The sequence below is a fragment of the Prionailurus viverrinus genome, chromosome X (assembly GCF_022837055.1).
Source record: "Prionailurus viverrinus isolate Anna chromosome X, UM_Priviv_1.0, whole genome shotgun sequence".
Classification (NCBI taxonomy): domain Eukaryota; kingdom Metazoa; phylum Chordata; class Mammalia; order Carnivora; family Felidae; genus Prionailurus; species Prionailurus viverrinus.
The window spans coordinates 18590195-18878552 of NC_062579.1; the positions used below are offsets into that span (position 1 = coordinate 18590195).

At 39.1% G+C, this 288358-nt stretch overlaps 2 protein-coding genes and 1 non-coding gene across 4 annotated transcripts; 2 read left to right on the forward strand and 1 right to left on the reverse strand.

Moving 5' to 3' along the window:
- The first annotated feature begins 99554 nt into the window (after nt 1–99554).
- On the forward strand, nt 99555–241379 carry LOC125157369 (melanoma-associated antigen B18-like). Of its 2 annotated transcripts, XM_047844010.1 has the most exons (4): nt 99555–99661; nt 238551–238624; nt 239577–240708; nt 240819–241379. In XM_047844010.1, exon 3 carries the CDS (start codon nt 239626–239628, stop codon nt 240685–240687), a length of 1062 nt encoding a protein of 353 aa, XP_047699966.1. In that variant the 5' UTR covers nt 99555–99661; nt 238551–238624; nt 239577–239625; the 3' UTR covers nt 240688–240708; nt 240819–241379. The 2 variants fall into 2 exon arrangements, with proteins under 2 accessions (XP_047699966.1, XP_047699967.1); XM_047844011.1 differs by lacking the exons at nt 99555–99661; nt 238551–238624 and adding an exon at nt 239038–239163.
- A 6182-nt stretch (nt 241380–247561) lies between these two features.
- Nucleotides 247562–247690, reverse strand: LOC125158018 (U8 small nucleolar RNA). The gene has a single exon (XR_007149144.1). It is a non-coding gene; the product is annotated as a U8 small nucleolar RNA (small nucleolar RNA).
- A 21179-nt stretch (nt 247691–268869) lies between these two features.
- On the forward strand, nt 268870–271729 carry LOC125157438 (melanoma-associated antigen B17-like). The gene is made up of 2 exons (XM_047844157.1): nt 268870–268959; nt 270069–271729. Exon 2 carries the CDS (start codon nt 270106–270108, stop codon nt 271141–271143), a length of 1038 nt encoding a protein of 345 aa, XP_047700113.1. The 5' UTR covers nt 268870–268959; nt 270069–270105; the 3' UTR covers nt 271144–271729.
- The last annotated feature ends 16629 nt before the right edge of the window (nt 271730–288358 follow it).

Here is a 288358-nt window from a genome sequence, read left to right on the forward strand (position 1 = left end):
TTCTTAGATTTTGGTAAGACTACCCATATTTGGTTTCTTTATATCTTTCTTCCAATGATTTATTTCCCAATGTGACTTTCTCTTCCTAGAAGTATGCTTAAATATAAGTGCTACTAGCATAAAGTTTTATCTTTTCACATTGTCTTGGTCCTCTGTGTTCGTCTTACACATTCTTCCAGGGAAATCTCACCCATACGCATGGCTTCAACTGGTCGAAATCCTGATGTAGACATCTAATCTAGAATTCATTCCGGAGTTCTCATACCTATATCCACTCTTCATTGCCTTGTCACTTCCTGCGGCTCCACAGATTGGTCAAGCCAAAATCCTAGAATGATTATTTAATTTTTGTCTTAATGTTCTTCTCTGACAGTCTTATCTCTTGACTTTCATGCTATCTGCTTTCAGATCTTTGCCTACATAGCTTTCTTTTTGCCCTCCAAATCCTAATTGCACTTGCCACCTGAAGTTACTAGCATTGACTTTAGATGGAAGCCTTGTGCCTTCTGGCACCCACGGTGGTATGCTTGCCAGTGTTGAGGATGGAAAGATGGAGTGAATATAATCTTGCTTCTCTACCTGTAAAGATAATTATTTTTCCAGATACTGGATATTATCTAATACTAAATACGGCTCTTTCCTTGTCTCTTGTAACTATGTGATATATGTAAATCATCGTGGGGAGGTCACAGTCAAAACTGGCAATTAATCAGTTTTAGGTACTGCATACCAAATATGTAACAGACCGCTACTTAATTCTTTCAGCAACTGTGCAACACAATAGAACTTAAGGGCACTGCTTTAACGATTACAAAGAAAAAGAAAACAAAAGAAAGAAAACAAGTACAGGTTAGTTAGCCTTCCTAAAGACCACCTCTGATACCTGGATTCCAGTGTTCATGTTTTCCACTGGAGCACGAAGGTTCTTTATAGGTTCAGACAAAAAAGATCCTATAAGTAACCCTTTTGTTTGTTAATGGATGCGACCGTTTGCACAATTATGAGACAGCATCATTAACCTCAAAAATCTTAAATAATCTATACCCTCAGACAAGTGTCAACATCTGTAAATATACTCAGAATCATCTCCCAGTATGAACTCGGTGATACTATCTTTAAAGATGCAGTGCCCCAGTAAAGCTTTCATTTGGGGATATGTTTGACTCATTCTGGGAAGGTTAATGATTTTCTTCACTGCATCTGGACAAGAGTGAGTATTACCTAAGCCTGGCTATAATTAAATGCTGAGAGAAATGGAACTTGGTAGTCCCTTTCAGATGATCACATGTCTCAAACAGTTTTTGAAACCCACAGATTTCCTAAAGTGAGACGAGACCATCATTTGGAGAAAAGACAAATTAAAACAACATTTGAAAATGTAGTGAAAAAAATTCAAAATCAAAAAAATGTAAACATATTTGCAAATAGACTCATTAAGTTGTACTGAATATTTCACAGAAACAAAACAACTGAGCAAATATTACATTTGGAAACAAAAAAGAAAAGTTCCCTTTATTTTTTGTGGCAAACAATCAGTTACAGCATATTAAGGATTAACAGCATTGGTTGCTGTAGTGAATTGTTCAGCATATATCTACAATTATGGTGAAGTAAACTGTACCTTTGCGAAGAAAATTTCAAAGTGCTTTGAGAAGCTGGTACGGCTATTACTCCAACAAAGATGTAGCATTTCACAAATTGAATTAGAGATGCATTTGACCTGCTATGAAGGAAAGATGCTCTTGATGGCAGTAGAATTCTTGTCATAGACTTTCCCAGTACATGGCATTGTTTCACTTTCAGCTTTTTATAGTATATACCTCTGCCGTGTGGGCAGCCGACCAGCCCCTGAAAGATTAGTCCCTGTTAGGAGAGCATCTAGATTGAAGCTGCACTTTAGAACAGTAACAGTTGATAAACTTCAGTTGTGCAAAGCAGTATCTGCATGGCTTTATTTGAATCATGTTGGAAGTGGGGGGGGGGCATTCACATTTCCATTTCTGGGCATACTCCAGCCCCACCCTCACACATGGAATTCCTCTAAATAAACCTAATGCTGGTAATCATCTGACTCATTAGCAAGTGCTTCTTCCGGCCTGAAACTGAGTGGGTGCAGTGGAGGACAGATTAATCTTTAAATTCCATGGAATACACATCTGCTCTCTTTGCTTTCTGATTTTTTTTATGTCAGTAGCATAATTAAAAATAAAAATGTATTGCTACGTCAGGAGAGACAAGCTGGTTAATATACTTGGAAAGGAATACAATCGTCTAATAATTAATAATCACACTAATGAAATATTTCAATATTTGTGTGGAATTTACACTTTATATACAAGGAAGAAAATCTACCTAGAAACCCCAAAAAGTCCCTTACATTTTTATCTTTCTCTCTCCCTGGAATTCTTTGTATCCCTTGTCACTGTTTATTCCTCACTGTTTTTAAGGCACTTCCTCATGCAAAGCCAGACCAATTATTTATCTCTCCTCTGAGTGTGTAGCTTTTTAAACATAACCCACATTTGGTACTTGGTTCAAATAGCCTCATACCAGTCTTCCTCTTTTTCACTTTTGATAAAATTGTGGTTTTAGAGAAATTCTCATGTGTTTGGCTTAAATGCCCAGCTCTGAACTGAGTCCAGTGAAAGTGAGGGTTCATGTGTTATCTTGATCCATAGCATCGGACTGCTTCCCATGCTGCCTCCTCACTAGTTCTTGGGAAATTGATTTATGTTTAAGAAATCTTGATGAACGATATTACCGTAATATCCAGTACAAAATAGTATATCGTTAGGAATGACTGCATGATGCCCTCTTCATTGGCTAATGTTTTTAAAACATGTCAACCCTTTTCAATTCTGTCACTCATTTCCTTTTTGATTCTCCATTGGCTTTCCCATCTCACTCTAAGCTAATACAGATCTCTTACAAGTGGCCTTGGAGGTGCTCATGATACAGTCTTTTTTTATGGGGACTCCCACTGGCACCCCCTCCCTCCCCCCCCCCCCCCCCCCCCCCCCCCGCCTTTCCCTCTCCCCACTCCCCCTGCCTGCTGGCTCCTGCTTGAACACATCAAGCAGGGGGGTTGTGCCTGCTTTCCCTGTGCCAGGAAAGTCTCGATATCCCCTTGGTTTTCTACCACACTTCTTTCAGGTCTGTGCTGGACTCCCACCTCATTAGCAAGGGGTTTTTCCATCACCTTCCATGAAGTTCCACTTACCTTCACTAGCATTCCCTGGCCACTGCATCCTCGTTTCTATTTCCTCCTCACCTTTTGCACTGTGGTCACATTGTATATTTCTTTTTCTGATATTGCCACTTGCACATAAACTCTAAGAGAACAAGGACTGTATCCTGGCTGTGAATTCCACACAGTCCCTGACATAGAATAAACATCCAGTAAGTATTGTTGAATACATGAAAAGTAAATTCACCTGTGTTCTTTATTTTAAACACTCTTGAGTCCTACATCCATTTAATAAGGTAGTTTTATTTGTATGAAATTTGTTTCCTAAATAATCTTGGAAGTTCAGACACCTAATAAGTACTGCCTAGTTTCAGTTTGCCAGAATAAGTGTGATTTTTTTCAAAAAAAGAGGAATTACAGTTGGAAATTCTCTTCATATATTCACTTCCGAATACAAGTAAAGCATATGTAGAGTATAAGTCTCCCAACTGTTTTATTAGACCTTAATGGTAAAGACATATTTTAGAGCACTTTCTCTCCAAATATATAACTATTTATTCATATTTTATATGCACAAAGTAATGTAACAATATATGGATTTTCAACAAAACACCAACATAAAAAAGGAAAACAAGATAATTATCCACTTAACATTATTTTAAATAATTTCATTTGTCATTAATATTCAGAAAAGCTTTTTCTTCCCCATAATAGACCTTTGTTTTTATGTTTTAGATGCTTGATTGTTTAATATCTTAACATGTTTTACATCTTTAAACATTAGGTCCAAATTCAATGTAGACAATAATGACTGTAAACTCATTCTTCTAATAACTTTCTCAATTATTTACATTTGTTTAAAGTCTGGTCAGAAATAATGAAGTTGACGTTTTTACTCCTTGTCTTAGCTGAGGAACTGTTGCTGGAGTTGCCAGCTCTTGCCTCTTCTTGTGCTTTTTTTGTGCTTGAATTATCCGTAGTATTGCTGCTATAATGTTGATTTTTAGAAATCTTATCAGGTCATAACCATTTTTAAAGGGCTAGATTGGTTAAACCCAGGCAAAATAATCAGTTAATGTTATCCAAGCGTACAGAACCTACAGATTGTCTCCCGATGCTTCTGATGAGCAGATGTGGGGGGTGGGGCGGGAGGTGCGTGGCTACTATAATTATAATCCCTCTCACGATGGAATTCTTGCATTATCCTCAAATTCTTTGATGTAGATGTACCCTCTGTGACATGTGGGCAATATGGGGTGATAAAATTACTTATGAACCTATAAATTAATATTGACAAGCTTCAGGTGCCTAGGTGGTGCAGTCGGCTGAGCATTCCACTCTTGATTTGGGTTTACCTCATGATCTCATTGTTGATGGGTTTGAGACTCGCATCAGGCTCTGCGCTGATGGTGCAAAGCCTGCTTGGGATTCTGCCTGTTGTTCTCTCAGCCCCTCCCCTTCTTGTGCGCTCGTGCTCTCTCTCTCTCTCTCTCTCTCTCTCTCTCTCTCTCTCTCTGTCTCTCAAAATAAATAAATAAACCTAAAAAAATATTAAGCTTAATTTCCTTCTTATTTTTAGAATTAAATAGAAATATAAAATGCCTTTTCCTATTCCACACAAACTGAATATCTTGCAAATCTTTTGGGTTATGCACAACCTACTTTGTAGAAAAGGGTAACTGAATGTGGTGGTAATAATGTGTTATGTAAAAATCCACATGGAGTAATAGGTATTGGAACTTTTATTTAACCTCAATAAAATGTTAAAAAAATAACAGTGTATGTCAGTGTGCATCCAGTTACTGTAGCATTAAATTGTTACACATAACAGGATATCTGAAGGAATTGTAGAAATCGAGTCAACACTTTTGAGGTGGGTGTGAGGGTTGTTCTGGGTCTGGGAAATGGAGCAGTGAACATCCTTTCTTTAAACAGTCGAACCAATTCAAACCTTTTGTTCTTTGGAAATAGTAACTGATATTCCACTAACACTTTAGTTCTATCGGTGGCTTCTGCACGGACCCTCTACGCTTGTTTTGAAATCTTTCCTTTGTGTGGAATCTGGGATTGTACGCAAATAAAATGTCCTTACCCTGAGTCACTGCTGGCGCTGGCAGACTCTGCTTACATCCAAGTAGGAATTAGATATCTCTACTAACATTTTTACATTTCTGCTCACATTTGTTATAGGCTTGTTGAACATTTCAAACAGATTTTGTTTTCAAACTATTACATTGATGATAAACATTCTGTTATGGATTGAATTGTGTCTGCCTACAAATTTATGTGTTGAAACCAGTGCCTCACAGTGTGACCTTACTTGGAGATCAGGTCTTTCCGAAGATAAACAAGTTAAAACAAAGATATTAGGACAAGCTGTGGTCAAATATGACAGTGTCCTTAAACTAAGAGGAAATTGGGACACCGACAGGCTCACAGGGAAGATGATACAAGACACAGAGAGAAGGCAGCCATCTCTAAACCAAGGAATGGAGCATGGAATGGATTCCCCCTCAGAGCCCTCAGAAGAAACCAGCACTGCTGATACCTTCATTTCAACTTCCAGCCTCTGTGAGACAGTAAACAGCAGTTGGCTAAGCAGCCCGTTCTACAGCACTTGATTCTTAAAGCCCTGGTGCGCTAACAAAAAAACCTTAGAGTGGCTTAAAGATACCCTATCTACTTTATGTTCTTAACATCCTTTCCCCAGCCACCCATGCAAATCTTCATGTGCCCGACTGCTTTGTTTTCTGCTTTGTGTCTCAGAAACTGTGTCTTCCTTGATAATTTGTGACACTGTGGTATTCATCATCTGTCCCCTAAAACACCACAGTTTCTCAGATTGCATGCTTGCTCTACTACAGCCCAGTCCACATTCAACTACTGTAATTAATCAATTACTGACCTATTTGGGTTTGAACCAACTCCCAAACTATATGCTTTCTTATTTCCCCCGGTTTTTCTTCATTCTTTTCTTCTCCTTTCTCACCTTCTTTTAGTTTAATTTTTTAATACAACCTGTTTCCCAATTATCAGCATATACATTGTTTTAAAGTTCCTTGAATATTAATTTTAGTGATTACAGTATTGATCATTGATTCATTAGAATCTATGATCTATAGTACTTGAATCACTTCCAGAGTGACAGAAAGATCTGGAAATACTTTAACTCCCTTCACTACCCTGTCATACTTTATTACCTTTGTTATGTCATTTCATAATGCATGTACATATTTTAGACTTCATATCACAACATTTTGTTTCATTTTTATTTTGTAAACAGCTGATAATCATCTATAGTCACTTGATTTTTTTTGCTCATTATTTGTTTCCTACTTCCATATGGGTTCATTTTGATCGTAGTACTTCCTTTAATATTTTTGTTGTTAGATACCTGCTAGAGGTGATTTTTGTTTCTTTGAAAATGTCTTTATTTTATCTTTATATTTGGAGGGCTTATTTTTCCTAGGTATGAAATTGTCTGCTTATAGTTTTTGCTTTCATATTTTCAAGTCTCATTCTATTATCTCTGGTTTTGACTGCTAATTTTGAGACATTTGCTATCGGTCATAACTTTGCCCCTTTAAAGGTGATGAGTCTTTGTCCCTCTAATTGCGTTGATGATTGTGTTATTTTAGGCAGTTTTACTATGCTAAGGCTAGGAGTGATTTCCTTTATATTTTTCATGTTTGGTGTTTGGGGTGTCTGTTGAATCTGTGGCTTGATGTCTTTCATGAATTTGGGGAAATTCTTAGTCATTATTTCTTCAGTTATTGCCTTTATCCCTTTCTGTCTCTTGGTTCTTTCTGAGATTTCAATTACTTCTGTGTTGGAGTTTCTCACTGTGTATCCTATGTTTTAGTATGATTGCATCTGTATTTTCTAACTTGTCTCTCCCTGTTTCAACATGCATTTTTTTCCTGTTGATCTATCTTCCATTTTGCTAAACCTCTTTTTATCTCCTGTATGTAATGTGTTAATAAACACATCCACTGAGTTCTCACTTTCACCTATTGCCTTTTCTGGTTCTAGAGGTTCTATTTTTTTTTTTTCAACGTTTTTTATTTATTTTTGGGACAGAGAGAGACAGAGCATGAACCGGGGGAGGGGCAGAGAGAGAGGGAGACACAGAATCGGAAACAGGCTCCATGCTCCGAGCCATCAGCCCAGAGCCTGACGCGGGGCTCGGACTCACGGACCGCGAGATCGTGACCTGGCTGAAGTCGGACGCTTAACCGACTGCGCCACCCAGGCACCCCTAGAGGTTCTATTTTTAAGATTTACTGTTTTCTGCTGAAATTCTCTATGCTGTCAACTATTTTCTTGAATATGTTGATTACAGTCATTTTTATTTTTTTAATGTTTATTTATTTATTGAGGGAGAGAGACAGAGAGACAGAGAGACAGGAACAGTGCCAACAGGGGAGAGGCAGAGGAGAGAGAGACACACACACAGAATCCGAAGTAGGCTCCAGGCTCTGAGCTGTCAGCGCAGAGCCTGACACAGGGCTCAAACTCATGAACCACGAGATCATGACCTGAGCCAAAGTTGGACGCTTAATCGACTGAGCCACCCAGGTGCCCCAGTTAATTACAGACACTTTAAAATCTACCTCTGACAGTTCCAATATATGAATCTCCTGGGTTCTGCTTCTGTTGTTTATTTGTCCTTTTGTATTTTGTTCATTTGGTCTTCATATGCCTGCTTATTTTTTATTAATTGCTAGGCATGCTATAGAAAATAATGTAGAAATAATTTGAATTATTGGATGATATATTCCTGAGGGAATGTGCTTTAGGTCCTGGCAGAACTGATGTCCAGGGCAAGTAAACTTAACTCAATCTTGAATGGAGCTGATTCATCACAGGGTAGTTTTTTTTGTACAGGCTAAGCTACTTGTGTGTCGCTCTTAGTTTTTTGGCCATCACACCTGAATGTCTGGAGGACTTAAACACGGGTGAGTGCTTCCTCATCCTTTGTGGGCTACAACCTCAGTTTTTGCGAGTTTGGTTTCGTAAGACTGCTAGAAGCACTGCTCCTCTTCACATCTTCCCAATCACTGCTTTCTGATTGGCTTCCCAGTTAGGAAGTGCAGTGTGGTGGTTGACACTGGTGATTCTGGGTTTCCTTCTGTTTGGTATCTTAATCCTTGAGTTCTTCATGGCCTTGGTGTTTCTCCAATGTCTTCAAAGCAAGACCTAGATAAGTTGCAGCTTTCCTGGTGTTTTAGTTGTTCCAAAACAATACAATTGATTACCCTTGGGGGTAAGCACAGTTCCTATTTTTTAAGTAAGATTAAACCTCACGCAGAGATAAAGGAAATGGTATTTATATCTCATATTTACTTGCATTCAAAGTTCTAAACAGTAATAAAGCAAATTAAGGCCTAATATCAGACCTTGAGTGACTTCTTGGGTAAAATATTGATCCTTCTTATGCCTATGGAAATTAAAACCACTTCTGTGAAAAAAAAAACAGCACGTAAAACTAGCTTAGATAAATGTTAAATTAGAGCCATTTTAGTATAATAAGTCATTAAAATTGCATACAATGGATGATATTCAAAGGCTTAATTTTTATTTTGTTACCAGCCTTTTTTCTTACTAGCTTGTTGGTGCGTAGAAGATTGTTAGCATTTTTCTCAGCATTTTTTAAACTACCAAATGATAAAATATTTTGTATTGTTTTAAACGGTGATATTTAGTTAATGCCTTATATGCATGCTTGATTTGAAAAAAGTACTGACTTCATGGTTTTATAGAAGGAAAAACAAATCAAGCACAAAATGAAATGTGAAAGAAATTGTTAGATAATATATGGCTTGATAAATGTCAATAACCTTAATGAAAGCAACAAGTTTCGAAGGCATTTAAAAGCAATAATTTTTAAAGGTATTTTAAGGAATCTTTCTGGTCTTCTTAGCCTTAAGTCCACTTATTTAAGGTCATCTTCTGCATTTCTACCAGATTGATTAATCATTTAAAAACTTCTATTATTGGCTGCAAATGGCTCTCAGTTTCCTGGTGAATAAACACACAATGTTCAATTCCCTATTGAAGAAACAAATTTCTTCGTAGTATAATTTCCTCCCTATCCCTCTTTTCTACTTTTTCCCACTAAAAATCCTATGTTGTCGCTTCTCCCCAACTTTCTACATTTCGTAACACTGTTGTTTCTTGGATTGTCTTCACCTGGAAGCCTACTACTCATTTGTATACTGCACTACATATATTTCCCTTACCTGAATTTTCTAGAAAAGGTTGGTTATCCACCTCTCTTTTATATCCATGGCACTTGGTATAAATTGGAGTGATAGAATTGCTAATTTTTTTTTTTGCATTTCCTGTATGTCAAAGCGGCAAACGATTTACATAACAATCATAGGACTTACAGTATTGTCTTGTGAAAGATTTATGTCTGTAGGCATTACTAGATTGATGTGAGTTTTTGTGTTATTTCCTGTGAATGCTCAGTAAGGAGGGAGACACATTCAGGGACTGAAAGGCAGACCTATTAATTCCAGATGTATATATGCCAAGGTTTAAAGACTTTAATCCTGTGGGATAGGATTAGAAATAATTTTCTTTCCTTTTTTGCTCAAGTTTCTAAACTGGACTTATATCATTGAAAAATCAATCTGACCAGGAGCCCCATGGATTTTTAAAAATAAACTTGTAAGAAAGACTGTAGCATCACTTAGGATATTATCACACTTAATATAAATTTATATCAACTCGTAACAATCTTTTGGAGCCGAGAGCTTTACCTCTTAATATGGAATTGAAAGTTTTGATCCTTTAGAGGAATTTTGGGTGTTAGTAAGCAAGTAGGGTTTTGTTGTTCTTGTTGTTTGTGTCAATAGAATCCTTGAAACTATTTTTACCCTTCAAACTCCTTGTGAACGTATGTGGTGTCTTTTATTTGATTTTGATTTTTCCACTACTAGGTAGAATCCATCCTAACAATGCTGACTAACTTACCTGGTCGTTAGCTGTTTTGTACCTGGAAGCTTGATGGCTTTAAGTCATTCCCTAAGGATCTTCCTTTTTCTTGTACCTTTAACTCTTAGGATAGTTATGCATAATTTTTAAGGGTCTGTGAGACTGTTGTAATCCTAATTGTGTCACTAAATCCAAAATACTCTCCAGTGCATCATCAAAAGCTATTTTGAGACCTAAGACCTTCATAATATTCTTTTCTGTATTAAGCCACTTGTCAGAGATGATTTGTAAGTGTCACTTGAAGTCGTTGACTTCAGTAGTCGTAATAAGACACCCTCAATATTAAAGAGGGCAGATTTTGAAATACATAATCAAACCAGTTAGAATGTATTTATGTGATAATTAACAAAATATAGAGAATCCAAACTGTCCTAAGCAATTTGCTGTGTATTATTGTTCTAATGTGAGAGAGGAGTGGATTGGTAGTTTGACCTGTGCAGACAATTTATTAACATATGTTGATACTCTTATTTTGAGAAAAGCTATACAAAAGCAATGGGAAGAGCAACACACAGACCTCTTGGCAGAATTAAACTTAGAATGTTACGGAAAAGAAGCTCTCCTGAATCTTAGTGGCAGTTTCAGGAGTGTAGGAGATGAGTTTAGAGAAGTAGGTGGAAACAAGATGATGCATGGCCTTTGTTGATGGCTATAAACTTCTGTAAATGGGCAATATCAGCTAGGGAACACATCCCTGGACATTGCAGTTCCCAGGGGAGGGTGGCGCTGGTTTGCCCTGTTAATGACCATAGGTGAGAGGAAGTGGTGAGTCCGGAGGATGTTTTCATGGTAGGGGCTTGGAGATTTACTGACAGTTGAGATTTGAAGAATTACGGGAAAGGAGAAATCAAGGTTCACTCCTAGGTGTTAATTTTATGGTGAGTCCAGAGGATGTTTTCATGGATGTTGATTTAAGGTGGCTACTTGTCCTGGTATGCGTGGGGCTTTCTCACTTTTAGCACTGCAAGTTCTGTGCCCTGGGAAACTCTTCCATCTTAAACAAATCTGGAGAGTTAGTGAAACTAAGTATGATTTAATGTAGAGTATTTTGTTTTGTTGTGAGTGGGCGCAGCAAAAATCAACAGTTATATTTTGGTCTTTGGAAGTCTGTGAGGCCTTGACATACCAGAGTTGAAGAGGGAGCATTAATGGGACTAGAAGAATAATGAAGTATCATTTAAATAATATTAGAAAACAATAATGGAGGGAAGAATCCAGTTTGCATACCTTATATTGCAGTTATTCTCTCTTTCTGGAATCATGACATCATGATCTGCTTAAGAAATTGATGTATGTGTGTATTGTTAACTTATGGGTATTGACGTATTATACCTATTCCTCTGCTTCCTGCATAGTGTATTCAGATAGCTGAACTGTTACTGAATTACTCAAAATATTTCTGTTTCAACCAAGTGCTAATGGTATTAGATTCAGAGTACCTGGGTTACTGAATGAGTAAAAAAAAATAAATAAATAAAATGGTGTGTTCATTGGCATAAATATTACATATTCATTAAATGTCAAGATGTTCAAGTATCTCTCTTAGTTTATAGCTACTCTTTCTCTAAATTCCATATGGTTTGTTTTCAGTTTTTCTTGGTCTTTTCCTCACAAACTCTTCAAGCACTTTGGATGTCACTTTAAGTAACTTATTCCAGGGTAGAAAACTGAAGCGTGGCCGACTTGATGTTTGGTTTCAACCACTGATTAAGTAGTCTGAATGTGAAAGAGGTACCAGAAAAGGATAGGGGGAGAAATGAACTAGGGATTTGGTGATAACAGAACTCCTCAAAGAGCAAAGTTTGCCTTATGGTACCTTGTTGCAGTGGCATTTATTTTGTTCATTGAAGAACAGACAAACACAACAATGGGAAATAGATGAAAGCTTTTAGTGTCATAAGACATAGATAAACATTCTGTTTGAATGGATGTAGACACACACATTCCTATTTAAGAAATTTTACTTAACCATTCAGTCTTCTGTATCCAGATCTTTAGTAGGTGTACTTGATTGATCATTTTGCTTGAAGAAAACAATTGAAGCTAATCGTACTCATTAGCAGGATTTTATGGATGTGAATGGATGGATTCTGAAAATTTCCTGAAGCCCAATGTATTTTCCCTTAGTTCTTTACCTGAACCTGTGATTTTCACATGGTTGTGTACTTGGATTCTTTTAGTATCCAGTAGTCATTGAAGACTTTTAAAACTGAAGACTTGATAGGATAGACTGAACATTAATGAGTGATCATTAACATATTATCTTAAAGATATTAATCAGCTTACCTAGAGGGACCTGAACAGTGAAGGCATAGAACAAATATCCTTTTGATGAGGGCTGGAAATCAGGAAGGGACAGTTTAAGATAAAGTGCTTAATCCCCAGGGAAACAACAGCTTGAATATCCTACTACAATGGGGTCTACTAGTCACTGAGAAGAGCAAGAAAGAACTGAAATGTAACTTTTTCCCAGGACTTGCTGGTAATGCTGCTTATGGATTTGACCGGACTGACCAATAATGTGGACATTGCCACAGGGTCATAGCCTCTTTTCCAAAATTGGACGGGATATTAACTTATATTGTGGTAGCCCTTCTTAGGTCCTGATTCAAACAAAGATGGGACGATAGTAAGATGGTAACATGGGGAAAATAGATGGTGTTAAAATAACAACGGATTGGTGTAACACTAAATTATTGGCTTTATCCACAAAAATATTATTTTCTTCATTATGCCATTTTAGTTCATCCCTGCCTCCTGTACTCAGAATCTGAAGCCCCTTACCCCAGTGTGGGCCATCAGATTGGACTAAGAGATTGACAAGAAAAAGCCCCTGGGCTTGTGAGGATAGAAGATATCTGAGAACTGATAGAGTCAGGTAGAGGAAATGAGACCCCTGGGTGCTCCAGTCTGAAAGGGATTCATATAGGTGATAGGAAAACACTTGGGGAATGAAGTAAATAATGGAACTGGAGTATAGATGAGCTTAGTCATCAAAGAAAAAGAAACTGTGGGGCACCCAGGTAGTTCAGTTGGTTAAGCATCTGACTCTTGATTTCGGCTCAGACCATGATCTCACAGTTTGTGGGTTCAAGCCCTGGGTGGGGCTCCATGTTGTCTGTTTGGAGCCTGCTTGGGATTCTCTCTCTGACTCTCTCTCTCTCTCTCTCTCTCTCTCTCTCTCTCTCTCAAAAAAACCTTTTTTAAAGAAAGAAAAAGAAAACATGTTTGCTTTCAAATAATTGCAGCTCTTCCCCTGACATTTCCATTACATATATAAATAGTATATTTATTTTTATTTATTTTTGAGAGAGAGTGGGGAAGGGCGGGGGTGGACAGAGGATCTAAAGTGGGATCTGCACAGAGAGCAGAGAGCCCGACGTGGGGCTCAAAGTGACGAACTGTGAGATCATGATATGAGCCAAAAGCAGACACTTAACCTACTGAGGCACCCAGGCACCCTGTATAAATAGTATATTTTATGGGGTGCCTGGGTGTGCAGTCATTTAAGCATTTAACTCTTGATCTTGACTTGGGTCGTGGTCTCACAGTTCATGAGTTCGAGCACAGGCTCTGTACTGATGGTGCAGAGCCTGTTTGGGATTTTGTCTCTCTTTTGACTCTCTCTGTTTGTGCTCTCTCGCTCAAAATAAGTAAATAAACTTAAAAAATAAGTAGTATATTTTATTTATATATGTTATATATTAAAATATGTTACATAATATTTATAATGTCAATGTATTTTTCTATTTCTGTGTTTCTATTATATTACTATCTCTTAAATATTATATATAAGGCATTAATGTATTACAGATCTTAAAAAATGTGTTGTTCGACTTTTTCATTTTAGAAGGTAAGAAAATTGAGGTTCAAGGAATTTAAGAAACCTGCTGATGATTCCTCGCTAATTAAGTTTGCATTCCTGAAGAAGTGATACTTTTTCCATCCGTGCTCCAGTGTTCTCCTGACTATGGTTCAGCAAGCTGACTACAAGAGGAGGGCGCAGCTTTCAGAGAATAGGACAAATCTGAAAATGCCAATCACATTTTACACAAACGTCTATTCATAATATGCTTGGACGTATTATTTGCGATGAGATAACATGCAAATCATCATCATGTAAGAATGAAGGTTTGGGAAAATTGCTTAGGATATTTCGCAAGATGGGTTGTTTCATAAAAAAAGATTCTTAAGGGATTTTCTAAAGAGAAAAAAATGTCAAATGATACAAAGAGATTTTGCATAACAGGAAATAAGAATGAGACATACCCGGTCCTTCTTGAGTGCCTATTCCAATTACATAGGTTTGTATGAACATAGAGTAGAGTAGGTACCTGTGTCCACTGTTGGCATGGATATCCCATTTTAAAGGGATAGCCAATTTGTGTTCCAGTGGTGAATAAAAACCAACTCAGTGACAGCTCCTCAGAAGAGAGAACATTATAAGTAAGGTACATATCCATTTAATGATATTTTTCTCTGAACAACAAAGAACATTGCCTTTTATTAGGGATCTTTACCTGTGTTTTGCGTACTAGAATCCAAATGAGTCAAGAATATGATAAAGTTAAATAAGGCAGTTGTAAAAAGGGGAAAACTAGGCAAACTTTAAAAATACATACTAAGATATTTAATTGAGCAAGACTTGAAATAAAAAGTGAACATAAGCGATTATGTGATAGAAAATGAAAACAAGACATGTAAAAAAGCAAATTGTGTTTAGCTTAAGAATATTTGAATGACCTAAGATAAAAGAGGTTATGCTGATACTTAACAGCACATTTACTCTTTTTTTTAGTTTTAACTTGTTTTATTTTTTATTTTTTTAACTTTACATCCAAATTAGTTAGCATATAGTGCAACAATGATTTCAGGAGTGGATTGCTTAGTGCCCCTTACCCATTTAGCCCATCCTCCCTCCCACAACCCCTCCCGTAACCTTCAGTTTGTTCTCCGTATTTATGAGTCTCTTCTGTTTTGTCCCCTTCCCTGTTTTTATATTATTTTTGTTTCTCTTCCCTTACGTTCATCTGTTTTGTCTCTTAAAATCCTCATATGAGTGAAGTCATATGATTTTTGTCTTTCTCTGACTAATTTCACTTAGCATAAGACCCTCCAGTTCCATCCACATAGTTGCAAATGGCAAGATATCATTCTTTTTGATTGCTGAGTAATACTTCATTGTATGTATGTGTGTATATATATACGTATATATACCACTTCTTTATTCATCTGTTGATGGACATTTGGGCTCTTTCCATACATTGGCTATTGTTGATAGTGCTGCTGAAAACATTGGGGTGCATGTGCCCCTTCGAAACAGCACACCTGTATCCCGTGGATAAATACCTAGTAGTGCAATTGCTGGGTGGTAGGGTAGTTCTATTTTTAATTTTTGGAGGAACCTCCATACTGTTTTCCAGAGTGGCTGCACCAGTTTGCATTGCTACCAACAATGCAAAAGAGGTCTTCTTTCTCCGCATCCTTGCCAACATCTGTTGTTGCCTGAGTTGTTCACGTTAGCCATTCTGACAGGTGTGAGGTGGTATCTCATTGTGGTTTTGATTTGTATTTCCCTGATGATGAGTGATGTTGTGCATTTTTTCATGTGTCAGTTGGCCATCTGGATATCTTCTTTAGAGAAGTGTCTATTCATGTCTTTTGCCCATTTCTTCACTGGATTATTATTTTTTTTTTTTGGGTGTTGAGTTTGATAAGTTCTTTATGGATTTTGGAACAGCACCTTTACTCTTTAAGACAGGAAATCAAATGCTATAAGCAAATACAAAAACAAAAACAAGAAGAAAGAAAATTAAAAAAAGAAAAATCCACCTTGGCTCTCCAAGAGTGAATTCTAGACTAGTTTCTGGTTCAGCTAAATTTATATTGGGGCTAACAAGATTATGCTATCTGTACTTCAACCGTGCTTAGACAAAAATATTTAATACATGTTGGACATTTGCTTCCTTTTCGTTGTTTAAGTCAGTTTGCAAATTTAGGGTGTTGGGATAAGCTAGGCTTGCATTTCTCTCATTCTGGAGATGGTTGTGTCACAGCCATGCATATGTTTATGCTGGATGTCAACAAAGCCCCTCTGAGTTAGTCAAGGGCTGAGGCTGAGCAGTCATCAGGACTTTTTCCTTGTGTTTCTTTTGCCCTACTTTTGACCAGAAAGGCAGAGGAGATAATGGCTAATAAACGGTCATCTCTCCCCTCCTATGAAACTGTTGATCAATTGTTATCCGTGTTAAATATTTGGTACTTTGTACAGAACCCTGCGCGCTTTTTTTTTTTTTCCTGTGAGCGTGTCCTTCATAAGATCGAAACTACTTGAGGGCAAGGGCATTGTGGCAGGGTTTTTGTAACTCTCCATGCTCGATATCACACAGCCAGAGAGCCCACCACCTGGTCCTGTGTTTACTTACAGTGAAATAACTCTTGGTGATATGGTGCTACTAACATCTACCTTTGATTTGCACAGCATAATCTGGAAGAAATTTGTCTTGTGTCATCTAGCATCAGGTACATTATTAACAATCGAGAAGAATTTCATATTCTGTGAAATTGCTACTCAGAAAATTGTGTTAAATTCCTTCCCCAAACCAATAGCCTTGAGGACACAGGAGAGCATTTTTTAAAATGGTAACCAAAAACACAATCTACAGTAAAACCTTGGTTTACCAGCGTACTTCTTTCCGGAAACATGCTTATAATCCAAAGCACTCGTATATCAGAGTGAATTTCAAGAACCATTGGCTCAGTTGTGATCACGTGATGTTTGGCATCACGTACTACTTGTATTGCAAGATATTGCCCATTTATCAAGGTAAAACTTATTCAAAATGTTTGCTCATGTTGCTGAACACAGAACAAGTTACAATGTGAGGTTTTACTGTATTTTTTAAAATGAACAAAATCAGTGGAAACCTAATGGTTGTTGAAAGGGGCTTCCAGGAGATATCATGGCTCCCCTTCCTGTGGCAAAATGTGAAGACAAGCCTTCAGTTCTCTTCTTGACCACCAGCATGGAGCCAAACAGTTAAATGTGTCAGAAAAATAGATCTTGCTGTATTTTAAGGTACAGTTTCATGCATTGTCTTAACTTCTGTCTGGCTAGAGGGGTTAAAAAAATGCCAGGAAATACGTACCCTTGGAACAAAACTCAAACTGCAAACTCAGCTTCCAATTTCTTCAATGAGCCTGGGGTTTAGCTTGAGTGACAGTGGAATCCCTAGCCAGCCAATTAGACTGTGGCTGAATTGGAGGATGGCTGAGAGATGCAAGAAACAAAGTCATGCTAGAATGTTCGAGTGGGTGAGGAGTGTTGGGAAGCACACTGCAGCTGGCAGAAGTGATTAGGCTTGATTTAAATTGAGTTTTCTAACCCTGGTACTGGAGCAGGGAGCTGTGAGATTTACATGGAACTGATGGACTTTTTCTGAACAATAGCTGCCATAGAGGCAGAGGCAGAGACGAGCAAGACGCAAACCATTGTGAAGGGCTCATTAGACACATTTCACTTTTATGACACTCTGTAAATGGCATCCCATGTAGCTTTTGCCTGGGTTTCTTGCAGCCTGAAATCAGGGTTTCTCTGAGTGATAAATGTGCCTTTCCATAATCTGTCTGAAAAAAAAAGTATTTTTAAGGCAGTTACTATTTGGGGGAAATTTGTACAGATTGTAATAAGTAAATACCAGTACTGAAACCTAAGATGTTGTCATTATTTTAACCCAAATGGTTCTTGTCTTGATGATTTTTATCTGGCATGGTTTATAAAATCACAGATCACTGCTATGGGAGAATCCTGTCCCTGGGTAAATAGAAGGAAGTCAGTATGTAATTTTTTGTGTGTTCCAAGTACTGAATTTCCAAATACATGGCAGAGATTTGATTTTCGTTTGATAAGTGGTTCATATCCTTTCTTACTGTCATGCACATCACATCCCCTGACTCCCCACTGCTTTCTCTAAGCAGTCCCTTTGAGGTGGTGTGTGAGAAATGTGATGTTTCTTCTCTCAAACTTGTGTCTGAGAGGTCTCTCAGTAGTAAATCCAGCTGTTTATGACCTATTTAATGTAGATGCTATTTTTCCCTGGAAATTATTATTTAATGATCTCAGTGGTAGTCTTCTATATCAATAGAAGATGTGGTAGTTAAATTGGAAAGCCTTGTACCCAAGTAATATACTTTCAGTTTACAAAGAGATTGTATTGTAGTTGTTATAGTTTAGAAGATAAAATGTTATTATTTTTATAAGCCTTTTGAAGGTGTCTTATTAGCAAGTTTTAAAATAATTTGTTAAAAAAGCATGTGATGCATTTAGTCACAAAATTGATATTAACCAACTGTTACTTTTTCTCAGGGAAAAAATATAATCGAACTTTTCCTCTCGTTATGATTAATGCAACAACATTATAGATTTTCCATTTGTTCCTTGATGCCAACGGCTGAGCGATAAGGTGAAGATGTTACAGCTGTTCAGACATTTCTTCTGCACAAACCATGAAACATACTATACACAAGCTCAAACCACAGCTATAAAAGGAGAAGCAAATCCAACAATATGGAGTGTTGTCATTTTTTTTTGTTTTTTAATTTAGTCAGTTATGTGCTGTTAGTGTTTATTAAGGACATTCTAATTAATAATTAATTCTAATACCAAAATATCACATGGATGAAGAATATTTGTTGTATATATATTTAGGTAAATAGATTGAGTTCTCAGTTGTGTGATGAATAGCCTTAATAGATTTGGGAACAATCAGATTCTAACAGATAAGCAAAATTCATTGCTGTTTTAAAATATACCTAGCCTTCTTGTTTTCTTTGTTTTGTCTACTTTAGTAAATCCATAATTTGCATGGATTGGCTAAAATTGGACATTAAAAATCTATTTCATTTAAATGGATCCTGCTGTTTATGCTGAAAGCACGTGCATCATTTTACTTCCTTGTTGCGACTTTCAAGTATATATTTAGTCTTTTTTTTTTCTATATTTAAGGCAGAGTTAAGAACAGACGGGAGAATGTGACTTACTGGGTTCAAATCCTAGCTCTGCAGCTGCATTGTTTTGTGTCTTTGGGTAGGTTAATTAACATAATTTTGCCTCAGTTACACTTCATCTGAAAAATATAGACCCTTGGAGGTTATCATGAAAATAAAATGAAAGAATACAAGTAATTATAATACTGATATAACTATGTTAAGTACCATGAATTTAGACCTAGGTTTTAAATGCACCATATCTTGGGGTGCCTGTGTGGCTAAATTGGTTCAACCTCCAATTCTTGATTTCTGCTCAGGTCATGTTCCCAGGATCATGGGATTAAGCCCCACATCAGGCTCTTTGCTGAGCATGGAGCCTCCTTGGGATGTTCTCTCTCTCTCCATCTGCCCCTCTTGCCCCACGTGCCTGCTCTGTCTCTCTAAGAAATAGGAAAGTAAAAATCAAATATAAGCACCATATCTTAACCTTCCACAAACCTATCCATGAAGTTACAGTTAAAAAAAAAAGACCTAATACTGAAAAGTAGGGGTAAGCACTAATCTATTTACAGAATATAAGAGCAGTTAGCACTAACTAAACATTCTTAAGATTTGCATTGTAATAATTCCTTACTTGAGAAAAAAAGAAAATCATTGTTTACACAAAAGGTTATAAACTGCTGTTTACAGAATCTTTACCCCTAACGGTCAAACCTGTAAACTACCTAAATGTCCATCAATGACAGGTGAATAAATAAATAGTGGTATTTTTATACAGTGGAATATTAGCAGTAAGAAAGAATTACTGATAATGTGTAACAACATGGATGAATTTGCAAAAGATGTTGCTGAATGAAAAGGCAAGGGAGAAAACACTATGCTTTATCAGATTCTATTTATATGAAATTCTAGAAATGCTAATCTAAATTATGGTGTTGGAAAGCATCAGTGGTTTGCTGATGATAAGGACAGCAAGTAAACAATTCTTTTAAAAATGTTTAATATGATTACTATTTTCCTGACTGTATCCTACCTGAGGGAACTGCGTAAAGACATTAGAAAAAGAAGAACAGCATATTTATTATACACAAATACAGTTTTTAACATTTCTGAGGCAAGAGAGTGGTAGAGAGAGGGAGACAGAGGATACAAAGCAGGCTCCACGCTGTGTGCGCAGAGCCCGATGTGGGGCTCACATCCAGGGATGTGGAGATCATGACCTGAGCTGAAATCAAGAGTTGGTCACTTAACCAACTGAGCCACCCTGGTGCCCCATTTCCCTAACAGACGATTCTATTAACATATAAATATGCTCTAATATCTCCCATGTTAAAAATATCCTCACCCTGTGACCCCCTCAGCTCCCTCCATTCACTACAACTTCATTTTTCCCTTGATAGAAAAGTTTACTAAAACACTTACTTATAGTCACTTTCTGAACCTCCTTACTTTCCATTCTTCCCCACATCCCCTCCATGTACACTTTCCTGTTTCTAGTACCTTGCTGAAACTGTTGCATCAACAATCTCCATGTTGATGGTCTCACTTACCAACATTTCATCTATTATCTCTTCCATTTCGGAAATGCTTTGTTCTTTTTGGCTTCCAGAATACATCCACCTGTCTAAAAGACTCTTAAGGGGCCCCTGGGTGGCTCAGTCAGTTCACCTTCTGACTTTGGCTGAGGTCATGATCTCACAGTTGGTGAATTCGAGTCCTGTGTTGAGCTCTGTGCTGACAGCGTGGAGCCTGCTTGGAATTCTCTGTCTCCCTCTCTATACCTCCCCTGCACTGTCTCTTTCTCAAAAATAAATAAACATTTAAAAAAAAGAAAGTTGTATTCATTCCATCTCTGCAATAGATCTCGTCATTCCATTCTCTGCTTTTTTTGTTACAAACTACTGTCATCCCTAACTTGCAATATGACAGTTGTTTCCTGATCGGTTCACTGTTGCCTCTGGTAATATCCATGAACTACATAGCACCCAAATCAATGCTTTGCAAACACAAATGAGATTATGTTATACAGCAGAATCAAAGTCTCTACAAGCTTCCCAATATAATGAGAATATATTCTAAAACCTTTACCTTGTCATATTAGACTGTAAGGCCCATTTAAGCCAGGATTGTACCTAATTTGCTCAGAGTTGTATCCTCAAAACTGAATACAGACTTGTATACCTAGTAGGTTTGTAACAATACTTGTTGAATCCATACATGAAAAAATGAATAATTGAAGTACTTGGCTCTTAACAGTATCCGCCTTGGAATGCTTTGGCTTTATTTACCATCCATGTACCAATGAGCTGGTCATTGTGCTTAAAAAAGACTTCGCTAGAAGCTTTCCACTTCTTTCAGAAGAGGTTGTGACTCTCAGCATAGATGCAAGGACTTCCATGAATCTGATCTTTGAATACATTTTTAATTTTCTTTCCAAGTAAAAAATGTTCCAGGAAATAATCTCTGCCTGATGAGCGTTCCCTTTTTTTCTTAGTAGATTTGCTCATCTCTTAATCCTTCATCAGAACTTGTTAGAATATGTTGTAAATTTTTTAAAGATATTTTATTCTCTCTCTTTTTTTTTAATGCTTATTTTTGAGAGAGAGAAAGTGCACACGTATGTGGGAGGAGCAGAGAGACAGGGAGGCAGAAGATCCCAAGCAGGCTCCACAATGACAGCAGAGAGCCCAATGCAGGCCTTAAACTCTGAAGTTGTGGGATCATGACCTCAGCCAAAGGTGATGCTTAACCGGCTGAGCCACCCAGACACCCCTATATGGTAAATGACTTTATGCCTGGGTTCTTTGTCTCAATTGACTTCCTATAAGGCAGGGACAATTTTACGTGCCTTTATATAAGGCCTCTTTGGGGTGCCTGGATGGCTCAGTCGATTAAGCATCCAACTTCAGCTCAGGTCCTGATCTCATGGTTGGTGGGTTTGAGCCCCACGTCGGGCTCTGTGCTGACATCACAGAGCCTGGAGCCTGCTTTGGATTCTGTGTCTCCATCTCTCTCTGCCCTTCCCCAATTTGCACACACTCACTCACTCTCTGTCTCTCAAAAATAAATGAACATTTAGAACAAAAAATTTTTAAAGGCATCTTCAAAAAATGCATCTCCAGGAGAGTTTATATCAATGTAGATTTTAAGATACTTCATCAGTAAACTTCTTTTACGACTAGATTGTTACTCAGAAACAAATTTGAAAATTGAAATCAAAGACCTATTTTTATGTTGAGCTATGAAGTTGCCGCAAATATACACTCTTGGGCCCTTAGTGTAAGGTCTGGCATAAAGTGAGTCTCTCATTAAGCATAGAAGAAAGGAAGAGAGGGAAAGAGAAGGCACAGAAGAAGGAAATATTTTGCCATCATCTGAAACACATTTTTTTAAGTTTGTTTGAGAGGGAGAGAAAGAGCACGAGGGAAGGACAGAGAAGGAGAGAGAGAATCTGAAGCAGGCTCTGCACCATCAGCTTGGAGCCCAACGTGGGGCTCAAACTTACTAACCGTGAGATCATGATTTGAGCCAAAACCAAGAGTTGGCATTTTAACAGACTGAGCCACCCAGACACCCGTCATCAAATACATTTTATAGTTTTATAGTTCTTTTTTACATACCATTAGTATTCTCAGTATTTTATGCCTTTTTCATGGTGTTTTTGTTTGTGTGTGTGTGTGTGTGTGTGTGTGTGTGTGTGTGTGTGTTTTACCATCTCATTCTTTTTTTTTTTTTTTAACGTTTATTTATTTTTGAGACAGAGAGAGACAGAGCATGAACGGGGGAGGGTCAGAGAGAGAGGGAGACACAGAATCTGAAACAGGCTCCAGGCTCTGAGCAGTCAGCACGGAGCCCGATGCGGGGCTCGAACTCACGGACCGTGAGATCATGACCTGAGCCGAAGTCGGCCGCTCAACCGACTGAGCCACCCAGGAGCCCCTACCATCTCATTCTTGATGTCTGCATATGCCCTCTTCTATCTTCTAAATTTTATTCTCACTTAAGAACTCATTCATCCTTGGTCTAAAGACCCAGTTCAATCCTTCTTTCTGTATTTGGCTGAATCTGAAACGGACCTATATTTATTTTGGACTAGCAGTCATGACTATTTTCATTGCTATTTATTTCATAGACAAAATCATACACCGTCTTGAGCTTTGGACACACTCTCAAATCTATGCTTTATTATAAGTCTGATTCTGCTTCTTTGTCATGAATTTATCTAATACTGACACAGCATTATCCTGACAATCCATTAACATTACTTACGGATGGTGACTAAATCATACATATATCCTCAAAGATAATACAGGACAAAGTCTAAAATTCCCAACACGACAAATGGTATATAGCCCACTTGTTTTAAATATTCACAAAACGTGTCTAAGATTCTGAGCTGCTCAGCTCTGCTCTTTTTTTTGCTTCATTTGTTGAGTTCAGCTATACTTAAAATAGCAGGGGACTATCCGTTTTAGCAATTGACACAGCAGAAACTCTGTACTATTTTTTAAAATCCTATAATATAACAAGATATTCAAGGGGGGATTAGCTCATGTGAAATATGAAGAGAAGCTTTATCTTTGTTATTCTAATAACCTCACAACTCACTCAATGAATCCCTTTATGATCATGTAGAAATTGGCCTTGAGGCAATAATAAAAATACAAAAGAAAAGGGGAACAGAGATTTTAGTCTTTAGTCTTATCTACATAGCAGAAAATAATCAGCCATATCTACATGGAGGGTCCACATAGTATGATACAAGTCTGCTCATCAAACTAGGCATTTGAAAGTGTAGTTGATGGATTGCCACTCTTGTATAAGCTAGATCATGGGTAATATTGCAGTTAATTCTGCATAAATGAATAATAAGGCAAATTAGTTGGTGAAGTAAAGAATACAAACAAAATAATACTAAGGCTTGATCAAGTGCTACTATAAAGGGTTCAGACTAATAGATGTTATAGAAATCTGTGAACAAATCACTGAACTCTGGAAGCTAAGAAAAGTAGTTGAATGAAGGGCTCTTGGGTGGCTCAGTCAGTTGAGCATCGGACTCTTGATTTTGGCTCACGTCATGATCCCATGGTTTGTTGAGTTTGAGCCCCCCCCCCCCCCCCCCCCCCCCCCCCGCCAATTGGGCTCTGCTCTGACAGTGTGGATCCTGCTTGGGATTCTCTCTCTCTCCCTCTCTCTCCCTCTCTCTCCCTCTCTCTCCCTCTCTCTCCCTCTCTCTCTTTGTTCCTCCCCTTTGCACACTTGCACATGCATGCTCTCTCTCTCTGAAAATAAATACAGATTTAAAAAAAAGTTGAATGAATGATTTCTTAGGTCAGTCATTTACTTAGCAAGTGTCTCTTGAGCCTCTATTTCATATATAGTATCGCCATAACCATAGGATTTGAATCTGTGGGAGTGAGATGGACAGTTCCCTTGAATTTGAAGACGTCACTTTACCTTCACTCTTTCATACTCTTCAAGTCTCAGTAGGAAATTTTCTTTAGGACAGTTAAATACCCTTAACTTGTTAAAGTAACCTTTATTAACCGATCTTCCCACCATCAGTATATCTCCAGATCAGATACTTTGTAGTAGGCAGAAAATGCCACTTCCCCCAATTAGGCTGCACAGAGAATTAAAGTTGCTAACCAGCTGACCTTAAAATAAGGAGATCATTGGGGATTATCTGAGTGGGTCCATTATAATCACAAGGTTCATTATAAATGTGGAAGAGAGAAGGAGGAGAGTCAGAAACACAGAGGTGACATTATAATCAAAACTTGACTGGCCCTTGCTGGCTTTGGAGATGGAAGGGGGCAAAAGCCAAGGAATGTAGGTAGCTTCTGGAAGGTGGGAAAGGCAAGAAAATGAGTTCTCCCCTAGAATCTCAGAAAGGAATGCAGCTCTACCTGCAACTTTATTTTAGGTCATTGAGATTAATTTCAGACTTGTGAAATACCAAATTTGTGTTGCTTCAAGTGCTTGAGTTTGTGGTAATTGTTGGAGCAGCACTAGGAAACTAATACTCTTTTATCTTAGGAACACAAGTTTCTTTTCAGACTATGTTTCTTGGAATTACCCCTGATACAGCCTGTGATTTAGCCACATGAAGTTACTTGGAGTTGCCAGAACATATCCGACTCTTTTCAACTCTAGTGCTTTTGCCTATGGGCCCCCTGTATGGAATGACTTTCTCTGCCTTCTTTTTCTATTTTTCTTTCTTTCTTTCTTTCTTTCTTTCTTTCTTTCTTTCTTTCTTTCTTTCTGTTTGTTTTGTATTGTTATTGCTACTTTGTTTTTTACTGGATTATGCTTTTTTCTCTCATTTTTTTCATTTTGGAAAATTTGGGAAGTTTTAAAAATATAAATAATAAAACAAAAATCTCACCACCTAATATATCCAGAACTGTTTGTTTTAGTCTATTTGATTCTAGTCATTTATTTAAACAACATAATCATAACTCTTACAGATTATCATAAATGTTATTTCATAATTACCCTTTCGTGTAATATTGAGGTTTTTTTCCTCATTATTCTTTGATAATCTAATCTCATTGTTCGCTAGTCATTGAAACAATATTCAGCAGTTTAGTTGGTCAATTCCCTACTATTCTGTATCTTAGCAATTGTGGGTTCTAAAAATGTCTGCAGTGTTTATCCTTATGGTTGCATCTTTGTTAGTATTTCTTATCAGTTCTGTAGAATAATCTTCCAAGTTCAATAGCTGAGTTAGGCTCTGAGCATTTTTGATGTATTAGAAAGCTTGATGGAAAGGTCTTACAGATTTATTCTTGGTGATATATACAAGTGCCAACACACTTCTTACCAGTACAATACAAATGTGTAGGCAAAAAAGTTTGGTCATTGGAATTTCATTATTGCTTTAATTTAGTTTTCTTGGATGCTTAGTGAATTTGCATGTTTGCTAATGTCTCTTATTTATTCTTCATTCCTGAGTTGCCATTTCATATTCTTTCTGAGTTTTAGGAGTGCTTTTATAACGTATTGTTAAGACATACTTTGTTACATAAACTGAAAATATTTTTCCCATAGTATGTATTTTTGCTTATGTTTATTTTCGATATGCCTGAATTCTTTAGATAGTCACATATGCCATGTTTTTAAATTCATATATATAGAGAAAGATTTATACTTGTACTTACAAAGACCTTCATTAACCAGGGATCAAATTAATATTTATGTCCACTTTATTGTAATTCTTTTATGTGTAGGTGGTTTTTCAACTGCCTTTCTATATTTAATCTATTTGAGATTTATTCTGTTGTATAATTTAATCTCTATTATAATTTTATATTTTCAAAAAATAATGTCCAAACACTATTTATTAAATGATCATTCTTAATATAGTAAATGTTTCGATAAAGCTTGGTCTGTTTTTGGGTTTTCTAAATTTGTCAAGGATTCCTCTGTTGCTGTACATAAAAACAGTATTGTAATAATTGACATTTTAAAATGCTTTCCAGTACCACATACTGGAAGTTGTCTGATTCTTGCCTTTTAATTTTTTCTTCATTCTTTAAAAAAAAAACAACTTTAGAATAATTTTGCCAAGTTAAAAAAATCCTTAATGGATCCAAAGTACATTTATAATTTCAGTGAAGGAAAATTTATGTCTTTATGTGATTCTTTTTCATTGAGAAATAGATTCTCTTTCCTCTTAGGCATCTCTTCTGTTAAGTCTGTGAATAATCATTTCTTTTTTTAGATCTAAATATCCATATGATGTGTAATATTCTTATTAAGTTTATTATTACCAGGGATTTTATATTTTTGGTTATTAACAGTAAGTTTCCCTTCTATTTTCTAACTAGTTACATTAAAGATTCCTCTTGCTAGTTCAGGAAACTTACCCTGGTTAGCTTCTACCTACAAAAGTTGGAAGTGGTATTTAATGGCAGGATTCAGAGATACCTGGATGAACTTTAAGGCAGGGATTTTTCCAGGACTCAGAAATGAACGGTAAGCAAATGCCCCTGGGAGCCCCGCTTCCTTCCGCATATCTTGTTTGTCACTCTGCTTGTCTGTCTGCTTGTTTTGTTTTGTTCTCCCCTCTGAGATCGACTTCCTCCATTTTTTCCTAGAGGAAAAACCTGTGGGGGATGATTTGCTGTAAACAACTCCTAGCTCCTAACTTTTGGTTTAGCAAGTTGAGCCATTTCTTCTCTCACCCTGACTGTCAAACTCCCAGAGACTCTGTTTGAGCTAAGTTGAGTCAGGGCCTGACCCAGCAATGGTTGTCCTCCCCGTCCAGGGTACATCAGAAACAAAGTTGGGGTGGAAATTGGACTTTTTCATTTCCTCTACTGGCATCCATCCATTAATGATCTGGAATAAGGAGAAGAGGTGACAGTGTTAGTTGGCTCTCATGTTATAGACCTGCTTCTTTCTAACTTTTTACTTTTTCCAAGGACAAAATGTCACACATTGAAGTTAGCATTTTCTGTAAAAAGTTTTATTTTCTTGTGGTGGCTGTCCATTCAGCTTTGGCAAAGGGTGAGTGAAGGGAAATAATGTCTGTCTTAGCAATTTAAAGAGACAGCTGGGTAAGTACTAGTACACAACACCTGACTTTCATCTTAAACACCAAGCAGTATGGACTCCTTGGTGTCAGTGAAGAAATTCAGCTTTAGATATTTACGCTTGTCTGAAATCTTTCTCTGGATTACTACTTTGATGATGATGATGATGATGATGATGATGATGATGATGATGATGATTTTAGAGAGATAACGTGAGCAGAGGAAAGGGATGGAGGGAGAGAGAAAAAAATCTTAAGTAGGCTCCATACTCAGCCTGGAGCCCACCATGGGGTTCAGTCTCATGACCCTGAGATCATGACCTGAGCTGAAATCGAGTCAGACCCTCAACCACCTGAGCCACCCAGGTGCCCCTGGATTACTACTTTTGTTAATCACAGTAAAGAAGTCATACATTCAAGAGCTCTACTAGTTCCAGTGTGGAACATCTCTCAGTAAACAAAAATCATCACCCCTGAGTTCTCATTCCACACCACCTTAGTCTCAGGGATGTAATGCCCTCTCTAGTCCCAGGTTCATGATAGGTGTACCTGCTGATCAAAGCCATTTCAACACAGGTTGTTTTTTTCCACAGTGAAAATGATCTTTTTTTTTTTTAATTTTTTTTTTCAACGTTTATTTATTTTTGGGACAGAGAGAGACAGAGCATGAACGGGGGAGGGGCAGAGAGAGAGGGAGACACAGAATCGGAAACAGGCTCCAGGCTCCGAGCCATCAGCCCAGAGACTGATGTGGGGCTCGAACTCACGGACCGCGAGATGGTGACCTGGCTGAAGTCGGGCGCTTAACCAACTGCGCCACCCAGGCACCCCCACAGTGAAAATGATCTTGAGTTTCTCACAAACATAATCACAAAGTGACCTAACCTTTGAAACTTAGAAGCATTATAATAGATCTTGCCTTGTCATCTTCACTTGGTGGAAAGATCTGAATCCCAAGCACCTAATTACCAACTGAATCTTTGCTATTGACCATTTGACTCCTAAGTTCCCTACAGGCTTGATTCTTAGTTCAAGCCACCTCAGGAGAAAGTCTGTAAGGGGTACAAGGTTTAGTGTCTTGAGCCAAAGAAGATTTAAGACAATAATTCCCAAACAAAGTTCTATTCCTTCAACTCTACCCGGTGCTAGGTTTTGATGCTTCCTTATCTTTGTAATACCTTTCAAGCAGGGAGATCAAAATGACCAGAGAGAAATAAAATCTTCACTTTCGATTCTGCCTTTAAAACGAAACCGTTTACTGCACATGAACAAATTAAGCCTCGTGTTTACTCTCACTTTTAGAGAGATGATGTTCGCCTTCCTGTGGTTGTTTCTAATGGATTTTTTGGACAGATATGAAAGAATCACTGCTCCTGGAATTCCCTCATCTAAAATAATACACCTGAGAGGCAAGAAGTGACTCGGTTATCAATTTTTGAATGATAGAAAAGTGCCAAAATTACTTTCTTTAGATGTTTCAGAGATTTTTCATAGTAGGAAATTCTTTTGAATACCAAACCTAAATGTCTAATGGTCCAAAGGTTATAAATAAATTGGTCTATGTGTCAAGGAAACATATATTTGGTGGGGCAGGAAAAAGACAAAAGTGCAGAAAAGGCTCCCCCTTCCTGGGATGGCAATGCTTATGTTGTGCTATAATGCAGAGCCCTTTTGAGTCATACTCTTTTGTCACTCAAGGAAGTAGGTGAACTAGAAAAGAGGAAATGTTCTTTTGTTTATTAAGAGTTAGACTTTTTCAGGGGCACCTGAGTGGCTTAGTCAGTTAAGCCTCTGACTCTTGGTTTCTGCTCAGGTCATGATCTCACCATTTGTGAGACCGACCCCCACATGGGGCTCCACACTGACAGCACAGAGCCTGCTTGGGATTCTCTCTCCCCCTCTCTCTGCCACTCCCCTGCTTGCATGCTTGCTTTCTCTCTCTCAAATAAAAAACATTTTTAAGAAATCTTAAAAAAAAAAAAAGCGTAAGGCTCATTCATACCACTTTGCCCAGAAGCTTGTTTTGCTTGGACCAGGGGTTGACTCGACTTGGCATATTCACCACCACTGCCTGCTGCCCCCTCTTCCCTGTCAGGTTCAGCTTGATTCTGATTCCTAGGAGTGTAGCTCTTAACCTGGTAGTTCAGATGATTCACCTGTGCAGTTTTAAAATGCACAGTTGACTGGACCATAACAAAGAATACTCTGATTAGGTAGTTCTTGGATCTCTATATAAACAATAAAAAAACAGCAGCAGCAAAGGTCCTCTGAGGATAATTCTGCTAGGCAGCATCAGTCATGCCCAGCCTGACTCAAAGCAGGAGGGATTTAGGAGGTTTCAGTCCATCACAATATCCTTTCTTCCATTATGTTCTAAGATATGTCCCCCCATCATGTGTCATAGTAAGGTTCATTGTTGGGGAGTTCCTGACTTGGTAAATTAGAGCAAAACAACACCTTTACTCCAACAGGCTGGAATTCTACCCTTAAACTAGAGACCAATACTTGGAGCTTTGTTACCTACTTACACGATTTCATGATCCGCGAGTGTGTCAGTCCTGGTTTCCCAGTGTTGACCATTGGTTCCTTTATTGCCATTGTCACCGATTCGGAGATGACAGTTTGATTTTGGATCCTATAATAAAAAGTTCCCCCCTGGAATACCATCCCTATATTTCACATTGTGGTTTTATCCCCTGCCCCTTGGGCTTGGATTTCCTATTTAAGCTAATAATTGAAATGAGAATATCCTCTAGAATATCCCTGTTCAAATGGTATGTCTGATTTTGAAATGGCTCTTCTTAATCTACTTTGTCTCATTACTGTCAGACCACATTCAGCAATGCCGAGAAATAGTTCATTGTTTTCCTACCACAGACCACAGAGGAAGAATTGATAGCAGTTCATAATGTGCTAGTGGAGGCCATAGGAATTACTGAGATTTAGAATCGGGAATAAACCCAGGGATTATTGACAGCCAAAGTACCAGGGAGTCTGAGATGGGGACCTTGATACTGGGCAGGGACCACAAGTAGAACAAGGAGGATTTTGTGTTCAGTGAGACTGTCATACCTGGAGCCACACAGATCGACTTTAGGGACATTGGTATCCAAATGTTGGTATCCAATCTTTTGTCAGACTGGCAGGTTACAACTCCTGTTCAGCACCCAACTTCCTGATTTTAGGAAACACCTGGTTTGAAAATCACTGGAGAAGCAGTTTTCTAACTTTGGTGTTTGGATGGCCTATACAAATGCCAATTCATATGCTCTAGACACCAGATATTGTGACTCACTAGGTCTCTGATAGGAGTAAGGAATCACATTTGGGGGAAAAGAAGCCTTGGTGATTTTAATACAGCTGGTCAGGGATCATAACTTGAGGAACTCTAACACATAAAATATGTCCTGGGGCGCCTGGGTGGCTCACTTAAGCAGCCGACTTAGGTTCAGGTCATGATCTCACAGTTTGTGAGTCTGAGCCCCACGTTGGGCCCTGTGCTGACAGCTCAGAGCCTGGAGCCTGCTTTGGATTCTGTGTTTCCCTTTCTCTTTGACTCTCCCCCACTCACGGTCTGTCTGTCTGTGTGTCTCTCTCTCAAAAATAAATAAACATTCAAAAAAAATTTTTACAAAAATATGTCCTAAAATCTGAAGCATCAGATAGGAGGCAAATCGTCCCATTTGTTGGGAGAGGAGATTATGAATCTTGAATGCCAGGCAGGGACTGACAGTGACTCCCAAATTTGTTTCAAGTGTTAAAGGATAAACTGAGGCACACTAAAATGTTGTAGTGTTTCTTTGAGCAAACATCGATTTGAATTGGACAACACCAAATCACAAGTGATTAAGAGTGCTCCACGGACAGGAGCTGGAGCAAGGATTATATGGAGGAAGACAAAAGAATTGAAGGAGGGGCGCCTGGGTGGCGCAGTCAGTTAAGCATCCGACTTCAGCCAGGTCACGATCTCGCGGTCCGTGAGTTCGAGCCCCGCGTCAGGCTCTGGGCTGATGGCTCGGAGCCTGGAGCCTGTTTCCAATTCTGTGTCTCCCTCTCTCTCTGCCCCTCCCCCGTTCATGCTCTGTCTCTCTCTGTCCCAAAAATAAATAAAAACGTTGAAAAAAAAAAAAAAGAATTGAAGGAAAGCAATTATATGATGGACTGTAGCTTAACTGGCTGCCTTATTTGGGAAATCCTAGTGGGCTGTTTGTGATTGGTTGTTCTTACGTTTCTTTTTCTCTGATTGGAATGCACTGACTCTGGCTTAGGTTTTGCTTTGCTGACTGTATGCTACCAGCAGATTGGACCCAGCTCAGTCTAATGGCATCTTTGTTTAAATACTTGAAAACAAGCAGTTGTATGAGTGCTATGTTCAACCATGTAAGCTAACTTTCAGATGGTTTTCCCAAAGTCATTCTTGTGAGCTCTCTCCAAATCCTTTGTTTTGTAGGTACCAAGTTGAGGATTTTTAGTTAAATATATTTAGAGTAGAAACACCTAAACTGAATGGCCTCCACTGATCATCCTGTGACTTCATGGTTCCTAAAGAGAGCCTAGCCTATTTGAATCTATTCAGCCCCAGTAACAAGCACAATTATACATCTAGCAGTCCAGGAGAGCACATCGCTGATTTGGTGGTTGCCACATACGGCTGGTGGTCTTCAGGCCTGCCGCAGCCCAACAACGGAGTAAGAATTACAATGAAAAGTATATTAATGATGTGCTGCTGTGATAATGTCCTTATATATTGAATGGAGCCCTGACTGCTGATTTACAGAAAAGCCTAAATAAAATCATTTAAAAAGCAGCGAATTCATGGTAGTTAACTCTTGTTACATTATGAATTCTTGACTCCTTGCTGGCTCTAGTGATCTTCCAATTTCAGGTGTAGTGTTTCCCTCAGGAACAACTTGGGCATCATAGTGTCATGCTCACACATAGATCCTTTCTGCTGTTTTTCTGAAGGTTTAGTAGTAAACTGAACTGAAGGCAACTTAAACCAACCCTAATTCTTTATTCTTAGCAGTCTTTAACCATAGACTAACAAGTGTGGTCTGACCTAGCTCTGTAGACCCTGCAAACTTAGAGTAGCAAATATTAGATAAAATAGTGATCTCACATGTAGTTTCTTTGTTGTGAATATAATTATTTCATTGTTGTAGTTGCAAATGCATGTTAGGGAGCAACGAGGAAATAAAATTCCCTGGAGATGGTTCTTGTAAAGATGCATTGGATTAACCACCTTGCTACACTGTTGGTGATGTTTTCATTTTCCAGCATGGTTTTCAGTGTGCCACTGCCATTTGTGGATACCTATGGTGGCTCTCAATTGTCTCTTAACTTGAATTCAATTTCCTGATCTCGGGTGGGAAGGTTCTCTACTTCATTCTCTTGTAGCTAAAAGTTCCATTTTCCACCTGCCATGTTCACAGCACTCTGTATTCCAAACCTAATTATTTTTGAGAGTTGATGTCTTAGGCTGCTTTCATATTTACTATTATTTCTCCTAGAAAAACCTCCCCAATTTCTTTGGCTTATTGATGAACACTTTCTTCACATGTCTCCTAAGATAAACAGCCTTTAAAACAGTTTTGTGGATGTTTTCACTGATCAATATAATAGTTCCCTGATCCCGATGCTTTTCAATACCTACTACATATGAGAATCACCTGAGGAGCACGAAGACCACACCCCTGACACATTAAATGATTAGGATGTCCAGGGCAGGGATCTGGGCAATACCGCTTGTTAATCCTCCCCAGGTGATCCCCTTTTATTGCAAATATTGATAACAGATGCTTCAAATTATTCCTCAAATCTGAATGTGCATAAATGCTAAAGATGTATAACCTTGGGCAAGCAGTCTTGGGGATACCTGACTCTTCCTCATTTTGCCCTTGCCAGCTTTCCTATGATGTGCCTGCATAATTATAGCTAGGAATGCTCTTCTGAAATGTGAAGACACATTATAATCAGGAGAGCAGAGAATATGGTCAAATGAACATAGGCATTGGAGCACTGAGACCCAATTTTGAATCTTTGCACATGAGCTAAGGGAAGAATTTAGGCCATGTCATTCTCACTGCTGAGGTTCCGATTTATTTGGGCATGCTTTGTGATCAGATTGGCCCTGCAGGTATCTGTTGAGAGCAGGGCTCTAGTGGACAATTATTATTGCCCAGCTTATTTTCTTGTTGGTACACTATCGTTTCCCTAACTGCTAGGGAAGTTAATTACATGGTTTGCCCTGCTTAGCAACAAGGGTTGGCAATCAGAATGCTCTAGCTCTCTGGCCACACTGGCTGGCTGAGCTATAGGCCCACTTACTCAAGCTACAGCAGTCAAATGCATACTTGTTCTGCAGCCAGAAGAAGAAGAAAGTGCTATCCTCATGTTCCTTTTTGTTGGGGGAAGAAGGGGCTTGCCTGAGACCAAAGCCAACACAAAGAGTAACAGACATGGAGAAAAAGAGAGGACTTTTGAATTTGTCGAACCACTAACTTTTCTCCTCTGTTCCCTAACAGCTCAACTTTGAATTAGACTTCTGTTACTTAAAACCAAATCAGTTCTGACTTAGGGCTTGAGAAGATTTTGAGGGGAGCTAGCTCTGAGGGAAGTAGGAACTAAGTAAGATGGACTGTGGCACAGTAAGAAAGTCTTGGTTATTAGAAAGAACAGTCATTCCTAAATTAAACATGACATCTCTTTTTGAGATTTGTCATCTGATGTAATTTCTCCACCCTCTTGTCTTCTCCCTGTGTAAGTACAGTAAAACTTGGATTGTGAGTAACTTGTTCTGTGAGTGTTCCACAAGACGAGCAAACATTTATAATAAATGTTAACGTGATGAACAAATGATGCCTTGCAGTGTAAGTATTATATGATGCCAAATGTCACATGATCACAACTGAGCCAATGTTTCTTGAAATTTGCTTTCATATACAAGTGCTTTGGATTGCAAGCATGTTTCTGGAATGGATTGTGCTCACAAACTGAGTTTTACTGTACTATGGAATATGGGGATAAAAATATCAGGGTGGAGGGATTACAGGTAAAAATCAAGCCCAGAAAGAGGGCTTCCAGTAAAAATTTTGCAAAACATCAGGACATGTGAGGGTGTTTTGGGGTCTGAGGCGGAAGGACTTGGCCCACTACTTCATCACACCACTCCTGACCAGCTTTGCCCACAGAAGTGTGCCCATGCTTCGTTTGCAGTGCTCAGTGACACTACTAGATGTCTGGCCTAATTGAAGAAGGACGTGATGGACCTTAGAGGATGACTAGGAGAGACTGAGATGTCTCTGGGTATCTAGCAGAGTAACGGCGTGTCCAACTGTGACTGAAAACAAGTAGAAGTTTCTAATGCGTATCTGTTGCCTGCAGATATGATAGTATTTAGGCCGGTATGTGAACACACATAAGCTAACACCTGCAGATTCTTACGTCTAACTGAGTGACTTTTGCAGGCAAGTATAGATTCTTTGTCAGTACCTGGGATAGGAGCCCCTGAAATCTAGGTTTTTCCTTTTAATATGATACCATTTCAACTCATGGTTTTCTGGGGTCTGAGGAAATTCTGATAAGAAGAAAGCATATATGAAACTACTCTGTATGTTCTTAGTAAGTACTCATTAAATATATGCTTAATGTTAACATCATGAAGTAAATTGTGAAGGAATTATGATAGAGTATTAAAGAATGCGGTTTAAAAAAGCAAATGTTAAAATAGTCAACTTTTGGGGTGCCTGACTGGCTCAATCAGCACAGCATACAACTTTTAATCTCAGGGTTGTGACTTCAAGCCCTGCATCAGGCATGGAGCCTGCTTAAAGATAAAAAAATAAAATAAAATAAAATATTTAACTTTCAGTGCTCTGCAATTCTAAAGGAGGATGTTCTGTATACTCACACTTAAATATATACTTTGCATCTTACCTGATTTATAAAAAAATCTCTGGCCAGAATATATCACGTGACCCTGTACTGTTTGCTTTTATTAGTTCAACTTTGATTTCCAGTCTGTAGTGTATTTGTATCTCATTAATATTTTTGTCAGTAAGATGAGAAATATTTTAATGCTGTCTGTGCTGCTGCTTTTTTTTACTTTCTGTTTTTTCCCTGTCAATATCTAATGCCATATCACAAATGCCACGTGATAGTATTTTCACCTAATAGAAATTGTCCACTTTTGTACCTTTTTTTTTAAAGTGATCATCTTATATGAATGAAATGCATTATGAAAATTTTCTTTTAGCTGCACTGACCTTGCACTTTTCTTAGTAGTTCTGGGAAAACTTTTTTTTTAATGTCCTAATAAGATTAAATAGCCAAACCTGGCCCATATTAGACCTGTCGCAGGTACTAGCCATGATCATCCTTTATCTCCAGGCTGCTCAGACTGGATCCAAGGAGAATTTGTCAGCACACTCAGGAAGTAGTTTTCTTTAAATACCAATTTCATCTTCGGTCTGGTCTCTGGCTGATCTGCATCTGCCCCTGTCTTGTGGATGATCTAGTGTTTCTCCATCCCTGCTAGGTCTCTAGTGCCTTTGAGAAGCCAAGCACCTTGTCTCAGCCACCAGGCTGGAAATGTCCTGTGCTCAGAAGTTCCCCCTCCCACCCCCCATCTTCTCCCGGAATGGAGCCTGGTGCAGTTCCTTGTTGCTTCACACTAGACTGTTGATCGGGTGCGGGAGGCACATCACGAGTGGCTGATTCTCCAGAAGGGGTTACCCTTCCCCCTTCCAACCCTTAGCTCCAGTCCCTCAGGCCAGGTCTATCAGCCAAGGACTCACTTCTGGGGATGCTCTCCTCTGACACTTGCCTCCCAGGACTATTCCTTGTGGGTTTTGCTCTTTCCCTTTAAATAGCCTGTCTTGTCATTTGCATTTTCCCTCCCACTTCATTCCCTGTATTAGGGATCTTGCAGACTTGGCTTACCAGACAGCAAATTCAGACTTATTTCTATTTTTGAAAATTCCAGAGACTTGAGTTCCTACCCTCTTTTCATCTTGTGTCATTGCTTTGCTCTGTGCACCCTATGTTCTCAGGCAGGCTTTATCCGTTTGGTGCCTGGCCATTGATGCTCACCTCATAAGTGCTATTGTGATAAGCTAGTGGCTGAGCAAACAGATCTCTTTTGAAATAACTCAGGTAAAAATCCAAGGTGACCCTCAGTGACCAAACTTAAATTACATGTCAATCTTGAATTATTCACAGGAGCACAAGCCTGCAATGCAAGTCCTACCCTCAGACACAAGGGTGGGTCATCCCCTCAGAACTACATGAGTCTGGGGTAAAAATGGGCCTCCCAAAGAAAAACCAGAATACTTTTACTAGAATAAGGGGGAAACAGATAACAGGCAAAAACAGCTTTCTTAGTACTCTCAACATACGGTTACTGTCTGAGTACTCAATGGATCATTCAAATTCATCTGGCAGTCTTCACTTTCATGTTTTATTGACAGTAACTTCAGTGATCATGAGACTGTGCATTAACTGACTTAGAATATTACCTGTTTGCTAATTGGGGCATTAACAGGTAGCATTTTCAGAGTACTTTCCACATGACAGACTGGGAGTAAATGGCCACTGTTAGGCCTGTATTACTGCAGACCTCACCAAGAATGACCCTGGGCTCTGCAGCATTGTTTCCCTGGAAACAGTAAATATAAATGAGGAATGTCAGGTTCACCTCCTTTGTTGAGTAGAACTGCACCTGTGTTAAGGGAGCTTTGACTTGGCATGCAAGACTCTGGCCTGTGTCACTTGGACATTATAAAATCGTGATAGAAGGATGTGCTTGTGGCTTCTGTATGTTCAAGTGACCCACAGGTACCTCCATGCTTATGCTCTGGATAGGTGATGGGGCAGAATAATCTTTGTACCTGGGCAGATGCTGAGACTGCTGATGGCACAGGGCTGATGTCCCTGTTGTCACCCCTGCCTTGAATTGTTCTATAAAATTAAATGCAGCACCAGATTGAAACCTGTTTTTGTCGTACGAGTCTTGCTGCCATCTCAAATTCCTAACTCCAGCTGTCCTGCAGCACAGACACTGTTCCGAGAGCTTTATATGCAACTTCTTATTTATTCCTTTTGGACACTTCTATTTGTTTGGTATGATTGGGACATGAGCAAGCTCATATCTGAAAGGCTGCACAACTTACTCGTAGTTCTATAGGCAAAATGCACAAAAACCAGGGTCATCCAAATAGTCCAACCTGAGATTCTCCACTGACCACTATGCTCCTACTGGCTTATTTTTCCCCAGTCGCCTTTCATCTCTTTTATGGTAATGACCTTAATATTGTTGCAAGTTTTTTTCCACTTAACTCTCAAGAAACCGTGTCATCTCATCTTGAAGTGTGAATTTTAGTAACTTAGGGCAGATCAATGGGACATGTTAAAAAGGTTTTTTCTTACTGACTTTTGATATGGGCAGACAGCCTGTTTGCCTTATAATCTGGTGACACATATTTGTTTATGTCAGGTTTTGGGAAACTACTTTATTTCTGGTTCCTGTAGCATTAAAAAAGTTTGTACTTTTTAATATTCTTACTAGACTGTTTTTCTCTTGACTGAAATTTCCACCCACAAAGGATTAGCTAAAATCTTTGTTAGGCTCTTTTCTTACCACCTGCAAAAGCATTGTGTGGTCCCTTGCTAATTGGAAACTATCCATCCGGAAGTTCTGAAGCTCTAATATTTTAATGGCAGAGACTCCTTTTAGAGTCTAAGTGCATCTTTGCTGATAGAGGTGATTTGTTATTTCAGGCACAGACGATTTGAAAAGCAAACAGTTAAAGTAATATTTAACCTATTAAAATGATATTTTTACCTAATTTTCTTTTTTTTTACTGTGAGCATCTGTAAGCAAGTTTTTTTTTATTTTTTATTTTTTAAAATTTACATCCAGATTAGTTAGCATAGAGTGCAACAATGATTTCAGGAGTAGATTCCTTACTGCCCCTTACCCATTTAGCCCATCCCCCCTCCCCCAATCCCTCCTGTATCCCTCAGTTCTCCATATTTATGAGTCTCTTCTGTTTTGTCCCCCTCCCTGTTTTTATATTATTTTTGTTTCCCTTCCCTCATGTTCATCTGTTTTGTTTCTTAAAGTCCTCATATGAGTGAAGTCATATAATTTTTGTCTTTCTCTGACTCATTTCACTTAGCATAATACCCTCCAGTTCCATCCACATAGTTGCAAATGGCAAGATTTCATTCTTTTTTGATTGGTGAGTAATAGTCCATAGTATATATATACCACATTTTCTTTATCCATTCATCCATCGATGGACATTTGGGCTCTTTCCATACTTTGGCTATTGTGGATAGTGCTGCTCTAAACATGGGGGTGCATGTGTCCCTTCGAAACAGCACACCTGTATCCCGTGGATAAATGCCTAGTAGTGCCATTGCTGGGTTGTAAGGTAGTTCTATTTTTAGTTTTTGGGGGAACCTCCATACTGTTTTCCAGAGTGGCTGCACCAGGTTGCATTCCCATTACCTAATTTTCAAATTGTATTTTATGGAGTCTAACTATATATTGCGAATAAGGTGAAACAGACATTTTGTAATTTTAAAGTTAAAAAAAACTTTTTCAAGTTTATAAAGATGAAAACCCACCTGTCCTGGGTCTAAATGGAAGGGCTAGGAATAAAAATAAAAATGAATTATTGATTGAACCTGAGTTTATGAGAAATCAACCATACCCTTTTTATTTACCTTAAGACTTTTTTGGTTGAGTTAATCTGAATTAGATTCCAGCTACATCTGTCGGTCTTAAAGCTGTAAGTTATAAAGGACTTGTGTGACTTACTGAAAGTTCTAGGTTGTGTTAAAATGGCCTCAAAATTAGATGATAAACTGGATTGAAATTGTCCTTTTGGATGTAGGAAAGTAGTCGTGAACGGTGTTTGAAGGCCAAAAAAGTCACGTGAAGTGGTTTGGTTTGGGGATTTTTGTTTATATGCTACTATGCAATATTAAACAAATATGTATTGAGTAGCTGTAGGTGCTGACATGGGAAAGGAGTCAGAGCAGAGCAAAGGGGAGAACAGATCTCAGAAAAGGAGAAAAAGGAGAACAGCCAGCCCAATATTTGCATTAGAATGAAGACTAGTGACTTTACTTAAACACAGAGAAAAATGTAGAATTACATCTCCCTCTAGGTGTAAGGAAAACACAGTGATGGGCTTTTTCCTAAGTAATTAGCAAGATACAACTATTCTTTCTATGGGCTCCTGTCTTTGCCAGTCCAAAGGCTACTAAACCATAAGGGTTAATGATGTCTCCAGATAAATTGTAGTTAATTTTTTTGTTTGTTTAACATTTATTCATTTTTGAATGGTAGAGACAGAGCGCGAATGGGGAGGGGCAGAGAATGAGGGAGACACAGAAACAGAAGCAGGCTCCAGGCTCCACACTCCACGCTCCGAGCTCCGAGCTATCAGCACAGAGCCCGATGCGGGGCTCGAACTCACAGACCGCGAGATCATGACCTGAGCCGAAGTCGGCCACTTAACCATCTGAGCCACCCAGGCACCCCAGTAAATTGTAGTTAAAACATTGGTTCAAGAATTAATTACATGCTTGAAATATTCATGATTAGAAAGACTGTCAATACACTTAGATTTTTATTTGAGCTTCAATAAAACAGTTATAATATTATAAAGGGAGCTTTTGTTTTTACTCATAAAACCTTTATTGATGAATTTGTTAGTACCATGGAATTATTCCTTTTCTTTGTAAGCTGCTTCTACAGCCTCCAATTGATCCAAGGGACATATTATGCTGATTGGTGCATTATTTTCTCTTGTAGTGTTAGATTAAGAAATGCTTCTAAAGGTTTTTCTTTTTTCTCCCATTATTATTTCATGTTCAGTTACATTGCTTTGGGATTATGTTTCTTAAATGGATAGTTGATATTCAGAATCTCATATGTGCATATAAGAATTCTCACTCCCAGCAGGGCAAAAAGGGAAATAATTGGCGTAAAGGTTGTTAGTGTCATATACCTGGCATGAGATACTATGATGGAGAGATTGTATACACACATATCGGAGCCAGACTGCCTGGGTTCAAATTCCAGCCCTGACACTAGCTGTGTGACATCAGACAAGTTACTTACCTTCTCGTGACATTTTTTTTTCGTCTGTAAAATGAGGACAGGAATACTACCTACCTCATAGGATTGTTTTAAGTAGTCAATAAATGTCAGCATTATAGAGTACTCTACTATTTTCTTTCGGGTCTATATTTCTCCAAATCAGTCCTTAAAATTCAGTGGCTTAGATAAGAAAAGATTTATTTTTCATCATAATGTATCCCTATGTGCCATGACCATTATATCATCCTACTTTTCCTGTTCCTGTTTTTCTTTTTAATGTAAGATAGTCTGACTCTATTTTGACTTAGCATAGTATAAAAGTATAGTATTCATAGTCCCAAATGTTTGGTATCTGTTTAAGTTAAATGTCTTTTGGATGTCACTGTGATCCAGTGGGAGGGTAGTAATGGATGGTTTTTGAGTTAATTTATTTCTTTCCTCACAGTGTTGTGCAGTGAAAAGTGCTAATACTCTGAGAGATGCAAAAAGTGAAAAATGTCTAGAATGTTACTATGTAATACAAGAGATAAGAAAATTAGGAAATAGCTACTGGAATTTCATAGATGGTAAACAGAATAGGTATGATTCATGTATTAGCACCAACACTTCGTAAATACTGATTTATTCTAAAATTCAGACAGTCTTAACTCTTCATGACAGATTGGAGACTCCATAGTTCTTTTGGGAGGTAGAGGGTTTTTTTTCTCATCTCAGGAGACTGAAGTCAATTTAATAAGAGGGTTAGATTTTCAAGTCAGTGCAGATGATATCATTTGAAGTCAAAATTACCTTTGATCATTCTTTTTTTTTTAAGCATTGAAATTCTAGTTAACATACAGTATAGTGTTAGTTTCAGGAATACAATATAGTGGTCCAACACTTCCATGCATTACCCAGTGCTCATCATAACAAGTGCTCTCCTTAATCCGCCTCACCTATTTAATCCGTCTCTCACCCACCTCCCCTCTGGTAGCCATCAGTTTGTTCTCTGTAGTTAAGAGTCTCTTTCTTGGCTGGCCTCTCTGTCTCTTTCTGTCTCTCTGTCTCTCTGTCTCTCTGTCTCTCTGTCTCTCTGTCTCTCTCTCTCTCTCTCTCTCTTTTGTCCCTGTATTCATTTGTTTTGTTTCTTAAATTGCACATATAATGAAATCATATGAGTGCTGGCAAGGATGTGGAGAGAGGGAAATCCTCTTGTACTGTTGATAGGTATGCAAACTGGTGCAGCCACTCTGGGAAACAGTGCGGAAGTTCCTCAAAAGTCAAAAATAGAACTACCCTAGGATCCAGCGCTTCTTTACCCATTCATCAGTTGATGGACTCTTGGACTGTTTCTATAATTTCTCTATTATAGATAATGCTGCTATAAACATAGGGGTGCATGTATCCCTTTGAATTAGTATTTTTGTATTCTTTGGGTAAACACCTAGTACTGCCATACACACACACACGCACACACACACTGGAATATTATCCAGCCATGACATAGATGGAGCCAGCGAATATTATGCTAAGTGAAATAAGTCAGAGAAAAGACCTTTGATCATTCTTAAGGGGTTCATTTTGTCTGGACGCCCCATCTCACTGACAGCTTTTCCTCCACCTTAAGAAGAGCTTTCTTTGTTCAGTTTGGCAACAGATTAGGCAGTTGGCTTATGTTTAAAAGTGCTACTGTATGAAAAACAGGTATTTTTAAACACTGGAATCACTCTCATAACAGCAAGAAGCTTACATAGAATAGAAGAATTCAGACAGAAGCGGGGTGAGGTGTGTTAAAGGAGGAGTGGAATTATAACCCCCAGTGCACTCTAATTTTGTGGCATGTTTGGTTGAATGGAATAACTGGAAGAATCACTGGCACTGTTGTAATTCTTTTTCTCTCTCTCATTTCTCAGTTCTTCTCATTTATCCTGGGTGTGTGTACGTGAATTAGTATGGGTTTGTTGTGCTCCAACAGTATCATGTAAAGACAGGTACACATAGCAGGGAAGGGATGCACAGCGTGCTGAGGGATTCATCCATCCCCATCGTATTCCCTCAACTTCATAATTTATTTACATTGCTTGAGAAACACGAAAGTCTTTATTTATTGTTATATGTGTGTGTTGGATGGAGTGGGAAGCTCTTAATGTAAAGTACTTCTTCCCCTTCATCACAGCCCTTGTAAATTCTAGTCCATGTCTGCAAGAGACCTAAATCTAGAGGAAGGCTGAGGGATAGCTGGAGTAGGCTAGTTCCACTCCATTCAAAAGCATCCCTTCTTCCTTGCATGAAAATTAATAATTTGGGCACTTCTTAGGAGAATGACGCCAATCCAGATAGCAAATGGCAGAAACCGTTCTTACCAAACTGTACGGTTAGTTATATCATGTATGTGAGATTTAGGTATGTAATTTATCTTAATTATTTCAATTGTTCTTTCTAAAATCCTGATAGAGAATATATGGAGCAGTCATCCTTCAGCACACTAGTCTTGATGTGTTTCTCTTGTGAATTATTAGGAAATATAAGAAAAAAATGATACAATCTGATGACTACAATTTATGGAGAAAAAAAATACATGACTGTTTTACTAGATTCGTTACTGATAGCTAGATTCTTCAGTTAGCCAGTTATGTTTAGTTACTGAAAATGGCACCTCAAAGTTAATGCTAATGTTGCAAATTGAGGTGAGGGCTATATGGATGCTCCCTGAACAATTCTTTGTACTTCTTGTTTTAAAATTTTCATAGTAAAACACTGAGAAGGAAAGTCCTCAAATCTCCAAGTTTCAAAAACAGATCTTTTCAAGAATTTCATTCCATAATCATTTATTGATTACCTACTATGTATGTGCAATGGGATAAGTGCTAGGGACAAACTTGAATTGAGCATGGTGGCTGCCTTTAAGAATTATATCAATTACCTGTTGCTACAACAATACTGAATAACCAACTTGGTAGTGTGCAGTCATAAGCATTTATTTTCACATTCATGAGTACACAGGTTGTCTGTGAATTGGGTCCTCTTTTCTGACTGTTGGCAACTGCAAATTTGGTTGGGTGTCCTTCCTTGCTACATTTCATTGACTTAGGTTCATTCTGAGACCCTGTCTCTTGTTGAGATGATGGCAGAATTGCAAGAGGGTTAGCCCAACCAAGGAAGTAGATGTCATGCCTTTGGTTACATCACTTCTCCTAAGACATATTCACCAAAGTGATTTGCATGGTTGAGCCCAAAGTCAAGGGGAGGGAAAGCAAACTCTGCCTCTATTGGTAGGAACTACAAAGTCACATGGGGAGAGGCATGATCCAGGGAGTAAAGCATCGGGACCAAACTTGAGTCTACCCCAAATGGTTTGGAGTCTAATTGTTGACAAACCAGACAAAATACTGCACTGCCAGCAATATGATAGTCATCTTGAACACCATGATCATGGATTGCTCCATTTGTTCAAAGGATAAATTAATATTATTGAGTTCTAGTCTGTAGGTCAATGTATCATATTCATTGATACTCACCTTAGATAATTGGAGGGCTGTATAGATAAGTCACTCCACCTTACTATCATACCATGTTATAGCAGAGAATAAAAGCAATTCAAAAAGCATTTGTTAAGCCCTTAGTATCTTTAAGATTCTTTTCTAGAACCATGGAAGCAGTGATGATTCATGTCCAGTTCCCATCTCTCAAGGCGATCTCAATGTAGTGAAATATAAAGATATTTTAATTTTTGTGCCACCTACTTCTTGAGCAGTAAATCTGTGAATGATAAATTACAGATTTAGTTTCTGAACAATTTTTAGGAATAAACTGAATTTTCCTTGTGTTTTGATGAAAGGTTTACATCCACTTAAAATTATGCCCTTGTTGTATAGATCAACATTGAAGGAAGTCAACCATAACATTTTATAATTAAAAATAATGCAGGGGTATAAGATCTTTATTGCTTGCAGAACTTTAATAATCTATTAATTTTCCATTAGTTGCAGTATAATGACCCACGTCCTTAAATGGAAAGCAGAATCAACTTCTTGAACCAAACTTTGTGATAGAGACCCAGCATGTTCTATTAATTTAAACCATTTCTTGCAATAATTTGATTATATTTTATGATATAACCAATTCAGTGAATTGGAAATATAAAACTCTTTCACTTGGTTCCCAAATGAAAGATAATGAAGGTCATAAAATATTTATTAAAATGAATAAATTGTTCTGAAGATAAAGTGTGTAAATAAGTCACCAACTTTGGGGCATCTAGGTGGCTCAGTCGGTTAAGTGGCTGACTTTGGCTCAGGTCATGATCTTCCAGTCCTTGGGTTTGAGCCCCACGTTGGGCTCTGTGCTGATAGCTCAGATCCGGGAGCCTGCTTCGGATTCTGTGTCTCTCTCTCTCTGCCCCTCCCCTGCTCTCTCTCACACTCACTGTCTCTCTGTCTCTCTCTCTCTGGAAAATAAACATTAAAATATATATATATATATATAAAATAAATCTCTTTGTCTTTGTATATATTGAGAGAGAGAATATACATGGAGTATGTATATATACCTATTACCGAATACTTTGTAGTGATTGATTATATTTATTTACTTTATATAATTAATTGACTTCCCCTGGATCATAGATAACCTGTTCTTATATGCTTAAATGCAAATTTCTGTGAGAATTCAAAAGCAAAAGGAGTTAGAAGCACATTTTAATCAGAATGCAAAAAACTAAGAAGCCTGACAATTTCAGGGATTGTTGAGGACATAGGAGTAACTGGAACCATCATATCCTACTGGTAGTAGTTTATATTGGTAAAATTGCTTTGGAAATTTCCTTGGCAATATCTTCTAAATCTGAACACATGTACGCTCTATTACCTAGGAATTCAACTCCAAAGTATAAAACCTGAAGTAATAGATGTATGTACATGCATCAAAAGATAAAAAAAGACATACACAAAGGTGTGCATAGGAGCATTATTCATATAGTCTTCTAATCTGGAGTTTCAATGCACATCAAGTCTGGAAAGAATAAACAAATTGAGGAACATTCATAGTTGAACACTATACAGCAATGAGAAGGATTAAATTACTGCTATATAGCATAACATTTATGAGGATCAGCATAATATTTAGCCAGAGAAGCCAGGAAAAGAGTAGGCAATGTACAATTGCATTTATATAAAATTCAAGACAAGGCAGCACTAATATAAGGTGTTAGAAATCAAGATGGCAGTTGCTTTTATGATAGCGCTTAGTGGAAGTGGGCACAACGGGGGCCTCAAAGGTGTTGATAAATATTAGACTTTTTCATCTGGGTGGTGCTTAGATGGATGTGTCTATTTGGTGAAAATGAATCATGCTGTTTAAGACGTGTGTGCTTTTTTGCAGGTATGTTTTGAATTGCTTTTTTGAAACAGACTTGATAGACAAAGAATTGCACGTACTTAATGTGTGCATTGTGATGAGTCTGGACATAGACAAACACCTGTGATACCATCACCCCAATAAAGGGAATAGGCCTATCTAAAACCTCCCAGAGGTTTATTGTGTCTTTTTGTTTTTTTCAATATGTTTTATTTTTGCAAAACTTAAAAAAAAAAGCGTATGTCTGATTTCTCAATCTGCTGACTTCCTGCCACCCTTATTTTTCACAATTTCTGAAACAGCTGCTTAATGACTAACACATTTTTACAACTTCCTATTATTTTTCATTCTTCAAGTCATGGAGGAATTATTGTAATCTTTTCAAGTCCCTCGTCCTGTTCACTTACTATTAATTCCTTTTGTGGGGATCAGACAGCAGACCTTAGAGAATTTTATAGAGCCTCTCTTCATTCTTCTATCTGCCAAAAGAAACTTTATGTTACAAACCTTGATTATTGATGCTCTCCATGACATTTAAAATGATACCTTTCATAGGAATTTTGTCTGTTACCACCTTTCTGCCCAAAGTAATTTACAGCAGCTGTGGAAATTTTGAAATTAGATTGGAGACCTTCTGTCCCAAACCACATGCTTCTTGAAACAGAGGGAGTTTTGAATAGTGTGAGGTTATTCCTAATCCTGGCAATAATACCTGAGAATAACGAAAGACTTAATGAGTTGATCTATTAAGTCAATTTTCAAATCACAGGTGAGGATTTTTTTTTTCCTTGAGAAATCGAGGTTAGGTCTGTCTCCAGGCATTCTTTAAGCAATAAACTTGAGTTCCTAGGAAAGGAAGACCTCCTAAATTATGCGCCCAGCATACTCATTCAAATGGAAAGCCCTTTAACAAAGGAATCTCTTCCTCATGAGCAGTATTAAAGCAACCTCCCATTATGAAGGCATGTTAAACTACCTCTTGGGCATTTTGCCACATGTTGAAGCTGCATTACAGGCTTTTGTATAAAATGTGTCTTTCTCTCAAATAGCTCAAACACTGTCTTCTCTCTCTTCTCTTTTCCTCTTTCTAACAGACTCCACCAAAGTTCCCCAACTTCAAACCTTAATTTCTTCTATAGCTCTCACAAAGTTCCACATAAGGACCTATTGAGAAGCAAGAAATCTGGTGATGGGACAGACTTTTATGACTAGAAGAAGAGAAACCTTTGCAGAATGGCACAAGACTTGTCAGCATTATTGTTTTAGTCTTAGACTAAAACATAGCTTGTAGAATAAAGAAAATCCACATGTAGTGAAAGGCAAACAGCATGACTTAGGCACAAAGCAAATTTAATCATGTGTTCCAGGAAATTCCTTCACATATTACTACTGGATGCCCTGGTGGTTTTGAAGTGGCCACATGTGCTCTGCAGGGTGATGCGTTTGATGGCTAATCACTCCTCTGAATGTTTTGGACCTTTCTCCCAGATTATACAGGGCAACCTAACTGGACACTATAGCCCCAAGCCTCTTTATGGCCATTAAGCTGAATTCTTGCTAATGTAATAGGGGCACAAACAATTTTTGCTTGATCTGGATTTCTTCTGTTGTCTCTTCACACAAACTCGCAGGCAAATGAGGGAGAGCAGACAGCTGAGACTGTGCAGAGGAGGGCAGTGTGCCAGGGGATGGCAGCACCGCTGTGAAAGGGGCCTTTCTTTACCACTGTCTTGACAGCTCCGAACCATACCACACCTCCAGTTTAGGTGTTGAACTAGCCTGAGAAAGAAATATACTTCCTACCCTTTTTGTGTGTTTAAAAAAAAATTTTTAAGTTTATTTATTTTGAGAGAGAGCGTGCGTGCACCTGTGATCAAGGGAGGAGCAGAGAGAGAGAGGGTGAGAGAAAATCCCAAGCAGACTCCATGCTATCCGTGCAAAGACTGACAAGGGACTTAGTCTCACAAACCATGAGATCATGACCTGAGCCAAACTCAGGAGTTGGGCACTTAACCATTTGAGCCACCCAGGTGCCCTCCCCTTTTGGGGAGGTATTAGCTAATCTTTATCCTAGCTAATCCAGATAGGGTGTTTTTGTTTTTGATGAATAATTTTTGGTATGCTTTCAACATACTAAAAGATGATGGGACACATATTTGATGATTTTCATGATAAAAAATGCTTTATATTTCCATTGGATATTTGTTGTATCAAAACCTGTGTCTGTATTCTATGATATTCAGAACGATCCTGTCATGGCACTTAACGTGATTAATTATCCCTATTTTACAAATAAGGAAACAAGTTTATTTGCAGTTTACAACTTGATCTTTCCACTTTATCTCAGAGACCTATACAAGTTCGGATGAAATGTAGATTGGTGACTATTTGTTCAAGTCTATCCAAAATATTTTATTGAATTAAACTCCACAAGTATAATAAGGTGTCTCACCCTTCTGGAGATGCTAGCATATATGGCTTTTTTTTTATTGTGTTCATTTAACTTAACAGCCAGTTTATCTCTTTAATAAAATAAAAATACAATTTTTTTAATTAAGTACCTTTTCAAATTAAGTGTTTAAAATACTAAGAAATTTCATTTTTACTGTTTCTTTTTATAAATATAGCGAATTGGGAAAATACAAAGGAGATGTTAAAAATTGCTCATATTCCCCAGTACTCCAAAGTAAACACTATTAATAATCTTCATTGAAATTATTTATTCATTTTACAAAAGTCTATGTTTTCCTGAATATCTGAATGATATTTTTAATGACATATTTTATTCTTCGTGTAAAATTTAGCAGCAGGAAAGAAAAATCTGAAAATTACTTGTAACTCCAAGACTCAGAGATAATAACTACTTTTTATGTAGGTGAATACTTTTATACAAAAATAAAAAATGCTATTTAAAACATTTTTACTTAATGACAATGGCTAACTTGCGTGATCCCCACTAGAGCCAGGCACTGCGCTACAGATGTGACATCCATTGCCTTCTTTAGCATTAAGAACAAAGCCTGTAAGATAAGTGCTATAATTATCACCATCTTTACACAAGAAGGAACAGAGACTTGTTTAAACAGCTTATGTATCATAACAATGGTGTGAAAGTATTAAGTATGACCACAGGTTGTCTCTATTGAAAGCCTGCACTGCAAACATTTTGCTACGCTATTTGAATGTCAAGAAATCGAAGGCTGCACTATATTCCATCCTATGCAGCCACCACAAGTATCCCAATCAGTCTAATACCTTTGGATGTATGTTGTTTCCTAATATTAACAGCAATGTATTTGTTTTCAAGTCTTCATACAAGGACATTTTGATGGAGTTCATATTTTTAATGGGGAAATTTATATTCTCTACTGTAAAGGAGAGGAATTGAAAGAAAATGATTATGTGGCTTTTAAGCCCAGTGAAATATTCAAAAAGCATCATAGATGAAAGAACCTTGGGAACATAGTTATCAAAGTTACTCAATATGGGTGCAAAAATAAAATACTTGAAATTAAATATTTACACCTTTCAGTATGTAAAAATAGTCCTGGGAATACGCTCCATTTAGCAGATTTAGCTCAAGCTTAGCAAACCTCTCAGCACCTGTACAGAGATACTTGCCTCAATTAACATTATTAATGCCTAGAGAGAGGAGGCTTTTGAAGTTGTCAACAAGTTAAAGTTTATTAGCTATCAAATGGAACTTTGAGGAAGTAGCAAATGATTTAAAAAAAAAAAGCAAGTCAACATTGGAACAATTAATTCTTTAGAATAATACTAATGGCACGTTATCAGAAACATATAAATACCTGATAAAAGTATGTGGATATATAATAAGAATAATCATTTCACCCATGTTAAATTTCAAGTTCAGAATATGAATAAAATGATTGTTTGGTTTAATATATGCAGATGCATATATTATTCTCAGAAATTATTTCTCAGAAATTATTTTCGAAAATAATTTTTGAGCAGGATTCTTTTAGGTTCATTGACATACATAAATCAAATGTTTAAAATTTTATATTTTGTTATTTTAACATCCCTTTTAAATTTAACGTTTTCCCAGTTAGGACAATAAGTTATATAGTCACCCTGCCCATAAACATTTCTTATCCATCTTGGAGTGATACATGCTCCTTTATTAGCTTAGTCACTATCCTTTTATGATATCTTTTGATGTTTCAAATAATAAGGTAAATCACCAAATGCTTTATATGTGAACAAGTAAGAGTTCATATAACAAGATGTATGATGACTGTAGTTGTCTTTGCTACAACTAGTCATGCAGTTATATATAGTGTTGATTTCCATTTGTTCCATTACACATTTTGTGCTCCCTTTAGCTTCAGATAAAACCACAGCTTGTCACAATACTTTTCTTGGTGGCATGGTTCAGAACTTCATTTCTCAAATTTCTGAGCCTAGTGGTCCTCTTTGTATTCATTTGATGTATTCTGCTATTAATTTTTACCATTACACAGAATGATAAAAGGTGCCTTTGTGTCCTTGATTTCATCAGGTATATAACTGTCCCATTACGAGCAAAGGACTTAGTCTTTGCCTCTGCAGCTACTTCTTACTCCACTCCTGGAAGTGGAGTTGCAGTCCTATTCAATCTCTGGTCCTTTGTTCAGTCTTGGCTAAGCTCTTAGCCTTGGTTCCACCAGTTCCTAGCTGCCTTTGCTTTTCCATATGTTTGTGCCAATATTTTTTCCAACCTGAGTCATGGTTAATGTCTCTTGGATTATGGAAGGTAAGAGCAATTTTACTTTTTCAAAATAAGCTGACATGCCAAATACATTTATTTTCCTACTTTGTGAATTTTGGAAAAACGGTGTTCAGTTTTAAGTTGTAGGTAGACATAGTATCAAATTTATCAAATTTAGTTTTTGGAAGGAACTTAATTATTATATATTCCATAATATAATTTACTACCTGATTTTTGTCTTGTATGAATTCCCAGAGAAAGTCATTTTTATTCTTTGTTTATACTTAACCTATCAAAAAGCTGTGTGTGTGTGTGTGTGTGTGTGTGTGTGTGTGTGTGTGTGTGTTTATCTGTAACCAAGGGAATTGCATCTTAAAATAAACAAAGTACCAATATTACAAGATAGGAGTTTTGTAAATGAAAACTCATCACACTGTAATGGCTTTTTAAGGAAATAATTGAAAATGCTTGTTCCTAATTTCAGCTGTAGTCGGGAGGAATTTTACAATCTCTTTCTTAATGGAGCACATTAAGAGAAAAAAACCCATCATTGTCTAGCAGCCTTGTAATCCTTATATGACAAGCATCATTTCAAGAAAAGACTAAAACTTGGTGGGGTTTTTTGGAAATTATTATTTTTTCTTTACAGTATACTTGAGGTTTTTTTTTTAATTTTCATTTGTAAAGCAACAATAAAACAAAACCTGCCGTACCTAAAGCAGTAAACAACAAAAGACTGAAGTTGAAAGAACAATGTGTTCTTCCTTTAATGTTTGCTAGGTGTATCTTGCCATTATAATAACCTCTTAAATTTATTTAGTGCTTTATGGTTTACACTTTCACATGTTGGAATCTTATATTTGATCCTCACATAACTCTGAGATAACTCCTGTAGGTAATTTTTTCTGAAACAGAAATGAGCTGGCTTGCACATAATTTTTCTAGCTCTCCTCAAGACCAATGATATACACAGCTAAGATTATTGACTGTGTCCCTGAATTGACCCTGGGGAAGTATTAAAGCCATCAGCTCAATCTCATTAATATCATGGTTGACCACCAACCAGTGTTACCCAATATGTTAAATGTTGTCTTTCCAGAAATGTTACAAAAACACTACTGAGCTGAATGAATGTGTATCGTGGCAACCAAAATCCCACAGAATTCAATTACAACAGTTAAAATGCTTTAAAGTAAATTAAAGGATTTTGTTGCATTTATGCTACACACCTCAACAACAACAAAAGGGATATCCAGAGAGAAATGGAAAGGCATGAACTCTTTAAAGAGCCACACCACAGTGAAAGATGTATTTGTTTGTGTCATTGGGTAGAAGAAGTCAAAGATAGTATCCAGCTTTATAGCTTGGAAGGAAGATCTTCCATGCTAGGTTTTGTTTTTATGGCTTACATTGGCCCATGACCCCTATATTTTTCACCAAAATGGTGTGTGTTGGTGTATAATCTATTTTAAAAATTCACAGTTATATAAAGGCTTCACATAGAGCTTTGACTTCAGCATTTTAAGAGGTTTTAGAATTGGATCTACGTGACATGCTTGGCTATATTATACAGTCAAAATAATTTTTGAATGCATGGTAATCAATACATTTTGGTCAAAATCATAGTAAAAAACAAATACTCTTTAGTCCTGAGTATTTTGTCTGTTGGTAATTTTGATGTGGCCTGGGGCCATTTTGTAACCCTTAATGTTTTACAGATATATTGTATTTTATAGAATATTTCAGGTTTTTGGCACTACCTGTTTCCTTTCTCTATAATTTATGGTCTGTTATTCCAGTTTTGTCTTGTCATGTGCCACATAAGGGAATCAATTGAAATAATTAAAGCGTCTTACAACTGCATAGATAAATATGCTTTGTGTACTTCTGTTTTTATAGTGTTAATATCTCTGTATATTAGGATGAAATAAGAAATTGTTCTTTTTAAGTCAAAATGATTGGATAGCAGAAGTTTCATAGAGTTTAAAGTAAAATATGTGTAATATTTGTACACATATATACAATTCAGACATATACGCATTGAGATATTAACAGTGGTTACCTTTGGAAAGATTACATGATAATATTTGGCTTTCTTTTCTATATCTGTATATTTTATTTTTGAAGAATGAGAATCCCTCAATTTGTAATAAAGACAATAATATTGAACAACACTATACAACATCAAAATGCATGAATCTAGACAAGAATGTGACTTGGGATGTATGTTTTTAAATCTCCCACCTGAATTGATGACTCTGAAGATTTATCGCTTCTTTTACTTTGATTTATAGATATCTGAAAAAAGAAATCCAAAGCTAAACTCTTATTTTGCCCAACCTGAGCCCCTATTCCCACTGAATTTTCTCCTTCTATGGTCTTCCCTTTGTTAGTAAAAGGTAATTCTGTCTTTCATTTCTTTAGGCCTAAAATCTTTGGGTTTATCTTGAACTCTTTCCTTCCTCTAACTCCCCACATTCAGTCTACTAGAAAACACCACCACTTCCACCCCTATCATCCAGCTTCATGTCATCATCAAATATTACCAGGTTTATTGCAGACTGTCTCCTAACCGGTCTCCTTGCTTCAATGCCTGGTAATTAGGGTGATCCTTTAAAAATATCACTTACAATATGTCACCTCTATTCCCAAAACTTTTAAGGGCTTCTCATCTCAATGAAAATAAAATCTGTATCCCTCACTGTAATCTGCGTGGTCCCTGGTGATCTGTACTCAGCTACCCCTGACGTCATTTTCTTTTCCCTGCCCCTTTCTTCCATCTCTCCAGTTATACCAGCCTCTTTTCTTTCCCCTAGTTGACTGCAGTTGCTTTACTGGAACACTTTATCCTCATGTAGCAATATGGCTTCCTCAATCCTTTCATTCATGTCTTTGTTCAAATGTCGCTACATCAGGGGACTTCCTTGATCATCCTGTCTAAAATAGCTAGACAGATAACTAGATACATTTAGAGATGGATATAGCTGTAGATATAGATATATCATCATCCACACATTGCTATCATTAGATGACGAATTCTACAGTCAATGTGTCTGTTTTTTTTCTTGGGTGTCTCTTGTTACCTTTATGGTTAAAACATCTTTTGACACATGACATGAGAAAAAAAGTTGAATGATTTAGTACAATCATTATGTAGTATGTGGCTGGGCAGTGTGGGGGAGGTGGTGGGCAGGAGAGGTTTTTAAAATAACAGAGCCAGGGGCGCCTGGGTGGCTCAGTCGGTTAAGCGTCTGACTTCAGCTCAGGTCATGATCTCACGGTCCATGAGTTCGAGCCCCGCGTCGGGCTCTGTGCTGACCGCTCAGAGCCTGGAGCCTGTTTCAGATTCTGTGTCTCCCTCTCTCTCTGACCTTCTCCCATTCATGCTCCGTCTCTCTCTGTCTCAAAAATAAATAAACGTTAAGAAAAATTAAAAAAAAATAAAATAAAATAACAGAACCAGCACAGTCCACTACTCTTTGGTTTTCTCATTCAGTTCATTTAGGATGCAGGAGCAATAAGTGCCCAGATTGACTTTAGAAGCGAGCATGACCCGGCACCTCCATGGCTCACTTGCTTATGCGTCTGACTTTGGCTCGGGTCATGATCTCTACTGTCAATGCACAGATCACTTTGGATCCTCTGTCTCTCCTTTTCTCTGCCCCTACCCTACTTCTGCTCTTTCTCTCTCAAAAAAAGAATTAAAAAACATGCAAACAAACAAAAAAAGCTGGGGCAACTGGGTGGCTTGGTGGGTTAAGTGTATGATTTCAGCTCAGGTCAAGATCTCATGGTTTGTGGGTTTGAGCCCTGTGTCGGGATCTGTGCTGACAGCTTGGAGCCTGCTTTGGATTCTGTGTCTCCTTCTCTCTTTGTTCCTCCCCAGCTTGTGCTCTGTCTCTCTCTCTCAAAAATAAATCAACATTAAAAAAATTAAAAAAAAAACAGCTAACATGACAATTAGCTACTGTGAAAGAATTGGCTTGTTATAGATACAGTAATCCTTTCTGTGTCTTTGAATTTAGAGTCATCTGGTCGAAAGATGATGAGCCACTGAGTTGCCACAGTGGCAAAGGAATTAAAATGAAGGTGGGTGGAGGAGGCTGAGAAATAATTTCTAGAAGCTGGTAACAGATCAGGTGTGGAGGGTAAGGGAAAGAAGGGAAGATAGCTGGACTTTCTAGCCTGGGACTGGGACAGGAGGGATAAAATTCTGCCTTTAGCCTCATTCCAGAACTCCTACTTCCTCTTCACCAACAGTATTGCCTTGGCATCACAACTAGCCAGCCATTCTCCTTACAAATTTGCATTATCTGGAGGAAATAGCACCAACAATTTAAAACCACAGTGGTAACTGTGCTGATAGAGGTGACTGTAATGTGAGATAGGGACAAAGAAACAAAAAAACTAAACCAATTCTTTGAAAGATATGGCACTGTCTCAAGAATGAATATGGTGGTATTTAAAATCCTAACTACGGAGCACTTTTTTTCACTAGGAGCCTTTGTTCAAACAAGTATTGCCACCTTCCAGCTGACATTTCCTCCTATTTGGATCTACTATGATAATTAGTCATTTTTGTGCCAAACAGACGTACATGCTGTGTCATGAAATAAGACATTGATGGAGACCTGTGGCCTTGAACTAGTCTGTGTAACCTCTGAAGGTGATCATTTCAGGTTTAACCTCTGAAGGTGATCATTTCAGATTTCAATTACTAATCACAAATTTAACCTAAGTTGTCTTGTATCACTCAATAGTATAATCACGTGCAACAGGAGTGAGGAAGTTGGATAGACCATTGATTCTCAAATTTTATCCATCATGAGAATCACCTGGGGGGGGGTGCGGTTATTAAAACACAGATGACTGGGCCCCAGCTCCAAGGATTCTGAGTCCGTAAGTCCGGAATGGGGCTTGTAATATGCATTTCTAACAAGTTCCTGAGTGACGGTGATGCTACTCATTTGAAGACCACACTTTGAGAATCACTGTCATAGAATAATATTTCTCTTATTACTAGAGAAAGTGTTCTTTAAAGTATTGCATTTTAAATCCAAATGTAGAGCAATAGCTGTGAGACTGGGATATTCCTTCATCCTTGTCATTGCCAGGAGGGCAATTTCACACTCTTCTGAACCTCTAAGAGATGTAATCCTTGGGTGAAGTGTTAATTAACCAAATCACTAGTGAAACAGAGAAAATAGGGAAAGGAGAAACAAAGAAATGCAGTTTCTAGGTCTGTGTCCTGGAAATGTAGTTCTGGCTTTTATGAAAGGAATATTTTTAGACACCCAACTAAACACTTATTTTCTGCATCTATTGTTATTCACTAAAATGGTCAGGTAAGCCTTGATGTTTTAACTGTAGGGTAGTCAGGGAAGAGGATAGAAGACCTATTTGCGGGCAATTTCTCCAAATGTTTATGTAAATCTTGAGCTGTTTGCCCTTACATATCATTTCAAATTTAACTGACTTTTTTCTATATTAAGGGTTTTTAAAATACATACATGTGTGTGTGTGTGTGTGTGTGTGTGTGTGTGTGTGTATTAAAGTTAATTTACCAATTTTGAGAGAAACAGTGACAGCATGAATGGGGGGAAGGGCTGAGAGAATAAGGGAGAAAGAATCCCAAGCAGGCTTTCTGCTGACAGCAGTGAACCTGATGTGGGGCTCAAACCCATGAAGGTACAAGATCATGGACCTCTGCTGAAACCAAGATTTGCATGCTTAACCTACTCAGTCATGCAGGCACCGCTGTATGTTTTTTTCAGGGAAGCAAATCTCAAAATCTAAGACACCTTTCGATAATTTACCAGTCCATCATGTGATATGGAAAATTGTTCGTGCTTGAGATACTCATTTCATGCTAAATGCTTTACAATGTAGTATTTTCACATCAATCTATTAAAGATTATTTTCCACTAAAACAGTTTCTCTAATATATTTGTGATCACTATCTCTGCAAACAAAACCAAACCGTAAATGTCATCTTCTCCAAAGAAGTTTTTTGATGATGAAACTTTCATGGGTCTTTTGTCAATGACAAGAATGGCACCTGGAACACAGTAGGCATTTTATTTCTTTGTTCAGTGACAGGCTACAAATGAGTCCGTACAACTTAACCACTGTAGACATTACTCTCATGCATTTTGGCTTCCCAGAAAAATTTAGTGCCTTAATACAAAATTTTTATTTGGAAAATGGCTGCATGAAATGGTCAGATAATTGGTGAGCTTAACAGCATAGTATGAATTTCAGTGGTATAGATCATCATTATATAAGTGGAAACAATATAAGATGGGTCTCTACTCATAAAAATATATTGATAAAACTCCCTCAATATTTCTAAAAGATATATTTATATGCTTTTAATTTAGCAGGTAAAAGTTCAACAGAATGCCACTTAAAAATGATCAGTGGAGGGGCGCCTGGGTGGCTCAGTGAGTTGAGCGTCTGACTTTGGCTTAGGTCATGATTTTGTCGTCGGTGAGATCAAGCCCCACATCAGGCTCGCTGCTCTCAGCACTGAGCCTGCTTTGGATCCTTTTTCTTCTCTCTGCTCCTACCCTGCTCGCTCTCTCTCAAAAATAAACATTAAAAAAAGATCAGTGGACATTTTTCTCTACTGTCTTGGTCTTCACCTATCCCTTACAGTGTTTTTGTTTTAGCAATTGTAGGGGAGAAAAACATTTTCCTTTTAGGGCCCCTGAGTGGATCTGAAAATTAAACATACAAAAGAGATTAACCAAAAAAGGATACAATTTGTGTTGAATCTTTACACAGGAGCTTTCACAAGAGAATGAAGGCTTGAAGTGACCGTAGCAGGAAGTTTTTATACTTTTTAGACAAAGAAACAATACTTTGGTGAGGAATTGGCAAGACACCGATTTAGGCTGGGGTAGTAAATGGTGAAGTAACTAGGAAGGTAAGAGTGATAAGAGTTTAGCAGGGTTTTTTAATACAGATTTCTCAGCCCCCAGTTCCCAGTCTTTGGTAATGGGAATGTTTTCTTTCCCTCTGGTACAGGGCAGATATCTTTCATATGGGAGTTTTATGACCAGTTTCTGAGAAGAAGGCAAGATGTCTGGTCAGAATGACCTTCCCATCTGTGCCATTTTCTAGAATTCCTTCAGCTTAAGATATTCATTGTGCCCATGTGCCATATTTGGGAGTGGTGTGCCCATGTGCCATATTTGGAAGTGTTGGTGGGGTCCAGAGCAGATGGCCAAGGAAGAATTCTTGAAGATGTCTTTGATACAAAAGGTGATTTTAGTAAATCACAGGGACAGGATCCATGGGCAGAAAGAGCTGCATTGGGGTTGTGAGGAGTGGCTGATTATATACTGTGGAGTAAAGGCAAAAGGGAGTTTTCCACAAGGACTTTGATTTGTTAAGGAGGAGTCCTAAGATACTGGAAGCCTATTGTCAAGCTAAGGTTGTTTTTTCCTCTAGTAGAGCATTAACATTAAGACTATAGGGAGTTCCTGGAGAAATGTGTTTTGCCTCAAGTACTTGTCAATGGGCTGCAGGTTATAAAGAAAATTAATTTTAGGGGTCCCTGGATGATTCAGTTGGTTGAGCGTCCGACTTTGGCTCAGGTCATGATCTCACAGTTAGTGAGTTTGAGCCCCACATCAGGCTCTCTGTGGTCAGCACAGAGCCCACTTTGGATCTTCTGCCCCCCCTCCCCCTGCACCTCTCCTGCTCGCATTCTCTCTCTCTCAAAAATAACTAAAAACATTTAAAAAATTTTTTTAAGAAATTTAATTTTATTTACCGTTCTCTTTTTGCCTTTGTTCCCCATGTTACTGTGGAGCAGAGCATGATGTTGGGGCTCCAGGAAACTGAGTCTATAGGTTTCTGGAGATGAGGCTGTTGATATAATTTATTAAGACATTAGTAAAGTGATGGAGACTCATGTCCTGCAGGACTGTGATCTCTATCAGTTAACTGTTTGTTTTCTTTCATTTGTCCTTGGACAGCCAGGAGTGCCTGAAGAATATCACATGTATCACACCTGGGGGGCATGGTGCTAGCTTGTGCTTTGCCCTCAGCTTGCTTTATGCTCCCTCACCAGTAGTGTGATAGAGTCCTCCAGCCCAAGGAATGTGGTCAAAAATCCCAAGATGATGGAAGGCAACTTGGCTATGTGCATATATGTGACTTTCCTCATGATTCTGTAACATAAGACCATCCAATCACACTGTGTGTCTGTATGGGAGACAAAGAAGTAGAAATCATATAAAAGGTTACACCCTTGCTGTGCTCAGGACTCAGTTTTTCGGGGAAGAACCCACTAAGCCCATGCAGGCGCGATGAATACGGTTGTTTACTCGACAAAGAAAGCCTTGGTGTCCCATCTCTTTGTGCAAGAATCCTGCTATATTTCTTGGGGGCTCACGTCTGGGATTTGGAGAGGGTGCATTTCCACCTCCTTTGTTGCTGGGGTGCGAACCTTGGAGCACCTGAAGGAGCGACCTTGCCTGGCACCAGTGGGCCCCTTGATCCACAGGAGACTAGCCCCTCCCAGCACCCCAGGGCGAGTACCCTGGATGCACAACAGAACCCGGTGAGGCCCAGGAACCAGCTCAGGGAGCGCCTCCCATCAGACTGGTAAGAACCCAGGTTCGTTTTGGTACACTTGCTCCTAAGAGGCAGAAGGGGAGCCTGATCACCTCCCAGAGTTGCTCACATAGTTCATAAGGAATAAGAAAGAAGCTGCAACTCCCAAGGTGCTGGGTGTTGGGTGGCAGGTTGGAGTTGCTGTGTGACTGTTTGTGAATGAGACACCAGAAAGGTTCTGACCTGACCAAGGGCTGAAGTGAGTGTTGAGTCCCCGTCTGCAGTTCCATGGTGACCTCATATGGCTTTAGGCAGCATTGACTTGCTCTGGAGTCTGATCTGGGTCAGAGAGTTGTCCTGAACCCACCAATGCTAACAGGCACCTGAGATATTTCTGAGAGGAGAGCGGCCGGAAACAGGTGAAGCGAGTGTGCCTTCTCTCTCAATTAGCTCCTTCCTTCCCCCTTTTCCCTCTCATGTGCATGAAAGTTGTCCATTAGGGGAAGGAAATGGATGGAAAGCAAAGTGAACAGACTCCCCTCGAGTGTATGTTGAGGAATTTCAAAAAGGGATATTCAGGAGATGATGGTATGAAATTAACTCCTGGAAAGCTCTAAACATTACCAATTTCCTTACATTGATTGTTGGCAAGACCTGGTTCTATTCAGGCCACCTTGGCTGAAAGTCTGTATTGAAGAGAATTGTAAAGTTATGATGGTTCACCTCATGGCTTCCTCCAAATGCTGGCCAAAAACTGAAAAACCCATACTGTCGGGAGAGCTTAAGGAGAACCCCCTGCATTATGTCCCACAGTACCCATCACTGCCACCTCTGCCCCCAGCCACCCCAGCTGCCAAAACCTCACTGGAGGCTGCCCTTAGTCCCAAGGCCTCCTCACCTCTACCACCTCCAGCCTCTCCTGATGTGACCAGCTTGCCTGGAACAGTGGCCTAACCCCATACACCTCTCCCGGAAGGCACCTAGAAGATTAGGCCAGTGGAGGCAGTCCTTCGCTGCAACCACACCGGGGAGCCCTACAGATGCTACTGAGGGAAACTAGTCTTATGATCAGGAAGGCCAGACCCAAGGAGGCCAGCGTGTTTTTGTGTACCAACCATTTACCACTACGGATCTCCTAAATTGGAAGTGCCACATGCCCTCCTATACAGAAAAGCCCCAGGCTGTGCTTGAACTAATGCCATCCGTAATTCAAACCCATAAACCTACCTGGACAGACTGCCGCCAACTCCTCCTGACCCTCTTTGACGTGGAGGAGTGTCGCTGTTTATCCAGGTGGCCCTAAATTGGTTAGAGGAGAATGCCCTGCTGGGACACTAGACACCCAGGTTTATGCTTGGGCTCACTTCCCTGGAGAGGAGCCCAAATGGGACCCAGATAACTCAAGTGTAGATGGAGGGTTCTCAAGGATTGAACAGTATCAAGAAGCCCTTCTAAATGGCATGAAGGAAAGAGGGGAAAAGACCATAAATAGGAGTGAAACATTGGAAGTGCTCCATGGACCTGGAGAGAGCCCGAGCCAGTTCTCTGAGAGACTATGGGAGGCATTTCATCTCTACAACCCTTTTGATCCAGAGGTGCCCATTAACCAGCAGGTGGTCAATGCAACTTTCATAGGTCAGGCCCAAGGGGACTTCCGGCACAAGCTGCAAAAGCTAGAGGCTCGCTGGCATGAATGCCAGTCAGTTGCTGGAAGTAGCAACTCAGGTGTTTGTCAGCCATGACCAGGTGGCACAGAGGGAACAATGCCGGAAGATGCAGAAAAAGGCAGACTTGTTAGCTGCTGCCTTGGTGGAGTAGTTGGAACACTCCCAGAAAGGTGCCCTGCAGGGATGGGGACAAGGCCAAAAAGGGGAACGGTTGGGAGGAGGATCTTGCCCCAACCAAAGTTATGATAGAACCACTGTGCTTACCATCATAAGTAAGCACCAAATGAGTGCCCCCGGGGGACGAATAATTCTCAGCAGAGCCCCAAGCAGAAAGAAAGAGGCTGTGTTGTCCAGGGCAGATACCAACCAGCATCATGGTTGCACAGGGCCCCTGAAGATCGTTTTGTGGTGCTAGCTGCCATGGAGGACTATGAGGAAGACTAGGGCAGACCGGGCTCTATTTTGTTAGGTCCCCAAGAGCCTCTGGTCCTAATGAATGTGGGGGGCTGACCCATCGACTTCATGGTTGATACTGGGGAACACTTGGTGGTGACCCAACCCGTGGGCCCCCTCTCACAGAAACAAGCCACCATTGTGGGGGCTACAGGCAATCGGACATGCCATCCCTTCCTTCTGCCTCAGCAATTCAATTTAGGCCACCATGAAGTCACCCATGAATTCCTATACTTCACCAACTGCCCCGTGGCTCTAATGGGCCGTGGCCTATTAGGAAAGCTGCAGGCCCAGATAACTTTCACCTCTCGGGGACAAGCTGCCCCGACCCTACAGAAACCAGAAGCAAAGAGTATGGCTCTCAAGATTTCCCAAGGAGAAAACTGGCATCTCTCCAGTCTCAAGGAGGAACCACACCTGGTGCCTGAGCTTCCCTTTAGGATGCCTGGGGTGTGGTCTGAAGGCAGCCTACCAGGACTGGCCTGAAACATACCCCTGTGGTTGTGGAGCTGAAGCCCGAGGCAGAGCCCACCTGCCAGAGACAGTACTTCATCCCTTACAAGGCACAGATCGGGATCCAGAAGCACCTGGAAAGGCTTTTAAAGGATGGGATCCTCTGGCCAAGCCAGTTGTCTTGGAACACACCCCTCTTATCTGTTCAAAAGCCTGGCACAGACGACTGCTGGTCGGTTCAGGACCTGCAAGCAGTAACTCAGGCCACCGTCGCCACATGCCCAGTGGGCCCGAACCCCTGTGCACTTTTGGGGCTCATCCCTGCCAAAGCCGCCTTCTTCACCTGTTTGGATCTCTAAGATGCCTTCTTCTGCGTCTGTGTGGCCTCCCAGAGCCAATTGATCTTTGCCTTCCAGTAGGAGAATCCTGAAAATGGTGAAAAGGGCCAGTTGACGTGAAGCAGATTACCGCAGGGGTCCAAAAACTCCCCAGCCATTTTTGGAACTGCATTAGCCTCTGAGTTGAAAGCCTTCCCAGTGGATCAATATGGTTGTGTCCTGCTTCAGTACCTAGACGACTTCCTGCTGGCCGGAGGGTCCCCAGAGGTTTGAATGAAAGGGACTCCGCAGCCTTTACCCTCCTATGGGAAACTGGCTACAAGGTCTCAAGGAAAAAGGCCCAAACCCGTCAAGAGAAAGTCAAATATTTTGGCTTCCACCTGTCCCAGGGGCAGTGCCAACTCGGTCCAGAGAGGAAGCAGGACGTTTTTTCAATCCCAGCCCTATCAACCCGACACCATGTTCAGGAGTTTGTGAGGTCTGCAGGTTTCTGTAGGATCTGGATATCTAACTTTTCAGTCCTGGCAAAACTCCTCTATGAAGCCACAGATGGGGAAGAGTGGGAGCCCCTGTTGTGGGAATCAGCACAGCAGAAGGCCTTTGAGGAAATAAAGCAAGCCCTCACTAATGCTCCTGCTTTGGGGCTCCCAGAAATGACCAAGCCTTTTTTCCTGTATTTCCACAAGTACACTGGCATTGTGGTGGGAGTCCTGACCCAGATGTTCGGGTCATGGTATTGCTCAGTGGCATATCTTTCCAAGAAGCTTGACTCTGTTGCCACCTATGGGCACTTGTGGCCACGACCCTTATAGTGTCTGAGGCTGACAAGTTAACTCTGGGACAAAAATTGACAGTCCGGGTACCACATTCAGTATCGACATTAATGGAATATAAGGGTCAATACTGGCTAACCAATGTTAGGATGGTCAGATATTAGGGAATGCTATGTGAGAACGTTCTCCCAGAAGTAGTGAGGACCCTAAACCTTGCAACCCTGCTGCTTGTCAGGCCAGGCCAGCCAGATCATGACTCCATTAAAGTCATGGATGAGGTGTTCTCCAGCCGACCAGACTTAAGGGACCAGCCCCTCAAGGACCCCGATGCTGAGTATTTCACTGAAGGTAGCAGTTTTATGAAAAAGGGAGAGTGCCTTGCAGGTTACTCCATGGTGACCCTGAATTCTGTCATTGAGGCCAAGCCCCTGCCAAAGGGGACTTCAGCACAAAAGGCAGAGCTCATTGCCCTGAGACCTCCAACTGGCAGCAGGGATATGTGTTAATGTATACACAGACTATAAGTATGCCTTCACCACCCTCTACGTGCATGGGGCTTTACATAAAGAAAAGTATTTAATAAACTCAGGAGGGAAACACATAAAGTGTGCTAAGGAAATTCTTGAACTCTTAGATGCCTTGTGGGCCCCTAAAAGGGTGGAAGTCATGCATTGTCTGGGACATCAAAGGGGAGACATGACGGCTGCTCAGGGAAACTGTAAGGCAGATGGAGAGACAAAGCTTGCGACCTCCAAAGGAACAGCGGACTCAGAGGCTTTAACCACCACACTGGTGCCTAGTCCACCTGCAGAATGGGACCTAATTAATCACAACATGAGAGTTCAAGACTGAAAATGGAAGCTACCTCCCAGGTGGATGGTGGAAATTTGAAGATTTGAAGTAGCAATTCCCGAGGTCCTGGCTCCAGCTTTTGTCAAGCAGTTCTATCAGGAAACCCATATTGGCCGGACAGCAATCAATACTATGTTGAGCGAACATTTCTATGCCCCTCGACTTTCCAGAATAGCCTAAGCAGTATGCAAGCAATGTGAAATGTGTGCCAAGAATAACCCACGTCAGGGACCCAAGGCCACTCCTGGGGTGCAGAGTATTGGGGGAACCCCATTTGAAAACATGGTGGACTTCACTGAACTTCCCCAGGTCCGAGGCTGCAAAGATCTGTTGGTCTTTGTGTGCAGTTTCTCAGGCTGGGTGGAAGCCTTCCCTACTCGCACAGAAAAGCCACATGAAGTGGCCCGACTTCTAAAAGAAATCATTCCTTGATTGGGTATCCCTATCCCTGTGGGTTCAGATAATGGGCCAGCTTTCATGGCTGAGGAGGTGCAGCTGGTGGCAACGGTGTTAAAGATCACGTGGAAGTAACACCCGGCATACTGACCTGGAGCTCAGGGAAGGTGGAACGAATCAACTGAATCCTGAAACTGCAACTAAGTAAACTATGTCAGAAAAGCCACCTACACTGAGACCAGGTGTTGCCATTAGCCTTGTTAAGAATCAGGTATAGCCCCACTAAAGCAGATGGGATTCTCCCGTTATGAAATCCTTTATGGGTGCCCTCCCCCCATCAGCAAGGGTATAAGGGGGGATTATAACCCTAAGGCAACAGATGAGGGCCCTCAGCTCTACCCTAAAAAGGTAGCCAACGTGGGTCCCTGAATTCACCACAGCAGAGTGAAGGTGGTATCTTGAACCTGGGAGAACATTCCTAATCCATCCACACCGTGCAAGCTGACCATAGAGAAGAAACAATCTACAATTCCAGAGGCTCTGAGAGACTGCAGTCCTGCTTCAGTCACTCTGGAAGCTGACTAATCTATGCATGGAGGAATGTTGAGGAATCAACAGTCCAGTGGAACAAAGAAACTGTCCTTATTTTCTATATCTGTTTCCTTATTGTGATGCACTGTCATCCCTTGTTCCTTCCTGCTACTGTGATCCTTGCTCCACTTTTCGCCATAGGATTGGCAGAGGCTGCCCTGGCCGGCTGGGACTGTGGTGAGAGGTTTCTGTTAGCACTCACCTTTCTTTGGTGGATAGGATGCTTCATTGGTATTGGTTGCTTCTAATCTGGACCCCTTCTGTAGACCTCCATTCCTCATCATGTGACCCATGTATTTGTCTAAACAGGTCAGATCAGGGAGTCAGTTGGCCCTTACTATACCATACCTATTTCTCATGCCAAGGAATAGTCCTAGGGACCTGAATATACAAGAAGACCACCTATTTTATCTGCCAATGGGAGAATCCATACACTTGATTTGACCCACAATACTGCCCCAGTGAAGATTGGTTAGAAGTCTGGTCCTATCGAGATTGGGGAGCCTTGGTCAGCCAGACACAAATTACTAACCCAAAACAACCTGTGTCAATGTTGTTTGACATATGTATTGGTCCAGAGGCATCTGTCATACAAAAAAAAAAAAAAAAAAAAAAAAAGAAGCAGGCACTTGTCATAGAGGGCCCAGGGACTTTTGATATGCCATGTGGAGGCTTAGATTGGGAGTGGGAATACCAACTCGATGACAAATACATATGTGAGGAACATGGTTTATGTGCCTGTACACATGAGGTTTTATGCCCCAGCTGGAGCTGTGTTCCATGAGCTCCTTGGAAAAAATAAGGTACAAAAGCACTCCTTCAGAAGGAGACTGCTACCTCAAGTTGTTGAACAAACGCCTGTAACCCTGTTAATTTTGCCATTATTAACCCAGGAGATTCTGAATGGCAATGGGGCACCTGAAATGGCATCTGGATCCGTGTGTGAGGCAGAAATCCAGGGACTGTGCTTTATTTCAAGAGAGTCACTACCGCCCATCCAACTACATCCCGTCAAGTCTTCCACTCCATCTACAAGAAATAATAAGTAACCCCCCTCCCATTTGAGTCACAGCGAGGAACTTGTCTCTGGGCCTAGCAGAGACTGTAGCCCAGACTCTAAAGATCTCTTCTTGCTATGTATGTGGGGAAACCAACATGGGAGATCAATGGCCATGGGACCCTAGGAATCTCTGTGAACCTTATAATGGAACTGAATACCTCAGTCCTACTACCAGGGTTTGGCTTCTCAAGTCCTCAATTACTGGGAAAAACTGCCTTGCCCAGTGGAGAAGAAAGTTCACCCATCTCTGTTGGAAACTTAACATGCCTGGGGCAAAGATTCTATAACTCAACTGCCCAGGAAACCCAATGGTGGGAGGCCCCATATCTTCATGAGCCAGATCCCCACCCTATGTCTAACTTCTCTCATCTCTGAGAGGCCTAGGACAATGGCGATGTAGCCATTGAATGGCGGGCCCCAGGTGGACTATACTGAATATGTGGAAGGATAACCTATACTTCCCTCAAGCTGGTCAGGGTCATGTGTGCTGGGAACTATTTGTCCATCTTTCTTCTTGCTTGCATTTGCCAGAGGGGAACATTTGGGAGTCCAAGTGTATGGGGACACAGAGACTCAAAGGAAATGATGTGCCCTACAAATTGGCAATTAGAAAGATAATAAATGGCCTCCAGAGTATATAATTCAATATTATGGCCCTGCCCCTGGACAAAGGATGGGTCCTGGGGCTACCGTATTGGCATTTACATGCTAAACTGCATGCAGTTGTAGAGAACATAACCAATGAGACTTCTGGGGCTCTTAACTTACTAGTCAAATGGCAAACCAAAACACGCAATGCTGCCTATCAAAATCGCTTGGCCTTAGATTACTTGCTTGCTTCTGAGGGAGGAGTTTGTGGAAAGTTTAACCTGAGAAACTGCTGCCTCCAGATAGATGATGAAGGAAAAGTCATAGAGGAGATCACAGATCGAATGAAAAAGGTTGCTCATGTCCCAGTCCAGACCTGGAATAGTTGGAACCCGGGGCAGTTATTTGGAGGATGTTTTCCAACTCTCAGGGGGTTCAAAACCCTCTTTTGATTTGGGGAGCTTTCTTAATCCTACCTTGCTTAGCTCCCCTGGTTATACTGTTTCCAGCCTCAGTGAGGCAATTGTCAAAAGAAAAATGGCCACACATGTGATATTATGAAAATACAAAGCTTTAAATCAAGATAATGCTCTTTGACCCAAAATAGAGGGATCCGAGCATCAAAGGGGGGAATGTGGTAGAAAAAAACCCAAAATAAGGGAAGGCAGTGTGGCTATGTGCATATATGTAACATTCTTCACGATTCTGTAACATAAGACCACCCAATCAGACTATGTTACCATGTATGGGAGACAAAGAAATAGAAATAATATAAAAGGCTACACCCTGCTGTGCTTGGAGCTCAGTTTTTCAGGTATGAACCCACTGAGCCCATGCCAGCATGACCAATAAAGTTGCTTACTGGACAAAGAAAGCCTTGGTGTCCTCTCTCTGTGAAAATCCTGCTATCGTAGTATTTGCTTGTTTCACATTTGGAGAGTCAGGCAGGAGAGTATTATGTACTGAAGGCAAACTTCATAAGCCTTTATAGTTTCTAAGTAGGTATAGGAAAAGACAAAGAGATAGAATGCTAAATGGTCTGTGCTTCTACTAAGTGACTATTAAAGCTGCTTTACAGTTATTATTTAGACTCTAGAGGCAAGCTCCCAGTGTAATCTGTGACGTAAGAAAAAATACCACTAAAGACCATGGGAGAAAATCTAACTTTTTAATTCTAATTAAAGTACATAATTAGATTTTTTGGTGATAAAAGTATCACTTGCACTAAATGAGTATAAATGTTAAAAAATATGTTGAAAATTTATGAGAAACTGGGGTAAGATAGGTCAGTAGAATTAATTTAGAATTCTAAATAAGGAAGAGCATGAAATGTTTGTGATATAGATAACAAGACTTAAAAGCCTGTGATTGACCAAGACATATCATGAATCTACTGCATAATTCAGGTTGTTTGGGAATCCTCTTAAAATTAACTCCTCATAATTAAAACTGACTTCCTTAGTCACAGTGAAATTTTCACATTATATTTAATCTGTATAATTAATACACTATTGGTCTTGATATTGGTGTTCACCTAAATTGTAAAGTTAGGGAATATAATTATATTTGTCAAAATGGTTGTTTAATTTTCAATGGGTTTTGCTTTGAATTTCATTTGTTCCCATTTACTTGGGACTGTCATAAAGTCTACTCTTGAGACTTCATGTTATTCACCCCCTCCTGATTGGAAACACAGAACTAGGGACCATCATTCATATTCAGTGTCTTATATTTGAGAAGACTGCCAGGTAACATGAATACAGCTTAACATAGAGTTTACTACTCTGTAGACTTTTTCTCCGAAGATAACTGTGCAAATAAAAATGGAAAAAAAAAAAACTTATCATCTGATCAAACCAGAATTTATTTCTTGTTAAACTTATGTGTCCAGAGGATAGGAAGAATCAAGGGGCCAATGAAAGCAAAATTCATTGTATCCCAACATGGTGCCTATGAATCAAAATGACAGATATATAGAACTTCCATAATTATTTGTTCCTGTATTGAATCAATGGTCTGACTTAAGGGGACACTGTCCAATAAGTGTCCTGCTTGCTAAGGTCATATTAAAATGGGATTTGTAAGTTCCTCAGTTACTGAAAGTAACACTGTCACTACTTTTTAACTGTATTTAACCACTGATATTTAAATACACTGTCTTCCTCTAACCCCTTCTCCAGTACTGAACAACCAAGATGGAACACATAGGGCTTGAGCTGCCAGCCTTATTACATTGGTTTATTTATTTTTTCGTTTTAATGTGAGTTCCTCTGCCTCTGAATTGTGAACTTCCCAAAGGCAATAAATGCCTCACTACCTGGCATATCATCACACTAAATAAATGCTTATTGAAAAAGGGTATCTCGGGAAGTCTGAGCATAAACATAATTATTCTCATAATCCAACCAGCCTTTACTGAGTGTGGGCTCTGCACAAGATTTTTGGCTAGGCATTAAGATACAAACATAAGGGAGATATGTCCCCTGCTTATGGATCTTACAGTCTGGTTTGGGATGCAGATACATGAGGCACCTTTTGTACAGCATAGTAAGAGAAGGATAAGTTATTCATAAAGCAGTATGGGACCCTGCACTGGGAATAACTCAGTTTTGTTTTAGAAATACCCTTTTGGCAGGAGGTATGCCATGGGTTTAGGGAAGAGGAAGGAGGCTACGTGAGTTCTAGTCATGATTTCCCTCCAAACTTAAATTCCTTCTTTAAGGAAAGACTTGTTCAATTCCATATTTTTCAAGAGTCCTCTGTGTTAATTATATTCCTGAATGGCAGAACAGTGACTCACACCTTTGCTGAAATGAACACCGTGTGTATGGTTTTACAACTGCTCCCTCTTTCCAGCCCCAATGTCCCTTTCCTGATATTCCTTTCAAGGCACTAGATTCAGAACATCTGTTCTGTGTCCACACAGATAGGCATTTGATTCTTATTCTTTCATTTACTACCTCTGAGCCACTGGACAAGTTACAAAATGACCTCTTTGAAGATTGAATGTATTGATTCATATGAAAGGTTTTGTGTGCTACTTGGCATATGGATTGATCAAATGTCGTTATTATGAATGGTCCTATTTGGATGATATACATGACTTCCATTCAGGATCAGAAAGCAGAGAACTGACAATCAACTCTTTAATAATAGGAAACAAAAGTCTTAGAGAAAGAATGAGAATTTATAGCCTTTTTTGTTGTTTAGTTTTTGAGAAAAAAATTATTCTTTCTAACAAAAATCACTTTTTAAAAATTTTGCCAAAGTTAAACATGTATATCTTTTAAAATCAAGTGCTGTACAGATAGATGTATAATATCATCACTGATCTCCTGCCCTCAGTCATCCCATCTTGTATAACCCCCCATAAACAGTTTAGAATTTTTCTGCTTTCAATTATTTTTATGGCTACTGCAGTATTTCTAAATATTGTTATATGATAATTTTTACTTATTAATTTTACAATTAACAGTTTATCTGATTGATGATGAGCAATCAGCTGATTAACAATACCCTATAACCTCTTTCTGCTCCTGGCAAGTCACTTTTGTATCAGTAATCTAAATTCTTCCACTTGTTTTTTTTCTTCCCTCTCAAACATTTTTAACCTCCATTCCTTGTTCCATTATTCTGAGTGAATTTTTGGATCACTTGTATTAGTCAGGGTTTTCCAGAGAAACAGAACCAATAGATATATAATATAATATAATATAATATAATATAATATAATAACATAACATAACAAAGTTTATATATGCATTTATATATAAAAGTAATTTATTATAAGGAAGTAGCTCATGCCTTATGAAGCCTGGCAAATTCTAAGATCTATAGGGTAAATTGGCAAGCTGGAGATTGGTGAGAGTTGATGGTATAGTTCCACTGTGAAGGCTTATAAGACTCAATATCCCAGAAGACTTGATGTTTCAGTTTGAGTCTGAAAGCAGGAAAAATTCTAATGTCCAGGTTCAAAAACTATTGGGCTGAAGTATTCTCTCTTACTCGGGATGGTCAGAATTTTTGTTCTATTCAAACTTTCAGTGGATTGGAATAGGTGCACCCACATTGTGGAGGGCAATCTGCTTTACACAGTCTACCAACTGAAATGTGAGTCCTAGCCAGAATCACCCTCAGAGTCTCACTCACAGTAACATTTGACCAAATTTCTGGGCACCTTGTGGCCTAGCCAAGTTGACACATAGAATTAACCACCATAGTTACTCTCAGCAGAAGCCAGGCAGCATGTAAAAAAGATAACCAAGGAGCCCTGGGGAGAGATGTATGTGGTGAGGGACTGAGGCCTCCATTCATTATCGACGTGAGTACTCTGTCTTCACATTGAATCCTCCTGCTCCAGTCAAGTTTAGATGACTGCAGTCCTGACCAACCTTTTGATAGCAATTTCATGGCCAACAGAAAGCCAGAACCTCTCACTTAGCTATTCTCAAATTCTTGAGCTACAGAGACACTGGGAGATAATCAGTGTTTATTGCTGTTGTAACCACTGATTTGGGGGGGGGGCAATTTGTTATGCATCCATAGATAGCTCATGCACAGTATTTTGACTCGGTAGTTATTGTTTGCTACTGAATCTGGCTATGTGCTAGAATAATAGTTTGTTCTCTTACTGGTCCAGTGTTATGGCCCCTTTGATAGATAAGTTTCCAGTGTCAAATTCAAACAGTTTACTTTTTAAATCTGGAAAATTCTCTTATTATACTTTCATTATTGTCCAAAGACTCATTCTTAGTGTATTTTCCCTCTGTCCCACTCTCTCCACCACCCAGGGACCTCTCCTCTTTTGTCCTAGTACAAACTGATTCTTCACTTGCAGTACTGATTGGTTGTCATGAAAGAATTCCCTGCACGGACCTCCTGGGTGTATTCACTCTTTCCAAGGAAGAAAGAGTTGGAACGGCATGGTAAATACCTGAATGTTGTGGGTGTTTTGTTTTGTGTTGATGAGAATCAAATGGGGGCAGCTATAGGGGTAGGGGAAAATAGTGACTGCAATTAATGAGTTATCGGCACAAATTCTCATTCTTGCCCTCTTATTTTACTTGGTCTTTCTGTGTTAGAAGTTTCTTCACAGCCATTGACTGTACCCATTTCATGGGTATTCTTGGTTGCAAATGGTTTCGCTGAGTTATTAACACCACTCCTGGGTGTAATTACTTTTTACAGATGTTTGTTATCATTTTTTTTAACGTTTATTTATTTTTGAGACAGAGAGAGACAGAGCATGAACAGGGGAGGGTCAGAGAGAGGGAGACACAGAATCTGAAACAGGCTCCAGGCTCCGAGCTGTCAGCACAGAGCCCGACGCGGGGCTCGAACTCACGGACCGCGAGATCATGACCTGAGCTGAAGTCGGCCGCTTAACCGACTGAGCCACCCAGGCGCCCCTGTTTGTTATCATTTCTTATCTGTTGATAGCTCTACTCCCATGGTTTTGGAGGCTTATACCTTTCTATTCTATGTATTATAATTTTAATGAAGCGTCAGGAGAACTAAGAAAGACATGTCTGTATTTAAAGTGCCAGAAGCCTTGTTGATTCTCTTTTGAAATAACAATTTTATACTATCTCAGAAACTACCTGATTGAAAAATATTTCTCGATTTAAGGCACAAAGACTTCTTTGTAATAACAAATACAGTAATAACAAATTTGAAAGAAAATAATGTGGTTCACTATGAAGCAAAGTCAGTTTGCAAAGTCATGAGTCAGAGCTTTCTTTTATATAAGAGATGCTTTAGAGGATACTGACCATATGATTTATGCTTCCATTCACTCAGCTAATTCATTCTGTGACTATGTAATAGGTGATGTCTTTTGTTACACGAGTGCCACTAATAGGAGATGAAAAAAGTCAAGTTGTGCTTTCTGGCCCCAAGGAATTGATGAAGTAAAAATTAGCCATGTGAACAAATAATTCCAATTAAGTATAGAACGTAACAACTAGCAAATTAAATGAAACAAAGAGATACATAAGAGTTCCTACCATCTAGGCAGGAACAGGTTCTTGCTCACTTCAAATTTCCTATGTCTTAATCCAAGGCTTGGCATAGAGCAATGCTTGGGTAGGTATTGATTGCATGAATGGATAGGTGATTAGGTTGAAGTCAAAAGGACCTACAAAGCTTCATGATAGCAGAATTTGGCCAGAATCTTAAAGAATTGGCAGGATTTGGGTGAGTAAGGTTTGAAGATAAATAATATTTCCAGAGTATTTCTATCAGGCTTTGAAGAGCTGAGAAAACATCAAGTGCGCTTTAGAAACTCAGCTGAATGCCTTCAGTGACTCTTGAAAAGTAGGTGACTTTGGAACAATGCATTGAATGCATTGTTAGAAATATGAAGTCTATTTGGTAAAGATTGGGCAGAGATTGCTAGTTCCCCTCCATATCTGTTATAACCTTGCTTTTAGTGATATAATCCCTTGAGTTTAAGCTGGGATGGAACCATGTGGTTAACTTCAGGTCAGTAGGACATGAGTAGAAGTACAGAACTGAAGTCAGTTTTGGAAACGTGGAGTTTAGAATGCTCATGTTAATCTGAGTGCAAAGTACACTTTGTCATTTGGATTTAGATTTTTATAGTTCCAGAGTGAGATTCTGGCGGGAGACTATCCTAAACACTGCTGCCAAATAAATCTCCCAAACTCCATAATGTTCAGCATCCAACAGAGTATTATTCATCATTTAACAGTTTTATACAAAGGTTGATTTTCTTTAAAAAAAAATGCTGAATTGAGCTGTATTTATCATGAATATTCTCTTCTGAAAATAACTTTTTCTGTACATTAGATGAGGCACAGATTAAACTATTCTAATAGACACACCTTATCAAAACCATTGACCCAAATAAGATAGAAACATTTTACTCTTTTATACACAGAAGTCCAGGATAAGTAGATGAGAATGACCTCATGCGAATATCCAGGGACTCAGGGTTGTGAGGCAGCTCAGCCATCCTTAATCCACATCTTACAAGGTCCTTAGTGTCACTGTCATTTCCATCTGGTGGAAAAGAAGGAAATCTGAGGCAAGTAACTTAATCATAGTCATGAGAACCCTTAAGCTGTACATATCACTTCTGTTCCATGGCATAGACTAGACAAACAGATTATATAGATGAAATAGTATTTAAAGAAGTAATGTTTTATGAGCAGAAATGGAAGTGAGATTACCAGATAAACAGACAAGTATAACTGACCATGAGAAAATATATTGTAGTCTGATTTGGAGCAGTAGCCATACCTAGAAGAAAAAAAGGGACCAATTAAAGAAATAATGCATTAGAGGAGTTGTTTATGAAGGGAAAGTCACAGGTCTCTCTGGAATTTTGAAATCGAATGACTGGGATGATAATGTTATTAAAGAGAGAGACCAAAGTCAGAATTAACAGTTGATTTAAGGAGGAAGTTAATTAGTAGAATATAATGTTGGAATTGAGTGTTCGTGAGACATCTAAATGAAGTTCATCTCAAGAGAACAGATCTGATTTTTATAAAGTTCCATGTTTATTTTCTTTTGTCAGTAAAAATGATTTCACGTAGAGGCTCCCCCCACCCCCATCCTGGCTTCTCCTTAAATTAATTCTCAAAGCAAATATGAATATTTGCATTATACCCCATGTCTTGTCTTCATAGCCATAATAGAACTATACCATGAATTGCATTTTTGTGTATGTGTTTTTTTTTAATGTTTATTTATTTACTTTGAGAGAGTACAACAAGGGAGGGGCAGAGAGAATGCCAAGCAGGCTCTGCAATGATGGTGAGGAGCCTGATGCAGGACTCAATCTTATGAACTGTGAGATCATGACCTGAGCTGAAGTTAAGAGTCAAACACTTAACAAACTGAGCCACCCAGGTGCCCTGTAATGTTTTCACTTAAGAGTTTGATTATCCTTATTCCCTTTAATTGAGCAGATGGAATTTTATTGTCTAATTCTTTGTAGAAATCCTCATGTCTCATTTTCCCAATCTTTGTAGCTGAGAAGAGACCAGAATTATGTGAGGCCCCGATGGGCACTGGAGACCCTAGGTTGCCCCTTCACACGGGTATGGTGAAAAAGAACAGTTAGAAAACAGGCTCTGCTCTAGCTCTGAGAGTTAATTTAATTCTTCTTACTGACTTTGTTGACAATTGGAATCCCATGATTCTGGACCTTGCTGACCTATTCATAACTCTTGATTACTCTACGTTTCTGTGCCTGAGTGGTAGTTTCTGGAATCATCCTCTTTGCTGTCTAGTGCTGTACTATCTGAAAGAATTGTTTGCTGCCTGCTAGACTCCCCAGTGAGATGTTTATTTTTAAAAAGATATTTTATTATTGAAATTTTCAAATATTTAAAATCCTAGAAAGAATAATATAATGATACCATGTATCCATCCACCAACTTCAACATCTATGAATATTAAGCCAGTCTTTTTTCATTGCTTCATTTATTCTCCCCTTTTTAAAAATTAATTTTGCTGGACTCTTTTAAGGTAAATCTCAGACATCATTTTATCCATCAGTATTTAAGGATACATCTCTAATTACTATGCATATATACATACGTGGATACCTGTGTGTGTGTGTGTGTGTGTGTGTGTGTGTGTGTGTGTATCTCCACCATGTACTATTATGTTGAATACATTTAGCAGCAAGTCCTTAATACTTTATACTGTATTTCTCTTAGATTTCCATGATTGCTTTCACAGTTGGTTTATTTGAATCAGGATCTATAGCCCACCTATTAAATGCGGGTGTTAAATCCCTAGTCTCTTTTATTCTATAACCATCCCTTTATGCTTTTGCATCTTTGAGACAGAAGGTCATAATCATAAATAGGGTACTGCCATGGAGTTATTTGTCTTTCTAGAACTTTCTGTAACCAACCTCTTACCTACCCATGTAGTAACTGAAGAACAACTCTTGCTTGGTTAGATTCTACATACTGCCTCTTTGTGATTAAGCCCTGTTTTATTGTCAGCCGTAGCTTTGTGAGACAGGAACTCTTCCTTCTAGAAGTACTCATTTGCCTCCCGGTCGTTTTGTCTTTGTTTTAACACAAGTGCTGATGCGATTTCACACAGACAGTTTCTTAGACAAGGATAAATGTTACTTGTATACCCTGTCCTTCAGTTCATTATTTTAAGACTTTGTGCTAACTTTATTGGAAATTAAAAAATTCTTCCGTTGAAGAAATAACGATGTTAAAAACAAAAGGTGGTTTTTATGAACAGAGACAGGAAATAAAAGAGTTACAATGTGAAAGCATCAGCCACATTTGTCAAATTTGGAACTAGACTATCAGATCTAATTTATTCTGTGAATTTCTGCTCCTGTTACCAGAATGCTTTATAATAGACTCAAACAGGTTACATACTAGTATTCTAAATTATATCCCTGCATGTGATGTTGAGCTTTCAAGATCCACATCTATCTAATGAACACAGCCTTCAACTTTTAAGTACAGATCTTTATTTGCTGCCAAGTCACTGCTTCATTTGTCTTTATTTCTCTGCAGAAAAAAATTATATACTTTGATTTGTTCATTTGTGTCTTAAAAACTCTGGTGATGATATAATAGGATGTTAGCACAGTATTTTATATGCTTTCAAAGATGGGAGCCTGTGCCGTTGTGACCAAAACAAAGTCAGCTGGAAAAAAAAGATATATCTAATTCCAAATACAATTAATGTAATGATTCTGCAAACTGATAAAATGTCTGGAATCCACAAAATATAAGAATTTTTAATCAGTAATATTACAGTGAATTTCAAGAGCACCTAGAGGGCAGTGTCCTATCTTCTGTGTGTCTAGAAGAGCACTCATATTTCTAGGTAAGATATCAGCTGTTACATGTTTTGATACAACACAAGCACTTCTGTTTTTAGATGGAAAGTTTTAAATTAGAAACAGATTATTTATGCTTTTGAAATATAACTTATTTTTATGGGACAAACTCTCAGAGTCACTTGAATTCATTAGCATGCATAGGATACTAATGAAATGGCAACTTACATCCTAGAGAGAGGCCTAATTAAATTAATGGATAGGTAGGCCATATTTCAGAAATACTAGCTCAGGAAGAACCTACAGTGGCTCCTAATGGTCAGAAAAGAAGATGGCTTTGGAATTTGTGTTTTTGAGTCAATGAATGAATAATCTCTTTTGAGCCAAGGCATCTTTTCTGCAATATCTACAAGTGGGAATGAGGTCATGTCTCCTCATGGATGTTAGGAAGAAAAATAAGTATTAGAAACTAAGGGAATTAGGGTATTCTGAAATTAAGAACAGTACCCAGTTTGAGAAACAGATTTTTCTCCTTTTATCTTCCTAGGCAGGCAAGTGACTAAATGAGTAATGCCACTCTGGGTCTTCTCCTCTGGGAAAATGTGTGTCCTGGAACTTGACTGGACCGGAACCCACACTTTTCCAGCATTGCATTCAAAACAGAAACACTTCTTCAGGGAAGTTCTCTTCTTCATTGTTTTCACTGCAAAACCCTGCACCTTCAAGATTCTTTCTAAAATCCTGCTTTATCGACCTGAGGAGTGAGCCAGATTTCCCCACTTGGGACGTGTGATGGATTCCTTAGAAAAGATACTTACCCATAGTTGCTCATTGTTATTTTACTGCCCTCGTTTTACAGCGAGGAAATTAAAAGCAGAACCATTAAATTTTTAAAAACTTATTTTCCATTAAAGATGAATGTACATTTTCAGTCTTTTTGTGAAATGTGTTACTGAAGTTCATAAATCCCAACTACTTTTCAGAATGTATCTGTATTGATAAGGATGAGAAATAATTCTCTTTCAGAAGAGACTCATTTTAAATGTAAAGTGGAAAGCCCAATACAATTGATGTTGAAATATTTATTACTGCTTCTTGAAAATCAAATCTGAATTGCAGTACATTAAGGCCCCTGCATGTGTTCACATTATGGCAAAATCTGCAGGTGAGTGGGATAAATTGAGGTAAAATATAATAATTTATGCAATTATTTTCTTTTTGGGAGTATATGGATGATAATTTTCCACAGTCCTTACATTATTTTCTCGAATGTCTCTCAGATCTGACATTTTCTGGCCTTGATTCTAATTCCTAATAATAGTTTCCTATGGACACAATAGCCATGGAAACATTTGGAGATCATGCGCACATAACTGAGTGAGAGAACAAGTTTTCCTCTGATGGATCATTCAGATATGACAATACTGCCATATGCAGGTTCAATCAGTCTGATACATTTTAAAATGACAGTAATACATAGATTGGGAGACCAATATGTTCAGGAGGGGGTGGTTGGTGGTGGACGCATAAGGAAAGTTGCTTATTATATAGCCAGTGGACTTTAATTGAAGTCCTTCAAATCAGCTGCCTGTTCTGCTTTAATTTTAACGATTTCCAAATTGTCTTGTTGCTTAAGGTGATTTATCATTTCTTAATTGTACAATTCATGTGATTTTCAAGTAACAGTGAAAAATAAATTCTGACTACTCAGCAGTTTAAACTGGTAGCATTTCATGTCTTCCCATGCAAGTTTTGGTGCATTTTTAATTAACTTTGTTGTCATCTTTATTGTACGTATGTTTTTTTGGTTTATATTTTTTTAAGTGTAACTTTATTTTTTTTTTACAGTGTTATGTTAGTTTCAGGTGTACAATACAGTGATTCCGCACTTCCATCCATCACCCGGTGCTCATCACAAATGCTCTCCTCAATGCCCATCACTTATTTCACCCATCTGCCCACCCACCCACCTCCCCTCTGGTAACCATCAGTTTGTTCTCTGTAGTTAAGAGTCTTTTTCTTGGTGTCTCTCTCTCTCTCTCTCTCTCTCTCTCTCTCTCTCTCTCTCTTTTTCCCTTTGTTTTGTTTCTTAAATTCCACATATAAGTGAAATCGTATGGTATTTGTCTTTCTCTGACATTTCATTGAGCATGAGCATGATACTCTGTAGCTCCATCTATGTCATTGGAAATGGAAGATTTCATTCTTTTTATGGCTGAGTAATATTCCATACACACACACACACACACACACACACACACACACACCACTTCTTCTCTATCCATTTTCATTAGTTGGACACTTTGGCTGCTTCCATTATTTGGCTATTGTAGATTATGCTGCTATAAACACAGGGGTGCATATATCCCTTTGAATCAGTGTATTCAAAGTGTAATCAGTATTCACATCAGTGTATTTTTTAAATTATTCTTTGGGTAAATACCCAGTAGTGCAATTGCTGGATCATAGGGTAATCCTATTTTTAACTTCTTGAGGAACCTCCATTCTGTTTTCCAGAGTGGATGTACCAGTTTGCACTTCCACCAACAGTGCATGAGTGTTCCTTTCTCTCCACATCCATGCCAACACCTGTTGTTTCTTGTGTTGTTGACTTTAGCCATTCAGACAGGTGTGAGGTGATATCTCATTATAGTTTTGGATTTCCCTGATGATCAGTGATGTTGAGTATCTTTTCATATGTCCGTTGGCCATCTGGAAGTCTACTTTGGAGAAAAGTCTGTTCCTGTCTTCTGCCCATTTTTTTTATTGGATTGTTTTTTGGGTGTTGAGTTTTATAAGTTCTTTATATATTTTGATACTAAGCCTTTATCAGCTATGTAATTTGCAGATATCTTCTCCCATTCCATAGGTTGTACATAAGTTTTTTTGAATTAGCAATACCTGCTGAACTGAAGCACTCAGCACCTGCTGAACATCACAGCACTTCTTTGTGTTATTGTTGGCTTCCTAACAGTTGTTTCCAGTGGCTGGGTAATATTCTGTTGAGTTTCTTTATATTTCTATCATTAGGTATTTAAGTAGTTTCTGTTTTTTCCTATTCTGTCAGTAACACTAGGAAGTCTACTTCAATGCATACAGGCTTTTTATATTCTAAAATTTGCCTTGACTATAATACTGCCAAGTATTGGATATGTCAAAAGGAAAAACAAACACAAGTGTTCCTTCTGGATAGGGCCTTTTGTCCCAGGTTTTCTTAGTCTGTCCCCTGTGTCATTCTTCCCAGGCATAAACAGTCTTATTTAAGTGCCTTCACCTCAGGGGAAAAAAAAAAAAACTTTTCCAGATCGAGTTCTGTCTGGAGCATTGTTTTCTCTCATGCTGGTTTTTGGGGGTTGTCCTTGAGTATGTTTCACTTTTTGAGGCACCTTGTTTTGGTGGAAAGAGCATGAATCAACTTGTCATTTACTCTTGAGTCATACACTGCCTTGGTTTTCTCATCTCTAAAATGAGAAGAATACATTTCCATAAGGATTGTTGTGACCCTTAAAAAAGAATGACATCTATGAATCCAATGGAGATACAACCAAGGCTGTCATAAAACGTAACTTGAACCTTAATCAAGACCCAAGTTCTTAACCAGATACTTTATAGAATGTTTTAGAGCACTCTTATCCAAGAGATGTCTTCGTTGGAATAGAAATGCCGTGCATTGTTCAGTATGGGAGTCACTAACCACATGTTGATTTTGAGCACTTGAAGTGGGGATACCATAACTGAAGAACTGAGTTTTTTATTATGTTTGATGAATTAAAACTTAACCAGCCGTATGTAGCGAGTGCCTACAGTATTTGGGCAATATACTGGTAGAGAATATGTCCTTGCTTTTGTTAGCTTAATAATGAATACCCTCATAATGATGAGAATTTCTGTGTAGGGAAAGCCAGGACTACACCATGAAAACTGATGAAATACTCTGAGACTTAGAAGACTTTGATAAATTTCTCAGTCATGGTTGTTTAGGCATATATATACTCTTAGCCCACATAAGGCTGGAACTGGCTTCATTAGAAAAGCCAACTAGGCCACCTTGATCTTGTTAGAGCCATGGTGCATTGCTACAACTGAGTGTATTGTCTGGGAAAATTGTAATACATGAATAGTTTATTGCAGGGTCAAAACTAAATACATTAATGAACCAAGTTTGGCTTACTGAATATAAAATCACTTTTAAAAAACTAAAAGGCACTGAATAAATTTTAGCGATTATGAGCTATGACAAACCATTTGAGTTGGTGTCTTGCTTGCTCAGTGAGGCATTCTCGTAGAGTTAAACTGATGGGTGAGATTTAGTTTACATTGTGAACAATATAATAATAGCAATTTTTGAGCCTAATTGCTAATAAAGTGAATAAACATCAGCTTATAAATGTTGCCATATAATTCTGCAGTATCTCATGTGTACATACTTAAGAGAAGTTCATTTTCAGACATTCACATTTAGTCATATTTCTTTTTATTAACTTTTTTAACATTTATTTATTTTTTGAGAGAGACAGAGCATGAGCAGGGGAGGGGCAGAGAGAGAGAGAGAAGTCACAGAATCCTAAACAGGCTCCAGGCTCTGAGCGATCAGCACAGAGCCCGACACGGGGCTTGAACTCACGAGCTGTGAGATCATGACCTTAGCTGACATCAGACGCTCAACCGACTAAGCCACCCAGGTGCCCCAAGTCATATTTCTAATTAGTAGTGTTGCATTTTATAAATGCTGGAAATTATTCCTTTAAATTTCAGTGGTACAGTTAATTTTAGTGCTATCAATTCATACTTGTAATTGAGATGTGGGGAAAACAGGCATGACGTTGTATAAAATTACTATAAAATATTGACTTTTATTTGTGAAATTTATCACAAAGTTTTGTTAACTATATGTAAACCTCTGATAATGTATACTAAATGGTCAATTCTAAACCTATTAATATAAAATGGAAATTATAATACAGATTATCAGTGAAAGGGGAAAACATACCTAATAACACTTTTTGACAGTATTTTAACTTTTGTAACGCATTATAAAAGCAAAAATAAGTAATTTATTTCAGAATAATGACATGTTCCTCATTTAAGTGTTTGTTTTCCTTATTAGAGTCACTGTCTTAATTTACTGCTTGTATGAAACTGGAGGAATCATGCTTTGGACACAAGTAGCTTGCCTCTAATTCTCTTGCCACGAATGTCAGTTTTATGTGCCAAATTACACTACCCACTTACCCAAACACTAATCTAAGCATTGTCGTGTAAGTGTTTTGTAGATGTTCCCAACATCTACAATCATTTGACTTTCTGTAGAGGAGATTAGCCTTCATGATCTGGGTGGGCCTCATCAAATCAGGTGAAAGGCCTTAAAAGTGGATCTGAGCTTTTCTTGAGAAAGGAAATTCTTCCTAGGAACTATGGCTTCTACGGGTGCCCAAGAGTTCCAGCTTGCCCTTCCTGACAGCTTGTGCTATGATTTTGAACTTGCCTAGGCAGCCCTCACAATTGTGTAACCCAGTTCCTGCTGATCGTGTTTCTCTGGTGAAAGAAACCCTCACTGATAAACCTGCCATGCACAATCACTGCCAGGAAGCTCCCCAGGGAGAGTTTAGTCTAGGCATCAGTGCTGTGCACAATCCCAAAGCGATGACACCTCGAGGCTGTCAGTTACCTATACTCTTTCCAGCAGCTTCTCTCTTGAAAGGAAATCAGAGCAACAAATGCTAATGGTTGCCACATACTTTTATAAGGATTACCTAAAATCCACAAAGTGTTAAATCCAGGGATTTCATTGCAGGACTTAAGTTACTTGAATTCTTTCTGAAACTCCATTCTCCTTCATCCTCAGGGTCACTGCTGTCCCTAGGTTTCTATTCTTCGCAAATCTCTTAATGACAGATCTTACTTTAATCCTTGTTATATTATGTTTTAGTTTGGGATTCCCTAGAAGCAGACCATGAGACAGGGATTTGAGTGCAGGTAGTTTGTTTAAGTGGTGAGCCCAGGTGCTAACCAGCAGCGGAGTGAGAAAGTGTGATTTCGATGCAAGAAAAGTTTAAAAAAACAAAAAGGTAGTTTTTAAAGCTAGTTATCACAGTGGATAAATGAAGTTTAATATAGCTAGAGAACTCTGGGAGCTGTAGGACAACACTTCAGAGTTATCCCATCCAAAGACGTTAGGGTGATGGAGTATTTATCCCTCAGTTTCCCAGCAGTTGTGGTAAATGGCTGCTTGTAGGGTAGGTGCCTGGTTATCACCATTAACACCCTTAAACCTCCATCATCCTCTGTATGCAGGCAGAGTGGGCTCCAGAGGCCAGAGAGAACCCTCAAAATCACAGGTGCTGGCAGCTGGAAACTTGCTCATATGCACTGAAATGTCCCATGATGTGGGTGGGACAATAGAAGCATCTGCTACATAATTATCAACACACGGCACAGAGTAGATCCTAAAGTCTGTTTAGTGAATTATTGAATGAGTACAGACATGGAAAATGACTGCCATATTTGTTTGAGGGTTTATTTGAGGTCCCATGTAGAACTGGCATTAGCTCTTGGCCAATCTGACTTTCAAAGTGAACGATGGATACAGATCTGAGATTCTGAATCTTCCGGGGTCTGCTAGTTCACACTCACCGTCAAATTTGCCTTACTTTAAAAAATGTACACCTTGAAGAAAATTGTTCCTTTCTGCCCCTTTTTGGAATACTCGGAAGAATATGCAATAAAACTCTAACCATTTTATGATAGTAATAAAGTAAAAAGTTATATTCTATCTATGATCATAGTACAAGCTATTTTAGGACAAACTATAAGAAAAGGGAAACAAGAGTGTAGAGCTTTGGTAACTTCCTCCATAAATTTTCCTAAAGAGAGAATAAATGATACCTGACCCAACTATTTTAAGACTGCAGCGTTCTTTCAGTGCACATTCGTACTACCTTGTCATCATGCTGACAGAATTTGCTAAACAAGTACTGCTTAAGCAGATTTCACATTACTAAGAGAAAAAGACAACCCATACTATGAAGCATTAAATTGCCTGTTGGTAATATTTACAAAATTGATTTGTGTTGCTTGAGATCCTAGAGGCAATGTGGAAACTTTGTAGCACTCTGATAGAAAATAAACCTTTTATCTTGCTGCTCTGTGTATTTCCTTCCCTATGGTCATCAGAGATTTTCTGAATAGTTGAGTTCTTCATATTTCTTCAGCATACAAAGATCTTAGATGAGTGTGTAAATCGTTCAATAAATATTATCTGTTATTATTGCAAATGGATTGAATCCATTTTCAACCTTGTAAAATTCATAAGAGTGGTCCCAGGATTGTGTTCATGGTGGAATAGAGAATATGGCAGCGAATATACATGTAGCTCCTGAATCAGATTGTGGGTATTGAGATAATTACCATACACGTAGCAACAAGGACACAAGTGTATCCTTTAGCAGTGCCTTTCACAGATCCCTGGGGGGAAAAAAAACAAAACCAACACTGATCTTGAATACACCATTACATCTTCTATGTCCCATTTCTATTTTAGTTGCTTTAGTTTTAGTAATGGAAATGGCCATATGCTCTCTCCCCAAATGGGAAGAAGGATACAAGTGTGTCTTGTCCATTACAACCACACCCGCATAGGTTAAGGAGAATAAACAAAGAATTTCTGACCAAAAAAGAACTCTCTTTCTTGCCTTTTTTCTGAAAATGGCTGATCAGATTCACAGTGTCTCTGTCCATCAAGTTCCTTTAAAAAGCCTGGTATATTCACATGACTTTTGGTGAAGAATGAAGGGTCTGGATACAGGCCTGTGTGATTTCAAATCCTAATTCTGCCAAGTTTATCCTCTGAGTCATCAAGAGCACATAATTCAAGTTCTCAGAGTCTCAGTTTCTTAGTCTGCAAAATGCACATAATGCCAGTACAGAATCAGTAATAGGGTTGCTGTTGGGGTAAAAGGAAATATTCACAGTAACATGTGGCTTACCTTAAATTTTAAAACTGATAATTGATACATTTTTAAAGCCATATGTTTCTCCTATTGTCTTCAATGACTACAGATGACACCTCTGTACCATGCTTAGGAAAATAATCCTTATGTTTTTAAGCATATAATTTAAAAACTTGACATCCCTGAAATTCTTTTCGGAAGAAGACAGAGAATTGGGACAACCTTTTGTTAATGACCAACAGTAATATTAATTTCCTTCAAGAAAATTTAGATAAGAAAGAAACCCATATTGTATGATTGCACATATCCTGCTGGGATTTCATATTAAGTTATTAAGTATTTCCCGTTAACTTGAGAAATTTAAATGGACTATGAGGCAATATTCTTGACTATTCATTTAGTAAAAGCTTTGCTCTATCACTGTAAAAATATAATTCCATTTCAATGTCAATTGTTGTGAGATATTTAATTTCTTATCCTCCCCAAAGAAAACATATATCTAGTGGACAGAAAGCCTCATTAAACTCTGAAATTAAATCTCAGTTGTGAACAAGTCAGCTTAATCCCATCTCCATAGTAGTTTCATTTTCAAGGGTTTTATAAATAAGTTTTCATCTTAGCAATGATACATATACTTAGTGTATGATTATTCACATGAGAATAGATATTAATGAACAATATTAACAGAAAATGTCTACCAAATACTAAAGGCAAAAGAAAAATCATTATTTCCAACCAGGCATTCTCAGAGACTAACACAGGAAAAGACATAGTTTGCTTCCACCAGTAATCATGACTCACAACAGCATTTATTTTACTTGGCGGAGGCAAAGAGGAGGGGTAGCAAGGTTCCCTGGAAAGGGTGTAAATTAAAATAATTCTCGGAGTCTTTGGGCATGATCTCCTGGGTGGCTGGGTGTGGGCATCATTGTCAAATTCTTCCAACTATTTTTCAAAAATTGTAATTGCATACCACTGTCATTTAGATGGTCATTTCACATTTAGACTTTAAATGGCATTATTTGTTCATGTCTCTAGTTTTGAATATTTTTTTGGTTTGTTTCCTCTGACTATCGTGATCCAGGAGAGGGCATGCTTCTTTATATTGCCACAGGGATTAAACCGGACAGAATTGGCTACTGAGATCCCTGTTGGGCCTGAGTACAATAGATTCGTGTTTCTGGTGTATGAAATTTTATACCTCAAATATCTCGCATTCTGCTCAGTGTTGCTTATAAAATGTAATCTTTCTTGTATTAGTGATAATGGGTAACATTTATATGGCTTTTACAGTGATTTACATATGTATTTACTTATTTAGTGTTATGTGATTTACATATATTCACTCATTGAACCCTTAGGTTGTCCAGTGAATAGATAATGTTTTTATCCCCATTTTACATATTTGGAGACTGTGGCAACAGGAGAATCTTCAACTTGCCCAAGGTTGCTTTAACTATAGATGGAAAAATATAATAAAAATAAAAGTAGAAAATAAAGGTAACAATATTATTAGTAAGACAGTATTGATAGCTACCATTTACTGAATTTTCATATAAGAACTATTTCCTATTACATGTAAATCTCCCAATATTGCTATATAGCAAACCTTGTTTCCTTTTCCTTTCCAGAAAATAAGTTCAGAGAAGTAAATGCGTTTTCTGCAGGTCCCACAGCTAAGTTAGTGGCATAATTGGAATTGAAATGTGTGTACTTCTGACTCTAACACTGGTGCTCTTTCAATTATAAGGCACTATTTCTTAAGGAATCATATCAGGAAGGGCAGTAACTCATCAGCATAATTTACAGCTCAAGTAACCAAAATTGAATAATTTTTTTTGGAATAAGATTTCATGGCAATGTGGGAAGAACCCTCACAGAGTCCTGATACTCTGTATTTTATGGCCATTAGAAAATAAATGACTTTGTTTTTCACTAATGTTTAGTTCAGCTCTGGTCTACTTATATGTATATTTAGATAGGAAGTGGTTTTTAAGATGAAACACCTTGTTGAAGTTTTTGATTTATTCTCCTGCTTGTCTTTTTAGATTTCTCATTTATTTTTCTTGACATGAAATGAATGTCTTTTACCTATTTCAAAATCAGTTTATATTTTCAATTTAATGCTACTAACTGCCATTTGTTGTCGCATTGAACCAGGAGCCAAGAGGTATATATTCTCTTCATCGATCACTATTGACTTACTGGCTACGTGATGCCGAATCCTCCAAAAATACAAGTAGATAAGTTTTGAAATTGTGCCAATATTCTATCCACACTGTAACATTTCTTTATTTAAGAAATGCTAAACAATTGACAGGTTTTCATTTTTGTCTGGTTGACAACATGTAACCTGTCATTTGAGATAGTGAAAGACTAATTTCCATCTACTTAATCAGCATTAAACAGGTATGAAAGTCACACAATACCTTTAGGAGTTTGGGCTCAAAGCATAAGAGACTCTTAAAAACTGAGAACAAACTGAGGGTTGATGGGGGGGTGGGAGGGAGGGGAGGGTGGGTGATGGGTAGTGAGGAGGGCACCTTTTGTGATGAGCACTGGGTGTTGTATGGAAACCAATTTGACAATAAATTTCATATATTGAAAAAAAAGTTTTGGCTCTGAGATGCCATATAAGTAGAGAAATAGTGAATCATTTCCTGTACTAATTCTGAACATAGACATACATACTATCAAGTAAAAATACATGCTCTGATCAAGGCCTGACATTTTGTGCTATAAACACTAAAGCAAACAGTAATATTGCCTGGAGTTGTAACTTTGATTCTATGTTGGCATGAACTCATTTCAACTGTTAAAATATCCAGTATTCAGTACTTAGCATTTTGCTAGAAGAGGGGAACAAAAAATGAGAAATTTCTAATTTACCAATGAGATTTACTTGTTAACTTTACCTTCAATTTAGTTCTTTTTAAACTGTCTAATCTTCCTCCTGTTGTAAGTAATCCCTCCATGCCCAAGTTGTGATTTTATTTACTTGCCTCAGTAACGTGTGACAAAATAGCTCTTTTTGAGGGAACTGTGGCCTTGGTTGGCATTTTGTTTAGTAATTGGTTCATGAATTATTGGTAATCAATTTCTTCCCTACTGCACTCAATTAAAATAAATCCAGATAAATTATATATGTAGATATTAATGTTTGTATTAATAACATGGTAGCAAATTTTATTTAAAATTACAAAATAGAGATTTGTCACATAATTTGCAGGCTCAAATTTTTGTATGGAATCGGGTAGGAATGGGCACCTTCTCTGAGTTCAAAATAAAAATTCTATGACATCTTAAGTAGCTGCTTTTAGGTGAGCATATATCTTGATAAAGACAAAACAAACAAACAAACAACAAAAAACCAAGGGGGAAAAAAACTTAAAAAGGAAATGTGCCTGCAGAGAAAGAGTAGGGTAATCATTATTTAGCTAAGTGACATTGATTAGTTGCATCTCCTTGTAAATGTGTCCAAATAAACTCGAAACAGGATAGGTGACAAAAGAAAGCTGAACAGGTTATTTTTCAAGCTGATCGTGTAACCAAAGCAAAGCCAGTTGCTCCTTGATGAGTAAGAAACTGCAACCTGTTGAGTTGTTGCGCAAAGAAATTTTTATTTGGAGCAAATAAGCAGATCACAGGGAATGGCTTCCAAAGCCCATGACTCCCTGAGAGAGGGTGAATGGATTCCTTTTGTTGAGGTTTAGGATGAAGTTTTAGGTAGGGAAGCCTGGTCGTCCTATGAAGAGGCTATGCATTAGCCTTAAGGAAACATGGCTCTATACACGTTGTATGTTATGTAAATGAGGCTGAGGCAGAGATTTTAGTAGTATTATGAGGTAAAGGTGATAGTAGGTCATTCCAGAGGTCACCCCACAGTCCATCAGCACAGGTGTGCCATTCGGGTGTAATGCACATGGTCTAAGTGGTGTGGACTGGCGGGAGGTCTTGTCAGGTTAGTCTCCATCACCTGAGGGGTGGTTTAGGGTCTCATTTGCCTGAGTCCAGAGGAAAACCCAAGGGAAGCGCTTAGGGGAAAATGTAAGATAATGGTTAGTGAGTACAAGGAGGTGAGTGGTCAAGGCCAGGTCTTAGGGTCTAGCTGGTGACAGTAGGACTGTCCAAAAGAAGCCTGGACATTATAACACACAGAACAAAGGACTTGCCTCTTTCAGAAGGGAAGTTGTCCACCTCCCAACAGGAAATAAATATTCAGACTTAAATAGATTGGTGTTGAAAACCCACCTCCATGCCTCAGAGCCAATGTACAACACGAAGACAGAGTTGGGGATAATAAGGAACAACAGCTTTATTGCTTTGCCGGGCAAAGGAGGTTGCAGCAGGCTCTGGCCTTCAAAAACTGCAAACATGCCCAGAGGAGATGGTGGGGTTGGGGGTGGGGGGCCAGTGAATTGAAAAATACAAGACCTAGCTGGTTTTGACAAAAGTTGTGTACTTGATATCACCCTCCTTTGTCACATCTTTAGGCTGGTAGCTGATGAAGTTTGGGAGCAATGGTGGGGTGGTCTGGACCCGAAGACCAAGAAAGAATCTTTGAAGATGTCTTTGCTGCAAAGTGGTGTTTTTATTAAAGCACAGGGACAGGACCCGTGGGCAGGTGGAGCTGCACTGGGGTTGTGATGGGTAACTCATTCTATACCCTGTGGTTGGGAGGGGGTCAGGGATAGAGTAAGTATCTAAGGAATTTTAGAAGCAAGGTTTCCAGGACCTTGAGGGGCTAGCTGTTGTTAGAGAAACACCATTTATCACCATTTAATAAAACCTCAGTCGTGAGACCCTTTATATGTGTATGCAGGGGGTGGGGGGCACACCTGGGTGGCTCAGTCGGTTGAGCGGCCGATTTCGGCTCAGGTCATGATCTCAGGATTCATGGGTTCGAGCCCCATGTCAGGCTCTGTGCTGACAGCTCAGAGCCTGGAGCCTGCTTCCGATTCTGTGTCTCCCTTTCTATCTGCCCCTCCCTTGCTCACGGTCTGTCTCTGTCTGTCTCAAAAATAAATAAACATTTTTAAAAAAAAGGTGTGTATGGGGGACCGTCAGCTTGGAGTACAATTGCCAGCATATGTCTTGGGGCAGTTGAGATAAAGGAAGTAGACTTACAGGATCCTCGAGGTTGGGATGTTAAGCTAAGGTTCTCTTTTGCCCCCACCAAATTGTCATCCTTGAGGCAGCAGAGCTCCTAGAGGAAGGTCGCTCTGCTGGTGTCAAGGACATGTCAATGAGCTGTAGGCAGTAAGGGAATTTAATTTTTCATTTGCCTTAGTTTTCCACATCACCATGGCAAGCACTTAAACCCCTTTCCTTTGCTCTGGGCGGGAGTATCCGAGGAATGTCACACACATTCCATCAGGGGGCGGGATGTGTGCCAGCCTGTATTTTGTCCTCCGTTTGCCCCATACTCTCTCATCAGTAACAAGTTCCTGAAATAAGAGGCTGAGAAGGGAGGAGGGGAGGTTTGCAGAAGAGAGGGAAAAGGTTACTTTAAAATCCAGCTTCACCAAAGCACTAGTGCAGCCATTTTGATTTTTATTCAACTTTATACTTTTAAGTGGTTTTAAGATTTCTCTCCCAAAAGTCTTACCGCTTAGACCTAACAGGTGCTTGTTTCTCCTCATTCTTGGAAAACCGTGATATGATCAACTTCTAATTTTTTTATCTGGTAATCATTGAGTAACATCTCCTTTTTTCCTCCAAGGTTGAGTATTTTATTTTATATTTATTATTTTTTTTATTTGTTGCGTGGGGTGGGGGAGGGGAGGGAGGGGCAGAGAGAGAGAACCCCAAGCAGGCTGCACACTGTCAGTGCAGAGCCTGACAAGGGGCTAGAACTCACAAACTGTGAGATCATGACCTGAGCCCAAATCAAGAGTTGGACGCTCAACAGACTGAGCCACCCAGGTGCCCCTCCAAATTTGACTATTTTAGTTTTTAGCAATGGGTACCAAATCACCTGAAGGTAAATTTCTTCCAAGTAGCTACTCATAATTTGCTTCTCTTCTCAACAGAAGAGGTGAAATCTCCTTTTATAACAAGCATGCTTTTTTATTGTTTGATAACACTGATGAGCATCTTTTCATACACTAATTATCTACTCTGTGCCCATTTTCCTGTTGATATCTAGGCATTGACTATTGTGTATCTTAATACCTTGGTATCCTAACCATTGTAAATAACTTTATACTGCTACATATGATGTTGTTGAGGAGGAGTACTTTTCTCTACCCTGTGGTCCTTCTAACTGGACTCCAAATCAAATTGGCATGACACAGGTGAACAGGAGAAGATAGATAAAGTTTAGTTTTGTACATACGGGGAATCCACCCAGACGTGAGATTCCAAAGACAGTGAGGAATGTTCTTCTTAGACAATAAATATTTAGTTTTCAGATAATTAAATCTATGTAAATTTAATCATTAAAGCTTTATTTTTATATTATTTAAGAAGTCTTAATGAATTCTCACAAAGAAAAAGATATTCTCTTACAGTTTCTTCTGTTCATTTCAGAAGTTTAACTTGCACAATGAAGTCCTCTATCCATCCGGAGTTGTGTGTATATGCATTTTATTTGCAATATTTTTGGATCCATATTGGTAGATACTTTGGTACCTTTTAAATATTTCGATCATAGTGCTCTGTGTTTAAAAGTGCTAGGGAAACTTGTATTTCAAATACCGTTATATTTGGATCATTTTCTCTAATTTTTTTTTTGCATTATTTTTCTCATTTGCCTATAATTGCACAGTTTGACCAAATTGTTTACCTGCCCTTTCTTAGGTTAGTTTCTCTGACTCATCACTGTTGTTTCTGTGGCATATTCTGAGTTGAACTTGGGGGACAAAGAAGTAAGTTAGTTTGCTATGTAATTAGGAAAAAGATGTTGTTGCCCCCTTCTAGATTCCTCTTCAGACCTGAAGCACTGGTTCCCTCAGTGGCTGGAAGTGTTGGCTCTTGACACTTAACAAGTGAGTTCCTCCATCCCTGAGAATTGTCAGAGGCCAAAGGGAGCTGCCTCTCCAAGGTCATGTCCCAATCTAGGACAGCCTAGTGGCTGTATTTGAAAAATTAATTTACATGAACTTTATCTATTAAAGTTATTAAAACTTAATTTTCTCTGTTGCAAACATTTATCAGCTGGTTGTCTTTTGATGTGATTCGAAGTGGCGTTTGAGAGCAAACATTCAAGGAAGAATTCTTGAGACTATTTCGATACAAAAAGGTGGTTTTAGTAACTATTGGCAAGGGCAGGACTCATGGGCAGAAAGAGCTGCTCTGGGATGTGAGGAGGGAATGATGATATACTTTTAAGTTGGGAGGGGCAGAGAGAAAGCAAGTTTCCAGAAGGATTTTCATAAGTTTTAGAAGACTTAAAGGCTCCTGGAGGCCTAGCTATTGTCAATCTAAGGTGGTTTTTCCCCTCTAGCAAGTCATTAACATTAAGACATTTGGGAGTTCCCCAGAGGAATGTCACATTCTTGGAGCCTCAAGTGTTTGCCAATGGGCTGCAGTTTATAAGGAAATTTAATGTTATCTACATTTCTTTTGCCTTTGTTCTCTACATCATCCTTTACTTTTAAGATATTTGGGACAGATTAAAAATATTTAATACATTTTAAAATATTTGATAGGTTCAAGAGAATATATACTTATATGTGCCTGTATGTAAGTTTTAATTATAATGAATTCTCCTGAACTTCAGACTCAAATCCAAAATGAGAACTTGTTGGGGAAATATAATTAAAATCAAAATCTCCTGCCAACACAGAAAACCTCTCCAACAGGGCAGAAGAGAAAGAAAGCAGTTTTACTATTGAGTTAAGTGTTAAATCCGAATGTGATGTGCGTCACAGGGCATCCACTAAAGAGGTTGCAAAGGCAGAAAGAAATCTCACCCTTTTATATAACCAAGTATATACAACCCATTACATCCATGTTCTCAAGTGAAAAATTAACCAGTCCTCTGGTACGAGAACTTGGCAGCAGCATTTGTCACACATAGTTCAACCTAAATTCACTTGGTAGATGGGAGTGACCATCTGGCTTAGCTAATTGGTTTTATCCAAAGAATGAATAAATTTCTCATATCTTTATTACAGGTAGTTTTGGAGTAAAGCTCCTGCTGAAATTAGACTTCTGGTCTCCCACGGAAAATGGGAGATAGGCATGCTATTTTCTTTGATGATTACTTTTCAGACATGGCTCCCAAGTCGTAGAAGGAAGATATTCTTGGACTGTAAAGCTGTAAAGAAGCTTATTTAGATTTTTAATAGATTTATGTACATCTTAAAGAAACAGGGAAAGAATTTAAAACTTTACTTAAAATATGCTCTGCAATGTGGCAGGGGAAATTTAATTTTTTAATTTTTCTATTAGTATTTGCACTTACAAAGATACATAGTGTGATACCTGTCAGCAATATATAATATCATTTTTTATATCCTTTCCAATAATTGATGTAGCCAGACTTCTTAATTTCTGCAAATACAACAGGTAGCAAATGGTATCTTTTCTTCTTTTTTTTTTTTTTTAAGTCAACTCTACCCCCAGCATGGGGCTTGAATTCATGACCCTAACATTATGAGTCACATGCTTTACTGACAGAGCCAGCCATGCTTCTCTGGGAAATGGTATCATGTGTGTCTTTATCAGATACTTCTTATAAGCCACTTGAGATTTTCTCAACCTCACCTGCTCTTACTCGTGTTACTGCATAACCAGTGTGGCCTTCTAGCATTCCCAAGCAAGCAAAAGTAATAGTACTTGCCTCTTGCCCTTGTTAAACCTGGGGATTACCGGTTGATGCCAAGAAGTAGGATGCTCTGGAATTCTGCTCTGTGGCCATGCATATGGACCATGGGATATACTTTGAATAGGGGATATGATAAATGGAGAGTACATTTTTTCACTCCCCAGCCATGTCCTCCAAGGTGGATTTACCTAAGACATAATGAAACACCTTCTTGGAAGAGAATCCTATAGGATAATCAGTCACACTTAGCTGCAACCAAGTCATCAATACACCCTTATCTTGGCTCTCCTTCCCTTTCTGTTTTATTCTGTTTGTCCCTCACTCCTGCTTCTTGGGATTGCTTTCTCTTGTAAAGTAGTAGCTGAGGGACTCAGGTTAAGATATGATCTTAATTTTCCATTTTGCTGATTTCATAGTCTGTATTCATCATAATTATTGAAAAGTTGTTCGTGTGTTTTGTTTGCTTTTATTGAGAGGAGATAGGGTGTTTATTGTTTTCACCTGGAGAAATGGGATTTCTTTACACATTCCAAACAGTAACAATTAGTAAGTTCTGTATTAAGATTTTTTTTCTTTCTGTTTGTTGCTTGAATTTTCTTTTTACTTTACTCATTTTTTTCTCATCAACAGAAATTTTGAATTTTGATTTGGTTGAATTAAGCAAACTTGTTTAGATAAATTATTTACTTTCCCTAGGTGAGAAATGTATAATACTGTATTTTCTTCTAATGACTTTCAAGGTTTGCTTTTTCACATTTATGCCTCAATAATATATTTTGTTAGTTTTTTTTCCCTGTGAAACTCTTAGTAATTGTAAAAAGTATGTTTAAATTATGCTTTTATGTGTTCTGGATTATGTTTATCTCATAGAAAGCCAACTTGCTAACTTTGTATTATTTATAATGTTTGTAGCACTTCTGGGTTTTCTAAGGTAAAAATCACTTGTGCATAATGACAGGGTTTTTTTTGTTTTTTGTTTTTTTTACATGCTAATACACACACACACACACACACACACACACACACACACAATTTAAATTTCTTTTTCTATTTTACTGACCAGGATCACCGGTATAATGATTGGAATCAGCGCTTACCTGGCTTTCTTAATTGTTTCTGAATTTTAAGAGAATGCTTCTAATATTTTTTATTATAAGGGATGTTCGTTCAAGTGTTTTGGCTGATTCTATTTGTTGGGTTCAGGAGGTTCACTTATATTCCTGGTTTACTGAGTTTCTCTACTCAAATGGTGCCGAATTTTATAACGTTGTTTTGCATTATGAGGTCAAATTACTGCCTTTCTCCTGTCGTCTCTTGTGGAGAATGGTCTTTACATATATTCTAATGTTGAGCTACCATTGTGATCTTTCAATATATTCATTTTGGTTATATTATAATTCTCTATACCATACATTTTTCTAATACTTTGTTGGTGATTTCTTGCATGTGTATTCATGAATGAGCCTCCCTAAGTGAATTTTGGTGGGGATTAAATTAAAGCAGTAAATTAATTTATGAAGAATCAATTGCAATATTCTGTGTTTCCACTGAGCCACAGATTTACTCTTTTTTTGTCAGAATTTTGTCAAGTTATTCAAACATTTCTTCTTTTATATCCTAATTTTTATTTTTTTTTTTTTTTGCTCTTAAAATAATTCTTGGGCATAGCATGTGCTATTGTGTTTGCTGATGCTGTTGTTACTGTTAGGATATTGTTTGGTTTTGTATTCGCTACTTGGAAGGGAATCTTTTTGTTTCTTTTTATTACTTAAATATTATTGAAATTAAACTGGGAATCTGTTGACTTAAGACCTTTGTAAGCAGTTTGTCTTGATCAGCTGGTATTTCTAGATGTGAAACTATCATTGGCAAATGATTTACTGCTTCTTTCCAGCATTATCTAATATTTTAACATTGTGTTTTATGTCTACCAGAACTTAAACCAGCTTTACATAGTGACCTGGACGTTCTGCGTTTATTTTTACTATTTTTGATGTTTATGATTTTTAAAATAATATACTTGAATATATTTCTCTAACTATCCAAGTCAAGGTTGAATGGCTTCTTTTGGGTTGGGCCTACATAAAACACAAATTACAATAGTGTTTCACATCCATTTCTTGTTGCATCCACTTTTTGCTATATATTTATACAACGGATTATTTGAAACTACATTGTTAATATCATCAAAATTAGTTTTGAAATTTGTATTCCATCTGACAACTATATTTGCTCAACAGCTTGATGTGATAACATAGGATGAACAAAGCATTCTGCCGGCAAAAGTAAATAGCAATGGGCTTAATTGAATCCAGCAACCAAATTGGAAGAAAAAGCAGGGCACCTGTAAGGTGACTTCTCCTGAAGTAGAGCTGCTGACAAGAGAGATGACATCTCCTGCATGAAACTCATAATAGTTGTTGAGGAAACTCACTTGTAGCATTCCAATGCAAAACATTTCTGGAACTGAAAAAGAATATCAATGTACTTTTATTAATTTTAAAATGCAGTAGATAAGTTAATGAAGAGAATAGCCACCTCTGAGAACCTATTGACCTGAGAAATTAAGTGAAGAAAACAGGACAAAGTATGCCTATATATGATCTGCAGAAAAATTAAAAGGAATAGAAGAACAATATCAAAGAAGATGTCCTTGGTTTGAAAAAAGATGCTTGCAGATTCAAAGGGCTCACTAACTCTTTTGGAGAATTGATGGAAAAGATAGGCATTTAGATAAAATTCCTAAATTCAATGCGAGGAAAATAAAATGTACAAGTTTTTAGAGAGAAAGACAAGTTACTTGAAAAAGGATTAGACTGTCAATGAAATTTTTCATAAGCAATCTGGAAGCTTCAGATAGGGAAAAATAGTATGTGTAGGATGTGGAGAAAAAATGATTGTAACACAGAAAAATTTATACCTAGCTCTGATGTAATTCACTTTCCAGGGTGAGCAATGGACATTTGTGGTTATACAGAAAATAATGGAACATATTACCCATCTACCTTATCTCAGGAAGCTACTAGAAAGATTATTCTAACCAAACAACAAATGGAACAGAACCTTCAAAACAGGGAGTGAGAAATAGGAGAGGAAACAGTAAATAATAAAAAACCAGAGGGGTGTCTACGTGGCTCACTCAATTAGGCATCTGACTTTGGCTCAGGTTATGATCTCACACCTCATGGTTTCAAGCCCTGTGTCAGGCTCTCTGCGGACAGCTCAGCCTGCTTCAGATTCTGTGTCTCTCTCTCTCTTCCCTTCCCCCACTCACGTTCTGTCTCTCTCTGTCTCTCAAAAATAAACATTAAAAACATTAAAAGAAAAAACCTATGACCTAGCCATATTTGTATGTAATTGGATTGTGATATTTGGAATGAAAATTTGAAATACAAATACTAAGTGATAACACTTAGTAGTAATGATTCTTGGCAAAGAAAAATGCTACAAGGAAGAGACTAATCATAGTAAGGTATCAAAAGTACTAACCTATCTCATCAAAACCTAAGAGTGGGTGGAACTGCAAAGAAATTAACTGAAAACATTCTAAGTAGGTCCTAAGAGTATGAAGCATTGAAAGAAGTAAAAATGTTCAAAATGTTTCATTGTACTGGAGGAAGGAGTAAACTCAAGAAGCATGGTCAGCATTTTCTTTTGGTATATTTTAAAATAACTATATGTTTGATTCTGGGCACAGAAGACATACTAGTAGAATGATAAGAGCCAGTATAAGGTCCAATTAACAAAGGAAAGAAATGGAATTAATAGTAGTGTAGCCAATCCAGCAAAAAACTAAGAAAAAATAAAGAAAAAAAATAATGGATAAACATAAAGTGAGATGGATGGAACAAAACCCAGAACATATATTAAATTACATGTATAGCAGATGAATCCCGCTATTGAAAGAGAAACTTGAGGTTGGACTGCAAAGAAAGTCTTCAGGTGTATGTCATTCTGGACTTGATTTCCTCTTCTATACACCTATCTGCCTCTAAACTTATAAAATCATTTTTTACTTTATTATTCATATTTTTCAGATGTCTGCAGCACATTCTTTTTTTTTTTTAATTTTTTTTAACATTTATTTATTTTTGAGACAGAGAGAGACAGAGCATGAACGGGGGAGGGTCAGAGAGAGAGGGAGACGCAGAATCCGAAACAGGCTCCAGGCTCTGAGCAGTCAGCACAGAGCCCGACGCGGGGCTTGAACTCACGGACCGCGAGATCGTGACCTGAGCCGAAGTTGGACGCTTAACCGACTCAGCCACCCAGGCGCCCCATGCAGCACATTCTTGAATGGTATATTTTCTAGAATAGCTTTGTATCATTTTGTTTACTTAACAAATCATCGGGTTGTTTTAATTTTAATGTATTTATATTTTAACTAAGGAGAATAGAAATATTTGCTATTTAGATTTGTATTTATAGGAACTCTGTATTTCTATTGGTTCACCAAAGATTTTTTTATACCTTTGAATAGAAGTTTCATTTTTTTTAATACATGTTGTACTTTTCTTGATAAATATTTTTATTGAGATATTACCTTATAGATTGCTGTTTGTTTTTAAATTGCATTTTTTATTATGGTAAAATGCATACAACATAAAACTTAGAATGTTATCCATTTTTTAAATGTACAGTTCAGTGGTATTAAGTACATACAACCATCACCACCAATGGATTGTAACCATTACCACCAATGGATTACTATTTAAAAATTAATATTTTTAAAATTCCAAATAGATGAAAGACCTAAATGTGAGGCAAGAAACCATCAAAATCCTAGAGGAGAAAACACACAGCAACCTCTTTGGGCTTGGCTGCAGCAACTTCTTACTGGACATGTCTCTGAGGGCAAGGGACATAAAAGCAAACATGAACTATTGAGACCTCATCAAGATAAAAACCTTCTGCCCAGCAAAGAAAACAGTCAGCAAAACTAAAAGGCACCATTAGGAATGGGAGAAGATTTTGCAAATGACATATCTGATAAAGGATTAGTATCTAAAATCTATAAAGAACTTGCCAAACTCAACACCAGAAAAACAACTAATCCAGTGAAGAAATGGGTAGAAGACATGAATAGACACTTGTCCAAAGAAGACATCCAGATGGCCAAGAGACACATGAAAAGATGCTCAACATCACTCATCATCAGGGAAATACAAATCAAAACTACATTGAGATATCACCTCACATGGGGCAGAGTAGCTAAAATTAACAACTCAGGCAACAACAGATTTTGGCAAGGATATGGAGAAATGGGAACCCTTTTGCACTGTTGGTGGGAATGCAAAGTGTTGCAGGCACTCTGGAAAACAGTGTATAGGTTCCTCAGTTAAAACATGAATTACCCTATGACCCAGCAATTGCACTACTAGGAGTTTATCCAAAGGATATAGGAGAGCTGATTCATAGGGGCACATGTACCCCAATGTTTATAGCAGCGCTATCAGCAATAACCAAAGTATAGAAAGAGCCCAAATGTCCATCAGGTGATGAATGGATAAAGAAAAAGTGGTATATATACATATGCCATGGAATACTACTCAGCGATGAAAAAGAATGGAATCTTGCCATTTACAACAAAGTAGATGGAACTGGAGGGTATTATGCTAAGTTAAGTCAGAGAAGGACAGATGTATGTTTTCACTCACATGGAATTTGAGAAACTTAACAGAAGATCATAGGGGAAGAGAATGCAAAATAAGTTACAGAGAGGGAGGCAAACCCTAAGAGACTTTTAAATACAGAGAGCAAACTGAGGGTTGGTGGGGGTGGAGGGTGGGGGGTGGTGGGAAAAATGGGTTATGGGCATTGAGGAGGGCACTTGTTGGGATGAGCACTGGGTGTTGTATGTAAGTGATGAATCACAGGACTCTATTCCTGAAGCCAAGACTACACTCTATGTTAGTTAACTTGACAACAAATTATTTAAAAAATAAAAAATAAAAGTAAAAATTAATATTTTCAGTTATATTTTTGAATGATCTCTTTGTTGCATGGATTAGAATTATTGGTTCTATATTAATTTCATAGCCAGTAGCCATATTTCATTTGCTAACTTTTTAAGCATTTTTCATTTGCTTCTCATAAATATTCTAAGTACATACTGAAAATATAGTGTCTCTTTTCCAATGTTTAAACCATTGGGAAAGGCAGTCTCCTGCATATAGTCTTTCCACCCCCACTTAGCTGCTTAAGGATGGGCCTTGGGTCTGGAACATTCCCTTACTAAGAGATAGAGTCCACACAGCTTGTGCCCAGCTTATCACCTTGTGTGGGAATATTTTTCCTTGTTTCAGACTCAATGAGTACTCTTTTGTCTCTGATGAAAGTGTGTGCGTCATATGGCACCTAGCCAATCCCACTGTTATATCTGCCCTCTGAGAGGAAGGGACAGGGTTCCCTCCACTCTGGCATCGGAAGTCTGTGCGTAGGCGAAATGCCCTGCATCTGGCCACAAGGAGAAACCTACTGACCATAGGGGACTGACGCCCACCATCGAAGCTGACTTTGCTGTCTCCTTCTCTGTGTAAGTAAGGTAGTCCATCCAGTTCTTGACGGCAATGTTTTTTGTGTTTTGTTTTTTTTTTTTGGCAATTCTCATACCAAGATGCAGTGGGCAGAAGTGTTTACAGTAATCCCCTGGGATGGCATGGTGGTCTGCACCTTTGGGATTGATAACTGGTGTATGGTACTCTGGCCAAGATAGAGCTCTCCTGCATTTTTGAACTGGCTGCATTTGCAGTGGTAACAATGATAAGCATTGTCCTCTCCACCTGAGAGCAATGGAAAAACATTGAGGATTTCAACCAAGGTCATTGCCTTTGTTTCATTTGTCTTCATTTCTTTTTTAAATATTCCAGTTATTTGTAGATTACTGCTTTACACTCCAGTCTTCATATCAGCTATCTCTTTTTTTTTTCTGTTTTGCATCATTCTTTTTTTCTGACTTTTTGGGAGAACATCTATGCTTCATCCTCTACATCAATCCTAATTTGCACTTTCTTCTTTTTTTTAATTGCTTTGTTTATTTTGAGAGAGATAGCTGGGGAGGGGCAGAGAGAGAGAAGCCCAAGAAGGTTCCACACCATCAGCGTGGAGCCCAAAGCAATGCTCAGACCCACGAACTGTGAGATTATGATCTGAGCTGAAACCAAGAATCAGAAGCTTAACTGACTGAGCCACCCAGGGGCTCTGTAGTTTGTACTTTCTCATGTGAGTTTTCATTTTGCTTTTTCCTTTCTTGTCTTCTCCTCAGCTTTCCTTATTTTTATTATATCAGTTTTCTCTTAGAGTATTATTTCACTTTACTGACTTTTCATCCTAGTCTGTTCTTAAGATTCCTAGTTCCCCTTTGATAAAGAGTAACGCCAGGTAGAATAACTTAAGGGCTTTTTAAAAATACCCAAACTGAGGCCCCTACATAGACCTCTTAAAATCAGAATCCATGTTTAAAAGGTCCCAGTTGATTAATACGCACTTTACAGTTTGAGAAGCACCACCTTCCTATTTTTTTTTTTTTCAACGTTTATTTATTTTTGGGACAGAGAGAGACAGAGCATGAACGGGGGAGGGGCAGAGAGAGAGGGAGACACAGAATCGGAAACAGGCTCCAGGCTCTGAGCCATCAGCCCAGAGCCCGACGCGGGGCTCGAACTCACGGACCGCGAGATCGTGACCTGGCTGAAGTCAGACGCTTAACCGACTGCGCCACCCAGGCGCCCCCCTATTTTATTGATAGTACATATCATCTTTTAACATACTATATAACTAATTATCTTTATTGTCTAACCTCATTAAGATGAAAACTTCATGTAGGTAACAATTTTTTAAAGTTTTGTTCACTGATGGATCCCTTTTATCTAAGATGGCATCTGGTTTACAGTAGATATTCAGCAACTATCTGATAAATCAATGAAAAATTTTAAATAAGACCTAAAACTCTATTCTTGATAAACATAATAATTATCCTTACTTCTCATACTTAGAGCATAAGATATGGGGGAGGAAAAATAATTTTCCTTCTTCCTTTATAGGTTTTTGGCTGAGGTGCCCATATAATAAAAGACAGATTAACAGGAGAAAGAGAAATAGAAGTTCAAGAACATGTATACCTCCTATATATCTGGGAGAACCCATGAAAACTGAGTTAGTCCCTGAAATGGCCCAAGTGACCACCTTAAATGTCATCTTCACTTAAAGACAAAAGATGTATAAGGGGGTCAGTTATGGGAGGTTACCAGGGAAAGCAGGGAAAGGTTTTTACGCAGATTTAAATTCTTGCCTTCTAAGTAGTGAATGAGGAATATGGCAGAGCAGTAGGAGGACCCTAGGTTTGCCTTGTCCCATGAATACAGACAGATAACTATCCACTCATGGTAAATACCCCAGGAATCGGCCTAAATCCTTGCCTATTCATTGATAACAGTTTCTAGAGATTTAGACTCATCCTTTTCTTCCTATTACAGAGAAAGAGATAGCCTTATAAATGATTTCGTTTATAAATACAAATTTCGCTTACAGAAGGGTAACTTTTCAGTTTTCAGAGCTTTTCCATTTTCTGATATTTCATAAAAGTAATCAGTCTTACTTCCCTGCAAGGCCTACTTGAAATAGATATCAATAAAATAGAGGGGTGCCTGGCTAGCTCAGTCATTAGAGCATGTAACTCTCTTTAAAAAAAAATTTAACATTTATTTATTTTTGAGAGAACAAGACAGAGTGTGAGCAAGGGAGGGGCAGAGAGACAGAGACACAGAATCCAAAGCAAGCTCCAGGCTCTGAGCACAGAACCTGACGTGGGGCTGGAACTCATGGACCGCCAGATCATGACCTGAGACGAAGTCGGACGCCCAACCGAGTCGCCCAGGTGCCCCTAGAGAATGTGACTCTTGACCTCGAGGTCTTGAGTTCAAGCCCCACATTGGGCTTGGAGTGGAATGGAATGGGATGGAATATCATTAGTACTGTGTTCAGTAGCAAGCCAGTTACTAAAATACTCTGTTTACATAAACTTTGAGTACAAATTCATCATTAAATTCTATGGGTTTTATATTTAAAATATTTCTTGAGTCTGATTACTTCTTACAAAGACACCTCTAATGCTAACACTTTATTCAAGCCATCGTCAACTCCCACAGGAAGTATTGTCCTAGCCCCCTATTTAATCTCCCTTGGTTCAGTCTTTGCCATGGATATTATTCTCCATATAGCAATAAGAATGATCTTTTAAATTTTTTTAATGTTTATTTATTTTTGAGAGAGAGGGAGAGACAGAGTGTGATCAGGGGAGGGGCAGAGAGACAGGGAGACACAGAATCTGGAGGCGGCTCCAGGCTCTGAGCTGTCAGCACAGAGCCCAATGTGGGGCTCGAACTCACAAACCACGAGATCATGACCTGAGCTGGAGTCGCATGCTCAGCTGACTGAGCCACCCAGGTGTCCCCAAGAATGATCTTTTAAATTAACAGCTGATCATGTCTTTTTTCTGATCAAAACCTTATAATTGTTTTCACGCACTCACAATACAATTAAAACTGCTTACCTTGACCTACCAAGATGCATCTCCTGCCTCATTTTTGAACCTCACTTCTTTGACCTATGATACTGTATTTTATAATAAGAAATACGTATTTGATCTTTGTCTCTGTTTTTGGCACAGCACTCCTAAACCTTGTGGAATTTCCTGTGATGAGAACCATGAAGGTGTCTTTGGTTGTGCTAACGAGGTGACTTTTGGACCAGCATTTAATAGGGGCAGGTTGCCGGGAGAGCCAACCATGTGATTAAAGGGTTGGAACTTTCAGCCCAGGGAAGTGAGAGGGGCTGCAGATTGAGTTTACTTGCCAATGGCCAAGACTTAATCAATCACGTCTTTATCATGAAGCTTCCACAAAAACCCAAAAGGACAGTGTTCAGAGATCTTCTGGTTTGGTGAGTATGTGGAGATTTCAGGAGAGTTGTGCACTGTGTAGCGTCGAGGCTCCTTGCCTTTTTCCCATATTTTGCTTTACGTGTCTCTTCTATCTGGCTGTTCCTGAGTTATATCCTTATATTATAAACTAGTGATCTATTAAGTAAAATGTTTCTCTGTGTTCCGTCAGCTGCTCTAGCAAATCACTTGGACCAAGGAAGGGGTCATGCGAACCTCTAACTTATATAGCCAATCATTCAGAAGCACAGGGGACAACCTGGACTTAGGACTGGCATCTGAAATGCAAGGAAAGGGGGGTCATTGAAACATCCAATCTATAGCCAGTTGGTCAGAAGCACAGGTGGTAATTTGTTTATGATTGGTGTCTGAAGTAGAGGGGAGAGACCATTTTATAGGACTGAACCCATAAAATGTAGGGTCTGATACTCTTTTCAGGTAGTCATTGTCAGAATTGAGTTTGAATTCTAGGGCACCCAGCTGGTGTCTGGAGAATTGGTGGTGGTGTGGAGGGAACCCCCTTTCCCTGAGGGTGGAATTGGATAGAAAACCCTTTAATATAATCAGCTCACTCCTTTGCTCGCTCTACTTAAGCCACAGTTGCCTTCTTGCTCACTTGTCATTGCTTCTATATCATTCATGACAAGCTAATTCCAACTGGGAGTTATAACACTTGATACTCCCTCTTCTTGAAGTATTTTTCCGTCATTCTGCACATGACTTGCTCCTCCTCCTTCCCGAAGTTTCTGTTCAAATGTCACATCTTCAGAGAGTCCTTTCCTGAACATATCTCTACCATGTTCTATTCTTTCTGTCTTCATATGACTAATTAAAAACTGAAAATATTTATTTCCATGGCAATGTAAGCACTATAAAAGCTAAAATAACATTTATTCACAGCTATATCTCTGGTATCTAGAGTAGTACCTGACATACAATAAGCCCTTGGCAAAAACAGGGATGTCTTGGTGGTTCAGTCAGTTAAGCATCCGAATTCGGCTCAGATCATGGTCTTGTGGTTCATGGGTTTGAGCCCCACATTAGGCTCTGTGCTGACAGCTCAGAACCTGGAGCCTGCTTCAGATTCTGTGTCACCCCCCCCCCTCTGCGGCTCACACTCTGTCTCTCTCAAAAATAAATAAACATTTAAAAAATTTAAAAAAAAGAAATGATTATTAAATGAATGGTAGAGGGATGAATCAATGAAGTCATCTATGAATTGCATATCTTTATAGAATATGTCACATATAATTCCATGCAATTTATATACTAAGTTATGGAAGTTCATACTTTCTGTGTAAATAACTGTTCATCCCCAGTTGAAGGTAATTATGTCAAACCTATACACAATAACAATAGCATTTTACTACCTTTATTTCTAGGTTCCATTTCCTGCTTTCTTAACCCTAGCAAACAACATCCCCTTCCATAACCCTGGATTTACCACCTTGTACATACTCAATTTGGACATGCATAAGGAAAGAATCCATGATCTTAAGGATAATTTAGTAGTAACTTGCCAAACTAAAACGCAAAGAGAAAAAATAATTTTAAAAAAGAGAATATCCAGGCACTATAAGGTAATTTCTCATGGTGTAACATGCATAATTTTAATACCAGAAAAAAAGAGAAGCACAAGTTTTTGAAGTTAAACAGCTGAGAAATTTAGAAATTAATAATAGACAACAACTTTCCCCTCAAAAAAATACCCTGCACCTTGTCATATCATATTCACACTTGAGGAAATCAAAAACAAAGAGAAAATCGTACGTGAAGCCACAGGGTTCAAAAAAATTAAAACTTAGAATTTTATATCTGGCAAAATTATTATTCAAAAGTGGAGCAATAAAGCCATTTTCTGACATAAAAAAAAAACTGGAGAATATATTGCCACTAGACCATCCCTACAAGAAATGCTGTTTAGAGTAAAACTAGTTAGGGTACACTGGGCGATTACAGCATTTGGATAAGTGAAATGAACTACAGAAATGTCTTAAGAGAAAGGAGGGAAGATATTGGGATATTCTAAGACAGTATACATATAGCAGTATAGTTTTATACTTTAAAAAAGTAGAAAGAAAGTAGACTTAAGTTTAAAATACATATTGGAAGTCCTAGCACAGCTACTAAAAAAAAAAAAAAAAAACTTTAAAAGAAGTATAATGTGTGTATACTAAGAGAGGAGATAAAATGAGATTATGTAAAAGACTCATTTAAAACCAGACAAGGCAGGGGAAAAAAGCAGGGGGTTGGGGGATGGGGTGTGAAAGAAACAAAAAAGATGCAATGAATGTAAAAGTTACAAACATGGTAGAAATTAATCCAACTCTATTAGTAATCACTTAAAATATTACTCAATATGACAATTAAAAAACATATTCTCAGAGTGGATAAAAAAAAGATCCAACTGTATGTTGTCTACAAATATTTTACTTAAAATAAAAAGATTCTCTGGCACCTGGGTGGCTCATTCAGTTAAGCATCCAACTCTTGATTTTGGCTTGGGTCATGATCTCATGGTTGATGAGTTCCAACCCTGCATCAGACTCCTTGCTGACAGTGCAGAGCCTTCTTGAGGTTCTCTCTCCCGCTCTCTCTCTGCCCATCACACACACACACACACACACACACACACACACACACACACTCTCTCTCTCTCTCTCTCTCTCTCCAAATAAACAAACAAACAAACAAACAAACAAAAAAGCTTAAAAATAGAGAGATTGAGATAAGTTAAAGGAATGGAAAATTATATACCATTCTAGCACTTAACAAAAGAAATCTGGAGCGTTATATTAATTTCAGATAAAGTAAACTTCAGGCCAAGAAAAATGATCAGAGATAAAGAGGAGCATTATATAATGAGAAAGGGGTCAATTCTCAAAGAAGACGTAACAGTCTGAAATATGAATGTACCTAAGAGGAGAGTGCAAAAAATATGTGAAATAAAAACTGAGAGAACTAAAAGTGGAAAAAATCCACTATTATCGTTGTAAGTTCCAACATCCTTCTCTCAATAATTGAAGTTCAAGTACACAGAAAATTAGTAGAAATATAGTTTGCCTGAATATCACTCACAATCTACTTAATCTGATATTTATAAGCTACTCCATCTAATGATGGCAGAATACACATTTTTCTTAAGCTCACTTGGGATATTTAGTAAGATGAACCACGTTCTTGGGTCTTAAAACTCCCGTTAAGAAATTTAAAAGAATAGGAATTACATAAAGTATGTGTTTAGACCATAGTGTAATTAAAATAGAATTCTGTAACAGTAGATAGCTGGAAAATCTCCAATTATTTGGAAATTAAGCAACACATTTCTAAATAACACATGGCTCAAAGAAGATGTATCAAGAAAAATTTAAACATGTTTTGAACCAAATTAAAATTCAACTTACCACAATTTGTGGGATGCAGTGAAAGCTTTACTTAGATACTCTGTCCTCCAGGAGATGGAACATCACTTTTTACTCCTTTGGTGTGGGCTGGGCATAGTGTGTTCCTTCCAAAAATTAAGTACGATTTGGAAAGGGGAGGAAAAGAAGAACTATCCAGTGGGGAAACCTAAACAACACTACCTCAACCAGGCAGTCAAGGTTAACATCAATGATGATAAGTCACGAAGTCACGCTGATGTGAAGAAAATGACATATTATCTTTATCATCTTTCTCCCTGCTCCATACATGTAACTCCAATCTAATCATGAGAAACATATCACACACATCCCAATTGGCTGAAATTCTTCAAAATACCTGACCAATAATCTTGCAACAGTCAGGATAATAAAAAATGAGAAATGTCTCAGAAACAATCATAGCCAAGAAGAGCCTAAAGAGATATTATAGCTACAGGTAATGTGGTACCCTGGAACAACAACAACAAAAAAGTGAGATAAAAATGAAGGAAATCTAAGGATTAAAGGACTTTTGTTTTTAATAACAATATATCACTGCTGGTTAATTGTAAGAAATCCACCATGCTAATGTCCTGTAAGATATAATAGAGACCAGATGTGTGGTGTTTGAGAAATCTGAAATTTCTGATCCCTTGAAAATTGTTCTAAAATAAAACGTTTATTTTTTAAAAAGCAGTGGGGAATTGTTTCCATGTGCAGGTAAATCCTGATTTTATCCTTTCAGGGTAATGATGTTCTACAGTTCCTACTTCCACATAAACTCTGCTTATTTTGAGTTTAATAGGAAATTGAACAGCTAAAGACCTATTTTAGGAGGCTCTGTGACTAAAGAGGATTATCAACATCTCCTTCAGGGACCTGGAGTGTGTACTGCTTAAGTTTAACCCAGGCTTGCTCAGCCAAAGCTCTTCTCTAAACTTTCCATCTCCCCTGGTCTTCCTGTCCCACAACAACTCAAACACATAGGGAATTCTTAGTGCAGTATTTTCCCTCTATACAAGGGAAATTACTGCACACATTGATTTCATCTGTGGAAGGCACAAGTAGGATGTAAATATGAGAAAGAGGAGAGAAGAAAAAACTGCACACTTTTGGAAATAAACTTTGTTTTCCTCTTCTTGAGTCATTTGTTGGTTGCCTGGCAGCCTGCACTGGTTGGGGCTATTCTGTCCTATTGATGGGTCATCAGAGGAGACAGTTTGGTTGTTTGCAGCTTGTCCAGAAGACCTTCGGAGTTCAGCTGTGTAGTATACCTAACAGGCTGCTTCCGTATTATGTCTTTCACTGTCATTCTGAGCACTTGCATCCTAGTTATTACAAGTCAGCGTCTTTGCCCTTACAGAATTTCTCTTCCTTCCCTGCATCAGCAGAACTTTATCCTTCCTTTCCCTCAAGTTTGCAACCCCGTTTCCTTCTTAAGACATTACAGTCATCAATACAGGTAGTTGTGTTCCGTCTTCCAGGCATCATTCAACTTTCCTGACATCCTGAGGCATTTTTGTATGCCTCCTATATTTCTCTGCAAACTTTTAGAAATAAGGTTTCCATATATTTGCTATTCATACTCTTAATATCACTGTTACTGTGCTGCAACAAGTTGTAGCTGCAAGTCAAGTATTAATTCTGCCCACTTTCCCCCTCGTTATGAGGGGAGTCCTCTATATGTCATTTCCATATCAGTCCTGTGTGTGAAAATACTAGCATGGGTATAACATTGAAGGTCTTGGAGCATAATTTCAGAAATAGTATTTATTCTTTTATATTGTGAGAAGATCCTGATTTTACTTGGTTATTTAATTAAAGGTAGATTTTTCTATCAACCAGAGCAAGCTGAATTAATGATTTCTCTTTGCAGTACAAATTATATTTTTTAAAGAATTTTTTCATGGTTATTTTGAGAGACAGAAAGAGAACATGAACAGGGGAGGGACAGAGAGAGGGAGAGAGAATCCCAAGCAGGCTCCATGCTGTCAGGGCAGAGCCCGATGTTGGGCTCAATCTCATGAACCAGAAGATCATGAACTGAAATCAAGAGCCAGACAATTCACTGACTGAGCCATCCAGGGGCCTCCAGATTGTGGTGGTTAGTGTGCTAATGATCCCAATTCCTCTTCCTCAAGGTAGGAAGGAAGTCTGTGCCAGTGTGTATTTGTATGGGTGTGTGCATGCACATTTATTCTTGTTTAATTTACAATGACTGGTTCCAGTCTAGGATTTTGTTTCTTTCTTGCTGGATTTTTGTTGTGGTTGTTTCTCTTTTGAATGTTTTAAATATGCTTTGCCCTTCTCTTTAGAGAAATGTCTATTCATGTCTTCTGCCCATTTCTTCACTGGATTATTTGTTTTCCAGGTGTGGAGTTTGGTGAGCTCTTTATAGATTTTGGATACTAGCTCTTTGTCTGGTATGTCATTTGCAAATATCTTTTCCAATTCTGTCATTTGCCTTTTAGTTTTGTTGGTTGTGTCCTTTGCTGTGCAGAAGCTTTTTATCTTCATGAGGTCCCAGTAGTTCATTTTTGCTTTTAACTCCCTTGCCTTTGGAGATGTGTCAAGTAAGAAATTGAATGTGTGAAACTGTGGCTGAGGTCAGAGAGGTTTTTTCCTGCTTTCTCCTCTAGGGTTTTGATGATTTCCTGTCTCACATTCAGGTCCTTCATCCATTTTGAGTTTATTTTTGTGAATGGTGTAAGAAAGTGGTCTAGTTTCATTCTTCTGCATGTTGCTGTCCAGTTCTCCCAGCACCATTTGTTAAAGAGACTGTCTTTTTCCCATTGGATATTCTTTCCTGCTTTGTCAAAGATTAGTTGGCCATAGTTTTTGGGGTCCAATTCTGGAGTCTCTATTCTATTCCATTAGTCTATATGTCTGTTTTTGTGCCAATACCATGCTGTCTTGATAATTACAACTTTGTGGTAGAGGTTAAAGTCTGGGATTGTGATGCCTCCTGCTTTGGTCTTCTTCAATATTGCTTTGGCTATTCGGGGTCTTTTGTGGTTCCATACAAATTTTAGTAATGCTTGTTCTAGCTTCAAGAAGAATGCTGGTGCAATTTTGATTGGGATTGCATTGAATGTGTAGTTTGCTTTGAGTGCTATTGGCATTTTAACAGTACTTATTCTTCCAATCCATGAGCATGGAATGTTTTTCCATTTCTTTATATCTTCTTCAATTTCTTTCATAAGCTTTCTATAGTTTTTAGCCTACAGATCTTTTACACCTTTGGTTAGGTTTATTCCTAGGTATTTTATGCTTGTTGGGGCAATTGTGAATGAGATCAGTTTCTTCATTTGTCTTTCTTTTGCTTCATTATTAGTGTGTAAGAATGCAACTGATTTCTGTACGTTGATTTTGTATCCTGCGACTTTGCTGAATTCATGTATCAGTTCTAGAAGACTTTTGGTGGAGTCTGTCAGGTTTTCCATGTATAATACCATGTCATCTGGAAAAAGTGAAAGCTTGACTTCATCTTTGCCAATTTTGATGCCTTTGATTTCCTTTTGTTGTCTGATTGCTGATGGTAGCACTTCCAACACTATGTTAAACAACAGCGGTGAAGTGGGCATCCTTGTTGTGTTCCTGATCTCAGGGAAAAAGCTCTCAGTTTTTCCCCATTGAGGATGATGTTAGCTGTGGGCTTTTCATAAATGGCTTTGATGATGTTTAAGTATGTTCCTTCTATCCCGATTTTCTCTCTAAGAAAGTTTGCTGAATTTTGTCAAATGCCTTTTCTGCATCGATTGACAGGATCATATGGTTCTTATCTTTTCTTTTATTAATGTGATGTATAACACTGATTGATTTGCAAATGTTGAACCAGCCCTGCATCCCAGGAATGAATCCCACTTGATTATGGTGAATAATTCTTTTTATATGCTGTTGAATTCGATTTGCTAGTGTCTTGTTGAGAATTTTTGCATCCATATTCATCAGGGATATTGGCCTGTAGCTCTCTTTTTTTGCTGGGTCTCTGTCTGGTTTAGGAATCAAAGTAATACTGGCTTCATAGAATGATTCTGGAAGTTTTCCTTCCCTTTCTATTTTTTGGAATAGCTTGAGCAGGATAGGTATTATTTCTGCTTTAAACGTCTGGTAGAACTCCCCTGGGAAGCCATCTGGTCCTGGACTCTTATTTGTTGGGAGATTTTTGATGACTGATGCAATTTCTTTGCTGGTTATGGGTCTGTTCAAGTTTTCTATTTATTTCTGTTTGAGTTTTGGAAGTGTGTGGGTGCTTAGGAATTTGTCCATTTCTTCCAGGTTGTCCAGTTTGTTGGCATATAATTTTTCACAGTATTCCCTGATAATTGCTTGTATTTCTGAGGGATTGGTTGTAATAATTCCATTTTCATTCATGATTGTATCTATTTGGGTCATCTCCCTTTTCTTTTTGAGAAGCCTGTCTAGAGGTTTATCAATTTTGTTTATTTTTTTTAAAAACCAACTCTTGGTTTCATTGATCTGCTCTACAGTTTTTTAAATTCTATATTGTTTATTTCTGCTCTGATATTATTTCTCTTCTTCTGCTGGGTTTGGGGTGTCTTTGCTGTTCTGCTTCTATTTCCTTCAGGTGTGCTGATTTTGTATTTGGGATTTTTCTTGTTTGTTGAGATAGGCCTGGATTACAATGTATTTTCCTCTCAGGACTTCCTTCGCTGCATCCCAAAGCATTTGGATTGTTGTATTTTCATTTTCATTTGTTTCCATATATTTTTTAATTTCTTCTCTAATTGCCTAGTTAACCTATTCATTCTTTAGTAGGATGTTCTTTAACCTTCATGCTTTTGGAGGTTTTCCAGACTTTTTCCTGTGGTCAATTTCAAGTTGCATGGCATTGTGATCTGAAAGTATGCATGGTATGATCTCAATTCTTGTATACTTAGGAAGGGCTATTTTGTGACCCAGTATGTGATCTATCTTGGAGAATGTTCCATGTGTACTCGAGTAGAAAGTCTATTCTGTTGCTTTGGGATGCAGAGTTTAAATATATCTGTCAAGTCCATCTGATCCAATGTATCATTCAGGGCCCTTGTTTCTTTATTGATCCTGTGTCTAGATGATCTATCCATTGTTCTAAGTGGGGTATTAAAGTCTCCTGCAATTACCACATTCTTATCAATAAGGTTGCTTATGTTTGTGATGAATTGTTTTATATATTTGGGGGCTCCCGTATTCGGCACATAGACATTTATAATTGTTAGCTCTTCCTGATGGATAGACCCTGTAATTATTATATAATGCCCTTCTTCATCACTTGTTACATTCTTTAATTTAAAGTTTAGTTTGTCCGATGTAAGTATGGCTGCTCCAGCTTTCTTTTGACTTCCAGTAGCATGATAAATAGTTCTCCATCCCCTCACTTTCAATGTGAAGGTGTCCTCAGGTCTAAAATGATTCTCTTGTAGACAGCCAATAGATGGGTCTTGTTTTTTTATCCATTCTGATACCCTATGTCTTTTGGTTGGCGCATTTAATCCATTTACATTCAGTGTTACGGAAAGATAGGGGTTTAGAGTCATTGCGATGTCTGTAGGTTACATGGTTGTAGTGATGTCTGGTACTTTGTGGTCCTTGCAATATTTCATTCACAGAATCCCCCTTAGGATCTCTTGTAGGGCTGGTTTAGTGGTGATGAATTCTTTCATTTTTTGTTTGTTGGGGAAAACCTTTCTCTCTCCTTCTATTCTGAATGACAGACTTGCTGGATAAAGGATTCTCAGCTGCATATTTTTTTTTCTGTTCATCACATTGAAGATATCCTGCCATTCCTTTCTGGCCTGCCAAGTTTCAGTATATAGGTCTGCTACTACTCTTATGTGTCTACCTTTGTAAGTTAGAGCGTGTTTATCCCTAGCTGCTTTCAGAATTTTCTCTTTATCCTTGCATTTTGCCAGTTTCACTACGATATGTCGTGCAGAAGATCGATTCAAGTTATATCTGAAGGGAGTTCTCTGTGCCTCTTGGATTTCAATGCCTTTTTCCTTCCCCAAATCAGGGAAGTTCTCAGGTATGATTTCTTCCAGTACACCTTCAGCCCCTTTCTCTCTCTCTTCTTCTTCTGGAATTCCTATGATATGGATATTGTTGTGTTTGATTGCATCACTTAGTTCTCTAATTCTCCTCTCACACTCCTGGATTTTTTTCTCTTTTTCTCAGCTTCCACTTTTTCCATAATTTTATCTTCTAATTCACCTATTCTCTCCTCTGCCTTTTCAATCTGTGCCATGGCTGCCTCCATTTTATTTTGCACCTCATTTATAGCATTTTTTAGTTCCTTATGACTATTTCTTAGTCACTTGATCTCTGTAGCATTAGATTCTCTGCTGTCCTCTATGCTTTTTTCAAGCCCAATGACTAATTTTACGACTCTTATTCTAACTGTTGTTCTGTTATATTGCTTAAATAGGATTTGATCAGTTTGTTAGCTGTTGCTACTTCCTGGAGTCTTTTGAGGAGAATTCTTCCATTTCGTCATTTTGGGTAGTCCCTGTGGTAGCTCCAAACTGCAGGGCACTTCCCCTGTGCTGTCTGGAGTAACTTGTGTTGGTGGGCGGGGCAGCAGTCAGACCCAATGTGTGCTCCCAGCCCATTGCTAGGGCCACAGTTGGACTAGTGTGTACCTTATCTTCCCCTCTCCCAGGGGCAGGACTCACTGTGGAGTGGTGTGGCCCCTGTCTGGGCTACTTGCACACTGCCAGGCTTGTGGTGCTGCTTCTATGGGCTAATCTGGCATATTAGCCGGGGTGGATCCACAAGGTGCACAGGAGTGGGAGGGGCAGACTCAGCTCGCTTTGCCTTCGGTGGTCCGCCTCGGGAGGGGCCCTGCAGCACCAGGAGGTAGGCAGACCCGTTGGAGGGATGGATCCACAGAAGCACAGCATTGGGTGTTTCTGAGGTGCAAGCAAGTTCGGTGATGGGAAATGGATCCCTTTGGGATTTTGGCTGGGGGATGGGAGAGGGAGATGGCACTGGCTAGGGCCTTTTTCCCCGCCGAGCTGAGCTCTGTCTTCCAGGGCTAAACACCTCTCCCTCCCAGTGTCCTCTCGCCCTCCCGCTCTCTGAGAAGAGCTGTTGACTTATAACATTCCAGGTGTTAAGTCCCGCTGGCTGTCTGAACTCACACAGTCCAGCCCCTCCGCTTTTGCAAGCCAGACTTGGGGGCTCTGCCTTGCCAGGTGGGCTGCCCCTCCACCGCCCCGGCTCCCTCCTGCCAGTTTGTGTAGTGCATACTGCCTCTCCACCCTTCCTACCCTCTTCCGTGGGCTTCTTGTCTATGCTTGGCTCCAGTCCATTCTATTAGTCTTCTGGCAGTTTTCTGGGTTATTTAGGCAGATGTGGGTGGAATCTAAGTGATCAGCAGGAAGAGGTGAGCCCAGTGCCCTCCTACACCACCATCTTCCCTGTTTTTCTCTTCAAAACAATTTAATTACAGTATTGTCTGTCATAAATGATAATGCTGTTTTCTAGTTGTATTAGTTTACTCTTGTTGCTATAACAAATATCAAAAATGTAGTGGCCTAACACACCAGAGATTTATTATTCTATTGTTTTGGAAATCAGAAGTCTGAAATCATTTTCACTGGGTTAAAATGAAGATGTTGGCAGGCCTGTACTTCATCTCGTAACTTTAGGGGAAAATCCATTTCCTTGTCTTATCCAACTACCTGAAGCCGTCCCACTTATAGAATTGTGGCTCTTTTCTCCTTCTTCAAACCCAGGAGTGTAGCATCTTCTCTCCTCTCTGACCTCTGCTTCCATTGTTAAACCTTCTCTCTTCGAAGAGAAGGATGCTTACAGTTATAGATTGAGCCCTGGAATAATCTCCCCCTGTCAAGACCCTTAATCACATCTTCAAAGTCCTTTTTACCATTTAATGTACCATATTCACAGATACTGTGTATCAGGATATCTTTGGAGGATAATTATTCTATCTTCTATACTAGTATAGGAAACAGTTTGCCTAGGAGTTGATTGATACTGGATTTTGAGGTTGAATTTTGAAAAGTGGTTGTTTCTGTGTTTGCCCATTACTAAAATTTATGCTATGGTGGGCCTGACCCAAACAGATATTTGGGTCTGTTACTTCCCTACATTTAGAAATGCTCTCTAGGTCTCTACAATTTAGGACTTCCCTCAGAGTATGAAAATCCAGGTCCTGACAGTAACGTCTGGGGATACACTTGACCGATTAGAAAACTCCATATCTCTATTAATGTACAAATCATATTTCCAGGAATAAAGTATAAATGATCTGGAATTTTACAATAGAAAGAGTAGACTGGCAGATACTTCTCATGATTTCTACTTCTACTTCAAGTGTGCTTAAAGATTTCTGAGAGTCTTTTGCCCTGTACTTGTTAGTACCTGACTGGTATTTTAACTTTCCTGTGAAATGTGAACTAGTATTTATAATGTCCATGGAGAAGGGAGAAGCAGAGGGAGAAGGGGATGGATGGTCACACTGAATTTTATTAAGCTCTATGTGTTTAACGCTATTTAGAGATTTTTTAGGTGGGTGAGTGCCCTCAAACTTTAAATAAGTTACATCAGATTGTGACATACTAAAAACTGTGAAAGAAGCAACTTCCCACAGACGAACCACTTGGCTATAAATGTAGTTCAGATAGATATAGGATAGGGATAGTTGTAGAGAGCATGTCTTTATTTTTTCATTTCTGAGCTTAAGTATCTCTTCCTTCACTGATCATGTCCTGGGACTGAGTTTGATGCCAAGTGTATTTACCCATGATAATGTATTTTACTGCACATTATAAATGATTGTTTACCTATACTACTTCTTTTTTTTTTTTTTTAGGGAGAGTGAGAGATGGATGGGAAGAGGGGTAGAAGGAGAGAGAGAGAGAGAGAGCAAGAGCGAGAGCGAGAGAGAGAGAGAGAGAGACAGGCTCCACACCCAGCACAGAGCCCACACAGGGCTATATCCCATGACCCTGAGATCATGACCTGAGCCGAAATCAAGAGTGGGTTGCTCAACTGACTCAACTACCCAGGTCCCCCTTACCTGTACTTCTTAAATAAACCTATATCCCCTCCTAAAATAGTTTCTTGCCTTTCCCTTGCATAACAGTAAATGTAACTTTTACTGCCTGTTTACTTAATGTCAGAAACCTGAAAGGTCTGAGGCCACTTTCTCCCCTCATCAGTATTTACCATACATCATTAGATACACTTAATACTATCTTCTGTATGTCACCAAAATACATCTACTTCTTTCCGTTCCCACTATCACTTCCCTAGCAAAGTTAACCATTCCTGAAATTATTATAATAGCCTCTAACTAGTCTCCTCTTGCCTCCCTCACAGGTTCTTCCAAAAGTGAAAATTGATCCTAATCTTAGCCCCACCATCACTCCCCAGAAAAATTCTTAAATCATTCTCCTTTCCTTTTACAGCCAAAAAAAAAAAAAAAACATTGAACGGTTTGTAAGGCCTTATTTTCACTAATTTGTACACCCAGACTCTTATATTTTCCCATTGTGATAACTGAAAATATAATGCAATGACTCAAGAGTTCAGGGCTCTGGAATTAGAATTCTGGTTCATCTCAGTATAAGTCTGTGTGGTTTGACAAGTGGCTTCCTTTCTGTGATTCAGATATATCATCTGTTAAATTAGGATGATAATAATAGCTCTTCAATTGACTCATGACAATGCGTAAAAAGGGCCTCATTATGGTATCTCATGTACTTTTAAATGCTCAGTTAATTATGTGTTATAATTATTAATATTATTATTCATAGTTAACCAGGTATTTTAGTGTGTGTTCCTCCAGAATTGGAGCTTGAAATAAGGATTCAAGTGTAAATACTTTGGAGAAGTGATGGCTCCCAATGACCAAGTGGAGAGTAGAGAACCCAAATGGAGGGAGAAGGAAGCCACTAAAATGTGTGCTAATTAGTAGGTAACCATTATAGGGAACTGAGGCTCAATCTCAGTATGAACACTGTAAGATTTTGTTGAACACACCTCATGGTTACTCTACCTAAGGAGTAAGGAATTCAGGTCTTAACCTCCAACTCATGTCTACCATTTTTTCAGGGCTCCTTTCATGGACATCAGCAACCCACCTCTTCACACAGGTCAGAGATGCTCCTCTGGTCCAAGAAAGCCCTCAGGCACAGAGTTATAGGTACTCGCAATGGGAAGCTATATGACATACACATGAACTAGCAGTCAGGTCTTAGGTTACAGGCAGCATCTGCTATAACAGGCAAGATAATTGAGGCTCAGTGAGGTGAAATGACTGGTCCACCATCATTGCTCGAAAGTGTTTGAGTCAAGATTTGAACCCAGGGACATCAGACTCCAAAGCCCTTGGAGTTTTCACCAAATTATGGTGAGGATCAGATTAAAAGTAGTCTATGTGGGGCGCCTGGGTGGCTCAGTTGGTTGAGCGTCCAACTCTTGATTTTGGCTCAGGTCATAATCTTGAGGTTCATGAGATTGAGCCCCCATTAGAGTGTAGTGTATTTTTGTATATATTATATATCATAAAATATATTTTATATTAAGATCGTAATTTGAATCAGGCAGTATGACTTTAGAATTTACTTAGACTAAACTGATTTTTATACTTCAAGTATTTAAGATTTCACATTAAGAGTCACACCTGATTCTGAATTTTGATTGTGCCTCTAATTAAATTCATATCCTAAGGGAAAATTATTTGGTCTATCAATTCCTTAATTTAATTTTACATAAATGAATCTTACATAAGTACCTACCTCATATGGTGGGTGTAATAACTAATGTGAGGATTCAATGAAAGTGATTAGTATACAGAACATGAAAAATAGGCTTGAGAAAATCACACAATATATGTCTGCAAAGGGTAGATATAAAAGAGGGAAAATCCAGCAGATATGAAGAGCAAGACACCGCAGAGCCAACATGCAACATTCCCAGAATTCTTAAGAAATGTAAATAAATTCTAATACAGTAGAGGAAAAATATCCTGAAATAAAGGGAGACTTGAATTTGTAGTTTAAAACAGCATGTTTCATGTTCCAGGAATCATGAACAGAGATCAAGACATAAATATATTCTATAAAAATGATTAAAATGGAAGGATACAGATAAATTCTAAAAGCATGCTTACCAAAAAGCAAGGAGAAATATATCAGGTTTACCCTTGATTTCTGACTGTATCATTAAAGACAAGTGGGACTATATTAGTTTTAATTATTTTTGCCTGCAAATTATAAGAAACTTGACTTCACTAGTTATAAACAATAAAGAAAATACATAAAATGATAGGAAGTCCATAGATCAGTTGGCTTATTCATTGATTCACTAATCTCATTGAAGACCCACATAATTTCAAATATTCTTCTTTGCTCTTCTCATTGTTGGCTTAATTACTTGTTTGAATGCAAAATGGCTTCATGTCAGTAAGTATACAGACATGATATTCAGAGGAATATAAAAGGACTTTCTGCTATTGGCATTCTATCTTAGGAGTGAAGAATCTTTCCCAGGAGTCTTTATTTAATACAGTTTCTTTATTAATTTTGAGAGAGTGGGGGGGGGGGGAAGGGAAAGAGAGAGAATCCCAAGTAGGCTCTGTGCTGTCACCAGAGCCTGATGTGGGGCTCGAACTCACTAACCATGAGATCATGACCTGAGCCAAAATCAAATTGGATGCTTAACCAACTGAGCCACCCAGGCACCCCTTCCAGGATTCTTCAATAAGTGCTATTTATGAATTATTAATTACAATTGATTTATGTGCTGAATTCAGAACCAGTACCTGGTAATGAGAATAAGATCACCATAGAATGATATGGAGCTCAGGATAGACTCAACATCCCCGAAGTCATTTATGGGGGACAGAAGAAGGAAGACTGAGATAACTGATCAAAATCAAGGTTGAAAAGAAAAGAAAGTAATGGTTACTAGGAAGGCACCTGACAGTGTGCACTGCAAAGACAGTGGAGTAAGAGGAGCAAATTCTAAATAAATTAGAAGAGAAAATGCTGTGGCTCCAAAACTCTCTACCTATGTAAATTTCCATTCATATGTAACAATAATTTTTAAAAAGATCTCAACTATGCAAGGATTCAGAAGATGTATTGCCCAAAGGCAATCCTTAAAAACAATGTGAATTCATAACTCAGCCAACTGAATTACTGAAATATGCAAGTGCTGATAATGAATCTTGAATTCAGTGGAAAATATAATGAAATGTAAATTGCTATTTGCTCATTGTAAACACAGGTTAATATCAAAATTAAAGAAAAGGTGCAAAATAAAAAACACTATTATTAGTCTAACTATAATAACCTCAAAAAAATACTAATTCCAGAATGTGTTACAATTGACAGAAGAAGATGAAGTGTAGGAATACTGATTTATTTTATCTTTCATTGAAATTTTTCAGTGACTATATATATATATGTGTGTGTGTATATATATACATGTGTGTGTGTTTATATATATATACATATACATGTACATATATATGTGTGCATGTATATATACATGTATGTATATGTACATGTATATATACATATATATACATACAGTATATATATAATACATATATATATATACACACACACAATTTTTTAATGTTTGAGAGAGGGACAGGGAGCACGCAAGCAAGGGAGGGGCAGAGAGAGAGGGAGACACAGAATCCGAGACAGGCTCCAGGCTCTGAGCTGTCAGCATGGAGCCAGACGCGGGGCTTGAACTCACAAACTGCGAGATCATGACCTGAAATTGGATATTTAACCAACTGAGCCACCTAGGTGCCACAATTCTTTTTTTTTTTTTTTTTTAATTTTTTTTTCAACGTTTATTTATTTTTGGGACAGAGAGAGACAGAGCATGAATGGGGGAGGGGCAGAGGGAGAGGGAGACACAGAATCGGAAACAGGCTCCAGGCTCTGAGCCTTCAGCCCAGAGCCTGACGCGGGGCTCGAACTCACGGACCGCGAGATCGTGACCTGGCTGAAGTCGGACGCTTAACCGACTGCGCCACCCAGGCGCCCCCGCCCCAATTCTTTTAAAGTTTGTTTATTTTGATAGAGACAGTCAGTATGAGTGGGTAGGAGCCGAGAGAGAGAGAGAATCCCAAGCAGGCTCCATGCTGCCAGCTTTGAGCCTGATGCAGGGCTCAAACCCACAAAGCCCTGAGATCATGACCTGAGATGAAATGAAGAATCAGATGTTTAACGGACTGAACCACCCAGGCATCCTAGCAGTAAATATAATTTAGGTTTTGAAATTAGAAGAAGATAAGTATAAAATAAAACTAAACTGCATAACTTACAAATTATTTCAGGACAATAATAAAGCAAAATAGATCATTAAGCTAAAAAAGAAAATAAACATATCCAAGAGAAAAAATAACAGAAAAACACAGAAATTGGAGCACATAAAAGAAATTCTGTTCCATAATATATTAGTAGAAGAACATTATCAACCTGGCATTTCAGGAGTGTAGATATTCTTTCAGTATAATCAACTGCATGAGTATGTTAAAGGAAGTACTAAAAAAGGATCTTGAGGAAGTTCATAATCCAAGCATGGTTGGTAAGAAGAGAGGAAAAGAAAGGACAGGGAAGGGAAGGGCAGATTTTTGATAATTACATCACAGAAGAAAGATATTTTCTAATCATGATGGGGAATATATTTTTCAAACTGAGAACTAAAAATTATACCAGTGACAAAACGTAAGTATCCATTAAATTCAGTTTCTCCAATAAAAGGATCCTCCAAAAGTCTGTTACTTACAGCTGTTACAAATTTGAGCTATTTTAATAAAGTGAACTCCAAAAGTAATAAAATGCGATTAAAGAAGTGCCCCAAGAGAATTTAATGAAAAATTACTTCTAGAGAATTTGGTAAAGTGGTATATTGAAAATATATTTAGATATTAAAAACTGACATAACAAATATATATAATTAGATAGATAAATCTAATTAATTTATAAGTAGATTAGATGAAATAAAGAACTTCCATTAAAAAACCCATTGAAGGCCACATTATCCTGATTACAAAGTCAAAGAAAGATACTGCATGAAAATAAAATTACAGACCAATATCATTTATGAATATTGATGCAAAAATCACCAATAGAGGCATGCCTCGGTGGCTCAGTCCATTAAGCGTAGACTTCGGTTCAGGTCATGATCTCACAGTTCTTGAGTTCGAGCCTCGTATTGGGCTCTGGGCTGACAACTCAGAACCTGGAGCCTACTTCAGATTTTGTGTCTCCCTGTCTGCCCCTCCCCCACTTGCACTCTTTCTCTCTATGTCTCTTTCTCTCTCTCTCTCTCTCTCTCTGTCTCTGTCTCAAAAATAAATAAACATAAAAAATACTAAAAACGGAAATGTTTGTACCTTTAAAAAAAAAAGGGGGGGAAAGACAATTCTGACATATTTTACAACTTGGGTGATCTTGTACACATTAGTTTAGTTGAAATAAGCCAGTCACAACAGGGCAAATATTGTATGATTGCCCTTAAAGGATGTATGTAGAGGTTGAGTAATTGAAGGATTAAAACTATTCTTAAATTACTGTATAGACTTAATGCAGTTGCAATACAGACCTATTAATTTTGTTTAATTATTGATAACACGATTCTAAAGTTTTTCTGAAAAAACAAAACATATCTGAGTTTTTGAGAAAGAATAAAATGTGAAATTTTCAGTATCAGTTATTATAATTGCTTGTAGAGCCACAGTGTTTATTTTTTTTTTTGTTTTAAATTTTTTTTAACGTTTATTTATTTTTGAGACAGAGAGAGATAGAGCATGAACGGGGGAGGGCCAGAGAGAGGGAGACACAGAATCCGAAACAGGCTCCAGGCTCTGAGCTGTCAGCACAGAGCCCGACACGGGGCTCGAACTCACGGACCGTGAGATCATGACCTGAGCTGAAGTCGGCCACCTAACCGACTGAGCCACCCAGGCGCCCCGAGCCACAGTGTTTAAAAGAGTGTGGCACTAATTCTATGACCAAGTTAAGAAAACCCAGAGAGATAGCCAGGCATATATATGTAAATTACCTATATTAGGGTTATAAGAATAAGTTATAACCAGCGGGGAAAGAAAATATTATTGAATAAATATTTTGAGATAAATGGTTACTCTTTTGAAAAATGCATATAGGCCATGATACAATACACTTCACTAAAACTTTCAACATTACTGAGAAAATGATGAGCATGCCAGGAGACACATGGGAAAAGGAGATGGATTCTCCATTAAAAGAAAAAAATTAAAGAGTGTACAAATTACAGAGCATTATAGAAGTTGTGCAAGTTTCAGTAGTTATAAAAAAAAATGGTTAAGATTCTTATTTCCCCATGACATTGGTAGTCATGTTGATGACATGTGTATAGGGTATGTGTGTATGTACTTGATAAGAATCCTAGAATTGATAATGCAGGAAAAATAATTTTTTGGAGGTGTAAACCCTTACAAAAACTGTCTGGAATTCATTTTAGCAATATGATAACAAATCTTAAAATTCAGTTAAAAAAAATTCAAAGGCATTATGCTTAGGAAATCTTCAACGATGTATGCAATTTAGCATATAGGGATGTTCACCATAGCATTCATTCATTCATTCATTGGACAAATATGTATTGATCATGATCATTTAAAACCCACTGTCCTAGGCCCTAGTTTAAGTCCATGTTTCATAGAATTTGCTTTCTAAAGAAGACACACAATGAAAACTGCAATGAATAAAAATGGTAACTACGTACAGTGATAAGAGCTGTGAAAATCCTGAAATAGGGTAGTATGTTAGACAGTGAAGAGAGGCAAAGGGCTCCCTCAGGTAGTGAAATTCCAGCTGAGATAGGAGTGTTAGAAAGGAGTCACCACAGATTTGGGGAACAGAATACTTTCCAAGCAGAGGAAACAGCAAAGACAAGGAGAGCATGAAATTGGAATGTTTGAGCACCAGATAGAAGGCGTATATAAGCCCAGTTAGAACAGAATGAGAGGAAGAGAGGTAGGAACTAAACGGAAAGGTAGGCAGGAAGGTGTGTATACCCTACAAAAGAACTGGGATTTTGTTCGACGCCCAATGTGAGTTATTACAGAGTTTGCGGCAGGGAAGCATTGATACCTGATTTAACTCATTAGCAAAATCACATTGGTTAAGGAGAACAGAATTTAGTATGGGAAAAGGAGTAGTAGAGACTCCAGCTAGGAATTCAATGTGGTGAGAGATGATAGTGATTTTCACCACATCTGTTCTTCTCCAACTTTGCTGTTCTTATGTTTCTCTCCTGAATCTTGCTGAAGTTCAGATTCTGACTCAGTTTGCAGTGGGATCTTAGATCTTCCATCTCTATCAGGCTCTCAGGTCCACAGACCACACTTGGAGTAGCAAGGCTCTAGTCTAGATGGTATGTTTAAAGTCAGGGAAGGAAGAAGGAAAAGAGTTTCCATTTACATTTGGAGTTAAAAGTGGTAGGTACCCTCGTAGGGATGGATTTGGGGAGTAAGACAAAGAAGGGAATGTTCTGGCTGCTAGAATTCTTTTTATAGTGAAATATAAAAAGAAATATAAAAATAAAAATTTTATAGTGAATTCTTTTATAGTGAAATATAAAAACAACTTAATTATCTAATAGACTCATGAAAGCAGATAGAGCATTATGTGAAATCTGAAAATCATGCTTTTAAACAATCTTTTTATATGAGCATGGGGCACCTGGGTGGCTCAGTCAGTTAAGCGGCCGACTTTGGCTCAGGTCATGATCTCGCTGTCCGTGAGTTCGAGCCCCCACGTCGGGCTCTGTGCTGACAGCTCAGAGCCTGGAGCCTGTTTCAGATTCTGTGTCTCCCTGTCTCTGACCCTCCCCCGTTCGTGCTCTGTCTCTCTCTGTCTCAAAGATAAATAAAAACGTTAAAAAAATTGATACGAGCAAAGAAGATTTACAATATCTTAACTGTAAAGCAGGTCCAACACACACGGACAGATATATATCAATATAAGACCATACTAGGATTTTTCTCCTTTGTGTTTTTTTTTTGTTTCATTTTAAAAAATCAACTTAGATTACTTTTATAATCACAAATACTTACTATTCCTTTTCTGTAAAGATCTAAAACCTGTATAGCAAGAGGCCACATCTGTTTAAGCTATAGTCATGGGCACATAAATTTCTGTTATATTTTCTCCTATACTGTTGGTACAGTTGAGGTATTTTATAATTTAAAACCACATATAAATAAGTCCAAAATTAAATCACTATTTAAAAAGATCTCTTATTTTCATAAAAAAGTATAATGTAACCTGCAGCTACACAAGCTCATCTCTTTGAGTGGGCTGTCTCACTTAGTCTTAAAATTCATTTTTATATCTCTGCAGTGTGAATTGCTTGCCTAGAGACTTGATGGTATTTGTTGACCAAGTTTCAGTGATTTTAACATAGAATATTTGCTCTTCAGTCAGGACGTGACCTTTTAATTATATATACACTTTAAAGTGTAGCCATCACTTTCAGCTTCAGGCTTCTACCTTTCTTTCCATGAATCCTGCTGGAAGTACCAGTGTTCCAAGGTCTCTAGAGGCCTGTCTGAGCAACAGGGGTTCTTGGGGGCCTGTAGAGTGCTGGATCTGACCCTGACAGGTGGCTTGCAGTCGGAGTGAGAACGAGTGGGAGTGTTTGGCATGGCAGTATGGGGAGGGGGGCATCTTTGTACCCCTGCAGAGCCAGCAAGAGTGAGGAAGGATGATGATACTAATAAGTGAAAGTCTGATTCCATTGCTGGCAGGCCATGACAAGAAAAGAATGGATTTAGGTCTGGTCCTGTGCTTTTCAAGCAACATATCATTCCATAAGCATTAGGTGGCGACAGCGTCCATAGTCCTCTGGGAGGCAAAAGCAGATTTTATATCCTCTGCCTTGCCCTGCAGGGCTTTAAAACCTACAGAAAAGATAAGATCTGCATGGAAGGACCAATTTGAGAACAAATTTTAAAAGTTCTAATGGAGCAGGCAATATCTTTGATGATAGACAACTTAGCACTTATTGTATCTGGTGGCATCATTGATTTTGCATATAATCCAATCTCAAATTTTTTAAAACATTTATTCATTTTTGAGAGACAGAGAGAGATAGAATGTGAATGGGGGAGGGTCAGAGAGAAAGGGAGACATAAAATCTGAAGGAGGCTCCAGGCTCTGAGCTGTCAGCGCAGAGCCCGAGCCCAGCTCGGGGTGGATCTCACAGAACTTGAGATCATGACTTGAGCTGAAGTCAATCGCTTAACAGACTGAGCCACCCAGGTGCCCCACATGTAATCCAATCTTACAAATGAATCCTAGCCAGGCTGACCTGAATATACATGCATTTTTTTTTTTTCCTATTTGTGTAAAATGCCTTTCTACATACAGGGTTTCAGATGATAGCAAGAGGGAATTTTGCACGTGCTGTGTATCTTTGCAGCTCTTTATCAGTCTGCTTTATTTTCAAGTAAAGTCATATTTAATGAGTGCCTAAGAGGAGGTCAGCAACTTTTCTTTGTTTGCATTTTCACCCTTCATTTATTTCCTCAATAGGGTGGAATAAGAGGACGTTCAGATTTGGGCAGCAGCGTGACAGGGGAAACAGGATCAGGGTTGTGGAAGAAAAATAGATGGACACAAAGACTATACTCCCACAAGAAGAAAAGCAGAGAGCTGCCATTGGCAATTACCCACTGGTTTCCTAAGTGTTCGGTAGCTCATGGACCCTGGGTGGGGACTAAACTTTCGAAGGATGTTATGGAGGGCTCTTCCATACAGACACGAGCGTGTCTCCAATTGCACAGGCCCCAAATGTTCTCCCATCCCCAGTGACACGTGTGCTGTCAATTGTCGATTCTGCACTGAGCACATTAGCTGAAGCTCTACAGAAATCCTTTTACCTCTAGTTACAAAATTTAGCCAAAGTAAGAATTGTTGGTGTTCTTTCAAGGAAATTTCGCTTCTGAAGGTTTAAGTAAAACTCCTTTTACTAGTGTAATAGCCACACATATAAGCTTCACCCACACTTATTCCTGAAGTTGAAATTCTAGTGAAATAAAGGTGTGTATGGTACTGATGCTTTCACATGGATACCGTATTCACGGTTTTATTTATAAATGCAAGATTGCCCACAAAATTCCCTGGATCACCACAGTCTCCTACTGGTATTTGCTTTCCGGGCTTATTATTTGGGGAGGTGCATAAATGATTAACTACAGCTTATTTTGTTTTAGCCATGGCATTGTATAGACTGCATTTGTCACTCTGTCTTCTCGGCAGTTGTGTGGATGATGATGAGCTGTGGTTCTAGCAGAAAATGCATCATTTATATGTGTCAGTTGGATGGCATCACATGCCTGCTCTGGACTTTCTCTCAGAGGCTGTGAGATTTATGACCATCATAAAGGTTTTTTCCCCCCATAGATCATGTTGGTAGAATACGTGTACCTTTTCTGGACTTCACCCTTTCAGAAACTAGCCGGGATCAGAAAGAATAAGATGATGTTTTGGTAATTTTCACTCCCAGAGCGGGTGAAAATGACCCCACTCCCTTCAAACTTCCCTCTCCTGCCACATTACTAATTAGAGTTAACAGAGAAATCTAGTGAATTATTTTTCCTTTTCATCATATTTTGTTTGGGAAAAAAGCATATATTTATTTTTATGAAAACGTTTTTAGAGCAAAAGATATAACTTGCTTAGCTTGGCAGAGATAAAAATCCATGCGCACACAGGACTGTTTTCACTAATATTATGCACAATTCTCGGCACCATGTTCCATCCAGATTATTGTCTGTCACTGGTATCATGTGATCAGAAAATAATTTGTATAATTGGACAGGAAATGTTTGCGGGAAATGTGAACCTTAACCATATAAAGCTCCCATTCGTGAACTACTTAGAAAGGGAAGACATTTGGTGATTTCTCCTCTCAATTTCACCTGCCTCTGTCCCTGCCTCCCAGCAATGCAAAGAGGAATAAAACCTAATTTCTATCTCTGAAAATGGCACCGGTTAGTGAAAAGAAAAACACAGAGATGATACATACCATAAGAGATGATTAATTATGATTACACCAGAATGATGTGTGATTACCTAAGAAAATGGTCATAGGCTTCATAGAAAAGGTAATACTTGAGCTGGAGATTTCGGACATAAATTTCCCTTCCGGTTGAGACCTTTTCTATCAGTAAGAAAAAGGAAACTCAGCAAACTGGAGGTATTAAAAATATACATAATGGAGCATGTAGAATCAGACAATAGTAACATAGTTTTAAGCGCACGCACATATGTGTGTGTGAACGAACATACTGCTTGAACCACTGTTATATTAACATACTTATTATACCTACACATCTATATTATATTTATCTATATCTAGAAACCTACAACTACACATACAAACATACACGTGAGCAAAGACAACTGTCAGGAGGCAAAACTCTTTTTTCATCTTTTTAAAATATTTTCTTCATTGATTCCCCCCTTTATTTGCATCACACCTTGAAATTAGTGAAGATGGGGTTTATTTACTTTTTGACATTTACATCATACACCTGCATTAAAGGGTTACTGTGTGATATGGAAATATGGCTATAAAAAGTTTAGATTGAATATGCACTAACTTTAGGAAAATCACAAATTAATAACAACAACAAAAAAGATATGAGCTGCTTCATTGGTGATTCATTTCTTTTGCCTAAACATTTAATTCATCAAAGATTTATGATACTGAGTCTTGTTCTCCCTTGGGAACACCAAGGTTTGTTTGCATGTTGGTGAATTATATTCAAGAAAAGGTTATGTAATCATCTAAGTTATGTAGTAGAGAGACCACACGTTATCCTGACAGCTTGTGAAAAAGAACCTGAATTCACAGATTCAAGGGATATTCAAGAAGGAAGGATCATAGAAATGTTGGAATACATCTTAGCCATACAGATGGAGAATTTGAGATATAGAGAAAAATGAGGTCACAGTCTTCCCTTATGTGTTGCTGACTATACTGGTTTAGTAATATGGATCTGGGTATTTTAAAATGAGTTATTTTTTTAACAAGTTAAGCAGCACTTACTGAGTGCACGTTTCTATGCAGTAAAGATAACAGTCCATTTTTATAAAACATTTATATTTTTTGGTACTGCTAATCCTTTAGTTATTTCAAAAGTTCTCTATGTCTACAGATAATGGACTTTTTCAAATATTTTATTTTGAAACTCTTTATGACATTTTTGTGGGAAACTTGAGGAGCCTTCTGTACATTCTGTGTGTCCTGAATTAAACCAGGAGCCCCCGTTTTGAGTTTTTCACTTTATAGTATAATGGGCATAATCTATTCTCAGGAAAATTAGCTTTACACTTACATGTCTGTCTACCTTTGACAGAATAGGAAGCTAGAGATGTCTGAGAATGTATACACACTTTCACAGTTGTGATACTCCTCCTTCAGAAAGTGCCAGAATATCTGCAAAGAAAACTCTTTTGTCAAAATCAATTTGATATGAAGCTTGAGTTAATGAGCAGTTTTTACAGGGCATAGAACTCTCTGGCTCTTTCTTTTTTCGTTGCCGACCACTTTTATTAATCACAGAGCAGCTACCTGTCCATTAGGATTGATTTCCGGGTCTTTGGCAGACCCTTAACTCTAAAAATTCTTTCAGCAATATAGAATCAATTTCTCCAAGGATGTAATGTATTGAACTTCAAATCCTGTAGGGTGAAATAGGCATTCTAATTAAGAGGGAATGGTGATAGGATACATATTGTATCTTGTAATATTAACTAGAACAAAATGTCACCCTGCGATCACTCTAGGACAAACTGTACACTAAGTCCTTATTACCTGCTCAGTAGTAGAAGGGGATTAGCAATGAGGTGACCTTAATCACAAAATATTGGGCAGATCAAAAAAGCCTCCTCAATTCAGAGCAAGTGTCATTCTGAAAGACACAATTATAATCTCCCCAGTCCACATGGTTGATTTTCAATTTTGTCAAGGAAGGCTGCCTTGTAGTAATTCAGTGGTTTCCGTGGTGCTGTTACTTCTTAGACCATCAGGTTTTACTTTCTGGGTTCTAAGTTTCCTAAATATGTCTTTCATTTTTCTGATTCTCCCTGGAATCAGAGAGGGCATTCATGGTCAAAGAAGAGTTGAGCAAGAGATTCTGTTTCCTGGAGGATTCACAATGCATTACCTCACTCATTCCTGGATAAGCTCAAAGCAAATATTTTACAATGGATCTTTTGAGAAGTTATCATTTGTGAATGTTTATATTTCAAAGTTGAAATTAAAGAAAGTTACAGATCTTCTAAGAGTTTATGTTATAAATTTTAAATACTTTTCCTTCCATTCTTCAAAGCACAGAGATTTTTCTTTTTCTTTCTTTTTTTTTAGTTAATAGACACTTTAATACATAGATTGAAACAGAAATTAGGGAATATAGAGATCAATGTGACTTCATTAGGACAATAAAAATTTGATCTTATATAATATTTATAAAACTTATCAGAGTAATTATCATCTCATAAATTATTTTGACTATTCATATAATATTTAGAAACCAGCTTATAGATTGCCTTTTTTCTTTCTACTTTCTACTTTCTAAGTAGTTGAATTAAGATAACTCTGGAATAAGTTACTCATTTTAGAAACTTTTCTCAGTAACTATTTGTTACTTTTATTTACTTTTTTAATTGAACTATAGTTGGCACATAATGTTACATACTGATTCCACAGATCTGTACATAATGCTCTGCTCACAAGTGTAGCTACTGTTTGTCACCATGTAATACGATTATAATACCATTGATTGTATACCCTATTCTGTCCCTTTCGTTCCCACGATTTAATTCCCCAAATGAAAGCCTTGATTTCCCACTCCTCTTTACCATTTTGCCCATTCCCATGGCCTTCCCCTCTGGCAGCCATCAGTTCTCTGTATTTATGGATCTGTTTGTTTTTTGTTTGCTTATTTTTATGCTTTTTAGATTCCATATGTAAGTGAAATCATACCAAATTTGTCTTTCTCATTTATTTCACTTAGCATAATACCCTCTAGGTCTGTCCATGTTGTTGCAAATGGGAAAATCTCTTTTTTCTTTTCTTTTTTTTTTTTTTTTGGCAGAGTAATATACATACATACACACACAGATACATCTTGGCTATTGTAAGTAATGCAGCATACAACATAGGAGTACATCTATCTTTTTGAATTGGTGTTTTCACTTTCTTCTGGCAAATAGTAGTGGAATTACTGGATCTCATGGTATTTGTATGTTTAATATTTTGAGGAACAACCATACTGTTTTCCTCATTGGCTGTGCCAGTTTGTATTTTCACTAGCAGTGCACAAGGGTTTCCTTTTCTCCACATCCTTGATGACACTTGTTATTTCTCGTTTGTTTTGTTTTGTTTTGTTTTGTTTTGTTTTTTATTCTAGCCACCTGACAGGTATAAGGTAATACCTCATTGTGGTTCTGATTTGCATTTCCCTGATGATAAGTGATCTTGAGCATCTCTTCATGCGTCTGTTGGCCATCTGTATGTCCTTAGAAACATGTCTATTCAGCTTCTGTGCCCATTTCTAATCAGATTTTTTTTGGGTATTGAGTTATATGAGCTCTTTATATATTTTGTATATTAAGCCCTTATCAGATAAATCATTCTCAAATATCTTCTCCTCTTCAGTAGGTTGCTTTGTTGTTTTGTTGCTGATTTCTTTCAAGACAAAAACTTATTTTGATGTAGTCCCAGTAATTTATTTTTACTTTTGTTTCCCTTGAATGAGGAAACAAGTCTAGAAAAATGTTGCTAAGGCTGATGTTAAAGAGATTATTGCCTATGTTTTCTTCAAGGAGTTTTGTTTTCAGGTCTAACATTTGGGTGTTTAATTCATTTTGAGTTCATTTTTGTGTATGGTGGAAGAAAGTGGTTCAGTGTCCTTCTTTTGCATGTAGCTGTCCAGTTTCCCCACTACTATTTATTGATGAAACTGCCCTTACCCCACAGTATATTCTTGCCTCCTTTGGTATAGATTGACCAGTAAAAGTGTGGGTTTGTACACCATTGATTGGTTCCATTATGTCTGTCTCTGTCCATCTGTCTATCTTGGTGGAATCATAGTGCTTTGATTACAGCCACTTTGTAGTATACTTGGAGTATGGCATTGTGATATCTCCAGCTGTATTTTTCTTTCTCAAGATTGCTTTGACTAATCGAGGTCTTTTGTGGTTACATACAAATTTCACTATTATTTGTTCTAGTTCTTTGAAAAATGCTGTTGGTGTTTTGAGAGGGATAGCATGGAATCTGTACATTATAAGCACAGAGATTTAAAAAATTCTGAGGGGCTTTGGTTTCTGGTGATATGATAGGTTAGATACCCTAAACAATTCTGACCGGCTTAAAAAAAATGTGTTTGAAATATATGAAAATGACTTAATGGATCCCTGAGTTGGCAAGAAAAAATTTTCCAACTTCAAAACAAAATGAAAACAGTACACCTGGAAGATGCATGTCAAAATAAGTTCTGGACGTGAGGATACAAGAGCTGCAGATGCTTAGTGAAAATGAGCTTTTTTTCCGTTGCCTGATGAGGATTAGAAGACAGGAGAAGGAGCTATGGTTTGCTCACACCAGAGACTCTAAAAAGAGAGCTGCATCCTCACTTGGATTTTAAATGAAAAGAGGATGGATGCACAAAGGCAAAAAAATGTACCTACCTTGACTTTAAAAAAGATTATATATAAAGAGTGTAAATTGCTATCGATTTAGAAGAAAGCAATTGAATGATAGGAAAAAAATAGAACCTTAATCAATAACAAGACAGAAAGGAAAGGGTGACACAATGACCCAAAGCAGGATATAGAGAAAGCGTAATAATTCAGAGTAGAAATAAATTAAATATAGCAGATGATCATAATAAGTACATACAGACAAAAGTATTTGTTTAAAAGTAAAAGAGGGGTACTTGGGTGGCTCAGTCAGTTAAGCATCTCATGTCATGATCTCGTGGTTCATGGGTTTGAGCCTGACATTGGGCTGTCTACTGTCAACATGGAGCCCACTTCAGACCCTCTGTCTACCCCCCCCCCACCTGCACACACTCCACCTCTGTCTCAAAAATAAAGCATTTAAAAAAAGAAAAGTAAAAGAAATGCAGCCCTGAATTTATTACATCTAGCCATTTCTTGTGTATAAAAGGCACCCTCAAGACATTAGGATACAGAAGTTTGAAAATCAAAGGATAGAATCACACATACCAGGCAAATGTTAATAAAAATAAAAGCTAATATATATAAAGTAATAATAAAAAAACAAAAAAAGTTTGTATTACTTCTAATGAAGAGGATCATGTTTTAATGACAAAAGCTTCAATTCATCAAGAAGACATGCAGAGTCTAGAGTTATGTGCATACAATAGATGGTATCAAAATAATTACATCGCAAATTTATAGATAAAAAAGGGGAAATGGACAATTATATCAACATAGTATTTCAACATACTTCTCTCAATGATGAATAGATCAAAGGTATAAAAATCAATAAAAATACAGGAGATTAACATGTTTCATCTAATTAACATATATAGGGCACTAAACCAAAAGAATTTTATTCTCATTTCTTTTCAAGAGCACATGGAATGTTTAAGGAAATTGATCATGTGTTAGATGATAAAGCAAGTCAACAATATTCAAGAGAATGCTATAATACAGATCATACTCATTAACTACAATGCATTTAATATTTTAAATGAATAACAATAAAAGATAATTTTAAATATTTGTATTTTTAGAATTTTAGAAAACATTCAAACAACCATGGATTAAATAAAAATAATAATGACTATTATAAAATATTCACTTGATGTATGAATGTTATACCTCACTAAAGCTGTTCAGTATAGTTAAGATCTAAATACAAACCTAAATGTTCTTTAGATCCTAATAGTCATCCTCACGGTAATGCTTAAACTGATTCTTACATGTATATGTAAGAACAGAAGACAGACTCTGAAGAAGAACAGAGCAGAGATTTGGCCCAACCACGTGTCAGGACATTAAAAGCAATGGTAGTAGTAATTACGGCATAGATTGGGTATTGCAATATACATCCTGACCAAAAGAAGAGAAAATGTAGAAATTGTGGAGGGGTGGATTATTCAAAAAGGGACTGAGACAATCTGTAATCTATGTGGAAAAGCAAATTAGATCCCTACCCTCATATACTATAAAAATTGAGTTGGATTAGATACTTCAGTATAACATTTTTAAAAAATTGAAACTTTTAGAAGAAAGTATAGAAAGCTATCTTTTTTTTCCTTTTTAATGTTTATTTATTTATTTTGAGAGAGAGAAAGAACATGAGTGGGAGAGGAGCAGAGGGAGAAGGAGAGAGAGAGAATCCCGCTGACAGTGCAGAGCCTGATATGGAACTTGAACTCGTGAACCATGAGATCATGACCCCAGCCAAAATCAAGAGTCGCACGTTTAACCAACTGAGCCACCCAGATGCCCCAGTATAGAAAGCTACCTTTATGAACCCTGGGTAGTAAAGAATTTCTTAAACAAGACTAAAAATCCATAGCTATAAGAAAAAACCATAACCTGAAAATTAAGAATATTTGATTAACAAGAGACACTGGGAAAAGAATGAAAATTCACAGTACTTATTTTGGAGAAGTCATTTCCAATTTGTATAACTGATAAATATCTATTTATGTATCAATTGTTTAATTATCTAGATAGATATCTATCTTTAGATAAATAATTGATACCTAAGATAAATAATTGATAATAAAAATAGGAAAATAGACAAGAACCATGAAGAATAGTTGCCAGAAGAAATAAGTCCAAATATATTGAGAAAAAAAATACCTGTGCAAACCTATTTTTTTAAGTTTGTTTATTTTTGAGAGAGAGACACAGTGTGAGTAGGGGAAGGGCAGAGAGATGGGCGGGGGGGGGGGGGAGAGAGGAGAGAGAGAGAAAGAGAAAGAGAAGGAGAGAAAATATGAATCCCAAACAGGCTCCATGCCATCATCACAGAGCCTGATGCAGGGCTCGAACTCAGGAAACTGAGGTCATGACCTGAGCAGAAACCAAGAGTTGGCTGCTTAACCGACTTAGCCACCCAGGTACCCCTATTTTTTTTTTTTTTTTAAATTTTTTTTTTCAACATTTTTTATTTATTTTTGGGACAGAGAGAGACAGAGCATGAACGGGGGAGGGGCAGAGAGAGAGGGAGACACAGAATCGGAAACAGGCTCCAGGCTCCGAGCCATCAGCCCAGAGCCCGACGCGGGGCTCGAACTCACGGACCGCGAGATCGTGACCTGGCTGAAGTCGGAGGCTTAACCGACTGCGCCACCCAGGCGCCCCCCTATTTTTTTTTTTTAACTAATCTCCATACCCACCATGGATGCCAAAATCACAACTCTGAGACCAAGAGTTGCACACTTCACTGGTGGAGTCAGCTGTGCACCCTATATATATGTGTGTATACATAGGTATATATGTGTATATGTACATATATGTATACATATAAATGTGGGTATATACATATGCTCATCATTAGGACCATAAAATTAGCAGTTAATATTTGTCCCAGATCACTAAGAGTTACCAATATGTTTTCAATATTGTTAATAGTCCAGAAAAAACATACAAAGAGAAATGAAATATAGAAACATTTACTCATATTGCTTGGGCACAATGAATTACTGAGAAAACCATTCAGATTTTGTAAACCAATTTTTCAAGTGGTTCACGTATCCAAGGGCTTCTCCCCACAGAATTCTTAGTCTGTAAGAATTAAGTGATTATTTTTATTGAGTTCCTAGATTTATTTTTCTACAAGAGAGATGTAATAGATACGAAAACTTGGTATAACTTTTATAGTTTCAAAAGTACTTTCAAACAAACACTTACCTTCATGAGGCAAATAAAGGGATGCTGTCCGTGTTAGAGATGAATCACTTGAGGCATAGTGATTGAGTGGCCTGCCTCTATTCAAACATGTACTTAAGCCTCAGAGCTGTATTTAAAGCCTGGCCTTCTAACTTCAAATTCTGTGCAATATATCATATCTCCTATGCTAAATAGTGTTAATTACTGTCATAAAAAATATGTCAGTCAGTGTCTTCATATCCTAGGTAATTTTGTATTTGTATTTTGTGATACTGGAGATTGGTTCTCAAGAAACATTAAAAAACAATTAAGATCAACAATTGCCATAAAAATCCCTCACCCCCTTACTCACCACCCGAGCCTGTGACATAGAGCAATTCTTCTTTCTCATCCACTCACATTCAGTATTTGAAACACAGAGAAACCCAAAAGGAAATCCTCTGACTTCGGTTGAGAACCTTGGCGTTTCCAAAACCCGCTGCCCTCTCCTTTTTTTTTTTTTTCTTTTTCTTTTTCTTTTTCTTTTTCTTTTTCTTTTTCTTTTTTCTCTTTTCCTTTTCCTTTTCCTTTTTTCCTTTTCCTTTTCCCTTTTTCTTTTTCCTCTCTGGTACCAGTCTCTAATTAAGTATGCAGAGTGTTGCAGACCCCCCAGCGAGTTGATCCATTAAAAGACATTTTGTTGTTAAATATTTCATTGTTATGAGCTCACATTTAAACCTAAAGAGCAATTTGTGAAAGAATGAAGTATTCAAAGATTTTATAGCCCGTAAAACGACAAGGAAATTACTTTTAAGAGAACTGCCACATCATGGAGACCCTGCCTTTTTGCATTTCTCTCTTTCCTGCTGGTTTTTTTGCCTGTTATTCTCTCCACCACCCCAGTACATGAGATCTGACCCACAGAAAATTACACACTTTGAGCCATGAGTCAACCCAGGGCATAGGATGATTAAAGATGCAAGATCTTGCTACTTAATTTTGTTCCCTCCTCCTTTAAGATGGTTCTTTTTCAAGTCTACCATCTGTGCTATACCACTACCTAGAGGACTCCTTTCGGTGTGCAGTCTCACTGGCATTACAAAATCATTTTCTCACATAAGGTACCTGTCCTGGGAAAGTAAAGGAGGCCAAAACACACCAAGGGAAAGGCAGGAACGAGTACCATTGCAAAATACCAGTACAGCCAGGGCTCCTGGACATGTATAAAGGTCATGTTGAGAAGGTGAGAGAAGCCAGCTTTGCCGTCTTTACTTCTGGTCCCGATGCCTGTCTGCCCGAAAGCTGCACTGAAAACAACCCCCTTCCCCTAGTGTCCTAAAGCTGTTTGTGCAGCTGTGCCTCCCCCTAAGTGGTTTCCCAGCATAATGCTTCTAGGGTGAGCATATTAAGCTGAATCATGGTCTCTTCCGACATAGATAGCACAGCTCCACGTGCACCAAGATAAGAGGCACAAAGGAAATGCAATCAGTTCAGCTACTGCTAATTTACCACTGTACAATAAAATTAAAGAAAAATGAAAAATAAAATACTTCAGGGGCACCTGGGTAGCTCAGTTGGTTGGGTGTCCGACTTCGGCTGCGGTCAGGATCTCACACTTCCTGAGTTCGAGCCCTGTGTCGGGCTCTGTGCTGACAGCTCGAAGCCTGGAGCCTGTTTTGGATTCTTTGTCTCCTTCTTTCTGCCCCTTCCCCGTTCATGCTCTGTCTCTCTCTGTCTCTCAAAAATGAATGAAAGTTAAAAAATTTAAAAAAATAAAATGCTTCACTGCCGAGGAAGACCAGAAGAATCTCTCATTAATTCCCCCTTTTATTTTTAAGCCCTAATTTTAAAGATGAAAGTTTTGAGTTACAAAAATTATATGACTTGTCTGAGGTGCCTCAACTGATAATTGATACGGTGAAGTCACCAAGGCAGTGTAATATACTGGAAGTTTCCTAGTCTAATCACACAATTAATTCTTTTTTAAAAAATGTTTATTTTTGAGAGACAGCATGAGCAAAGAAGGTGCGGGGTGGGGGGGTGGGGGGGTTATTCCAAAGCAGGCTCAGCCTTGACAGCAGAGAGCCTGATGAGGGGCTCGAACTCACAAACAGTGAGATCATGATCTGAGCTGAAGTTGGATACTCAAGTGACTGAGCCACCCAGGTGCCCCACATAGTTAATTGTTAAAGTATCTTCTTAATTTTTTTGTTATTGTTTATTTATTGTTGACAGAGAGAGTGTGAGCGGGGGAGGGGCAGAGAGAGGGAGACACAGAATCCAAAGCAGGCTCCAGGCTCGGAGCTGTCCACACAGAGCTGACGCGGGGCTTGAACCCACGAGCAGTGAACTCATGACCTGAGCTGAAGTCGGTGGCCCAACCAACTGAGCCACCCAGGCGCCCCCTTCCAACCAACTGAGCCACCCAGGCGCCCCTGAAGTGTTTTGTAATGAACACTCTGAGTCACACTGAGAGAGAGAACACTCATTTCTTGGTCAACCAGAACATTGTGGGCCAGTTTTAAGGATAAGAAACATTTTTTTCCTTTTTACCTGAAGTTTAGTTCTCTGGATGTTCCATTTCTTCATTGCCTTTTGGCCTCTTGAAACTAAAGGGAACATTGAGCCTTGTTTTGCTTCTGCCTGACCTCCATCTATTTTAATTATGCTTCCAAGGACTTTATTTAGCCCTGCCTCACCCCCGTCACTGTTTCTAAATAGCGGTATTGGCCCCATCTGCATCTCCTTTTCTCTCTGCAAATGGCTCCATATTCTTCAACCTCAGTTCCATTACATACTACTCATGTAACTCAGTTGTTGGCTGGCCTCCTTCATTTCTTTTCATGATTATTATAATTATTATTTCATCAGGACAGTTTTGCAGTAACCATCTGCTTCCGTTGCCCACTTGTGTAAATATATCCACAAGGTAAAATGTGAGCCATCGAAATTATTGGATCAAAGCATTTGTGCGTTGTTTTAGGGTGTTAGAGCAAATACTCAGCACCCAGGAAGAGACAGGGAATCTGGAAAAGACTGTTTTTGCGTACCAGTGCCGGCCCAGTGGAGTCACCTCCAAAGGCTGAGCCCAGACCTTGGCATTGGCCTCCTTTTATGGCTGGGATGGTAGGGGGTTGCAAGACAAAAGGAAATGGGAGGGGGCCCTTATCAGTGGTGCTACAGGGGTAGTGGGTGGAAGCAGGAGGCAAACAAAAAGTGGAGGGGGCCCTTATTGTGGTGCTATGCAGGCAGTTGGTGGACACAGGAGGCAAGCAAGCTTACAGAAGCCAAAAGTATGCAAGGGAAGTATCCAGCCTCGCACATCTGGCTTGCCCCTTTTATCTAGGTTTTACTAGCTTTTCTTTGCAAGAGGACGCTTCTGTATCTTTTTCCATTCCATTATCTGCCAATTATATTTGTCCCCTTATGCTTCCAGATGACAATTCATAAGCTCTTTGAAAACAGAGTGTGCTGTAGTGGAAATCATTATTCTGAATGTCATGAGTTGGCTGTGACTTTGACAAGGTATCTAGGGCAAAGTGTTGTGATTTATAAAAAGAAGGGTCATTCCATCATTGGCATTGTTTTTGCCCTTACTTTGTAGCACTCCGTAACTCCTACTTATGTTCATTATGAATTCGTTATCTTGAAATTTTAAAGTGATCCTCAGAAGTATTTTCATTGTTTTATGCTCTCTTTCTTGTCTATCAAGTATGGCCTTTCAAAGACCCCTATTAAAATATGGTACTAGAAATAAACACAAAACTCGTGATCTACTCTGACCAATAAAGAACAGTGAGGTACCACTTCACTGTTTATGGAGACTATAGTTCTAATACTGTAGCCTTTTGCTGTGTTAGGTTTTCTCTTTTTCTGTTTGGTTTGATTTTTAAAACTGTGTTAACTGAACTTCTTTAGAAGTGAAACTTAATATTCTTTGACTTGTTGACTATTGTCAATCCATGTTTTCCTTATCTTCTATGTTGTTTAATTACTATTTGAAAACCAAATTACAGGAGAATACATTGAGCTCAGTTAAATTTCATTTGGGGTATATAATCCCAGTACATTTGGTATGTTTTTAGTGTGGCTTCTGCTGCCAATTATGTTAGTATAACTTTTAGCTTTCATTCTCCCTAAACGTTATTTCATATTATACAGTAGGAAAAGTTATCCCTCAACCTTAGTTTCTGTAGCTGGGTCTGAAAATGAAACTGACAAAAAAAAAGGTTAGAGAGGGAGAGAGCCAAAGCATAAGAGACTCTTAAAAACTGAGAACAAACTGAAGGTTGATGGGGTGTGGGAGGGTGGGGAGGGTGGGTGATGGGTATTGAGGAGGGTACCTGTTGGGATGAGCACTGGGTGTTGTATGGAAACCAATATGACAATAAATTTGATGTTAAAAAAATAAAAACAAAACAAAACAAAACAAAAAGAAACTGACAAAGATAGAATTACAGAAGAAAAGGATACCAATTTATTGAATATTAGGTTTTTTTAATATTTATTTTGAAAGAGAGCGTGCACATGTGTGAGCGGGGGGAGGGGCAGAGAGAGAGGAGGGAGAGAATCCCAAGCAGGCTCTGGGCTGTCAGGATGGAGCCCAGCCTGGGGGCCTGATCTTCACAACCATGAGATCATGACCTGAGCTGAAATCCAGAGTCGGGCACTTAACCAATTGAGCCACCCTGGTGACCTTTGAATATAAGTTTTATGTCACATGGAAGCCTTCATAACAAAATGAAAGCCCAAAGAAACACTTAAAGTGGAGTACTTTTATGCTAGGTCTGATGAAGATTGGACAGTCATGTAGAAATATGCTAGGTCAGGGGTGCCTGGGTGGCTCAGTTGGTTAAGCATCTGACTCTTGGTTTCAGCTCAGGTCATGATCTCATATTTCGTGGAAGCAAGTCCTACATCCAGCTCCACACTGTTAGTAGCATGGAGCCTACTTGGGATTCTCTCTGCCTCTCCCCAGCTGGCACTCACTCTCTCTTTCTCTTTCTCAAATAAATAAGCATAAAAAATATGCTAAGTCAAAGAGCATGAGGGAAATGTAGTAAACTGGGGATACACAGCAAGTGCTGTTTGTTTCGATTCCTTTTGGAATCTGTCTTTATAGATAAAGGATACAACTCTCCTCCAGGTATAGAGAGAGGGTACCTCTCACATGAGGGTTCAATGACCGGTTTCAGGAGATAAGGGCTGGGGAACATCAGAGTGACCTTCCTGCTTCTTCTGTTTTCTCAAACTCCTTCAGCTTAAAATATTCAGTATGGCTAGGTGTCATATTTGGGGGTAACTGGTCCTGAATCCCATCAGCATGTTTCTCTGTCTTTGCACACAGAATGCCTCGAGGGAAACAAACCTGGAGCATGTCCTATAGCATGCTGCACAGTTGACCGTGAGCTATTAATCTATATTGTGACTGTTTCTGTGACGAGCAATCCAAGTATCTACTGTTATTTTAAATCTCATCCACGGGATCCCATTAGAAATTCTGAAAATATAAGTCTTCCTGAAATTAAAATATACCTGCAGTATTCCTGTAGTTATCAATCTAGGAAATTTACCCAAAAAAGAATGTTTTCCATAATCCATTTGCCTTCTGTTTACTACCATTTTTTCTAGCTTAGTTGTTTATTATTAACTAATTAATAATCTTATAAGGTACCAATTAAATTGAGATTTGACAATGAACTTCCTCATTTATGCTTCCTGCTACCTGTTTTTCTTGTTCTGAAAAATCAGCATGTGTATTTCTTTTACTCTCATGCATAACTTCCATTGTCTCATTTCTCATAAATTTTTTTACTATGTTCTATGATCATTTGTAATGTACTTTCGTTATCTTAGGACATAACTTATTGAAATAGGAGATTTGATCTCATTTATAGTAGGCAGTTGCTATTCTACTTATCTTTGGGCGTTTATTGATTTTGAGCTTGTACTAAATAATTTGTCATAAATCTCGCAAATGTTAAGTAATGTTACTTATTAGAAAGTATAGGAGTGCCTGGGTGGCTCAGTTGGTTAAGTGTCCAACTCTTGGTTTCAGCTCAGCTCATGATCTCAATAGTCTGTGGCTCCGCACTTGACAGTGCAGAGCCTGCTTGGGATTCTCTCTCTCTCCCTCTCTGCCCCCTCACACTGTCCCTCTCTCAAACTAAATAAACTTAAAAAAAAAAAGAAATACTAAAAATACTTAAAAAAAAGAAAGTAGAAAATCAGCATTAAATAAAAGTAACACCTAAGTTTACTTACCTTTTGTGGGGCAGGATCTCAAAGAGAACAAGTGAGTTGAATTTTTAAGCTTGTTAGTATATTGAGGTTCAAATATTCATTCGATTCTATTTCTCTAGAAAAACAGAAGCATGTTGAATCATTTACTGTAATCTGTCTTCATTCTTAGTTATCTTACTTCCTATGAGTGTTTACATTAAGCAACCAAATCCTCTAAAATTCTGAAGTATATTCCACAAGTGCTTCTACATTAAAATACTCTACAAAACGGTTTTACATCCAAATATATTTGGAAAACCCTTTTTTGTGTATCCCAATGTTGGGAGATTCATATTTCACCTTAGCATGCTATTACTTTTGAGAAATATTGTTGAGCCCAGCCTTCCAAAGTGATAAAAACTCCTTGCCTTTCTTTTAGCATCGGGTGGAGTAACTCTTTGGGTAGTGCTGCAGAAAGCCAAATTTTGCAGTGGAACTGAAGCCACATTTCATGTGGAGTCAGGTTCAAATTCCTCTTGCTCTGGTTCTTCCATCATATTTCCAGACTTAGGAATATTTATTTTTCTTAATTTTTACCACCCTGTTTATTATTTATGATATTTATTGGCTCTTCTGTTCTTCATACAAGTGCAGTGAATAAGACATAATCTTTGATTTGTGTCCCTCTTGGATCCATTCTTTTTAAGGCTATTTACCCAGGTACTCAGTCACAAACCAAACCTAATTATCAAGTTTTTCTCGTAAATAAAGTTCTTCCTACTGAATAATTTTATTTATGCTTAACAACTCTTTCACTCGTTTATACTAACAGTGCTCATTATTTTAACTTTGAATTAAAACTTACTTGATTATTCTAGTACATAATTACATAAAAACATTCTGTTTTCTGAAATCAGCTTCATACAGCATAATACTTTCTCCAGTATAATTGTAATTAACTTGTGTCTCACAGAAGACAAAAATAAATAGAGTGGTGATTAGCAGTTCATGTTCAGCAGGCAGCTTATCCTGGATTCCAATTCTGCTTCCGATGTTATTTAACTTGTTTTCTCATTTCTTAAATGATAAAGGTTCCTTTCTCAGAGAGTTGCTGCAAGATTGGGAATTGAATGGCAAAACAAAGTTATCAAACAGAGTTACAAGAATATAGTAAGCACTTCATTCACTATAATTTAAATATGAAACAATGTGCAGTTGTTAAATGTACAGTTCAATGAATTTTGGCAAATGTGTACACCCATATAGTATACGCCGCTAGGAAGATATAGAGCATTTCTAGCATCTCAAAAATTTCTCTAGTAACTCTTTCTGGTCTACTCCACTTTCTCCCCAGACAACCACTGTTCTCATTTCTATTACCATGTATCAGTTTTGCCTGTTCTAGAACTTCATGTAAATTGAATCATAATAACTGCCTTCTTTTGCTCAAAACAATCTGAAAAATTCATCCACGGTTTTGTGTGTTTCAGTAATTTATTCTTATTACTGAACTGCTACCACGCTATTTTTGTCATTTATTAGCAATGTAACAATTCCCCCTAAAATGTACACAAAAGCATGCAAAGTATCATTAATCCATAAAAATATTGTTTTCAAAAAATCACACATATAAATGTGTTCTACTTTTTCAGTTTTGTTTATATCTGAGTTCAATAATGAGTCTGCGTTAGCTAATTTTTTTGAGAGAGAGAGAGAAAGAGCACAAGTGGGGGAGAGGGACAGAGGAAGAGAGAGAATCTTAAGTAGGCTCCCTGCTCAGCACAGAGCCTGACATGGGACTTGATCCCACGACCCTGAAATCAAGAGTCAGATACTCAACTGACTGAGCCACCCAGGCACCCCTGCATTAGTTAATTTTTAAAATCGTCTTTTTTTCTTAATGGTATTATTATATGGGACTTTTGTTTTCCTTTTAAGTAGGCTCCATGTCAGCACGGAGCACAGTAGGGCTTCAACTCAAGACCCTGAAATCAAGACCTGAGCTGAAATTAGGAGTCAGACATATAACCAACAGAGCCATCTGAGTGCCCCTTAATGAGATTATTTAGAATTGTCATATTTTTTTTTGTCCTCTCATTCCTTCAAGACTTTTTTTTGTTTGGAATTTCTAGCCGTTTTTCTATTTTCTCTGAGTTTTTTTTTTTTTTTAAATTTATTTTTGAGACAGAGAGAGACAGAGCATGAGCAGAGGAGGGGCAGAGAGAGGGAGACACAGAAGCCGAAGCAGGCTCCAGGCTGTCAGCACAGAGCCCGATGTGGGGATCGAACTCACAGACTGTGAGATCATGACCTAAGCCAAAGTCAGAAGCAAACTGACTGAGCCACCCAGGCGCCCCTATTTTCTCTGAGTTTTTAAGTGTCCCTGAAGTTTCGCCATATCTGAATATGCTCAGTTTCGTTTCCTTTACTCTTTTTTTTTTTAATTTTGAAAAATTTTAGTACTTTTTAAAAATGTATTTATTTTTACTTTAGAGAGTGAGCAAGAGTGCATGCAAGCAAGGAGACCGACAGGGAGGGAGGGGGAGGGGGGGAGGGGGAGAGGGAGAGAGAGGGAGGTAGGGAGAGAGAGAAAGAAAGAGAGAAAGAGAGAGAGAGAAAATCCCAGGCAGGATCCACACTTAGCACAAAACCTAATGCAGGCCTTGATCCCACGACCCTGGGATCATGACCTGAGCCCAAATCAAGAGTCCAACGCACAACTCACTGAGCCACCTAGACGTCCCACGTTTCCTTTACTTTTACCTATCCTAAAACCTCATGGTAAATTCCTCCACGATCCCTTCCATATCCACATCACCAACTAGTTTTTGTTGTTTGGAATTAAGTTTAGAATTGCAGCTTCCGGGGCGCCTGGGTGGCTCAGTCGGTTAAGCGGCCGACTTCGGCTCAGGTCATGATCTCCCGGTCCGTGAGTTCGAGCCCCGCGTCGGGCTCTGTGCTGACAGCTCAGAGCTGGAGCCTGTTTCAGATTCTGTGCCTCCGTCTCTCTGACCCTTCCCCGTTCGTGCTCTGTCTCTCTCTGTCTCAAAAATAATAAAATAAAACGTTAAAAAAAATTAAAAAAGAATTGCGGCTTCCATAATTCTCAACATTGCTTTTATAATTGCAACTTGCTGGGAGATTCTACCATATTTTCTTACTACCAATAAGAACTTTCACACAAATCTTTAACTTTTTGTCATTCATTTTAGGTTTCTGAAATGGTACTTACTTTTTCTGGATTTATATTTCAGTGACCAAACCAGAATATTATAGTGTTTGTACATTGGTATTTCAGTTTAAATCATGTTTAAATTTCGCATTTAAATAATGTTAACGAGCATTTAGTGATGGAACTGGAAACAGTTAATGTATTTTACTGAATTCCTTTGAAGACCGTGTTTCATCATATTCATCTTCATATTATAAGGCTTTAATAGGCAGTTACCAGGATATAATAAACCTTTATGGATTAGCTGATATAAACTTTGCCTACTAGAATTAATATAATTAAATTAAGAAGAGATTGTTTATGTCTCCTTTATTTTCCAAACTCCTAAATGAGAATATAGTATAAATAATGAAGAAGTTTTTGATAGCTTATGATCAGAATTGGAAAAACTTGAATCAAATAATGAAATAGCTACTGATTTGATTCGAGCCCTGGGCAAATTAATGCATCCTTCTGTACTTTAAGTATTGGTCTTAGTATGTATATATATAAGTGTGTATGTATGTTTTAACTTTGTGTTTTATTGAGGCATAATTGGTATACAACATTATATTAGTTTTAGTTGCACAACATAATAATTCAATATTTGTATATATTATGAAATAATCACCACAATAAGTTTAGCTAACATCCATCAGCATATATAATTACAGAATTTCTCTCTTATGATGAGAACTTACAAGATTTACTCTCTTAGCAACCTGCATATATGCAATACAGTATTATTAACTGTAGTCACCGTGCTGTACATTATATCCTGCTCTTAATGTTTTTAAATGAATTGAGGAACATTATAATATCTCTTCATAGGGTTTTTATGTAGGATGTAGGTTTAATATGATAATTTATGTAATGTGTGTTGACCTGGCAAACAAGTATTCTTCCTATATAATTTATTATTATCAATATTATTACTACTACTACTGTTATGGTCGTTTAAAAGATAGCTGTTATTTAAAAGGTATCTGAATAAAGGTAATGTCTGGTTGTTTGCATAAATAATTTTAGGACTCAGGGTAAAGCTCGTAAAGACCTAAACCCATACAGACAAGCGTCCAGAACAGTAAATACTGGGTTTTGTAAACACATTGAATTCTGGTATTGAAACTTAAATATCTGTTGAGAATTGAGCTCAATAGTACTCAGGATTCTCACCCACCTATCTGAAATGTCACACACAGCTGGGTTGGAATAATATATAGCCTGAGACCGTACTGAATCACTTTAACATTCCAGCAGAGAGGTAAGACAGTTACATGTCTGTTAAAACTTCAAGATGACTAAATCTTACCACTGGTATATCTGTGTAGAGTAAAAAAAAAAACTGTAGTTGTTACCAAGTTGCATGAAATTAAAAAAAAACAAAAACAAAAAATAAAAACCTTATATATTGATCTTTATGGCAAATACAGGCTTTGTAACTTAACAAATATATCTAGGCCTGCACTGTAATTCTCTCTTTTAGAATTTCTACTTATGATTACATACAGAGATACACATAGTCAGATTAAGATAATCTACTTCATTCATGATAGTAACAAAAAAGGAAATAAAATTTGTAACAAGAAGATTCATCATTATTAAAAAAATCTATTAAACTAAAAACTTGTTTTATCAAAAGGAAGACCATGGAATTAATTACATATAGTGACACTTTACAATCTGTCAGAAGAGATTGTGTTGAAAAGAAGCTGAATGGGCTTGGTTCCTTCCCAGTGGTCCCAGTGGTAAGGATTTCCTATAGAAGAGAACAAATACCGAGTTTGCCATGGCAATTCTTCATATACATTTGTGACAACATATAGAGATCCTTTGAGCTTGGGAGACTACCAAAGTCTCTAAAATAAAGCCCAATAATTACACATTGGGCATTAACTGGTAGCACAAGCTTCATCTGTTGAGATTTGGGAGAGAAAAGTGATAACCTGTGTCATTTTAAGCAACTCTCAAGATAGTAAATTAATCAAAAAAGAGGCATTGGTCTCAAGTGCGACAGTTTCAAAAGGAGTTGGGAAAAGTTAGTTAAGGCCAGACCGTAAGGCTTGTTTTTGCACAGAATAGGCATCCACAGCACATTTCACAATAAATAAGAGAGACTAATGAAGAAAAGCAAATGTAGGGTCAAATTTTTAGAATAACAAGTTTAGGTGAAATCTGAAACACACACACAAACACACACACACACACACACACACACACACACACACACCCCACACCACACCACACCACACCACACCACACCACACAACACCACACATTTCTTAGCTGTCCAGACACGGGCAAATCTCATGGTCTCTAGTTCTATCCTACCTAAACCTTGGGCACCACTCCCAATGCAGGGTTTGTGGACCCCAGTCTGGATAGATTCAGCTTCATCACTCACTTGAGAGCAGGTCTTGCCTGAGTGTGCAAGAGCCCGGTCCTCTGAAGCAAATTCAGTACAAGGTTGGTTTTACTGTCCTCAGAGTGGTAGGGTATGATCCTCAGACACCATGCCCACCAAACACTAGTTGTCAAACTCTCACCTTTATTGGTTTATTCAGCAGTATTTTCGTCATGGTTTTGTGTCAGGGAGCTGTTTGTTTATTTTGTGTGTGTGAGTTTTGAAGAGAATTTTATTTTTTTATTTTTAAAAAATTTTTTGATGTTTATTTTTGAAGGAGAGAGAGACAAAGAGTGAGGGTGGGAGGGGCAGAGAGGGAGAGTCACAGAATCTGAAGTTGGCTCCAGGCTCTGAACTGTTAGCACAGAGCCTAATGCGGGGCTTGAACCTGTAAACCACAAGATCATGACCTGAGCTGAAGTCGGAGGCTTAACCAACTGAGCCACCAGGCGCCCCTTGAAGAGAATTTTAAAGGAATTATTTACAGAGGAAATTTGGACTCTGTTTTTGAATACCTCATCACTTGTCCGGAGTCCTGCTTATTAAAAGGATCCCTTGAGACATATCAATACTATATATCCAACCAACTTCTATAAATGCATAGCACTTTTGTCCCTTGGAGGGTGACAATGGGTTTATTGACTAGTGCTTCACATCCTTTGATGTTCCTCTGATCACCCCTGCAGCCACATGAGTAATCATATATTTCCCATACTCTTCAAATATATACTGTATTAGCAGATAAGGAACCTGTTGACTCAGGATAACCTGAAAACTGTTTTACTTTAAAAGAATTTCTCAGAATAATCATCCTGGTCCCAAGTGTTCAATTATTCTTTTCCTTTTCCCATAAGTTTGCAACTCAGATTCCAAGAGACTTTGTGAAGTAGGAGAAATTTAGGTAAAACGTAACATAATATAATTAACTTTCCACTTGCCTCCTAGGTTAGGAAGAATTTATGGGGCTCTGTCTAGGTTGATACTTGGGTGACTCAGCATTAAATCAAGCCTGCTTTTAGTATGGATTTTGCCTGACCCTTGAAAGCAGATTTGTATTTTCTCTTTTTCCAGTAACAGGATTCACATTCTTATCATCTTCCCAGTTCTCTCATCTCTCAAAAAGTGAAGCCTTCTCTTATTCTTAAGGCTAAGAAATTGAACTTCCATCAGCTCAGTATCAGGAATTTTTGACTAAATAATGCAAAAATTGTTTGCTGTCTGGGTTGTCTTGGGAAATGCCTAGGAGTAGAATTGCTGGTGACTGTTAAGATTTCCTTTGTATCACTGTGTTTCTGAAATTGTATCGTAACATGCTTGTCCCCGTCTTTCTGACTGTGTATGTCTGTGTATTCATTCCTGCTTCTGATTCATTGAGGTTCTTGGATTTATCAGCTTTAGTTTGTCAAATCCGTGAATGTTTTGGTATCATTTCTATACTTATTTTTTCTATCTCACTCTGCCTTCCTCTTTTCTCTGGGACTCCAGTTACACACATTTTAGACCATCTAATAATATCCCATAGTTCAGGGGTGCCTTGGGTGGCCCAGTTAAGTGGCTCAGGTCATGATCTCACAGTTCGTGAGTTTGAGCCCTGCATCAGGCTGTTTGCTGACAGCACAAAGCCTGCTTTGGAATCTCTCTCTCCCTCTCTGTCTGCCCCTCTCCTGCTCATGCTGTCTCTGTCTCTCTCAAAATAAATAAATAAAGTTAAAAAAAAAAATATATATATATATGGTATCCTGTGGTTCATTTATTCAATCCTTTCTTCCCCATCTATCTGTGCTTCATTTTGGATAGTTTTTATCACTATGGCTTTATCTTTCTTGATCTTTTCTTGGGCAGGTCTCTTCTGCTGTAATCCCATCCAGTAAAATTTTTATTTTAAATGCTGTAATTTTTGTTTCTGTAAAATTTAACTTGAATGTTTTTATATCATAAATGTGAATCCTCATTATCTTTCTCTTTTTTTAGATTTTTGAACATATTTATAATCACAGTAAAGCTGGAGCAAAGGACAATTAGCTTATCAAGTTGATTTAATATAGAACTGAATTGGGGAAGCACTGGAGAGTTTGTGTAATAATCTCAGAGAGAATAAGGTCTTGTAGGATTAGGACAAGTGGGAGAGAAAGGGGTAGCATGGAGAGAGACTGGGAAAGCAGATTCTACAACTGTGAGGATCAAAGGAGAAGAAAGAAGTCACCTCTGATTCTCGTTTTCAACCCGAGTAACACCACAAAAGATCTTTCCTCCCTCCCTTCCTTCCTACCTACTTAGCTACCTATCTATCTAGAAAAGCCAAGAGGAAAATTAACTTTAGTCAGAAAGATAATGGATTTTAACACTTGGAATGCTGGTGAAGAGGCAGGAACAAAAAAAAATCCTTTGGAAACTCGAGTCAAGACCTTTAGAGAAAAGAGGTCATAGTTGATGTAAAAGTAGATAAGGTCACCAAAGGAGAGAGTCTAGGCTGAAGGCAGAACCTTTGGTTACACTTAACATTTAGTGTTCAAGAAAATGTGCAGAATACACAACCTTTTTTTTTTTTGTAAGTAATCTCTATTCTCAACATGGAGCTTGAACTCATAACCCTAAGATCAAGAGTCCCATGCCCCACTGACTGAGCCAGCCATTTGCCCCACAAACCAGTTTTTGTGAGGGGGAAACAGTCTGTAGACATTTTGGATCAAAATCTGTGTATTAAATACTGATAGAAACAGATTTTATATACTTTTAAAAGCTTCCTGAAATTGGAATTAATAACTAAATGGTAACAATCTCAAGGAAGACAAAAAGATTTGAATTGAACAATGGCATGCTTATTTGGTTTCCAATTGTGTTAAAGTTCATTATTTGACAGCTGGGTCTGTTTTCAAACACAGAGTTAGTTCTTTCTCCCAGTGGGAGAGAAAACACATGTTAATAAGAAAATAGTATACATATGCTATTTATATTGTTACACCAAATATCCCATTGTTTAATAGGTGATTTAGTTTTGAAGCAAACCTATTTGGCGAGTTGTCAAAAGTGTAATAATATCCTATTATTTGTTAAGCTCTATTTATACAAAGAACATTTCTATTATTTCTCCATCTAAGTGGAGTCTTAATGTAATATGATCCTACAGGAGTGAAAAAAACAAGTGCTACCCCTGGTATTTGCTCAGGAAAGAGGAAGGTGAACCTTCTCTCCACCCCTGGCCAACAGACACATACATTTAAGGAAAGAAGCTGAGGAGCCTTGACCTTCACTTTTGCTTCAGAACTTTATCTCAGACCTGGGAGGTTCTTCGAGAAACACTGCCGTTTCAAAGGCTCTGTGTGTTGCTAAAGATGGAGTCTTGAAAATCACTTTTGATGGTATAAAGCTCTTTCCTTTAGGAAAATACAGTTGAAAGGATCTGGTGTCAGATCAAGTAAAAGAAAAATCCAAAATGGCAAAGTTCAGAACAATAGGAAGCCTAAAATGTTCTGAATACTAATGTAACATGGTTATTTTATTTGAAGAATTTTTAAAGAAGATTTTAGTTTTCCTTGGTGTCTGAGAAAGCAGCTTGTTGAAGGAATCTGAAAGTGGATTGGAGAACATATGAGAAAAATGACTAGCTCTTGATGACTCACAGAGGAGTTTTTTTTTGTTTTTTTTTTTTAATAGGAAGCCAAGGCTGCGGTGGGGGGAGGGAAGAACTGACAGTTAGGAATTACCTATGCTAGACTTTGGAAACATTATTATCTGATTTGCAAAATACCTTACCCTTTTATTCTGTAATTATTCCATCCTTTAATAAAAGTGTGATAATCATTAAAAACTCTAGTATCAGCTTAGTTTAAGCACCACCATAGGAAGTGGAGAGAGGAATGTGTTTGGGGATGTAGAAAGCCTGGAAAAAAGTAGAAATACAAATCATTTATATGAAACAATAGGTTTTCAAACCCTGGAAGACAGCACAAGACTGTGATGACTGAGAAAGGAAAACAATGTATATAGAAATGCAACAGATGTAGAAATGCCAAGATGATTTCATTTCAAAATGCAAAATGTGGAGGAATCATACTACCTGATAATCAGGTCTACTATAAAACTGTAGTGATGAAGAACTTTTAAAGATAAACACATACATACACACACACACACGCACACACACACAAAGATAAACACATACATAATTGAAACAGGATAGTCTAAAATGGATCCACTCATACGTGGTTAATTTATGACTAAAGTGCAAAGGCACTGTGATAGAGAAAACGTAGTCTTTTCAGTAATGGTGCTGAACTATTAGACATCCATGTGCAAAATTGTTTTTGAACTTTACCTCATATTAAACACAAAAATTGAATCAGAATCACTAGTAGGTATAAATGTAAAACTAAAAACATAAGGCTCTTAGGAGAAAACGTAAGAGAAAATACTTAGGACTGAGGCAGAGATTTCTTGGATAGATTATAAAAAGTACAGTCCATCAAAGGAAAAGAAAAGTTTAGAGTTTGGTACTACACAATTAAATTATAATTAAAAATCAAATTTTTAAAACTTAATTTATTTTTAATTTTTTAAAAGTTTATTTTATTTTGAGAGAGAGAGAGAGAGTGTGTGTGTGAGCAGGGGAGAGGGGCAGAGGGAGCGATAGAATCCCAGCCAGGCTCCACACTCAATGCAGAACCCGATGCGGGGTTCGATTCCACAACAGTGAGATCAAGACCTGAGCCAATATCAGGAGTCAGACATGTAACTGAGCCACCTAGGAACCAGTATTTTTAATTTTTTTTAATTAAAAAATTCTTCTCTTTGAAAGATACTATGAGAAAATAAAAAGATAAGCTGCTGACTCAGAGGAAGTATTTGGAAAATACATACATGATTATGATGGTCAGTTTCAATTTAACTAGGCTATAGTTTCCAGTTATTTAATTAAAACTAATGTAGGTGTCACTGTGATGGGTATTTTGTAGCTGTGGTTGGCAACTACAGTCAGTTCACTTTAAGTAAAGTAGATTATCCTCAATCATCTGGGTGGGCCACATCCAATCAGTTGAAAAGCCCTAAAAGCAAAACTGAGATTTCTTTGAAGAAGAAATACTGCCTGTGGAAGAATAAATTCTGCCTACAATTTTGTTCTCCTTCAATATTGCATTGGCTTTTCTAGGTATTTTGCCTCTCCATACAAATTTTGGAATCCAGTTATCTGTCCATATGCACAGAATCACATGCTGAGATTTTGAGTGATATTGTATTGAATTTATAGGTTAAGTGGGAAGAGCTGACATCTTGACAATATCGTGTCTTCCTGTCCATGAACAAAAGAGTTCTCTCTGTTTATATATTTTTTCTTTGATTTTGTTGATCAAAGTTTTATAGTTTTCTTCATGTTGATCGTGTATTATATTGTTAGATTTATACCTAAATATTTCATTTGGGAGAGTACTAATATAAATGGTATCGTGTTTAATTTCAATTTATACTTGTTCGTTGCTGATATATAGAAAAGTCATTGACTTTTGTTTATTAACCTTGTATCCTGCAACCTTGCTGTAATTGCTTATTAATTACAGTGTTGTTTTGTCAATTCTTTCAAGTTTTCTACCTAGACCATCATGTCTTCTATAAACAAATACAGTTTTATTTCTTCCATCCCAATCTATATGCCTTCTGTTTCCCTTTCCTGTCTTATTGCTTTAGCTGGGGCTTCCAGTACGATGTTGAAAAGCAGTGGTGAGAGGGGATATCTTCCCTTTTTACCTTACCTTAGGAAAAGTTCAAGTTTCTTACCAGTAGGTATAATGTTAGCTGTAGGTTTTTTGTAGATATTCTTTATCAAGTTGAGGAAGTTCTCCTCTGTTCCTAGTTTACTAAGAGTTTTTATCATGAATATGTGTTGGGTTTTGTCAAATGCTTTTTCTACATCTATATGATATGATCAAGTGACTTTTACTTTTTTAGCTTGTTGATGTGGTTAGGTTAATTGATTTTCAGATGTTAAACCAGCTTCGCTTGCTAGGTCCCCAGTGAGTTTTTAAATGCTGCCAGTTTTCCACAATGAGCCTCCAGCAGTTCATCAATTATGCTTCAGGATTTCCTGCCCTGGAAATTTTATTACAGTGTTTCTTTGCATTTCCATATTTTATTTCATCCTTGGCTTATCAGCTGTGTGACCTTGGGCAAATTCCTTAACTTTTCTCTCCCTCAGTTTCTTCGTCTGTAAAATTGATATGATACTTACCAAGTTGTCACATTGGCTAAGTGAATTACTATAAAACACTTGAAATTGTTCCTATCTATATAGTGAATATTAAACAAATTTCATGCTATTATTACTGTCTTCCTCTGTCACTGGATGATTAAAAGACAGAATTATGATGAGTGTAGTTACTTGAGACCCAAGAATAAAGTAAAATAAGTAGAAATGCAAAGAAATATTGTCATAAAGTTGGATGTGACAGAAACAAAATCAACTACTTTGAGGCAAGTTATTACATCTCTTCAACCCTTAACATTATATTTATTCTTTAGCCTATTTCAACTTTGTTTATGAAAAAGAAGTTCTAAAGTAATTCTTAGAGACTTGGATAAATCTCAGTATAGTTTTTTTTTTTTAACTTTTATTCAGAGTGGGGAGGGGCAGAGAGGGAGAGAGAATCCCAAGCAGGCTTTGTGATGTCAGCACAGAGCTGGATGCAGGGCTTGAACTCATGAATTGTGAGATCATGACCTCAGCTCACTTTAGTAAAGTAGTTCAGGGGTGCATGGGTGGCTCAATTAAGTGTCTGACTCTTGGTTTTGGCTCAGATCATGATCTCACAGCTCGTGAGTTCAAGCCCCCCATCAGGCTGTGTGCTGACAGCACAAAGCCTGCTTGGGATTCTCTCTTTCCCTCTATGTCCCTGTCCTGCTCGTGCTGTCTCTGTCTCTCTCAAAATAAATAAATAAAGTTAATAAAATAAGATCCTGTAGTTCATTTATTCAGCCCTTTCTTCCCCATCTATCTGTGCTTAACCGACTGAGCCACCCAGATGCCCCCAGAGTACAGTTTTCATAGTTAGGACAGCTCTGCCTCATTAGTTTGAATTAGAAGGAAATACATTTGGATCACAAGTAGGAGGTTTGGATATAATCTACTAAACTTCTGGACCTACTGATAAGTATTTTTTCACCATGAAAAAGAGTCTTGAAGACACAGTAAATTTCCAGCTTAGACACAAACGTTTTCAGAAAACTGCATTAATACAGACAATAAGGGTTTTTAGAATTTATCTTGAAATCACATCATCTTACCAAAAGGGCAAAATATAAATGAACTGATACTGTCTGCTTAATTTGAGGGGCAATGCTTTGTGATGTTTCTAATAATACAGAAAATATAATATTTCTGATAAGCTGAATATTTAGAAGACCTGGGACTTTAAAAAATAATTTGTAAAAATGATAACAGATTGGATTCTAGGATATAAGTTCTAATTACAGGGGTCTGTGGAATTATTTTCTATTATGACTACAGCATAATGGTATTTCGAAGTTACTTTGTTTCCATAGTACTAGAAAAGAAGACCTTTTTCTCCCAGAAAGATATAAACAGTGAAATGGGACAACACAAGTGAGGAAATGAGGACAAAATGATGCTTAAATTCTTCTAACAAAAAATGATAAGTAAAATTTTTGTAGCCAGTCTGTCAGTTCACATTTGTATAATTTTATACCTAGTTCTTTAAAATTATAAAGAATTTAATGCTGTAGGTTAGCACATTACTTGGAGAGAGAGATATATAGGCCATATATATATGAGTGTGTGTGTGTATATATGTATATGTATATATACACACACACACTCATATATGTATATACACATATGTGTATATACATATATACACACACATACCCACGTTTGTCTATGTATGTATATGTATGCATATATGAGATATATATTCTGAACCATCCATGAGGATGTCAAGACCATGCTGATATCATTTTCATACATAGTGATCAGGAAATTTCATAGACAAAGAAATTACAGGATTAGAAAGTGGTTTTGGCATTTAGTTTCAATGCTCTTAAATTCAACTTCTTTTTCATTCTGTTGCTTGTTATCTTTGTAATGGCTGGTACTCTTAAAGTATTTTGGTGACCTTTTACTTAAAAGAAAAGATATCTACTCTCTGTCTTCACATTTAGATAATCCATTGTTAAATGATATCAAGTATGAACTAGAAAGCTCTTATTCCATTTGATCACTGAATCCAAAGGAAACAAATACCTAGGGATACCACTGTACTTTGCACTAACTTATGTAAGGCTCATTTTTCTAAGAGGCTCATATATGCAGAATGTAGGTTAGAAATAGGAAAAAGTTTTAAAGCTTCTGGAAAAAATATGGAAAAGCAACATGGGTAAATTTAGGGTGGGGATAATGAGTTACATATGTTCCACACTCCCTGAGCTTACGACTACCTTTTAACAATGGCGAAATAATCCTTATAATCTTCCTTTTTATGAACAGTTCACAATTTTGATGTGTTTTTGAAATTGTTACAGTATTGTAAAAGTGCCTCTTAGAAAGCCTATTTTTTTTTCTTCAGTCTAAGATTTTGGTAATTGAAGGGTAAATTTGAATTATCTAGACAATTAACTTGGCCTGGAGTGGAATCACTCCCTTGCTTGTGGGTTCGACATTATGGAACATTTCGTGTTGCCTGGTTATAGCTGAGAAATCATGTATATGATAACATCTCAAACACATTACGTGCGTTAGATACGGCACTGAAGGAGTATGCTATGAAATAGCACCACTGCTGGAAGCAATGTCAGCAGCTTGCAAATGCTTTAATCCTCATATCTTTGCCTTCCACACAAAACAAACAAAAATATTGAAGCCTGTCCAAACTGGCCTTTGCCCACATGTTTGCCAAATGGCCTATTTTTTGTGTGTCCTTCACTCCCTGATGTTGTAGATGCTACAGAGTCATTTTATCATATTTCTAGTTTCTGTCTAATCTGACTCTCTCATTAGATAAACGAGGAAAAGATTCATAGAGCTTAGGGTGTGTTTTTATGCACTTATCAGCTCTGGATGAAGCTCACATCTAAATTTCCTCATTTCTGGCTTTTTTTTCACTTTTACTATGATTCTAAATAAAAGTTGCATTTTTCAGGAGATACATCCAGTGGACAAGGGTCCACAGGGCTAAGATGCCCCAGAAACACAGTCTTTGCTTTCCCTGGAATAAAAGCTTTCTTCTTCAAACTAAAGTTCTTTTTACCTGCTGCAGACTAGGCTGAACTTGACTTTTTGGCTTTATTCAATTCAAAGCTGCATCTCTGAAGTTGTAATTCTTACTAGGCACAGTTCTTAGTCATTTCTTCATCTGACTGGAACCAGAGTTGCTAATTCAGGATGCAGAATTACTTATAATAGTAGAGCCAGCAGCATCAGGTGCTGAATATGTGTCCTGAGTAATTTTCACACATTAACTCATTAATCATCTCATCTGGGATGATTACTACCACCCATTTTTTTTTGCAGGTTAAGAAAATGAAAGACAGAGAGGAGGTTAAATAAATGGACTGAGCTCACATCACAAGTATGAGGACAAACTTGGATTCACATCCAGGCAGGCAGGTTTCAGAGGCCATACACATTAACCACTAGTCAAAACTACCATTCCAAGGGTTATGGATGAATCTTTAATAGTCCCACTGCAGCTAGGAAGTAAATTTCTATACTTTATTAGGAATAAATTTAACTAAACTTAGTATTACAGGAAGGAAGGAAAAGTAATTTGCATGCAAGTCCTTCGTCTCTTTTTCTCTCTAGTCACTTGTCAGTCTATTTGATCAATGTTGGAAAAAATAGCAATGACAAAACCCACTTTAGTGGGGCCCAGAACACAGAAACAACTAAACAAGCAAGCATGCACACCAGGTGGTGAAAAGCACCCCGAAGTGCCGGGTCTGTTTTATTTCAGTAATCGGGAAAGCCACATCTGTATTTGAGATATTCTAGTTACTTAATAATTCTTAGCTGAATGATCATACTAATAACAGTGTCTGATATTTACCACAACCCTGATCTATCAGGTGCATTACTTTGATATGGCCATGTTTTGGCCACAGAAAAGAGATCAGACTGACCTACTTGCCTTTAGATGGTGGTGGCTTGCTGCCCTTGAACCAGCTGGAATCACCTTCTCTGTGGGCAAACCCTACCATCTAACACAGCCGATTATGGTCTTCTAATCATTCTGTCCTCAGACCTTCAGCTCTGATATAGTTATGTTCAAAACCTCGGTTCACTGATGGCTCACCTATCCATTCACCTTCTTTCTATTGTTTGATGATGGGTGGGGAGGTGGCGCAGAGGGGCCTCTGAATCACCTGTATCCAAAAATAAAAATAAGCCACACCAGGGATTGAGTGTGCAAGGAAAGAAGGGGATTTGTGCTATATCTTGACAAGGATTTGGATTACACAAATGTATGCATTTGTAAAAATTTAGTAAGCATACCCTTTAAACTTGTGCATTTCATTGTGTGTGACTTTTACCTCAAAAGCAGTATTACTGGCAAACAGGGATATTATGCTGAAATGTTTAGGGGAGAACTGTTCAGAAGTCTGCATTTCACTTTGCATTGCCTCGGTGTATAAGATGGGCTGTTAAATGGGTAAACAGAGTCAAAATGTTAACGATAGAATTTATAGAGGACTTAGGTGTTTAAATGTCTTTAAACTTTGCTATAAATTTGAAATTTTCCATAATAATATTTGGGAGGGAGTGCTAACCCATGGAAAGCCAGTACATTATCTCAGGGATTGTTAACTTGGAATAACTGTATCCTAGGGGTCCAAGGTTAGAGTTTATGGGTTTGTACACTGGATTGGAAAAAATCCCACATCTTTATTTTCACAAATACCCAACTGAAATTTAGCATTTCCTTTGACCTCCAAACATAGTAGCCTTAATAGGGCCTGTGAGTTCTTCAGCACTACAGCTGTTTCACATGACTGAGTTAGTGTTTAAACCCATCACTATTTTGAAATTACAGTGAGGTTGAGAGTCTTTATTGTTTAATCTTGTAATTAAAAGCCAACATTACAGTATCACAATTTATTTTAAAATATTTGTAGCCATCAGGCTATAGTTTATTTTTTTTCCACAATAAGCATTTTTTCATTATTTTATTTGTTTTTCATCATGATAAGGGTACTCTTTAATCCCCATCACCTATTTTACCCATTCCCCTAAAATATTTTGATAAATGCAGTTTCATGTAATTGGTTTCTTTTGTAATCCATTATGTCATATTTGGTGTATTGAAAAACATTATTTTGGGAGGTTCACAAGCACCAGACTTTCTCTGTGGCACAAAAATGTATCAGATCCCTGACGGATCATCTACCATGCTCTGCTCTCCTTCCCATGATATGTCAAATGTGGCTCCATATAGGATGTGGGGCTTGCGTGGAAGCTGTGCATCGTCCCTTAGTCTAGGCCTGGAAATGATGGTCTCAAGCCCCAAGGATCCATTGCATTGTTGAAACTCAGTAGTAGAACCAGTCAAAGATCTTTTCAGTTCATTACTTTCTGTCTCTCCTCCCCATGCAGTACTTGGGGGACAGACTTATACTATAGACAAATATCTCTGGTTTATCTGAAATTCAGATTTAACTAGGTGTCCTATGCTTTATCTGGTTACCTCAGTCATAGGACCAAGAAATATCTGGATAGATATTTAAGTGAAGGCATACAAACCCTACCAGATAACATCAACCTGCAGATAGGACTGACTGGTGTGTGTGTGGGCAGGGGAGGGGAGTGTTAATCTTGCACCTGAAATCCAGGAAATCCCACCTGCTAGGTGTGCTGGTTAGTACTGGTTACTGTTTTATTAAAAACACAGTTACTCCATCCTGTGGATTCAGTGTGGATTGACTTAGCGAGTTTGGATGAAGCTTTATTATTCCTCAGTTCTTTATGTTCATTTTCTCATTTGAACATCATTAAGATCTCAGAGAGTGGGCACGTTTCCCCCAGTTCAAAGAGGTTAATAAACTTGTCCTAATTTACACAACCATTCATTGATAGAGGCAAGGATTTAACCTAAATCTGTCTGGCTCAGGCTTTTCCACATTGTTTCTCATGTTAAGTCAGAAAATATCAGGAAAGCTCATTATGCTAGGTGTGTTAGAGAATTTCATTTTTTTTAAATTTTTTATTTATTTTTGAGAGAGAGAGCACGAACAGGGGAGGGGCAGAGAGAGGACACACAGAATCCGAAACAGGCTCTAGGCTCCAAGCTACCAGCACAGAGTCAGATGCATCGCTCGAACTAATGGTCCTCGAGATCATGACTTGAGCCGAAGTCAGACGCTTAACCTACTGAGCCACCCAGGCGCCCTGAGAATTTCATATTTTAATGGAGGGAAATAATAAGGTAGCATTTAAGAATATTTACAAATGTTTAGTCCTGCTATAACTGAAAAAAACAATTTTTTTTAATCCTGTCTCTTTTGTTTAAACATTGAGACAGATTGTATAGACAACGCAGAGGTTTTTTTTCTCCTAGTTTAGGAAATGCTGAGAGAGGTGATAAAAATCAACAAAGATAAAAATGTATACAAGTTTGTTTTTAAATTAAATGTCATTAAAACATTAAAAGGCCCAACATAGTAACAGTGTATGGAATATACTAATATTTAGCATGCAAAATGATGACAGAGCAGAAAGTAGTGATTACAATAAGACAAAACCAAATAATACACAAAAAGTAAGTAAATGCAGAATGTGGTATTTAATCAGTGAAAAACATAGCTGAATGGCTATAAATGTCACATCTTCCTTATATATTAGAAAATATGAGTGCTGTTTCCTCTTATGTATGTCCCTGAGCAAAACCAAAACTGTCAGTGATGTTAAAGGGGATGAGATACTATAAAAACAAAAGACAATTATGTTTGCTGAGTACAATAATTACTTTGTACTTTTAATTGTCCTGTGCTATTATAGTAAACATGCCACTTTTGTTTAAAAAAAAAAAGAAAGTATTTCGAGATACTAAAGGTGTCTTTCAAAAAGGATACTTTGCAATTCCGGACAAATATCAAAGGAATAGCCTTATTTTGTAAAATGTAACTGCTTTTACAAAGGTTGGGTATTGATTGATGCATGTGTGAATTAAATCATATTATAAATAGTGGAAGTCTTTTTAAGAACTCCTGAATATATTTGTTCAGAAGTATATTGATACTCTGTAATGTGAATGAATACCTGATAAATTTGACTCTGCAGATTCTGAATTTTAAAAATCGCCTTTTAAAGTACAATACAACTACGGGCACCTGGGTGGCTTGGTTGAGCGTCTGACTTTGGGTCAGGTCATGATCTTGTGGCTCCTGAGTTCAAGCCCCACGTCGGCCTCTGTGCTCACAGCTCAGAGCCTGGAGCCTGCTTCACATTCTGTGTCTCCCTCTCTCTCTGCCCCTTCCCTGATCACACTCTGTCTCTCTGTCTCTCAAAAATAAATAAATGTTAAAAAAAATTTTAAGCACAAGACAACTCTATGATAACTCAAGCATTTATAGTATTTTTCTTTTGGCTAATTCATGCATACCCTCTATGTAGCATGTATTTTAATTTCTACATATTCATCATTAACGAACAATTTGAATGAAACAATTTAAGGCATTTTATGGAATGGGGCAAGCTATATTTATATATTACAACTGTATGAATAATTGTTATTATTATGCAATACATCATTAGTTACACAGGTATCAGTATACGACCATATGGCCTTATTTTTTTTAAGGTATAACACTCCTCCCCAGTTCTGAATGGTAGAATTTTTTTATTGAAGTATAGTTGACACAGAATGTTACATTAGTTTCAGGTGTGCAACATAGCGATTGAACAAGTGTGTATGTTATTCTGTTCTCACCACAAGTGTACTACCATCTGTCACCGTACAACACTATTATAACACCACTGACTATATTCCCTGTGTTGTACCTCTCATCCCTGTGACTTCCCCGTTCCTTAACTGGAAGCATGTGTCTTTCACTCCCCTTCACTCATTTTCCTCACACCCTGCACCTCTGGTAACCATCAGTTTGTGGTCTGTATTTATGAGTCTGTTTCTGCTTTTGTTTGTTCATTCATTTATTAGATTTCGTATATAAGTTAAATCGTAGGGTATTTGTCTTTGTCTGACTTACTTAACATAATACCCTCTTAGGTCCATCCATGGTGTCACACATGGTAAGATCTCATTCTTGTCTATGGCTGAGTAATATTCCATTATATATATAGATATATTTATATATATCTATATCTATCTATCTCTCTATCTATCCCCCACATTCTTTATTCATTTATCTGTTGATGACACTTGGGTTGCTTTCATATATTTGCTGCTGCAAATAATCCGGTGGTAACCATAGGGAAGCATATATCTTTTCTTTTCCAGCTGGAGTTTTCATTCTCTTCGAGTAAACACCCAGTAGTGGAATTACTGAATCATGTGGTATTTCTATTTTTGATATTTTTGAGGAGCCCCCATACTGTTTTTCTCCACAGTGGCTACACCAATGTACATTACTACCAATAGTGTGGAAGGATTCCCTTTTCTCCACATCCTTGCTAATCCTTGTTATTTTTTTGTCCTTTTAAAATAAACTTTTTTAGTTCTCTCTACACACAACATGGGGCTCGAACCCATGACCCTGAGATCAAGAGTTTCACACTCTTCGAAGCCAACCAGGCACCCCATTTTTTGTCTTTTTGACTCTAGCCATCTGAGAGGTATTAGATGATTTCTTCTTGTGGTTTTGATTTCCATTTCCCTGATAATTAGTGAAGTTGAGCATCTTTGTAGATCTCTGTTGGCCCTTTGGCTGTCGTCTTTGGAAACATGTCTATTCAGGTTCTCTTCCCATTTTTTAATTGGATTTTTTTTTTTTGGTGTTGAGTTTTATGAGCTCTTTATATATTTTGGATATTAAGCCCTTACCACATAAATCACTTGCAAATATTTTCTTCCATTCAGTAGGTTGCCTTTTTGTTTTGTTGGTTTCCTTTGCTGTACAAAAGGTTTTATTTTGGAGTAGTCCCAGTAGTTTTTTATTATTATTTTTTGAGGGGTTTTTTTGTATTATTTTTTGTTATTTTTGTTTGCCTGAGGAGACAAGTCTAGCAAAATGTTACTAAGGCTGATGTCAAAGGGATAGCTGCCTATGCTTCCTTGGAGGAGTTTTATGGTTGGGGGTTGCAGATTTAGGCCTTTAATCCATTTTCAGTTTATTTTTGTGTATGGTGTAAGATAGTGGTCCACTTCCATTTTTTTGCATGTAACTGTCCAGTTTTCCCGGTACCATTTATTGTAGAGACTATCTTTTTCTCATTGTATATTCTTGCCTTCTTTTTAATAGGCTAATTGACCATATAAGTGAGGGTTTATTTCTGGGCTCTCTGGTCTGTTCTATTGATCTCTGTGTCTATTTTTGTGCCAGTTGAATAGTAGAATTTTCATAGTACAGAGCTGTCATTGTCTTTTTTTTGCTAAGTTGACTCTTCATATGCCAGGGATTTTTTTAGATGCTGTATATGGACAAAGCCAAACAAATGATTTAAAATGAAAATAAGCCCAGCAACTTACTGGTTTTTCTCCATGATGTCACATACTGTTTCATCTTTATAATGTTCTATAAACTGACTCCTCTGATGCTTTTCCTCTGCTGCTGATACCTATAACTGGTCGTGCACCTGTTCCCCCAAATATCACCATGCCCATAAGGCCTGTGTGAAACCTGAGGCGGTCAGAAAAATCACAGGAGGTTTAATTAAGCCCTTATATATTTCATTCTTGTTAATGCTGATTGACACACTTGACTCTTCACTTCCGCATTCATTGACTTGGACCCTGAATTTTGAATTACAAATTAATGTAAAAATTCTCAAGAGGGGCCATACATTGGAATCTCAGGAAACACATTTGCCTTAATTGCTTGCTGACATACATGAGAGAAAATCCAGGGATGGGGCCATAGTATGAGGCAGGTGTACTAAGTGTGTACTCATGGCTGAAAACTGGCTCTATACCTCTGGTTTTGTTCCCTTTCCTCTCGTCTCTTCCTATCCCCTGACTTTTGACCTTTAACTTCTGATGTAGACCTTATGTCCAATATCCCTGAGTTTTGATGGGTAAACCATTTACTTTCTTGGGCCTCAGTTAAATTATTTAATTACTTTGTTTAGATTTTACTTTCTACTTTCTCTCTATGGCCCACACCTGTATGTTGTTTTCCAAGTCCCTAGTTCTGTATCCATAAAAACAAAACAAAAAACAAAAAAACCCATGCTTTCATTCATCAAGTTATCTTGCTACATTTCAGATATAATAATCCCTTTGATGGTCTATCATCTCAAAATTAGGAAAACAAAGGCCTGATATTTGTACTGACATTTGATTGTTATTACTTTAACTTTTATTATTTATGATTAAGCAATTCTATAAATATGCCAGAGTCCCACAAACAGTATGTTAAAAATTAAATTCTAGCTATCAATCCTTACAGCTAGTGGGCATGGCAATATTCCTAAATAATGCTAGGTATCATTTAAACTTAGGAAGGAATTTTAGTTTCAGTTGGAAGTTTTAAGTCAGAATGCTTGGGGCTGGTAAAGGAACTGCTATGCTATTCAGGTGTGACCCTCACACCTTTAAATCCCAAGGCCTGGCTCAGATTATTGAATCATTGTTCCAAAGGCATAAAGGCATTCAATATTAAAAGCATTAATATTTTATTTTTTGCCTCACAGCTAAAATGTTTCTCCTACCACTGTGCATCATAAAGTCATGCTGATAAAGGGTGGACAGGTGTAGGCATATTATTCGGTTCACTTATTCCTAGTTAATTACCTTTATGGTTCAAATACCAAGTGATAATAGGAAAGCTTGATAAATAGCTCTCCATTAAAATGCTCGGATTATTATAAAAAATGACTTGCTTTCTGCCAGCCAATTCTCAGCATATTATTCACTTCATAGTATGATGTCTCCAAAGCAAGACATAGATATTTTTCCCCTTATCAGAGGGATATTTGATAATAGCTTCAAGCTAGTTAGGACATGCCAATAGAATATTTCCTACAATATGCACTTTAACATGTAATTTGCTTTTAATTTTTTATTTAAGAAAATAAATTTAATGTTAAATTTCTACATGCATTTTTCTTTAAATTTTGTATTATAAAAGCATAAAAAACATTTCTGTCCAGGAAAATTTATTAATGCTAAAAAAATGATTTTAGGTTTGGGGGTGCTGCTGTCTTCATTTGGTAACTATATTTTTCAAATGGTCATAATGGTTTCTGTGTGAATGCAATTAGGGTTACTCATAGTCTGTATAAACTTCTGAAGAACTAGAATTGTGTCCTTGAAGGACACTAATTAATTTCAGAGAATTTTGAAGGGCAAGCGATGAGTCATCTTGCAGTAGGCAGAATAATGCTCTCTGACCCCTAAATATATCTGTCCTAATCCCCAGAACCTGTCAGTGTGTCAGGTAATGAGGCAGGGAGGAATGAAGGTTGTTACTCAGCTGACCTTGAGGAGAGTAGCCTGTATTGTCCAGGCGGGCCCAATGTAATCCCAAGAGTCTCTATAAGTGGAAGAGGGAGGCAGAAGAGTTAGAGCAAGGCCTGTGGCCATTTGAGAAAGCATCTTGGAGGTGCAACACTGCTGGCTTTGAAAGCAGAGGAAGGGGACCACAGGCCAAGAAATGCGAGTTGCCTCTAAAAGCTGGAAAAAGGAAGGAAATGTATTGTCCTTTCGAGCCTCCAGAAGGAGCATAGACCCACTAAGACCTTAATTTTAACCCCCTGGGCCCTGTGTTGGGCTCATGACTACAGAACTGTAAGATAGGATTTTTGTTTGTTTTTGAGCCAACAAGTTTGTGATCCTTTGTTCCAGTAGTAATAGAAAACTAATGCAGATGTGTTATTCAAAGATAAGATTTTCTTTCTTGTTAGCTATTATGTTGGAAATGTGTCCAAGGAACTGCATTTTTTAGATAAATTATTTTTTCAATTTTTTTGAATGTTTATTTATTTTTGAAGGAGAGAGAGACCGAGTGTGAGCAGGGGAAGGGTAGAGAGAGAGGGAGACACAGAATCCGAAGCAGGCTCCAGGCTCTGAGCTGTCAGCACAGAGCCAGATACAGGGCTCAAATCCACAAGTTGTGAGATTATGACCTGAGCCAAAGTCAGACACTCAATGGACTGAGCCACCCAAGCACCCCATTTTAAAGAAATTTTTCTAATTTTTATTTATTTTGAAAGAGAAAGAGCTCAAGTTGGGGGGGGCGGTGAGGCAGAGAGAGAGGGGGACAGAGAATCCCAAGCAGGCAGCGCAGAGCCCGATGTGGTGTTAGATCCCAGGAACCATGAGATGATGACCTGAGTCCAAAGCTAGAGGTGGACGCTTAACCGACTGAGCCACCCAGGTGCCCCCAAGGAACTGCATTTTAACATTACATGCAGAGGACAACCTTACATGCAGATAACATTACATGCAGAGGAATAGAGCATACCTCTTTGGGAGGAGCTGTATAAGCTGTATTCTATAAGTGTTTTTATTTTCTTAATTTTTAAAAAAATATTTATTATGAGAGAGAGGGAGAGAGAGAGAGAGAGAGAGAAAGAAAGAGCAGGGGAGCGGCAGAAAGAGTGGTAAAGAGAGAATCCCAAGCAGGCTCCACAGTGTCAGCACTGAGCCGGACGCGGGGCTCAATTCCCAGAACCGTGAGATCATGATCTGAGTCGAAATTGATGTCTAACCCAGTGAGGCACCCAGGTGCTCCAATTCTACAAGTGGTTTTAAAAAAACATCCAAAGACTTGCAGTTCCAGTTAGTATATAAAAACTCTCCAATAGTTATTGCCGTTTTAATGATAATAGCAAGCTGAATATATTAGACATGCAAAATTCTTAAGCATATAGTAGAGCTGAGGATGCGAATAAATACAAATAGACTAAATTCTAGACATGTACGAGTTCCTCTTAGAAGACGTACACGTTTGCCTTCACTCTGGTGGAGCAATGGTAGGAGAAGACACCTACCACAGACAGAATTCGGGACAAACCAGCTCAGGTAGTGAACAAAGTTGAAGGGCAGTGAGTGGGATCTCCTGATGGATTGGAATCCTGCGGATCTTGAGCCAGGGTGAGTCTGGCCGGACCTGCCACACCTTTCCTACCACCTTTCTCTAAATGTGCAGGAGTGGTGCAAGCAGGAAGGGCTCAGAGAGGTTATCCCCGAGGCATGTGGGACCAGCCAGCTGCCATCTGAAGGCAGAGCTTAGAGCTGGTGAAATGAGAGCATTCGTTCCAAGGCCTAGCAAATGTTTAGTATGACCTTTATAAACTGCAGGCAGGGCAAGCACGGGTTAAAAATTCCCTCGAGGCACTAGAGGCCTTTCAAGGCAGATGAGCAGCTGCTGCGGGCTGAGGACGGAGTGGGAGAGACAAGGGAATTCCCCCGAGAGTGCCCGGCAGGAAGTCCCTGGAGACCAGGAAAGGGCATCAGGGCTGATGGAGAAGGAGATGTGCAGAAAGGTTCTCACGAGTCTGGTGAGCAAAGAGGAATGTACAAGGAACCAAAAATGGGGCACCAGCGCAGGAGAGCGGTCTCTCCCATCCGGGGAACATGGGTGTCAGCCTGAGAAGCATCACAAAAAGTTCCTTGCAATACCAGTGCTCAGATCCCAAGTGTTGCGGAAGTAAAATGCCTGCTCCTTGGTGTAAAATACTGAAAGCCCCTGATGCTTCACATCAAAGAGACACATAATGTCACTTTGCTCCGTGACTGGGGATGCTATGCCGGTAAGTTGGAGTTCTCCCCATCTCCATGTTTACCTATGATAAAGACACCCTTTCTTTGGCAGTTATAACCAGTGGGGTGACACTTTTCAAGGTAGTGAATATGGAAGTCCCCAAGAACTTGCAGTCATTGGTTTCACCGTACATTGATACCCCGCCTAAACCCAAGATCACTTTGTTTATTGCTAATTGTGACTTTCTGTTTTATTCCATATATATTTTTAGCTGTCATTCTTCTATGAAGAAGAACTTTGTCTTCCTTCACCCTTCCATCTTTTCGAGTACTACTACAGACTTAATCGATTCCCCTACCACCACCAAATTGTGTTCTAGCCTTTACTGTCACTAGCCTTTTGGGTGGTCAGTTGAACAAAATTTGGCCAGTGGGAACCTATTCAAGTTGACGTATTCTCATTGATATTGGAGCAAGTCTTTGGCAAGAAATTCTAAGCTTTTAGTTTCTTCCATATCCAGATCTAGAATCAATCTTTTATTCAAGGATCCCTGGTCTTTTTATTTTTATTTTTTATTTTTTATTTTTTTAATGTTTATTTCTGAGGCAGAGAGAGACAGAGCATGAGTGGGGGAGGGCCAGAGAGAGAGGGAGACCCAGAATCAGAAGTAGGCTCCAGGCTCTGAGCTATCAGCACAGAGCTTGATGCGGGGCTCGAACCCACAAACCATGAGGTCATGACCTGAGCCGAAGTCGGTCGCTCAACCGACTGAGCCACCCAGGCGCCCCACCCTGGTCTTTTTAAAGAGTAGAGGTTTTGAGAAACAAATATTTGGGTGTTAAATGTTGTGACAGTAATCTGTTTTATTGCCTCTTGGTTCCAGTTGCACACTGCAACATATACTCTATGATAATACACACATTTTTTTAGGCTTATCTCCTGGGAAGTGAGCGTGATGTTAAGCTTTCTCAAAAGAGGGCACTGGACGGTCACTGCTGGAGAAAACGGCCCTTCTGGGGCATGGTGGGACAGCTGCGTAGGTGGGAGGCCATAGGGTAGACCTGTGCCCCATGTTGCACCCAGATTGTATGGTCCCTGGCAACTTGGTTTCTTTGGTCTGGCAATACCAGTGCCTCCAGGGCTTCTTCCCTACAGCTGCCAAATCCCTCTGCAGGCCCCATGCTGCTCACCTGTGGCCCACAGGGTTTTCACCTCCTTTGTGCACGTGTGTACCCACATACCCACACACACACGGGTGGTTGCCGATTGGCTGCTCAGTGCCCTCTTCTTTGCCTGTACTCTGAAAGGTTGCCTCTTGCTTGTCTAGTGTTTCTAGACCAGTTCTGGCTTTGGGAAACAAGGAAACTTCTCTGCAGTTGAGGGGACTGAATTACACCTTTCACCAGTGAGGTCTGAAACCCAGCCTTGGGAAGGGGCTCCCTTCCATGGTATCCTTGCTTGGGTCCTCTCCTTCAGCCAAAGAGCACCATATAGAGTTTTGGTATATCTTATAGTCAATGCTATATCCTAGATTATTATCTTTTATTAAACATCCCCCTTTTAAAGCCACACTGTAATTTCTATCTCCTCATTTGGCCCAGACTGATACACTGGTGCTCAGTGCTCTGAGTGCCATTATTTATAGGTTCTTTGAGTAGAGATGGAATTCTTGTATAAGGCACTCACACTGATCCTTCTAATTCACATATACACTACAGGCTTACTTGCCCCTACTTAATAGTTTTATCTCCCTTTCCCACATGGAGAAACTTGGTTTACAGTAACATCAGTATATCTATCATTTGCACTATCCTATGATATACACAGTGTAGTTTAGAATCAGTATACCAATACCCCTACAGACAACAAACTTTATAAAATTCAGTATTTCCTTGAAGGTTTTTATTCTGAAAAAGTATCCACTAACTATAGTCTTGGGTAAGCAAAATGAATTTATTAATTTTTCTGTGTGGTCCTGTAATAGGTCTGACAGAGCCTTAGATTCGTTTATCTTTGTTTGCAATTTTGGGGTTTGCTTAGTACCTTTTGGTCTTTTTGAAACATAAAATATTCATTGATGCAAAGTGGATGCTGCATTTTAAAGACTTTCTAAGTCTTTCCTCTATTCAACCATCAGCTATCTTAGAGAGGCGCTATGACTGCATCCCTAATAGCTCCTTTATTCCCCCAAACATTATAATTTTCTACTTTTTAATATTCCTCCCCTAGGAAACAAAATATCCAACTTTGTTCAAATCAAAGTTAAACTGTCAGTAAATAAGCTCTACCTGGGAGCCTGAGGTGTTCTCTAAATAGCATGTGTTTAAAAACCTATTTCTTGTGAAGTGATTTTTGTAACACTGTAGGTTTTTCAAATATCTTGGTGCCTTCTGCAGTATTCAGAATTACTGCGATTACAGGTGATCGTGAGTACACAAAATACTGGCATATTCCAATAAAATGTTAAAATGACCTATAAGGGGATTAGGATTCTTATTAGGATTATGATCAAAATCGTGTACAAAGTATTCTCTATATGAAAACCTAGGAAATAACGATTTTAAAAATCACGTGGATTAATTGCTACATACTATAATAAACTATTGAAATCAGCTAAGTACTGCACACGCACACACACACACACATTTGTGTTTTTTTTAACTTTTAATTTACTTCTTTAATTTACATCCAAGTTGGTTAGCATGTAGTGCAGCAGTGATTTCAGGAGTAGATTCCTTAATGCCCCTTACCCATTTAGCCCACCCCCCTCCTACAACCCCTCTAGTAACCATCTGTTCATTCTCCATATTTAAGAATCTCTTATGTGTTTGTCTCCCTCCCTGTTTTTATATGATTTTTACTTCCCTTAGGTTCATCTGTTTTGTATCTTAAAGTCCTCATATTAGTGAAGTCATGTGATACTTGTCTTTCTCTGACTAATTTCGCTTAGCATAATACCCTCCAGTTCCATCCACATAGTTACAAATGGCAAGATTTCATTCTTTTTGATTGCCGAGGAACACTCCATTGTATGTTTCTACCACATCTTCTTTATCCATTCATCCATCAATGGACATTTGGGCTCTTTCCATACTTTGGCTGTTGTTGATAGTGCTGCTATAAACATTGGGGTGCCTGTGCCCCTTTGAAACAGCATCCCTGTATCCCTTGGATAAATACCTAGTAGTGCCATTGCTGGGTCATAGGGTAGTTCTATTTTTAATTTTTTGAGGAACCTCCATACTGTTTTCCAGAGTGACTGCACCAGTTTGCATTCCCACCAGCTGTGCAAAAGAAAGCCTCTTTCTCCGCATCCTCACCGACATTTGTGGTTGCCTGAGTTGTTGTTAGCCATTCTGACAGGTGTGAGGTGGTATCTCATTGTGGTTTTGGTTTTGATTTGTATTTCCCGGATGATGAGTGATGTTGCGCATTTTTTCATGTGTCGGTTGGCCATCTGGATGTCTTCTTTGGAGAAGTGTCTGTTCACGTCTTTTGCCCACACACATTTATATAGTAGAGTTTATCATTTTAGTTTTTGTACATAAATAGCATAAAACATTTTAACCCTATAAATATTGTTTATATGTCTAAAAATGCGATTAAATAAAAACTATGAAAATGCAAACCTTAAAAGTGACTACAAATAGGAACAAATAAATGTAATATTGTATCAAACTGATAACAGTCAATTAACAAAATTCATTTTCATATAAATGGCTCTTAAATGTTTGATATAAACATGACATAAAATCCACCAGTCCACATTTTTTATAAAAATGATGAAACTGTATTTATTTGGAATGAGCATGTCTACTTGCAACTGCACCAATGCATCTATTCATTCTCAAGTAGGACATATATTTTCTGTTTTTTCATAGTGCTAATTTGCAGGATTGGTGAGGGATAAATCCAGAATTATATAAGTATTTATGGTATGTCGTAACTTTCCAGAATTGTGAATCATGAAGGGAGTGGAAAAAAAATATTATATGTCTGGTTAAGCAAAGAATACAGTCTACTAGAAGAATGATAATTGAACAAATTGGATTGGTCACACATAAAATCATGAAAATATTATGAGAAGCTTGACTTTGAAGTGTTATACAAATAATATACTTTGTTGATGAACTTTTAAAAATTCAGTTCTTTTATTCACTTTTATACCAGATCATCATTGTATAAAATATGATTTCTAATTCTTGGCCAATATTAAAGGTAATTTCTAAAAGTAATTATGTAATATTTGGTACATACTTCCAAATATATTTGGTCCATGTTATATACTTTATTCATTAAAAAGCATGATGATAAAGTAAGTACTCAAGAACATGTCATCCATCTTAAGAACTAGAGCATAGCATTATCTTGCTTCTAGTTTGGGACTCTTTTTTATATCTTCATCATGCTTTGTCAGAGGTAACTACTATTTTCAATGCTGAATTTATTATTCTCTTGCCTTTAAAAATATCACCATAATGTAATGCTCATTAATACCTTTACCTTTCTCCCAGTTAAAAAAATCTATACTTTAATATCATTATCTTTTGACTATTTCATAGTGTATTTTAAAATCACACATTATTATTTGTGTGTGTGTGTGTGTGCGCGCGCGTGTGCGTGTGAAGTTTCTTTTTGTTCCTTCAGGAATGTCTACCTTTCAGAGATTTCCTTATCTCTAAATTGCAACGTTTAGAGGTCTAACTGATCGCAAATTCTAATTTTAGCTTTCTTTTGTTTCTTTTTGCCCCAAACTGCTCTTATTCATAATTAATTTTTATCTGTATGACCATAGGCAAAGTGTATTTGAGCTTTTATTTTTTGAATTTCTTCACTTTTTTTAAGTTTATTTATTTTGAGAGAAAGTGAGAGAGAGCACGTGCAGAGAGAGAGAGAGGGAAAGAGAGAGAATCCCAAGCAGGCTCTGCTCCATCAGCACAGAGCTCGACACAGGGCTCGAATCCACAAACCACAAGATCATGACCTGAGTTGAAATCAAAAGTCTGATGCTTAACCTACTAAGCCACTTAGCCACCCCTAATTTACTTTTTTAAAAACTTTTTTCTGGGGGCGCCTGGGTGGCGCAGTCGGTTAAGCGTCCGACTTCAGCCAGGTCACGATCTCGCAGTCCGTGAGTTCGAGCCCCGCGTCGGGCTCTGGGCTGATGGCTCAGAGCCTGGAGCCTGTTTCTGATTCTGTGTCTCCCTCTCTCTCTGCCCCTCCCCCGTTCATGCTCTGTCTCTCTCTGTCCCCAAAATAAATAAATGTTGGAAAAAAAAAAATTTAAAAAAAAAAAAAAAACTTTTTTCTGAACCCATGATTTCATTGCCTTCTGAATTCTTCTGTGACTTATGGTCTGTCTCCCTTTTGAGGGTTATCTCTTAGATGATTTTTAATTGTTTTTTTCTGTTTCACTGTGTCTAGTGAGTGTGTGTGTGCACACGCGCATGCTCATGCACGTGTATTTCATCCTGATGGAGATTTGCTGGGTTACTTGAATCTGTGGTATGATATCTATCGTGAGTTTTGGTAATTTTTTCAACCGTTATCTCTTCAAATATTGCCTCTTCCTTATTATTCCTCTCTTCTCCTTCTAACTGATATTAACAATATATTAGAGCTTCTTAGTGTATCATCCATGACTTTTATCCTCTCTTTGGTTGTTTGGGATTTTTGTTTTATTGTGTTTTATTAATTTTCTGACCTATCAGAAAGTGACCTATAGTTGAGTTAACGAATTCTCTTTGTAAATTTTGTTTGACTTCCACTTAAGTAATTTTCTCTTAAACTGCATCAATCTGCTATCAAACACATATATTGAATTCTTGATTTTAATTGCTTTTGTGTTCTAGTGATTGTTTTGTTTTCTTACATGCTATGTCATGTTTATAATTCTGTTTCCTGCATATATTTTCAAGCCTTTCTTATTATATATTAAAGAAAGTATAGTTATTTTATACCCTGATAATTCTATTAGCTCTAAGGTGTATGGATCTGTATGTTCTACTCTCCTCTCTCTTGCTTCTCTATCCCCAAAAGGCCACTAAAAACTAGTTTACGTTTATAGCTATTGCTTTCCAAGAAGCATATGCCCTGAGGAAAAAAATTACTTTCCGTGCTGAGCTTCTTTCTCTTGGTTCTTGCAACTTCCCCTACATCTTGGTCTGGCAATTTCTTATTCTAGTATCAGCTGTTTGATGCACTAAGGAATTTATTTTTAAAAGTTCATCCAATTGTTTTCATTGTCCTCAGTGGGAAAGTTGGTAATAATTCTCTAGCTCTCTTTTTCAGACGTAGAAATCACCAGATGGCCTCATTCCTTTACCTTTAAAGAATAGTTTTGTCATATTTGTTTGTATCCTTAAAAATACGATGTTTAGTTTTGCATATTTTGGGTCCATATAAAAATAGTATTGTATAATGTAATTCTCTGACCTAGTATTTTTACTCAGTGTTATAATCTTTGCTCTTTCTTGATAATCTATTTAAAGATACTTTGAAATTCCTGCATGCTTAGAAAAAAGTAATAAAGCTTCATAAATACCAAACTATTTAAAGATTCAGGAAATAAGTTTTTTCTATAACATTTGGGTAACAATAAATCTTTTATAATAGGCAATTGATAGTGTATATGGGGCTAGAATATCCTATTCTGTATGCTCCACTATTCCTAAAAAGTAAAGCAGAAACAGGACACCTGGGTGGCTCAGTTGGTTAAATGTCCAATTTCACCTCAGGTCATGATCTCATGGTTCATGAGTTCGAGCCCACGTTGGGCTCTGTACTGATATCTCAGAGCCTGGAACCTGCTTCAGGTTTTGTGTCTTCCTCTCTGTATTCCCCTACCCTGCTCATGCCCTGTCTGTCTCTCTCCCTCTCTCTCAAAAATAAATAAGAACTAAAAAAAAAAAAAAAGTAAAGCAAAAACATCCTTGACTACAATATGATTAACATTGATTTTAAATGTAGTCATTTTACAGTTTGTAGTTACAGTGATTCAGATATAGAAATGTGAATTTTAAAATACATTTCTTGCGGTGCCTGGGTGGCTTGGTCGGTTAAGCGTCTGATTTCGGCTCAGGTCATGATCTCACGGTCCGTGAGTTCGAGCCCCGCGTCGGGCTCTGTGCTGACCGCTCGGAGCCTGGAGCCTGTTTCAGATTCTGTGTCTTCCTCTCTCTCTGCCCCTCCCCTGCTCATGCTCTGTCTCTCTCTCTCTCTGTCAAAAATAAATAAACATTAAAAAAATTTTTTTTAAATAAAAATAAAAATAAAATAAAATAAAATACATTTCTTTAGGGATGCCTGGCTGGCTCTGTCCTAGAGCATGCAACTCTTCATATCAGGGTTGTGAGTTCAAGGCCTAACTTGGGTGTAGAGATTACTTAAAAATAAAATCTTTGAAAAAAAATAAAATACATTTCTTTAATACAATTCACTTTGCTCATTAGTTCTTACTTCTAACCTGTACGTGGAAAAATTGTAATATTCCCACTAACAGTTATCTTTGTAAAACTCTGTGCTTACTTGTGAACCTTGAATTGGACTTCTGTGCATAAAGGCAGCTTTGAGAATTGTGAAAAGCATCATTTCTAGAAATTCTAAGGAACCATAAATACTGAGGAGATGGTAGCAAATACATTGCATGGACCACCGTAAACTGGAGCTGCCCAAGTAAAAAAAATTACAAGAATGATGATATACACCTGCTTCTCAATCAATGAATTGCATCTCCCCATACTCACTTGCCCCATAAGAATACTGAATAAATTTCACTCAAGGAATTACTGTCTTTTGAAGTAATTTTGCATAAACTGTCTATACCTCTAACTTGTCTTGATTTCTACTTTTATGTTTTAATCATCTCACACTTACATGTGAGGCTCTTTTAGATTACTTTGGTTTCTGTTGCCGCCACAGGTCATATCTCAGACAGCAGGAAGCTTATTATGACACTAGGGCTGGACGGTCTAAAATATGTTGGTTTCCATTGAAGCTGCAGCTGTTCCTGCATGGCACTGGGGCAGGGGGCAGTATCTGCTTTGGATATCCCTGATCCCTGCCATGATTTTTGGCTTAAAGGTCACCCTTATGCCAGTGCTTGGTTCTCTTCTATCAACTAGACTTCACAGCAGATATGTGCTCAAATGGGGCATATGGAAGCTTTTCTGTAAACAAATGACATTCTCTGCCTGAGTGTACCCTGTTAGCATTCCTCCTCTTCCAAATCAACTCAATCTTTACACTAGAAATGCAACCTTGTACTGTCTCACAGTTCAATTTTGGAAGTAAGTCACATGCTCCCACTGGTTTAGGTTCTATCTTTAATCTAGCGGGGGTTTCTACTTGACTTTCTCAAAGGATAGGCTCTTGAAAAATTGAAACCTAGTTTTCAGAACTCTTATTTCTAAAAATTGGCTTTGGTAAACTCTTGTAGATTTCAAGAGATGAACAACGACCTTTTCTTGCACTCTCCAGGTATAACATAGGACTCCCTGAGGAATGGAGCACTCTAGCAACATAAGATAATATTCAGAGAAAAACACATGAATAGATTTTGAACTATTATCTTTGTACAGATATCATGACTTAAAGAATGTTTTTTAAACTCAACTTTCCATTAAGCTCTAAAAGTAAAGATGTAATGATAGACAATGTAATAAAATTAAAGCGTTGATTTATGTTGGTTTTCATCCTTAAATTATTAAGCTGTTTCTTTAGTTTCACAGTTCAGGAGCTGGGAGGTCTGAGATCAGGGTCCCAGTATGGCCACATTCTGATAGGAGCCCTCTTCACGGTTTGAAGATGGTCATCTTCTTGCTAGGTCCTCATATGGTAGAAAAGAGAGCAGGAGGAGGCAAGCTTTCTCCTATCTAGTCTTAAAACGAAATTGCTCTCATCTTGAGGGCTCTGCCTTCATGACCTAATTACCTCTCAAAGACCCCATCTCCAAATACCATCACCCTAGGGATGAGAGTGTCAACATACAATTTGGGGGTGACAAAACCATTTACTCTATGGTACTTATGTAGTTTATTTTAAAGAGACAATATGTCAATTACTGATTTTTTTTTAATTTATTGTCAAATTGGTTTCCATACAACACCCAGTGCTCATCCCAAAAGGTGCCCTCCTCAATACCCATCACCCACCCTCCCCTCCTTCCCACCCCCCCATCAACCCTCAGTTTGTTCTCAGTTTTTAAGAGTGTCTTATGCTTTGGCTCTCTCCCACTCTAACCTCTTTTTTTTTTTCCTTCCCCTACCCCATGGGTTTCTGTTAAGTTTCTCAGGATCCACATAAGAGTGAAACCATATGGTATCTGTCTTTCTCTGTATGGCTTATTTCACTTAGCATAACACTTTCCAGTTCCATCCACGTTGCTACAAAGGGCCAGATTTCATTCTTTCTCATTGCCACGTAGTACTCCATTGTGTATATAAACCACAATTTCTTTATCCATTCATCAGTTGCTGGACATTTAGGCTGTTTCCATAATTTGGCTATTGTTGAGAGTGCTGCTATAAACACTGGGGTACAAGTGGCCCTATGCATCAGTACTCCTGTATCCCTTGGGTAAATTCCTAGCAGTGCTATTGCTGGGTCATAGGGTAGGTCTATTTTTAATTTTTTGAGGAACCTCCACACTGTTTTCCAGAGTGGCTGCACCAATTTGCATTCCCACAAGCAGTGCAAGAGGGTTCCTGTTCTCCACATCCTCTCCAGCATCTATAGTCTCCTGATTTGTTCATTTTGGCCACTCTGACTGGCATGAGGTGATACCTGAGTGTGGTTTTGATTTGTATTTCCCTGATGAGGAGCGACATTGAGCATCTTTTCATGTGCCCGTTGGCCATCCAGATGTCTTCTTTAGAGAAGTGTCTATTCATGTTTTCTGCCCATTTCTACACTGGGTTATTTGTTTTTCGGGTGTGGAGTTTGGTGAGCTCTTTATAGATTTTGGATACTAGCCCTTTGTCCGATATGTCATTTGCAAATATCTTTTCCCATTCCGTTGGTTGCCTTTTAGTTTTGTTGGTTGTTTCCTTTGCTGTGCAGAAGCTTTTTATCTTCATGAGGTCCCAGTAGTTCATTTTTGCTTTTAATTCCCTTGCCTTTGGGGATGTGTCAAGTAAGAAATTGCTACGACTGATCAGAGAGGTCTTTTCCTGCTTTCTCCTCTAGGGTTTTGATGGTTTCCTGTCTCACATTCAGGTCCTTTATCCAGTTTGAGTTTATTTTTGTGAATGGTGTGAGGAAGTGGTCTAGTTTCAACCTTCTGCACGTTGCTGTCCAGTTTTCCCAGCACCATTTGTTAAAGACACTGTCTTTTTTCCACTGGATGTTCTTTGCTGCTTTGTCAAAGATTAGTTGGCCATGCGTTTGTGGGTCTAGTTCTGGGGTTTCTATTCTATTCCATTGGTCTATGTGTCTGTTTTTGTGCCAATACCATGCTGTCTTGATGATTATAGCTTTATAGTAGAGGCTAAAGTCTGGGATTGTGGTGTCTCCTGCTTTGGTCTTCTTCTTCAAAATTACTTTGGCTATTCGAGGCCTTTTGTGGTTCCATATGAATTTTAGGATTGCTTGTTCTAGTTTCGAGAAGAATGCTGGTGCAATTTTGATTGGGATTGCATTGAATGTGTAGATAGCTTTGGGTAGTATTGACATTTTGACAATATTTATTCTTCCAATCCATGAGCACGGAATGTTTTTCCATTTCTTTATATCTTCTTCAATTTCCTTCATAAGCTTTCTATAGTTTTCAGCATACAGATCTTTTACATCTTTGGTTAGATTTATCCCTAGGTATTTTATGCTTCTTGGTGCAATTGTGAATGGGATCAGTTTCTTTATTTGTCTTTCTGTTGCTTCATTATTAGCGTATAAGAATGCAACTGATTTCTGTACATTGATTTTGTATCCTGCAACTTTGCTAAATTCACGTATCAGTTCTAGCAGACTTGTGGTGGAGTCTGTCGGATTTTCCATGTATAATACCATGTCATCTGGAAAAAGTGAAAGCTTGACTTCATCTTTGCCAATTTTGATGCCTTTGATTTCCTTTTGTTGTCTGATTGCTGATGCTAGCACTTCCAACACTATGTTAAACCACAGCGGTGAGAGTGGACATCCCTGTGGTGTTCCTGATCTCAGGGAAAAAGCTCTCAGTTTTTCCCCATTGAGGATGATGTTAGCTGTGGGCTTTTCATAAATGGCTTTGATGATGTTTAAGTATGTTCTTTCTATTTCCGACTTTCTCGAGGGTTTTTATTAAGAAAGGATGCTGAATTTTGTCAAATGCTTCTTCTGCATCGATTGACAGGATCATATATTCTTATCTTTTCTTTTATTAATGTGATGTATCACACTGATTGATTTGCGAATGTTGAACCAGCCCTGCAGCCCAGGAATGAATCCCACTTGATCATGGTGAATAATTCTTTTTATATGCCGTTGAATTCGATTTGCTAGTATCTTATTGAGGATTTTTGCATCCATATTCATCAGGGATATTGGCCTGTAGTTCTCTTTTGTTACTGGGTCTCTGTCTGGTTTAGGAATCAAAGTAATGCTGGCTTCATAGAATGATTCTGGAAGTTTTCCTTCCCTTTCTATTTTTTGGAATAGATTGAGAAGGATAGGTATTATCTCTGCTTTAAACGTCTGGTAAAACTCCCCTGGGAAGCCATCTGGTCCTGGACTCTTATTTGTTGGGAGATTTTTGATGACCGATTCAATTTCTTCACTGGTTATGGGTCTGTTCAAGCTTTCTATTTCCTCCTGATTGAGTTTGGGAAGAGTGTGGGTGCTTAGGAATTTGTCCATTTCTTCCAGGTTGTCCAGTTTGTTGGCATATAATTTTTCATAGTATTCCCTGATAATTGCTTGTATTTCTGAGGGATTGGTTGTAATAATTCCATTTTCATTCATGATTGTATCTATTTGGGTCATCTCCCTTTTCTTTTTGAGAAGCCTGGCTAAAGGTTTATCAATTTTTATTTTTCCAAAAAACCAACTCTTGGTTTCGTTGATCTGCTCTACAGTTTTTTTAGATTCTATATTGTTTATTTCTGCTCTGATCTTTATTATTTCTCTTCTTCTGCTGGGTTTAGGCTGTCTTTGCTGTTCTGCTTCTATTTCCTTTAGGTGTGCTGTTAGATTTTGTATTTGGGATTTTTCTTGTTTGTTGACATAGGCCTGGATTGCAATGTATTTTCCTCTCAGGACTGCCTTCACTGCATCCCAAAGCATTTGGATTGTTGTATTTTCTTTTTCGTTTTTAATGTCTTCTATATTTGCCTGGTTGACCCATTCATTCTTTAGTAGGGTGTTCTTTAACCTCCATGCTTTTGGAGGTTTCCAGACTTTTTCCTGTGGTTGATTTCAAGCTTCATCGCATTGTGGTCTGAAAGTATGCATGGTATAATTTCAATTCTTGTATACTTATGAAGGGCTGTTTTGTGACCCAGTATGTGATCTATGTTGGAGAATGTTCCATGTGCACTCGAGAAGAAAGTATATTCTGTTGCTTTGGGATGCAGAGTTCTAAATATATCTGTCAAGTCCATCTGATCCAATGTATCATTCAGGACCCTTGTTTCTTTATTGACCGTGTGTCTAGATGATCTATCCATTGTTGTAAGTGGAGTGTTAAAGTCCCCTGCAATTACCACATTCTTATGAATAAGGTTGCTTATGTTTGTGAGTAATTGTTTTATATATTTGGGGGCTCCGGTATTCGGCGCATAGACATTTATAATTGTTAGCTCTTCCTGATGGATAGACCCTGTGATTATTATGTAGTGCCCTTCTTCATCTCTTGTTATAGCCTTTAATTTAAAGTCTAGTTTGTCTGATATAAGCATGGCTACTCCAGCTTTCTTTTGACTTCCAGTGGCATGAGAAATAGTTCTCCATCCGCTCACTTTCAATGTGAAGGTGTCCTCAGGTCTAAAATGAGTCTCCTGTAGACAGCAAATAGATGGGTCTTGTTTTTTTATCCATTCTGATAAACTATGTCTTTTGTTTGGAGCATTTAGTCCATTTACATTCAGTGTTATTATAGAAAGATATGGGTTTAGAGTCATTGTGATGTCCGTAGATTTCATGCTTGAAGCGATGTCTCTGGGACTTTGTCTCACAGGATCCTCCTTAGGATCTCTTGTAGGCCTGGTTTAGTGGTGACGAATTCCTTCAGTTTTTGTTTGTTTGGGAAGTCCTTTATCTCTCCTTCTGTTTTAAATGACAGACTTGCAGGATAAAGGATTCTCGGCTGCATATTTTTTTTGTTCATCACATGGAAGATCTCCTGCCATTCCTTTCTGGCCTGCCAAGTTTCAGTAGAGAGATCGGTCACGAGTCTTATAGGTCTCCCTTTATATGTTAGAGCACGTTTATCCCTAGCTGCTTTCAGAATTTTCTCTTTATCCTTGTATTTTGCCAGTTTCACTATGATATATCATGCAGAAGATCGATTCAAGTTACGTCTGAAGGGAGTTTTCTGTGCCTCTTGGACTTCAATGCCTTTTTCCTTCCCCAGATCAGGGAAGTTCTCAGCTATGATTTCTTCAAGTACACCTTCAGCCCCTATCCCTCTCTCTTCCTCCTCTGGAACACCAATTATGTGTAGATTATTTCTCTTAAGTGCATCACTTAGTTCTCTAATTTTCCCCTCACACTCCTGGATTTTTTAATCTCCCTTTTTCTCAGCTTCCTCTTTTTCCATAATTTTATCTTCTAGTTCACCTTTTCTCTCTTCTGCCTCTTCAATCCAAGCCATGGTCATCTCCATTTTATTTTGCAGTTCATTTATAGCATTTTTTAGCTCCTCCTGACTGTTCCTTAGTCCCTTGATCTCTGTAGCAATAGATTCTCTGCTATCCTCTATACTATTTTCAAGCCCAGGGATTAAATTTATGACTATTATTCTAAATTCACTTTCTGTTATATAGTTTAAATCCTTTTTGATCAGTTCATTAGCTGTTGTTATTTCCTGGAGATTCTTTTGAGGGGAATTCTTCCGTTTCATCATTTCTGATAGTTCCTGGAGTGGTGCGGGACTGCGGGGCACTTCCCCTGTGCTGTCTTGAATAACTTGCATTGGTGGTCGGGTCCACAGTCAGACCTGATGTCTGCCCCCAGCCCACCGCTGGGGCCACAGTCAGACTGGTGTGTACCTTCTCTTCCCCTCTCCTAGGGGTGGGATTCACTGTGGGGTGGCGTGGCCTGTCTGGGCTACTTGCACACTGCCAGGCTTGTGGTGCTGGGGATCTGGCGCATTAGCTGGGGTCGATAGGTCAGGTGCACTGGAGTGGGATGGGCAGGCTCAGCTCTCTTATCCTTCTGTGATCCACTTGGGGAAGGGCCCTGCGGCACCAGGAGGGAGTCAGACCCACTCCCAGAGGGATGGATCCGCAGAAGCACAGTGTTAGGTGTTTGCTCAGTGTTTGCGTGGTGCAGGCAAGTTCCCTGGCAGGAACCGGTTCCCTTTGGGATTTTGGCTGGGGGATGGGCGAGGGAGATGGTGCTGGCGAGCGCCTTTGTTCCCCACCAAGCTGAGCTCTGTCATCCGGGGCTCAACAACTCTCCCTCCCATTGTCCTCCAGCCCTCCAGCTCTCTGAGCAGAGCTGTTAGCTTATAATCTTCCAGATGTCAAGTCCCACTTGCTATCTGAACACACTCCGTCTGGCCCCTCCGCTTTTGCATGCCAGACTCGGGGGCTCTGCTTGGCCGGTGGGCCGCCCCTCCGCCCCGGATCCTTCCTGCCAGTTTGTGTAGCAGGCACCGCCTCTTCGCCCTTCCTACCCTCTTCCGTGGGTCTCTCGTCTGCACTTGGCTCCGGAGAATCTGTTCTGGTAGTCTTCTGGCGGTTTTCTGGGTTATTTAGGCAGGTGTAGGTAGAATCTAAGTGATCAGCAGGATGGGTGAGCCCAGCGTCCTCCTACGCCGCCATCTTCCCCTCGGAATCCTCAATTACTGAATTTTGAAGTCAAAACCTGTACACTGCTTGGATTTACTTTTATATTGGTAATTACTTTCTCCACATATTGAATTAGTCAATGGAAAATCTGTTCCATTTCAGTTAGTGAGACTTCCTTATTACTTGTCCTGATTTTGCTTTCGCATTTACTCACCTTGGCTATATATCATTCTTAAAGCCACCAAGTAGCATACACGTAACCCTCTATAGGACACAGAGCATGGAAAGTTTTTTAATACTTGTGCCTCCATTGTATCATTTGCAAACTCTGAAATTAGCAACAGACTTAATCCAGAGTTCTTATGAAAATTAAATCAGATAATGTAAATATCAAGGACATACCATGTAGGTGTTTGATATGTTAATGATTCCCTAGTTTTAAATTTTCTTTTTTTTAATTAAAAAAATTTTAATTTATTTTTGAGAGAGAGAGAGAGAGAGAGAATGAGAACAAACAAGTGAGGGAGGGGTAGAGAGAGATGGAGACACAGTATCTGAAGCAGGCTCCAGGCTCCCAACTGTTAACACAGAGCCTGACATGGGGCTCAAACCCACAGTGAGATTATGACCTGAACTGAAGTTGGCTGCTTAACCAACTGAGACACCCAGGCACACCTCTAGTTTTAAAATTTCTAATCAGTACTTTATTTTCTTTACTAAATTTGTTGATTAGATTTAACAGTTTTTTGGTGCAGTCTTGAGAATTTTCTGTATATAAAATCATGTCATATGCAGATAGAGCTAATTTTACTTCCTCTTTTGCAATTCTGATGACTTTTCTTTTTTTTTAATTTTTTTTAATTTTTTTAAAAAATTTTTTAAACATTTATATATTTTTGAGACAGAGAGAGACAGAGCATGAACAGGGGAGGGTCAGAGAGAGGGAGACACAGAATCTGAAACAGGCTCCAGTCTCTGAGCTGTCAGCACAGAGCCTGACGCGGGGCTCGAACTCACAGACCGCGAGATCATGACCTGAGCCAAAGTCGGCCGCTTAACCGACTGAGCCACCCAGGCGCCCCTTTTATTTTCTTTTTTTAACTGAATGCTCTGGCTAGGACTTCCAGTACTATATCAAATATGAGTAATGAGGGTGTGCACCATTTTCTTGTTCCTGACCTTACTAGAACAGCTTTCAGCTTTTCATCATTGAGTATATTAGCTGTGGGTTTCTCGTACACAGCCTTTGTTATGTTGATTATGTTGTTTTTATACCTAATTTGTTAAGAGTTTTTATCATGAACTGATGTTGAATTTTGTCAGATGCTTTCTCTGCATCTATTGAGATAATCATGTGTTTTTATTCTGTTAATGTGATGTATTACTTTTATTGATTTGTATACATTGAACTATCCTTGCATACCAGGGATAAATCCCAGTTGCTTGTGGTTAATGATCCTTTTAATGTGCTGTTGAGTTCATTTTGCTAGTATTTTATTGAGAATTTTTGCATCTATATTCATCAAGGATCTTGGCTTGTAGTTTTCTTGGAATGTCCTTTTCTGGCTTTGTATCAAGGTAATCCTGGCCACATAAAATGAGTTTGGGAGTGTTACCTATGCTTCAGTTTTTTGGAAGAGTTTGAGAAAGACTGGCATTAATTCTTCTTTAAATGTTTGGTAAAATTCACCACTGAAGCTCTGTGGTCCTGGGCTTTTCTTTGTAGGGAGATTTTATTTTATTTTACTTTATTTTATTTTATTTTATTTTATTTTATTTTATTTTATTTATTCATTTTTAATTTTTTTTTAATTTTATTTATTTTAGAGAGAGAGAGCATGAGCAGAGGAGAGGGGCAGAGGGAGAGAGAGAAAATCTTAGGCTCCATGCCAAGCACAGTGCCCAATGCAGGGCTGAGGCCCATGCCCCTGGGATCATAACCTGAGCTGAAATCAAGTCAGATGCTCAACTGACTGAGCCACCCAGGTGCCCCCCACCCCTGCTTTAAAAAAAAAAGTTTTGGAGGGGGGATATATTTGATTACTGATTCAGTCTTCTTACTAATAATTGGTCTGTTCAGATTATCTCTTTCTGTCTTGGCAGGCTGTACATTTCTGAGAAGTTTTCATTTTCTTCTAGGCTGTCTAGTTGGTATATAGTTGTTACATTCAGTTTTTTTCTGGCTTGCCTAAGTAACATTACAATTCTAATTCCTCTTTTTCTCATTTACAGTAGGATTTTTCTCTTCTTGTTCTTATAAGGATGATTATAAAGCTCCCCTTTCTTTTGATTCTGAATCCTCATATAATATGTTTCAGGTTTAATATTTGTTCACCAGTTTGTAAGTGGCTTTCTTAAAACACAATTTCAAATAAAAATGACTTTACTCTTAGCAATAATAGATGAATGGCTTCTTATATTTCTAGGTGGTTTAAATCCTAAAAAAAATGAAGTTGAAGAATTTCCTTTAAGAGAGATATTTGTTGAAGGTAAGAATTACATAAGGAAAAGCCATATCCAAAGTCACAGGAACCATGTTTCTAAATACATAAAATATTTAAACTACTCATTCAGGTATCCACTCTGACTTGGTGAGAAATATTACTCACCTAACATTCATGGTTTTCCTAAAAATTGAAAAATGTCTAATATTTGCATACATTTGTAGGCAAATATGCCATTACCTACCTAATAAGGACATTTTCTATTAGTTTTTATTAGGCAACTCAGGAAGTGGTAGATAAGCTAGATAAGTCAAAATCATATATACAGCTGGAGCAAGTATGGATCATCCAGATGCCAACTGTGCACCATAAGTAGAGAAGTATAAAAAAACCACTAACTCCTACATATCTATGTAACCTTTCCAATTCACCTGAAATCCTTCCAACTTAACACTCTTCTCCAATTTACGTAATTTTCTCATAAAGAAGTCTTTTAAAATTGCAATACCTAATTCAGAGGGATAACACATTATGACATTCCCTGCCATTAGCCTACTTTCTATGATTAGTTTTGGACTGATTCCCAGGCCTACCTCCTTCAGCATCTCATACAGTAAAACTGCAACTTGGCCAAGGAATCTGTATATTGTAACAATCGTCCCTGTTGAGTCTGTTGCGGTCGGTCTTAAAAAGTATTTTCAGAAATGCTGCCTAAGAAGTCAGGGCTGCTGCACAGAGTTAATAAGCAGCTGGGGGAAACTTCAAATTGCAAAGTGATTACAGGTTAGGCAGCAGGATCTTTGAGAGTACATAATCAATTTTGTAGTTTAGGCCCAAACTGATCTCTGATGGCATCTGGGTTTGCTCTGGGAGGCCATTGCTCAACATGTCTGAATTCTATGAGACTACATAAAAAGGTTAAAAACAATCACTATAAAGGGTAACATATTAAGGCAAATTCCAAAAATATGATTTAATTAAAAATTTCATACCCATATTGAAATTTTTCTTTGCATCATTCATTCATTTTAATCATTAGTGTGACTATAAAGAAATTGCCACAGAAATTTTGTGGAAGTTGAAAATTCTATTTTCTAAACCTAAATTTGGCACCCCTTCCGTAGCATTCAGCTCTTCTTCAAAACCGTTACTTCTGGGTGCCTGGGTAGCCCAGTCAGTTAAGCATCGGACTCCTGGTTTTGGCTCAGGTCATTATCTCACGATGTGTGAGTTCAAGCCCCACATCGGGCTCCATACTGATAGTCCAGAGCCTGCTTGGGATTCTCTCTCTCCCTCCCATCCCTGCTCACGCTCTCTGTCTCTCAAAATAAATTTTAAAAAACTTAAAAAGAAAACAACGCTTACTTTTGAAGACCAGTTAAGGATCTGTTTTTAATCCTCAGTTGTTAAAGGTCTAACAGAGCAGAGATTATGTCTACTGTTGTCATCACAAAGTCATGATTGACCCAATGTCATGGAAGAACCCTGTCCTAAATGGGGAAAAAAAAATCACATGCTGATGTAAATTGGTAGCCCATTACAAAATGCATGTGTCTCTAAGTGAAATAAAAACAGTCCATTGTGATTTTGAAGCTGAAATTGGCAGTCATCATTTATGATCTTTTATTTTAGCTTTTAACAGTTAGTTGGAAAGACCTTAGCTAATAAAGAATAATTTCCCACCTTTTAATGGTCCTAGCAACTAGAGCGTATTTTCTCTTAATGGGGCTAATCTGTCTTTTCAGATAGTCTTTTGATAAAAATGGCTTATACTGTTATATTTTCCTTTAGATATTATTAAAATAATAAAATCTTATATGCAATTTTAATACTTATGATTAAAATGGAAATTAGCCACCTCCATATGCTCCATTTAGACTGGAATGTGTGGTGCATTATTTATTGCACAAATAGTTTTGAGGATACAAAGCCTTATTTTAGCAACTCCTTACAGGCCTACTATTTAAAACATGCCCCAGGTAGCTGTAAGATTTATGCCACCTTTTACAGCCCCTTCATACCTATTTTTCAGACTATCTACAAATATTAAAACTTACATCACTGTGATGTGAAATATCTGAGACTAAAAACTGTAATTTTATAGACAATTTGTCTTTGTGTTCATATATTTATAAATGAAAGACAACTATAAAATACATTCAAAACTGGCCTCCACAGGCAGGAAATCATTACAAAGAACTGTTGTTCAATAAGGTTTCCCAGTGTTCCTTGATTCAATTTCAGTTTGAACCGTTTTGAAGCTAAACAACAGACATTGTTAACCAGGTGTTACAGTTGGATTTTAATAGCTTTTACTTTGTTTTCTGTGGGATAAAAACTAAGCACTTGTAAAAGGAAACTTAATGCTCATTCCTCATGGGTTTAAAGAGGGGCGGGCAAACATATAATGGAAAAGTCCAGGTAGTGGATATTTGCAGCTCTGTGGACCACATACAATCGGTAGCAACTACTCAACTCTGCCATATGAGCTTTCTGGTTCTAATTTACTATAACATAAATTACTTTTATCTATAAAAATTAGAGCATATATGTACAGTTATGTATCCATATACATATATTGTACTTTTTCACATATACGTTTCTTAAAGTTCTCTTTAAAACAAGTTTCAAGTTGTAGCTCAGAAAATAGATACCAATTTCTACTCATTATCCTTTCACATAAAATGTTTACATCTAAACCTTTCAGTCCTACCCAAACGATCTTGTTTGTAGTAATTGTGCTCTTTTGTCAGTCTTTCCTCTTGCTAAGTGCCAATGTACCTGACACTGAGGTATACTTGCTGCCTTTTAATAGGTGATATCAGAAATGCAAACATAAATAATTTGCCTTATGGCATTTTATAGAATAATGTTTATCCTTCACATTCTACACCAGTTACTGATGAAAAAAATAGATGTAAATAAGATGGACTAACTGATCAATCTTAAAAAAACAAGTAATACAGCCACATTTTGAAATCTGATTTAAAATTTGTGATAATTGAATATGCCAATTTTATGTATTTTGCTATAATATAAAGAAAATGAAAAAAATAATTCAATAATAAGTTGTAGATTATTTTTTATGATATAGATTCCTATTTTATATTTTTATTATTTTTACTTTTTTAAGTTTATTTACTTAGAAAGAGAGCGAGCGCATGTGCATGTATGCATGAATAAGCCAAGGAGGGACAGAGAGAGGGAGAGAGAGAATCCCAAGCAGGCTTTTCACCATCAGTGCAAATCTCATGAAGTCATGACCTGAGCTGAAATCAAGAGTTGGACTGTTAACTGACTGAGCCACCCAGGTGACCCCTGTTATATATATTATATCTATTATATATTATATATAATATATATTATATCTATTATATATTATATATATTATTATAATATTTATATTATATTAATATATTATATATTATATATTATATATATGTTTTTTTCTTTTTTAAAAAAATTATTTTTGGGACAGTGCAAGCAGGGGAGGGGCAGAGAAAGGGGGACAGAGAATCCTAAGTGGGCTCTGCACTGACAGGCTGACAGCAACGAGCCTGATGTGGGGCTTGAACTCAAGAACTGTGACATCATGACCTGAGCTGAAGTTGGACACTCAACTGATTGAGCCACCCAGATGCCCCTATATTTTTAAACTCTAATAAAGGTATGCTTTTTTAAAAAAGCCTAATATGCTTTAAAAATCATTTAGTATTGATCCTATATATTATGCTTAATCACTAATTTCAAAAATAAATTTCAATAAAGGAGACAAAGTACATTGAAGTTCAGGAAAAAATGGCAAGCTCTCATTTTAGCACTCCTGGGTATTCAACTATAATTGTCATTTTTCTTAGGGTATGCAGAAGTACTAAGAAGTTTCAGGCAGAAAGCGTGCTGAATAACCAAAATGATATCACATAGGCTTTGGGAGTTTAACTAGGGCAATTCAATGAAATTGCTGATTGAAGAGATTTCTCATGTTATTAGTAAATGAATTTAGAGTTTCAAGAGACGAGTTGTAAAAATGGCAAACATTGGTAATTGTCAGATGCTTACAGTGCATTACAATGTACTTGCATCATGTAAACAGTAAATCATCACCTGTTAGCATATTAATACAATAAGAATTATAAGATTACAGAAAAAAATGAAAAAGATTAAAAGAAAAATTACTACACATAGTAGTGTCAGGTCAGAAAAGTAGCTCTGGATTACAGAAAAAGAACATGAAGTTATGACATTTAAACCTATTTTTAGTCCTGGACATGAAGGGACTTGGCACTAAATGAGAATTTTAAGGTAATCAAAAATTACTGTGGCTGTAACAGGAAGTCATTGGGCTGAATGAACCTGATTTTACCTTATTTTTTTCTTAAATGCTATTATATTACCATTATTATTTCCACTCTTGAATCTTCTTAGCACTTGTCATTTATACATAGATACATGTCAGAGATTGCCTTTTTTTTTTTTTTTTTTTTTTGGTTAGCAGTTTCACTAACAGTTTCTTACAGATTTCTTGTAGATACTGACTTCCCATGTTACATTTACAATATTGCTTAACTTGTATTTGGGTGTTCTGGCCCTTCCTGTTCCATAATGTGCTTTACTTTGCCTAATATTTGGTATAATATGCCTATCACTATTTTATTCAGTCATGAACTGATTTATTTGATCACTACACAAAGGGATGGCCTAACTCTTGATGGATGGAGGGGCTGATTATATAAACGGAGCCATCTGGGGTGGAAGACAAGTCAAACTAGACATTTTAGTAAGTAAGCAGAAGGCAACATTATGGTTGACATCTAGGCAGTCAGCCTAAGGACAACACACTGGAAAAGTTAGTCATCCATTCTCTTGGATGATACCTAAATATTGTATTAATGATCCTAACGATAGCAGTAAGTACTATTTCTTGACTACTGGCTATATGTTTGGTACCTGCTAAGTGCATTTTATATGTTGTCTCTTCTGGAGGTCAGTCTTCTTGCCTCATATTATGGAAGAGGAAAGTAAAACTCAGAAAAGAGAATATCCATGGTCACCCAGTTAGTTATGGGAACAACTCACTTGTAAACCCAGGTTAGTAGGATTTCAGGTTTCCTGCCTTTTTATGACTAAGGTTGTCATCTCACAGAAGTACGTGATTACTAGATAGGCTACCAAGAAAATCAGTCCCCCTCTCCCCCCAAAGTCAATGATTATCAGAATTTGGATACAGGGTTTATCTCAGGAGCACTTATCGGTAATGAGGCTCAGAGTAGGATATGCTGAGTCCTACATTCATGCTGAGTCCCATATTGGTGGGTAAGACTAGAAGCATTCAAATATTTCTTTATTTTATTTTATTTTATTTTATTTTATTTTATTTATTTTTTAATGTTTATTTTTCACACACACACACACACACACACACACACACACACACACACACACACAGAATCCAAAGCAGGCCCAAGGCTCTGAGCTATCAGCTCAGACCCTGACGCTGGGCTCAAACTCACGAACCTGAGATCATGACCTGAGCTGAAGTTGGACACTTAACTGACTGAGCCACCCAGGCACCCCTCTTTTGTTTATTTTAAACATAGGCAATATGATCTGAAGCACACCCATACTGGTTATTCTGTTTTGTCCCTTAAATCCATTCCCTCCTCCTCCCCCTCACCACCACCACCATTTTCTGCTCTGTTCTAAGTCCTCGGAGGCTGACCTCCACAGAGGATATTAGCCAGCTTGCCCTGTGGATTCTGGTCATAATGGATCAACAAGTAACACCAGTAGGAGACTAAAGTGTGGGAGAGAGGCCAGGGTGAGTGTTCCTGCCTACCCGAGTCCTGGTGGTGACTGCCTGCCTTCATATCTACAGTTCTTTAAGGCAGTCCCTCTTTCCTTCCAGTGTCTCCAGCTCTAACAGGATTGTAGCTACCAGTGCTAGGCTTCTTACTCCTCAAGCCTGCTGTTGCTAATCACTTGGGTCTTGCCATCCATATTGGATGCTTTACACTTGCCACATCTCTAGGTTTTATTCCTTTGTTGAATTATTTCAGTTAAATCTTTCCCAGTGTGTCCTCTACTTTCTGCCTGGAACTTTAATACAAAAGGGACCATATTCCACGGGGTACACATACTGCCTTGAGGTAATTTTTAAGCTTCTTTTAAAAAGCTTTATTGAGGTATAATTGATATACAAACAACTGCACATATGTAATGTGTATAATCTGATGTTAAATGAGGTTGGACATACACACCCACTCGTGATGCCATCACCACAATCAAGGTTCTAGATACATCTAACACATCCCGAAGTCTCCTTGTGTCCCTTTGTGTTTTTTGTTTTTTTTATTTTATTTTGTGTGTTTATGGTAAGAACACTTGATATCTACCATCTTAAATTCATAATCCCATATTGCTGACTATAGCACTATGTCGTATAGTGGGTCTGTAGGACATAGTCACCTAGTATAATAGAAACTGTGTGACCATTGAATAATAACTCCCTGTGGAGATTTTTAATACTCCCCTTTTACTCTGAAAAGTATTCTGGGTTGGAGGATAATTTATATGGTCCTCCTGTTGATACACCCTATAAGTGTTAATTTTATTTTCTTATTTTTTTAATCCAAAAACAATGGAGGAGTTGGGAGTTGAATTCATGAAGGCAGGATGGCAAAATGGACAACGCTACCGAGTCAGAAGGAGGAGGGATTTACTCCCAACTGTTAATCATGAGCTTTGTAAACTTGGGTCAGTTAGTCAATTTCTCTGAACCTGTGATATTATCTGTAAAAGGAGAGTAATAAAACCCACAGTGAAAGATTGTTTTAAACGTGAGAAAATATATAAAGTGCCCTGAATATAGTAGGGGCTTGGTAATAATATTTTATCAAAATTATTATTACTGGCATATAGGCACTTATCTTTGAACTCTTATAACAATCTTTGATACAGAGCAGGTTTAATGGAATTATGTAATGGATGATTTTCAAATGTGAAGCAATTGTAAACCAAAACTGGATTCTTAGCTAGCTTTAGTTTTGAAATAATTTTTCATAATGATCCTCTTTAACAGTGTAATTTATGTTACATTTAACTGAGTTACTCAAAAGTATACAATTATTACTTCCAATTTCAATTATAGTTATCAGTGTAGCCTGTTAGCTTGCTTAGTTTTAATATGGGCAGTCATGTCTTCCCTCCTGTCTAGCCCAGTAATTTATCTGTTCTAAGCAGTAAGTAAAGGGGACTGGATAAAAATCTCAGTGTACCTACTTTCAGGCTATGTACTATAGGCTGAAGCGGAGTGCAGAAGGCTTCTTCTTACTCTTAGACCAAAATATCGAGGAACAAAGGTGGAATGGTACCTGCCTATGACAGTTAATAACTTTATGCGTGGGCTCACAAAAATTCAGATTGGCCTTGGAATGGCCTGATGTGACAGGGCTGAGGGGTAGTTGATTCTTCTGCTGCTACTTTACAGTTTTTATGGAGGATCTCTACAGCCTTTTATGAATACTCCGTGAACCATAGGTCCATGTTACAGCTAGGGTAGTACCTTTACAACTTAAGCTTTTAATCAAAGTCTTATCTTCAGCTACCTCAAGAAACACGAATGAAATTATTTACATCCAAAGATAATGTGTGCAAACTATGTCTAGTACATGATGCATAGGTAAAATTTCTTTTTTGCATAAGCATGAATTGGCTCTCTCTCTTTCCTCCTCTGAACAGGATAGCTATTGTAAGGGATATAGTATGGTCTAATACAATGGTGTTATACCCTATCACACATAACAACTAGTACAGAAGAAGTCAATGCTGTTAACTCTGTCATGCATTCATATGTCAACATTTACTTATATCTGACTCACAGGCATTAGGCAACACATCGGAGACATAAAGATGAATAAACCATGGTCTACTGTTCTCAAGAAGTTTACCATCTCTTGTAATTTTGCTATGCTTCCTCACCCACTGTACTCATTTATTCTCTGTAGAGTCCCCTTGGACTTTGTTGAGATATTAGTTATAATTTTTATAATTATGAATATACAAATGAATCGTCACCATTGTTATAAAGCGTACTACCCGAATTATATTATTTACACATAGACGAATGACCTGGAAGGGGGTCTTGCTCAATATTTAATGTTAAAATGTCCCTATCAAAAAGCAATCTGGTAGGTTAAGGTGAGTTATAAGCCTTGGTGTATAATTGGCAAAAATGATCCCTTACGGATCACAAACCTCAGTGTAAAATGCAAAATTATAAAACTCCTAGAAGATAACATGGAGGAAATCTAGATTACCTTGAGTATGGTGGTGATTTCCTAGATACAACACCAAAGCCATGATCCATGAAAGAAAGAATTAATAAGCTGGACTTCATTAAAATGTAAAACTTCTGCTTTAAGAAAAACAATATCAAGTGAAGGAGAAGACAAGCCACAGAATGGGAGAAATATTTGCAAAAGACACATCTGATAATGGACTGTTAACCAAAATATACAAAGAACCTGTGTGTGCACATAGAGAGACCAGAGTAAATAGAAGATTGGGGTTTGGAGTAGGAGTTCTTATTTTCTTTCTTTATTCTTTACCAAGCATAATTTGTACACAGATTTCTTTTTAAGAAAGCATGGCCTCAAATGCCTAATTACCTTCTACAGTAGTTAGTCATGGGCTCATCTATAATCACTAGATACATTGAAGGCTAAGTATTGTCACCAGAGAGTTGATGGCTATAACGTTTGAAAGACAGGACAAAAACAGGTAACTAAGCTTTTTGTAAAAAGTAGTAATTATGTAGTTGCCATTAAGTTTCCTTTCAAAATTCTAGAAATAACCCTTTACAGAAAATATAGGTAAGAATGTTTTATTTCACATCTGCTGGGCTCTGAACACTTAATTTCAAAGTTAGATAAATGCAGTATAAACCATTAAAAAGTCTATTTTTCATACTACCTGGGGAAAAAGTGTCAGACTGAGGAGAAACTATGAAGTTGGTTTAGTTTGCCTTTGGCGTGACACAGTCCATCTGAGCTTAACCCCAACTTCATCTGTTGCTCTTCTGTCCCTTACAATCCTTCCCCCAACGGTGCTTTCAAGCTTTACTGTGTTTTTCCCTTTAAGAAAGAATGGTATGATAAATGGATTCATACTAAGAGACTAAAGCTCCTTGTTTCTCAGAATGTGTTCCACAGAGCAGAGAAGTTGGCATCGCCACATTTACTAAGGATCTGCGTTTTCATAGGTTTGCCATGTGTTTTGTATACATTTCAGTACGATAACCAGGAGATTCATATGCATGTTCAACTTTGAGAACAGTGGTAGGAACTTGGCTGTTTTCCAGAGCACTGTTCTTGAAGTGCAATCCCAGGGCAGGCAGCATCAGCATAGATAGTATTAGAAATGTAAATTCTCAAGGCCCAGTCCAGACCTTCTGCATCAGGAACTCTGGCAGTGGGGCCCAGTCACCAGTGTTTTAAGAAGCCCTCCAGGGGATTCTCATGCTTAAAAAAAATGTAGAGACCGCTGTTGCATGGTCTGCATGTAAAGTATCTACACGTAAAGAATTGCTCATTTCAAAATTGTTGAGCCCAGTGCAATATTAAATATGGAGAGGGCTGGGAGTTTTATCTCCTAGAACCTCCTGGCCTTCCTCTAACTTGCATAATCCTGAAATTCAGGACTTTTCCAAAAATCCCCTATGTATACTTTCCAGATTAGGCTGTTAACTTGTTTCATACCTTCTGAGAGTAAAGCCCTTGATACCAATTGGTTTAATTCAAGAATTCTGCTCCATTACTATAGTTATTCCGACCTGTGAAATTTTGTAGTACCAGGACATCCGGCTGTATAACCATTTTAATTAGCTGCTGATGGCATGGAGATCACTTACTTGCTGAAATTACTTCAATAACTTAAAAACCTCTGCAAAATTTAACTGTGTATTTTTTTCTTTTTCTCCCCCAACTCGTGGTCTAGATGCCCCTTGTTTAAATTTCTTAACACTGCTTTTCAATCTAAATTGGTGTCTGTGTTTCTGTGTATGTGTATATGTCAATTAATGTTGCAGATCATAGCTTGTTGCTAGCAAATACTACTGCAAGGAGGCATCCTTCACTGATTTTAATGTGCTTTTCAACTGAAGAAGGAGTGGTGATTAATACAGCTTAAACTCCAAAGTAAACAAGAAGTATATGAAAGTATGAATGATTGCCTTTAGTAGTGATCACACTGTAGAAGAGGGCACTTTTCCTACAGTGAATGTAGTTACAATACTTTTATTACTTTAAGATAGCCTCTGTTGTTCTTCTAGGACTAGACAATGGATTAATGGAATGGCTAGGCAAAAATATTCTGTACTATTCACATAACTTGTCTGATGTTATTTAAAGCCTTTTCTCAGTGTTCAGCAGGGGAAAAGTGCTCTTTTGCTGAAATACCTTTCCACCTTTCCAGTGGTATGGCTCTTAGTTCATTTCACCATCATGGCACTGAATGAGTTGCTTTTACTTTCAATAATGCTTATTTTGTTACAAACTATGAAATATTTGTTCTACCTTACATGGAAGGTAGTCTTCATGCCCAAGATAATTGAAGTGATCACTGCTTTGGCACATTCGTGTAAGTGTTAAGCATGTTCAGTCTCACTAACCCACAACAATCATCTATTAGTTATGACATATTTGATGTCTTTAACAGGGGAGCACATTAGTGTAAGTGCTTAGGCTTACAGCTTTATATGTGCCCTGGAGATGTGTTGAGACTTTCCCGGAAATTGTTCAAACTAAGTGAGAATCATAGATAACAAAACCATCTCTCGGGGAACTTTTCTTTATCACGTTAAAAAATTTTTTGGTGCTTTCTCTGAGTGCAACAAGAATACATTCATACTGGGGTTGGAATTAATAGGTAGAAACAGATAAGAGCTGTTAATTAATATCCTTTCACAACATTGAAGAGAATCATTGACCAGCCAAGAATTTACCTTTTAAGAAACTTGCGCAAAGTGGAATGTTGATAGGGTTGAGGAGTTTACTGGAAATGAAAGGTTGGTCTCCATTCCCTTCTAATGGCGCTGGGAAATGAAATCAGCCTACTTGTCAGCCATTTGTAGTAATGATTGTCATCAGCTGAGAAACATTCATTCTGTACAGAAACGGAAGTGTAAACATAAATGTAACGAATGTTTAGCTTAGTCACTATTTAAAAAATTCAGTTTTATAGCTTATTTTATAGTTATTTATAGGTATAGCAACCAGTATATAAGCCTCCCCATCTCTCAAAGTTTATTTATGTTGAGAGAGAGAGCCTGTGTGCACTTTTGAGTGGGGGAGGGGCAGAGAGAGGGGGGAGAGAGAGAATCCCAAGCAGGCTCCACACTGTTAGCCCAGAGCCTGACACGGGGCTGAATCTCACAAACCGTGAGATCATGACTTGAGCTGAAATCCAGAGTCGGATGCTTAACTGACTGATCCACCCAGGCATCCTGCAAATGTAAATTTTAACTCTGGGGGCCCCTGGGTGACTAAGTCAGTTGGGTATTCGACTTCGGCTTAAGTCATGATCTCCTGGTTTGTGAGCGGGAGCACCGCATGGGACTCCCTGCTGACAGCTTTGAGCCTAGAGACTACTTCAGATTCTGTGTCTCCCTCTCTCTCTGCCCAGCCCCCACTTGCACTCTCTCTCAGTCTCTCAAAAATGAATAAACGTTAAAAAAAATTTAAAATTTTAAACTCTGTACATACACGTTTCTCCATGCATCATCTGTCAATCAAACTATGCTTGATTTCAGTCTTATTTGGTTGATAGAGTGAAGTCCTGTGTTTTAAAAATTAGTAAAGATAATGAGACTGGCACTTAGGACTTTCCATTTATATATTCTAACTTTACTAAAGTGTGGTATATATATGGTAAAGGTGGAAATGATAAGTGTATGTAACTTGTTTAATTTTTACTAACTGAATGCAGTCATAGAATTAGCACTTACCAGTACCTGGCTATGCTAGAAACCTCTCTTTGCCGCCTCGGAGTTTTTACGCATCTCTTGCTCAAGAGTAATCACTACTTGTCTTCTAATAGCAAATAGTTGTACTTTGTCTTATACTGCATAACATAATTAATAGAAGATGAAAGCAAATAACCAACTAACATTTCCTTGAACACCTTGCTCCTTTCCACCAGTGGCAGTATCTTTATTCTTTGTTTTGTGGTCTGGCATGGCTGCTACAAGGTATCACACATAAATATCTAGATTTGTTCTGGGTTTTTGTTGTTGTTGTTGTTTTTAATGTTCATATATTTTTAAGAGAGAGAGTGTGTAAGTGGGAGGGAGACAGAGGATCTGAAGCAGGCTCTCACTGACAACAGAGCCCAACATGGGGCTCAAACTCATGAACCATGAGATCACAACCTGAGCCAAAGTCAGCCACTTAGCAAACTGAGCCACCCAGGTGCCCCTATCTAGATTTCTTCTATTCCACAAGTTCTGAAAGTATGATCCAGGGACGCTGGGGAGATAGCTGAGAAACTTTCAGGGTGAGGGGGCCTCAAGGTCAAAACTATTTTCATAATAATTCTAAAACATTGTTCACCTTTTTCACTCATTCTCTCCTAAATGTATACTAGAGTTTTCCAGAGGCCTTAAAATGTGATGTCATAACAGACTGAGCACAAAAACAAATAGGAGAATTCACTTATCTTCTATTAAGCCACGTATTAAAGAAATTTTTAAAAATGTAAAATAGTGCCACTCTTTCCACTTCTTGTTGTTTTGGAACATCATGTTTTCTTCAATATTTTATGTTAAAATGCAGTGAGCTTATTGTTACTTTAAAATGAATTAATAAGCCAATGTTTACAAAAAATAGTGTTAATTTTTATTATATAAATATCCGTAGATATATCTTACATTTGCAAAGGTTCATGGGAGTCCTCAATAATTTATGAGTTTCGGAGTCCTGAGACCAACATGATGGAGAACCACTGTACTAGTTACTCGAAAGTTCACTTCCCACACCATTCCTCTGAATTAGCTTCCACTCATATCCCACATAACTTAACTGTCAAGTTCACTTATCATTCTTCCGTCTTTGTTTACTTGAACTTCATAAATTTGGGGTATTACCTTCTTTCCTGTTTTTCCTTTATACCTCCCCCATCCTTTATTTCCATAAAATGACTCTCATACTTTATCTCTTCTCAGGTTTACGTATAGGCTCAACTTTAATTTCCCACCTGTGATATTCAAACCTTTACAAAACACATCATGATCCATTATCAGGTACGGAATTTGATTTTACCTTACATAAAAGCTAATAAATTATTAAGCTAGCCTACTTCCTATTTCATGGATGCTCACAGAAAACACAAGACTCTGGAGTCAGAGACCAAGAAATTTATTATTCATAGCACAGCAAGCCCTGTGAGCATCAGGGTGTTTGTTTTGGCTCCCCTTTCCCCAGAGTCATGTGATGCTGATGTAGCGGGGCCCTGATGGATGTTCCACATGGAGTGGGCTTCCATTGCAGCTGAATAACACTGGGCTTGGGGTGTCTTCCTTTTTATAGCAACCAGTACATAAGCCTACCCATCTCTCAAGATTGCTCCTGCTAACCCAACCCTAACAAATGGCTTGAGTACAGAGTCATCGTGACCTTGCATTCTTGACATACCCAGCAAAAACATGCAGAAACACTCAGGTTCATGGACGCTCTCAATACCCACTGGAGAAGCTTATTAATCTGGGAACACTCTTTACAAAATGGGAGGCAATCCCCCTCACACATACAAATGTTAAAAAAATTTAAGGGGTTCAGTCATCCTTCAAAGTACATCCAAGGACTTTTGCCTTAAGGACTTATGTTTGTCAGGATACTAACATGACCATGTTCTTATCTCAATGTACATACACTCTGTGTGTGATCACTTAGCACCATCGTAAAGGCTTAGACTTTTGTTATCTGCTTTTATACTTTTACCCAAGTTTATAGTAGATACCTTTACTTGGTTATCAAATGGGCACTTCATATTCAACACAAACAAAATGAATCAAATCACTTCCCCCTCCTAAAGCGTGTGTGTGGGGGGAGCATTTTTCTGCATTGTTTAAAATTTTGATAAAAATCTCCTATCATTCTATCACTGGAGCTGAAATACAATGCCATTTTTTTTCTTTTCTCTCTCTTCTCCAATATGTCTGATGATATTTTTCTCTAAGATATTTCTTGGATCTGTTCGCTGCTCTCAATATCTGACTCTATAGCCTGTGTTCACGAGCTCTGTATCCCCTGCTATCATCTGTAGAAATAGTCCTTGAAAGATTGTCTATTATTTCTATATTATTCTCTGTATGTTTAGCTTCCTTCCTATCCACTGCATCCTCCACCCCCATTCCAAATTACCTAGAGAGAGGGAGAGGGGACAGCTTTTGGTATCAGACCAACTCTGGCTCTGAGTCTATAATGTGGGGCAATATATTGTTTCTAGTGCCACTCCTTATAACATCAGGGCAATGCTTCCTCCACTCTGAAATAAATTGTTAGGGTTATACAGTATGATATATATTACAAGTACAATTTAGGGTTAATTCTTAGAAATACTTACTCCTTTCCTGGTCTTTCTCTAAAAACAATTTCAAGGCTTTCAGTGACCATAAAAATAAATCTGTACTCTTACCATCAAATGTAACCCATTTCTTGACCTGCCAGGAACCCAGTTTTGTTTTCCCATTGCTTTTGACAGTTTTTCCATGTTGTTATATATTTTAAGTGAAATACTGATCCTTACTGCAGGAATCTAATATTAAAATTTGCTTCTACTAAAAAAAATGTGCTTCTATTGCTGCATTGTAAAACATGCAGAAAACAAATCTATTAATACTAAATTAACAATAACAGAAATAAATATGGGCTTACTAAGTATTTTTACTAAATTATCTAGTAAGTACTTGATAATTGAAGTTCTGATTCAAACATCACAGAGGCCATAGAGAAAAATGACTAAGAAATATGTGTAGAGATTGTTATCTTTAACCAGATAAAAACTGCCTGTTACTTACCAGCCAAAGATGGGTTTGTTCAGGAATAAAGAGAATTGCCATGCAGGACAAACAAGCTGTGGCAAAACCTCAGGCAAGTCTGGGGAACAAAGGAGAGGTACAGTTTTTAAGGAGAAAAGGGGTCAGTTGGAAGGGCTGTTATGAACTAAAAGTCCATGACAGTAAACTTGGAGTTTGAAGTATGGTGGCTGAGCTGTTGGGGGGTTGGGGTGGAGGGTAAGGAAAATGTCTCTTCCTTCTGCTGGAATACTAAAGTAGTATCCAAGTACAAGGTCAGTCTCTTTCTTTTGGGTCTGCAACTGACAGTGAGTGGTAGGGTCTGAGAACTACCCCAGCCAAAGCCATTTTAGTGAGGTTTCTTACTACCAATTTTCTCAAGGTTGTAGGGAAGAGAAAAATAATGTTCCCTCTACCCTTCTAGGTGCCTGGTTGAGATCCCCACCCCCTAGTAATAAAAAAGACAGATGAACATGAGAAAAACAAACCGAAGTTTAATAACATGTGTACCTCTTTTTGTATATATGGGGGACAACTACTATATACATGTGGGACACCCAGGAAAAACTGACTCCTTAAAATGGCCCAAGCCATCATCTTAAATGTCATCTTCAGCTAAAGACACAAGATGTTGGTGGGGTTGGGGAGAGGATAGCCAGTTATCAGGAAGGGCACAGTAAACAAGGGAAAGGTTACATAGATTTAGGTCCATGCCTAATCGATTGATGAGTTTCTAGAGATTGAGTTATCCTCCTCTTTTTGGTACATAAAGTAAGATACCTGTACAAATGGAGATTTTCCTTATAATTCTTTATCTTAAGAAAGGATAACTCCTAATTGGTTTTCAGAGGTTTTCCTATGTCTGCTGCTTTTTAAAAATAATCAGCCTACAATAATCTTTGTGACAAAGAGGAATATTTTGGGGTGGCACATTCTCCTCCCCTTCATAATCTTTCATTTCTATAAGAAATATAGTGATGGGGTCCAAGTCAGAAGAAAAGAGTGAAAAAAAAAACCCCAATTTTTAGACTAACAACCAATTACATCCTTGCTAGAGAAGATGACAGAAGAGAAAGCTGCAACCTGGAGTTGTTCCTGTGTTAGTAAAGCAAACTGGAGTAGATGACCCCGGCTTACCTTGGGTCCACTACCACTCTACACTGTACTGCCCTGTGCTCTTTATGATTATTTATTATTGTAACCATTCTTTAGTAAAAGCTCCCAGCTTTGTACAATGCAATTATTCGATTATTTGTCACATGGCAAAACACTGTTTTACAGGAACAAATACAAGAGTATGGTTTGGTTTTAACAACAAGTTTTATATGATACATAGAGACAAATACCTACATATATGCAAGGGTAGCCTGTTTCAAAATGAACTTTGGGTTTGTGGTCATCAAGAGTTAATATCCACTCAGTGTATTAACAGATTTTATGCATTTTATTGTAACAGCCAGAAGCAAGAATAACATATTTCTTCTGTCCAGTAAGGTCTGTAGTCAACAAAAATTTACTAATGTGTATCTCAGGGGATCTTTGGGAAGAATGATACTGAGGTTGACGAATGATTGTGTTGGGTTGTTGTCTTTGCTTTTACGTGGTGCTCCATCTTATGTAGTTCTTTAAAAACCTTATTAGAATCCACCTTCAGTATAGATGTTAAATTAACAAAAGGGGAACTTCTAGGCCTTTGATATTTCCTTTAAATCTTAGAAGACCAAATCTAATTCCTAATTCTGATGAATAATTTTCCCTCTGCCTTTACTGCCCTGTAGAGGCACTCCTCATGTTGACCCAGAGTACCTTCTCTTCTTACTTCTTTTCTATTCCATGCACATAATTAGCCAAGTGATTCTTAGGTCATAACATTTTGGGAGCCATAACATAAGGCATTATAGAACCTACCCAAAGGACTAATGAACTTAAATGCAGCTAAAAATAAATGCAAAATCACGTGTAGTTAATGGGTAGTATAATCCCAATTTATTTCTTTGATTGGTTTTATAAATAGCAATATCTCTCTCAGAATTAATAGTGAGTGCAGTGTCACTTACCAGTGACAATTTATTGGATCTTGATAATTTAGTTCTAGGTTGTCTTCATTGGGGATGCCTGAGACCTTTCCCTTTCATTACTAGTTATCACATTTTTACTTTAGTATTTGATTTGGGGAGAAATTATGTCTTACACTATATCAACCTTCAAATTGGCAGAGTTAATTAAGCTTACAATGAGGGTTTCAGGTCAGAGGCATCAGAACCACTGCATATGGTTGTACATTTTTGCCCTGCATACAGTCACCTGGCTGTGGGGGTGAGATGAGGATACTTGCCTAGACACACCCTGCACCCTTGAGTGTAATTCAGGCTTACAGAAGATGGGGCACTTTTTTCCCGAAAAAAAACGTATTGTCTGTACCTAAGTCATGGAAGCCTGCCCAGAGGGAGGCTTTAACGAATTCTAAAAGAGTGCTGAGTAGGGTGGAGATGGCCCTGAGAGTAGTTTCTCTTCACAGTCATACTCGCATATGAACTGTTACCCCTGTCATCTGGAGTCAAGGTTTCATAAAGTCTGCCTTTTTGCATATTAAGTCTTAATATAGTATAAATAAGGATGCTAAGTATCAGAAACCAGTTTTCATTAATGGCCTTATCAGAATTACACTGATTTTTCTAATATTCTAAATGAATATGTGACTAATTTTATTCACAGAACACACATTTTTACCATTAAAAATGACATGACACATGAATTCATCCGAGCTGTTGATTTTTTTTCCTCAGAGTGTAAGTGTGTGTGTGTGTGTGTGTGTGTGTGACGGACACGGAGCTAGGGAGACAACTGTTACCCACATATCACTGGAAAATAATTGTGCTTCATGGTCAAATTTTTCCTTGGGCTTTGTGGTTATTTTTCTCTTAGTATGCAGCCTCTTGCTCACTCTCTTGCTCTTTCTCTTTGTTTCTTAGCATGTTTATCCTTGGATATCGATAATAATAATGAGAGAAATGTAAAATGTAGCTACCCTGATAATCAGGATTAATGGAAGGGAACAGTGTTCCAGATGATCTCATATGACAATGAATTTGCCTGAACTTTAAAATATATAATTGTTTTCAATATAGATGGCATGCATGGCATATATGGGAGTTTATATATCCCATATATGGCATCTTTCTTTATATCATATACAAAAAATCCTGATCAATTAGTATAATATTTTAAAATATCTATAAAGTTATTAAAATAGCATATGCTTTAAAAAATGCCATCTTAAGTAAAACATTATTAGATCCAGAATCCATAGAAAAATATTAATATTAGTAAATTTTATTACACAAATATTACCATGGTCAAAGTTTGTTTTAAAGCATTGTAAAGTTAACAGTCAAGTATAAGACTGAGAGAAAGTACTGCAATGCATGCGACATATAGACAGTTAACTTCCAGAATATAGGAAGTATCACAGAAATCACTAAGAAACACACATCCTAATAGAAAAATGTGCAAAGGATATGACCTGACAGTTCACAGATGAAAAATACAGATGGCTAATAAACTTTTAAAGATTTATTTATTTATTTATTTATTTATTTATTTATTTATTTAAAGTAAGCTCTCTGCGCACTGTGGGGCTTGAACACATGTCCCTGAGATCAAGAGTCACATGCTCTATCAACTGAGCCAGACAGGCGCCCCCAGGTGGCCAGTAAACTGCTAAAAGAATGCATTATTGCAGTAGAAAGCAGAGGTATATGAGTTTTAAAAACTAGGGCACATTGTTTTTCATCCATCTAATAGGCAAGACTGAAAACAATCGTTAATCTGCTATCAGAGAGGACATAGGAAAGTGAATATTCTAATTCACATTGGTATATTATTTGGGAAAAATGTGCACCAGTCCTAGTTTAAAATGTAACGATCTTTTTATCCATTAATTCCTTTTCTAAGTCTATAACCCAGAAGAAATCATACATATGCCCACAAATGTTCAAGTACAAGAATATTTGTGATGTCTCTTTTCTACTGCAGCAAATATTACATGATACAGTCTATCCAAAGTGCTTAGCCTCTGTTTGCTCACCCACCGCTGTCAAGGAAGCTGTAAGTTGGTATGGATACTATCCCCAATTTATGTTTGAAAAACATATTTTAAGGATACTAAGGAGACACAATGGCTAAATACAACATGGGATCCTGAATTGGATCACGGGACAGAAAAAGGCCATTAGTGGAAAAACTGGTGAAAAATTAATAAAGTCTAGAGGGAATAATATCGTAGCAGTGTAAATTTCTTAGTTTTAATAAATGTACTACACTTCTGCGGGATAATAGAGGAAGCTGGGTGAAGGGTATACGGGAACTGTCTGTACCATCTTTTCAACTTTTCTATAAGTCCACATTCACCCTTTTTAAATAAAAATATGTAAAGGTATTCTCAGTATCCCACAGCTAGCAAGTGGCAGAGCTACTTGGGACAGTGGGAGGAAAAGCTGTAGGCGGCAAAGGGACCCATATGGAGACAGAATTTGAGAACAACCAACTCTTTTATTTGCATTTGACCAACCTATCTGACTGCAATCTTTAAACACTACATGATAATTTTACTCTCCATGTAAAAGAAGCTGTGAAGGCAATAAAACCGAATGAGGCAATACTTAATACTCAGGAAAATCAGCAGGCTAGACAGACATGTAAACAAGTACGACATAAAGAAAGAAAGGTTCCTTGAAGCTCATTGACAACCCGGTGGGAGATGTCACCATCATAACATGGGTTTATGATATTCTGACTTTTGAAAATATATCCTGACTAGATAATCAAAAATAGTAATGCTAGAATTAAAAACTTTAAAGTGTTCTCTCTACGTATAGATGTATCCCCATTACTCTGTCTTTGTTTCTATCTATGGAGAACTCTTCTGAAAATTTTTCCAAAGTTAAGAATTCATTTGTTTAATAGATGATGGAAATAATCCTTTTGAAGTATCTTGTATGGAGCAAATACTTCAGTATACTTGTAATATGCAATGCCAGAGTTGGTGGCTTTTATCTTTATATAAGAATTCAAAATAAAAACTGAAATTCCCATCAGCAGAAAAATTATTAAGTAGACTTTATTACATGTAGAGTATAAAATATTGCATGCCACTTAAAATGGGAATAGCTCTAAGATATTTTGTCATTGGGAAAAATGGCACTTGGAGAATGGCGTATAATGTGAGCCAGTGAGCCTGTGATAAGCAGAATTTCTAATATACCCCTCAGTGCTAGTCTTCTGAAATCTCCAGATCCTGCAAATGTGATGAAATTTTACTTCTGCAGTTATGTTGTGTTATATGGCACAGTTATCTTTCAGTAAGATAAAGAGATTATCTAGATACACCTGCTAATCACTTGAGAACTTTGGCTGAAGACAGATGTGAAAGATACATGAATTCCTACTGCTGATTTGAGGATGAAGTGACTGAGATGGAATGCAGGGAACCCTGAAGGGCTGAGAGTAGTCCACAGTCTATAGCCAGCAAGTAAACAGGGACCTTACTCCTACAATCAAAAGGAACTAAATTCTGCCAGTGACAGAAATGAGCTTGGAAGAAGACTCTGAGCTCCAGGTGAGAACACAACGAGCCAAAACCTTGACTTTGGACTTGTGAAGTCCTAAGTAGACAATCTCTGCTTGCAGAAATGTGAGCTAATATATGGATGTTATTGTGAGCCATTGACTTGGTAGTAACTTATTACGGCAGCAATATAAAACTAATACAGAGCCAATCCAGGTATAATGCATACAATGCTGGTATTTTACACTCTAGGGAAAATGTGTAGAGGTAAAAAAGTGTTTGTAAAAGATACATTTGATAAAGAACCGTTATCTAAAACATACAGAGAACTTTCAGAACTCAAGAATAAGAAAACATACCACATGAATAATAAATAGACTGTAGAGGGGCACCTGGCTGGCTCAGTTGGTAGAACATGAGACTCTTACTCTCACAGTCTTGAGTTCAAGACCCATGTTGGGTGTGGAGCCTACTTAGAATAAAAATAAATAGATGGGCCATAGATATGAATAGACATCTCACCAGAGAACATGCCCAGATGACAAGCATATGAAAAGATGTTCCACATGATAAATGCAGATTAAAACAAGGACATACCACTACACACCTATTAGAATGGCCCAAGTCCAAGTGCGGGTGAGGATTTGGAACAAGAGGAACTCTCATAGCTAGTGCCAATGCAAAATGGCACAGCCACTGTGGAAGATACTTGGGCGATTTCTTATAAAACTAAACTTATTCTTTCCATACAGTGGGGCAGTTGCACTCCTTGGTATGGTCCAAAGGAGTTAAAAACTTATGTCCACAGAAAAACTTGCACATGGATATTTATAGCAGCTTTATTCATAATTGCCAAAACTTGGAAGTACTCAAGCTGTCCTTCAGCAGCTGAACGGATGAACTGTGGTACATCTCAACAATGGAATATTACTCACTGCTAAAAAGAAACGAGTTACTGAGCCATGAAGAGATATGGAGGAACCTTACATGCATATTACTAAGTGAAAGAAGCTAATCTAAAAAGGCTACATTCTGTATGATTACAATTCTGTGACCTTCTGATAAAGGCAAAACCCTGGAGAAAGTGAAAAAAAAAATTAGTTGTTACCAGAGGTGGAGGAAGGAGGGATGAATAGGCAGAGCCAAGTAAATTTTTAGGGCATTGAAAACATTCTGTATGATCCTATAATGATAGATACATGTCATTATACATTGGACCAAACCCGTACAATATACACCACTAAGAGTTCCTTAGTGTGAAATACTGGCTTTGGGTAATTAGGATGTGTCAATGTCAGTTCATTATTTGTTCACAAAGGTATCACTCTGGTGGAGGATATTGCCAACAGATAATTCTAGGTATGGGTGGGGACAGATATATGAGAAATATCTGTATCTTCCTCTCACTTTTGATATGAACCTAATACTATACTTAATATATAAAGTTTTTTGAAATATTCACATCGTAATGATAAGTTAATTGGGAAAAATGAAATCACTAAAAGGGAATTCATTTGTTCATTCATTGGGGTAACAGTTTGCGCATTTGTTCCAGGCACTCCACTAATCACTGAAGAGCCAGCCTGCATTATCATGAAAGGTTACAGGAACCCAAACAAATGCCTGTGTGTCCTGCAATGCTCATAACAGACATGACCAGCTAATTCAACTAATTCTTTCCCACTCATGCCAAATAGGACCTCAGAATCATTATGAACACAACCCAATAAGTCACCACTAGCCATTGATCAGATTTGGGCATGCAGGATATAACCTATTCATCACCCCTCCTTATCTGGTGCATTGTATATATGCTAGAGTTCAACCTTAACATAAGTCTGAAGAATAATACAGAATGTTTTCAAATAACTCAGAGCTCTACTTTAAATTTAGAAATACATCTGTTTTAATTACAGCACAGTAATCATGTGTTACTGTATTATAATAGTCCTTTGTCTGCCGATTTATAGGTTATATGCTAATTGTGTACTTGTTTTTCTTTCCTTTACATCCATCTCATATATTTACAAAAACGCAGACTGCAAAGTCATCAACATGATTAATGCAGAGTTTAAAAATTTCCGAGAATATACTCTCTCTCTTTTATACATTCAAATAGATAATAATCTAGGAATATGTTAAGCTTTGAAAATTACCGGAAAATATTTCTCACATGCGGCTGTCTTTGCTGTATGTGAAATATACTGATTGCTGGTACATTTGGTTCTGCATCTAGTAACTGATGTGTGGGTTAGTGACTTTTTCTGCGTTGGTTTGAGGCATTTAACCCTCAACCTTCGACTAAACCTAGAAAGCCAAAAATCAAACATTTTGTCACACTGTCCAGTTGATTTTCCACAGGAATGGTCTTAAAGTAAGGAAATCTAGTGAACATTTTAAAAGATGATAATGAAACGTGACCATCTACAAGTAATTGCTGCCATTTTTGAGCACAGAATCTGTGAGAAGCAACTTATATTCATTATCACATATAACTGTCACAATAAATTATCTCATTTAATTATCACAATTGTCACAAAGCACTCTTGACCACTGAAGGATGAAAACAACTGAAGTTTAGATTCACGGCCAATGCAACTAGTATGTTGTAGAGCTAGGAACTGAATTCAAATATAGCCTCCTATAAAAGTGAGGAGGATTAAGGGGTGCCTGGGTAGCTCAGTTGGTTAAGCGTCTGACTCTTGATTTTGGCTCAAGTCGGGATTTCATGATTTGTGTGATTGAGCCCTGCACCAGGGTCTGTGCTGACAGCTCAGAGTCTGCTTGGGATTCTCCCTGTCCCTCTCTCTCTTCTCCTCCCCCACTGACACTCCCTCCCTCCCTTCCTCTCAAAAATAAGAAACAAACTTTAAAAAAGGATCAAATATGTTAATTGAGTAAATACACTTCATTAATTTTCAAATATTATAGAAAAATGCATATTTATGTGTTATCACATGTGTCTTTAGAAGAGAATTTACAAAATTTAAGCTGGGCATAATGCCTCCCTGGCACAGATTACATTTCCTGGACTCCCTTGCAGCTAACTAGGCTCAAGACGTGGTGTGAAACCATTCATGTCATCTACTTAGAGGCAAAGCTGCTTTTCCTAGACTTTGTCTTTCCTCCATTCCGTAAGCTAGAAATTGATTGCGGCAGTGACTAAACTCCACCATGCAGAGGAGGAAAACCAGCCCAGCAGGTGGTGGAGGAAGATGGAAGGAACCCTGCTTGTGGCCATTCCATCCTCCCAGCCTGGAATACTCACTACTGGACTGTTTGTCATGTGACAGAAAAATAATGTTCTGTCTTATTTAACTCAAATAAACTACTGTCACTCTGTTAGAAAGTTTAGCCTTAATGAATATAATTTAGTTATCTGAGTTTTACTGTCAATCTACCCCACCCTCTACTTTCATCCTAACCCTGACCTCAACCCTACACCCCTTTTTTTCTGCAATTAGTCTCACAAAACATAAGAAACAATGAAAATATATCACTAATTAACATATAAAATGGGAGACAAAAATCACATCATAATATCATGGGACTATATAGGACACAGGTATGTATTCTATACGTTCTTACAGTATTTGATAGTTCTCCTCATTTTTGCTCTTTCATGCTTTAATTCAGGTTTACATCATTAGTGTTTTTCAACACAATTTTATTAGTAGGTCTGTTTCCCCCCATTCATATGTTAAAATCTGTTTCCCCCCATTCATATGTTAAAATCCTGCCCCACAAGGTGATGGGATTGAGATGGGACCTTTGAGAAGTGATCAGGTCAAGAGGTCAGTGCCTCATGAATGGGATTAGTGCTCTTATCAAAGAGACCATGTGAAGTTATACAAAAAGACATGACACACTAAATCTGCCAGTGCCTTGATCTTGGACTTCCCAGTCTCCACAACTCTGAAAAATAAATTTCTGTTATTTATAAGCCACTCAGTAGAGTCCTCGCTTGTTTGCAACCCAATGGGGTATCAGACATGTAGGGAAATACCATCTCAGTGGATTCAGTAGTAGAGAAAGAAACCAAGTCTTATGGGAGAATAAAGAAAAAGTTGCTTCAGGAGAGTCTCCTAGTCTACATTTGTCTATTCACACTGCCATAACAAAATACCACAGACTGGACGGCTTAAACAACAAACATTTGTTTGTCAGAGTTCTGCAGGCTACAAGTCCAAAATCAAGGCAATGACACATTTGGTTTCCTAGTGAGGGCCCTTTTCCTGGCTTGCAGATGGCCACCTTCTTGTTGTGTCCTCACATGGCAGAGGGAGAAAGGGCGGGGGGGGGGGGGCAAAACTATGAGCAAGCTTTGGTCTCTCTTCCTCTTCGTTTATTTTTTAAACATTTAGTTTTGATAGAGAGTGAGCAAGGGAGGGGCAGAGAGAAGGGAACAGAGGATCCAAAGTGGACTCTGAACTGACAACAAAGAGCCCGATGTGGGGCTTGACCTCATGAACCACGAGATCATGACCTGAGCTGAAGTTGGACACTTAACCTACTGAGGCACCCAGGTGCCCCTGTCTTCCTCTTCTCATAAGGATACTAACCCCATCATGGGATTATGTGAGAATAAAGAAAAAGTTCCTTCAGGAGAGTTTCCTAGACTAAACCTAAGTATCTCCTAAGGGCCTTACCTTCGCATACCATCACACTGGGGGTTAGAGTTCCAACATACAAATTTTGTGGCATGAAAACATTTGTTCCAAACACAGATGATGTAAAAAGTGCACTCAACATTGAAGGTTCACTGACTTCTAGCCTTTGGGTTATTACAGTTTGTTTTGAAGGCATGTAGGGTATAGGATAATTGAAAAACTCCATGCTTTCTCTTCATTCTGCAGATACTGTGATATTTGGTTTACTCTCTGCTTCAGACTGTGTAGAAAAACTAACCCTTCACATTTATAAAGCTGGAAATAACTACTCTTGTACCTCGTACTCTAATACCATCTTTTATTAGAAAGGGCTTTTTGTTTTTGTTTGTTTTTTTATCTTGAAATAATTATAGGGTCATAGGAAGTTGCAACAGTAGCACAGAGAGATCGCATGTACCCTTCACCCAGCATCCTCTGATAATAAAATCATGTAGAACTCTAGTACAGCATCAAAACCATGACTGCACAGGTTATTCAGATGTCACCACTTCCTACAAGCACGTGTGTGTGTGTGTGTGTGTGTGTGTGTGTGTGTGTGTGTAGTTCTGCGAATCTTACCACATATGACAGCCACAATAAATATGCCAAACTGTTCCATCATCAGGAAGGAATCCCCTTGGGCTTCTCTGTTATAGTAGAATACTCCCCAGTCCTGATCCATGGTAACAACTAATATGTTTTCCATCTCGATGATTTTGTTATTTTAAGAATGCTATATAAATGGAATACTACAATTTAAAACCTTTTTTTTTTTTTAACAGTAAGGATACAGTACAATGCATGTGACCAATCTCAACCAGATGTTGTCTCTCATCTGGCTAATTGTTTAGGCTTTCCCCAGATATTTCCTTGTAATATCTGCTGTTGCTACATTTGGGCTCTCCTCTGTTTACGTCTGGGAACAGAAGCCAAACCAAAGCTGGCCACATAGTCCTGACTAAGAGGCATGCAGGACCATATTCCTAACCAAAAACACTCTGCAAGGGCTTGACAGCACTCAGTTATCTAGTTTATATGTGAAGGGACGCTTTTTCCATCGTGCATTCAAAGGGATGATGCATCGTGCTCACTCGAAGGTTTGGGCAGCAAATGGGGTTATTTTTCCATAGGAGGGCAACAATATACAGTGACATCAATGACCATTGTTGCATCTTTGGATGAAATAAGAGTGAGAAGAAATGAAACCAACCAGCAACAAATAACAAGCATCAGCAGCATGGTCCTTCACTGCCTGGACCATCCGAGAGGTCAGAATACAACAAGGAGACTGGGTTGCTGGTGAGCCTTGCCGTCTCAGGGCACGCAGTGAATTGGCAGCAGGTATTAGTCTTACCTTTGGTATACACAGCAAACTGGCTTCATTGCTACTCACAGTCTGCATGCTTCTCACGGCCAGGGCACAGGTGTGCTCTTGCTGTGGGAAGTGAAAAGACAAAGGGTGAGTTTTTCTTGACTAACTCTAAACCCTCCTCACATCTTAGTACCAGATGGATTTTACTAAAGGTAAAACGTTAAATTGTACAGTTACTAGAAGAAGCATAGATACATATGTATATAACTTGGGGGTAGAGAAACCTTTTAGTGCATCATAATATAAAAGACATTTTCAGAAAGTTTATACTAAATAATAAAATATTTTTGGCAAAAACCTAATATATAAGTTAAAAGACAAGTGATAAATGGATAAATATATTTTATAGTATAGTAGGTCTATAGTATGTACAGTTGGTATATTTTGTAGTCTCTCTCTCTCTCTGTCTCTGCCTCTCTCTCTCTATATATATATACACATACACAGAGGAAAGGGTTAATATATTTAGTATGTATTTATATAATATATATTTCATATATTAATGCTTCTTGGTAATTAAAGAAGAAACTATAAATTCTGCAATAGAAAAAATGATCGAAATAAGCATTTTTTAGTATAGTTGACACATATTTAGTTTCAGGTATACAGCATAGTGATTCAACAAGTTTATATATTATGTATGCTACGCTCTCCACGAGTGTAGCTACCATCTGTCACTGTGCAGTGTTGTTACTATACCGTTAACTTTATTTCCCTATGCTATGCCTTTTATTCCTGTGATTTACTCATTTCATAACTGAAAGCCTGTATCTCTCACTCCCCTTGACCCATTTTCCCCATCCCCCCTCCACGCTTCCCTCTCGCCACCATAAGGTTGTTCCCTGTATTTATAGGTCTGATTCTGCTTTTTATTTCCTGAACAAGAATTGTAGAAAACAAATAAAAGTATTTATTGAGTGATCCTTTGTTCCTGGTATTGTGCTACGTAATTTGAAAAAAGCAGAGTATCAGAAATTTAACAATTTATTGGAAGCTTACAGGAAATTTATAGTGGGAATAGTATTAGTGGTCAGTAAATATCAAAAATAAATAGAGCCTCATACTTAGCCAAAGAAGTGCAGTCCAAACAACCATAAAATGTAAGTTTCAACTGATCAAATGGCTAATGGTTAAAAAAGGAGAATAGTCAATGTTGATTTGCATGTTGGGAAATTGGCATTCTGCAGTCTACTAACAACTTTTTAGATATAATTGTCAAATATATTAAAATTACTTAGCAATATATACATATACATATAGATACAGACACAAAGGTTATCATAGCATTACTTACAATTGTGAAAAAATTGAAAGAACATACATATTCCACAAAGGGAAATGGGGCAAGAACATTACGTTACACTTCTATAATGGGGTACTATGCACCATTACGAATTATGATGTAAAACTACTTTACCTATGTACAGGTTATCAGACAAATGTGCATAGCATTTTATATGTGCAAAAACAAATACACAAATGCCATGAAAAATGATGTTTTTCTCTAGGTGGTGATTGGTCATTAGAAAGAAATTACTTCTACTCCCTATTTTCTTCTCTCTCTTTTTTTTTAAACGTAGAATTAGCACTTATTACTTGTAACAACAAAGCAGTGAAGAAAAAGAGGCACATTAAAACATAGGAGTTATAACACATCGAAAGTTAATACATTAGTGTTTTCTTGAACTCTATTTTCTGTTTTTAAGGCTGTTCAGGAATAGCAGCTAGTTTGACCCTCAGAACAACTCTGTGAGTTAAGTGTTGTTTCAGCTGAGCAAAAAGACCCTCTAGAACACACTCACAGCAGGAGCATAAAATCAAAGATTTATCACCAGTGAATTAAAAGAAAATTGTACACATTAATCAGTGTTGGAAGAACAGGATGAGCCAGACATTGTAGAGATACCCTCTCACTTTGTTCTCTTTTCCCCCGGGAGATTCACTGGAGGCCTGTGTGCTCACTTCTTAAACCCAGTGGGGTAACTGTGAGCAGGTGGGAACTGTCAAAATTGGGTTCTGCACGCAAAGCATACTAACCAGGCCATACAGGGAAAACTGTTTCTTCCATAATAAAAGTTGGACTAGTACTATGTGGCCTTATGATTTCTTCCACCTGTAGTTTGCTATATAATTCTTCCAGTGAGGCTCCTTGCAGACTTAAATATCTTCCTCCACATTTCAAAACAATCCCTGCAATCTGTAACAGGCATTGCCTATGTACACATGCATATGTGTGCGTGCACATACAAACAAAATACATAAACAGTGCTTTTACTTTTTAAAAATTTTAATCTCCTATAACAGTATTAATATCTTTTTTTATGGATGATAAAATCGAGACCATGTAAATGTAGTTGACCACACTGACATACTGCTGGCAAGTTGCCGAGCCTGGACTTAAACCCAAGTTTCTTGGTTCCAAAGGCTATACTGTCCCCGTTAATGCCACCTCAAGTGTCCCCAAAGGGTTTTTGACTCTGAAATTCTAAAACTTTGACTCCTTGTAGAAGAGAGCTTTAAATTATGCAGGATGTTGCTTTTTCGTAGTGAAGAGTCAAGGCAAGGTAAGAAGAAAGTGATTAATCAGGCATGGTGTAAGCACTAAAGATGCTATAGATCTTAAGTAGTTGTAGGATCAAGACCAGTGTCATTACTTTGTGGGAGTTATGTCTATCTGTTCACCATTGTATCTGCCTTAGTGATCCCATAAGTGAGAAACATATTCTCCAGCTCATTAAAACACAGTTGGCATGACCATATATATTCAAATGTATTCAAATAAATGTCTCCTGTCTTCACTTTTGACAACTCTCATGTTGTTGTTTTTTGTTTTTGTTTTGTTTTGCTCCACCAATAGAAACTGACAAAAGGACCTAGAAGTTTAGACTTTGCTAGAAGCATAGTTCTCCTAATAGACAAACTTAAAGTTGCAAAGTTCTTTTTTCCATGGCAATCTTCTGAGTCATTGAGGCACTGGAACTTCTGCAAATTCCTTCTCGGTAGAGCACCGACACAATTCTTTGGCCAATTCTGTGGCCCTGAAGTTCTTGATAACTTACTTAATATAGTACAGAGTTTTTCTAAGGTGAAGCTTCATTTCTGAATTCTCCCTGTCCCTGTGTTTTCTCCTGTGAAGCTCTGAGTGGATATATAATACTTAACTGGTGCTGTAATGCTCTTCTGAGAAGTCAGGGACCTTCTGAAACTCCCAGGTTTCATCATAAAGAAGATTACAATAGATTTATTGTACATAGGAAGTGAGTTATGAAGTGTTTTCTGTTAGGCATCGTTTTAACAGAGAATCTTTCTTGAAAATTTGGTGTTGGCAGAAAAGAACACTCTCGCCTGAATGAACAAATTATTTTCTTGAGCAGAGATTTTCCCATAAACTCAGTCTTCCTTGAAGAGTTATCGATTTACTTCTTGGCTTATGAATCACTAGTAAGACTAAAGAAATCAAAAGGAAAATTAAAAACATATACTTCAAAGTGAACAAAGAATTGAATCTTTTATTTTTTATCCTCTTTGATATGACTGTGGTTAGAAAAAGCTCAGGGGCAGCTATGTGGCCATTATCTCAGTAGTTCTTGGCATAATCAGACCCCACCCAGAAAATAACTGTTCTCAATTAAAAGGTATAATTTGGACGATATATTATAGACATCGATGCCTGTTACATTTCTGGGATCTTAAACCTCTGTATTTAAATTTTTAAAAATTATGTTCATTTATTTTTGAGACAGAAACAGAGGGGTAGGGGCAGAGAGAGAGAGAGAGAGAGAGAGAGAAAGAATCCGAAGCAGGCTCCAGGCTCTGAGCTGTCAGCCCAGAGCCTGATGCGGGGCTCAAACCCACCAACCGTGAGATCATGACCTGAGCCCAAGTCAGACGCTTAACCAAGTGAGCCACCCAAGTGCCCCTCAAACTTCTATATTTAAATGTTAGTCATAATTAAATCAGGTAGTAGCTATGTTTAGTCAAAGGTCATGCTAAGTGTGCCACCCAGAACAGTCTTCACAAACCTCAAGAAGTGATGAAGAGGACAAGTTCTCACATCTCCTATCTAGAAAGCTTCACTGACTGATTTTATTTTTTATTTTATTTTATTTTATTTTATTTTATTTTATTTTATTTTATTTTATTTTAGTGTCTATTTATTTTTGAGAGAGACAGAGACAGAGCAGAGTGCAAACAGGGAAGAGACAAGAGAGGGAGACCCAGAATCCAAAGCAGGCTCCAGGCTCTGAGCTGTCAGCACAGAGCCCGATGCGGGGCTCGAACTCACAAACTGTGAGATCATGACCTGAGCTGAAGTCCGACACTTAACTGACTGAGCCACCCAGGCGCCCCTGATTTCATTTTTTAAACACAATGGGAAACACACTGGTGGTTCTATTTCTTAAACACCGTATGCCCCTTCTGGCTTCAGGATGTGTACATACATGCTTTCTCTTTGCCTGGAACGTTTTTACCCACCTCTTGTCCTCAGGTCTTGGCCAAGATGACAGATCCTTACAGGGGGAGGCTTCCTCTGATCCAATTTTGCCACCCCCTGCCATTGTTCTTACAGTATTAATACTTGCCTTTATATTGTCCTTTGTGTATATATCCCACTTACGTGTTTGCTTGTTAAAATTCTGTGGTTCCCTTTGGCATATAAGGTGTATAAAGGTATTGCATCTCAAGTGTGGGTGGACTGACCATGATGCCAGTGACCTGTAGCTTCACAGGTACTTACTTATATTGGCAAATTTATATTATTTTTTTCAAGAGGGCTCCCAAATTTATTAAGTACTGGGCCCCAAGAATCTGCCTTTGCCTTGACCACTAGAGCAGACACGCTTGAAGTACTCAAAAATAATTTTTAAAAGGATGATTTTCAGGCTCCTCTGGGCCCATTATTGGGTTTCAGCGTTTATTTAAAGAAGGGATCTACTGAATTGAAACCATTAAACTTAAAACTTTTCCTTAATTACATTATGTTGTTTCAGTTTGTCTCATTAAATTAAAAATATTCTGAGCTTGGCTTTTTATTCATCTAGAAGACTTTAGTCCCATCACATCTATCACAGTACTTGTAGTTTGTGGGGTGTTTTTTTTTTTCCTGTTACCTGGCTTTCCCTTACCTACGGTTGTCCCTTTTGATTTCTGAAGTACTTCCTGCTTACGTTTAACTTTTACATAGTTTAGAAGATGGAAGAGCAGATTAAAAAAACTGGTGAAAGGATTAGTATAGGCAGGTTATCTGTATCTGGTCCAGGGAAAAATATTAAATCCCTGAGTTAAAATGCAGGCAGACCCTGAGATGGAGAAAATAGCATTTTTGTTCGGGTTGTTCCCTCTTCCCAAAATGACCTCACCTAGCTTCTCTGCTTGCCTAACTTTTCAATTCTCACAATCGCAGAGGGTCTCCCAAGTGTTAGCTCTGCTCCCCTCCTTTTCCATGAGTTAGGTATTTCTAATATGTACTGCTCTAGCCCTCTGTAAGAAAAAAAAAAAAAAAACTCCATCAGAGAGCACTCTCCACACCCATTCTTCCTTTGGTTTACTTGCTGTTCCCCATGGAGAGATTATAAGCAACCTGAGAAGTGGAAGAGTGTCTTCCATTTCTAGATCTTCAGCACTGTGCAGAATGCCTGGCAGGTTGGACAGCTCACTATGTACTCGATGACCGGATGGTGAAGTAAACGAACTATAACTAGACTCTAGTGGAAGATGCAGTGGGCAGGCAAGCCTACAGGGAATGTAAGGCTTGACCTGAAACCAGCAAATAAGTTGACATTGACTTAGCGGAGAGGCATGCAGAGGAAACAACTCAAGAACGGGCACAGAGGCGGGAGTCAGCGTGTTGTGCCTCCAGGGTGAGGAGGCAGGAATATGTGGAGCTGAGAGATTATGTTGGGAAGTAGGAAATTTCATAGGAGTGGTTATATTTAAGGCCTTACATAGAAAAGAGAGCTCTTTGTTTTGGGCGTACTATGCAAAAGGGGAGCTATGACTGTTAGAATCCAAATGCCAGAGGAGGTAGTAGTCTTTTCACTGAATTTGCTAAGGCTTGCTGCTCTTGTCGTTTGTTTGTTTGTTTATTTTTACTGAGAGTGTTCTGCTGTAATTTCTTTTGATCTTGTTCCGTGTGACATAACTAATATGGCTCGCTTGGACAGAACTGTTAGGAACATTAATTAAAATTATTCTATTACACAAGCATTTAAAGCCAGAGAAAAACTTTGGTAAATGGAAAACCTTGGAAGACATGACCTTCAAACCATTCTTTATGCGTTAGCGTCACATAAAGATACTAAATGAGAAAAACAAGAACTATTGTTATATTAATGCCAAATAATATCTATTTCAGTTAAAGGGCAACTATTATTTGAATGACTGAATGTGATGTGTTGCAGAAGAAAAATAGCCTTTCTTTCAAAGAAGTTTAGGGTTTTTTCCCTTTAAGATACTAAATGAAAATCTTGGCTATCAACTAAAATACAGTAGAGGAAAGGCTCTTTAAAATGCCATTTAAACACTTTCTAGCATTAGAGAGTGTATTTAGCGAGGAAAAAAAAAAAGAGCAACCTTTTACTTAGCTGTCAGATTTTTAGAACCATGACTTAGAAACCTGAAGCTTCAAGGGCACCTGGGTGGCTCAGTCAGTTAAGCATCTGACATCGGCTCAGGTCACGATCACACGGTTTGTGAGTTCAAGCCCCAAGTCTTCCGGCTCTGTGCTGACAGCTCTCAGGGAGCTCTGATCTCCCTGTCTCTCTGCCCCTCCCCCACTTGAACTCCGTCTCTCTCAAAAATAAATAAATGTTAAAAAAATTTTAAAAAGAAGAAACCTGAAGCTTCCACTTTTATCTTCTGAATGAAGTTGGCAACTTGATACAAGAGGAAAAACTGATTGCATTCTACTAAAAAGAGTGGAATTTTAATCACATGTACTTGCTTTGATCACATAATTTCCCATTAAATGAAATTGATATTAAAAAAGTTTTCAAGATGATTTTATTGTGCCTTTTATGTCAAAGTTTGGGGCCATATTAAAATTATCGAGGACTCATCCCCAAGTGCTCTGTCGTAGATGCTAGTGTATGATCAAAGAGGCCTGACAAGCAAGTAAACTTAGAAATTTGAAAAGGCCATGAAGAGGCCTGAATTTCAGAAGTATTGTCCAAGGAAAGTTTATTTTTTTTATACAAATTATCTTAAATTACTGTTTTCTTCTCCCAAGAGCAGAAACTATGACTAAGAGAGCAGAATACCAGAGGTATCATGACTCTGACATCTTGGGAAGGAGACAGCAGTAGTGGATTTAGCCATAAGGCAGGCAAGGTATTCTTCCTTCAGTATTTCATTCATGAGACAATTAAGAGTACTCCTGGCTTGCTTTGATGGAAAGGTAAAGTCACACAAAAACGTCTGCAGAGGGGCATCGGGGTGGCTCACTTGGTTAAGTGTCCGACTTTAGCTCAGGTCATGATCTCATGGTTTATAGGTTCAAGCCCCGCATCAGCCTTTCTACACACAGCCAACTTGGGATCCTTTGTCCCCTCCCTCTCTCTGCCCCTCCCCCTCCCCTGAGTGTACTTGCAGTCTCTCTCTCAAAAATAAATAAAAATTAAAAAAAAAAAACCTTCTGCAGATAGGTTTTCTCCCAAAGGAGACCTAGGCAACTATAGCGGGTCTCCCATGGAGTCTCGGAACACATTTTTGCCCAAATATGCCTGTATTCAAGATAGCCAGGGCTTTGTACCTGCTGAAATTGCCAGCTTTACCAAAACAGGATAGTCCCAAGTTTCCCTGTGTTTCTCTATCTTCTGCTATGAAATAAACCTCTTAGTTGCTTAAAACAAGAGCAATGTATTGTTTCTTAGAATTCTCTAGGTCACGAATTGAGGCAGGGCTTGGCTGGGCAGATTATCTGCTCTAGGTAACAATGGCGGTAGTTACACTCAGCTGCATTTGGCTGGTGGCTGAGCTAGTCTAGGAGATAGAAAACTTCACTCACGTGTCTGGTACCTCAGTGCTCTTCTACATGGCCCCTCTTTTTTCATCCTCCAGTTGTATGGCATAATCTTCCCTTACATCATGAAGGCTGGCTTCCTGTCCAGAGAAAGCAGAACATGCTTCTTCAGAGTTAGGCCCAGGACTCACACAGTGTCCAATCTGCTATATATATCCTGTTGGTCAAAGTAATCACCAAGCTGGCTCAGATTCAAGAAGAGAGGAAACTGACTCCATCTCCTCATGATGTGCATTCAAAAAGGGAAAGAATTGATGGTGGTCACCTTTGGAGACCAAACACTGTGTCTCTAAGTGGGTTACTTAGAGTCCCAGACTGGCCTTCCTTCTGTCCCCATAGTAGTTCTGGTGACCTCAAGCACATCTTCTGGCAATGTGGTACAAGCAAATCTAGGGCAATGTGGGAATTTAGAGTTGAACAGATCTAGAATGGAATCATGGTTCTACCTCTTCTCAATTAGGTAATGCAATATAATGAAAGCCCACTTGAGCAATGTGTTCTACATCTATGAAATTGGGATAATATTATTACCTTGGATAGTTACGGGAATTAGATACTTACATGAAGAGATTTGCATATGTCAGGTGCTGAAGAATGTCTGTTGTTGTTGTCATTATTTTTATTATTAGGTGAGTGTTGGAGAATAGCTTTCTAGCATACTTCTTCCTAAAATCCTTTCTATTCAGAAAGCAAATTGAAAGACTAGAAGGAGATTGTGATGCTTTTCTGAGACACTCAACTGTGAGAAGCTCTGGCCTTCTTTTGTCAGGAGCCTCTTAAGTGGGAAGAAATCTTAGAGAATTAAGGATAAACCACACATTCAGAATTTTAGGCTGATCTTGAAAGAGGTGAAGATTGCTGATCTTCACCCCATTTCAACATATGAATGGGATAAGCCCCAGAGAGGAAAGATGTAGGACAATATATTACAGACCTCCTATCAAGTGCTTTGGTTACATAACTCAAATATGTAATAGTAATATAATTACATAAAGTAGACTTCCCTTATTGAAATACAATATATGATATAAACATATGACATGTATACTCTTGTCTAATTTCTTACATATGTATGCATATACATATGCTAAAAGACATTCATTCTGTTAATCTTCCCAAAGACAATAATTTCTTATTTTTGTTATGAAAGAACATTCTACACAAGTAGCCCATCCTTGGGTCAGGACCAGCTTCATGGGCACAGTACCTGTGCAGTTGAGAAGGTGCCCACGCGTAGAAGGCTTCATGCTTGTTTTAACACCCTTCTCTTACCCTCTTGACATCCTTAGTAATATTTGAATGAGGGACCCTGCATTTTTATTCTTCACTGAGGCTGGCAAATTACTTAGCCAGTCCTGACTTCAGTATACTGTTAGCTATGAAATCATATAATTCTGATTAGAATTAATTTAATTTTTAATATGTTTATTTGTATGTGCATGTTAGTAAGTAGATACATGCATAAAATATTCATAGATAAAATGTCCATCATTCAACAAATAATTATAGAGGGTTAACTTGGTATGTGTGTGAAGAATATATTACTTCATTATTTATCATTTTATTATTTTATATATTATTATGAGGAAGAGAGAAAGATCAAGAAGTTTTGTGATTCCTGAGACAGATGTTCCAAAGAATGTTACCTGGAAGCTCTTTATTAACTATTCAGAGGAGGGCCAGTGACAGATAGATGCCTTCTCCCCACGTGTCAACCCAGAGGTGTCTCTAGTGGCCCGCTCAGTTCTCTTGCGGTCACTCAGCCAAGAGTAATAATTTTACTGTCACAAGCATCATTTTAATTATGCAGAATAAAGTGACTCAACTGCCAAAAGTAATGTTTATGACAAAAAACAACAGTTATTTTTTCTCTCTTTACAAATACAATGAAGTATGATAACAGTATATTCAGCTTGAGGAATGACAGAATTCTCTTTCTTTCTTTCTTTCTCTCTCTCTCTCTCTCTCTCTTTCTGTATGTGGTTTTAGAATTCCTTTGCCTATGAATTAGAGTAATTACTTTATGTAGAAACAGTTTGATAAAAAACATCAGATGATTTCCAGAAACTTTGATATTTTGAAACTTAAAGAGAGAAAATAGAAGCCAGTAGTCCAATTAAGTAAGTCATTAAAGGCTGTGATAGTGAAGGAGGTCTTAGGGCTTCCAATGGTTTTGAAAATATAAAGTAGTAAATCACATTTCATTTTATCCTCACAGAAGGCATCATGATGGCTCAGCCTCCATCACAGAGGTGGGATTACCAAATGTTTGCTTCTTAGTAATGACAGTCCTGATAAGAAAATTGGCAATCTTCAGCTTATTCAAAAATCCCAAGTTTTTATTAAGCCCAGTCAACAAATCTGCAGTTTGAATTCTATTTTTGCATCTCCCTGACAAATCCCTAATTAAAAATACAATAATTTTCAGTATCACACTAAGGCAGTGGATTACAGTTTATGCTTTCTTATTTCTAAATGTTAATATGAAATTCCAGCATCTAGAGAGTCCTCCCCACCTTTTATAAATGTTGATAAAGAATTTCAGAAAAACTAAGACTATAAGCAAAACCTCTGTATATATGTGAGAGCTTTGATGACAAAGGCCTATGGTATACACATACACACAAGTTTTTGTGTTGTTTATGAACAAAAAAAAAGTCTTAAAGAACTGCTGATGTTAAAACACTTCTAGCTACTTTACCATTTTCTTGGTGTGACAAATAGAAAACAGTTTGTGTCCTCGGGAATCCATAATAAAATCTCAAAGGCACATTGCATTTTGATTAAGGTATGGATGGTGGATTAGAATCCTGCCGAGCAAATAAATATTCACTTCCCACCTCCCCTGCCCCCTACCTAGATGGGAAGAGTATATATCCATGATCCACTCATGTTGACTTTGGCCATGTAACTTGCCTCTGCCAATGGGATGTTAGCGGCGTGACATAAACTGAGACTTGAAATGTGGCTTACGTGACTCTGGGCCCAAGCTCATTCTCTTCCTCCTGCACCACTGCCATGAGAAGAGGTCACCGATAGCCCCTAGTTCAAAGAGGATGGAGAGACACATGTAGCCGACTTGGTTCCCAGCTTCAGCTTGGAGCTGAGCCCAAAGTCAGCCAAGATCACAAAACATCAGCCAACCTGAAGAAGCATGAGAGAGAAATAAATTCTTGCTATATGCATTGAATTTGAGTTTTTTCTTTTATACAACACAACTGTGACAATAGGAACCTGATTCAACCCACTATTCAAAGAAATACACAGGCATTTTTAAGCTCTTCCAGGGCAAACTCTGGTTCAGTACCTACCCAGGCAAGGTACATTAGATTCATTGCTAGAATGTTAAACAGAGACACCAAACAATATGAAATTAGTTGAGAATAACATTCTCTACAAAAATTATTTATGAAAAATTACTGTTTATTTTAAAATACACATAAATTTCAGTTATCTTCTATAATCAACAATATGTTCATACTGACATTCACCAAATATTTTTTAAGGACTATTATGCATTACTAGGCACATGTGAGGATTATATAGATTCCTAACCAGATGTGCACAAGGAGTGGTCAAGAGTTCAATAAGCCAGAAAAAAAGATCTATCTAGGAACTTTCTGACACGTTCTCCTCCTTACTTTCATCTCATGTTGTTTTCATTTGGCGTCTAACCTCTCTCCTGCTGACTTGGCTATTTTCAGAAGTCTTACTACTATTACTGTTTACTGCATTTCTCTACCTCTTTTAAAAAAATTAATATTTGTTTATTTTGAGAGCAAGTGAGGGAGGGGCAGAGAGGGAGAGTGAATCCCAAGCAGGCTCTGCACTGTCAGCACAGAGCCTGATGCAGGGCTCGAACTCACAAACTGTGAGATCATGACCTGAGCTGACATCTAGTCAGACGCTTAACTGACTGAGCCACCTAGGTGCCCCTAATGAATTTCTCTTTTTACAGCATTTTAACTAAAGCGTCACCAAGAAGAAAATTCTAACCTACCTTTCTAATTTAGGGCAATTTGGTTCTTGGAAATAGGAGAAAAGAATGGTAAAATACTCAAATTTTTACCACTGTGCTCTGTAAAATGTATATTCTATCAGCTTCAAATCACTTAGCTTCACTGTGCCTCATTTTCCTTTCTCATCTGTTAGATGGGGAAAAGAATAATGTATACTCAGACTCCTCAGCACTGACATGATCTCATGAAGTGTGTGAAAACGCTTAAGTAGTGTAAGCCATTTCTTTCTATTTATTTAGAGCCAGTTTTCAGCTATATCAAGTTTTCTTCTTATAAAAACAAACTTGCCTTTCACACAATAATGTATCTCTTGTCCAGCATCTCCCACTAAATAAAAATGCATTTCTTTTTTACAAAAGCAAGGAAACAGTTTTGTATGGAAAAACTTTTTTCTAAAATTCTAGCATTGCCATTACGGATTTACTTGTGTGTGAGTTTATTGCTACACAATAAACTCCAAATGGCTCAAAAGAGATCTTGTCAATGAATAGATTGCTCTTATGACTGATATGTTCACACTACAGTTTTGCTTCATGAGATATGTATGTTGTTTTGTTTTATTTGGTTTTGTTCTTTCTTATTTCTCCATGATGTCTTTGTTTGAAGTTGATGTGTCTGATTCAACTATAGCTTGGTCATTCCCAAGTGACTTTTCTTGGTGTTTGTCTTTGGGTTCTTTATCCAGTCATCAGTCGAATAACCAGAAAAAGAAAGGAAAGACAAACGTTTCATTCAAATAGTAAATGATTTGGCTTAGTAGATGTATAAAAAGGAATTGTTGGCTGAAACCGTTATTGAAATTTTTAAATATAATTTCTGTATTATATGCTTCTCTATATATATTTAGTTACCTATATATCCTATACCTCGCTGCTATGAATATTTCAGAGCTTTCTTTTTTTCATTTTTTAATGTTTGTTTAGTTTTGAGAGAGAGAGAGGAAAAAAGCATGAGTGAGGGAGAGACAGAGAGGGAGACAAGATCCAAAGTGGGTTCTGTACCGACAGCAGAGAGCCCAGTGCAGGACTCAGACTCACAAACTGTGAGATCATGACCTGAGCCAGAGTCAAAGTCAGGTGCCTAACCAACTGAGCCACCCAGGCATCCCTGAGAGCTCTCTTACTCTTTAAATTTGTCTACACTTTTAAAAAGGTCAAATCATGAAAATGGAGTTTCAAAAAACTCTCCAGTTGCTAACATAAAACTCACATTGAAAGACCTAGATTAAAACTAAAGTTTAATAGGAAATACTTATCTTGATTTAAAAGCCCAATGTCCTTTTAATGACTAATTTCTTCAAATGACAACAAGTGTACACATGCCTCCCTAGTTACCACAACATTAAATGTATGTGCAGTAGAACCAGAAATAAGTCTGGAGAGATTTTCCTAAGTATTGGAAAGGCATGACTCTCATAAGCAGTGAAGAAGTTAATCACTTGAAAGCTTGTTGATTTGTTCAGACAAAATACATTTTTATTTTTATTTTATTTTACTTTATTTTAATTTTGGACAGAGTGTGAATGGGAGAGAATGGCAGAGGGAGACAGAAAGAGAGAGAGGGAGGAGGAGAGGGAGAGGGAGAGAGACGCAGAGAGAATGCATGCGCACAGAACCTGATGCAGGTCTCGATTCCACAACCCTGGAATCACGACCTGAACCGAAATCAAGAGTCAGATGTTCAGTCGACTGAGCCACCCAGGCTGCCTGAAAATAAATTTTTAAATATCATACTCATCCTAATGCTGAGCCTGGTCTCTTACATTATACATAATAGGATTGCAACAGTGCCCATAAACCATGTACCACTGAAAATAGAAAAGGACCTCCCTAATGCAAATACCAAATATTACACATTAATCACATTATGCTTTGCCATCAATTTTGCATTTACATGTAAGTACAATGTACATAGCCATTTTCTTTTGAATGAATTTTAGGTGCATTTAAAAAATACATTATGCTTATGGACACTGACATTTTTAAAAGCTGTTCAAGTTGAAATCAAATTAGAACAAACCAGTTGATACTCATTTTAATCGGAACACAAATGGCTCATTGTAGGAGAAGCCAGTATTGAGTTGTTCTACTTTGCCACCGTAATGTGCATTAAATGTGCTGTCCTTCACGCAGCAACACAGTGCTACCATTAACAGAACATCTGCTTTGTGCTGTTTTTCAAATGTGACAGTGAGGTTTTTCTGAAGCACATACACCATAGAACTTAATTTCACCCAATTCTCTAGATACCTTAACTAGAGGTACTGGGTATATAAGTTAAACTCTTCACAGAATGTATTTATTCATTACTTTATTATGCTTGTAGTTTCACAATATTCTGAGTGAATTAATGTATTCATTACCACCAAATGAGAACTTACTATCCCTGCTAATTAAGAGTAAAAATGTTTATTGGGTATTCATAGGAAGGGTAAGCTCCGGTACCAAAATGGTAACAATTTTTATGTATATTATATAGAATTATGGGTGCTTAAATTCTTTTCTAGATACTCTAAGTCTTCTCTAATGGGTAAACTTCTCTACCCATTCTTTAAACACTGGCTTGCCTTCATATTTCTTATCTCACCCTGTACTCTTTTCCTTCTCATTCATGTTCATTGCTTCCATTTTCAAATACCTGCTCGTGACTTCAGATGTGCATCTCAAGGCCAGACCTCTCCTCTAACATTGAACTTCAAATATTTCTGCTTACCTGATATCTTGCCTTGAATATATACCAAAGGTGCTTCAAACAGAACCTTTTTAAAATTGAACTCAAATTCATACTTTGAAATTACATACATTCTTATTCCAAGTTTTGGTAAATTGTACACTGGTAGAATCCCCAATCTCAGCAGGTGACGCAAGTGTGCACACACGTGCACATGCCAGGGATAGAAGCAGGCATTTTTGACACCGTTTTCTCCTATACCATCCATCTGAAAACTGGCACGTAAGTCCTGCAAATTCTGTTCATATGTGGCCTTCTCATCTAGGCACGGTTCTCCATCTCCAGTGTCACAATCTTCCAATACTGTACAAGTATCCAGAATTCTTTCTCCTACATGTTTATTTAAAGTTTATTTGAGAGGGAGGGAGGGAGGGAGGGAGGGAGGGAGAGAGAGAGAGAGAGAGAGAGAGAGAGAGAGAATATGAATGAGAATGAATCCCAAGCAGCCTCCAGGCTGTCAGCAGGTGCCTGACAATGGGGCTCGAACTCATGAACCATGAGATCATGACCTGAACCGAAGTCAGGAGTCAGAGGCTTAAGTGAGTGAGCCACCCAGGTGCCCCTTCCTACATGTTTTTGTTTATTTGGTTTGTTTTGTTTTTGTCTTGTTTCTGTTAATCTGTTTTCTACATTGCAGCCACATAGATCTTTAGAAAAAGCATATCTGATCAGGTCATGCCCCCGCTTTAATACCTTCAATGGTTTTATTGTCACCTGACAAAAAACCTAGACTCCTTACTACTCTTGCCTTTGATTTCCACACTCAAACCAAAGTGGTCTTCTTCCAGTCTGTTATGAGTGCAGCAAGCTTATTCTTCAATCAGACCCTTGAACAGGCAGGTCCCTTATGGAACAGTCTTCAAAACTTACTCCACTTTTGTTATTCTAACTCACATTTATCCTTTTCCTAGACAAAATACTAATTCTTCAGGACAGGCTTCCCAAACTTCTTGAATCACATAATATCTTACTATTTTTATCTCCCTGTCCTTTACCTTCATAACCTTGAACAGTTTGTAATGCCTCTCTCTCTCTCTCTCTACTGGATTTATACTTGTCTCTGCCACTAAATGATAAGCTTCATGAAGGCAAAGTCTGCCCATATTTTGTTCATCATTTTCAGCTCCCAGCACAACCCATAGCCTAATTCTTTACAATAAATAACTGTTGACATAAGGATTGTGATATTTTATATTCAGAAAATATTAAAGTAGGGATGAAATATATGAAGTCTGGTTGGTATTCAAAGTGCATAGAATCAGATCATCTTCATTTGCTATAAGAATGCATAAATCTGACTTTGAGATTCCACTTCTGATTTGAGTAAAAAAGCAACTAATTACCTGATAAAAACAACATAGTTTCTCCTAAATAAGAGAGCTAAGCTAAAAGCATATTTCCTAAGGGTCTTTTCAACTGCATGTTCAAGGTAGTCCTGTCATGAAAAATGCCCTTATAATAAATATCACATTAATTGTTTTCTTATAACGACTGTAAGCCTACTTTAGAGTTGAGACCACTTTTTTAACCCTCATTTTGATTATCAGAATTTTGGATGTTACAAAGAGAAAACAAAATAAAAGGTAAAAAGAGAAAATTATTGGATAAGGTTGATTACATACAGCACACGAAACTGAAGAAGGTAGCTTATCCACTATCAAGGAGTTTTTGCCTCTTCTGACCAGAAAAGGAACTCTTTTGACAACCCTCTCTGTCTCTCATTCATTCTAAACCTTTGCTCTTTTTATGACTTTGGTCAAGTTCCTCACTATAGTAAACAGGAACTAAATACACAAATGAAAGGTTTGTTTTTTTTTTTTTATCTTGCAAGCTTCCCTGTCTTCGCCTGTATAATCTTATTACTAAAACCAACACCACAGGCTATGTATGATGATGCACAGAGCACACTTCCTTGCATGTCGAGGTTCCTCAGTAAATAAGTAGTTCTGATTACTTTCATTTAAAAATATTTGTCTTGGGGCGCCTGGGTGGCGCAGTCGGTTAAGCGTCCGACTTCAGCCAGGTCACGATCTCGCGGTCCGTGAGTTCGAGCCCCGCGTCGGGCTCTGGGCTGATGGCTCAGAGCCTGGAGCCTGTTTCCAATTCTGTGTCTCCCTCTCTCTCTGCCCCTCCCCCGTTCATGCTCTGTCTCTCTCTGTCCCCAAAATAAATAAATGTTGGAATAAAAATATTTGTCTTGCTTCCCTACACTTTCCCCTCATATCTCTGTGACTCAATAGTAGACAGATGCTTTAGAGAATGGGTGGGGACACCTATGTACCCCATCCCATAACTCAGTGACACCTTAGATCTAAAAAGCAGTCTGGGAAACTAAGCTATTTACATTTTTCCAGTCACAACCACTTCTTTCTTAGAACACATCTCATTTGTCTTGTGGTAGTTGGTCATTTGTTTTTCCATCTCTTCTTCCCTGACCCCTGAGTGTATGTGCATGCACTGAGAGCCTTAGTTCCAACATGCCGCTAAGAGTGAAAATACAAAGAAAACAAATGAAAAACAAACCCCAACCTCTTAACCCATCTGATTTTAAATGCTCCAGATACCCTGGTATCCATTCAGAACTTTCAAACAGTATTTTCTTTGCAGGTAAAAATACACTCTTTTGACATACAACCAGAATAACCAAATAACCAAACTTTTATCTTTGCTTGGCAGGCATTCTTGTTTTCCTTAATTTCAAAAAGATATTTCCAATAATCCTTCTTCTAAAGATAAAATATACAGGCTCTTAGTGTTTAAATGAGCTGAACTTAAATCTTTGGTAGGCATCCTTTTTTTTTCCTCCTTAAGTCCCTATAATTTTCCCATTATCAGCCAAGGAACATTTTAGCAACTACCTGGTCAGAACTTTGATGGTGGTGATGATGATGATGATGATGATGATGATGATGGTGATGATGATGGTGATGATGATGGTGATGATGATGTTATTTCTTTGGTAAATTACTCCTTTCCACGTGAATTAATGGCATTTCACTTTGAAATTCCTTCTATAGTACTTATGTACTTTCTGTAAATTGTAAATTTCTTTTCCCTGGGGCACTGGGGTGGCTCATTCAGTTAAGTGTCCAACTCTTAATTTGGGCTCAGGTCATATCATGGTTATGAAATTGAGCTTCTAGTTGGGCTCTGCACTGGGTATGGAGCCTGATTAAGAGTCTCTCTTTCCCTCTCTGCCCCTCCCCCACTCACATTCCTCATGAATGAATAAATGAATACATAAACATATAAATAAAAATACATATAAATCCATAAATGAATAAAGTCATTTTCCCTTTGTAGTAAGCACCAGAGACTGACAGTAAATACTTAAAACAGGCTAGCCCACCAACCTCTCAGAATAGATTCTGAAGCCTTAACAGACAAGGGTATGGTCATGTTGAGAGACATGATGAAGGTGAACTGTCATCAAAGCCCAGGTGTCCCTGTTCCAGTTAGTTTTCCATGCATCACTCCTCATTTTGTTATATGACCGCTGCTATACCTTTGAATAGTAGGATGGAAGGGTAATTTATTGCTTCTTACATTTAAAGTTACTGTGATGGAGTGAAGAATGAATAAGTTGTAAACCTTGTGGATTTGCACTTAGTGCACTGAAGACATACAGGAGGGCTTATTCATTACTGCACACTCCATTATTGGCATGGTGCTTAGCCTTACACGTATTTGTTAAATAAATGACAAGCAGAAAGAGGGTAGCTACTGAGTTGATAACACATGAAGACATTAATGATGAAACAACAGACAGCTTAAGTTCAGTGTCTGAATGCAGCCTTTCACTTTGGGAATTAGAAGCCTCAATTTTGGCTACTGTGCCACATATCCCATTTAAGCAGTTGCCTGATGGATGCTAACAGCCATCAGGCACCATTGTTCCAAAGAAAGTAAAAAAACAAAACAAAACAAACTATAGCATTAGAGACTTGAAAACCTTTTGTTCTAAATTTAGTACAGTATATGCAACTTGGGAGTTCCAGCTACCGTTATGGTCAGAAATTCTATAATCATTAATTGTTCTGGGTGTGACAGGCAGAATTTTATGATTACCCCCAATAGTTCACACTCCTATATAATTTCCTTTGAATATGAATTGGATGTCACTCCCATGATTAAGTTATGTTACATGGCACAGTTGACTTTAAGAAAGGAAGATTATTCTTGGTGGACCAAACCTAATTAGGTGAGCCCTCAAAAGGAGCAAGATTCCTTCTTCCTGGGGAAAGGGGTTCAAGTGCTAGGGATTCTACATAAGGGAGATTCTCTACTGATGGCTTTGAAAATGGAGAGATACCCAAGACCCATGGGCAAGGAGTGCAGTCGACTTCTACGAGCTAAGAGTGGTCCCTGACAGCGGGCAAAGAAACAGAGACCCCAGCCTATAGTGACAGATTAACGCGGTTCTGCCAACAACCTGAATCTTGAAAATGGATCCTTCCCAAGAGATCTCCTGATAAGAATGCAGCCCAGCCAAGACACTTTGAGAGTGAGGATCTGAGCAGAGAACACAAATGAGCTGCACCTACACTATTGACCCATAGATCTGTGACCTAATAGATGGACGTTATTTTAAGCCACCGACTTTGACATAGTTCGTTATGCAGCAATGAAAAACTAAGGTACTGCATATCTCAAAGGACGGATCAATACTGATTTTTAAGACTTTCTCAAAGTTTGAATCCAATAAATATTTCTAAACAGCTAGTCAGTTGTAAAACTTAGGAAGTATTTTCTTATATATACTTTTATTTCATCATTCCACCAACTCAGTAAAAAGAATATCCTTCTCCACTGTATATTTCTTTTAACATAATCTCATATAGAGTAATTTTATAGCTCAAGATCACAAAGGCAGACTATGGAATAATGCCTAGAATTTAAAGGCGAAGTAGGTGAGGAGTTAAGATGGCAGAGAAATAGGGGGATCAGATTTCCCTGGTCCCTCAAACACAAATGTATTGAGGTCAGATCACTTGGAACACCCAGGAAATCAATCTGCAGAGTGGCAGAAGGATCTCCACAGGTGGAGGGAGAAAGCTTGGTGGGATCGATGGTTGGTTCACCGAACAAATCAAAGCACACCTGGTTGAAAGTCCAAATGCTCCACCACTGCAAGCAAGGAGGAGCTCTGCAGAGGAATGACCAGTGGAATAGAGTGGCCAAAACACAACAGAGTACACACAACATACTCCAAAAACACTTTCTGAAGTGCCAGGCCTTGGAGAGTCTATGACCCCTTTTTAATATAGTAGTACTGGCAGGTGCAGGACATATAAAAGCTATTAAAACATGTAAGAGAGGGGCGCCTGGGTGGCACAGTCGGTTAAGCGTCCGACTTCAGCCAGGTCACGATCTCGCGGTCCGTGAGTTCGAGCCCCGCGTCAGGCTCTGGGCTGATGGCTCGGAGCCTGGAGCCTGTTTCCGATTCTGTGTCTCCCTCTCTCTCTGCCCCTCCCCCATTCATGCTCTGTCTCTCTCTGTCCCAAAAATAAATAAATGTTGAAAAAAAAATTAAAAAAAAAAACATGTAAGAGAAACCTAGCCAAAATAACAAAATAGAAGAATCCTCAAAAGAAAATTCAAGAAGAAATGACAGCCAAAGAATTGTTCAAAACAGATAAAACAATATATCTGAACAAGATAGAACAACAGTCATAAAACTAATACCTGGGCTTGAAAACATACAAGACAGCAGAGAATCTATTGCTACGGAGATCAAAGACCCAAGAAATAGTCACAATAAATTAAGAAATGCTATAAATGAGATGCAAAATAAACCAGATACAGTGACAGCAAGGATGGAAGAAGCAGAAGAGAGAATAGGTGAAACAGAAGATAAAATTATGGAAAATGATGAAACTGATAAAAAGAAGGAAAGGAAATTACTAGATCATAAGAGAATTAGCTAAGTGACTGCATAAAATGAAACAATATCCATATCATAGGAGTTCCAGAAGAACAGGAGAAAAGGTCAGAAGGTTTATTTGAACAAATTATAACTGAGAACTACCCTCATGTGGGGAAGGAAACGGGCATCCAAGTCCCAGAGGCACAGAGAACTCCCTTCAAAATCAACAAAAATAGGTCAACACCATGACATATCATAGTGAAACTGGCAAAATACAAAGGTGAAGAGAGAATTCTGAAAGTAGCTAGGGACAAACGGGTCTTAACCTACAAGGGTAGACACATAAGGGTAGTAGCATACCTGTCCACTGAAACTTGGCAGGCCAGAAGGGAGTGGCAGGAAATATTCAATATGCTAAATAGGAAAAATAGGCAACCAAGAATATTTTATCCACCAAGGCTGTCATTTAGAATAGAAGGAGAGATAAAGGCTTTTCCAGACAAACAAAAACTAAAGGAGTTTATGACCACTAAACCAGCCCTGAAGGAGATTCTAAGGGGGGCTTTGTGAGTGGAAAGCAGTAAAGACTACAAAGGACCAGAGACATCACCACAAATGTGAAACCTACATATAACACGATGGTAATAAATCCAAATCTTTCAATAATCACTCTGAATGTAAACAGACTAAATGCCCCAATCAAAAGACATAGGGTACCAGAATGGATAAACAAACAAGATCCATCTGCATTCTGACTACAAGAGACTCATTTTAGACCCAAGGACATCTGCAGACTGAAAGTTAGGGGGTGGAGAACCATCCATCATGTTACTGGATGGCAAAAGAAAGCCAGAGTAGGTATACTTACATCAGACAAACTAGATTTTAAAACAAAGACTGTAACAAGATGAAGAAGGGCATTATATAATAATTAAGGGGTCTATCTATCAAGAGCTAACAATTGTAGGGGCACCTGAGTGGCTCAGTTGGGTAAGTGTCCAAGTTTAGCTCAGGTCATGATCTGATAGCCCCCCCACCCCTACATGGGGCTCTTGGGTATGAGCCCCATGTAGGGCTCTGTGCTGATAGTTCTGAGCCTGGAGCCTGCTTCAAATTCTATGTTGTCCTGTCTCTCTGCCCCTCTCCTGCTCCACTCTGTCTCCCTCTCAAAAATAAATAAACATTTTTTAGAAGGTTAAAAAAATAATAAATAAAAACAAGAGCTAACAATTGTAAATGTTTATGCCTCCAAAGTGAAAGCACCCAAATGTATAAATCAATTAATCACAAACATAAACAAATATATAGATAATAATACCATGATTGTAGGGAACTTTAATATTCCACTTACAGCATGGGCAGATCACCCAGGCAGAAAATCCATAAGAAAACAACAGCTCTAAATGATATATTGGACCAGGTGGACTTAACAGATATAATCAGAACTTTTCATACTAAAGCAGCAGAATACACATTCTTCTCGAGTACACATGGAACATTCTCCAAAATGGATCACATAATGGGTTACAAAACAACCGTCAACAAGTATAAAAAGATTCAGATTATACCATGCATATTTTCAGATGACAACACTAAGAAACTTGAAATCAACCACAAGAAAAAACTTGGAAAGCCCCCAAATACATGGAGTTTAAAGAACATCCTATTAAAGAATGAATGGTTCAACCAGGAAATTAAAGAAGAAATTTAAAAATATATGGAAGCAAAGAAAAATGAAAACATGATAGTCCAAATCCTTTGGGATGCAGCAAAGGCAGGCCGAAGAGGAGAATACATTGCAATTCGTCCCTATGTCAAGCAAGAAAGGTCTCAAATATACAACCTAACTTTACACCTAAAGGAGCTAGAAAGGCAGTAGCAAAGAAAGCCCAAAGCCAGCAGAAGAAGATAAATAAACAAGATTAGAGCAGAAATAAACAATATAGAATCCAGAAAACCAGTAGAACAGATCAGTGAATCTAAGAGCTGTTTTTTTAAACAATAAACAAAATTGATGAACCCCTAGCCAGACTTCTCAAAAAGAAAAGAGAGAGGATCCAAATACATAAAGTCACAAATTAAAGAGGAGAGATCACAACCAACACCAAAGAAATACAAACAATTATTAGAGACTACTATGAAAAACTACATGCCAACAAACTGGACAATCTGGAAGAAATGGAAAAATTACTATACACTCACACACTACCAAAACTCAAGCGGGAAGAAATACAAAATTTGAACAGTCACATAACCAGCAAAAAAATTGAATTCATTATCAAAAGTCTCCCAATAAATAAGAGTCCTGGGCCAGGTGGCTTCCCAGGGGAATTCTACCATATATTTAAAGCAGAGTTAACACCTATTCTTCTCAAACTGTTGCAAAAAATAGAAACAGAAGGAAAGCTTCCAGACTCATTCCATGAAGCCAGCAGTACCTTGATTTCAAAACCAGACAAAGATGGCACTAAAATGGGGAATTACAGGCCAAAATCCATGATGAACATGGATGAAAAAATTCTCAACAAGATACTAGCAAATGGAATTCAACAGTACATTAAAAGAATTATTCACCATGATCAAGTGGAATTCATTCCTAGGCTGCAGGGATGGTTTAGTATTCAAAAATCAATCAGTGTGATACATCACATTAATAGAAGAAAGGATAAGAACCATATGATCCTGTCCATAGATGCAGAAAAAGCATTTGACAAAATACAGCATCATTTCTAAATAAAAATCCTCAAGAAAGGCTAGACAGAACATACCTTAACATCATAAAAGCCATATATGAAAAGCCCACAGCTAACATCATCCTCAGTGGGGAAAAACTGAGAGCTTTCCCCATGAGATCAAGAACACAACAGGGATGTCTACTCTCACCACTGTTGTTTAACATGGTGTTGGAAGTCCTAGCCTCAGCAGTCAGAAAACAAAGTGAAATAAAAGGCATCCAAAATCCAAAAGAATAAGTCAAACTTCACTGTTCACAGATGACATCATACTCTACATGGAAGATCTGGAAGACTCCACCAAAAAACTGCTAGAGCTGATACAGGAATTCAGCAAAGTCAGAGGATATAAAATCAATGTACAGAAATCAGTTGCATTTCTATACACCAATAAGGAAGCAACAGAAAGAGATAACAGAGAATTGATCCCATTTACAATTGCATCAAAAACCATAAGATACCTAGTAATAAACCTAACCAAAGAGGTAAAAGATCTGTATGCTGAAAACTATAGAAAGCTTATGAAAGAAATTGAAGAAGACACAAAGGAATGGAAAAACATTGCATGCTCATGGATTGGAAGAACAAATATTGTTAAAATGTCGATACTACCCCCCAAAAATCGACACATTCAGTGGAATCCCAATCAAAATAGCATCAGCATTCTTCACAGAGATAGAACAAACAATCCTAAAATTTGCGTGGAACCATAAAAGAGCACGAATAGCCAAAGTAATGTTGAAAAAGAAAACCAAAGCTGGAGGCATCACAATCCCAGACTTTAACCTGTATTACAAAGCTGTAGTCATTGAGGCAGTATGGTATTGGCACAAAACCAGACCCTAGATCAATGTAATAGAACAGAGAACCCAGAAATGGCCCCACAAATGTATGGCCAACTAATCTTCAACACAGCAGGAAAGAGTATCCAATGGAGAAGACAGTCTCTTTAGCAAATGGTGCTGGGAGAACTGGACAGCCACATGAAAAAGAATGAAACTGGACCACTTTCCTACACCATACACAAAAATAAATTAAAAATGGATGAAAGACCTAAATGTGAGACAGGAAACCATCAAAATCCTAGAGGAGAAAGCAAGTAGCAACCTCTTTGACCTTGGCCGTGGCAACTTCTTACTGGACATGTCTCTGAAGGCAAGGGAAATAAAAGCAAACATGAACTATTGGGACCTCCCCAAGATAAAAAGATTCTGCACAGCAAAGGAAACAGTCAACAAAACTAAAAGGCAACCAACGGAATGGGAGAAAGTATTTGCAAAAGAAATATCAGATAAAGGGTTAGTGTCCATAATGTATAAAGAACTTCCCAACCTCTGCACCTGAAAAACAAATAATCCAGTGTAAAAATGGACAGAAGACATGAACACTTTCCTAAGAAGATATCCAGATGCCAAACAGACACATGAAAAGATGCTCAACATTGCTCACCATCAGGGAAATACAAATCAAAACCACAGTGAGATACCACCTCACACCAGTTTGAGTAGCTAAAAATTAAGAACTCAAGCAACAACAGATGTTGGTGAGGATGTGGAGAAAGGGGAACCATCTTGCACTGTTGGTGGGGATGCAAACTTGTACAGCCCTCTGGAAAACAGTATGTAGGTTCCTCAAAAAATTAAAAATAGAATTACCCTACGACCCAGCAATTGCACTACTAGGAATTTTTCCAAAGGATACAGGAGTGCTGATTTGAAGGGGCATATGCACCCCAATGTTTATAGCAGCTCTATCAACCATAGTCAAATAATGGAAAGAGTCCATCAACTGATGAATGGATTAAGAAGATGTGATATACACACACACCACATCTTCATACATATATATGTATATATGGGTATACACACAAACACACACACACACCACATCTTCATACATATAGATGTATATATGTATACCCATATATACATATATATGTATATATATGTATATATATATATATACCCATATATACATATATATGTATATATATGTATATATATATACCCATATATACATCTATATGTATGAAGATGTGGTGTGTGTGTGTGTTTGTGTGTATACCACACATATACACATACAATGGAATACTACTCAGCAATGAAAGAATGAAATCTTGCCATTTGCAACAATGTGGATGGAACTGGAGGGTATTGTGCTAACCTAAATAAGTCAGTCAGAGAAACACAGATATCACATGGTTTCATTCAAATGTGGAATTTGAGAAACTTAACAGATGATCATCGGGGAAGGGAAGAAAAAATAAATAAAAACAGAGGGAGGTAAACCATAAGAGACTCTTAAATACAGAAACCAAACTGAGGGTTGATGGGGGTGCAGAATATGGGTGATGGGAATTGAGGAGGGCACTCGTTGTGATGAGCACTGGGTGTTGTATGTAAGTGATGAATCACTGGATTCTATTCCTGAAGCCAAGACTACACTGTATGTTATCTAATGGGAATTAAAAAAAAGAAAAGAAAAAATAAAATAAAATTAAATAAATAAATAAATAAATAAATAAATAAATAAATAAAACGAGGCAAAGTATAATTAAATATTAATGCTCTTAGTGTGTGAGGCCAGGATCAGTATTAAACACTGAAGACTTACCAGCACTGGGGCTAGGTTAAGGCAAGTGAGGCATTTACCCTGAGCTCAAAATTTAAGCTCTGGGGTAGACCAAATTAGAATTAGTCTAAGCAGCCAACCTGGTAAAATCTTTGGAGAAGGGTATGTGCTGACTTGATCAGAGGCACAAAGGAAAAGAATCTCATGGTGAAAAGGACCAGTTTGGATGCCTAAGAAAACTCTGAGACTCATACAAGAAAAACTCCTTGCGGTGAAGGTTCCAAGACTTGGGATCCTTTTCAGATGAGGATCTACAAGTGACTCATTGATTTGCACAGTCCTTCTGAGATTGTTAAACAGATTACTTCCACCAGCATTCAGCCAGGAGTTGAGGTTGAAGTCACCATTGCAGATGATTAAATCAACCTTTTTAATAAATTATTAGTTGTTAAAAAGAAAAAAAAAAGTAAACTGGCATACTGACAGATTAGCTACATAGAAAGAACACAGAAAGTATATTCCTGCAAAGAAAACTAGCTTTGAATAAATTACAGTAAAATTTTCTGTTTTCTAAAATTAAAACTATCTGTAGGCACAAGTATTATGTCATGTGACAAAGACTAGGGCCTGAACATGGATTATTCCAGTGCTACTCATTAATAATTATTAACCGATTAATTATTCAGCCAGTTATTAACTGATGGAGTTCTCAAACAAGATTTTTTTGTTATTTAAAATGACAAAAAATTACAATTCTGAGCTAAAGAGTTTACTGGCATTAAAGAGATCTAGCTTTCTTTATCCATATATGTCTCGCTAGGCAGTAAAATGGGCCAATTATAAAGGCTTGCCTCAAGAAAACAAAATGGAAGATAACAGAAGGTTCTACCTTTAGATATATTTCAGCTAATCTCAGAAGAAATGACGGAATTCAAGAATTACAATTCAGCAGCCCCTAATGGATTAATGGATGACACTGACCATCCTCAGTGACTGCCAACAACACTACAAAGGAAACAACAGATGTTACGTGCCTCCTAATGGAATTAACACATTGTCACTTCAGGAGTGATTTTGCCAACAGAGACAAATCAATAAACCTTAATCTGAACAAGCTTCTCATTATAACTATTGAACATTATTGATGCTGACTGTCAAGTATATGGAGTTATTTTATCCCTTGTAATGTTGCATGTGATTGGCAATTTCTATTATAAATATCATTTCTTTACATTTGAAAACCCAAGTAAAATGAAACAATTTTTAGCAAAATATAAATCACTAAATAGGTCCATAAAGAAATATAAAACTTTAATTGAGCAATACAACCTGAAATTGTAGTCCTGATACATTTTCAGGGCAAATTTTGCTCTCAAAATGTACTATGACCAGCCAGGTTGAAAGGTCATTACACCAAATGATGAAGGAAAAGCTAATCACCACATTAGGTAAGCTCTTATAAGCCATACAAGAAGATGGGAAATTACTCAACCACTTTAACAGGCTAACTGTCCTTGATACAAAGACTAGATGAGTATGCCTCAAGGTGGGGGGGGGGGGGGGGGGGGAGGGAAACTTGAGTGAAGCTCACTCATATACATATTCTAAATAAATTCATAGCATATCCAATGCAGCAGCAAATTAAATGAAATAGTCTGTGTCCAAGGAATGCAAAGATCATATCACATTGAAAAAAACCTGTGACTTGGAATTCACTATGTTAACAGAAAAGAGAAAGCATTTTATCCTGTTCTGAAAGTAAAAAGCCTTTGATAAAAATTCAACCCTAGTTCATGCTAGTAACTTTTAGCAAACATATTAGAATGGAATTTCCATATTGTAAAATCAACAGCACATATATGTAAAGGATGAAATGTTAAAACATTCCCAGTATGGTCAGGACAAGACAGAGAGGTGTGGTACCATTTCTACTGTTCAAGTCGAGACTCTATTGCATAGCTAATATACAGCCATATGTAGCAATACCAAAATAAGTTATGGATTATGAAAAGAGATTATCAGATATCCTAATTAAAAACTCCAAAGAAATTGGCTGTCCAATATTTAAATGTATGAGGAACTTTAGGAAGCTGATTTAGATCACTACAGCAAAATCAGAAGTCGGGGTGCCTGGGTGGCTTGGTCAGTTAAGCATCCAACTCTTGACTTTGGCTCAGGTCATGATCCGAAAGTTTGTGGGTTTGAGCCCCCCATTTGGCTGTGCACTGAAAGAGTGGAGCCTACTTGGGATTCTCTCGCTCTCCCTCACCCTGCCCCCCCCTTCTCAAATAAATAAACGTCAAAAAAAAAAGTCTAGCCACACAAAATAAATAACAGGTTATGTAATGGAAAATATACCATTCAAAAGAGTAGCAATATCCAAAATATACCTAAAAAAAAAAGAACTAGGAAATATATACATGATCTTTATGGAAGCAAATATAAAAAAAATTATTAACAGACTTCGGTAAAAGAAGTCTCAAATAGAGCAATATACCATGCTTATTTATGGTGAACAGAATACCCTACAGATGTCAGTTCTTATTTACAGATTTCTGCTTTACAGATTTCTGCCTTATAGATTTCTGCTGGGCTCCAGTTAGCAGAAGAGAGGTATCGAAGCACCAACAAGGAATCAAGGTATGACAGTGAGGAATGAGGGGAGAACCTACCAGAAAAGAAGGGACAACAAAGAGGTTCCCCTCACACAACCTCCTCCACACCCCCCTTCAACCCACCCTCTACCTCCTCCCCACACCACCACCAGCCCCCCCCCCCCCCCCCCCCCCCGCTGTCATTCTAGGAAGGTCCCTGTGACAACTGCTAGGCTCTGCTCCTGCCTTACTTGCTACTGGGGGTTTCTGATGGAAATGAAAGGCTTGGTCTGAGGTGCGCTTACTAAATTCACCAGAGGGAGAAGTCCCGGCCCCTCCCTGTCAGAAGTCAGGAAAGACCCATGTCTGAGTTCAGCATAATTCCCTTGACACCAGAACTCAGGGAAGGCCCCCAACCCAGAAACCTACCCGGGCTTTTATGCTAGGGAGCCCATGTGGGCGTGGCCGGAAGTGCTCACCCTGACTTCCGCTACACCCCGCTGCTGTGGAACTTGAGGTCTCGTCTGAGTGGTGTGGTCTCACGGGTGGCCGAGGGAGGAGGCCCCCGATCTGGCAGGTGTTGAGGTGAGTAACTTGTTGGAACTGAAGGGTTGCACTCCTTTCAGACCCTAGGTGCCCCAGAGAGGGCCCCGTTCTCCTCTGGTATGCCCCACCCCCACTGCCACCAACTCGTGGCACAAGCTGTTAGGACTAATGCCCTCTTACTTTCACGTTGGGAACGGTTGGGATAGGAGGACTATCCTTGAAGGGGCCGCAGAGGGAGGTTTCAAAGGACCAGTCAGGAGCCAAGTTTAGTATTCTGAATTAGAACTGAGGTTACAAGCCCCCGAGGAAGAGTGGAGATCCAGAGTCCTGCCCGCCCGTGTTTTGTCGGTTCCTAAAACAGTACCCACAAAACAGTAAGCGGAGGCGGCTTACCTCGGAGAGCAGGTAGAATATCCCTACCAATGCACTCCATCTCTTCCTCCATATTCTAGGGTGACCTCTTCATTAGCCGAACTGCTTGCACTCCCACCTGCTATCACCATGCCTAGAGGTCAGAAGAGTAAGCTCCGTGCCCGTGAGAGACGCCGCCAGGCCCGTGGTGAGACCCAGGGTCTGGAGGGCCCTGAGGCTACTGCAGAAGCACCAGCAGGCGCAGCAGCCATAGCAGCAGGAGAGTCCCCCTCCCCTGCCTGCCCTCTCTCTGGGGATAGAGCTCAGAATTTGTCTGCCGCTGCGACATCCAGCAGTCCTCAGGCAGCCAAGGGGAGCTCCTCTCCCGCCAGTGCTGGTGCAGCTGTTTCATGCACCAATTCAGATGAAGGTGCCAAAAGCCAAGATGAGGGAAGCCAACAATCCTCTAAGGGCACTGAGTTCTCACGCAGAGATCCATTAAACAAGAAGGTGGTGTTGTTGGTACAGTTCCTGCTGCAGAAGTATCAAAAGAAAGAGCCAGTTACGAGGGCAGACATGCTAAAGTATGTCATCAAAAAGTACAAGTATCATTTCAATGAGATCCTCAAGAGAGCCTCTGAGCACATGGAGCTGGCCTTTGGTATTGATGTGAAGGAAGTGGATCCCATCCGGCACTGCTACGCCCTCCTCAGCAAACTAGACCTCAGCGTCGATGGCACGATGCATGAAGAAGAGAACATGCCCAAGACCGGCATCCTGATGATCGTGCTGGGGGTAATCTTCATGAAAGGCAACTGCGCCCGGGAGGAGGAGGTCTGGGAAGTCCTGAATCTGATGGGCGTATATTCGGATAAGAAGCACTTCATCTATGGGGAGCCAAAGAAGATCATCACGGAAGATTTGGTGCAGCTCAAGTACCTGGAGTACCGGCAGGTGCCCAACAGCGACCCTCCGCGCTATGAGTTCCTGTGGGGCCCCAGAGCCCACGCCGAGACCAGCAAGATGAGAATCCTGGAGTTTCTAGCCAAAGTTCACGATACCGTCCCCAGTGCTTTCCCTGCCTGGTATGAAGAGGCTTTGAGAGATGAGGAAGAGCGAGCCCGAGCCCGAGCGGCAGCCAGGGCTCGTATCACTGCCATGGCCAGTGCACGTGCCAGGGCCATGGCCTCCAGCTCATCCCACACAAAGTGAAGTCTCAGGCTGGTCCAAAAGGTATGTCACCATTCTAACAGTGGAGGGGCAGGGTGGGGCCGGAGAAGTGTGTATCATCTGTGTTCCTGTTGTGTATTGGTAACTTGGAATGTCACCTTCTTTTTTTTTAGGTTGTATTTCATATGTTCAAGTTTGAAGCAGTTCGTTTTCTTAGTGGAAAAAAGCAGTCAACGTTCTAAATAGTGGATGGCAGTGGCCAGGGTAGGTCTGGAAGGAACACAGTGAATATCATCTTGGTGTTCTTGTTCTATATGGTAAACTTAAGCGTCCTTTATTTTTTTTCCTTTCTTTTCCTCTTTCTTTCACTCTTTTTTTTTCTTTTTATTTCAAGTGTTATTTCTTTAATAGAAAGTTTACATTATTTTCAAATCTAAATTAATGATTTTGGTTGCATATTTGTTGCGGTTTAATAGGCTTCAGGGAAGGAGTTTTATTATTTAGTAAAACACATTGGGAAACCTTTCATGCTTACCAAAAAAGAACGGTAAAAGATGGTATTGTCACAAGCATTTCCTTGGAAATGCAAAACACTTTAGCAGTAAAATTACTAAGATCAAAAAATGGAGAGGATAGAAGTGAAAGCCATTTGTTCTTGGTTTTCCGTATACATTTTAGTCTCTTGTTCTGTAAGAATACAAGATGGCGTGCTTGGATTTGCTTATTAAAGAATGTAGGAGAAATAAAAAGTTGAAACACTAGAATTCATGCTTGCTGGCTCATTTATTTTCCAAATACTAATTAAGCGTCTGCTCTTTGAAAGTCACAGTGCTAGAAATGGGGAAGCTGGGATATAAATACAACACTCCTGTCTTTAGAATGTGACAGTCCAGGAACAGTAATCGCATATGGAGGATGGTGAAAGACCCTCTAAGACCTAAAGGACCACTAAGAATGAGTAAAGAGGTTAAGAGGCAGGGAGGGGTTGGGAGAGGTGGGATGGGGAGGGTGTCTAGCTAAGAGCAGTAAGACACACATTCCCCGAGGAAAGGCAGTTTGGGGCTTTAGGAAACTACAAGTTCCTTGGTGGGCCAGGCTGTTAATTTAAGCTGCCTGGTGGGCCACGGGAGGCTGTGGGGCGAGTGAGCGGGGGCCAGCCAGACAGATGGTTTCTCGGTGTTGAAGGACAAAACCCAGGAATGCAAAGCTGCTGTTGAGTTACTTTGGTATCATCAGTGTCCCGGAGGAAAACCTCCTTCATGGGCAGAAATGGAAGGTAGCCGGTGTTCTTCCTCACGGGCAGTTGGACACACGGCACAATCTCATTGTCTCAGGCACAGCATCTCCAGGGAATGTCTAATAAGGGTGGTATTACTCTGAGGTGGAATGTTGAGAACTTACTATGTTGTCTGTCTTTGCTCTGAACTGGGTGGGGAACCAGGTCCAAATGCATTTAAATGGCCTTTTAATTGGATTATCAGGAGTGTGATTTTGCCAATTCTAAGGGAGGATTAGATTTTTGGTGCTGGTGTAATGAATGAAAATAGGGGTGGTTTGGATGTAAAGGCCCCTGGGAGCGAAGGCGTTGGTCCTTGACACATTCTAGGACATCTAAGTCGCATCTGGCTGGGGGAGACTCTTCCACACCCAAGTTAAGTAACACATCCTGAACCTGGGAAAAATTTTCTTTAGTTGTACTTGCTAAGCAGCATTATGGATGAATTTGGTGTCATTTGTCTGAGAAAGCTGCATATTCTTTGATAACTCCTGAATTTAAAAACCTCATAAAAATAAAAATAAAAATAAAAATATAAATAAATAAAATAGGGGTGCCTGGGTGGCTCATTTGGTTAAGCGCCCGACCTCAGCTCAGGTCTCGATCTCACAGTTTTGTGAGTTCAAGCCCCACATTGCGCTCTGTGATGACAGTGCAGAGCCTGCTTGGGATCCTCTGTCTCCCTCGCTTCCTGCCCTTCCCCTGCTTCCTCTTTCTCTCTCTCTCTCAAAAATAAATAAACATTGAAATAAATAAATCTCCCCAGGGGGACGGTGGTATTGTCTGCAGTTAAAAAAAATCGAATCCTTGGGGCGCCTGGGTGGTGCAGTCGGTTAAGCGTCCGACTTCAGCCAGGTCACCATCTCGCGGTCCGTGAGTTCGAGCCCCGCGTCGGGCTCTGGGCTGATGGCTCGGAGCCTGGAGCCTGTTTCCGATTCTGTGACTCCCTCTCTCTCTGCCCCTCCCCCGTTCATGCTCTGTCTCTCTCTGTCCCAAAAATAAATAAATGTTGAAAAAAAAATTAAAAAAAAAAAAATCGAATCCCGTGATGATTACCATTCATTGAAGACCTCCTGTTTTCCAATTACTCTGCCAAGCGCTTCCTAAGCATTACATTTAGTCCAACAGTCCTAGGAGATAGAGCTTATCAGGCATACTTTGCAGTTAAAGAACTTGTCATTTTCTCCAGTTCACATGGCCGATACCGGCAGAGCCGGGACTAGATCCCTGGTCAATTTTATTTGGAGCCCATACTTTTGGATTCCTCCAGCTTGAGGCAACCTTCCGTCCCTTCTTGTTCTATTCTTCTCACTACTCCAAGATGTATCACAGGTAATTAAAAACCAGGACACTGGCCTAAGTGCTAAAAGCAGTCCTCGTGAAGGACGGTGAATATGAGAATAAAGCACAGTTGGGTGTTTGTGGGCCTCGTTTACTGAGTCGCCTCTTGTCCCAGCCCTTTCCAGCCTTACATCTGTCCCCTGACTATTCCCCAGTGTGTCCTGCTGTCCTAATTGGAACCTCCTTTGCTGACCAGCTCTTCACTGTGTCTGCTCTAGGGTGCACCCAGCTTCCTGTGATACAGACAGTCCCGAATCACCTGCCCTCCACCTTAGAGCCTTCTACCTCTCTGCAGGTGTACCTGGGAGGTCCTGTCCCTCAGTGGAACCATAGACCGTGAAGTTTATATACTTGATTACTACAGCACCGCCACCCATCCCTACAACAGTATCAAAGTATGTCCCAAATGAGCTGGTCACTAGAGTCCTATTTTGTAAGAAAATACAAAGAAAATACGGGTTCTTGGTTTTTAAATGAAGTTAGATGGGGGGGGGGGAGGTCGGTATAAAGGACACAGATATTGTCAGTAGGATTTTGCAGGAGTGTGTTATTTTGCTGGCCACTGAACACATAAACCAATGACTGAGCTTACTTAGATGGTCAGTAATCAGAGCTTCCCTTGTAATTTTTTTAAGCATGGAAATCACTCTGCAGCAAACATCTACTGACGCTGAATTCCTCAGAACCTAGAGTTCTTCTAGCAGGAGAAAAAAATGGTTTCTTGACAGACACACTAACTTTCAACAGCAAAGGCTAAAATAATTGGCCCTCTTTCTGCTGCCTCTTATCTCAGTACTTGCCCCAGAGGCAAATGCTGGGTTGTCTTTGTGCCTCATGGCATCCGTAAAAGTGTCCTGCATGTTCAGTCACGCTGAGGGTTGCCCAGACTCACAAGTGAAAGTTTTGACCGTGCTTCAATAGAAAGAGAACATTCTCATCCTACGGAGATTCTAGAATTCATTTAAAAGGTGAGTTCAGAAAGGTGCTATTGAGTGCAAAAGGTGAGCCTTCCTTACTGCGATTTTACGGGATCCTTTTGAAAATTAAATGTGATCCAGTGTTTCAAAGAACGTGCCACATAGCAGGATTGGAAAAATTTGCAGAATTGCGAGGCAAACTGGCCTCCTTAGAAACTCCAAGGGGAGGGTTGTTTTCACAACAAATTTTGATAATTGCTCTTTATCTCTTTGTTGAGCACCTACTAAGTTACAGTTTATGGGAAAGGCTGCAAGTGCTCCTGGACACCATGTCTCACTCTTCTTCCTGGGCTGACAGGGAGACTGCATCCTCACTTAGGGAGAGTCATGTGACTACTGCTGCCACTGAAATAGGACCAGAAACAGTATTTGTCACCTCCAGGCCAAGGTATTTGAGAGCCAGTGTGTCTCATCCATGCTTTCTGTTTCATTTAGCAGCCAACCTTGAGACCCTTGTTGAGAAGTGGAATCATGGGAGCAGCCTGGACACCTGCCAACTCACGTCAGAGTTTATGTGTATGAGAAACAAACTTTTGTTGTTGCTATGATTTTTAATTTTATTTATTAATTTAAAAAAATTAATGTTTATTTTTGAGAGAGCAAGAGACAGCATGAGCAGGAGAAGAGAGGGGCAGAGAGAGGGGGATACACAGAATCCGAAGCAGACTCCAGGCTCAGAGCTGTCAGCACAGAGCCTGCCGCAGGGCTCAAACTCATGAACCGCGAAATCATGACCTGAGCCGGTCAGATGCTCAATCGACTGAGTTGCCCAGGCGCCCCTAATTTTATTTATTTGTTTGTTTGTTTGTTTATTTATGTTTATTTTTGAGAGAGAGTGCGCACACAAGCTGGGGAGAGTCAGCGAGTGGGGGGACAGAATATCTGAAGCCGGCTCTGTGCCGACAGCAGAGAGCACAATGCGGGGCTGGAACTCACGAACTGAAATGTGAGATCATGACCTGAGCCAAAGTCGCTTCTGACTGAGCCGTTCCCAAACTTTTGTTGTTTTAAGCCCTGGCAGGTTTGCTGTTTTATCACCTATCAGTCACTTTATCTGATTAATGCACAGCTACTATCTTCGTGGTTCGGTATATTTAAATATTTTAATAACAAAGACAATAGTACATTTGTTCGTGTAAAAAATTTGGACGATACAGATAAATTACAATATCCTCTCCTCAAAATTCAGTCCCCTCTTCAGAGGCATTCACAGTTAACAATCTGATGCGTGTCAGGTTAAAGCTCATCTGAGACTTTTTCGTATGTAGATGTGCTATAAAAATACATTGAATTTTTAAGATTTGCAATTAACAGTGTACATGTTGTTTTGCCTCTTGACTTTGACTTAATAAAATGAATGCAAGATATTTCCATGACAGCAGATACAGATCCATCACCCTCTTTTCATGACTCTCTCCAATTCTTTTTTCTTTTAAAATAGGTTTATTGGGGGTCGCCTGGGTGGCTCAGTTGGTTAAGCGTCCGACTTTGGCTCAGGTCATGATCTCATGGTTCGTAGGTTCGAGCCCCACATCAGGCTCTGTGCTGACAGCTCAGAGTCTGGATCCTGCTTCGAATTCAGTGTCTTCCTCTCTCTCTGCCCCTCCCCAGCTTGTGCTCTGTCTGTCTCTCTCTCTCATAAATAAACATTAAAAAGCTAATAAGATAGGTTTATTAGGATATACTATACAAAAACCAGCTCATACTTAAAATGTACAGTTTGATGAGGTTGGACATATGTATACATCTGTGAAATCATCATCATGATCAAGGTAATAGACATGTCACCTCCAAAAGGTTCCTTGTGTCCCTTTGGTTGTTTTTCTAAAAGCGCTTCACATGAAATGTCTCAAAATTTTAAGTGCGTAATACAGTATTATTAACTGTAGGTACAATGTTTGCTGTAGATCTTTAGATCTACAACAGATCTTTAGAACTAATTCAGCCTGCGTATCTGAAACTTTATATCAATAGAAAAACTCCCCCTTAACCCTTTCTCTTGGTCCCTGGTAACCACAGTTCTATTTTCTGATTCTATAAGTATGATGATTTTAGGTACCTCGTGTAAGTGGAACCATGCAGTATTTGTCCTTCTGTGGCTGGCTTATTTCACTTAGCATAATGTCCTTCAGGTTTACCTATGTTGTTGCAAATGGCAGGATTTCCCCTTTATTTTATTTTTTTTTTTACTTGTTAAAATGTTTGTTTATGTATTCTGAGCAAGAGAGAGAACGAGCGAGAGCTGGAGAGAGCACGTGAGCGAACAGGGGAGGGGCAGAAAGAGAGGGACGGAGAGAATCCTAAGCAGGCTCTGTGCTGTTGGCTCAGAGCCCTACCTGGTACCTGGGGCTCCATCTTACAGACCAAACCATGAGATCATGATCTGAGCTGAAATAAAGAGTCAGATGCTTAACCAGCTGAGCCACCCAGGTGCCCCAGGATTTGCCCTTTAAAGCAGAATAAGACACTACTGTGTTGATGCAAAATGAACAAACCTTTTTTTTTCTTTTTTAAGTTTTAAAGGAACAGAGTTTTTTATTCGAGCCCCAGTTTGGGCAGCTGCCCCAGATACACAATCTTCATGAAGAAGAGATCATTCCAGGGAAGGAACATTTGGTGCAGGGTTATATGTTTTGTTTTGTTTTGTGTTGTGTTGTTTTGTTTTACATACTTACACATCATCATGACAAAGGACATTATAGAAAGAGACTTTACCTATGTTTTCAGTACGTGCAAGGCTGTGTGAATTTAATCTTGTGGGAACCAGGGAGGTTTTTTTTTTTTTTTCTTTATGTTTGGAATGTTCTTTTCATTGTTTAAGTGAAGCAGATGTATAGTGTTCTGGCCAGAAATAGAGCTCATGCTTCAAGGTTTTGCCGAGTCATTTTGACCTTGGTAAATGTTAATGTTCCTTTATTTCATCAACTCTGTGATGCATGTATATATATTTATTAAAATATATATATTTATCATATTTTCTTTATCCATTTCTCTTCAATGGACATTTAGTTTATTTCCATAACTTGGCTATTGAGTCTCTATACCCAGGATCATTTGATAGTTCTAGTTTTAAAAATTTTTTGAGGGAGTTTCATGCTGTTTTCTATAGCGGCTTGCCATTTTACATTCCTATCAACAGTGCGCAAGGGTCCAATTTCGCCACATTCTTGCCAACACGTTTTTGTTTTTTTTTTTAAATAAGCATCCTAACTGGTATGAGGTGATATTTCATTGTGGTTTTGATTTGAATTGCCCTCATAATTAGTGATGTTGAGAATCTTTTCTTAGACTTTTTGGCCTCTTAAAGGAGAGATCGTCGGGAAGAATATAGGAGCAATCAAGGCATTGCAAGTCTTGATTATACAAAGACATTAATCATGGGAACTCAAATCCTCATGTTCCAAGCCCTCCCCCCAAAAGAAAGAACAGGTAAGGATCATCCTACTTATGTTCGTGCAATAATTAATTTAACCATTCTCCTCCTAATGGCCATATAAATTGTTTCCTCACGGACATATAATTGTTTCATTCGTTGCTATGATTAACAGGACTGAAATCAACATCTTTGAACGTGAAACCTTGGGCAAGTGTGCATGCTTTCTCGTAGGAAAGATGTAGCAAAGTACAAGCTTGATTAAAGCAGGTGAGTGTAAAGATTGGGAGTTTTTATAGGTAATGTTGAACTTCTGTTCCAAAAATGCCATACCACTTCATAGTCTGGCCAGTTAATGTGTGTGAATGCCTTACGTCCTCAGAGGCATTTTACTTCATCGTACTTTGAAGTTTTGGTCAAACTTTGGGATAAAAGATAGTGTCTCATGATTGTTCTACTTCCTTTTTTCCAAACGGGTTGAATATAAAATTTAATTAATACAGACTGGGATTTCTGCATTAATGTCTTGAGTGCCTAGATTTTTCTAGGCATACTTTATATTTTGAAATACCAGTAAAACATTCCTCCTTTACTTTGAAAAGCAAGAACTTGACAGAATGATCAGCTGCTGAGCAGTGGAGCCAGGCAGGACACTCTTAGCTAGTCAAGGTCAGAGGTCCTAGCAATTGCCTGAGTCCATGAGACAGAGACCATGGGTAAAATCTCATTTGGAGAGCCCAGGGCAGGCTGGAGGTCAGCATTTTGGATCTGGAGTGGAGCTGAAAGTGCACAAAGAACCGTAAGGAGTGGAGGTGGGAAATCTGGCTAGAGGGTCCAAGAACTTCTGTTAACAGGTTTGGCAAGTCTCTGAAATGCCACCACCAGCTGAAGTTGTGAGGTGGTCTCGATGGGCAGGTCTACTGCATGAAAGGACTAAAGGCATGCCAGACACCCCACCCTGCCTCTGAAGTCTCCTGGCCCAAAGTCAGGCAGAATATCACCCAGTGATGCTGCACATGCTGGATACCGGGAGGACTCCATCTCTTGGCTACTGTGGTGGTTCACTGCATCCTTGCCGGTGCTGCAGGAGACGGGTGTCTCTCCTGGTCTGCAGTGCCCTGTCCACTGAGTTTGGGGCAGTATGAGTGGGCAGGTTTGGTAAGTGCTGACAGTTGAAACAGGCCAGGAGTACCAGTGGGCAGAGGAAGGCGCCTCCCACTGCAAGGAGGTGGAGATTGAGGGGAGGTGTTCTTAGGCCATTTGCCTCCATGATCCTACAGATAAAGGGCTGAGTGTGGACACGTCTGGAAAAGATGCTCTAGGAGGTATCTCCATCTCCATGTCCTCCGAGTGTCCTCCGTGGTTCCTGAGGTCCTGGCACACCAGAGGCCAGATGCCCCACGGCTGTATTCGGCAGCCTCTATCGCCACCAGGTATCTCTTAGGGTAAGAGGTTGACTCAGAATGCAGACGTGAGTAGGGCGGATGGAGAATCTGTCACATTGGCACGGTTTATTAAATTGACCATGGATGACAGGGATACGTGGAATCCGGAGCTCTGTCTTTATGGTTGTAATAACCTAGAGTTGATGTACTTGAAAAAAAAATTCGATGCTAGCCGTCCCCAGGTTATCACACGATCTGTAGCACAGTGTAAATCACTACCCACTGGTGTAGTATGGGGAGGATTTGTGTTTCTAAGTTGCATATCTAGCCTAAGTGGCAACTGAGTGAGAGTAATGTACAGTGAAGGGGACGAGAAATTAGGTTTACTTGCCTGTATTAGAAATTTAATAGATGTTGTATATTCTCCTGTTAACAGTTTTTCCCCTTTTATTTGTGACTGCTGCTTCATCTTTTTCCACCAATTGTAACACACGTTATTCCTTGCCTCTCCTTCCACATTTGCATAAGGAAGTCTCATATCCACAGTCTTTATAGAGCTCTGCATTTTATTTTCAGTCACTGCATCTGTCAGAAGCATATTATTATCAGTTGGCCCAACCAACTGCAATCGACCCCAGAAATTGTGTCCCTTGAGGACAGAAAACTGGACACTGGTGGTCACGAATAATTGTAGAAGTTACAGCCTCCCTGTTTCAAAGCTTTTCTTTTGAAATAATGTAAGGCTTACATAAAAATTGCAGAACTAGTGCAGGGAGTTCCTATGGCTCTTACAGCAAAGTTCAGTCGAACAAAACTGTTTACATTGTGATAGTTCATTTACCACAATTCATAAATTTACATTGATAGAGTAGTAGTTAACTGCCGTCAAATCCGGATTTCACCAGACTCAAACAGGCAATCGCTCCTTTTTGTTAGGTTTTGTTTTCTTTGGTGTGGTATATAACTAAAGACACTTTTTTCACTTGTATAAATCTGTATGAATCCTACCAGAATACAGACACAGAAATTCCTAAGAAACCCAGAGAAACTCCCTATGTTCCTTCTTTTGGGGTGTATTTTGTTTATATTTTTTCATCATGATAAGTGTACTCTTTAATCCCCATCCTCTATTTCGGCCATCCCCCCACCCACCTCCCCTCTGGTAACCATGTGTGTTCTCTATGGTTAAGAGGCTATTTGTTGGTTTGTCTCTTTTTTTCCTGTGCTCATTTGTTTTGTTTCTAAATTCTACATGAGTGAGATCATATGGTATTTGTCTTTCTCTGACTTATTTCACTTAGCATGATACTCTAGCTCCGTCTGTGTCATTAGAGACGCAGGATTTAATTCCTTTTTATGGCTGAATAATGTTCCTGTGTGTGTGCCCCACATCTTCTTTATCCACTTATCAGTCGATGGACGTTTGGGCTGCTTCCATAGTTTGGCTATTGTAAATAATGCTGCAGTAAACATCGGGGTGCATGTATCCCTTTGATTTAGTATATTTATATTTTGGGGGTAAATATCCAGTAGGCTGATTATTGGACAATAGGGTAGTTCTGTTTTTTAATGTTCCTTCTTTATAATCCTTGGCAACCGCTGACCTAGTCTATGTTAGTATCATTTTTTTGAAAGTGTTAGACAAATGGAATTAAAAACTACATAATGTTATGAAATGAGCTTTTTCAGTTGGCATAATGTACTTGAAAGATACCCAAGTGGAGAGGAGAAATACTATATCCCTTTTGCTTGCTGAATGGGATTCCCAGTACAACAGTTTATCCCTTTAGCCACTGACGGAAACTGGAGTTCTCTGTAGTTGGGGCTATTACAAATACAGTTGTTATGTTCATTTGTGTTTGGTGTCTTGTGTGAACATTTATTTTTATTTCTCTAGGGTAAATTTTCAGAAAGGACTTGTTCTGTCATACAGTAAGTATATGTTTAATTTTTTTCTTTAATGACCATTATATTTTTGAGAGAGAGAGCACAGAATCCGAAGCAGACTCCAGGCTCTGAGCTGTCAGCACAGAGCTCTACGTGGGACTCAAACTCACGAGCCATGAGATCATGGCCTCAGCTGAAGTTGGATGATTAACCGACTGAGCCACCCAGGTGCCCCAGTATATGTTTAACTTTTTAAGAAACCAGTAAATCGATTTCCAGAGATCCTAGACCATTTTACTTTCTCACCATCAGTGAGTGACAAATCTAGGTAACTGTTCCATATCCTCATCAGCACTTGAGATTTTCAGTAATTTCTATTTTACCTATTCAAGTGGGTATGTAGTAGTATGGCATCGTGGCTTAAAATTACATTCTACCAATGGATAATGATATGTGTTTTTTCATCTCCTTGTTTACAATCCATATATTCTCTTTGGTGAATGGTGTGTTTAAGCCTTAGGCCCATTTTCTTTCTTAAGTTCATTTATTCATCTTGAGAGAGAGAGAGCAAGCACAGGGGAGGGGAGGAGAGAGATGGAAAGAGAATCCCAAGGAGGCTCTGCTGTCAGTGCAGAGCCCAAAGCAGGGCTCGAACTCACAAATACACCTAATTTCTAATTAGATTGTTTCTTACTGTTAAATATAGAGACCTTTTGGGAGGCGGGGGGAGGTGTGTGCAGGAAGATGCAAATATTTGATCACATAGGTGATTTGCAAATATTTTCCCCCACTATGCCGTGGAGGTGAGCTGTGCGTCTTAAAGATGTTCGGTTCTGTAGCCTGCAATAAATGCATATGACAACATCAACAGAGCAAAAAATTTTCAAAGTTCTGCCCCTCTATCTTCCCAGTGTGTCCGGGGATAACCAGTTCCGACTGCTTCATTGTGTGAAGCTGAGAGAGCGCCAGAGACCACTGGTATCAGTATCCACGGGGTTATGTACGCACATCTGAAACCTCCTTAGAGGTCAGTACGGCCCTTTATTATTATTTCCATGTAGTGTAAATCACACTTAGTAAGGCTAGTATTTTCTCAGCAAACTCGTGAGATGGTGCATATATACAGATGCATGCATTCTCACTAACACACAGAATCGGTAGATACTTGTGTGTGCCGTCGCGGTGAGACTTTATAACCAAGACGGTAGCTCTGTCGGTGTGGTTCCTTTTGCTCAAATGCAAAGCCAGTGGGCATTACCAAGTCAGACACGATGAAAATAATACAAGGACCGCTTCCTGGTGACCTTGTGGGCTGTTTCTGCACACATGGAGCTAGGCTTTTGCCTGGACTTCAGAGAAGTGTATTCTGTCGAGCACTTCTATGGCCCTGTCAGCAAACTAGATGTCACTACAGGTGGGAGGTTCCATGGTGGCAGCAGTTGCCTGAGCCTGGTCTCCGGATGACTCGCCTGGCTGTGAGCTTCATGAAGGGCAACTACTACCCCACTGAGGAGCAGATCTAGAATTCCTGAATGTAATGGGGGCGTAGGCTGGGAGGAGGCATTTCTTTGGGAGCCCAGGAAGCTCACTAGCAGAGATTTGGTGCCGCAAAAGTACCTAGGGTACCGCCAGGTGCCGGCTACAGACCCACCATGCCCCGAGCTCCTGTGGGGCCCGAGAGCCCATGTGGAGACGGCAAAGAGTCAAGTCCTGGAGGTTTGAGGAAGGCCACTTACAATGTCCACTGTTCCTTCCCATATCAATATCATGAGGCTTTCCACAGTGGTTTCTTCAGTTTTTGTAGTTTGTGGTTGAACACCGCCGTCTCGGGGTTCCCTTCCCCACACACACCCCTTCCCTTCTCTAGCAGCACACCACACCACACTACCCTTTCCCTTCTGTGTCCACACACGCACAGGGCTCTGCTCTCCATCTTCTCCCTGCCCCTTCGTTCCGTGTGCGTGCAATATCGTGTGCTGCAATATCCCCTCCCGTCTCTCTCCTTTCCCTTGCCTTCCCTCGTGTCCACACACTGCACTTTCCCCTCTTTCCCACCCTCCACACACGAGCTACAGTATCCGTTCCCATCCTCCTTTTCCTGTCCACCTATACTACACATTTCCTTCTCTTCCCTTCCCTGCCTTGCCACATACACACTAGCCCTGTCGTTCCTTTCCTTCTCTCCGTGCTTTATCCCTCCCTCCTCCCCCCTCCACACAACTATAGTCTTCCTACCCTTTATCCACACACAGTGGATATCCACACTCCCTTTCCTTCTCTTCCTGCACACACACAATGCACTGCCCTTTCCCTTCTCCACACAACCCCCCCCCAAGCACTACATGGCCTCTTCTCATTTTCCCTTCTCCCCACAAGCTACTGTGGCCCATTCCCTCTATTCTCTTCCCTTCTTTTTTTCTACATGCACAGACAACACTATCCTCTCCCTTTCCTTTCCTCCCCTGGAAGAGTTCTAGTGTGCGTGTGTGGACGAGGGCACAAAGAATCCCTTCCTTTCCCTTCTCTACCCACTCCACTTCCTGTCTCCTTCCCTTCAAGATGCACACCCTACCCTCCCACCCCTCATCCTAACACACAAGGGCACTGTCCTTTTCCAGTTCTCCTTCCATTCCCTCTCACCCACACTACTCTGTTCTCTCCCTTCCCCTCCCCTCCCCACACCACACTATCCTCCATGTACGTGTTTTACTCCTCCCTCCTTCTCCCCCGCACACTACCCAGTCCCTTCCTTTCCACACTACACTATCCGTTCCCACCTCCACGCACTACATTATCCCCTCCGTTCGCTTTCTTTATGTTCCTTTTTTCCTACACACATATTCGAACTTGTCTTCCCTTCCCACCTTTTCTCCACATCCACCCACACATACACACTACGCTGTTCTTCTCCCTTCCCTTCTCCACACGAACTACTCTCTTCCCATTTTTCCCTTCCCCACATACACGAGACTGTGCTTTCCCTTCCCTCTCGTGTGTCACCTTCTGTTTTCTACACAGACACTATACTCTAGCTTTCCTTTCCTCCCTTCTTCCGCACAACACACACTCCCCACTACTCCTTCCCTTCTCTGCACACACACGCTACAATGTACTTTTCCATTTTCCCTCACCCAAACTGCAGTATCCCTGCCCCCCCCCACTAAATTGCGCATTCCACGCCCCTCTTTTCCTTTGCACACACATTTACATTGTCCCTTCCCTGCGATTCCCCTTCTTCATACACGTACCACTATGCTATCCCTTTCCTACAGACACATACACACGCTCCCCCATCCATTCTGTTCCCTTTTCCTTAACCACACATACATACACTATTCCTTCCCCAAACCACACACTACCCTATTTATTCGCTTCTCTCCTTTCCTATATACACACAAGACACCACAGTATCCCTTTCCTTCTTTCTCTGCTCCCCCCCACTCCACTATCCCTTCTCTTTCCCCCTCCACACTTACATACTACATTGTCTGCTCCCGGCCCTTCTTTCCACGTATACACACATTATACTGTCGCTTATTGCCCCCAACATACATCCTATACACGAACTTTCTTTACCACCCTCCCCCACCACACGTACGGCATCTCCTGCCTTCCCTTCTCTATGCACACACGTTACAGTCTCCCTTCCCTTCTCCACACAGACATACTACATTATACTATAGTTTCGTGTTTTCCCTCCCCTTCCCTCCCCACCAACACTACAGTGTCCCTCTCAGCACACAAATAGACTACCTCTCTTCTTCTCTCTGGCCATTCTCTTTGTGGTCTTTTGTTATGCAGAAGATGTTCAGTCAACTCTTAGTTCTGCCTAGGAAGGAACTGTTCTATAAATAGGTGTAGATTAGGTGTCTCCAAGGAGAAGGTGAGTTCAGAGCCTCTCTGTGTTGCCATCTTGGGCCAGAACTCTCATTGCTGTGTGTCGGGTTTAAGAGTAGGAGATCGGTAATTTCAAAAGAAACTTGGGAACTCTTCCCCCTTATTTTAGGATCTCAAACAGGATATTGCCTGCATTGAGTAGGTGTTTCTCTGGAAATTTGTTCTGCTTGAAAGATCGCTGACTCATGGCTTCCTAATACTTGCAGTCCATCGCTCTGTAAAATTAAAAGATGCATATGTGAGTTGGCTTAGCTTTATCTAAGAAAGTAGGAGAAAGTAAAACTTGAATTAGTTAACATGTTCATTGGCTCATTTATTCTCTAAACAGTCACTGAACATGTGCTCTTTGGAAGACATGTAGGTATTCTTGGGTCGCTATGGATTTTGTGTCTAAGAGCAGTTGGAAGCTGTGTCAGGGTAGTGTAAAAAGGATGGAAGAGATTCAATTCCAGGTGAGAGCAGCTAAGTGTCCTTCTGGACATTTGGGAAACCAGTTTTTCAGTGGAAGGGATGTTTCAACCTTAGCTATGTGGTAGGTGAGGTCAGGCTGTGGGAGACCCTCAGATTGTGTGGCTCAGCGTGGAGAGATTTAAAGAATAAAATGTAGAATGGCTCTTCATACTCTGTTTTAAAAATGTTTTTAAATGTTTATTTTGAGAGAGAGAGATAGGGACAGAGAATCATAAGCAGGCTCCACTCTCAGTGCAGAGCCCAACGTAGGGCTCCATCCCACGACCATGAGATCATGACCTGAACCAAAATCAAAAGTCAAATGCTTAACTGACTGAGCTACTCAGGCACCCGCTCCCCCCCCCCCCCCACCAGTTACTCTTGAATTCCGGATAAACTAGAAAGAAAGTTTCCATTGGGGGAAGAAGCAAGGTAGGTGCTATAAGTACTTGTCTCATGCATTTGATCACGGTGAGTGAAGTAATTGTTTTATATTCTCAACTGCAAATACATGCTATCTTCCATAAAAAAAGGAAAGATAAGGGGCACCTGGCTGGTTCAGGTGATAGAGTATGTGACTTTGGATCTCACGGTTGTGAGTTAGAGCCCCATGTTGGGCATAGAGATTACTTAGCTCCAAGGGTGGATGCAAGAACCCACAAGATGGAGGTGACAGCCAGGGAAATGATCCGTAGGCTTTGAAATCTAATAAGGAACTGACAATATTTACTCAATAGTATTTCAGAAGTGCTACTGTCCACTGCCTCTTGTACCTCCCATTTGCTTATTTCTGAACAAGAGTGTCTCCGATCCTGCCAGTGCACATTGATGTGTCAGGACGGATGACCTGTCTCCTTGCTTCCTAGGTCCACAAATAGGGTTTGACTCTGCTTAATAAACTTCCTCCCAAGAGCCTCTTCATCTACAGCTACACTTAGAGATTTAGATGATGAGACTTGGATTTCGAGCTGATGTAACGGGATAAGACATTTTGGGATCTTGGGCAGGTTTTGCATAAAGTAGGGACATGAGATATTGGGCCCCACAGGGTGGACTGTGGCAGACAAAATCCCCTTATGACGAAGGCGATCAGATGTCATCCCCATGATTATATCACATTATAAGTGTTGGGTAAATAATTAGAAACACACTATTATGCGGACTCAAAAATTTGTCTCCACAAAATATATATAAAATAAAAGCCAATTGGACTTCTTCATAAAGAATTAACGCAAAGGTGGAAAGGGAACTACAGTAGGGAGAATGTCAAGCAATAGTTAGGCAAAAAGAGTTTTCCTTTTGGAGAGAGGAGTGCACAAAGCTAGAGAGAACTGGATACAGGGAAGCAGGACAGAGGGTGGTGTGAATGGATGGAAGATCAGAGAATATTTTACTCTGAGGCCAGCCTGTTCACAAGAAGGGTTGTAGCTGGCTCTGGTGAGGGTGGGCATGGAGGGGAAGAGAAGCTTAACCAATGTTGGGCTAATAAGCATTTTGTTTCAATGGGATCAGTGTCGACAAGCACTTGAGCTAACTATTTATGAGGCCAAGAACGGGATTTTTGAGGATCTGTGTCTGGCCTTGTCAGAGGTAAAGAAAGGAGCGCCCTGAGTCTTACCTAAGTGATATGGAGGATGGATCTTTGAAGCAAGCGGTTTCCTGGAACACAAAGAACGTGCGAACTGCCTCAATTTGACTGTTTTCCTGGATCAGAGGGCTCAGGTAACATTCAACATTATCATGTGGGAAAGAACAAAGTTTTATTAATGAATAAGTAGTAAGGCAGACTAGGATGTACATCCCAGGCAAGCAGACAAAGCCAAAAAGAAATCTTACTCTTCTATATTGCCATGCAGATACAACCCATTATACACACGTTCTTAAGAGAAAAGATAACTAATCCCCAAGTAAGAGGACTTGATGTCTCCATTGGTCACACATATTTCTTCCTAAATGTACTTTTCTGGGATGTAAAATTGGTAAGAAGCTTCTTTAGAAAAAGTGTAAATAGAAAACCTTTTTCTTCTAAAGGCTACAGTAAGTGCTATTTAAAAAGAGGTGTGTCAGGGGCGCCTGGGTGGCTCCTTTGCTTAAACGTCTGACTCTTGGTTTTGGCTTGGTCATGATGTCACGGTTCCTGAGTTTGAGCCCCACATCCGTCTCTCTGCTGTCAGCAGAGAGGCTGCTTCGGATCTCCTGCCCCTCCCCTGCTCTCTCAAAATAAATAAACTTAAAAAAAGGCAGGGGAAGTCTCATTCCCTTTTGACACAAAAAGAATAAAACTTTTTACTTTTTAATTTACTTATCCTGATAATACCCCCCTTTGTTACTGAAAACCAGTAGAAGTACAGTTTTAGAAATCATCTCATTGCCATTTCTACCTTTCTCTGGGCAAATTGCAGCCATCTATATAGCCAACAAGTCATTAGTAAATTATAAAGCGATGCAATTATAAGAATAAGGTAGGATAAATTCGGTGCATTATTTGCCTTGGGGGAAAAACTTTAAATATATCATACTAATAGTTAATAGTCAAAGCATATTCTTGATTATCAACGTGTGAAACTTCTTCATCATACATTAATTTTACAAACTGTTGTGATGCTTTATTGCTTAAGCTCTCAAATAATTAACTATCTGAGTAGTATTTAGTAATTCCTTATAAAATATTACCCAATCCAAGCCTAAGGGGAGCTTAACTCTAGAGCCTCGTGATCTAAATTTTTAACTAAGAGTTGTATTTCTCCTGAGTTTCCCTTAGTCACAGAAGTAACATCTACATGAGGGCTTAGGCCCTTCAATAACCGCTCCAAAGAATTTTTCCCACACGGGAAATAGACACCCATGGCCATTATCTAGTATCAAAATCTTATTAAGAGACACTTGTCAGGGGCTCCTGGGTGGCTCAGTCACTTAAGCATCTGACTTGACTTCTGCACAGGTCATGATCTCTGGGTGTGAGATCCAGCCCTGTTTCTGCTTGGCCCTGGGTGGGGAGCCTGCTTGAGATTCTATCTCCCTCTGATCTTCCCCTGCTCACTCACATGCAAATGTGCACCTCTCTCTCAAAAAAAGAGAGATTCCTGTCAAAGGGCACAGTTCGAACTTCCAGTTTTTACTGTACATGACTCTGTTTTTAAGCCTCAAGGACAAGCCTTCTGAATACCAGACAGCATTGGTTTATCTGTATATATTGGGGCCGGAGAGGATTTGCACCCCAAGATGAATGGGGTGACATCTGCTCTGTCCTCCGATGCCTCTATTCATAAGTAATCGATTTTTTAGAGGCCAGTACCTGCTGGGTGGGCCCTGAGGCCCCACCTCTCAGGTCAGGTACACCAGGTCGTGTGGGCCTTACAGTCCACAGCCTGCCTCTTACCTCAGATTGCAGCCCAGCTCTCATGCTTCTCATAGCCATTAAATGACTACCCTCCCTTCAAAAAACAAAAACAAACAAACAAACAAAAAACTGCTGATCCCAATAGGAAGGGCTGGTTTTTCTCATATTGAAGAAAAATGGAAATCATATGGTCTTTTGGTTAACTTTCGCATATTGACATTTATCAGCCTAACACCTTTTTTTTTTTTTTAAGTTTATTTATTCATTTTGAGAGAATCCTAAGCAGGCTTGTGCAAAGCCCAGTGCAGGGCTTGATCTCATGAACCACAAGATCATAACCTGAGGCAACAGCAAGAGTCGGAGGCTCAACCAACTGAGCCAGCCAGGTGCCCCAGCTTAACACCTTTTTTTTTATTTGCTTTGTTCCAAGTGACTAGTTCAACTACTCTTGATCCTGGTGCCTTCACTTGAGGGCATGGTCTTATATTCAAGTTCTCAATGACTCCATAATGTTAATCGTCAATGCCTTCCTGTTTACCTGGTGTGTGGATGACATGGGAATTGTGTAGGCAGAATCTTGACTAAGATGTAAAAGTGGACCCAGGCTAGGGCGCATAAGGTACAAGAACCTGTGTCCTCAAACACAGCAGGTGATTAATTAGCATACCTGCTGTTCTTTGTTATTAGCATAATAAAGTTAGGCCTTAGTCCCCTTGTGCAGGGAAATCCACTAACCACTAACAAAGGGAACCACCACACGTGTAAAAGATCACGGCCTCTTTTCTTCCAGGACTTGACTTGATGTAGGGAAGGATAAAGAAAAGCAGGGGAGCAGGGAGGGGGGTAGCTGAGAAAGGGAGGAGGGTTCTGTGAGAGAAAAAGTCCCTTTCATTCTCATTTCCTCTTCCATGGTTTCCAATTTTTCCTTCTGGCTATTCAACTCATATTTAACTTTGCTGTAAGAATGATATGAATTCCATACATACCAATAACTCATTTGGTTGAGATGAGGACCTTTTGAGAATCTCTGCAAATACATTAATTTATACAAATTAAAAGACGTGCCCTCGGGCCACTGCAAGAGGAGATTCTTACAGGTACACCATTCCTTATGTGACAGATTACATGTTAAAGACAACCAAAGGCAACATTCCCAGCTTCTCTTATTTTCCATAATCAAAGCTAATGGTGATCCTGGGAGTTTAGAGCCCACATTATCATGCTTTTTTAATAATAAAATCTTGAATTCAGAGAGGTTGGTTTCTCTGACAAGTATTCCAAAAGAGCAGAGAGCTAGAAGGAAGACTTTATGAGTGAAGGTCTCTTACTTGAGTCTTGTGGGTCCACAGAACTTCTGTGCATTCACTCAATTTAGGAACTTCCAGAAGTCTTATCCTCATTTCCAGATCTGTGGCGGTAGTTGATGAAAAACAAAATCTCCTGCCAACTCAGAAAGGCCTCTCCACAAAACATAGGAAAGAGAGAAAACAGTTTTATTATTTAATAAGCACTGTACCAGAATGTGATACCCATCACAATGCTAAAGAGATTGCTGAGACAGAAAGAGATCTCACCCTTTTATGCAGCCAAACAGATATAACCCATTATATCCGTGATCTTAAGATAACAGTAACTATTCCTCAAGTAAGAGGACTTTACGGCACCATTTACTACACCTAGTTCATCCTAAATTCACCTGGTAATTTGGGGGTGGGGGAGAGTATCTTTGTTAGCTAAATGCCTTTATCCAAATGGAAGAAAAAACTCATTTCTTTATGACAGAAGACAGGTGCTGAAGTTAAAAATCTCAGGGAGACTGGGAGATAGGGGTGCTGTCTTAATGTTTACGTTTCAAGGGACTGACTCCCACTTACTTAAGAATAAATTCCTGGGCTGTAAATTGGCAAGAAGCAAATTCAGCTTTTAAGAGTTACAAAGATCTCAATGAAGCAGAAAAAGAATTTACAAGTTTTTTGTTTGATTTTTCAGAGAGAGAGAGCACATGTGAGCGAGAGGGAGAGAGAGAACATCTTAAGCAGGCTCCATGCTCACCATGGAGCCTGGCAGGTGGCTCGATCCCATGACCCTGTGATCATGACCTGAGCCAAAATCAAGAATCAGATGCTCAACTGATGGAGCTTCTTGTACCAGGCTTCTTGTACCAGAAAGAATGAAATTTTATTTTTTTTAATTGAGGTATAATTGACAAATATTTTATCAGTTTCAGGTGTACAACATGATTCGATATTGGTACTTTTTTCCTATTTTAAATTTTTATTCACCCTTATGTTTATCAAAGGGGGAATGGGACGCCTCTGACTGGATATTATATAAGACTCCATTTTGCCAGCAGAAATGTTCTTGCTATGCTGGTGGCCCTGAAGAAAAACCCTGTCATGCTGTAAAGTACCTGTGGAGAGGGCCGGTGTGGAATGGGCCACATGTCACGAAATTGCAGGCCGGCCTCCAACCAAGAGCCAGCAACAACAACAAGAATGACGTAACCACAAAAACTTTTTAGCACGAATGCCAACAAAGTGAGTGAGCTTGGATTCATCTCTAGTTTGGTCTTCAGATGAGAACACGGCTCCAACGACACCTTTGATGCAGTCAGGTGATACTTTACCACGGGGAGCACAGTTGATTTTTAGCTGGACGTCTTACACAGAGAAACTGTGAGATAATAAATTTGCGTTTATCCAGCTACATTGGTGATGGTTTGTTACGCAGCAAGAGTAGAAAATGAACACAAGAAGAGTCAACCATATTTACCTAGATATTAACTCTTTCTTTGGGTCTTTCTTCACCCCTTGTATCCCCAGGTTCTAAGCCTGAAGGGGTTACCTGCTGGCAGGAAAAACTGGTTCGTGAAACATTTGAGTAAGTAAGTGGGAACCGTTTGCTCTGTGGACGTTGGAGGTACCTGGAAAGAAGAATGGAGAGCAAAGGTGAAGGCGGGCCTTGTTCTGGGCTGAGAGCTGCCTACCATCCTGAGTGTGTCAATGAGATAACCCACACAGCGTCCTCCTCCTCCACTTCCCCTTAACCTCAGACCCTGTAGACTTGTTTCTGGGTGACTCTTTGCACACTGAAGGATAGACTGTCTTTCTCACTACAATTCCAAATACCAGTTAGACGGTGGAAAGTCCCCATTTACACACGTCCGGGGCACAACCTGCCCCGACTGGTGGGAGTACACTTGCTAGAGGAGGCGACACTCACGGTGAACATATCCACAGCTGTCTGCCCGCCATCACCGTGGAATCACCATCACTCGCTGCTTCCTGACTTCCCTTGGCTCAGACTAGCCCTGATGACAACAAGGAGACCGATCTCCTCCTTGTACCCTAAGTACCGTAAACCCCGGTGTGGCTCTCTGTGTGAAGCCGCCCCTGATAAATAGAATCTGCAGGATAACTCCACATGGGCAAACGAATGGGGAGAGGCCCGAAAAGACCTCAATAGACATTTTACCAAAGAAGACATCCAGATGGTCTACAGACACCTCAAAAGATGCTCACCATCACTAATCAGTAGGGAAATGCAAATCAAAACCACAGCAAGGGATCACCTCACACCTGTTAAATGGCTGAAATCATAAGTGTTGGGGAGGATGTGGGGAAAAAGTAACCATCATGTGCTGTCGGTGGGAATGCAAAAGGGTACAGCAACTGTGGATTTACCCAAAGAAGACAAAAATACTAATTCAAGACAATATATGCAGCCCCTGCTTATTGTATTATTTACAACAGTGAAGATAAGGAAGCAACCTAAGTGTTCATCATTAGACAAATAAGGAAAATACGGGGTGCGCATGCACACACACACTGTAATATGCTTATTCATAAAAAGGATGAGGGACACCTGGGTGGCTCAGTCGGTTAAGCATCTGACTCTTGATTTCAGCTCAGGTCACGATCTCATGGTTCATGAGATCAAGCCCCTCGAGGAGCTCTGCACTGACAGCACGGAACCTGCTTGGGATTCTCTCTCTCCCTCTCCCCTGCTCATGCTCTCTTTCTCTGTCTCAAATAAATAAATGTTTTCTTTTAAAAAAAAGGATGTCATTTGAGACAACACGGATGGACCTAGAGAGTATTATGCTAAGTGAAAAAAACTCAGACTAAGACGAATACCATATGATTCCACTCATAAGTAGAATCTTAAAAAAAAATTCAAATACCAATGATCATATAAAAAGCAGAATCACACCTATAAATAGAACGGATGGTTGCCAGAGGGGAGGAGGTGGGGGATGGGTAAAGGGGAAATAAGGGATTCCAGTTGTGGAACAAATAAATCATAGGAATAAAAGGCACAGCATATGGAATCTAGTCATTGATACTGTAATAGTGATGTCATGGGATAGACGGTTGCTATACTTGTGGAGAGCACAGCATCATCTATAAGCTTGTCAATTCACTAAAATGTACACCTGAATTTAATGGAACATTGTATGACGACCACACTCAAAAGAGTGTTACAAAAAAGGAGGGGGGAGAATCCCAGGCTCCCAATTCCCCCCCCCCCCCACCCCATAGCAGGAGTCCTCATTCTGGTGCAGAAGGAGGTAGGACACTGCTCCCATCTAAGTTCCTAACAACGTCTTAGTTCTCTTCAGTGTGTCATCAGTGCTGTACCCCTGGTCACTACTGTCTTGAACGCTGTCCAGGTTAGGCTTTCTGAATGTCCCAAGATTGACAGGTCGGTCGGGACTAGCATAGAGGGAGGTGGAATGAACGGAGCACTGACCCAGGGAGTCTTCTTCTGAGCCAGTGCTAAGTACTGGAGTACTACTCTCTGAAAATGAAGGCCCGGAATGGCATCCAGGCCAAATAAGCAGGACACAAGAGGGCTCAAAGAGCTGCCGTTTCTTCTTGTCCTCTCCAGCTCACACCTTCCCCAGTCTTTCTGTTACTCAAGGGCCTGCTGTCCCCAAGTCTTTTCATCTCTTTGCCTCCAAATGTCCTACTTGACCCATGCTGGTGCCTTTCTAGTTGATAGAATATACAAAATCTTTGTGCGCTTCTCACTGGGATGGTTACAATATATGGAGTGGGAGCTTTTTAAGCCCCCTTAGAATTGCATTTTGTGTCCAGCATGAGGGAAGCGTTCCAGTTGTGTCAGTTTTCAGTTTGCCTTTCCAGATGTTCCACTGTCGTATCTCAGTAAAAAACCTGTTCTTTCTCTCCTCTGCAATGACAGTTTTAATAATATGAAGTGTATGTGTAAGTGGGTGTTGTGGGACACTATTCAGCTCTATTGGTCTATTTGTTTATAGTGGCAAATACAGCAAAAGTTTTAATTACTACAGTTGTTTTAATGTTTACTTATTTTTGACAGACTGACAGAGATAGACTGCAAGACTCTGGGAGGGACAGAGAGAGAGAGGGAGACACAGAATCCGAAGCAGGCTCCAGGCTCTGGACTGTCAGCACAGAGCCTGACTGGGGCTCTGTCCCACGAACCAGGAGCTCAGGACCTGAGCTGAAGTTGGACACTTAACCAAATGAGCCACCAGGTGTCCCAATTACTACAGTTGTTTTTAAAATAATTCTCAATATCTAACAGAGTAAGTCCTCATATTTTTCTATGTTTATCAAGAGCACTTGGTCATTTGAAAGTAAAGTTAAGAATCAGGTTGTCAAGTTTTGTATAGAAAAATCTATATAGTTTCTTTTGGTGGGGGGGACTGGGTATTAATATACACTGTAGATTAAATATGGGAGAGAATTAACATGTTTACTATTGAGTACTCTATGAACATGATAATCCTCTATTTACTTAGATTTTCATTAATTTCCTATATAGCAGCTGTATATGTTTCATTTTTATCATGTATTTTATATATAAATACATCTATCAGGTGCCAGGTATTTGGTACAGTAATTTATAAGTTATAGTTTCTTAATTTCATGATCAAACTGCTTGTTGCTGCACAGATAAAATCTATGTTTATATATTGATCTTTTACTCAAGACCTTTTACCAATACTTTTACTGATATAACAGTTTAGCTGTTGTTTTCAGATACCCTTTACTCTAACATATGTTCTTTTATCATGAATGAGTGATAAATTTGATAAAACACCTCTCTCTAGCCATGTAGATGTGACTTTTCCTCATCTCATCTGTCCACAAGGTATGCAGCCCTGTGTTCTCTTCTGGAACATGTCCGACTGCCATTTCCTCTGCTCACGCGACACCTGGATGCCAGGTCAGTTAAGCCAAGGACCGGCAACAGATGGAGGTGAGAGATCAGGGGGATGGAAGTGCCCGGGATTTTTCGTCTTCTTCCTCTCTAACGCAGGGGGCTTCTCCTTCAGGGACTGTATTACCTTCCTAGCTCCAAGGTCCTTCAATAAATGTACTTTTCCTTTTGTAACCTCTGGATAATCCCTAATACAGATGACCAATTATATTGATTTTTTTTTCATGTGAAATCCTTTCCTTCCTAGGAAAACCTTAGGTCTAGCATATATGTGTGCACACACACACACACACACACACTAAAAAAGGGTTCTAGGACTATAATGGAGACACTTACTGGACGTTAAAATTTTTCAAGCACTACTCCTAAAGCTCTACAGTAGTACCTGGGGGAAATAGCCCAAATAGTGCTTAGATTTGATAGAATTAAATATATTTATCAGAAAAAAATATTTAAAACATCCAAATGACTCAAGAGTTACAAAAACAGCAGCATATTCCACCCAGATAATTAAAAGGTAGAAAATAATGAAGAGAAATGCAGAAATGATGAAATTAGGACAGCAGAGCCAACTGATGAAAGCTGGTTCTTCGCAAATATTTCCGTAACACCTTCTGTAGGTTTTGTCAATTACAAAATAAAGCAGCAGAAACAAGGGATATTACATCAAATTCTACAAAGTATACATGTAGAAGAGATGTACAGGCTGCAAGTAACACTATCAATACTTCTACCATTATTTCAGGATAATGAACGGTGGAAAAGGAAAAGATTCTACCTAGACAATTCTTTTAGCTAACAGAAACAAAGGAATGATAGAATTAACGTCCAGCAGCCCCTAATGGATTAATCAATGAGGGTGATGCTCCTAATTGCCAACACCACCACGAAGGGGATCACAGACATCATGTATCTCATCGTGGAAGTGCACAGGGTCCCCTCTGGAGTAGTGTTACTAATAAACTAAGTTAGATCTGATTAAGCATCTTCCTGTTTCTACAGAGTATAGTTGATGCTGAGTGCCAGGTACACTGGGTTCACTATTCTCTGGACTGTGTTGTACATGTTTTTTGAATTTCAATGATAATCTGATTTTACTTTGAAGAGCATGACATAAAATTTAAAAATCCAAGAGAAATGGAATATTTTTCAGCGAAACATAAATGACTAAATAGGTCCATAAAGAAACAGAAAACTTAGCTAAAACGCAAGGTATCCTCAAAACGTTCCTGAGCCAGCCAAACTTGAAGTCTTCTTACACGAAATGGTGAAGGAGAAATGAGTAAAACTTTTATATGAACTTTGCCAAACCATACAAAAAAAGAAGGGGAATGACTCACCCACTCTAAGGCGTTAGCTCTCCTTGATACAAAGACCATATCCAGATACGCTGAAGAAAGAGTGCCTGAGCTCGGCTCACTCCCAGAGACGAGTAACATAAACAACCTCATGGCATATACGTGCAGTACAGTGGTCAATAAAGAAGGAAGATGTGCCAAAAGGATGCAAAGATTGTATAACATCAAAAAAATGAACCAGAATTCACTACTCTAGTGGGAGGGAAAGCATCTGACAACGTGCTGGGGTAAAGAAAAAGCTTTTGATAAAAATTCGGCACAATTTCATGGGAGTAACTTTTAGTAAACTTCTAAGAATGATTTTGGATGTGAATGTATAGCAGGACACAGCCATGCACAAGAATACTAAAATAAATATGAGATGTGAATAATAAAAATAAACAGATAATAGTACCAATCTCATCTTATAACTAAAATATCCCAAGTGGGGCGCCTGGGTGGCTTAGTCAGTTAAGCATCTGACTTCGGCTCAAGTCATGATCTCCCAGTTTGTGAGTTCGAGACTTGCGTCAGGCTCTGTGCTGACACGTGGTGCTGTAGATTCTGTCTCCCTCTCTCTCAGCCCATCCCCACCTTGCACTCTGTCTCTCTCTCAAAAATCAATAAATGTTAAAACAACTTTTTTTAAATATCCAAAGTAATAAGCAAATGCAACATTCAAATATATAAGGATCATCAAATTGCTAGTGTGTAAAAAAATCACTATAGCAAAATCAGAAGCCTGGTCACACAAAATCAACACCGAATTAGAACACGTAATGGACAATAAGCCATTTATAATAGCAACAGTATCTAAAATGTACCGAAGATGAAACCTCACAACACTGCAGAAGATCTTTATGGAGGCAACTAAAAAATGTACTGATAGAGTAAGAGAAAGAAAATGTCCCCGTAGAGCTGTAAAATATGTTTATTCAGGGGAAGAGAATTTCAGAAAGATATCAATTCTCCTTAAATTATTTAAGGATTTAGTGCCTTACCTGTAGCTTCCAAGATGAAAACTGATCTCGGGCTGCTATTTCCTGTGGCCAAAATCAACCCTTGGAAAAACTAAAGGAATAAACAAAACAATATCAACAATAACAGTAAAACAATACTGAGAAACCCCTGAGGGGTACTGAGTATGTACTGAACTAGTACTTGTGTGGGAGGAGGTTCTGAAGTTCAGACAGGTTTGTAGAAGACAGACTTGGTGGGAAGGGAAGGTTTGAAGTGTAGCCTTGATTTTTGCACTGTGCCCGGGATAGTGAACTTCTGCTGCTTCAGTGAATGAACCTGAGGCAGCTCCCCAGAGCCCATGTGCCAGGACCATGGGGTAAAGTCAGGACGGCACCAAAGTTTGGGTTACTTGACGTGGTATGAGTCAGTGAGTTCAGAGATTGTCCTAAAAACTACCTGAAATCTCTTCTGTTGGTGAGGACTGGGCCTTTATTTTTGTGGTCATCTGAATACACTATAAGGCACACATAAAATTAGAACATTTGAGATACAGTCTTTTAGCAAATTCCAGGTAAATAATAATTATTAACTATACTCACTGTGCTATACAGGTTTCTAGATCTTACTCATAACTGAAAGACTGTACCCTTTTATCAGATCTCCCCTCTTCTGTCACCCACCCCAGCCTCTGGTAACAACCATTCTCTATTACTATGAATTATATATATCTGTTTCCTTTCTAGAATCCAAATATAATTGAAATCATTATATTTGTCTTTTGGTGTCTGGCCAGTTTCACTTACCGTAATATCCTACTGATTCATCCATGTTATTGAAAACGGCAGAATTTGTCACAACACACGCAAAAATGGTAGCTATGGAAGGTGATATGTGGAACAATTTGTGATCACCATTTCAGTGTATGCATCTATGAAAACATCACATTGTGTGTGTGTGTGTATGCATGTATATATGCATACAAAATAACATGTAAAAAACCCAAAAGTGTTAAAATAGAATACAAGTATCATAGTAATTATGCACAGGCCAGAATTGTATCCCAGAAGCTTTCAGAAATGGCAGTGATGTCAGTCAGGAGAAGACACAGGCAGAGCTATGAGGCTAAGAAGCAACTGACTTTCTCTGTGGGGTTCTCAATACCATGGTGGGGGTGAGAGGCTTCAGTGACAAACGGGAGCAACTCCGGGACTGTGAAGAACTCGGTGCAACATCTCTAACCTCCAACACGGGACCACAGAGGACTCTGTCCTCCCGCAGCCGTCTCTGGAAGGCCTCTGGCAGCGGTAGCCAGGAGAGGTGTACCTGCACTTCATATCCCGAGTCACAGGCAGTGATGGCATCGACCTAAAGGCAGAAGAGGGACATCGACCAGCACCCAAAAGGACTCAAGGAAAGACACCGAGAGAGGATTGAGGCAGTTCCCACACGGAACACGGGCTCCCCCAAAGGCAACACCTGGCCATCGTCAGCTCGGGGGAGCCCCAGCCATGGCTGCTAAGCTCAGCCCCCCAAACATTTCCTACTGCTGGGTGCTTAGAGGGAAACGAGACGCTTGGTCCGAGGCCCTCGGACACAGCACAGCAGAGGGAGAGTTCACAGGAGCTGCTAAGAGTCCGCCAAAGCCCGCGTGCGAGTCCTGCGGGAGGGACTCCAGCCCCCCTGGAACCCAGCCCCCCCCTGCGCATCCCCCCACGCCAACCCCAGAGCCCGCCCCCTCCGCTGTCGATCTGGGGGCCAGGCCCACATGACCGGAAGTTGCCCTTGCAACTTCCTCCCAGCGCTGGGCACTGAGGCCTGGTCGGACAGCCGCTGCCTCGGCTGAACACGAGGAGGGGGTCCCACGTCCCGTCAGGGGTCAAGGTGAGAGCAGCCCTGGCTCGACCACCGCGGGGACGTTTCCCCGACACCCCCAGCCCCGTCTCCCCTGAAAAGAGGGGCCCACGCAGACCCTGGCCCGTTCCGCCCCTGCTCCGGGGGCTCGGAGACCCCCGTCATGGCCGTTCATCCCAAGTGCCTTGGCTTACCCCGCCGGGTGTCAGGGATTGCAGGCCTCGGCCCCAGGCTGCTGGACGCTGGCGCGGCTCAGCACAGGGAGCCATCCCTCCCAGGCCCTGTGGAGGGAAGGAGGGGACCCTCGTGAGGACTGGGGGGACTCCGTACTCCGCGACAGGGGCGACGCAGCGTCCCCGCTCCTGACCTTGGCCGGGGGGGGGGGGGGGGGGGAGGGTCCGGGCCCGGGCCCCGGGGACCAGAGGGAACGTGGCCTGTCCGCTCGTGTCAACCCTGCAAATGCCAGGAAAGGAAGGCCAGGCTGAGACAGCCCCGCCACGTCTAAGAAATACCAGGTGTGAGGTCGGGGGGAGCTGTGTCCCGAAGCTGCAGCCAGCAGTCAGTGGAAGGGAGGGTCCCAGGTCCTACCCGGAGCCCAAGTGGGGATTCTGCGTCATTCCCAGCACCCAAGGAACCCAGGACAGAGAAGGCCTGCCACGAGTGTTCATTCAGCACCAGGTGCCCCCTGACTCCATGGGGGGCCGAGGCGCTCCCTCCTTTCGGCCCCGTGGGTCCCCTGGAAGATGGCGGGGTCGCCTTCAGAGCAGGAGACGGGGGTGGGGGCCTGGGTCGGGCCCACAAGTACCGTGCCGAGCCTGAATGTGACGGAGAGGGCCCCCAAACCCGGGACCCAGGGCTCTCCCGCGTCAGTTCGGAACCCCGCTGTCACCCGAGTGGCCCCCAGGCAGGGCTGTCTGGCTGGGGCCAAGGCTCCCCCCACTTGGCTCAACAGGGTGCTCAGCCGGGGGAGGGGGGGGGTGGGCCAGGGGGGCAGGCTGACCGGGACGTCGGGAGCCCTGGGGGGTCGCACAGCGGTGCCCTCGAGGACCCTGCAGGGGCGGCCTTGGCCGAAGCCCAGGGGGACTCTCCCCGCTGAAGGCTCTCAGGGCAACTCCTGCCCCCCACCCCCGCCCTTACAGGTGTCCTCGCTGCCTGCCAGCCGGGCCCAGCGTCGTCATGCCGCACCGCCAGAAGAAAAAGCTGCGCGCCCGCCAGAAACGCCACGAGGGCCAGGGTGAGGGCCAGGGTGTGGGGGGTGCTCAGGCCGCCGCCGCCGCCGCCGCAGCAGCGGCAGCGGCGGCGGCGGCGGAGCCCCTTGGGGAGGCTTCCCCGGGGTCCCCCCGGGCGGGTGCAGCCCAGCAGCCTCAGGGTGCCGCGGCCCCCGGGTCCCCCGGGTCCCCCGGGTCCCCCGGCGCAGGCGCCGCAAGCCCGCCACGTGAGCAGGGCGCCGAGGGCCCGGCCGCGCCCCCCGCCCCGGGCGCCCGCAAAGACCCCCTCAGCCGCAAGGCCGACATGCTGGTGCGGTTCCTGCTGGAGAAGCACGCCAGCAAGGAGCCCATCACGCGGGCCGCGCTGCTGAAGATCGTCAGCAGGAAGTACGAGGCGCACCGGGCCGAGATCCTCAGGCGCACCTCGGAGCGCCTGCAGCTGCTCTTCGGCCTCGAGCTCCGGGAGGGCGACGCCGGTGGCCGGGCCTACGCGCTGGTCAGCAAGCCGGGCCTGGAGGGCGACGGCGGCGACGAGGGGCCGCCCAAGAGCGGCCTGGTCATGGCGCTGCTGGGCGTGATCTTCATGAAGGGCAACCGCGCCAGCGAGGAGGAGGTGTGGGAGTTCCTCAACGTGCTGGGCGTGTACGCGGGCCGCAGGCACCCGATCTTCGGGGAGCCCAGGAAGTTCATCACCCAAGACCTGGTGCGCCAGAAGTACCTGGAGTACCGCCACGTGCCGGGCAGCAAACCTCAGCGCTACGAGTTCCTGTGGGGCCCGAGGGCTCGCGCCCACACCAGCAAGATGGAGGTGCTGCAGGTGCTGGCCAAGATCAACGACACGGTGCCCAGCTGCTTCCCCCAGCTGTACCAGGAGGCCCTGCTGGAAGAGGCGGCGCGCGAGAGCTCCACAGGCGCAGCCACGGTGGCCTCCGCTGGCGAGGCTGCGGGCCCTTCGGGAGCCGGGGAGCCGTCCCGGGCCCGGGGGGGCCGCGGCCGCCGAATCTAGCGAGGCGGGTGGGGCGGCTGCTCCTCCTGCTCGGGGCGGAAGGGGGCCCTTGACCTTCCAGGTAGTGCAGAGTCCGGGGGCTGGAAGGAAGTAAGTAGATCTAACAGTTAAGAAATCTTCAGTTGAACATTTTAAGTAGTGGGGGTCTAAGTGGCTTTGTTTTAACAAAACCTATCTTCTTTTTGATCTTCACATAATTATATTTTAGGTAAAGTTAAATACACAGATACATATTAGCTCGAGATATTTAATGTTTTTTCAAATGTTTTTCCTTTTAAGATAAAGTTTACTTTGCTTCAAGATATGAAGGTATGACCAACATTAGGCTCACATTTTTTTGCATTTCAAAAGGTTTTAAAGTCTCAGTTTTGCTATTTGTAAAGGAATTCAAATATATTCAGTATTTTGTTCAATATCCAGACAAGATGACATGGTACCAGAACAGGATTCAAGGAGATGTGAAAGAATCCAACAGGAAAATAGATGAGGTCACAAAGTACATGAAAAAAAAACTCTAAAATGTTTAATGTGTTCAATTATTTGTTTGCCTTGTTGTTTTTAGTCTTGGTTTTCTAGTATTAAAAGATATCTGCCCTGGAATATCATAGCTTAATAAAGAATATTTGTTGAAGAACAGTGTTTATTTTCTAGTATCTACTGGATTAATTTTAAAAAATTACTTGGGATTTGGTAATTTGGGGTTTCAAAATAATCACATGATCACTATCAATCAGTAAAGATCCAGTATTTCCCAATAAATATGCCAAGTGCTTTACAATATATTGTGTATATTCCAACATTCCGACAAGTCAGGGTTTGCCAGACTCCTTTTACAGATAAATAACTTGCAAGATATCAAGTTCATAAGGCTGGCAATTAACAGAGCTATCGATGGTCTCGCGGACATGAAATGCTTGGCCTAACAGGGGAGGCCCCATTCAGCAGAGGGGCCTAGCAGGACAATTTTCCTGCCAGGCAACTATTGGCTATTTTGGTGTTCTCTATCGTACAGTGCATCATCTCTGACATATGCTGGATCAAAGCAAACAAAAATATTACAAAGAAGTGGGTGGTATCATCTGGAACCAAAATGTTCAGAGTAATAATGGTCATTCGTAAGAGACCCAATATTTGCCCATCACTGTACTTACTGAGTGCTTCACACACATTACAGACAGTTCCAACAGTCCTGCAGGCTGGATCTTATCCAACACACTTAACAGAGGAAGAACTCAAAATATTCTCAAGTTCAGGTGGCTGATGAAGTGACAGAACAGGGAGTAGAGCCAGGTCTGATTTCTCTGGAGCCCATACTGTGCCACTCCTCCCTCAGGGCCTCCCCCTTAGGCTTCTCTTATTCCACAATGACTCACAGGCAATAAGAAGACTTTGTAGCCAAACATCAGAAGCAGGCCTAAGGAAGGAAGGTGAGTAGGAGAATAAACCACAATTTAGGGATTGTCTGTGGGCTTCATTTACTAGGATGCTGCTCTCCCTCACCCCAGGGTTTCTTGAGAGCTGACTCGGCCCAAGGTGCAGGCTTTTGTTCAGTTCCAGCATTTTGCCACATAAGAATGTCCTCCTGGGTCATTCCTAGCGTGACCCGCTGTCCAACTCTGGAAGCTGACCTGCTGGCAGTTCTTCACCATCTTTTTCGCTAAAGGACGTTCCTTGTGGCCAACGTAAAGCCGGTCCAGAATCACCTGCCTTCCTCCTGACTTACAACATTCCAACTTCTGGGCGCCTGGGTGGCTCAGTCAGTTGAGCGTCCGGCTTCGGCTCAGGTCATGATCTCGCAGTCTGTGAGTTCGAGCCCCACGCCGGGCCCTATGCTGACAGATCACAGCCTGGAGCCTGCTTTGGATTCTGTGTCTCCCTCTCTCTCTGACCCTCCCCCACTCAGGCTCTGTCTCCCTCTCTGGAAAATAAATTTAAAAAAATTAAACAAACCAAAAAAACCCCAATCAAACCCAGAACCTCTATGATAGCCACAGAGCCTGTCATACAAAAGGTGATTATAGACAGGTTTAGACACATCCATGTAAAAGATCACTTTAGCCACTGAAGTTTAGAACCCCTGTGTCTCTTCACTACACTCTCAAAACAGGCCCTAAGTGGGCTCGTGAGTAGAGTTTGCTTTCGCACAGCTACCGGTTTGGGGATATGATCCTACAGGTAGAAAAGGTTTTTGAAAGCATCCTGATACATGCAGTATATCTTTAATGGTGTGTTATTTGAGACTGGCCTCTGAACAAATACACTGATGAGCGAGCTTAACTAAGTGGTCAATAACCAAAGCCACCCTCGCAATTTGGGCATGAGGAAAGACCATGGATTTCACTATGCAGCAAACACCTACCATGGCAGAATTCGTCAGAACCCAGAGTATTTCTAGGAGAGGAAAATGGTTTCCTGGTAGACTGAACAGCACAGATTAAAATAATCTGTCCTCCTTCTGCTGCCTCTTATCTTAGTGCTTGCCCCAGAGGAATATCCTGGTTTTCCCTTGTGCCTAACAGCACTTGTAAAGTGTTGGGCACATTCAGTCATGCTGAGGGTTGCCCAGACTCACAAGTTAAGGTTTTGACCAAACGTCAATGAAAAGAGAATATTCTTTTCCTATTGAGAATCCGGAACTTACGGTTAGTCCAGAAAGAAGCATTTGAGAGAGGGTGGTCCTTCCCTGCTGAAGCTTTACAGGATCCTCTTGATAACGTGATGTGATCTTGTACTGTGAATTCTAAGGCAGATTTAGCCTCGCCAGAAACTCCACCAGGAATGGAGGGGATTGGTCTCATAATAAATTCTAATAACTGCTCCTTTACAGGATAGCTACTATGTAAGCTTATGGGAGAGACTACAACCACTCAACCATAGGTGTTTTGCCCTCCTCTTTGGCACACTGGTAGGCTACATTGCCCAGTTCACTTGTACTTAGGGTCACATGACTACGCTTGCCACTGAGATGTAACTAGAAGCATTTTTTGTCACTGCCTGGTCTAGACATTTGACAGACAGTATCCCACCTCCATACTCTGTTCTTCCCCTCTACGGCAAATGCTAAGATTCTCTATTTAGATGATGGAAGGAGCCTGAATCCCTGGGTCAAGTGATAGTACAAAGCCCCTTCCAACCCACATCCAGAAAGGAGCCTTCATTCCATTAAGCCATTCAGATTTCATGTGTGTCTGTCACATCAGCTAGCGGTTACTTTAACACACAGCTGCTATTTCTGTTAGGCTTGTTTAAATATCTCAATTACTAAGATAACAGTGCATAGGTTCTTGCAGCAAAATAATACAAACAATACAGAGAAATCACAATTGCCTGCTTTACATCATGCCTAGTAAATTCAGCAACATCCTCCATGGTGAATAAAATTAGCCTGTAGCAGCTACTATTCTAAAAATGATCGTATGATCCTTTTGCCCTCCCAGGACTTTTTTTTTTTTTCTTCCGAGAGAGCATACACAGGCATGAGTAGGGAAGGGGCACAGGGGGAGGGGGAAAGAGGGAGAGAGAGAATGAGAATCTTAAGCAGGCTCCATGCTCAGTGTGGAACCCGATGTGGGGCTCCATCACGTGACCCTGGGATCACGACCCAAGCTGAAACCAAGAGATGGACACTTACCCAAGTGAGCCATCTAGGCGCCCCTATTTATTTTCTAACTGGAAGTTTGTACCTCTTGAACACCTTTACCACCACTTCCGGCCTCTGCAACCACCAGTCTGTCCTCTGTATGTATTCATTTGGGACCGTTTTCGTGGTGGAGTTGTTTTCTTTAATGATTCTCACATGTAAGTGAGATCATATGATATTTGTCTTTCTCCGAATTATTTCACATAGTGTAATGCCCTCAAGGACTATCCGTGTTGTTGCAAACGACAAGATTTCCTTTATTTTATGAGTGTATAATATTTTACATATATTACATTGTATTTATCCATTCATCCGTCAGTGGACACTTAGGTGGCTTCCATGTCTCAGTTATTGAACGTGGGAGTCCAGAGAACATTTTGAGTTAATGTTTTCATTTCCTTTAGATATGTAGATGTACTATAAAAATATACTGTGATTTTAACATACACTTATCTTTACTTCTGTCATTCGTGCAAAAATGTGTGTTTTTATCTCAGACATTGCACTCAGTACCACAAAGTTCATTTGTGTTTCTCTTTATCTTACGTGTCTCTATTTAACATGTTGTATTTGTACTCTTGTTTCTCAGAAAAAATGGAATATAGTTATGACTCTTCTGATGTCACTGTCTACTCTTTCTTTTTTTTTTAATTTTTTTTTTAACGTTTATTTATTTTTGAGACAGAGAGAGACAGAGCATGAACGGGGGAGGGGCAGAGAGAGAGGGAGACACAGAATTGGAAGCAGGCTCCAGGCTGTGAGCCATCAGCCCAGAGCCCGACGCGGGGCTTGAACTCACAGACTCACGGACCGTGAGATCGTGACCTGAGCTGAAGTCGGACGCTTAACCGACTGAGCCACCCAGGCGCCCCACTGTCTACTCTTTCTATTAGCCATATGGTTTCTGGATAAATGTTGAGGGATTAGTTTTTATTCTCACTAGTGGACATATTCCCGGCTTTTTTGCATGCCTGGCACTTTATGACTGGATGCCAAACATTGTGAATTTGGCCTTGTTCACACTTATCAAGCACAAGTGTGCTGAATATTGTTTTGTCAATACCTACATATTCTAGAACTTTATTCTGTAACTCAAGTAAGTTTCTTAGAAACACTCATATCTTTTCCATTTGCTCTAAAGGTTAGGTACTTCCAAAGCAACATAAATCTACGACTAATCCTGCTTTATGACAGAAACAACTCTCTACGGCCTCTCTCTGATGCCCTGGGCGTGATACAGTTTTCCCTTCTGACTTGTGGGAGCAGGAAGTAGCCCATGTGGACTCGGAAATTCTTTCTCTGTGTAGCTCTCGCACTCTGGTACTTTGTCCTGTGAACTCTAGCCTCCTGGTTCTCCCCTGACCCTCAGTCTCTTCTTCTCAACTCCTGAACTGCCAGGTTTTCACTTGAACTGCCAGTCTGTGCGCTATGGGCTCGAGGCAGCAAGCTGGCGCAATTCTAGGCTCACCTTCTTTCTTTTCAATCTCTTGGGAGTCACTGTCTTTCCTGGCCTGATGGCCATGGTATTGAAAATGGTTGTCATATGTATTTTGGCACTTTTTCCTGTTTTCTTGGTTGTTTCTGGCAGGTGGCCAGATCCATCTCCTAGTATTTCATCTTCTCCAAAAACATAAGTAGTATAGTCCAAATTTAAAAACTACCTTAGTGTGACAAACAAGTGCCTTCAAACTCCAAGCCAACAACATTTAAAACACACTAGAATAGGGGCACTTGGGTGGCTCAGTCGGTTGGGCGTCCGACTTCGGCTCAGGTCACGATCTCGCAGTTCGTGAGTTCGAGCCCCGCGTCGGGCTCTGTGCTGACAGCTCAGAGCCTGGAGCCTGCTTCGGATTCTGTGTCTCCCTCTCTCTCTGACCCTCCCCCGTTCATGCTCTGTCTCTCTCTGTCTCAAAAATAAAAATAAACGTTAAAAAAAATTAAAAAAAAAATAAAACACATTAGAATAAAATTTGAAAAGAAAGACTGTGGAACACACGCCCGTGTGTGTGTGTGTGTGTGTGTGTGTGTGTGTGTGTGTATTCATAGAGACACATTTACATACATATAACTAGTAGAGTATAAACATTAAACATGCATGGCAAAATAACAAAAATGTTCCTCTCCTTCTGTGGAAAGGTACATGATTACTGTATTATTTATGGCTTCCATATTTTCCAACACTGATAAAACACACATGCATTTCCGTTATGTTTATAAAATACTATTAAATATTCAAAATATGATTTATATACCGACATTAGTCAGGGTTCTCCAGAGAAACTGAACCAATAGGAAGTGTGTGTATGTGTGTGTGTATGTATATACATCTCTGTGTATCTATCTATGCATCTATGTATCTATTGGGTTTTATTATAAGTAATTGGCTCACGTGATTATGGAGGGCTACAAGTGCCAAGATCTGCAGGAGGAGTCAACAAGCCAGAGACCCAGGGTCGCAGAAGGTGCAGTTCCAGTGTAAAGACCACCAGACGGAGCCCCGGAAGAGCTGACATTTCAGTTCGAGTCTAAAGATGGGAAAAAACCAATGCCCCATCTCAGAAACATCAGGCAGGAGGAATTCTCTTTCATACTTTGTTCTATTCAGGCCTTCAAGTGATTCTATGAGGAGTACCCTCATTAGGAAGGACAATCTGCTTTACTCAGTCAACAAATTTTAATGTTAATCTCATCCCACAATGCTCTCACAAAAGCACCCAGAATCATGTTTGACCACGGCACGCCATGGCCCAGGTAAACCGAAACATACATCTAACCATCACGACACCAAAACTAAACACGCGTTCTCTGATGTAACCTTTCAATAATCAGGAAAAAAGTTAAAATCCAAGTATTAGGCTATGTCCATTCAAACAACTTAACAGACTCCCTCCAGAAAGTTTTAAGTTATATCTCAGGAGCAGAAATTATATATGTATCTTACACAAATCTTCCCGGACATGATCGGATTCAGGTACTATTTTCAGTATTTACAGGAATGACTGTATACAACTAACAGGGCAACAACAAATAACATTGATTGCTTTCAGTATTACACATGTTGTGTTTCTATCTTTGTTATCCAGGCTTATGTAAAGAAATTGTGCTATTTCAAAACACGTAATATTTTCAGTGCTGCCATCAATTCCAAGAAGTAACTGAAAAATGTACTTACTTTTTTGCTTAGAGACTTTCATGAGAACAATGTCAGTAAAGTATATTTTCCATCACAGACTATTATTTAAGACGATGCTTCCTAAGTTAACATGTGAGTATCTTTCACAAAGTAAACACCATGTAAAGAGAAGTGAGATTCATGACTTACTTGACTCTTCTCCTCTACTTTCAATGTTCTCACCTTCTGAGTGGTTAGTTACACACCACATACCTGCTCTGGTTGTGACATTCTTCTGCTACAAAGTTTGCATTCAAAAATTGTCCTGGTAACAAAGGCATTAATGATTTTTTTCACATTGATATAATTTCATATTATTTTATGCCTAAGTTTCTCCCCATTGTACTATGCGCTCCATGTTATTTTCTTTTCCTTTATTAAAGAATTATATTCTCTCTTCTCCAGTGAACATGTTTTATTTCCTAGCTTTTGAACCATGGCTTTCTTCCCAGAACTCATCAATTCCTAAGTTTTACGGCATGCTTTTGATCCAAAGGTGATTCTGCAGATTTTCCATTACACGAGGCATATAAATATCAGTTTACTGTGCAATTCTCATACTATTTTACTTTTTCTTTTTAAAAATTTGCCTGTATTCTCCAAAAACGGTAAAAGAGAATGAAGAGACACCAGTATTTTCCCCAATACCATTATATATTTAAACCAGCTTCTCATAATTGCAAATGAAACTCTTCCCTCTCTTTCCAAATTATCATCTTGTTTCTTTAGTATGCCTTTGCTGCAGAACTAAATATGTTGCCCCATTCTCACTATTAAAAAAAAGTTTAGGGGCGCCTGGGTGGCACAGTCGGTTGAGCGTCCGACTTCAGCCAGGTCACGATCTCGCGGTCCGTGAGTTCGAGCCCCGCGTCGGGCTCTGGGCTGACGGCTCAGAGCCTGGAGCCTGTTTCCGATTCTGTGTCTCCCTCTCTCTCTGCCCCTCCCCCGTTCATGCTCTGTCTCTCTCTGTCCCAAAAATAAATAGAAAACGTTGAAAAAAAAAATTAAATAAATAAATAAATAAATAAATAAATAAATAAATAAAAGTTTATTTATTTATCTTGAGAGAGACAGAGCATGTGTGTGTGTGTGTGTGTGTGTGTGTGTGTGTGTGTGAGCGAGCCAGGGAGGGGCAGAGAAAGAGAGAAAGGGAGAGAGAATCCCAAGAAGGCTCCACACTGCCAGCGCAGAGCCCAGTGATGGCTCGAACTCACAAACCATGAAATCATGACTCGAACTCACGAACCGTGAGATCATGACCTTAGCCAAAATCAAGCATTGGATGCTTAACCAAATAAGCCACCCAGGCAACCCACCCCTTTCTTTCTTTTAAGTAGTTACACATCCCTAGTGGATCATATAGCAGTTATTATTTTACATGATTATAACATACGTTCTGTCATTTTTGCCCTCCTTGTAACTTCTGTGTTATATAGTCCTTGTTGAACATGGGGAGAATCCTTACTTTTGCCGTACCGAAAATAACGTCTGTTCAATATTGTTTCGTCAATTTCTCAGACTGACTTTAGATTTTCAGATTCCATGTCCCTGAAAACCCATCTCTCACAAAGTTCCTAACTCATCTTCATTTTATTCTGATTTGAACATCAAGGTATGACAATCCTCCTACTGTCTAAAACTGCATCTTTTACATCTGTATTCCTCTAAAAAAATGTTTCTATGTCATTTTATTACACATTTTAATTTTCCTTTGTAACACTGCTTGATTTCTTCATCAATATAATTCAGTCCTATTAGTCCCAGGAACAATTTAAGGATGTAACAATTTACATAAATTGTCAAACTCACAAAATCGCGAGATCATGACTCGAGGTGAAATCAAGAATCAGACACCTAACCAAATGAGCCACCCAGGCACCCCTACATTTTTTTAATGAGAAATGCCAAGCTGAATTCAACAAGGAGGCAGTACATAAAATGTTCATTATGTACCCCTGTTTGTTTGGGTCCTAGGTTTGGTCCTATCCTTTCTAATATCCGATGTGAAAAGGAGATAAAAAAATATTTATTAGTAATTTATAAGGCCCATAAAACGATAATGCAAATCATTATCTGGTACAGCTCTTTTTAATATACCAAAGTGAAGGCAAGAGAAACAGAAAAAGAGAGAGATCCATTTCCCTTGGTTCCTTAAACATACGAGGAGGAGACCCATAGGGACACGTACACCACTCTGGCCTCCTCCCCCCAGGGAGTGCAGCAAGCCTCCCGGCTCTCCCCCAGAAGCACGGCTCACACCTACCGGTGGCTTCGGTGGCTCAGAGGAACCCACGGACTGTGTACCTTACCAGCCAGTCTGTCTCCCAAGTGACATTCCTCCCACTCTGCCGAGCTTTTGAGGAGACTCTCCTCATCTCCTAGGCTCCCCTGCCTTCACTTTTCTTTTGCCTGTATCCTCCCACGTTGGCCCCATCCTTCCTCCTGTGGGAGAGCTCTTCCTGACAAGTGTCCTGACGGGACACAATCCTTCCTGCCCTACAGTTTCCTAACTGAGGGCACTTCGACTAGCTTCGTCTTTCTTGTGTCCAGAAGGAGGAAATGCATCCCAGAAAAAGGTTATGTGGCTGTGGAAAAAGGAGATGTAAAACCCCATCTGTGTTACGGTAATGGCCGTGACTTTATGAAGTAGATAGTTAAGAAAACGGATTCTAAAGCATCCACACAGGCTTCACAGGATCTACTGTAAAATGTAAACCCTCTTTCCCTGTTTGAGGTGTCACTGCTGAGTGCAGAGATCTCTTGAGGGACTAACAATGTGGCATCCCAGGCTGGCGAGAGCCAACATAGTAAGAGTGCTGCTCCAGAAAAGGTGCAGGTGGTAAGTTTGTCTCTATTTTTGTTTATTTATTTTTGAGAGAGCGAGACACAGAGTGCGAGCAGGGGAGGGGCAGAGAGAGAGACACACACACACAGAATCCGAAGAAGGCTCCGGGCTCTGAGCTGTCAGCACAGAGGCTGACATGGGGCTTGAACTCACGAAAGTGAGTTCATGACCTGAGCCCAGGTCGGTCGCTTAACCGACGGAGCCACCCAGGGTCCCCCCTCCTCTTTTTTTTTTTTTTTGGAAGTTGGTATATTCTGCCTTTAGCAGATACTCTAATTTTTTACCTTTCCCACCTCTTGAAGCTCAGAGGTGATTCCCTGCCTCTCTTTCTATGTTAACACACACAATGTTATCATATCTGGCTGCCTTTGTGGGGCTCTGCATTTTGCTTTGAATCAGTGGCTCCATCACAAGCATATTCTCATCAGGTGGCCAGTTAATTGCACTGAGGCCTGTAAATGTTGTCCTGTGAGGGGAGAACTGGACACTGGTGGACACCAGTCAGTGTACCGTGAGTTACAGCCCTTGTACTTTAAACCTTTTGGATAAAATCATTTTAGCCTCACCAAGAAGTTGTAAAAATAGTACAAACCGAGTTCTCGGGGCACCCGGGTAGCTCAGTTGGTTAAGTGTCTGACTCTTGATTTCAGCTCAGATCATGATCCCAGGGTCATGGGGGTCATGGGATTGAGCCCTGTGTCAGGGTCCACGCTGAGAGTAGAGCCTGCTTAGGATTCTGTCTCTGTCTGCTCCTCTCCCCTACCTGCGCTCTCTTAAATACATACATACATACATACATACATACATAAGTTCCTTTTCCCCAGCTTTAGCCTGATATATGAGTTTACATAGAGTCGTGATTTATCAAGGCCCTGAATGGGGCATCTAGCCGGTCAGTGAATAGTTCGTGCTACTCTTGATCTTGGGGTTGTGAGTTTGAGCCCCATGTTAGGTGCAGAGATTACTTAAAAAAAGACTGAGAAAATAACATTGCTGCCCAAGATTATTAACTAAATTGTAATCTAATTCAGATTGCCAATTTTAACATGCACCTATTTGACAGGGGAGGAGAGTTCCCTAAGTTTTTTTTCCACATGTATTTTTCATTTTTTTTAATGCTTATTTTTGAGAGAGACAGAGACAGAGACAGAGTGCAAGAAGGAGAGGGGCATAGAGGGAGACACAGAATCCGAAACAGGCTCCAGGCTCTGAGCCATCAGCATAGAGCACGATGCGGTGCTCAAACTCTCGAACCATGAGATCATGACCTGAACTGAAATTGCACGCTTAAGTGACTGAGCCACCCAGGTGCCTGCCACTCGCATGTATCGATTCATATAACCACTACCACAATCAGGATGCAGAACTGCTCTCCCACCATATAAAATGTCTCCAACACTCTCCATTTGAAGTCTTGCCTTTCCCCAGACCTTAAACCCTGACAACCATGGATCTATTCTCCATCACTACAGTTTTGCCATTTTGAGAAGATTCCATAAATGGGATTTTACAGTATGTAAGATTTCATATTCAGGTCACATTTTTTGCTCAGCAGAATAGTCCCAAGATCCATTCAGGATGTTTCATGTATCATTCATTTGTTCTCTTTTTAATGCTAAGGATTCCATTGTATTGATGTACTTCAGTCTTTTATACATTGACCAATTGAAGGATAGTTGGGTTATCTTAAATCCTGGGCAGCTACAAATAAAGCTGCTATGTACATTTGTCTGGGATGCTTTGGCATTTCTTTTCTTTAAATTCCTAGGAAAAGTCTGCTTGATCGTACGGTAAGCGTGTATTTGACTACAAAAAAACTGACAAATTGATTTGTAGAGACCCTGGATCATTTTACTTTCTCACCATCCATGGACGAGCAATCCAACTGGTTGTAATCCTCACTACTGCTTGGTATTTTCGGGGGTTTCTACTTTCACTGTTATAGTAGGCGTGTCGCTGCAGGTCAGTGTTGCGTGAATTCATATTTCCTTAATGGACACTCAGGGTGAACATATCAGCATGGGCCTATTTTCCATTCACAGTTCCTCTTTTGTGAAATGTTTTCAAGTTCCACACACATTTTCTAATTGGACTCTTTTTTTATTATTGCCATTTGGCATATTCTTTCTTGTTTCATCTGGGTACAAGTCTTTTGTCAGGTGATTTGCAAACATATGCAAATCTTCTTGTTTATGGTTTTTGTTACCTGTCTTTATTTTTTTTTAATTAGGTTTATTTATTTATTTTCAGAGAGACAGAGAGCATGGGAGGAGCAAAGAGACGAGGAGAGAGAGAGAATCCCAATCAGGCTCCACACTGTCAGCACAGAGCCTGATACGAGGCTCGAACACATGAACCGTGAGATCAAGACATGAGCCAAAATCAAGAGTCAGACGCTTAACTGACCAATCCCCGCAGGTGTCCCTGTTACCTGTTTTTAAGTGCCTCTTGTAAAGCAAAAGGTTTTACTTTTGATGAAGTACAAGCGATCAATGCCTTCTTTAGGGATCTAAAGTTAGGTGCAAAAACACTTGACGGTGGGGCGGAGGGGCATGCCGTACGCTGTGCTTGCTCTGAGCCTGCAACAGAAGGTAGAGGATAAGATCAGATCAAGAAAAGGTTTTAAAGCAAAAATGAACTATTGGGACCTCATGAAGATAAAAGTCTTCTGCAAAGCAAAGGAAACAATCAACAAAACTAAAAGGCAACCGACAGAATGGGAGAAGATATTTGCAAATGACATATCGGACAAAGGGCGAGTATCCAAAATCTATAAAGAACTCACCAAACTCCACAGCCAAAAAACAAATAATCCAGTGAAGAAATGGGCAGAAGACACGACATCCAGATGGCCAACAGGCACATGAAAAGATTCTCGATGTCACTCCTCGTCAGGGAAATACAAATCAAAACCACACTGAGATACCACCTCACGCCAGTCAGAGTGGCCAAAATGAACACATCAGGAGACTATAGATGCTGGCGAGGATGTGGAGAAACGGGAACCCTCTTGCACTGTTGGTGGGAATGCAAATTGGTGCAGCCACTTTGGAAAGCAGTGTGGAGGTTCCTCCAAAAATTACGAATAGACCTACCCTATGACTCAGCAATAGCACTGCTAGGAATTTACCCAAGGGATACAGGAGTGCTGATGCATAGGGGCACCTGTACCCCAATGTTTATAGCAGCACTCTCAACAATAGCCAAATGATGGAAAGAGCCTAAATGCCCATCAACTGACGAATGGATAAAGAAATTGTGGTGTATATACACAATGGGATACTACGTGGCAATGAGAAAGAATGAAATCTGGCCTTTGTAGCAACGTGGATGGAACTGGAGAGTGTTATGCTAAGTGAAATAAGCCATACAGAGAAAGACAGATACCATATGTTTTCACTCTTATGTGGATCCCGAGAAACTTAACAGAAGACCATGGGGGAGGAGAAGGGGGAAAAAAGTTAGAGAGGGAGGGAGCCAAATCATAAGAGACTCCTAAAAACTGAGAATAAACTGAGGGTTGATAGGGGGTAGGGGAGAGGGGAAAGTGGGTGCTGGGCATGGAGGAGGGCACTGGGTGTTGTATGGAAACCAATTTGACAATAAATTTCCTATTTCAAAAACAAGGTTTTAAAGTTCTGCTCTCTCCTCTTCCCAGTGAGCCTTGGAACACTGAATTTCCACTCTTACACTAAAGGAATCAGAGACAGCACCTCAGCCTGTACATACCATGGGTTCAGGTACTGGAGACCCTCTGACGCCAGAGAATATAACAAACACCTGAAGACTCTTTAGGAGCACCTGGGTGGCTCAGTTGGTCAGGAGTCCAACTTCAGTTCAGGTCATGACCTCACAGTTTGTGAGTTCAAGCCCCACATTGGGCTCTGCACTGGCAGCATGGAGCCTGCTTCAGATCCTCTGTCTCTGCCTCTTCCCACTTTGTGTGCTCTCTCTCTCTCTCCAAAATAAATGAACATTAAAAAAATAACATCTGAGAACTCTTTAAATACCAAAATTTTTAATTATCATTTTAATAAAGTATAAAGAATGGATGAAAAACAGAATAGTTATTATCACAGTGAATCACATGGTAAGACTAAATAGTTTTTCATGGAATTTTTGAGATGATGTCTATGTATATAGGAACACAAAATCCCTCACATACATAGTTGGTAGATTTTCTTAGTATTCTGTATATAACTTACTATAATCGAGGGTCAAACAAAGCCACTGTGCTTGACATTGCAACACTAAACAATGTCAAAGCATCAAGAGCTCACAGAATCATCTGGTTTGGCACTTTTCCTTTATAAAGGAAGTTTTTTTTTAGACAGAGGATATGGAGAGAGACCAAGTCTGGTGGCTGAAGAGAAGGGACAGGTAACCCTGTTAATTTTCTGACAGCCTGCTATGGCCTGAATGTTTGTGTCACCTCCAACATTCCTACGTTGAAACCTATGTGATTAGGTCACGAGGGAGGAGCTCCAGTGAAAAGGCGCCAGAGAGATCCCTCACCATGTGAAGATGCAGTGAGAAGTCAGCAGTTCGCAATCCAGAAGATAGCCTTCACCAAGCCAACCATACTGTCATCCTGACCCTAGACACCCACCCTTCAGAACTGAAAAGTTTCTGTTGTTTATAAGCTACCCAGTCTGGTATATTATTATAGCAGCCCGAATGGACTAGTACACAGCCTGTCACCTGTCCTGGGCACTATGCCTTTTGTTGCAGGTTCTTTATCTCTAGCCTGGGATCCTACCTATTATTTACAAAGGGTCCACTTGAGCAAAATCTCAGAGCTTGTAGAGAGTTGTAGTCAAGGAGCAGTAATCACATATGAGGATCTGCATGATGGAGGACTAAAGTGACCACAAACCTCAGAGCATAGGGACACCTGGGTGGCCCAGTTGGTTAAGCACCCAACTCTTGGTTGTGGCTCAGGGGTCATGGTTTGTAGGGGTGAGCCCCACATCTGGCTCTGCACTGACAGTGCAAAGCCTGCTTGGGATTCTATCTCCCTTTCTCTGCACCTTCCCTGCTGTCTCGCTCTCTCTCTCCAAATAAATAAATAAACGTTTAAACAAAACACAACAAAACACCTCAGAGCATAAGCACTACTACATCCTTGCCTCTGCTTTCAGACCTGAGAGGTACCAGCCAGCTGTACTCAGCTTTGCCTGAGGTGGTACTCAGGATCTGGAGGGACGTCAGGGCGCAGCAGTAAGACAAGAAGCATCATCCATTTCCTCCGCCCCTCTTTTCTGGGTATTGCCACAAGTTGCCTGCCATTAGGAAAGAGAGCAATCTCCAGGCCTCTGACATTCCCGCAACCACCACCCACAGTACCGCTGATGCGTCACGTAGCAGAACTGAAAATGATATGAAGCACTTCATAAGCCCCATCTGCCACAGAGAACTCACGCAGAGACCCTTAAACCAAGAAGTCAGCTTAGCTGATTCAGTTCCTTTTGCTCATATATAAAATTAAAGAGCCCATCCCAGAGAGCACACATGCTGAAAAAAGGTTGACAAAAAGCACAGGGACCATTTTCCTGGGATCCTCTGGAGAGCCTCCAATGCATGGTGTTGGTCTTTGCCCTTGACTTGAAGGATTCTGACCCAACTAAGCGATGCCCTTGTTAGCACACTGGATTTCACCCGTGATGGGAATTAGAGTGCTACCAGGGGTTGCCAAAGGCTGGTCTCCTGATGACCTTCCTAGGCATGACCTTTGTGAAGAGCAACTGCACCAATGAGGAGAGATCTGAGAATTCCTGAATATTATATAGATATATGCTTGGAGAAAGCCCTTCATCTGCAGAGAAGCCAGAAAACTCATGACTAGACATTTGGTACAAGAAAGAAACTTGGAGGTCCAAGCATGCTCCTGATAGTGATCCCACATGCTGTGAATTCCTGTGGGGCCCAAGAGCTCAAAGAAACCAACTAGATGAAAGCCCTGAAATCTCTGACCAAAGACAATGATATGGTTCCATTTCTGCTACGCCAATATCAACTGTTTGGGAGATGGGGAAGGAAGAGCCTGAGCCAGAGCTGCCAATGGTACTGCCAGGGCTCAGGCAGGCCCCAGGGTAATAGCCAGAAGCTTTTCTACCCCTACTGAAGTCTTGGGGCAGGTTCTTCGCTTCCTGATTGAATAGGTCCTTCCACCTCCGACGTAGAGAAGGACTGCTGTCGGGCAGGAGGGAACACATAGATCACCATCATACTCCTGTTTTACTGGGTAACTTGGAGAGTTTTCTGCCTTCTTTCCACCCTTCCTTCCTTCCTTTTATTCTTCCTTTCTATCCTTCTTTCTTCCCACCTAGTTTCTCAACATTGTTCCTTTCAACAGAAAATTTATCCAGCTTCAGAATGTAAGCTTATGAATCACTACTTTGACCACACATTTACCATTGTGCATCAAGTTGAGGAGTAGGAGCTATGCTGTTTTGTATAACAAACTGGTAAATTTTCCATCTTATTTGGTGATTTAAACAGAATAATATGGCAATTGAGCAACTGCTTCTTTGGAAATATGAACGAACCGAACAGTAAAACTGTCATGCTAAAGAAACAGAGAGAAAGCAAAAAATGAATGCTCAACTCTTGAATTCCCTAAACATTCAGTTTGTTCTGAAAATTTAAACATACACATACCTACACACACACACACACACACACACACACACACACACAGACTGACTGACTCAGCTTATTCAAGAATGCAGGAGAAATTAAATTTCACTAAATTAGATAATATGTTCATCGACTCGTTCATTCCCTCACTGTTAAGGGAATACCTGCTTTTTGGAAAACACCATGCTATTTCTGGGGATGCTAGGATTTCTGTGATAAGAGCAAGTGGAAATTGGTGGGGTATTACGGGAGTGCACAAGGATAATTTAAAAGAAGAAAATAGAAGGTGGGAACGTAAGCAAGAGCAATTAAGAGTAAATTTCCTGAGATAAGTCTGCTCAGGAGTTCAGTAACTGCCATTCTCCAGTTACTGAAGTTCAAGTTTCACCCTGTGGTCCAAGAGGTAAAGGCTATGGGAGTGGTGGACTGGTGCCAAAACCTCAAATGATGTGTCTCTGAGGTGAGAGACGAAAGCAAAGTAGCTCTTAGCAGTTACACGTGATTCCCTGAGAAACCGGGAGAATGTTTCAATTGGAGCATTGTGGGTAGGCATTGTGTACCTGTCCCACCGCATGTCAGAACCATGTGCAAAGTTTAAGTGTGGACTTCAGCTCAGGTCATGATCTTGCGGTCCTTGAGTCTGAGCCCTGCGTCGGGCTCTGTGCTCACGGCTCAGAGTCTGGAGCCTGTTTCGGATTCTGTGTCTCCCTCTCTCTCTGCCCCTCCCTCATTTGTACACTCTCTCAAAATAAATAAATAAACACTAAAAAATGTAAGATTGGAATCTGGAGGTGATGTCCTTGGATCAGGCCTTTGAGGATCTTAGAAGGGTGAGAAGTATTTGGTATCAGGAAGGGACATGAAACAATGGGGCCTACCGGGCAGATTGTGGCAGAAAGAACTGTTCAGGGGGCCCGTG

Bases quoted from the DNA above. Each gene is read 5' to 3' on its own strand.
- LOC125157369 (XM_047844010.1), top strand. From the start codon at position 239,626: ATGCCTAGAGGTCAGAAGAGTAAGCTCCGTGCCCGTGAGAGACGCCGC.
- LOC125157438 (XM_047844157.1), top strand. From the start codon at position 270,106: ATGCCGCACCGCCAGAAGAAAAAGCTGCGCGCCCGCCAGAAACGCCAC.